Here is a 288,358-nt window from a genome sequence, read left to right as displayed (position 1 = left end):
GTAAAATTGACAGTGGTGCAAACACTATGGAAAAAAGCATTGAGACTTCTCAAAAAATTAAAAATAGAAATACCATATGATCCAGCTACCCCACTACTTGGTATTTATCCAAAGAACATGAAATCAACAATTTAGAGAAATTAATGAGGGTCTGGCCCTGTGGCCAAGTGGTTAAGTTCACGCACTCTGTTGCAGGCAGCCCAGTGTTTCGTTGGTTCGAATCCTGGGTGCAGACATGGCACTGCTCATCAAGCCATGCTGAGGCAGAGTCCAACATGCCACAACTAGAAGGACCCACAACAAAGAATATACAACTATGTACCAGGGGGCTTTGGGGAGAAAAAGGAAAAAATAAAATCTTTAGAGAAATTAATGCATGCCTGTGTTCATTGCAGCATTATTCGCAATAGCCAAGACATGGAAGCAACCCAACTGACAATCAACAGATGAATGGATAAAGAAGATATGGTATATATATACAATGGAATACTCCTCAGCTATAAGAAAAATACAAAATAGTGCCATTTTTGAAAACACGCATGGGGCCTTGAGTGTATTATGCTAAGTGAAATAAGCCAGACAGAGAAAGACAAACACTTATGATTTCACTCATATGTGGAAGATTAACAAACACATCAGTAAGGAGAACAGATTAGTGGTTACCAGAGGGGAAGAGGGTGGAAGGAGGATGAAAGGGGTAAAGTAGCACATACATATGCTGATGGATAAAACCTACACTATTGTGGTAAACACAATGTAGTCTATATGTAAACTGATATATAATAATGTACATCTGAAATCTACACAATGTTAAAAGCCAGTAGGACTTCAATGAAATAATTTTTTTAAAAAAATGTAAAATTGACAGTGCTTGGCATCCAATGAAAGATTACCAGGCATCTTTTAATTACCAGAAGCAGGAAAATAAGAACCAAAATGAAGATCTAAATTATTCCATAGAAATAAAATATATCAAAACATTATAGTTAAATTTCTCAAAACCTATGATAAAGACAAAGTAAAAGCAACAGCAAAGGAGAAAAAAGATATGTTATGTATAGAAAAGCAAAGATGAAGAGGAAAACAAGTTTTCCTAGAAACAACGAAAACACGGGGAGAGCAATATTCCTTAAACACTGGAAGAAAAAAACTCAATCTACAAAACTACATTGAGTGAAAATATCTTTCAAAAACAATGGTGAAATAAAGACTTTTTCAGACACACTAAAGCTCCACACATAAAGGTAATGGAGCTGTTGCAAGGGCATCTTTGTCAAACTAGCACCCCAGGAGAGTAGTTGGTGAGGGCCCAGGGAGAATTCCCAGGATCACACAGGAGAAAGAAGGCACCCCTGCCCTGTCAGACAGTCCAGCCCTGTGATGGGCCAGAGTGCTTCACAGAGAGAAAATCAGCAGCTGAAAGAGGTGTAAGAGAAAGAAAGCACCATTTCCCCTGCCTGGCACTCTGGCACTGGATTGGCCAGAGTGTTGCAAAGAGAGAAAAGGGAGATTTGTAGATGAAAGAAAATACCCTTCCCCCCTGCCCAGAACGCCAGCTCAGCAAGCAGCAGAGCATGACACAGACAGAAAAGGTGTCAGTGACTGGAGCTTGGGAGCCATGCATTGTGCCAGGCCCACAATAAACAGGACCCGACCCCCACGGAGTGGCAGCAGGTGGAAGCTGCAACTAGATAATCTTGCTATGTGGAGGCAAAAGTTCTTGCCATCAAACAATATGAAAAAGTATGGTATATTAATCTCCAGGTCAGAAGTAAAATGACAACTACCCAGAAATCAACTCTGAAGGCACAGAAATTCATAACCTAAATTACAAAGAATTCAAAATAGTTATTGTAAAAAACCTTGAGTTACAAGAAAACACAGAAAGACAACGTAATGAATTCAGGAGCTTCTTCACAAAAGATGTTGAAACTGTAAAGAAGAACCAATCAGAGCTATTGGAGATGAAAAATACAATGAATGAGATAAAGAAAAATCTAGATTCCCTAAACAACAGAGCTGACGAAATGGAGGACCGAATTAGCAACTTTGAGGACATAAATTTGGAAATGCTTCAGTTGGAAGAAAAGAGAGAACTAAGACTAAAATGAAATGAAGAGTCTCTGAGAGAAATATCTTACTCAATTAAGAAATGCAACATAAGGACTATAGGTATTCCAGAGTGAGAAGAGAAGGAGAATGGAGCAGAAAGCTTGTTCAAAAGAATAATAGCTGAGAACTTCCCAGACCTGAAGAGAGAGCTGGAAATACAAGTGAATGAAGTCAATAGATCCCCTAACTATATCAATGTAAAAAGACCTCCTTCAAGGCATTTAGTAGTAAAGCTGGCAAAAGTCAATGACTAAGAGAAAATATTAAGGGAAACAAGGCAGAAGAAAATAACCTACAAAGGAACCCCAATCAGGCTGTCAGAGGATTTCTCAGCAAAACACTTGCAGCCTAGGAGAGAGTGGAAATATATATTCAAAATTCTGAAAGACAAAAACGTTCAGCCAAGAATACTCTATCCAGTATCCTTCAGATATGATGGGGAAATAAAAATTTTCTCAGATAAGCGAAAACTAAGGGAACTCATTGACACAAGAACCCACTATGAAAAATCCTCAAGAAGGCCCTCATACATGAAAAAAAAATAGTAAAGGGGCTCTGAAGCTCTGAGAAAGGAGGTGAATAAGTAAGCAACAATCAGATCAGATTAGTATCTATCAGATAAAGTTAGTAAAGACAACTATAACATTAAAGATAAAGGGAAGGAAAACACCAAAATAAAAATAATCTAATCATTTTAACCACAAACTCACAAAAAAGATGGAATAAGATATGACAATAATTACTTAAAAATGGAAGAGTAAAAGGATGGAATCGGCTTAGTCTAAGGAAATAAGAGGTTATCAGATAATGCACTATCTCATCTATGAGATTTTTTATACAAACCTAGTGGTAATCACTAAATAAAAATTAGAACACAAAGACAAATGATAAACAAGGAGAAAACTTGAAAAACTAACATAGAAAACTACCTAATCACATTGGTGGCATAAAATACACAGGATGAGTAACAAAGGAAATGCAGAAGAACCAAAAACGAGTGATAAGATAGCAGAATGAAGCCCTCATATATCAATAATCACTCTAAATGTAAACGGATTTAATTCTCCAATCAAAAGACATGGAGTGACAGAATGGATTAAAGAATAAGACCCAACAATATGCTGCCTCCAGGAAACACATCTCAGCTCCAAAGACAAACACAGGTTCAGAGTGAAAGGATGGAAGACAAAACTCCAAGTTAATGACAAACTAAAGAAAGCAAATGTTGCCATACTTCAACAGAGTAGACTTCAAGATAATACAGGTAAAGAGAGACAAAGAGGAACAGTGATAAAAGGGACACTCCACCAAGAAGATGTAACACTATAAACATATATGCACCCAACACAAGAGCACCAAAGTGCATAAAGCAACCATTAACAAACATAAAAGGAGATATTAACAACAACAGAATAATAGTAGGGGACCTCAACACCCCATTTACATCAATGGATAGATCATCCAGACAAAAATTCAACAAGAGAATAGTGGAATTAAATGAAAAACTAGAACAGATGGGCTTGAAAGATATGTATAGAATGTTCCATCAAAAACAGCAGAATACAGGGGATGGTCCTGTGGCCGAGTGGTTAAGTTCGCACGCTCCGCTGCAGGCGGCCCAGTGTTTCGTTGGTTTGAATCCTGGGCGCGGACATGGCACTGCTCATCAAACCATGCTGGGGCGGCATCCCACGTGCCACAACTAGAAGGACCCACAACGAAGAATATACAACTATGTACTGGGAGGCTTTGGGGAGAAAAAGGAAAAAAATAAAATCTTTAAAAGAAAAACAAAAACAAACAAACAAAAAAAACAGAATACACATTCTTCTCAAGTGCCCATGGAACATTCTCAAGGATAGATCATATGTTGGGAAACGAGGCAAGCCTCAATAAATTTAAGATTTAAATGATAGCTAGCATCTTTTCTGACCATAATTCTATGAAACTAGAAATAAATTACAAGAAAAAAGCTGGGAAAAGAACAAAAATGTGCAGACTAAACAACATGTTACTGAACAACCAATCAATCATTGAAGAAATCAAGGGAGAAATCAAAAAATATCTGGAGACAAATGAGAACAAAAACACACCATATCAACTCATATAAGATGCAGCAAAAGTAATCCTAAGAGGCAAAATTACAGCAATACAAGCCCACATTAGCAAACAATAAAAATCTCAAATACACAATCTTAAACTACACCTAACAGAATGAGAAAACAAAGCCCAACCTCAGCAGAAGGAGGGAAATAAGAAAAATTAGGGCAGAAATAAGTGAAATGGAAACTAAAAAGACTGTAGAAAGGATCAATGAAACAAAAAGCTGGTTGAGAAGATAAATAAAATTGACAAACCCTTAGTCAGACTCACTAAGAGAAAAAGAGAGAAGGCTCAAATAAATTAAATTAGAAATGAAAGAGGAGAAATTACAATGGATACCACAGAAATATAAAAGAATATAAAAGAATACTATGAAAAACAATATGCCAATAAACTGGACAATCTAGAAGAAATGAATAAATTCTTGGACACTTACAAGCTCCCAAAACCAAATCAGGAAGATATAGAGAATCTGAATAGACCAATCACAAGAGATTGAAACAGTAATCAAACACCTCCCAAAAAATAAAAGTCCAGGGCCAGGCAGCTTCTCTGGAGAATTTTCTCAAGCATTCAATGAAGATTTAATGCCTATCCTCAAACTATTCTAAAGAATTGAGGAAGATAGAACAATTCCTAACACATTCTATGTGGCCAAAATCACCCTGATCCCAAAGCCAGACAAGGACAGCATAAAGTAGGAAAATTACAGGCCAATATCGTTGATGAACATCGATGCAAAAATCCACAACAAAATATTAGTAAACCAAATAGAGTAATACATTAAAAAGATCAAACACCATGATCAAGTGGGATTCATACCAGGGACACAGGGATGGTTGAACATCTGCAAATAAATCATTGTGATACACCTCATTAACAAAATGAGGAACAAAAACCATATGATAATCTCAATGAATGAAGAGAAAGCATGTGACAAGATCTAACATCCATTGATGGTAAAAAAAAAAACTCTCAATAAAATTGGCGTAGAAGGAAAGTACAACATAATAAAGCCAATATATAACAAACCCACAGCCAACGTCATACACAATGAAGAAAACTGAAAGCTATCCCTCTGAGAACAGGAAGAAAACAAGAGTGCCCAATCTCACCACTCTTATTCAGCATAGTACTGGGGGTTTTGGCTAGAGCAATTAGGCAAGAAAAAGGAATAAAAGGATCCAAATAGGCAATGGAGAATTCAAACACCCACTATTTGCAGATGACATGATTCTATATATAGATAGCCCTAAAGAATCCATTAGAAAGCTACTATAAGTAATTAACAACTACAGCACAGTTGCAGGGTACAAAATCAACTTATAAAATTCAGTGGCATTTCTATACTCCAATAATGAAATTATAGCAAGCGAACTCAAGAATACAATTCCATTTACAATCAAAACAAAAAGAACAAAATATCCAGGAATAAATTTAACCAAGGAGGTGAAAAATCTATACAAGGAAAACTATGACATTACTGAAAGAAATTGGCAATGACATAAGCAGATGGGAGAGATTCCATGCACATTGACTGGAAGAATAAACACAGTTAAAATGTCCATACTACCTAAAGCAATCTACAGATTCAATGCAATCCCAATCAGAATCCCAGTGACATTCTTCAAGAAAATAGTACAAAGAATCCTAAAATTCCTATGGGGCAAGAAAAGAGCCCCAATAGCCAAAGCAATCCTGAGAAATAAGAGCAAAGCTGGAGATATCGCAATCTCTGACTTCAAAATATACTACAAAGCTATAGTAATCAAAAGAGCATGGTAATGTTACAAAAACAGCCACTGAGATCAATGGAATAAAATTGAAAGCCCAGAAATAAAACAAAACATCTAAAGACAGCTAATTTTTAAAAAGGAGTCATGAACATACAATGGAGAAAGGAAAGCCCCTTCAATAAAGGGTGCTGGGAAAACCAGGCAGCCACATGCAAAAAACTGAAAGTAGACCATTATCTTTGTATCTTTGTATCTATGTATATCTTGTGTCTTCATACACAAAAATAGACTCAAAATGGACCAAAGACTTGAAGGTAAGACTTGGAACCATAAAGCTGATAGAAGAAAATATAGGCAGTACACTCTTTGAAATCAGTCTTAAAAGGATCTTTTTGAATACCGTGTCTACTTGGACAAGGGAAACAAAAGAAAAAGTAAACAAGTGGGACTTCATCAGATTAAAGAGCTTCTGCAAGGCAAAAGAAACCAAGATCAAAATGAAAAGACAACCCACCAACTGGGAGAAAATATTTGCAAATCATATATCTGACAAGAGGTTGATCTCCACTATATATAAAGAACTCACACAACTCAACAAAAAAGCAAACAATCCCATCAAAAAGTGGGCAGCGGATATGAACATTTTTCCAAAGAAGATATACATATGGCTAATAAACACATGAAAAGATGCTCAACATCACTGATCATCAGGGAAATGCAAATCAAAACTACACTTAGATACCCCTTTACACCCTTTAGAATGGCTATAATCACCAAGATAAAAAATAACAAATGTTGCCAAGGTTTTGGAGAAAAGGGAACCTTCAAACTGGTGCATCCACTATGGAAAACAGAATGGAGATCTCTCAAAAAATTAGAAGTAGAAATACCATATGGTCCAGCTATCCTACTACTGGGTATTTTATCCAAAGAACTTGAAATCAACAATTCAGAGACTTATGCATCACTATGCACATTGCAGCATTATTCACAATAGCCAATATGTGGGAGCAATCCAAATGCCCACTGACTGAAGATTAGATAAAGAAGATGTGGTTTATACATACAATGGGATACTACGCCAGCATAAAAAAGACAAAATAGTACTATTTGTAACAACATGGATGGATCTTGAGGGTATTAGGTTAAGTGAATTAAGTCAGACAGAGAAAGACAAACACCATATGATTTCACTCATTTGTGGAAGATAAACTAATTTATGGAGAAAGAGATAGATTAGTGGTTACCAGGGGGATGGGGTTTGGGGAGTGGGCAGAAAGGGTCAAGAGGCACATCTATATGGTGACTGAGAAGTAATAATGTACAACTGAAATTTCACAATGTTGTAAACTATTATGACCTCAATAAAATTAAAAAAGGCAGATATTTTCAGATTGAATTAAAAAAATAAGACCTAATTATATGATGCCTACAAGAAAGAAAATTTAAGTATAAAGACAAAAATATTTTAAAAGTTAAGGAATGGAACACAATACATCACGCTAACCCTACTTTAAAAGAAAAGAACAAACACTGGGGTAGATATGTCAATATCAAAGAATGTGTATCTCACCGAAAAGAATATTATCAGAGATAAAGCAGGTAATTTCATAATTATAGTCATCAATTATATCAGGACATATCAGAACTTTAGGAATTTTCATACAATCTCAAGAATATTATTTTAACAACATTCACCTATATAATATAACCTAAGAAGTTTATCATAATTTATTTGACAATACTTCCCATGTAATTTCACATATCAAATAAACCTAATTAGTTTAGCATCTCCCTTTTTATAAGGAGAGAACAAATCTTTTGAGAAGTCCCAGGGGCCCTCTGGAAATTCTCAAAGTTACTTTCAGGTCAAAAAGACTTTAGACTGAGAAGATGATGGCATAGAAGACTCTTAACTCACCTCCTGTCATAAACACAACAAATCTACAACCACCTGTGGAACAACTACTTCTGAGAGAGAACTGGAAACTACATAAAAAGAACTTCTGCAACAAAAGACAACATACACCGGTGGAAGAGGCAGAAATACTCCTCTGCTGAAGAAAAAAAACACATTCTAGCTGCAGCACTTCACAGCTAGGAACAATCTTAAGGTACAAATCTTTTCCTGGAGGAGTCGGGGATCTGAGAGGGAGAGGAATGCCACAATAAGCAGCCTTTGAATTCAGCACAACTGTGATGATTGGCATAATATGTGGCTTTGCTGGCTATTAAAACCAATGGGGAATACCCTCAGAAAAACTGTCAAACATAAGAGAAAGAAAAGCCTACTCTTAAAGGGTCCAGCACAGATTTACCCATTCCAGAAACCAACAAAAAATCACCAGAAGGAAAGGTACATAGTCCTTTCATAAAAAAGACTCAGTTGCTAAGCTCTGGCCACATCTCAGAGAGGCAGGAGGGATCTGGGCCCACCTCCACAAGGACTGAGACACCTGTGACAGCCATTATTGTGACAGCCATTATTGTGACATAATACAGGTGTGCTGATACAGATGCTGGCAGAGGCCATTGGATTTCTTACTCTGGTCTCTTAGCACAGGGGTTTGTGCTGCCCTATAGAGCACTGATTTAACCCAGCTCAGCCAGGTTAGACAGCCTACCCTAGGTACTGGCCTTCAGGGAACTTCTGGGCCTACAAAGTTCAGGTGTGTGGAACCTCTGCAGTGGGGCAAGTGGGTCCGCCTCAACAGACTGTGTTTGTGGGGTAGGTTGGGGGGCACAGGTGGTGGGATGTGTCTGCTGCAGCAGATTTGTGCCATTGGCCATTTGAACAGCCACACAGGAGATCTTCCCCACATTCCAACACCCGAAAAGATTGTGTGCTGACACATCTGGGGCCAGCAACACCCAACTGTGTTCCTGAGAGAGCTGACAACAGGCTCACAGGCCAGAACCCTACAGCAATTGTGAGCCCCTGAGCCTAGCAACTAGCCATGCTGGACACACATAACAGAAAAATTGCAGTAGGTGTATGCTATTAGACCTTGCAGACAGCTGTGCTGGGGCTTGCCCCACTCAACAATATGGCTAAAGTGACCATAGAAGCTGCACATTGCTGAGCCTTATAATCAACCAACCTGGGTCCAGCCAAGCCTATTAGTGTGCCTGCAGCAAAAGTAACCTGCAGCACATGTAGCCCACACAGGGGATACTCCTGGAACATTTGGAACTGGTGACAAGACAGAAACACACTGCAGGGCCTCATAAAGTATCTGTTACATAAGGACACATCTCTAAGATTTGGACTCATAACTGATCTACCTAATACATAGACACAAGCACAGAGAAGTAAGAAAAATGAGGAGACAAAGCAATGCATTCCAATTAAGGGAACAGGACAAATTCTCAGAAAAATAACTAAATGAAACATAGATAAACAATCTACCTGATGAAGAGTGCAAACTAATGCTTATAAGGATGCTCACTGATATTGAGAGAAGAATAGATGAATACAGTGAGAACTTCAGTAAAGAATAGGAAAATATAAAAAACAACCAATGAGAACCGAAAAATACAACAATGGAAATGAAAAATTCATTATATGGAATCAATAGCAGAGTAGGTGACATAGAAGAATGGAACAGTGAGCTGGATGAAAGAATAGAGGACATCACCAAAGCTGAACAGAGAAAAGAAGAGAGAATTAAAAAGAATGAGCACACTCTAAGGGACATCTGTGACAAAATCAAGTGTAATAACATCCATATTATAGATGTCCCAGAAGAAGTGAGAGAAAAAGGGGCAGAGAACCTATTTGAAGAAATAATAGCTGAAAACTTTCCTAATCTAAGGAAAAAAACAGACATCAGACATCCAGATACAGGAAGCATAGAGAGCACCAATCGAGATGAACCCAAAGAGCCCCACAACAAGACACCTTATAATTAAAATGTCAAGAATTAAAGATAAATAGAAAATCCTAAAAGCTTCAAAAGAAAGGCAACAAGTTATATACACAGGAAAACCCATAAGGCTATCAGCTGACTTCTCAACAGAAAGCTTAAAGGCTTGAAGGGAGAAGCATGATATATTTAAACTGATGAATGGGATAAACCTACAGCCAAGAATACTCTACCCAGCAAGATTATCATTCAAAATGGAAGGAGAGATAAAGAGTTTTCCAGATAAGCAAATACTAAAGGAATTTATCAGGAAAAAAAAAAAAGCCTCGCAAGAAATGTTAAAGTGACTTATTTAAATAGAAACGAAAAGACTGCAAATAGAAAAAAGAAGATTATCAAAGAATAAAATCACTGGGAAAGAAAATATTCGGTGAATGTAGAAGATCAACTGCCTACAAAGCTAATATGACAGTCAAAAGACAAATGTACTGAAAATATCTATCTCCATGACAAAGGTTAAGGGATACACGCACGTGCAAGAGGATAAATATGGTATCAAAAACATAAAATGTGGCAGGCTGGCCCCGTGGCCGAGTGGTTAAGTTCGTGCGCTCCGCTGCAGGCGGCCCAGTGTTTCGTTAGTTCGAATCCTGGGCGCGGACATGGCACTGCTCATCAAACCATGCTGAGGCAGCGTCCCACATGCCACAACTAGAAGAACCCACAACGAAGAATACACAACTATGTACCGGGGGGCTTTGGGGAGAAAAAGGAAAAAATAAAAAATCTTTAAAAAAAAAAAAAACATAAAATGTGGAAAGAGGGGAGTAAAAGTTCAGGGCATTTAGTAAGAGGTCAAACTTAACAGATCATCAACTTAGTATAGATTGCTATATACGTAGATTATAATATACAAACCTCATGGTAATCACAAAGCAGAAACCTATAATAAATACAAAAATAATTAAGAGAAAGTAACCCAAACATAATAATAAAGAAAGCCACCAAAACACAAAGGAAGAGAGCAAGAGAAGAAAGGAACGAGAACTACCAAAACATCCAGAAAAAGGTAACAAAATGGCAGTAACTACATACTTATTAATACCTACTTGAAATTTCAATGGGCTAAATACTCCAATCAAAAGACATGAGGTGGCTGAATTCATAAAAAGACAAGACCTATATATATGCTGCATACAGGAGACACACTTCTGGCCTAAAGAAACTCACAAACTGAAAGTGAAGGGATGGAAAAAGGTACTCCCTGCAAGTGACAATGAAAAGAAAGCTGAGATAACAATATTTATATCAGACAAAACAGACTTTAAAACAAAAACTGTAATGAAACAAAGAACAGCACTACATAATGATAAAGGGAACAACACAACAAGTGTACATAACACTTGTAAATATCGGTGCACCCAACATAGGAGTATCTAAATATTATCAAAAGCAATTATTAGCAGATATAAAATGAGAAATAGTAACACAATAATAGTAGAGGACTTTAACAGTCCACTTACATCAATAAATAGATCATTCCATCTGAAGATTAATAAGGAAACCTTAGCCTTAAATGACAGATTATACCAGATGAACTTAGTAGATATATACAGAACAGTACATTAAAAAACCACAAATTACATTTTTTTATGAATGGACACGGAATGTTCTCCAGGATAGATCACATATAAGGATGCAAAACAAGTCCCAATAAAAGTAAGAATAGTGAAATAATACCAAGCATCTTTTCTGACCACAATGGTATGAAATTAGAAATCAACTACAAGAAGAAAACTGGACAAGCCACAAATAAGTGGAGATTAAACAAAATGCTACTGAACATCTATTAGGTCAACAGAGAAATCAAGGATAAACCAAATAATACCTGGAGACAAGTGAAAATGAAAATACAGCATGCCAGAACTTATAGCAATACAGACCTACCTCAAAAAAACAAGAAAAATCTCAAATAAACAAATTAACACTGCACCTAAAGGAATTTAAAAAGAACAAACAAAGCTCCAAATCAGTAGAAGTAAGGAAATAATAAACATCAGAGTATAAATAAATGAAATACAGACTAAAAAGACAATGGAAACGATCAATGAAACTAACAGTTTGGTATTTGAAAAAATAAAATTGACAAAAATTTAGCTAGAATTACCAAGACAACAAGGGAGAAGGCTCAAATAAATAAAATCAGAAATGAAGGAGGAGACATTACAACAGATATGTTTTATATAGAGATTATAAGAGAATACTATGAGAAGCTATACACCAATAAATTGGATAATCTAAAAGAAATGGATAAATTCTTAGGATCACACAATATTCCCAAACTGAATCAAGTTTCAAATAGAGAATTTGAATATACCAAACACCAGCAAGGAGATCAAAACAGTAATCAAAAATCTCCCAAAAAACAAAAGTCCAGAACCAGAATTTCCCAGTGAATTCTACCAAAAGTTCAAAGAAGACTTAATACCTATCCTTCCCAAATTCTTCCAAAAATTGATGAGGAGAGGAAACCTCCTAACTGATTCTATGAGGCCAACATTACCCTGATAACAAAACCAGACAAGGACAACACAAATAAAGAAAATTACAGGGCTGGCCTCGTGGCACAGCAGTTAAGTTTGCACATTCCGCTTTGGCAGCCCGGGGTTCACCGGTTCAGATCACCGGTGTGGACATGGTACCACTTGGCAAGCCATGCTGTGGCAGGCATTCCACATATAAAGTAGAGGAAGATGGGCCTGGATGTTAGCTCAGGGCCAGGTTTCCTCAGCAAAAAAAAAAAAAGAGTAGGATTGGCAGCAGATGTTAGCTGAGGGCTAATCTTCCTCAAAAAAAAAAAAGAAAATTAAATTACAGGCCAATATCAATAATGAACATTTATGCAAAACTCCTCAAGAAAATACTAGAAAATTGAATATAATACATTAAAAAGATCATGTACCATGATCAAGTGGGATTTATTCCAGGGATGTAAGGATGGTTCAACATCTGCATATAAATCAACTTAATACACAACATCAACAAAATGAAAAATAAAAATCACATGATCATCTTAATAGATGCAGAGAAAGCATTCGACAAGATATAGCATCCATTTTTGAAAAACACTCTGAAAGCTATCTTTCTAAGAACAGGAACCAGACAAGAATGCCCACTTTCACCACTTTTATTTAACATAGTGTTGGAAGTCCTAGCCAGAGCAATCAGGCAAGAAAAAGAAATAAAAAGGATCCAAATTGTAAAGGAAGAAGTAAAATTGTCACTATTTGCAGATGACGTGATTTTATATATAGAAAACCCTAAGGAATAGACAACAAAACTATTAGAAATAATAAACAAATACAGTAAAGTTGCAGGATACAAATAAACAAACATCAGTTGTGTTTCTACACACTAACGACAAAATATCAGAAAAAGAAATTAAGAATATAATCTCATTTACAATCGCCAGAAAAAGAATATAATATAATTTTCACCAAAGTGGTGAAAGACCTGTACACTGAAAACTATAAAACAATATTGAAAGAAATCAGAAAAGAAATAAAGAAATGGAAAGATAGTCTGTGCTCATGTATTGCAGGAATTAACATAGTTGAAATGTCCATAGTTCCTAAAGCAACTGTCAGATTCAATGCAATCCCCATCAAAGTCCCAATGACATTTTTCACAGAAATAGAACAAAGAATCTTAAAATTTATATGGAACAACAAAAGACCCCTAATAGCCAAAGGAATCCTGAGAAAAAAGAACAAAGCTGGAGGTGTCACACTCCCTGACTTCAAAATATACTACAAAGTTATAGTAATCAAAACAGCATGGTACTGGTACAAAAAACAGACACATAGACCAATGGAACATTCTCAAGAGCTCTGAAATTAACCCACACATCTATGGACAGCTAAATTTTGACAAGAGAGTGAAGAACATACAACGGAGAAAGGAAAGTCTCTTCAATAAATGGTGTTGGGAAAACTGGACAGCCACATGCAAAAGAATGAAAGTAGACCATTATCTTACACCATGTACAAAATTAACTTAAAATGGATTAAATACTTGAATGTAAGACTTGACACCATGAAACGTCTAGAAGAAAACATAGGCAGTATGTTTTTTGACATCGGTCTTGGCAGCATCCATTTGAATACCATGTCTTATCAGGCAAGGAAAACAATAGAAAAAATAAACAAATGGGACTACCTCAGACTAAAAAGCTTTTATGCTACCCAAAGAACACAAAAACACAAATATGTAATGATATTTGTATCCCTATATTCACTGTGGCATTATTCACAGTAGCCAAGATTTGAAAGCAATGTAAGTGCCATCAACACATGAATGGAGAAAGATGTGGTATATATACCTAATGCAATACTACTCAGCTATAAAAACAAGGTTAAATCTTGCTATTTGCAGCAACAGGGACGGACCTAGGGTATTATGCTATGTGAAATAAGTCAGACGGAGAAAGGCAAATACTGTATGATTTCACTCATAAGTGGAAAGTGAAAACAACAACAAGCATACACATAGACACAGAGATTAAATTGGTGGTTACCAGAGGGGAATGGGGGAGGAAGGTGAGAAAAAGGGGTGTCTGGGCATATTGACATGGTGATGGATGGTAATTAGTCTTTGCGTGGTGAACATGATGTAGTCTACACAGAAATTGAAACATAATGATGTACACCTGAAATTTATATAATGTTATAAGCCAATGTTACCGCAATAAAAGAAAAGAAATTTGCACACACACAAAAAGACCTTATTTAGAATATGAATTTTTCAGGGGAGGCAAAAAAATATTGAAAAATTTCAAACATTTGACCAAATAGGATCACAGAAAGTTACAAAACAATACTTTATCCATTAAACCAAAGTAACAAATAGATTTCAAAGGCAAATATAGAAGATTACAAAGCTGCAAAAACCTTAGCTCTTTTTAATAGAAAAGACTCAGTTTTAACATAAAGCACAGCAGGTAATTTTGATAAAACCCAAAAATGTAAGGAAAAACCTCTCATAACCTCTTATCAGGATCAGATCAATAGCATAAGCAAGCTTTGTCCTTTTATTAGAGGACAAAAATTGTTTAATTTTTAAATAAGTACATTATTGATATTAAAGCTTATTTTAAAATGCTTATAAAAATTTTACTTAATCTTATCCAGCTTGATCACATGGAAAATTTCTCTCCAAAGATTCCTGTTTCACAAACCTTTTACAACTTTCCTTTTCTTCAACAAAAATGTATCACCATACTTCATCTTTTCTAGCCAAACATACATCTTATTTTCTTTGCATATAATGCTCCCAAATATTTGTACACCTAATAGCAGTGCTTCAAAATACATAAATCAAAAACAAACAGTACTGGCAGAATTAGGCAAATCCACAATTATAGTCAGACTTACCAGGAAAAAAACAGAATACACAAATTATCAATACCAGAAAAAATATGACATCATTAAAGATATTACACGTATAAAAGAAAAATAAGGGTGTATTATGAATAACTTTATGACAATTATTTTAACAAACCAGAAAAAAATGGAAAAATTTATTAGAAACAGAAATAACCAAAGCTCACTAAAAAAAGAACTGATAATCTGAATAGCCCTACATCTATTAAGAAAATTAATTTTTAGTTAAAAACCTTATGAGGCTGGCCTAATTGCATAGTGGTTAGGTTTGTGCACTCCATTCTGGTGGCCCAGGTTTCACAGGTTCAGATCCTGGGCATGGGCGTAGCACCACTCGTCAAGCCATGCTGTGGTGGCATCCCACATAAAATAGAGGAAAATTGGCACAGATGTTAGCTCAGTGACAGTCTTCTTCAAGCAAAAAGAGGAGGATTGGTAACAGATGTTAACTCAGGGTCAATCTTCCTCACAAAAAAAAAAAAAACCTTCTAACAGAGAAAACTCAATGTTCACAGGTGAATTATACCAATGTCTACAAAATAAATAATATCAATTCAACACAAACTCTTCCAGAAAATTAAAGAGGAAGGAATATTTCTCAACTCATTTTATGAGGTCAGAAAATTGAATCCAATGATATATTAAGAAGATAATAATACATTGTGGCTAAGTTGAATTTATGTTAGAAATGCAGAATTAAACATTTTGAAAATCAAACAATATAATTCATCACATAAACAACTAAAAAAGAAAAGGTATAAGATAATTTCAATAGAGGAAGAAAAAGCATTTAACAAAATCCAAGATCCAGTTTGGACAATAACTCTTGGCAAACTAAGAGTTGTAGGATACCTCCTTAACCTGACAAGGGGTTTAATCTTCACCTAACATCATATTTAGTGGTGAAAGATTGAAAGCTTTTTTTCTAAGTTCAGGAAGAATAAAAATATATCCTCTCTCACTGCTTCTATTCAGCATTGTGCTAAAGGCTCTGGTCAGTGTAAATAGGTGATGGAAAGGGAAGGAAAGGAGAGTAAGAGAGAAGAGAAGAAGTAGGAGAGGGAAGAAAAGAAAAAGAAATAAAAGGCATCCAGATTGGAAAGGAAAAAGTAAAATTATCTTTATTTGCAAATGACATGATGGTCTATGTAGATAATCTGATAAAATTTACCAAAAATTATGCTAGATCTAATAAGTGAATTTAGTAAGGATGCAGGATATAAGATCAATATACAATGTCAATTGTCTTTCTATATACTATGTAAATTACATTTCTATATACTGTCAATGAAAAATTGGAAAATGAAATTTTTAAAAATTTACCTTTACAATAGCATCAAAATATTAAATACTTAGATTATGGGGCCAGCCTGGTGACACAGTGGTTAAGTTAACACGTTCCATTTCTCGGCGGCCCAGGGTTCACCGGTTCAGATCCCGGGTGTGGACATGACACTGCTTGGCAGAGGCCATGCTGTGGTAGGTGTCCCATGTATAGGGTGGAGGAAGATGGGCACGGATGTTGACTCAGGACCGGTCTTCCTCAGCAAAAAGAGGAGGATTTGCAGTAGTTAGCTCAGGGCTAATCTTCCTAAAAAAAAAATATATATATATATATATATATTAAATACTTAGATTAGATTTGAGAAAAGATGCGAAAGTCATGTACACTAAAATCTACAAAATTTTGCTGAGAGAAATTAAGAAAGTCTAAAAAAAGGAAAAAACATACCTTATTTATGTGCAGAATATTAACATGGTTAAGATCTTAATTCCCTGTAAATTGATATATATATTCCATGCAATCCAATCAAAATCTCGGCGTTCATTTTTTTACAGATTGAAATGCCTATGGAAATGCAAACGACCTAAAAAGTTTGAAATGAACGATGTTGGAGTGCTAAAACTACCTGATTTCAAGACATTACTAAAGATACAGTAATCAAATCAGTGTAATATTGAAAAAGATACACAAGTAGATCATTGGAACAGAAAACAAAGCCCAGAAATATACTCCCAAATAAACGGCAACCGATTTTTGACAAAGGTGCAAAAACAATGCAGTGGAGAAGGATAGTTCTTTCAACAAATTATGTTGAAATAACAAGATATCCATGTGTAAAAAAACACAGAAGCAAAAATTTTCAACACTTAATTCAAACTATCTTTTTTAAAAGCTCTCAAATTTAATCATAAACCTAAATGTAAGACTGAAAACTATAAAATTCCTAGAAGATAACATAAGAGAAAATCTTTATCACTTTATTTCGGCAAATATTTCTTAGACATGACAGCATAGGCACTATCCATAAATGATCACAATGATAAATTAGACTTCATGAAAGTCAAAAACTTCTAACCTTCAAAAGACACTGTTAGGATAATAAAACAACTAGTCACATACTAGGAAACAATCATTGCAAAGCATATACTTGATGAAGGGCTTCTATCCAGAACACAAACAGACCTCTCCAAAATCAACGATGAGAAAACAATCTAATAAAAATTTGGCATAATATTGGAAGAGACACTTCACAAGTGATAATATATAAATCACAAATAAGCACAAAAAAAGATGTTCAACATTATTAGGCAATAGGAAAAGTGTAAGTTAAAATTACAATGAGATATCACTACACATATATTGGAATGTCTAAAATTTAAAATACTAAACATACAAAATGTTGTCAAAGATGTGGAAGAACTGGAACACTCGCACATTGCTGATGAGAATGTAAAATAGTAAAATTACTTTTAATATAGTTTGGCAATTTCTTAAAAAGTTAAATATACTTCTACTATATAATCCAGCCATTCCATGCCTGGGTATTTACTCAAGAGAAAGGAAAGTATATGTTCATACAAAGATTTGTACATGAATGTTTAAACAGCTTTAATTGTTACAGCTACACATTGCAAACAGTCCAAATGCCCATCAATGGGTGAATGGATAAACAAATTGTGTTATACTCAGCAATAAAAAGGAATGAACTATTTTGATACACACAACAAAAGGATGGGTCTCAAAATAATTAAGCTTAAAGAAGCCATAAAAAATAATATACCATATAATTTATTTCATATAACACTCTAGAAAATTCAAAATAATTTATAATTAAGCAGAATAGTAGTTGACTAAGGATGGGGGAAGCAGGGAGGGGCAGAAGAAAAACATTACAAAGGGGTACAAGGAAATTCTGAGAGTGAAGGATATGTTCACTATCTTGATTGTGATGGCTTCATGGGTGTATACATATATTTAAAATTAACAAAATGAGCACTTAACATATGTGTTATTTATTGTATGTTAATTTTTTAAATTACAGGGTTTTTTTTTTAATCAATCAAACCTAACTTTGAGCTCTGACTCTTCCACTTCTTTGCTATGGTTTTGGGTAAGTTAATTGACCCTTTCTGGGTCAACTTCAAAGGAACATAGTATGCATTTAGTAAATGGCCAATAAGCCTCAAAAATATATCATCAGCCCAGACTCCATGCTATACTTTAAAATGACTCATAAACATCTTGATGGGATTTTTAAATGCAAAACATGGTAATCCAAAACTTTCTTCTGTTCACCTAAATATGTTCCTCAAACTTTTCTTCTAAGAGTGACATCACAATTTCTCCAAATAATGGTGCCAAATCTTAAGGAGTCATTCTAGATACAATCACCAGAATATCTTAATTAATAAACAAATCCTGGGCTGGTCCTGTGGCTGAACATTTAAGTCCATGTGCTCCACTGCAGCAACCTAAGTTTTTGCTGGTTTAGATCCTGGGCACAGACATGGCACTGCTCATCAGGCCATGTTGAGGCCGTGTCCCTCATGACACAACTAGAAGGATGTGCAACTAAGATATACAGCTATGTACTGGGGGGATTTGTGGAGATAAAGCAGGAAAAAAAAAAGATTGGCAACATTTGTTAGCTCAGGTGCCAAACTTTAAAAAAAATAAAAAATAAAAGTAACCAAGTCCTGAAAGTCATAACCAGAATCTGGCTAAGGAGTTGATCAACTAGACAAGTGACACAAATCATTGGAGGACATTGAGAAGACAAACTAGACACACAAGGTCAGCATCATGGCAGAGTTCTCCTGGTAATCTCTCCCTTCCACCATATAATGAAAAAGACATTCATACTCCTACAGAAGACATCCAAACACAACACAAAAGATGACTGAGAGACCCAAGCAGACATATGACAGAAGGTGGAGAGGCTGGAATCCCCATGGAAGGAGGTGGAATAGGGTAAGAGAAAACTTTGCTCCCTCCCCAAAAGACCACAATCCAGGACTGTGGGTGGCCTCTGAGAGAGGAGGAACAGGAGTGGGGACGTTCTTTCATGGGAACATCAAAGATCTCTGAGGGCCCTTTCAGCCTAAAGGGAAGCCCTCTACCAAGGTGAAAGTTATTGTGGGGGGTGGCCTCATTGAGCCAACACCACAGGAGAGTAGACAGTGAAAGTAGAGTGAAAAAACCCCAAGAGCACACAGAAGAATGCACCCCTCCCCCAGCCTTGCCCAGCACCAGCTCCAGTGTCTGAGATCTCAACAGAATGCAGAGGGCACAGAATATGTGGCTCTTGACCCCCAGCCAGTGGCAATAGGTGGCAACTGTGACAAAATAATACCAAGAAGTGGAACAACAGAGACACGCCCTCTAGCGGTATCAAAAACTATATTAAATCTCCAGACCACAGAGAAAATGACAAGTACTCACAAATCAGTCCTGAGGACAGAGAAATATGTAATCTAAATGACAGAGAATTCAAAATAGCTATCATCAAAAACTCAATGAGTTAAAGAGAATTTAGAGAAACAATTCAATGAGTTCAGGAGCTACTTCACAAAAGAAATTGAAACTATAAAGAAGAATCAATCAGAAATATTGGAGATGAAAGACACAACGGAGGAGATAAAACAAAATATGGATTCCCTGAATGCTCAAGCAGACATCATAGAGGAGCTAATTAGCATAATCAAGGATAGACATGTTGAAATGCTCCAGATAGAAAAGGAGAGAGAACTAAGACTAAAAAGAAATGAAGAAAGTCTCTGAGAAATATCTGACTTAATTAGGAAATGCAACATAAGAGTTATAGGTATTCAAGAGGAAGAAGAGAAGGAGAACGGAGCGGAAAGCTTCTTTGAAGAAATAATAGCAGAGAACTTCCCAAACCTAGGGAAGAAGATGGAAGTCCATGTGGAAGAAGCTACCAAAATTCCTAAAATTGTCAATGTAAAAAGACCTACTGTAAGGCATGTAGTAGTGAAACTGGTAAAAGTGAATGACAAAGAAAAAATACTAAGGTCAGCAAGGCAGAAGAAAATAACCTACAAAGGAACCCCTATCAGGTTTTCAGTGGATTTCTCTGCAGAAACCTTACAGGATAGGTGAGACTGGAATGACATATTCAAATCTTTGAAGGAAGGAAACATTCAGCCAAGAATATTGTATCCAGGAAAAATATCCTACAGATATGATTGGAGAAATAATAACTTTCAAAGATAAACAAAAGCTAAGGGAGTTCATAGCCACAAGACACCCACTACAAGAAATCCTCAAGAACGCCCTCATACCTGAAAAAAAAAGGGAAAAAGAGGTTACAAAGCATGGAGTAAGGAGATAAATAGGTAGACAAAAATCAGAAAACTGTAGCTACACATCAGAAGAGGTTGGCAAACACTCGAGTATAACATTAAAAAAGAGAAGGAAAGCACCAAAAACAAAGATAATCTTGTCATTTTAACCAAAAACTCACAACACAAAAGGGAATAAAATGTAAGAAAAACAACTTAGGAGGGGAAGAGAAATGGGACTGAATCAGTTTAGTCTAAGGAAATGAGGCAATTCAGAAAAGGGACTTTCTTATCTACGAGATTTTGAACACAAACCCCATGGTAGCCACTAAACAAAAAAGCAGAACAGAGACACTAATAATAAATATCACCCCTTTTATTCAACATAGTACTGGAGGTTTTGGCAGGAGCAATTAGGCAAAAGAAAGTAATAAAAGGAATCCAAATTGGAAGTGAAGAAATGAAACTCTTTCTGTTTGCAGATGACATGATCTTATATACAGAAAGCCCTAAAGAATCCATTGGAAAAGTGTTAGAAATATTTTGCAACTACAGTACAGTTGCAGGGTACAAAGTCAACTTACAAAAATCAGTTGCATTTCTATACTGTAATAATGAACTTACAGAAAGAGAACTCAAGAATACAATTCCATTTAAAACCACAACAAAAAGAATAAAGTATCTAGGAATAAATTTAACCAAGGAGGTGAAGGACTTATACAATGAAAATTATAAGACATTATTGAAAAAAATAGATGATGACATAAAGAGATGGAAAGAGATTCCATGCACATGGATTGGAAGAACAAACATAGTTAAAATGTCCATGCTACCCAAAGCAATCTACAGATTCAATGCAATCCCAATAAGAATCCCAATGACATTCTTCACGGAAATAGAACAAAGAATCCTAAAATTCATATGGGGCAACCAAAGACCCCGAATTACTAAAGCAATACTGAGAAAAAAGAACAAAACTGGAAGCATCACAATCCCTGACTTCAAAATGTACAACAAAGTCATAGTAATCAAAATAGATGGTACTGGTACAAAAACAGGAACACAGATCAATGGAACAGAACTGAAAGCCCAGCAATAAAACTGCACATCTACAGACAGCTAATCTTTGACAAAAGTGCCAAGAACATACAATGGAGAAAAGACAGTCTCTTCAATAAATGGTGCTGGGAAAACTGGACAGCCACATGCAAAAGAATGAAAGTAGAGCATTATCTCACATCATACACAAAAATAAAATCAAAGTATATCAAAGACTTGAAGATAAGTCCTGAAACCATAAAACTCCTGGAAGATAGTACAGGTAGTAGACTCTTTGACATAGAACTTAAAAGGATCTTTTCAAACACCATGTCTTCTCAGACAAGGGAAACAAAAGAAAAAATAAACAAGTGGGACTTCATTAGACTAAAGAGCTTCTGCAAAGCAAAAGAAACTAGGATCAAAATAAAAAGACAACCCACCAGTTGGGAGAAAATATTTGCAAATCATATATCTGATAAGGGATTAACCTCCGTAATATATAAGGAACTCATACAACTGAACAACAAAAAAGCAAACAGTCTGACCAAAAAATGGGCAGAGGATATGAACAGACATTTTTCCAAAGAAGATAAACAGATGGCCAATAAACACATGAAAATATGTTCAAGATCACTAATCATCAGGGAAATGCAAATCAAAACTACACTAAGATACCACCTTACACCTGTTAAAATGACTATAACACTAAGACTAAAAATAACAAATGTTGGAGAGGGTGTGGAGAAAAGGGAACCCTCATACACTGCTGGTGGGAATGCAAACTGGTGCAGTCACTATGAAAAACATTGTGGCGATTCCTCCAAACACTAAAAATAGAAATACCATATGACCCAGCTATCCCACTACTGGTTATCTACCCAAACAACTTGAAATCAACAATCCAAAGTAACATATGTGCCCTTATGTTCATTGCAGCACTATTCACAGTAGTCAAGATGTGGAAGCAAGCCAAGTGCCCATCAACTGATGTTTGGGTAAAGAAGATGTGGTGTATATATAAACAATGGAATATTACTCAGCCATAAAAAAGACAAAATCACACCATTCAGAACAACATGGATGGATCTTGAGGGTATTATGCTAAGTGAAATAAGCCAGACTGAGAAAGATAAGCATTATAAGATTTCACTCATACGTGGAATGTAAACAAACACAAGGACAAAGAAAACAGTTCAGTGGTTCCCAGGGAAAGGGGGCTGGGAAATGGGCACAGGGGATCAAGGGGAGCACTGATGTGGTGACAGACAAGAAATAATGTACAACTGAAATTTCACAATGATGTAAACTATTATGAACTCAATAAAAAAATGTGAAAAAAGTAACATATTACTATTAAAGACATCACTGCTTTCTGAAAACTGGATCTGTACATGAGCTATTTAAATAGCATGAACTAGTAATTCAGAGGACACAGGAATAAACATGTAAAAGTGATTATAATAGCATCTGGCTCATAATAGGCAGCTGACAAACAATAAAACAAGCTCCCTTCCACTCAGAAGCTCATAATTAGCTGGAAAGACAAAGAAAAACTAATTATCAATCAGGATGATAAGTGCTACAATAGATATATACACAATGTGTTATAAGAGCGCTGAAGACTGAGTTTATATCTGAATGACATATGGTAACTGCTAGGAGGAATTAACATTTTGGAAGGCCTATAATTTACCAGGCACTGTGTTTAGTGGTTATTTCATTCAATCTTCACAACAACTCTCTAAATTACTTTTGATTATCCTCCTTATACAGATTGAAGAAACTAAAACCTAAAGAAGTTAAGTAACTTTTTGAAGTTCACACAACTGGCAAGTGCACATCAGTGCTAGAGTTAGAGAAGTCTTCTTGACAGAGGAGCTGACATTTGAGCAGCATCTTGAAGGATGTTTCTCAGACTGAGAAGGAGAACTATATGAGCAAAGATAGAGCTAGAAAAGTTCTTTAAATGTTCAGGAAATGGAAAAGCCTGATGTTGCCATAGGGAAGAGAAAGAAAAAGACAGAGAGAGAGAGAATGAATGTGTTGGGGGGAGGGGAGAGCTGGAAGGTGATGAAGCTGAAAAGGTGAGTTGGAGCCAGATGGTGAAGAGCCTTGCAGGCTATCTGGCTATATTCAAGAACTTAAACTTTATCTTATGAGCAAATGAGAGTGAGCATCAGATTGTGCTTTGGAAATTCCTGGTGGCATTATGTAGGATGGACTGAAGTAGGAAGAGGTTGTAGATAATGAGTTCTATTATGGAAATATTACATAATCCTAGATGTGATATGACAAGGGCTTAGATTAGGAAAATATCAATGGGAATCGAGAGTTAAAGAAAGAATTAAAAAGATGAGTCAGAGGCAGAATCTACAGGTCTGTAGACATAAGCATCATAAATGTTTAAAATTTGAACCATACACTTACTTATATCAACAACATACCCACTTAGATATTATGTGTGAACATTCCCCAAAATTATTAGTAGGTTTAAGAAGAGAGTGGAAAAAATTAAAAGGTTGATAAGAGAAGAGAAAAGGGATTGAAGGATTTAAAGGTTTTTGTTAGCACTTCAATCTTCAGATATTAATACATTCCAAACTTCTGAGACTTTAGAGCTTTTTTAACCCTTCAACATTTTTCCAAGAAACTTTCTACCATTTTATTACAAAATAAATTGTTTGAAGTTGCCTAGCTTTACAAATGCAATTATGCGATTGAAATCTCTATATTATTTCACATTTGGAGAATAACAAAATTTTCCCTTGAATTCAATTTCAGACACTTTTAGGAGAAGAGTTTTTAGATTGATTCTAGTAAATAAGTCAAGACTACTAAATAGCTTGTATTTATTCTAATAGTCGTAGTATGCAGCAATTTTTCTGGCTTTGAGATACATGGCTCAATTTAAAAGTAAATTATATTGTTACCATAACAACATCCTCCTATCCTGTAATGTTATGATAGTTCTTACATAAATGGTCAGTATTCCAAGTCATTTTCTCTATACTATAAGTGCCTCAAATATGTAAAAATACCTTGAAATTAAAGACCATCTCAAGTGTCTTTTTTTTCCTCCTCAAAGCCCCAGTACATAGTTGTATATACTAGTTGTAGGTCCTTCTAGTTCTTCTATGTGGGAAGTCACCTCAGTATGGCTTGACCAGCAGTATGTAGGTCCACACCCAGGATCTAAACAGGTGAACCCCGGGCCGCTGAAGCAGAGCATGCGAACTTAACCACTCGTCCAGCCCCTCAAGTGTCTTTTATTAAAAGACTCTTAAAGACAAAATCAAATGTCTTTTGTTAAAAACAGATTGCAAGTTTAAAAAAGACATTACTAACAATAAAAAATAATATTGCTATAATTTTATTGGCTATAAAATTAAGATCAATGAGAATTTCCCCTAAAAGAAGTCTTCATAGCATATCTGCTAGATGATTTACATTAACAATACTGTTGGAGGTATGACTATAATGATTATAATAAGTTAATTCTTTAAGCATTCCTGAATATATACATTTTAATGAATGCTGTCTTATGGACAATACTTTGTTAGTTTATGGCTCTTAAACAATGTTAAAGAAACATTTGGGCTATGGAAAAGAAATCATGAATTAGAATACTAATCTCCATTTCAGGCATCTGAAGTCACATTAGATAATAATGGCAATAACAAAACAAATACATTATACCAACATTCTTTTAATATGTCAAATTTTAATAAATAGGAAAATCTGAGTAAAATGAAGATAATATCTGACAGATTCAACAGAGAATCATAGGATATTGCAAAAGAATATATAAAAGTAGCTAATTATTGGTATGCCCTACAGTGATAATTTAGAATTATTCATGTTAGTCAAAATGTGGAAGCAACCTAAGTATCCACCGATGGATGAATAGATAAATAAAATGTGCTCTCTCTCTATATATATATATACACACACACATACACACACACACGCGATGGAATGTTATTTAGCCTTAAAAAGGAAGGAACTTCTGGGGCCAGCCCAGTGGCGCAGCAGTTAAGTGCGCACATTCCACTTTGGTGGCCTGGGGTCCCCCGGTTTGGATCCCGGGTGCGGACATGGCACCGCTCATCAAGCCATGCTGTGGTAGGCGTCCTACATATAAAGTAGAGGAAGATGGGCACGGATGTTAGCTCAGGGCTCGTCTTCCTCAGCAAAAAGAGGAGGATTGGCAGATGTTAGCTCAGGGCTGATCTTCCTCAAAAAAATTAAAAAAGGAAGGAACTGCTGACACATACTACAATATGGATGAAACTTGAAGACATTATACTAAGTTAAATAAGCCAGTCACCAAAGAAACCCCAAATACTATAGGATTCCAGTTATATGAAATACATAGAGTAGTCAAATTCAGAGAGGTGGAAAGTAGAATGGTGATTACCAGGGGTGGGGGGAGAGGGAAATAGGAAGTTATAGCTTAATGAGTACAGAGTTTCAGTTTTTTCTAAGATGAAAGCATTCTGAAGATGGATGGTGGTGATGGTAGCACAACAATGTAAATGTACTTAATTCCATTGAACTGTACACTTAAAAATTATTAAGATGGTAAATTTTAATAATTTAATAATAAATTAAGATGGTTACATGTATTTTACCACAATTTAAAAAAGTGTTTCCTTCACATATGTTGGTAGTGTGGTCATTTTTCAAATTATTTTAATCAGATGTATTAAACTGATTAAACACCTGTTATATGCAGGTCGTGTGAGACGAAGTCAGAGATGGTGTCATATTTATAATTATATCACTAGTGCCTAGCACAGTGTCTGGTACATATGTGGCACTTAAATCTAAGGAAACAATGAACAAATGAGTGAATGATAAGATATGAAGAAGACATGTTCTTTGTCATCAAGGATATCACAATTAGTGGGGGAGAGAGATAAATAAGTCATTACAATGCAATGAGAAAAACCTTATAATAGATATTTGAGCAAAGTTCTATGGCAAAACAGAGGAAAGAGTCACTAAATCTGTTTAGAAGGCTCTAGGAAAGTGTCAGAGAGGAGGGAAAACAATTTGTGTATGTACTGAATGATAAATGGGAGTTTGCCAGACAGAAAAGTGAGAAGACAAGACTGTCCAAAGGAGAGATATAAAAATTAAAAAGCATCTGCCTTACCTGAGTTCCCCCCAAAACAGAGTCTGAAGTTTTTATTTGGTTAGTCTTTTTGGGAAATGATTCCAGGGAATGAGAATGAGGGACAGGGGAAGTGACATAGGAAAGAAGGAAGAGCTAATAAAAGGATTTATTGTCTATCACTATAAGTAACTGAATGCTTGAACCCAGGGTACATCTGAGGAGCCTTATAAAATGAGTCTTTTAGAACTTTTCACCCAGGAGACAAAAGGAGGAAGCATTTATCCATTGGATTCTGTCTCTTATTGGTTAAGGGTGGCCCCATAAGTATTAGCTCCCTTATACTTCTGGTTTACACATCTATGAGTACCAAGCAGGTTCCCACAGCCATCTCTCACTATGTCAAAGAAGCACTGGTATAGGAAATGAGAAGTATACCCATAGTCTGAGCCAAGGTGTGCACTATCAGGATACACCCACAGAAAGCTGGTTGAAGCCTGGGTGGAACTGACCACTGCAACAGAGCCTGAAGGAAGAGATTCAAGAGGATTTGAAGTGGTACACAAGAGGTAACTGAAATAACATATAAGTGTGGTAATACATGTTGAGTTTGAAGAATAATGAATAACTGCACTTAGGTGGGGTTAAGGGTCCCAGGTAATGTCAGAAAATGAAGTTAAAAAGGTAGGTTAGAACCAAATCATGGAAGTCTTTATATGACATGCTAAGGTGTTTAAAATGTACTCTGTGGTAAGGTCGTCAAAAGCCAGACTTCACAGGTTCAGAAACTTGACTTGATCTGTCAACACACAATTGGTAAGAGTCAGGGCATGTGATTCACACAAACTAACTCACGAGAGACTGCTGTGTTAATCAAGATGCTAAAGTTTTCATTTATAATGAGAAAATACCTCCCAGGGAGGCCAAGATAATTTAATCTCCTTTTGGAAAGACTTTATTAGAAACTACCTTACTTTCAAAAGTTTGCTTGGTGATACCAAGTCAGTAAGGGGTGAAGGATCCTATCAGCAAGCAAGTTCAAACAGAAAGGACAACATTCTGAATTATTCTGATTTAGACTTTTCAATCTGAAATTGGAGGAGAGCCGATGGTACTAAAGTAAGCCTTACTAAAAAGTTCTAAACCTGATCAGCCTCAGGCTATGTCTGCATATTTCCAGGCATCTGGTTGAAAGCTGAAAAATTCAATCAAACCTCCAGATGTTTGGCTAAATAACATCAAATTTCTAGATGTTTAGGAATATCCAGATTTTTAAGGGTTTTTTTTTCCAGTTTTTATTTCAATTCTGGCTGTTACATGGAATCTTGGTCTTTTATGAATACAGAAAGAATAAATATACTTGGAATGAAATTTTCATATAAACTGTAGGCATTCAGTTCCACTCTAAGAGGAAAAAGAAACCGTGCTAGAGAGCAAGTATGAATACTGGGAACATTATACAAGATGCAACCAATCACAAGCTGAGCTGTTAAACAAACAAGCAAACAAACCCCCAGCCATACCACAGCCAAGGCACATGAGCAGCCGGGCAAATACCTATTATAAAAACAACCCAAGTCGAGTTGGACTGCTCCACAACATTGAAAGTCATTTATATTAATGTGGAAATCAGTATCATGCGGGTGGTTAAGAGCATGGATTTTGGAATCAGAAACTCTTGGGTTTGAATTCTGGCTGTGCTATCTTTATTAGCTTCAATGTCTTCATCAGGAAATGGGAATAAAAATAGGTCTTAACCCATAGGGTGATGTGAAGGTTTAATGAGATAATGCATTTAAAGACTTTACTAGTGTTTGGTACATGGTAAGCACTTGGTATATGGCAGTTTTAAAAAGTGATATGTACATTTTTTTATATAAAATCTTAATACAACACAAAGGTGGTATGACTTTTTATGCATGGATTATTCTATATAGTGATTCACAATAAACTTACTGACCTACAAATGAGTCATAGATCAGTGGATAAATATATTTTTGATAAATCAGAGACATTATCACTTTTGTTCCAAAGAAAACATTTTGCAGCATCTTCAGTAAAATATAAATATGTCTACTAAGATTGTAAGATTTTACTGTGAACTAAATAAAATCTTACAAATAAGATATAATTTCCCACTTATACCTAAAAGAACATTTATCTGAAGGAAAATATTTGTGAAGATAGCATCTCACTGTGTTGGATGATGAAGGTTCAAAAGAGATAGTAAGGAATTTCATATCTCAGATTATGATAGCTTGGCTTTTCGATGTTGCCAATTGAATACTTACTATATAGGAGAGAGAATAAAGGGGAAATTGCAATTATAAAATAGTTTCCTGTTTATTCTAATCAAATAAATGGTAGGCTCAATTAAATAGGAAGTGTCTCATGTACTAGTTACATAAAAAGAGAGATAACCAGTAAATAATATCATATCAGAGTTATAATTTTCAAAATAATTCATTTTCCCAGAGATGTCATTTGGGTCCATAGAGATAAAAAATCCAAATTTCTGTACTTTATAATGAAATCTGCTGTTCATTTATTCATCGTAAAGCACTAGAATAACCTCAATCGTGTTTCTTAAAGTTTTAGTTTTGTGTGTTTTATTGTATTTAATTCCTCAAAATTAACATTTAATTTCACTCCAAAACTCTTGGTGACCAAAGCAAGGAAAAACAGGATGCTAGTTTAACATTTACTTTTAATTTTATTTAACTTTATTGAGTGTTTTCTCTGAATATAGCCCTCTGAAAGCATTTCACATGAATTATCTTATTCAAGCCCCATAATAACTGTGAAATAGGTATTCTTTTGTCATTGCCATTTTATTGATAAGAATACTAAGATGCTGAGATTCTTAGAGTTTCAGCAAGTAGCATGCCCAATGTCACATACATAGTTTGTAACAAAAGCGTCCACTATGATATATGTACACAAAGAAGAAAAAATAAAGTCAGGAATTTAAGAACGAAGTATCACAGGAATTTAAGAACGAGGTTTCTAATAATGTCATAAATTATTGGTTGTTTTAGGCTCTCTCATTTTGTTGTGATAAACAGCCTGTGTGGGTTTCCTTCTCAAGAAACTTTCTCTTTAATTTTGAAATTTATCTTTTTTCTGTTCCAATCACAAGTTGGTCCTAGTACATGTAGTGCGTAACTCTTAACTTTTAAATTTTTCAATAATTGCAGACTCATAGGAAGTTGCAAAATTAACACGATGACATCCAATGTTTCCTTCGACAAGTTTCCCCCAAGGTAACTATAGTATGATCAAAACCAGGAGATTGACATTGGTGCAATGCACAAATTTTATCTAGATTTCACCACTTTTACACATGCTCATTTATGTATGTGTGTGTGAGTGCAATTTCATGATGTGTAGATGTGTATGCCCATCACCACAATCAAGATACAGAACTATTTTATGACTACAGAGATACTTCATGCTAGCTCTTTATAGTCAAGTCGACCCCACTTTCTTCTTCCTCTCATCCCTAATCCTTGACAATCATTAATCTCTTCTTCATTTTTATAATTTCTCTAGTAATTTTCTATTCCATACTCTTCTCTCTTTTTGGGACTCCAATGATACAAATGTTGTATCTTTTGTGATTGTCCCACAGGTCCCTGAGGTTCTTTTCATTTCTTTTTAGTCTATTTTCTCTCTCTGTTGCTCAGATTGAGTAAATTCTATTGTTCTATCTTCAAATTGACTCATTCCATCCTCTGTCATATTCATTCTGCTATTGAAGCCATCCATTTTTTAAATTCAGTTATTGTATTTTTCAATTCTAAAATTTCCATTTGGTTCTTCTTTATATCTTCTGTTTCTTTGATGAGACTTTTGACTTTTTATTTGTTTCAAATGTGTTTGTAATTTCTCACTGAAGCATTTTTCAACAATTTTTAAAATCCTTATCAGATAATTCCATGTGTTGTCTTGGTGTTGGTGTCTCTTGATTGTCTTTTCTTATTCAAGTTGTAATTGTTCTGAATCCTCATTTTGAGATTATGTTGTGAGACTCTGGATCCCATTTATCTTCTTTTTTGCAAGTAGTCAGTCACTTTGAATGTAGTGTGCATGTCCAGCTGAGGGTGGAAGTTCAGCCCCTCCCGTTTAGCTATGCTGACACCTCTCTGGCAAAAGCAGAGCAGTGATTTGTACCATCTTGTTGCTGCTGGGTGGGGGCTGTATATTCAGCTCCACACTGGGTCCTGATATCATGGGAGGTTGGGGGGGCAGGGTGCCCAATAGCACTGCTTCATACCACCTCATTAGCTCATTGTCTGTTACTCCTCAAGTGCCAAGGTCCCTAGCCAGTCTGACTTCTTTCACCTTTCATAGTTATTTATTGCGTTATGTCCAGGGCTTTTTAATTGCAAGAGGGAGGTCTACTGAGAAGTGGAGCTATTCCATCTTGGCTGGAACTGGAAGTCTCAATACTTAACTTTAACAGTCTATGTGAACTATATGACAATACCAAAAATATAAATATTCAGTTAATTAATAGAATATCCTTACTGCCAACCATTCTGGATATAGTGGAATTTGCTATGTTCAATTAGTTATAGTAAAACATTTTCAAAGTGTTTGCCCTCCTCCTTTAAAATGAGAGAATTCAAGGAACTACTGTGGTAGGCAGCCCCTATGAAGGCCCTCAATGATCCTCATTTTCTGTTATTGATGTCCTTGTGTGTAATATCCTCCCCTTGAGTGTAGGCAGAACTTCATGACCTGCTTCTAACACACAGAATACAGAAAAAGTGACGGGATGTCGTTTCCAAAATTACATTACAAAGAAATTGTGGCTTTCATCTCATGTACTCTCTCTGCAATCTAGCTCACTTGCTCTGAGAGAAGCCGACTATCATGTGAGCCACGCTGCGTAGAGATTCACATGACAATAAACTCATATCTCTAGCCAATAGCCAGTGTGAACCTGAGGCCTTCCAAAATTTACATGAGTGATACTGAAAGCAAATCCTCCCCTAATTAAGGCTTAAGATGACAGCAGCCCCAGGAAACATTTTGAATGCAGTCTTGTGAAAATCCCTAAGCCAGAGGCATCCAGCTACACTGTGCCCAGAATCCATACTCAAAGAAAATGTGAGAGAAATATTTGTTTGTTAAGACTCTAAGTTTTAGAGTAATTTGTTACAAAGTAATAGATACCTAATACAGCTCCCAAAACCAATAATATCCCTACAGTAGTGATTTCCTGGGGTCCAGATTTCATTTCACTTTTTTCATTCATTTCCACATTTCACCGATTTGTTTTTATGAGCTGTAGTGTCATTTTAATTGTATTTATATGTTAAGCTTCTAACATTTATTTAGGCTAAATCTATACATCTTAGAAAGTCCGTACATAGTATCTTTTTCACTGATAACCGAGTCATAGATACTTTTTCTTTTTGGTCTCTATGCAATTTACAAAATATAGGGGAAAATCTCCCTAGCTCTAGAGAAGCTGGAGTAAAATGAAGAAAAAGAATGAGTGATTACACAAGATGACTGTTAAGATCGCTTCCATATTTGAAATTCTATGTGTCTATGAAAAGCAGAATTTTTTGTCATGTTTTCTTCTTCCGCCTCCTCTTCTCCTTCTCCTGCTCTCTGGGCATGAACAATAAGATAATGTATATGTACAACATAAATGAAAATGGAGCTATACTACTCTTTTTTGGAAGTGGAAGGCTAGAAACATCTATGCTCAGGTAGTCTCCCAAGTGTGCAGCCACTACCCTTAGGTGCCTAATGTGGCAACTGCCAGAGCAACCTAAAAAGGCACCAACTCCTGCTGAGAGATTATCTACTCTGGTTTGGCAAAAGCCCAGTTTGAGGAGAAAATCTTGTGGTGTTTGTAGAGAGAAAGAATTTCTCTGCCCCTGGCAGTTATGGTAGGTGCATTGCTGCATGCTTTGCATTTATGAGGGGATGATTAGGGTAAATATTTTCCTATAATAATGATACCTTGCATTTGTTTAGTGTTTTACGCTTTGTGGTTGGCCAAGCAAGAAAAGTGAAATTTTGGGGCCAGTCCAGTGGCACAGCAGTTAACTTTGCACGTTCCACTTTGGCGGCCCAGGGTTCGCCAGTACGGATCCTGGATGTGGACTATGCACTGCTTGTCAAGCTATGCTATGGCAGGCGTCCCACATATGAAGTAGAGGAACATGGGCACGGATGTTAGCTCAGGGCCAATCTTCCTCAAAAAAAAGAGAAAGTGAAATAAAGAGATTAGATCAACTGCCCATGGATACACAGCTATGGCTTAATCTGTAGAGCTGAACCAAGCTCAGAACTGGCCTCTAGATTCCTAGTCCAGTAACCTTTAATTACTATGAGGCTTATTCTGTTTTAAAAATAGCCTTATTTTCAAGGAAGGGATCATAAGTACATCAAACAAATTGCTAATATGAAAACACTGTTAAATACTTTTTAGCGGCCGGCCCAGTCGCACAGCAGTTAAGGTCGCACGTTCCACTTCCGCACCCCAGGGTTCACCAATTCGGATCCCGGGTGCGGACATGGCACCTAGTGGCAAGCCATGCTGTGGTAGGCGTCCCACATATAAAGTAGAGGAAGATGGGCACGAATGTTAGCTCAGGGCCAGTCTTCCTCAGCAAAAAGAGGAGGATTGGTGGCAGATGTTAGCTCAGGGCTAATCTTCCTCAAATAAATAAATAAATAAATATTTTTTAAACAATTGGATCTTTATGCTATAGTTTTTGTTTAAAAGAAAATCCACTTCCAATATATACAAGGTGGTAGTCAACTTAAATGGCCATAACTCAGGTATGAAACACCAATGGTCTTGCCAAGTTTAATAACATAATGCATAAAAGTCTGAAAGTGGGGCCAGCCCAGTGGCGCAGCGGTTAAGTGCGCACGTTCCGCTTCAGCGGCCAGAGGTTCGCCAGTTCGGATCCTGGGTGCCGAGATGGCACCGCTTGGCATGCCATGCTGTGGTAGCCGTCCCACATATAAAGTAGAGGAAGACGGGATATTAGCTCAGGGCCAGGCTTCCTCAGCGAAAAGAGGAGGATTGGCAGCAGTTAGCTCAGGGCTAATCTTCCTCAAAACAAAAAAAAAATCTGATAGAAAAAGTAGGTTTAATTTTAAAAACTATAACTTAGTGCTATAATTGACCTCAACTGATCCTAAATTCCCTTTTAATATTCTGAGACTATTAGAATTCTGATACCTTGGTTGCCCTCCCAAAGTGACATCACAACTTCACAAGTTTAAGTGTGTCCTTTGATTAAGTGATACTTTGAAATAATAATTTAAAGTTTGTAATTTTGTTATTGGCTATTTTTTAATGGCCAAATGCATTGTCTCTCACGTATATGTTTTTACCTCAAGAAATAAAATACAAAGTGTAAAATTTTTAAATATTATCATTACCTTAGCAACATTTCAGGACAAAAAGAGCCTCTGAAATATGAAATACTAACTTTCACTTTATTCCAAATTCATTTCCGATCTTTTCCCATTTGTCACATGGTTCATTTGTTTTAAAAAATAGACCTTATATGGTTTGCTATTAAGAAATTAATTATATTATATTTAAAATTCTCAGGACTAACAATTGATGCACACAAAAAATAAAGCATTCAATGTTGGTTGCATTTAAATATTTGCTGAGTAATTCTTTTAAAATGACAGCTAAATACAAAGTCTTAGCTGATAAAACCCATACACAAAATCTTCAGAGACAGCTCATCTTATCTTTCAAGTTGGTAGTCTCGATAAGTTGAGATACCAAGGAACTGGCATCATTGACCTTCAGGGGTAAAGTGAAAAGCAGAGGAATAGTAGGGGATTAGAGTTGCTGAGATAATTAGTTTCTTAAAAAGACTAGAGAACTAAAGAATGATAGAATATTTAAGAATAAAGAAATTAAATGCAAGAGTAATTTTTTTAAATTGAAAAACATTTGTGATCTTTTAAAAATATGTCAAAAATGTTATCTAGGATATTTCTTATGTATAAATTAAAGTTTTAATACTTCTGTGAAATAATAAATATTATAACAAGAAATACTTAACATATAAGTAAAATATTGCCTTTAAAATATTCACTATATATCTTTAAAATCTTTAAAATCTTTAAAATCAATCTTTAAAATATTCACTATATAGCTGTGAAATATGTTTAAAGAAAATTTAACTGCAGGTGTCCTATGCTTTTAAAAGATTCATTTTATAAAAACGCACGTACTGTCTAGCAGATCAACAGGATACTGAACATCTAACACCAATTAATGGCTGACTGCCATAACACAAATATGAGAAATGAGATTGGTACACAGTGTAACAGATGGTATTATTCCATACAGATGGTGCTTTGTGCTATATTAAATAAATTTGTAAAACTTAGAAAAATATATTTATACTTTATAGAGCCAGTATCTTATAAATTATGACATAGATAAAGTATAACACAGAATTTAGAGACAAAGGGGAGTGTCTTCTTGACTAAGAATATTTCTCAATAACTTCTGGACTAAAAAGTAATTTTTGGCTATGGAGCACCATCTAGAGGAAACATGAGAAAACAAGTCCTTAAGTAAGAATGGAGTGAAATAAAAATCAAATTAAAAACAATCAAATAGAAAAACCCTAAGGAACTAACACCTTTAGGATTATATATAACTTTGAAGTTCTACTATCATCCAAATACCAATTATTTTTTACTTAAACAGTGAAGTCTTAATAACGTCATATATGATATCTTATTTATGATTTCTATTTCTTTCAGAGGAACTTTCTACAACGCAGATATTTTTAGAAGGTCAGAGCTTAAAAAGACCTTAGAAATCATATGGACTACTCCCCTTCCTTTTACAAATGAGGAACTTAACTGTATCACAAGTAAACGTACATTACTTTTGCCTAGACAAAAGATCAACAACACCACTGAGACCTCTGTAATCTTACTGAAGTGTTTATCAGAGTGACTATATCTTTATCTTTCTAATACCATTGATTTATTTGAGTGTAATGAAGATCAATCTCTTTCCTCTTTTAGTTTAGAAACCTACGTGTTATCAGAAACTGATAGGTTTTTGGTAGGTTGTATCATTAAAAAGCATGAAAACTGAGATGGTGGGGCATAAAAGAGAGAAAATTGAGAATAAAAGTAAGAACAGGAATTTTCAATCCTCCACTCTCTGCTGGTAGTAAAATTTACTCTATAACTCATTCCTACTGGTGAAATTACTGAGATGAAAGAAAGGTCAGTCAGTATAATTAGTAGCAAATTCACTGATTATGCTGTCAGAGTTCTGAATTTGAAACCCCTTTACACCACAAACTGCATAAATTTAGACAAATTATTTAAGTGTACTGAACCTCAGATTCCTCATCTGTAAATGTAATACCAACTTCTCAGTGTTGTTATACGAATTAAAGTGAGTAATACATGCAGAAAACACTTACAATGCATAGCTGGTAAATATTACTTTTTAATTGAAAGACAAATAATGCCAAAGAATGAAGTAAATTTCACATTCATTTCTAAAAATATGAAGATTTCTTGATATAAAGATACCCTGTAGAAAAAGTGGCTGTGACTTGTGTGTGGGGAATCCTCAGATTTGCTAAAATGTAAACGTAGGGGTCTTCTTTTGAACGTTAGGGTAGAGGTCATGAGGGTTATCTTCAGCATACAACTGTGTACCATGAATCTCAGAATAGGATTGCAGAGTCTCTAAACCAGGGTGATTTTTCTCCCCAGGGGAGATGTGGCAATATCCGGAGACATGTTTGGCTGTCACAACTGGGGTGGGGGGATGCTACAGACATCTAGTGGAAAGATGCCAGAGATGCTGTTAAACATTCTACAATGGACAGGACAGTCTCTACCTAACTCCACCTGACTTTGTTGTGTGTACACAACAAAGAATTATCTTGCCCAAAATGTCAATAATGCTAAGGTTGAGAAACCCTGGATTAATATAATGAAGTTAGAGTTTCTCAGAAATTAATAGATGAATATATGTTTAATTGATAAATGTTTAAAGCATTTGCTGTGATAATCACGTGAAAAATAAAAGTATTAAAGTATTAAATAAAATAAAATTAAATAAAAATATTAAAGTCTGTAAAGTATTAAAAACTCAGAATATATTATGCTTTAGATAAATGTCCCATTTTCTAGAAAATGTGTCCATACCACCTAGGAATATTTTTAAGAACGTTGTTTGGCTTAAGCCCTTCTCTCATTCGTCTGGAATTTTTTTTCGTCTCTGTTACTCTGCACTGAAATATATTGATCACAAAACTTTAGATCACAACCCCTGACCTCAGGGAGCTTACAGTGTAGCTGAAAGGGTAAGACATGCATTCAGAAAACCTTATTATATTATGAGCTGCACGAGGGCATGAGTCCTGTCTATCTTGTTCACTCCTGGGGCTCTTGTGCTAAGCACAGCTCCTAGCAATAGAAAGTTCTCAATAAATATTTTAAATACCTAAATAAAACAATCAACGAACAAGGTACAACAGTATGTGGTCGAGAGAAATACTTAACTAAAAGTCTAGAATTGAGAGAAGGGAAAAAATAAGTATAATTACAGTATTGAAAACAGGTCAGGAAAATTTTTTTAAAGAGATAGATGTTAAATAAAATATAAAATTGGATTGCTAAAGAGAATGAGAGTGGGTGCTTCAGAGTGGAAACAATATAGTCAAGGCAAATGAATAGCATTGATCATGATTGTAGAAAATTGGCATAAAAGGATACGATTTCTGTAGAGGAACAGAAAAACAAAAGGTTAGAATTGAGAAGGTGAATTTGAAGGAAGAGAAAGATGTTGAAATGTGGTTTTTTTCCTTACTTGTACATAGTGAGTTCGAGGTTGGCAGAACATCACAGGAAAAATGTCTAGGAAGCACACAATTTTAATATCTGGCTCCTGCTTAACTTTAATCGCTCTTCCCTCAAACTCTACCATCTGGCTAATTGATCTGCAATTCTGTGGTTTCAACTAATTGAAGTTCCTCAAAAACACTATGCTTTCTATGACATCTAGGCTTTTGCACATATCGTTCCCTCTGCCTGAAACTGTCTCTCCAACCACTTCCTCCGCTTCAAGGCCCCTTCACTTAGTTAACTCTTACTCATCCTTCAGGTCTCTGATTACCTATCACATCCTCTAGGAAGTCCTCCCTGACCTCCTCCAATATTAGGATAGCTGTCCTTCTTTTATGCTGTTGTAGTACTCTCTACTTCAACTGCAGCACTGATCACACTGTAGAGTAATATTCCGTTTACTTGTTAGTGTTCAACACCAGTCAATAAACCTGTTGTGTGCAGGAAATGTGCCTTGTTCACTTTTGGGTTTTTTTCTCTTTTTTTTTTGTTTGTTTGAGAAACATTAGCCCTGAGCTAACATCTGCCACAAATCCTCCTCTTTTTGCTGAGGAAGACTGGCCCTAAGCTGACATCTGTGCCCATCTTCCTCTATTTTATGTGGAACACCTGCCACAGCATGGCCTGACAAGCGATGTGCATGTCCGCACCTGGGACCCGAACTGGCGAATCCCAGGCTGCCGAAGCAGAAAGTGTGAACTTAATCACTGTGCCACCGGGCAAGCCCTGCCTTGCTCATTTTTGTATTTCCAGTATTTACCACTGCCTGGCACATAGTAGGCACTCAGTAACTATTTGTAAGATAAAAGAACAAATGATATAGAATTAAAGTTAAGAGATATGCGAGGACTACAAACATGGATTGGAAGTAATTAGATAAGAGATGGTAGCTGAAGCCATGAGAATATGAGTTATTTCAAGAAGAGAAATAGGGGCTTGCCCAATCAAACAATGGACAGAAGATATGAATAGACATTTTTCCAAAGAAGATACACAGATGGCCAGCAGGCACATGAAAAAATGTTTGATATCCCTAATTATTATGGAAATGCAAATCAAAACTACAATGAGATATCACCTCACATCCATCAGAATGGCTATTATTAACAAGATAAGAAATAACAAGCATTGGAGAGGATGTGGAGAAAAGGGAACTCTAATACAGTGCTGGTGGGAATACAAACTGGTGCAGCCACTATGGAAAACAGTATGGAGATTTCTCAAAAAATTAAAAATAGAAATACTATATGATCCAAATATTCCCCTACCAAGTATTTACCCAAAGAACATGAAATCAACAATTCAGAGAGATTTATGCATCCCTATGTTCATCACAGCATTATTCACAGTAGCCAAGATGTGGAACCAACCCAAGTGCCCATCAACTGATGAATGGATAAAGATGTAGTATATATAAAAAGACAAAATCGTGCATTTGTGACAACATGGATGGGCCTTGAGGGTATTATGTTAAGCAAAATAAGTCAGAAAGAGAAAGACAAATACTGTATGATTTCACTCATATGTGGAAGATAAACAAACCCATAGATAAAGAGAACAGATTAGTGCTTAGCAGAGGAGGAGGGAGTGAGGGGAGGGCCAAAGGGATAAAGGGGCATGCATGTGTGGTGATAGGTGAAAACTAGACTATTGATGGTGAACCCGATGCAGTCTATACAGAAACTGAAACATAATAATGAAAATTTACACAATGCTATAAGCAATACGACCTCAATAAAGAAAAGAACACTGTGTTAAGAAGAAGAAGAGGTAAGGAGACTTTTAAAGAATATAAGAATATCAGAAATAAGGAATAGCTATTATACTACTCCTGGGGCTGAGATAGAGAGCCCAAGGAAGAGCATCCCCACCCGCCTCCTGCCCAGGGCTGAGGTCCTGACCTTACTGGAGTAGACACTATCATGACAGAGAAGTCACTCTGGTATCAGGCTGGGGGAACTTGCTAGAAATTTGCTCTTTAGAGCTTGCCAGAAAACTATCCTCTAGGCTACTAGAAAAGCTGATCATATGGAGGCTTCATCTAGAAAATGCCCAAGGAGCAGGTGTGAGAGCTGAGCGCCGGACAAGCCATCTGTGTTGCAGGAGCTAGGTACTTGCAAAGATGCTTGTGCTACAGGATCCAAGCACTGAAGAAGCTGTCCGTGCTGCAGAAACCAGGCACTGGGGAAGCCACATGCACTACGGGAGCCTGCAAACGAAATCTCCAGTGAGGAAGACTGGAGAGAAGCTGATGTCCTCGTGTGAGAACCGTATTTTGTTGGGCTGATAAACAGGGTTAGAATAAAGTGGAATTTGTCTGCGGGGATCACGGGCTCCACAAAGCACCCTAGAAGAAAGAAAAAGAGAAAATGTAGGAGAATTAAAAGCCAAATAGAGTATGGTAGGGATGTGTGGGATGAGTATTTGTATCTTAAAGGATGTAATAGAAATGAGAGACTTACATCTTCACTGAATGGATATTGAAAACTGAAATGCAGGAAGTAATGGGACAGAAGTAAAGATTATAGTCACAGAATTTTATAGCAAGAAGGAGTACAATCATTATATAGGTTTTTAAAAAAGGCTTAAATTATGTGATTTGCCTAAGGTCACATAGTTAATGAAGGAGTCAGAATTAGAATAAAATTTTTCTGGCTCTCACATCATTGATTATTCTTTCTACTGCATCATGCCGGAAAGAGTTATTCTGAGAGAAATAAAACTACTAGTGAATACATCAGAATTTCAAAGGACAAAATGTACTTTGATGTTAGCTTAGGTGGAAAGAAAGTTTAATCAGACTAAGAAATTCACATTAGACGTTTTTGGAGTGAGTTTTTGTTTGTGAAGCACTTTAGAGAAAGAGTAGGTATTTGGGGACTAGGTAATTTAATTTCCGCTATACTGTTTAAAAATGTGAAACAATAAACTGAATGAGCTATATGGACTTTGATGCATCTATAAGTTAATTACAGTAAAATTTTCATTTTAATCAGAAAGCTAGGGGAATGAGGAGTTACAGCTCATAGCACCTGATTAGTCAGAATTCCCCAATATTTACTGTGGAAAATTTGTCTTACATAAGTAAATAAGAATGCTGAAATCAACAATATTTATTTGAAGACTAAAAATTCTGTAGTAGTGTCTTGGATTATGACTGTGTTTAGTGGGATATCATTCTACAGACTCATACTACATACAGAGATTGGATTATATATGTGCTGACTCTCAGATATTCCCTAAATGTAAAACAAAATTCTTCTTTAACATTTTTTTGCTAAAAGTAGAATTTCATATAAATATTTTTTTTTATAATGAGGGTTCTCATTTGGATATGAATGTGACTTTAGTATGACTTGTTATGTTTGTATTTATAGACAATCAATTAATAGTTAAATAAGTGGACAATTTTTAAATTTAACTTAAGGGAGAAATCCTTAAACTGTGACTATTACATTTTTGAATGATGCTATATAATTTGTCCCCAAGTAAACAAAAAAACTAGTCAAAATTCAAAAAAGAAAATCTCTACTCCAGAGATGGAAAGCTGGCAGTCACAGTCCAGATCCAGCTTTCAGATGCTGTGGGGCTTTGCATTTGTTTTGTTTTATTTTGATGTGCCTATATAGGGTTTTAAAACAATTAGAATTAGATGGCAACATTTAAAACCTGAGAAATTTAGCATAAAATTATGGATTTATGGCTTCTTGGAAAGTCAGGTCTGGCCACACTGTGTCTACATTCCCACTTTACAACAGTCAGCTGGCACTGAGTTGTGGCAGCCTCATTAAATGGAGTATGAACTGTTTTGTTTGTCACGGTCTCCATCACTTCTTTTGGAGTTATAGCCTCCATCAATTATATAATCATTTGAGTTTACAACCCTTGCAACAGACCAATCTTACTTAAGAATACAGGTGCAAAAATCCTATTTCAACAGTATATTCAAATAATAATATACCATCTACAAATAAGGTTTAATCAAAGAATGGAAAGGTTGTTTGATATTAGTAAATCTATTAGTACAATACATCATATCTATATTATTCTTATAGTTTCATGTTCCAGAAAGATTTTTATTTGGCTCAAAAGAGTATATAAAATACAGCTGATAAGATAAATGAAGAGTGAGTAGGGAAAAAAAAGTAAAATATGGAATATAAAATGGCACCAACATGATCATCTTAATAGGTACTAAGAAGGTATTTAATAAAAAAACCAAAATCCATTCCCATATTTTTAAAAAAAAAACAAAACCTCTTAGAAAACGAAGAATAGGGGTTGGCACCAGGGTCAAGTGGTTAAGTTTGTGTGCTCCACTTCAGCGGCCCAGGGCTTCACCAGTTGGGATCCTGGGAGTGAACCTAGCACTGGTCATTGGACCATGCTGAGGGGGTGTCCCACATAGTACAACCAGAAGGACCTACAGCTAGAGTATACAACTATGTACTGGCAGGGCTTTGGGGAGAAGAAGAAGAAAAAGAAAAGTTTGGCAACAGATGTTAGCTCAGGTGCCAATCTTAAAAAATAAACAAAAGTTCTTAAAAAAAAAAGAAAATGAAGAATAAGTATACTTTTTTTAATCTGACAAAGAAAATCAATCTTAAATCAATAGTCAATATTGTACTGAATACTAGATGTACTCCCATTAAGACAATGAATTTTAACAAGTGATAACCATTATAATGGTTATAACCATTGTTATTAAACATAGTTTAGAAAGTTCTAACCAATGTGATAAGACAGGAAATAGGAAGAAGTATAAAGATTGAAAAGAAGATTAAATCACTATTAATAGATGAATTAACTCTCTACCTAAAAACTACTAATTGGAAAATTATTACAATACCAATAATAATGAATAACATTTTCCTAGTGCTTACCATGTGCCAGTTACTGTTCTAAGTACTTTACACCTCATCTCATTTAGTCCTCAGAACAATTCTATAAGATAGATACTATTATTATGCCAAATGCACAGATGAAGGCATTGAGGATCAGAGACTAAATAACTTGGTTCTAGATCACATAATAAGTATCTGAGCCTAGATTCAGACACAGCTTGATTCAAGATAGTTTGACTCTATAGCAAATGCTATTCATTTCTACACTATACTGCATCAGAATTAATAAAGAGGTTAGAATTTAAAATATATATATATATATTTTATATATATATATATATTTTATATATATATATATATTTTATATATATATATAGGAGCCAGCCCAGTGGTGTAGTGGTTAAGTCCACACACTCTGCTTCAGCAACCTGGGGTTCACAGGTTTGGATCCCGGGTGCAGACCTACACATCGCTTATCAAGCCATCCTGTGGCAGCATCCCACATACAAATGGAGGAAGACTGGCACAGATGTTAGCTCAGTGACAATCTTCCTCAAGCAAAAGGAGGAAGATTGGCAGCAGATGTTAGCTTGGGGCCAATCTTCCTCACCAAGAAAAAAAAAATATATATATATATAGGCACTGCACTACTAGGCAGTCCTCGGATCTGTCTCTAGCTTCAACAGACCAGAGGACTCCCCACTTCCAGCCTCCAACACTCTTGAAACACTCTCCAACCTTCTTCCCAGCCGTAGCCTCTGGAACAATCTTCTCAGCCATCTCCTGCTTTCCGGAGCAGCTAACACCATTTTTTTGTGGTTAGCTCCATGTCACTGACCAACAATGAGTTCCCAGATTTTCCAGAAGTATGCCACCAAGGTCAAAGCTGCTGTCATCTGACTGGCCAACCTGCACCTACTGGCTTCCTATACCTACCTCTCTCTGGACTTCTCTTTTGATGGTGAAGATGTGATGGGGGAGAGCGTGGACCAATTCTTCCACGAGTTAGTGGAGAAGCATGAGAGCCCGAAGTGTCTCTTAAAGCTACAAAGCCAGTGTGGTGGCCAAGCCCTCTTCCAGGATGTGAAAAAGCCATCCCAACATGAGTGACGTTGTACCCTGGATGTCCAGGAGGCTGCCGTGGCCTGGAGAAGAACCTGAAGCAGGCCCTGCTGGATCAGCATATCCTGGGTTCTTGAACCCCACAGACCCTCATCTCTGTGACTTCCTGGAAGACTACTTCCTAAAAGGAGGTGAAACTCATCAAGAAGATGCACCACCACCTGATCAACCTCCACAGTCTGGTCAGTCCCAAGCCTGTCTAATTGAGAACCTCTTGGAAAAACTCACCTTCAAGCAAGACAACTAGAAGCCTCCCAAGCCCAGTAGCCTGTGATACCCACCCCACTACAGCCACCACCTAATTCTCCTGAACTAGGTTCTGCTAGCGCCTCTTCCTCCAGCATAACACAGCTTATTAACCACCCAAGAACCCTCTCTCAGGTCATGGCCAAGTGGAAATTGTAAACCTTTTGCTACCAAAAATAAATAAACACGTACATGCATATAGTTAGATGTAGACATAGATATAGATATAGAAATAGACATAGCTATAGATATAGATTGGTGATAGAAAAACATAAATACAGATAGGCTGGATGAAAGATATATATTTTATTTTTTTAATTATTTTATGGAGGTCACATTGGTTTAGAACGTTGTATAAATTTTGGGTGCACATCATTATATTTCAGCTTCTGTAAGGCTGCATCATGTTCACCACCAAAAGTCTAGTTTCCATCTAGTCAACATACATATGAGCCCCTTTACCCTTTTTGCCCTCCCCCCCGTTCCCCTCTGATAACCACCAATCTATTCTCCTTATCTATGTGTTTGTTTATCTTTCACATATGAGTGAAATAATATGGTATTTGCCTTTCTCTGATTTATTTCTCTTAGCATAATACCCTCAAGATCCACCCATGTTGTTGCAAATGGCACAATTTCCTCTTTTTTCTGCCTGAGTAGTATTCCACACATATATATACTTTAAGGAGATTTTCTAGTTTCCAGCAATAGCCAATTAAACCAATATAAAGTGTGTGCGGTGGGGGGAAGAGGGGAAGAAGTCTTTCACAATGAAAGAAAATAAAATACTTAATCAAGAGAACCCTGATATTTAATAGCTTTGCAGCCTTGGATAAGCCATTAAACCTCTTGGAGTCTTCATTTCCTTGTCCCTAAAATGGGGATGATAAACCTCTACTTTGCAGGGTTCTTGTGAGTACTCCTGATAATACATATGTAGATCTAGCCCAATGCTTAACACATAATAAGTATAAAACAAAATGTACTATTTATCTGGATTCCAGAGAAATTAAGATTATAGAGCGAATAATTTAACAGAGACTATGTAGACTCTTTATAAAGGAAACTTTACTAAGATGTATGAATGTGTAATAGTGTGAGTCAAGAAAAATGACATACATAACACAACAATTGCAGTCAATATCCCAAAGTAAAATTTGTGAGTAAAGAGGGAAAGTGTGACAGAATTTTTTGAAGTTCCTCTGAAAAAATAAATAGGAGATATTAGCTTAAAAATGGAAAACAGAAAAAATGATGTGTGTGCAGGCTAGTTTAGTATAACTAATACAATTAGGTTATATTTTAATATAATCTAAAACAACTAAATCAACTTGATATTGGCAGAAGAATGAAAAGATTAATGGAATAGAACATATAGCAAAGAAATACACTTTATTATAACATTTTAATAGATGATAAAGGCAATAAGATACAATTGTGAAAGTAAAGATATTCAATAAATAATGCTAGAACGACTGGTTAGCTATTTTGTAAACAGTCCTCTCACATCAAACAAAATGAGTTCCAGTTGAAAAAAAAGTAGTTACATGAAAAAAATCAAATTATAAAAAAAAATAAAACTAGTGGAAAAGAAAGGTTGATTATGCAATCTCAAGATGAAGGATTAATTTCTAAGTTTAAGAACAATGGGAAATAAATCATGAAAGAAAAGAAATGGATAAATTTGACTTTTAAACTGTTCACCTTGGGGGCCGGCCGGTGGCGCAGCGTTTAAGTTCGCACGTTCCTCTTCGGAGGCCCAGGGTTCGCTGGTTCAGGATCCCGGGTGTGGACCTATGCACCGCTCGGCAAGCCATGCTGTGGTAGGCATCCCACATATAAAGTAGAGAAAGATGGGCACAGATGTTAGCTCAGGGCCAGTCTTCCTCAGCAAAAAGAGGAGGATTGGTAGCAGATGTTAGCTCAGGGGCTAATCTTCCTCAAAAGAATAAATAAATAAAAAATAAACTGTCCACCCTTAAAAACAACATAAATCAATTTTTAAAAAGAACAAAATTGGAAAAGACTTGCAGCAAATATGACAAAAAATGGTTATATTCTTAGTATATAGGTAGTTCACACAAATTGATAAGAAAAATAGCAAAGATCTAGTAGATAAAGGGGTGAAGGACATAGGTGATTCAGACAATTCACAGAAGATGAAATATAAATGGCTAATAAATAAGTAGCAAATGTTTAATTTCATTAAACCAAAGAATTTCAACTAAAAATAAACAGTAACGATTTCAATTAACAAATTAGCAATATACATATATATATATATATATATATACACACACACACATAAGGGTTTGGTGATACAGGCACTTTTATACACTGCTGGAAGAAATATTAAAATTAGTGGGAGTAGGGGTGGCCCAGTGGCATGGTGGTGAAGTTCATGCACTCCGCTTCCACGGCCCAGGGTTAGTGGGCTTGGATCCTGGATGCAGACCTACACATGGCTCATCAAGCCACCCATGCTGTGGCAGCATCCCACATGCAAAATAGAGGAAGATTGGCATAGATGTTAGCTCAGGGACAATCTTCCTCAAGCAAAAAAGGGGAAGATTGGCAACAGATGGTAGCTCAGGGCCAATCTTCCTCACACATGCAGAAAAAATTATTGGGAGTATAAATTAGTGCGTTTCTGAAAAGTAATTTAACATTATTTTTGGAGGGTCTTTAAAAATGTTCATACTTTTTCACCCAGAAATTCCAGTTTTATGAATCTATCCTAAGGACATAATCCTAATTGTGCACAAAGATGTTTAATGCTGCTTTAGTTACGATGATGAAGAGGGAGAGAGAAACCAAATATAGAGTATTAAGGGAATTGTTAAAGTAGTTATTATACACCCAAACAATGTAATTCTACACAGCTATTAAGATATTTAACAAATAGCTTTTAATACATGAGTAAACATTTATGTTACAATTTTAAGTGAAAAAAAGCAGAAATGAGCCATTTTTGGATATGAATATGGCAAAATGTCAGGTTGGAAAGAAATATGGCAAAATATTAAAAGCGGTGATTCTGAATGGTGGAATTTATCTGTTTTCCAAATAGTTTTTAAATATTTTTTCACATTAAAAGAGCAAACAGGCTTACTGTTAAAAAATATTTTGAACAGTTCAGAATATTAAAATAGAAGAGGAAAAGTTTCCTTTCTACTCCACATCCTGCTACTTCTCAGAAGTTCTTACTGTAAGGTTTCCTGTGTATCCTTCTAAACATTTTAAATACATATACAAAATATATATTATTTTATAATAACAAATAAAACAAAAATGTCATCATGCAAATATTTGTTCCTAAAATTGAGGGTAAAAAAGATCCATCCTTTATCATAAATTTATATTAAAAACTATGACACTTTTATTTATATTTTCAAGTAAACTTGTATCCACAATATTATCTTTATGAAAGACTTTGGTATACCCTTGTTTTATTCTACATGCTTAGGAGATTACTTTATTGAACAGATTAGCATTGGTCATCGTTGTACAGCAGTTTACAATCTATGTTTCTACTGTCTCAGAGTACAGTATTTAATTCCTTTCAGAGTCATACCAGTTACTACTGACAAAAGTGAAAATGTATGTGTTGAATTAATTTTGTATAGTCAGTGAAACTTTTTTTGTCTGCGTTCTGCCAATATTAATAATTATACGTGTGATTTTGAGCACTCAAGAATTTTGGCCTCATTTTCTTTATCTGTAAACCTATAAGGGGTCTGGATTAAATGATTTCCACTGTTACTTCTAGCTTTATATTTCCTTGATTTAATGAATCAAAAAATAGCACCAATTTATGTCTATTTTCCTTGAACACAGAGACTCAGTGCATTAAAACAATATAGTTTTTAAAAATAATCAAATTGTAGTCAACTTTGTGTTGTTTATCCTTTCTGTGTGTTTTCTCTTAACTTATTTCTTTCATTATTCAATTGGGGCCCAAAGCAACAATAATAGGAAAGGACCAAAGTGAGAGAGTAAATGTTACAGAGGAAATATGTGTCAATGTGAGCGTGTACATACTTAACTGGCTGACTGACTGACTATGACTGAATCACAAAATCCAATATAAATAATTTCTATGTTATATTCCAAGTTTGCTTTTCTGAATCTTGGATTCTCCACACTAGTTTAGACTTCTGAGAGATAGCTATCATTGACAATAGAGGGGATCATAAAGAGGAGAGTAGGTTTTGTCATTTTGTTGATTTTAAAGGCCATTTTAGTTGCACTGTGCCTGGCTTAATACACAGTAATTGACTCCTAAATTGGAATCTTACTTTTAAGATTGAATCACAAATTGCCCACTTGTTGCACTAAATTTACTATTACTTCCCAACTTTAAACTTATATTTCTATAATCGCCATTATTCAAGTCTGAAATATCAACAAACTATTTTCAAAATGGGTATAAATTTAATATTACCTTTTAGTATCATCTTTAGGACTAATTCTAAAACTTGCATTACATATTCACCCATTTATAAATTCATTCTCCAACTTGTTCAAGAGAATACAGATAATAGTACCAGTTTACTAACCTTCTCTTTTTTAGGAGTATAAACTGTGGTGTTTATATCTCCAAATTAGCCAGAAGGTTTTGAACCAAAGCACTTACTCAGCTAACTGAGTATTTAAATGCCCTCTTCCTTTACATGCCCACTAGTTTAGTTTGACTGTACGTTTTTACATTTTGGAAAATTATATAGAAACACACAGTACATTATATATTGAATATTTATCCTATATCAAAAGAAATGCCCTGAGAAACAATATGGTAAATATAAAATATTGAAAAAGTATATTCAAAAGTGTTTCCAGGGGTCAGCCTGGTGGCGCAGTGGTTAAGTTTGCACATTCTGCTTCGGTGGCCCAGGGTTCACTGGTTCGGATACCTGGTGAGGACATAGTACCGCTTGGCAAGTCATGCTGTGGCAGGTGTCCCACATATAAAGTAGAGGAAGATGGGCATGGGTGTTGGCTCAGGGCCAGTCTTCCTCAGCAAAAAGAGGAGGATTTGCAGCAGATGTTAGCTCAGGGCTAATCTTCTTTAAAAAAAAGTTAAAAGAAAACTGATTTAAAGATTAAGCTATTTAAAAGGCAATTCATTTTAGAAAAGGTTCCCCTGAAGTTACAGATCATGCTGTATTTATGAAGTATAACAATTACAATCAGTTGTAATGTGAAACATGTTTTGATTTTTTTTTAAGTTGTTGATAGAGTACAATTAACTGTGTGCTGCAGTGATAAGAGAAAGCTGGGGTAAAAACATGTCCCCAAATTACTTGCATGCTTTCCATTATGTATATGAACTTTAGAGACTGCTGTTGACAAACTGAAATGCAACCAGGAAAATAGGTCAAAAATTGGAAACATTATAAATATGATAAAATCAGTTTATGACTTTGGGAATAATTTTATCTTTCGGCTCTGTACAATAGTTTACATACTATTGAAGGTGAATAAACATACCTCCTCAATGCCTATGAAAATAAATTGAGTGGTAGTACATATCAGGTGCACTTTAGTCTATTCAGTAAGTCAGCTAACAAATATAATATAGGCCTTATTTAGATTATTTCTCTTTACGTCATTCCCTAACTAACAATCCATTATATTTCCTTATTGTTACTGTATTGAATTCTTATAATTTGCACTGCATCCCCTTTAATTTACTCTAACTTGTCAGAAATCCTTGGCGAGTATCTTCATAGATTTATTGAGAAACAAGCATCAAAGAGCAAACACAGATTACCATACAAACTGATAAAGTTTTGTGCTTTTAACGTAGAGATTTAGTATTCTCACTACAGTCTCTCCAGACTAGGTTATCTATAAAAGGTGTTAATAATTGTTTCACACAAGCAAATATTGAGGAGATAACTATAATAATTTGCCCCTTGAGGATGTTCTGGTACATGATTGGGATTATGAAATACTACCATGGCTACTTTACTCAAGACTTGCAATATGATTTTACAGGATTAAGGTACTTGATACTAAAATACAAAAAGCAATGCACTAGGTAACCACTTTTTAACTGCTATTCCCTTACTTAGAACACTTCCATCTAGTTCCCAGGAAAGCATAAAGAAGGGTTTATTAACTGCTCTGACTTCGTGAATGATACTGTCCAATGTTCTGCAGAGCTAAAAAGAATGTAGCACATATGCATAGTGACGGATTAAAAGTAGACTATTGGTGGTGAACATGATGCAGTCTATATAGAAACTGATATATAATAAGGCACACCTGAAATTTACACAATGTTATAAGCCAATGTAACCACAATAAAATATTTTTTTTTTAAAAAAAAGGAATGTAGGGGTTGGCCCAGGGGCATAGGGGTTAAGTTCGCATGCTCTGCTTCAGTGGCCCAGGGTTCACAGATTCAGATCCCGGTGCAGACCTAGCACTGCTCCTCAGGCCACAGTGTGGCAGCACCCTACATAAAATAGAGGAAGAGTGGCACAGATGTTAGCTCAGTGACAATCTTCCTCAAGCACATAGAGGAAGATTGGCAACAGATGATGGCTCAGAGGCCGATGTTCCTTCCAAAAAAAAAAAAAAGAATGTAGTCAACATTGTCCAATGCCCTAAGGAGACGCATATCAAAAAGAGGAGAGGAGGCACAGATAAATGTGACTGACTTTGAAACAACGGAGTACTTTTAAAGGATAAAATAGCAACTGAGAAATGTTCAGATGAAGGAGGCATCTTCGAGGTGCTTTCTTTGTCACTCTGTATTTGAATTGCACTTTTTCTTTCTTTTTGCTTTTTTAAACTTTTGTTTTCCTCTTTATAAATGAGAAGTTATCTAAAGGCTGCAGTGAATAGAGGGCTCTAGGCTATTTAGGTTTTTTGTGTGTCTGTTTCTCACCTCAGCAATCTTCACTCATCTGCTATCCTTAAGAAATAGCAACAGGTAATTATTAAACATTTCTAGGGCCTAATAATTTTTAGTAATAGCTGAGAAGCCACTAGAGACCTGGTACTTAGAGAAGTCTATAGATTTCAGTCCCAAAACCCATTCTGGGGCCAGCCCTGTGGCCCAGTGGTTAAGTTCCTGTGCTCCGCTTCAGCGGCCCATGGTTTTGCTGGTTCAGGTCCTGGGCACAGACATGGCACCACTCATCAAGCCATGCTGAAGTGGCATCCCCTATAACACAACCAGAAGGACCTGCAACTAGAATATACAAAGATGTAATGGGGAGCTTTGGGAAGAAGAAGAAGGAAAATAAAGAAGATTGACAACAGATGTTAGCTCAGTTGCCAATCTCTAGGAAAAAAAACCCACCAATCTCTTCCTCAAAGAACTGACATTCCAGGATGTAGTGTTCCTGTCAAAAAAATAATGTCCAAAAATAAATTTTAAAATGTTTATATGCTGTTACTCTTTGAAGCAGCAGTGGAAGGCACACAGGAGAGAATGAAGGAAAAGTGTGCAGGTCTATGTAAAAAAGAAAAAAACAGAATATATCCTTCCAACCCCGCTATGTTCTAGTGGATGGGTGACGATGAGTGGCACAGGTAGCATTACTTTAATTTACTTCTCAAAAATGTTCATGTCTAGAGAAGGTAAACATGATAGCATACTTCACTGAGTGTTCCTCTTTGGCATTAACTGGTTTTTATCATTGTAAAGATGAATTAGGTAAACATAGGTTCTTAGTATACCAGTCTTCTGATATAAAAAAGGAATTAAGTAAAAGGTAAACTTGACAGTCAAATGGGGAAAGAATGATCTCTGAGTGAAATTAACCCAAAATGTATCGCTGAAGGGTGATCGTTTGGATGACTGGGTTTTAAGACACTTGCTACGGCTTGCTTCTGCCAGAGAGGGCACGGAGAGGAAAGGTCCACTTCTTATTTATGTTTGCACTAGTTATCTGAGGGATTATGATGGAACTGAAGCATCTCTTACTCATTGAATAAATATAGGAACATAATCATGAAAGATGGGTCCCCTAACTTCAAAATATGAAGGCTTGGAATGGCCTAAGGAAAGAGAATGAGTTTGTGAGTAAACCATGAAGCATACAGATTTTCCAAAGACTCTTGCCATGATTGTAGACTCACTCCCTGTGTTCTTATGCCTCCAGGAATACCATGGAGGCCTTGGGTGGTAGCAGAGCCATTTCAGGAAGATAGCTTAGCTATGGATGATTTGTACACTGGCACTACTCTGTGCCCATATGGCATTTTAGTGTTCTAAATCTTTTAATTTGTTAGGTAGGGTAGTTGTAATGCTAATGTCCATGAAGCAGTTGATTGATTTTAAGAGATTCTGCTTCATTTAACTTTATAATTTGTAAGTAGAGCTGTAGGTAATAACATGCTAGAGGGCAACAAAATACAGTGAGTCTAGAGAAAGATGAGGTATACTAAAAAAAGCAGTTAAAACGTTATTTTTAAAAATAACTTCAACTTGGAACACTCCCTTATAAATTATTACAGCAATAAAAGACTGAAATAGAATCATAATTCAATAGGGCTAATTAACAAAGATGGTCCAAAACAAAATTGTTTTTCTTTGGGTATGTTGAGGAGGAGAGTTGTAAGGATTATATAGTCTTTGTATTATATAGTCTATGATTATGAATGATCTGGTTAAATATGTTTATACTATTAAAACAAACTAGAAAAGAATTACCGGAAAATGTGCTCTAGAGAACAGGGAATAACAGGGTAATATTAATACCTCCTTAAAGTTAATTTTGCTATTCCTTTAAAGAGGGCATTATTAGTTCCCAAGTTAGTCATTATTTAGTGTGTTAAAGCTAGTAAGAACATCCTTCTCTTTCAAAGGCTTTGTCATAGCCTATTTCCTTTAGTAGCCACTTGCTCCCCATATACTGCAGCAAATGTATTCCTTATTTGAATATCTAGCTATCCATTCATTTTTAATTTTTATTATTTACCTATTTTATTTATCTATCCATTTAATCTTTATTTTAATTATTTTATTCAATACCATACATTTCGCCGATTTAAAGTATACAATTGAACGGTTTTTAGTATATTCACAGAATTATGCAACCATAGCCATAATCAATTTTAGAACACTTCATCACTCCCTCAAAATCCTGCACCCATTAGCAGTCTCTCCCCATTTGCCCTCAAGTCCCCCAGTCTTGGGCAACCACTATTCTACTTCCTGTCTCAATAGATGGACATTTCATATCAATGGAATCACACTTGTGGTGTTTTGTGAATGGATTCCTCCACTTAGCATGATGATTTCAAGTCTCATCTATGTGGTGGCAGGTATCAGCACTTCTTCCCTTTTAATTGTGGAATAATATTTTATTGTGTGGATATGCCACATTTTGTTTATCCATTCGCCAGTTGATGGACATTTGAGTTGGTTCCACTTTGGGGCTATTATGATTAATGTTGATAAAAAAAATTCAAGTACAATTTTTTGAGTTGACATATATTTTCAATTCTTTGGGGTATATATCTAGGAGTGAAACTATTGGGTAACTCTATGTTTAGATTATTGAGCAATCATCAGTTTTCCAAAACAGCTGTACCATTTTATCTTCCCACCACAATTGTATGAAGGTTCCAATTTCTCCACATCCTCACCAACACTCAATAATATCTGTTGATTTAATTATAGCCATCCTAGTGGGATATATATATACAGGAAGAGAGTTATTATGAGGAAGTGGTTTACATAGTTATGTCATGGAGGGTGAGAAGTCCCATAATCTGCCATCTGCAAGCTGAAGACCCAGGAAAGCCAGCAGTGTAATTCATTCTGAGCGTGAAGGCCTAAAAACCAGGGGAGCCAACAGTGTAAATCCAAGTCCAGGGGAGGAGAAGATGAGATGATACGTCCAAGCAAATTCATCCTTCTTCTGCCTTTTTTTTCTATTTAGGCCCTCAAGGGATTAGATGATTCCTATCCATATTGAGGATGATGATAAATTTACTGAGTCAAATGTTAATCTCATCCAGACACACCCAGAAATAATGTTTAATCTGGGCACCCCTTTGTCCACTCAAGTTGACACATAAAATTAACTGTCAAAAGTCCACTCCTTATCAATTTGGCACCCATATGCATCTCCTTAAAACATATTTAATCACCAAATAAAGACAATAACAAGCTCATAATTCTTCCTAACATGATAAAATTTTCCTGCATATAACCAAAAACACATTGACCCCCCTGCCTTACAGAGAAGGTGAAGTCCTTGAGTGATATTTACTCTTCTTGATATCCCACGACTTAAATACTATGATGGAAAATTAACAATACTTAAATACCATGATATAAAATCAATACACCTTACATATACACACACACACATATACAAATGCATTCATAGCAAAGTAAGGAGGAAATAATCATGACAATTACAATCCTCATTTCTGTCACTGATTAGTGGTCATAGCTAGTATTTATAACTACCTTCTACTATTCATTCTATATTCCCTTTGTCTTGAGCAAGTACCTCAGCTGATCAGGGTTCTTTACGTGGTGGGATGATTCAAACCTTCATTTCTGAGAGGTCTGGGCCATTACTAATCCTTCCTGGATTGGATTGTTGTGGTTTTCCATTGATCTTAATCACAGAGCATGATATAACAGAGATGCCTTAAGGAATCTCCTATACTCCAGACATATTCCTCATTACCTCCATTGTGGGGTAGTAGCCCAATTTCCCCTTGGCAGTCAGGATCAAATACCCCAGCTAACCCTGTAATTCTCTTCTTTGCCTGTTGATTCAGAGGCATGAGAAGCACAAAGTGGCTAGGTGGCAGTCTTAACTTCCTTTTCAATGGAATCATTGTGTCTAATGGTGGAACCATTCTCCATCTGGAAATAAGATCTCTAGGCCAACAAAGCACAACATCATGATAATGGGAATCAAAAATCTTGCTAGTGGGTCACTAGGGGAAATAGTGAGTGTTGCCACTCCCATTTTTACAGCTTGATTCTTGGATCCATGAATTCTGGCTATAGGAGAAACAGCACTATATATTGAAAGCTAATTCAGAGCATACCTAGCCTTCTGGAGAATATTACCATGGCTCTACAAAGTATTGCCACCTAGCTGGCACTGTAATTGAGTCTTCAGAAGCCATTCCACTGTTCCACGAAGCCAGCTGCTTCAGGATGGCAGGGAACATGGTAAGACTAGTGAATTCCATGAGCATGAGCTCATTACAACACTTGTTTTGCTGTGAAGTGAGTTCCTTGATCAGCAGCAATGCCATGCAGTATACCATGATTGTGGAGCACATAGGGTGATGACACGGGTTGATATGGAAAGAGGCTGACTGGTATCCAGGGAAAGGGTCATCCTATCCACTTGATTATTAAAATCCTGCTTTGCTAAAGTGACCCTTTGGCGAGCATTCATATGAACATTCACAAATATCTTTGCCTTTTTTTCCCATTCAGAGAGGTCTATCCACATATCTCTTCCCCAAATGCCTTTGTTGTCAATTTTCCAATTACATTCCTTCCAAGTCCCAGAGCATCCAGACAAATGATTGGCTATGGCTAATCAATTGGTATATAACCACACATCTGGCCATTACTCTTTCCAAGCAAAGTGGACAACCAGGTACACTGTCTGAAATTCCATGCACTGGGAGAATTTCCCTTTACCACTGTCCTTCAAAGATGTCTCAGAGAGGGCCTTTAGTGCTGCATCTGTCCACTTTTGGGTGGTACCATTATATTGTGCAGAACCATCTGTAAAGCAGGCCCAAGTCTTCTCTTTTTCTGTCAACTGATCATATAGAACTCCCCATGAGGCCCTAAGGTGCAGGCTTGGAGAGAGAAGGTGTTATAAGAGGAGTGGAGATCATGAGCATTTGGGCCACTTCTTCACATCACTTACTTGTGCCTTTAAGTCCTACTTGGGCCAAATCATGTATATACCACTTCCATTTAATGATGATGTGTTGCTGTGCATACCCAACTTTATGGCTTGATGGGTTAGATAATACTCAGTTCATGATGGGAAGCTCAGGTCACGTGATAACTTGGTGGCCTATGGCAAAGCATTTAGTTTCTACTAAGGCCCAGCAGTAGGCCAAGAGCTATCTCTCAAAAGGAGAATAGCTATCTCCAGATCATGGTAGGGTCTTGCTCCAAAATCCTAAAGACCTGTGCCTTTAAGCATTCACTTATAGAGGCCTCTCAAAGGCTCTAAACAGGATCTCTAACTTCCATTGATACTTTAAGCACCATTGAATATGCAGGATCATATAGTCCAAGTAGCAAAGCAGTTTGCACTGTAGCCTAGACCTGTTGCAGAGCTTTCTCTTGTTCAGGGCCCCATTCAAAACTAGCAGCTTTTTGGTTTGCTTGGTAAATGGGCCAGAGAATACACTCAAATGAGGAAAGAATATGTTGCATCCACGATCCAAAGAAGCTCACTAGGTGTTGTGCGTCTTTCTTGGTTGTAGGAGGGGACAGATGCAACAACTTATCCTTCACCTTAGAAGGGGTATTTCAACATGTCTTATATCACAAGACCCCTAGAAATTTCACTGAGATAGAGATCACTTGAATTTTAGTCAGTTTTATTACCCACCTTCTGACACACAAATGTCTTACTGACTAGTCTAGTGTAGTTGCTTCTTCTTGCCCGCCAGGTCCAATCTAGTGATCATGTATACATCATGTCTAGGATAATATCATCAACTTAACGAAACAGAGTAATATCGTGTGGAAGGGAAAAGTGATCAAGATTCCTGAGAAATAATTATCACATAGGGCTGTAGAATTTATATATTCCTGAGATAGGACAGTGTAAGTGTATTTCTGGCCTTGTCAGCTGAACGTAAAACGCTTCTGGTGGATCTTATGGACAAGGATGGGGAAAAAGGCATGTGCCAGATCAATAGCTGCATACCAGGTACCAGGGGATGTTTTAATTTGTTCAAGAAATGAAACTACATCTGGTATAGCAGCTGCAGTTGGAGTTGCCACCTGATTAAGCTTATCATAATCCGTTGTCGTTCTCCAAGATCCATCTGTCTTCTGCACAAGCCAAATAGAAGAGTTGAATGGGAATGTGATGTTGCATCATAATAGCCCTCACTCCACAGATCGGTGGAACTAATGTGGGGATTCTACCAGCTGCTAAGTATGTCTATTCCAATTATGAATTTTGGAACTGGGAAAATAACCACAGGATGGGTTTGGAGACCCACTGGATCCACTATTAGATGGACCTGAGCTAAAATTCCATTGATCACCTGATCTCCATAAGACCCTATTCTGACTGAAGAGCCACAGTGACATTTTGGGTCTCCTGGAATCAACATCAGTTCACAGCCAGAGTCCAGTTGTCCCAAAAGAGTCTACTTATTTCCTTTTCCTCAATGCCCAGTTACCTTGGTAAAAGGCCATAGTTCCCTTTAGGGAAGGCTGAGAGAAATATTAACAGTATAAATTTTCAGTAGTATTCCAGTTCCTTCCTTGAGGGTATGTGGCCTTCCTTTCATTCAAGGGTTTCTGGGTCTGTAGACTGGCTAAAGTCTTGGAATTGATTGAGGGATTATGACTCTCTGTTTTTATGATTCAGGTTAGACTTTGGTACACTTTACCTAGAACTTTTCTGCTCTGACAGATCAGCTAAGAATTTAGTAGGTTTCCTTTCTCTTTTACTTCTAGGAACATCATGATCAATTAGTCAATGCCATAGGTCTGGGAAAGTCATGTGCTTTTGTGAGTGCTGCTTTAACTCTGCTGGTTGAGTGCCACTAGTTGGTCTCTGCCAGCTGAGGATCCAATCATTCCCATTGTATTTAGGTTTCCTAATTCAGTGACTGCAGTTCCCACTGTGAGGTCTGGCCTACAGAAAAGAGTGACCACAGAGCTCTTCAAGGATGCTGTGGCTTCCATCATAAATTTATGCCCCAGAGTATTGGTGAAAGGTATATTTTCTGGACCCTCCCAATTTGGGTGAGTTGGCCTTAAATGACAAATCCACTCCAGCATTCCAATCTCCCTAAGACTTTGTATCCCTTCCTATACGTTAAACCAAGACATATCCAGCATTTCCAATTTACTCATTCTGGTTACCTTTCAGTTCTACCAAACAAACCAAACAAACTGTGAGGGCCCTTACTAACTCCCCAAGCTGCAATATTAAATACAGAGTTTCTTCTTAGTGAGCCCATATCAGGGCTGATCCAACTTTGTCCACCATTATCTACACCTTTCATATCCATTCCCACACATGTTCCCAGGATTTGTTCATATAAAGTAGAAAATTTGAGTAGTTCTTTTGGAGTACATACACTTCCTAAGGGGTCACACATTGTATCTCACCTTTAGGGGCATACTGGGACTTGAGTCTAGTTATAGGTCTAGAAACAAAGAGTGGCGATGGGGGTGGGTCCTGAGGAGAATCACCATTGTCTTCAATGGAAAATGCCTTAGGGGATGCCTTTACAGTTTCCTTGGGCAATGCATGGTTAATCTCCTTAGAGGGAGGTGGAAAAGCTAATACTGCTGCAGGTGAAAAGGCTGATACTAATCAGGGTGGAATGCTGCTGCCACTGGAAGTGGGGAGGCTGCTTCTATGAGGGCTTAGGAGGCCACTTCTGCTAGGGGTTGGTTGGCCAATTCTGCTGGAATAGAGGAGGCCACTTTCCACTGGTGGTGGGGAGGTCTCTTCCACTGGAAAAGAAGATTAACCAGAATTTAGGGGCCCAATATCCCCAGCTTCATCAATGTCTTCCCACATGTACCCATCCCAACTCATAGGATCTCATTCTTTCATAACCCATGCCCTCACTTTAACAGTAGACACCCTGCAAGGCTAGGAGTTCAACTTGCATTGTAATTCAGCCAGTGACAGGATGAGGTTCTGCATTCGATTTTAAGCAATTTCAGCTCTGCAGCTATGAGAGATAGTAGTCTTCTACACAGCACACATAGAAGTTCTTAGGTCATGTATGTGGCTCTTGAGCTGTGAATTTGAATCCTTGAGCTCATCCTTTTCTTTCACTATTTTGTTCAGTGACATTAGGAGCAACCAATCAACATCATTATATTCATTAGTTTTCTCAAAATGGTGGAAAGTATCATATACAGAGGAATGTATATACAGCTCAAGTAAAAGTCATGACCTATGATTTAAATAAGGAGGTCTGGGTTTCAGGAGAAACTCACCAGGGGCACCTGAAGAATGCCATGAAGCCAGAGGGGCTCTGTGTGCCTGTGCTGTACCAAGCAGTGGTTCAAAGAAGATTTCAGGTGGTCTCCAGGGGGGTTTCTCTGAAATCCTCACAACTATGCCAAGAAATGTTGATGTAAAATAACCAATAATCATTCTATAGGGAAGAGAGATAAGGTGAATTTTACTTGAGCCAAACTGAGGATTATATTCCAGGAGGGTCTTTTCCAGAAAGGAAGAAAGTGTTCTGGAGAAGCATGGTTTTCAGTACAGTCTTATACATTTTTAGAGCAAAGAGCATACATTAAAAATGCCCAGGATACATATTCATCAAAGTTTTAAAAGAGGTATTCAGTTGCAAATTAACAGGTCAACATGACCCTGATGTCAGGAAAGGGACTAGGCATTACCAATAGGGCATAGGAAGGGAAGCATGCATTCTTATCTTAAGAGAGTGCATTCTTTACTTCAATGGTTAAAGCAGATGTACAATGTATCTTTGATAGGCCGTAAGCCAGGCTTCTTTAATTCAAGCCAAATCAATTTTGAACCTGACTAGTTGCCCCATATGCCTCAATTTGTGAAAATCTCCTGTCATTTTTCCCTCTTGATCAATAATCTTGTGATAGAAAGCATTGGTTATCCAAATATTGCCTCTTGGTGCCAGGGTTGTTGCTGCTTGCCCTGAGTCCATCATGCCCCTCAGTGCTAGGCTTTTATTTTATTGATTTGCCCATTTATCCAAATTTGGAGGAAATACTCAGATATAGGGACAAGCATAGTGTTATATATAACAAGGGAAACATTTCATAGGTTATGTAACTTGTCAATTATTTTTACATTATCACATAAACATTGTACATGTGATTTTACATGACTTCCTATAGTTACATTGTTTATAACAATTATAGAACAGATAATTCAACCCTCAAAATGATTTGTTTAAAAATGAGTTTTTAGGCATATTCTTTATCAGAAAAGGAAATTCATCCAGGGTTGTAAGATGGATCAACCATCTCAAGTCACTAAGCAATCATCACTCTAGCCTGCATGCTAGTCTTACAACACTGAGTAAAGACAAGAGTAATTTGTTTGAATATTATGACTAACACAAGAATTCCGAGGAGTAATAGAAATAGAAATTGCAATCCAGATCACAAAAGGGAGCCAATACTGGAAGGGAGCCAACTAAAAAAATCAAGACTGAGAATAGGGTTGCTTAGGGCATTCACCTGCTTTTTCACATGCTTTAGCAGAAATGACACATTGGAAGATACATCAGGCAAAAAAAAAAACCCAGAACTCAGTTTGAATGATTGCACACATACCACCTTGGGATGCAGTTAAAATATCTAAGGCAATTCTATTTTGAACTACAGCCTTTCTCATTAAAGATATTTTGTAACTGAGCAAGGGCTTGCTCTGCTCACCACAACCCTGCAGCCAATCAATTGCAAGATGAGTCAGTAGTCAAGGAAGGGGTTTATTTGATTAGCCAAAAAATTGGAAGAGAGCAGACTTTTGTCCTAAAGACCATCTTAAACAAGCACAAAGTTTAAGCAGTTATATAGGGCTAGTGGACTATAAAGGAGGGGGTCAGGAATGTTGACTATCTGACATCAGTGACTGGAGATGCCACACCAGATCTTTCAGTTGTCATTAATGCTGGATGCCATCATAGATGTTCTCCTCTGAGGAGGTCACCATATTCCTAAGAAACTCAAAAGAACAAAGATATCTATCATTACAGGGAGGTACAGGTATCAACCGGGATTATATAATCTACTGAGTGTGCATATGTCCGGGAGGGTAGCTATTTATCACTTGGGCTATGTGCAAGTTAAAACATATACAGCTGAGTGGGTTGGTTAGAGGTTGTTCTAAGTTACAATATGGTTTCCCTCACATCAACCTTGCTTTAGGCTTGTATCACTTCCCCACTGTCAGTTATCCATTCCATAATCTTAGGGAATATGGCCATAATTTCTATCTGGCTACTTCCTGCTGACAAGGGCCTTCATGGGAATAGAGGAATGGAACTGATGAAACTTGAATTGGAAACATTCAGGAGTTATGGGGCTGATAAATATGACATGTGGTTGTTTAGGGTTTTTTTTTTTTTGATATTGGGTATAGCAGCAAAATATGAGAAGAGCTAATACAATTAGGAGTATGATAGGGAAGGGAAACTTTGCAATGTTATTGCCACCTAAGGCAGAATTAAATAGGCAAGATAACTACCCAATAAACCCTGAACAGATATCTGCATATTTTTGGACTAATTGAATGATCCTTTTCCCTCCCTCAATTATGGTTACTTGTACCCAATGTTTGATTATTCCTGTCCATTGAAGAGCATCCTGGATTTCATCAGTAACTAGATCTTTCTTTTGCTCATGCCACTCATTTTCCATTAAGCTGACCTTTGTTGGGGATCTTAATTCTAATTCTCAATAGACATAATCTTCCTCACCAGTATTACCATAGGTTTTGATAATTTCAGGTAGGTATACTTTTCCTATTACTTCTATATTGCACCAGACATTTGAAGAGTTTCATTATAAATGTACTGTGGTCACAATAATAATCTGCTAATTGTACAGTGTAGCAGTTAGCTATTCTTTCCCAGCAAAATCATCCTCATCCTCTATACCAAATGTTATTTTGGATAGGGATCCTTACTATTGGCAAAGTTAAAGTAATCTCAGAGTTTTACTGTTTTTGTGGGCACAATCATAACTCACTGTGCTGCTTTCATCCTAAGACTGAAATTGGTTCCCATTGGGAAGAGGTTGTGTTAGTGTTATTGTAAAGAGCTGAGTGGTCCCCAAAGGGAAGTATTCAATAGTTGTCATGGATGGCACCTATCCCAACAGGTTGGATTATGTCATGCCTTTGGCTTGGGTCAAATCTAGGTACTAGAGCAGTCAGGGAGCATCGATATAAACTACAAGTTCCTTCAATTATTTCCTACATATTTGGAGTCCCATACATTTCCCATAAGAGGGTTTCTTGAGCTTTTACCTTTAAAATAGTTGGTCATTGTTTCATAGCTACTTCTGATTCCATTTGGAGGAGCATGTCTGTTAGGCCTTGCTGGGTTAAGCCACCAGCATTTTCCTATAACTGGGTTTTTGCATATTGTGTCATAATGTCCCAGGTTTGGTTTATCCATTTACTTAAGGCCTGGGTAGTTTTCCAAGCAACTTTCCATCATCTACTTTCTTCTTGGAACAAGAGTCCCCCCAGTTTTCCCTATTCTCTTAAATACCCCTTTTCTTGGTCTTGGTGATATTCCCTAAAGGCAGCCTCTGCCTGGACCAATATACTTAATTCTGCCCCTATTGATTCTAGAGTATCTTATTTTTTTCCATTGGGGCCATTGTTGGTTTAACCACCAGATATGTTGTTCCCATTGGGGCATGATCACATTGCTGCAATTTGGGTACAGTGTGTTAATCCAGAAATGTTGAGCTCACCATATGAGACTCAAATGTGTTGTTGTCACTCCTAAGTACAAGGTGGTCTGGGAGGCCCAGAGAGCTTCCTAAAGTCACCCCTCATGAAGGGCAGGGAGCTGGTTATCAGTAGTGGTCATCATTTCACTCTGACTGGATGTAAGTTTCATCACCTGTCAGAGGATTTGGCTTTAGGTGGCACCCAACCAAAGAAGCATGGTTCAGGGGAGTCGGGGCACTTTGAACTATGACAGGAGACACAGGGCTTAATCAGATACTCATTATCATAATCAGATGCCCTTTCTAAGTGTTCATCATCAATTCCAATGGCAACATAATACTGCTAGTATTGGTCAGTGGTACTAGTTCTGGTTATTTCCCTACCATTAGTGTTTCCCTGGAAATAGCTCTCAGGATGTTTTTCCTGGGCCGATTCTGGCTTTAAAAATATACTCCATAAAATCTGAGTTAATAAGCAAGTCTAAAACTGGGTCTTTAGTTTGAATTTCCCCCAAAGATTGGGTGTACCTATTGTACCATAAGATCGCCAGTTTGGAATTAACTTGAATGGGAGGTTTTCCTAGGCCACTATAAGTAGGGTCCAGGGAGAGATCTGTTTTGCAGGAAAAGGAATTAACATCTAAGAAGGGAGGTGGCTTCTTAAGGCAGATATTAGAACAAGGGGTCACAAAAATGAGATTTAGCATAGTCAGAAAAGGAAAGTTTAACATTCTGAAGAGGACCAGATCAGAATAGATGGATAAATTAGGAAGCTTTATGGAATATGTATCTTGAATCCTTTATGGGCTCACAGATCTATGTTGGAGTCTTAGTTTGCTCCACTGTCTCTTCTGGTAGAGCTTGTTTCACCTGGGTATGATATATCCATGGTTTTACTCCAGCAAGTTTCAAGGAAGAATGGGAGAAGAAAGTCAAAGGGGCCTGTCCACTTAGCAGACAGTTGGTTCTTAGGACCTTGTTCTTTCCAAATTTTAAGAAGAACTTGGTCAGCTGACTGGTAAGAGTGCAATGGAATATCAGACGGATAGGTTGACCTCTTGGAGGAAACTCATGATAGAGGTTAGTACAGAATTTAGAGACTTTACATGATCGATGATCATTATATCCCATAAGGCTTCTGGAGAACTTTTTCTAAGGGGGGAGGCCTGAAATGGTCTACCGTACAGAATTTCAAAGGGGCTTAATTGAAGCCTACTTCAGGAGGCTACTCTGATTCGTAGCAGGGCAAGGAGCAACACCTTATCCCAAGTTACTTGTGTTTCCTGGCAGATCTTAGCAACATCATTTTTTAAGGTTTGGTTCATGTTATCTGTTTTTCCCAATGATTGAGGTCTCTAGGCAGAGTGGAGCATCCACTTGATGGCTAGTGCCTTAGAGACTTGTTGTGTGACTTGTGAAACAAAAGCAGGTCCATTATCTCTCTACGAAGTGTTAGGCAGGCCGAATCTAGGAATAATTTATTTTAGCAGAACATAAGCTATTTCTGATGCCTTTTCAGTCTAGGTGGGAAAGGCTTCCACCCATCCAGAAAAAGTATCTACAAACACTAGCAAATACCTGAAATTTACAGCAACTTGTTTCATCCAAGTAAGTCTATTTGCCAATCTTCAGTAGGCCAGTCCCCTTTATATTGGGCTCCTATATAAGGGGGACTTGGGACTGTCTTGGGGTTGTTTTTTGCACAAATCGTTCAGTTTTTGGTCACCTGCTATATAGTCTTTTATAAATGAGGCCCTATGTTGTATCTCTGGACCCGTTATAGGGTAGCATCCTTCCATAATGGGTGCTCTCATATACATATTTTAAGATGGGGTACAAGAGGGCCTCAAGGATCAGAATTATTCCTTGGATATTACTTTTCCAGCATGCTGGGTGTCCACCATTGTACCCTTATTCTTTTGCTCAGTCCAAGTCCTTCTCTGAATCTCTTTCCTGATATCCAGATAGATCTATCTGTGGCAGTAGAGACCCTTCATGGTGGGGATCTTTGTCTCAGCAGCCCTTTTGGCTGTTTGGTCAGCCAGTCCCTTTTGATGGCCAGGGCAATGTATTATGGCCACCTGAGAGGGCTCATTAATAGCTTACAATATTTGTAATATTTCTAGATCATGTTTAATTTCTTTTTTGTTTGTTGTTAGGAGTCTTCTTCTGTTCCAGATTGCCCCGTGGGCATGTACTACTGAAAATGCATACCAGGAATCTGTATAGACATCTACATTTTCCCCTCGTGGCAAGAGTAAAGCTCTGGTGAGGGTGATGAGTTCAGCCTTCTGTGCTGAAGTCCCTGGGGGCAAGGCCTTGGCCTCCAGGATTTTCTGCAAAGTCACAACCATGTACCCAGTGCATCTCGTAACTTGGTCCATGAAGTTACTACCATCCTTGAGTTCCAGGTCAGGTTCCTCCAATGGCTGGCCCTTTAAATCTGGCCAGCTGGAATAAACTGTCTCAATGACCTGTAAGCAGTCATGTTCTAAGGCTTGTGAGGTTTCACTGGGGAGCAAGGTGGACAGGTTCAGAGCTGAGTTGACTTGTAGTATCACATTCAGGTTATCCAGTAGGATGGTTTGGTATTTGCCCATCCTTCCTGATGTGAGCCAATATCCCCCTCTTTGTTCCAGTAATGTGAGGACGTGGTGGGATACATATACTGTGGTGGGTCAGCCTAAAGTAAACTTTTCAACTTCTTAAAGAATGTCACATGTGGATCCTACTTCCTGGAGGCAAGGGGGCCAGCCCTTCACTGTCTGACCCAGCTGTTTTGAAAAATAGGCTACAGGCCTAGAGGTGGTTCCCAACTTTTGAGTTAACACTCCCAGAATTATCTCCTGTCTTTCATGTACATAGAGACTGAAGGGCTTGTCCAGGTTGGGCAATCCCAGGACTGGGGCTAAAATCAGTTTAGCCTTAACAGTGTCAAATGCCAAATGGCACTCTTTTGTCCAGTTTAAAGGTTCTGAGTCCCAACTCTTCAGAGCCTCATAGAGGGGTTTTGCGATGGGTCCATAATTAGGAATCCAAATCCTACAGAAGCCTGCCATTCCCAAAATCTCTCATAGTTGTTGGCAGGTTTTGGGATGACTTAAACATGCTACAGCCTTCTTCCAATCTGATAATAATTCTCTTTGGCCTTTGGATATCTAAATCTCAAGTATGTGACTTTCTATTTACAGATTTGGGCTTTCTTCTGTGAGACTTTATATCTACATTCTGCCAGGTAATTTAGAGTCTTTATCGTGTCGGTCAAACACTGTCCATAAATGGGGCTTGCTATCAGTGAGTCATCCATGTGTTGTAATAACAGTCTCTCTTGTAATTCCAGATGTTAGGTCTTTGGCCAAGGCCTACCCAAATAGAGTGGGAGAAGTTTTAAATCCCTGGGGGAGGACTGCCCAACAATATTGTTGAGTTGTCTGAGTATCTGGATCATGCCATTCAAAGCAAACAACTGTTGGGCTTCCTCTGCCAATGGTATGCAGAAAAATGCATCTTTTAAGTCCAGGGTGAGAACCAATCATATTCTCCTGGTATATTTGTTAATATGGTGTAAGGGCTGGGTACCACAGGGTGCAAGTACTGAACCACTTCATTTATGGCATGTAGATCCTGGACAAAATGATATTCATTGGAATTAGGCTCCCTTACTGGGAGAACAGGGGTGTTGTATGGAGACTGGAAGGGCTTAATCAATCCTACCTCCAGGAATTTCTTAAAAATAGGCCAGATGCCTCTTTGTGTCTCTTGTTTCAGGTTATGCTTCCTTCTCTTTTCCTTTAGGGGTATATGTGTTGACTGAGCATTCTTTGCTCTTCCTGGATTCCCATATACCCAGACATTGGGGCTTCTCATAGATTTTGAGTGGCAATAGTTCTGATTCTGGTTCCAGGATACCCAGTAAAGCTATCTGCAACCTCAGAGATTGTTCCAGAGGCGCTCGTATATCGAGTTGTCTTGGAGCAAAAGTCACTTGTGCATCCAATTTACAAAGGAGATTCAGTCCAACAGGGAAGTAGGGCATTCTGGTCTATACAGAAAACTGTGTTTTAAGGTCAACTCTCCTATGTGACATTCCAATAGTTTTAGGAAAGCAAGATTTTGGATTTTTACAGAGACTTCTGTGACAGGGGTTGAGTTTGAAGTTTTTTTGTGCTAATTTGGCATTTAAAACCAAATATGTAGTTCCAGTATCAACTAGAAAGTCAATTTGTTCCCCACTGTCAGTGTTACCCAGGGCTTCTGTGGGGAAATCGGGATAAGGTGTTTTGTGTCCAAGAGAGTCCCCAGGCACCTTCAATCCTCATCACAGTTTTCCTCTTTATAAACCGTCTGGGTGGCTTCCCTTTTCTTTTCTTTCACACTCTTTTTATCTTTCCTGGGGTATTCCTTTTTCCAATGTCCCTCCTCCTTGCAATAAGCACATTGCTTCTTTCCCAAGGGGTACTTACCTCCCGTCAGTTGGCGGGGTCTTCCTCTGGGATGATTTGGTTTCTGTCCACTGAGAGCAGATGCCAGAAAAGCAGCATTTCTTCTGGGATCTTCCTATTTGATCCATTATTCCCTGTTGTTATATACCTTAAGAGAAATGTCTACCAGCTGAGATGGATGCATACCTAATGCCCCATCCCGTTTCTGCAGTTTCCTTCTAGCGTATGGGGCACTTTGTCCTGTGAAAGTCATATTTACTATCCTGAGGTTCTCAGGAGCTTCTGGATCTGCATCTGTGTAACGCCTATAGGCTTGGTAGATTCTTTCTAGAAATTCAGAAGGATCCTCATCAGGTTTTTTTTGAATGGCCTGTATCTTATTCAACTTTTCTGTTTAGGAACCCCCAGTTTCAAGATGGCTAGAACACATCTCTTAAATTGTTCTAGTATGAGTATCCTTGAAGCATCATTGGGGACTCATGCTGGCTCAGCAATAGGAATGGTGGCATTTGCCTCAGGGGTACCAGTAGGATCTGCTAGATGGAACCTGTGTGTTTCCTCTCTCACTTTGTCAATTACTATTCTTTTTTCATCTTGTTAGGAGCATGTTCATCAGGATATGAACCTCCAACCAGGAGGGATGGTAAGTGGTAAAAATAGAAGAAACTAACTCAGTCATTCTCTGGGAGTCCGCCCTGTAGGATGGGTTATTGTTTTTCCAATTGAACAAGTCAGAAGTGGAACAGGGGTTCTGCATCCATACAAATCCCACTGGCTGGCCGTGGCCATTTACTCCTACAGGATATTGGTGCAGTGGAAATTGTCCTGTTCCGATAGGAGCTCCCTGACCAAATTCTGTCCCTTGTCTGCTCTGAGAAGGGGAAACCCCTCTCCTAGCCCTGGTGTCATGTCAGACCCCCCTCCCTGAGCAGCTGGTGGCCTCAGAGGAATGGATACCATTGAGGTGTCACTGAGGGATTTGGGGTTTGTAAAATCATTACATCCTCATCATCCTTTTGTCCATTCTGTAACACAGGGGGTCTCTGTACCATTAAATCATCTTTTCCTTCCTTTTTTTCATCTATTTTTTTAAGGAAGATTAGCCTGAGCTAACATTTGCTGCCAGTGCTCCTCTTTTTGCTGAGGAAGACTGGCCCTGAGCTAACATCTGTGCCCATCTTCCTCTACTTTATATGTTGGATGGCTGCCACAGCATGGCTTGATGAGTGGTGCATAGGTCCGCACCCAGGATCTGAACCGGCTAACCCCAGGCTGTTGAAGCAGAATGTGAAAACTTAGCTGCTGTGCCACCAGGCTGGCCCCCTTTTTTTCATCTTGATATAATAACATGAAAGGTTGTATATATGGGATCTCATCATCTTTACCTGTCTTCTTGCAAAACAGTTCTAGCTGCAATATGGCGTAATAGTTTAATGATCCATTAATTGGCCATTTTTCCCCAGAGCCTAGAGTATACTGAGGACAGGCAGTATTACAATAAAATATCATCATTTTCTTTGACATTGACTCATAACCAAAATCTGCCCATTGGGTCAGTATGAGACCCAGGGGACTTTTCTTGGGCACAGATGGTGCAGCATCCATACTCACACACCACACAGATATCACACACACCAGTTAACAGAGACTAGCCCACCAGATATTCTGTGTAGTCCTATAACTATTCCCTCTTAAAACAGCACCAAGGAACTGATGGACCCAAGACAACTTAGGCCCCCAGACAGAGGGAAGGGACTTCTCAGAAGTGCACTCTGAAGCAACTCACCTTACTCCAGATATGAGTTCATCAACTCACAGATGCTTGTCCATTTCTCTACCCACCAAGAAAGCATTGAAGGCAGTCGGCAATTGGGGAAACTCAAGGGACAGTCCTCGGGAGAAGATGAAACCCTGGCAGCTTCTGCGAGCATCCTGAGATTCTCCCTGGAGTTGACTAGCCACAGGCAGAGTCTAGTTCCATCTGGGTCACCAAAATTGTAACAAAGCAAGGGCTCATTCTGCTTGTCACAACCCTGCAGTCAGTCAATTTCAAGGGTGAGTCAGTGGTCGAAAGAAGGATTTATTCAATTAGCCAGCAAATTTGAAAGACGGTGGACTTGTGTCCCAAAGACCATCTTAAACAAGCACAGAGTTTAAGCAGTTAAATAGGGTTAGTGGGCTATGAAGGAGGGGCTCAGGAATGTTGACTGGGATCAATGACTGGAGATGCCACACCAAGTCTTTCAGTTTTCATTGATGATGGATGACAGCATAGATGTTCTTCTCTGAGGAGGTTGTCATATTCCTAAGAAACTCAAAAGAACAAAGTCATCATCTATCACTATAGGGAGGTGCATGCATCAACCAGGAATATAAAATCTGCATATTTCCTAGAGGGTACCTTTTTGTCACCTAGGCTATGTGCAAGTTAAAACACATACAGCTAGGTGAGTTGTTAGAGGTTATTCTAAGTTACAACATGGCTTCCCTCTTGTCAATCTTGCTTTAGGCCTGTATCAATTTCAGTATTTAATAAAGCTATTCCTGTTGCCTATCATTAAGGGCTTGTTGAGTAAATTTAGTCAGGGCTTCTGATACGATATCTTCTAGCCCCAAGGAAGGAACAAAGATAGCTTCTAGGTGGTCATACCCATGGAACACTGAATGAGCCCATCTGGACTTAAGGAGAGGCAGATTAGCAACAGATGTTAGCTCAGGGAAAATTCTTCCCTGCATCCAAGGGAAGCCCAGGGTGCAGCATCCTAGCTATCCAGGCTGTAGCCAAGGCCAGAGGTTTGTTCCACATAACCATTGAGTTCAATTAGGAACCACCCAGTAAATGCCTGATCTTCAAGATCAGTCTATTCCAAACCAATCCCTTACTTTAAGTATGACAGTATTCCGAAAACCTTAAATGGAACAATTATAAAATGGATATATGATTTAAGTATTATGTGGGTTTAAATGAGAAGATATAAGGTTGGGAATACAGGCCTGGTCTGGAGTCTTGGGATGGCTGTCTACAACAGATGCCATCTTCTTCTCAATCTGGTTTGAAGGTACTTGTTTTTGTCAGTTGAAGTCAGGTGTCAGAAACAGGAGTTGAAATCCACTCAGGCAGAGGAGGATTTTATAATGAGAAATGTGAATCCACGAGTCTATGCCCTTTAATTTTACAGCACATGGATTGGTTAAAAGTACCTGCTATGGTTCTCTCCAATAGGGCTGCAGAGAGCCTTTTTTGATGCCTCTTCCAATAAATAAAATCTCCAGGTTGTAGTCCATGATCTTTAAAGTCTTTGTCTCCCAGGAGCTCTCTGTGAAAGGAATCAACTACTAACCTTTCATTTCTTTTAAGCACCTCAATGAGACCCTGACAACAGTGTAATATATCTCCTTTAAGCAAAGTTAGTTCATACATTTCCTCAACGAATAGCATAGGCCATCCTGTTATTATTTCAAAAGGAGACAACTGTTTTGGGTTTTTTTTGAGGAAGACTAGCCCTGAGCTAACATCCATGCCCATCTTCCTCTACTTTATATGTGGCACGCCAACCACAGCATGGCTTGCCAAGCGGTGCCATGTCCTCACCCAGGATCCAAACCAGCGAACCCTGGGCTGCTGAAGCAGAACATGTGCACTTAACCACTTCGCCACCCGGCCAGTCCCGAGACAGCTGTTGTTTACCAGAAGGTGTAGATCTAAATTGAGAAGTACTAGCAGAAGAGCTTTTGGGCATGAGAGATTAAATACTTCTGAAAGCTTTTCCAATTATTTTGGTTGTACTGTTAGTCAAAATGTTGCATTATTGGCCAAATGGCACAAATAGATTTAATTATTTGCCAAGTGGAATGAGTTCCCTGGTCACTGAATAACTCAGTAGGAATTCTCCAAACAGGAATTATCCTTTCCAATAATTTGGTTACTACTAAAGCTATCACTCTTCTGCAAGGAAAGGCCTCAACCCAATGTGAGAACACACAGATCATTACTAACATATTTATATCCTTGAGATGGTGGAATCTGAAAAAAGTTCAATTGTTGTACCTCAAAAGGTCCCTTAGGAAGGTGAAAGTGACCTTGCAACCCATGAAGTGTTTTCCTGGGATTATATTTAGGACATATACTACAAGAAGCATATGCTTTATGAGCCATTCTGGGATAAAGTTTCCAAAAATATTGTTGTCCCCATAAAATCATCTTTTCAGGTGTCAAATGGGTTTATTGATGTATACGCTGGAGCAGTAGCAATTTTACCCCACTAGACACTATGGTTTATTATTGGGCCTGAACCACATCTGCATGGTAGTGTCAAAAATTCTCCTGGGGCCGGCTCCATGGCCAAGTGGTTAAGTTCATGAGCTCTACCTTGGCAGCCCAGGATTCCACCCATTTGGATCCTGGGAACAGATATGGCACCACTCATCAGGCCGTGCTGAGGTGGAGTCCCACATAGCAGAACCAGAAAGACATACAACTAGAATATACAACTATGTACTTGGGGGTTTTGGGGAGAAGAAGAAGACAAAAAAAGAAGAAGATTGGCAACAGATGTTAGCACATGTGCCAATCTTTAAAAAAAAATTCTCCTTTTCTATTGCTCTTTGTTTCTCTTCCTCCATGGTAATTTCTTGAGCCTGTAGAAGGAAATCTTTCACTGGGTTAGCAGGGTTAACAGAGAAGAGGACATTCTCAAGTCTGGACAAGATTTCTAGCCTGATAATGTCCCTGCCTATCTTTTAAGTAAGACCCATCTGTAAACCAAATTAGACAATAAAAATGCAGTGATGGTAGTTTTCCTCTTGTGGTGCTGGGAGCAAAGTGGCAGAGTTAAGATAATGAGTAAGATTTACCCACACAATATAACCTAAGGTGTATTATCATTTACTTGACAAGGCTTCCCATGCAATTTGACACACCAAATAAACCTAATTAGTTTAGTATCTCCCTCTTTATAGGAAGAGAGAACAAATTCTTTGAGAATTCCCAGGAAATTGTCCTTTTAAGAAAGAGAAAATCTAATTCTAATTTTGCACCAGCTTACTTTTGATATTAAAACTCATTTACTTAATTAAATATATTACAATCTCAGCCAGTTTGACCATGCTTAAAACTCTTATCAAGGTTCCTCTTTCACAAACCTTCTATAGCTTTCTTCTTACATTCAGATTTCGTCCTATGCTTTCCTCTTTTTTTCCCTAACAAAATGCATTTCCATTCTATCATTATAAATTCCACATAAATATATATATGTTTTACTGAAAATACATTTTATTTTCCTTTCATATTAAGATATTTCTATTATTTTAGTAGTTTAATTACATATATTAATTAGAATATTTAACCCTTAGAAATCTTAATTTCTAGTGAAAAATGAAGGAGTAAATAACTATAGACTGTCTTTTACATTAGCATTCTGTGACTTGGCAAATTTATAAATACTTTTCATAATTTCTAGAAATGTATGCTACTCTATAGTACAATCTGTCAAAAAAGCATAAGACACCTTTACTAATACATCCAAACATCTTTACTTTCTCTGCAATAAGAAGGCAAATGTGGTAAACTTAGACTTGTTTAGCAACTAATACTTCAGTATTTTATCTTACTTGAAAATAATCTAGATTTTCAATGAATTTTCCATCATTTAATTTAACCTAGCAAAACTCTAAATTTTTAAGTTACCACAGAGGTTTTAGAAGCTATTTTAAGTACACATGCCATAAAATATAATTATAACTAAAAAGTTTACCTTTAAACTATCTCATTTACATCTACCTAAATCATTTTCTCCTAAAATTATCTTTAGATTACTCATGAAAACTTCATGAGACATTAGATAAAATCAACTCTCATTTTAAGTTTTTTATTTCTGCTGACAAATTTTGTAACAGAGATAACATCAGCTTATTTGATTAATAACAGGTGGAATGAAAACTGCATGTCTGGAGATGATGTCACCAAGATGGCAGAGTGAGTAGTCTTCTTTGTCTTTCCCTCTTTGAATCTACAACTAATTGGACATTCATCAGTTAACAAAGGATATCCATATAGCATCTCAGGACACCTGAGAGACCTGTGCTGCTATGCATCAGAAGGTGGACAGACTTCCCCCTGGGAGGAGGTGGAGATAGTTGAAAACTCTCCAACACCCGACCCCCAGACAGCCTAGTACCTGCAAGCAGCTTTCTTCCAGCGGACTCCCCAAGAGTATCGCCATGCACCAAGGGCAGGAGTGTGCACACACTGGTGGAGCAACAGTGGAAACAGGTGACTACAGCCCTACCTAAGCCCCCTGCGATTACACCAAAACCCAGGGGGAAACTCCACAGTCCTGCACCGGCGGCAGGGAATGCCTCTACTCACCATTAGCAGAGAGGCCCTGCCCAGCATTCAGAACGCCCAGAGACTCCCAAAGAGGAGGATCCTCAGCAGGGCAGCAGCCCACCAGCCTCCGCCGGACTCACGGACTCCAGCTGTGTCCCAGAGGAGGCAAGGGGAACCCAGAGATCCTGTGGGAGTGGTCGGGGGCTGGGTGGAGCTCCAGCAGCCAGGCTCCATGTCCCAGGGGTAAAATCCAAGGTCCCACACCAGCGGCAGGGAAAGCCTCTACTCAGCGTTAGCGGAGAAGCTCCGCCCAGCATTCAGAAGGCTGGGAGGCTCTGGGAGAGGAGGATCCCGGGCAGGGCAGCAGCCCGCCAACTGCCTCTGACTCACAGACTCCAGCTGTGTCCCAGAGGGGGCAAGGGGCACCCAGATATCCCATGGGTATGGCCGGGGTCTAGGTGGAGCTCCAGCAGCCTGGCTCCATGGCCGAGGGGGAAACTCCTCGGTCCCACACCAGTGGCATGGAAAGCCTCTACTCGGCATTAGCGTAGAGGCCCTGCTCAGCATTCAGAACACTGGGAGGCTCTGGGAGAAGAGGATCCCAGGCAGGGCAACAGCCCACAACCATCTCTGGCTCACGGTCTCCAGGTGTGTCCCAGGGGGGGCAAGGGACACCCAGAGATCCCATGGGCATGGCTGGGGGCGAGGTGGAGCTCCAGCAGCCCGGCTCCATGGCCCAGGGGGAAACTCTATGGTCCTGCACCAGCGGCAGGGAAAGCCTCCACTCAGCATTAGTGGAGAGGCCCTGCCCAGCATTCAGAATCTGGGAGTCTCCAGGAGAGGAGGATCCCAGGCAAGGCAGCAGCCCGCCAGCCACCTCTGACTCACAGACTCTAGCTGTGTCCCAGAGGGGGCAAGAGACACCCAGTGATCCCATGGGAGTGGCCAGGGGCTGGGTGGAGCTCCAGCGTCCTGGCTCCACAGCCCAGGGGGAAAATCCACAGTCCCACAACAGCCACAGCAAAAGCCTCTGCACAGCACTAGTGGAGAGGCCCTGACCAGCAATCACAAGGCTGGAAGGCACTGGGGCAAAAGTAGCACAGCTAGGTGAGCTAACCACAGACTGCAGAAGTTACCCATAGCTCTGCTCTGACCTATAGTGGACAAGTGAGATCTTGTGGGCTCTGACAGTGACAGAGCTATGAATATAGGTGATCCTGCTCCTGGCAGCAGGGAAAACGCATAACATCGCTGCAGACCCTAAGGAGTGAGTGCATCTAGGTGGTTTGCAACAGTAAACACCAGCAGCCTGAGGCCCCTGTGTGATTGGCCCCACAGCTGACGAGGGACCCCACAGGACCACAATGACTACAAGGAGGGGCCCAGGTCCAGTCAGCAACAGCTGCCAGAGTTCCTGGTCAGTGCAGTCTAAACAGCTGCTCCACCCCACACACCAGTAGAAACAAGTGGAAGCAGTGACTAAACTCTATCTCTATGCGGAGGCACAAATCCATGCCATCAAGCAGTATGAAAAAATATATTAAATCTCCAGAACAGAAGGAAAATGACAAGTACCCAGAAAACAATCCCAAAGACAATGAAATCTATAACCTAAATGATGATGAATTCCAACAGCCATTATTAAAAAAGTCAACGAGTTAAAAGAGAATACAGATAGACAACTCAACAAGTTCAGGAGCTATGTCACAAAAGAGCTTGACACTATTAAGAAGAACCAATCAGAAATACTGGAGATGAAGAACACAATGGAGGAGATTAAGAAAAATCTGGACTCTCTGAACAGTAGGGTTGATAATCTGGAGGAGAAAATTAGCAATTTCGAGGATAGGAATATAGAAATGCTGCAGACAGAGGAGGAGAGAGAACTAAGACTAAAAAGAAATGAAGAAATTCTCTGAGAATTATCCAACTCAATTAGGAGATGCAACATAAGGATTATAGGTATACCAGAGGGAGAAGAGAAGGAGAAGGGGGCAGAAAGCCTGTTCAAAGAAATAATGGCTGAGAACTTTCCAAACCTGGGGAGAGAGATGGAACTCCATGTGACAGAAGCCAATAGATCTCCAAACTTTATCAATGTTAAGAAGACCAACCCCAAGGCATAGAGTAGTGAAGCTAGCAAAAGTCCATGACAAAGAGAAAATACTAAGGGCAGCCAGGCAGAAGAAAATAACCTACAAAGGAACCCTCATAAGGCTATCAGGAGATTTCTCAGCAGATACCTTACAGGCTAGAAGAGAGTGGAATAATATATTCAAAACTCTGAAGGACAAAAACCTGCAGGCAAGAATACTCTACGCAGTGAAAATATCCTTCAAATATGATGGAGAAATAAAAACTTTCCCAGATAAACAAAAGTTAAGGGAGTCCATTGCCACAAGACCTCCTCTTCAAGAAATGCTCAGGAATTCCCTCATACCTGAAAAATCAGAAAAAGGAATGGGGTTAGAAAACCCAGAGCAATGGAGATAAGTAGAAGGACAATAACAGAATGTAGCAGCTCTCCATCACAACAGGTTAGCAAAAGTTAAATAAAACATTAAAGAAAAAAGGAAGGGAAACACCAAGAATAAATATAATCCAGTCATTTTAACCACAAACTCACAACACAAGAAGGAAGAGAAAAAAAAATCTGACAATAACACCCTAGAAGGGGAAGAGAAAAGGGATGGAATGCTTTAATTTAAGGAAATAAGAGGCTATCAGAAAATGGACTATCTCATCTATGAGATGCTTTACACAAACCACCTGGTAACCACTAAACAAATAACAAGAATAAAGACACAAATTACAAATAAGAAGAAAACCAATACAGAAATTTACCTACCTGAATTAGTAGTCCAAAAATCATGGGACGAGAAACAAAGGAAATGCAAGAGAATCAGAAAACAAGTGATAAAATGACAGCAGTAGGCCCCCACATTTCAATAATCACTCTAGATGTAAATGGATTGAACTCTCCAATCAAAAGACACAGAGTGGCAGGATGGATCAAAGAACAAGACCCAAAAATATGCTGCCTCCAGGAAACACACCTCAGCCCCAAAGACAAACATAGACTCAGAGTGAATGGATGGAAGACAATATTCCAAGCTAATAATGAACAAAAGAAAGCAGGTGTTGCCATACTTATATCAGACAAAGTATACTTCAAAGCAAAACAGATAAAGAAAGACAAAGAGGGGCAGTTTATAATGATAAAAGGGACACTCCACCAAGATGACATAACACTTAAAAATATATACGCACCCAACATAGTAGCACCAAAATTTGTAAAGCAACACTTAACAAACTAAAAGGAGACATCAACATCAATACAATAATAGTAGGAAACCTCAACACCCTATTAACACCAATGGATAGATCATCCAGACAGAAAATCAACAAGGAAATTATAGAATTAAATGAAAAATTAGACCAGATGGACTTAATAGATATATATAGAACACTTCATCCCAAAACAGCAGGTTACACATTCTTCTCAAGTGCTCATGGAACATTCTTAAGGATAGACCATATCTTGGGAAACAAAGCAAGCATCAATAAATTCAAGAGGGTTGAAATAATATCGAGCATCTTTTCTGATCATAATGCTACGAAACTGGAAATCAATTACAAGAATAAAGCTGGGAAAGGGGCAAAAATGTGAAGACTAAACAACATGCTACTGAACAAACAATGGATTATTGAAGAAATTAAAGAAGACATCAAATATTATCTGGAGACAAATGAAAATGAAAACACACCATACCAACTCATTTGGGATGCAGCAAAAGCAGTCCTAAGAGGGAAATTCATTGCAATACAGGTTCACCTCAAAAAACAAGGAAAATCTCACATAAGCAACCTCAAAAGACACCTAACAGAATTAGAAAAAGAAGAACAACCAAAGCCAAAAGTCAGTAGAAGGAGGGAAATAATAAAAATTAGAGCAGAAATAAATGATACTGAAACAAAAAAGACAGTAGAAAGGATCAATGAAACAAAGAGTTGGTTCTTCGAAAAAATTAACAAAATCGACAAACCCTTAGCCAGACTCACTAAGAAAAAAAGAGAGAAGTCTCAAATAAATAAAATCAGAAATGAGAGAGGAGAAATCACAACGGATACCAAAGAAATACAAGGGATCATGAGGGAATACTATGAAAAACTATATGCCAACAAATTGAACAACCTAGAAGAAATGGATAAATTCCTAGACTCTTACAATCTCCCCAAAGTGAATCAGGAAGAAATAGAGAATCTGAATAGACCAATCACAAGTAAAGAAATAGAAACAGTAATCAAAACCTCCCCAAAAATAAGACTCCAGGACCAGACGGCTTCTCTGGAGAATTCTACCAAACATTCAAAGAAGATTTAATACCTATCCTTCTCAAACTATTCCAGAAAATTGAGGAAGATGGAGCACTCCATAACACATTCTATGAAGTCAGCATCACCCTGATCCCCAAACCTGACAAGGACAACACAAAGAAGGAAAACTACAGGCCAATATCACTGATGAACATAGATGCAAAAATCCTCAACAAAATTCTGGCAAACTGAATACAGCAATACATCAAAAAGATTATACACCATGATCAAGTGGGATTTATGCCAGGGACACAGGGATGGTTCAACATCTGCAAGTCAATCAATGTGATACACTATCAGTAGCAGTTTCACAGAAAGTCTTGCAGACTCTCCTTAACTATGGGAGGGCCTTATATTGGGCCCTCCTCCAAAGGTATAATACAGGGGTGTCAATAAAGCCATGACTTAATAACCTTTTCTTTCAGATACCATTTATAACAATTTTTATTAGCTTTTTGCAACAATACTTGTAATAAGGTTACTTTGGAATTTTGAACTTTTTGGTTTTAAATGCAGTTCTTAAATGACTTATCCAATTGAAATGTTCCCTCTAATGGCTAATGTACAAGTTTTGGAGGCTCAAAGGAGCCCCAAAGTGGCCACTGTAATTTAAAATTATCCTAGGTTATCTTGATCAAAAGATCCAACCATTTACCATTATCCCCATTTTGTTAAGCACACGCAAGTGTTTGCTCCATATGTATTGTACATGAAGCCAGCCAGAGTTCCAGGAGGAGGCTACCCACTTAGGAACTGGTCAGCTTTTACAAGCATGCTTTCCCATTTTCTTTTAGTTTCATTTTACTGCAAAGTCTGAACAATTTCTATTAAATAATTTGTTCAGACATTATAGACACAATTATTTCTAATTTAAAGACAAATTAAAGATCAGTATGCCTTGTTCACTTCAAAGTCCCTCCTAGGCTCCCCTGGCCTAGGAAATTCCCCCTAGGTTTCTCTTACCTAGCAAATGTACCAGTAGCCCTTTAAGACACGTAGTCTTAACACTTGAAACAGCTCAAGTAAAAGTCAGGACCTATGACTTAAATAAAGAGGTCTGGCTTTCAGGAGAAACTCACCAGGGGCACCTGAAGAGTACTTCAGGTGCGTTTTACCAAGCAGCAGTTCAAAGTAGATCCAAGGTGGTCTCCAGGGGGTTTCTCTGAAATCCTGCATCCTATGCCAAGAAATATTAATGCAAAATAACCAATAACCATTTTACAGATAAGAGAGATAAAGTGAATTTTACTTGAGCCAAACTGAAGATTATATTCCAGGAAGGACTTTTCCAGAAAGGAAGAAAGTGTTCTGGAGAAGCATGGTTTTCAGTACAGTCTTATACATTTTTAGAACAAAGAACACACATTAAACACACCCTGGATACATATTCATCAAAGTTTAAAATAGGTATTCTGTTGCAAATTAGCAGGTCAACACGATTCTCATGTCTGGAAAAGGACTAAGTGTTACCAATAGGGTGTAGGAGAGGATGTATGCATTCTTATGTTAAGAGAGTGTGTTCTTTACTTAATGGTTAAAGCTGATGTACAATGTATTTTTGATAAGGCATAAGTCAAGCAGCTTTAATTCAAGCAAAATCAGTTTTGAACCTGAATAGTTAACCCATAGGCCTCAATATGTGAAAATGTCTTGTCAAGAGTTACCTACCTCCTTGCTTACTAGCATTTTTAATCCAATCAGATTATAGAGTCAATTCCCCAAACCCCAGAGCCAATTCAGAATACTCATCCATAAAATTCTGTTCCTTTAGGAATTGGCTCACATGATTATGAAGGTTTAAGAAGTCCCATGATCCACCCCTCTTCAAGCTGGAGACTCAAGGAAGCCAGTGGTGTAGTTCACTGAAGTCTGAAGCCCTGAGAACCAGGGGAGACAATGGTGTAAATTCCAGCCCAAGGGCAGAAGAAGATAAGATGAGGTGTTCTAACTCAAGCAATAAAATAGGAAAAAAGGGGAGATCTCGTCAAGATGGCACTGTGAGCAGACATTGAACTCACCTCCTCCCACAAATGCAACCAGGTTACAACAATTTTGGGAAGAATCACCCTGGACTGAAAACTGAAAACTGGATAAAGAGAACCCCCACGACAAGGGACAGTCCTGACAAAAGCAGAAAAGGCAATAACTCTGGCAGGAGAGGAAAAAAAGCCACCTTTGGGAGCAGCGGAGCTTCTCAGCTGGCCAAGCAGGAGCCACCCTAAGCTATGCAGCGCTCCCTGGAGGAGTGAGGTCCGGAGCAGGGGCAATACTGCTATAACCATCCTTCCGACTCAGCCCAACTGAGAGGGGGGTCTTACTGTCTGGCTTTGCTGGCTATTAACTGCAGCGAGGACACCCCAGAAAAGCTATCGGCTGAAAGCTGAAAAGATCCATGTCTTAAAGGGCCCATGCGCAAACTCACTCATTGCAGCAACCTAAAATCACCAGAGAGAAGGCTGACTGTCCTTTGGTGAAACAAGACTCACCTGGTGGGCTCTGGGGGCATCTTGGTGACAGGAGGATCCTCTCCGGAGACTGAGACATTGGTGGGGGCCGTTGTTCTGAGCTGGTCCAGGTGTGCTGATATGGACACCAGTGAGGGCCATTGAGGTGCATCCCTTGGGCTGTTAGCCCAGGGGTCTGCCACACCCACTAGAGCACAGATTTAATCCAGTTCAGCCAGGGGAGGCAACCCGCCCTAGGGACTGGCCCCACCTAACAGCAAGCCCTCAGGCTACTTTTCAGCCTGCATTAACTGAGTGCCTTGATCCTCTACAGGCAGGCAAGGGTGTCTGCCTCTGTGGGGCAGGGCTTGTGTGAGGACCAGGTGAACTGTGGGGGGCATTGGGGCAGAAGTGGGGGCCTCTGTAGTGTGGCATTGGGGTACGCTCCAGGGGTTAAGTGTGCACGGACCAGGACTGTGTTGACAGTGTATGTGGTCCAGTGGGGGGTGAGGCTTATCAATGGCAGAAGACTTGTGCTTCACAAATAGCCATACAAAGGATCAGCCCCACCTTCCAAAGCCTGAAACAACTGAGTGCCTCCATGCCAAGGGCTAGCCCCACTCAGCTGCACTCCTAAGAGAACTGACAACAGCCTTGCTGGCCTCAGGCCTATCACAACTGTACACCCCTGAGCCTAGCAACCAGCTACACTGGGTACCAATGCAATTAAGAGGACAATTGCAATAAGAGTATGCTAATAGACTTTGTAGCCAATAGTGCTGAGGCCCCTCCAAACTGGATTTACAAATAGCTGGCCAGGGAAGGAAAGATCAGACTCCCTGGGTACCTGCAGTGGGAGCAACCCTGCCACAGCAGAAGAACACAAGTAGCCCACAAAGGGGTCACTCCTGGTTCTTATGGTCTGGTGACGAGAGGGAAGCACACTGCTGGGCCTCATAAGGCATCTCATACATAAGGCCACTTCTCCAAGATCAGGAGACATAGCCGACTCACCTAGTACAAAGAAAATAGCACAAAGAGGCATAATGAGGAGGCAAAGGAATACTTTCCAAGCAAGAGAACACTACAAAACACCAGAAAAAGAACTAAGTGAAACAGAAACTAGCGACCTCCTTGACAAATAATTCAAACAAAATATAATGAGGATGCTCACAGATATATGGAGAAGAATGGATGAACACAGTGAGCACATCAGCAAAGAACTGGGAGATATAAAAAAGAACCAATCAGAAATGAAGAATACAATACTCAAAATGAGAAATTCACTAGAGGGACTCAATAGCAGAGTAGAGGATGCAGAAGAATGGATCAGCGAGCTAGACGAAAGATTAGAGGAAATCACCCAAGCAGAACAGAAGAGAGAAAAAAGAATTAGACAGAATGAGAACAGTGTAAGGGAACTTTGGGACAATATCAAGTGTGCTAACATTCGGATTATAGGGGTCCCAGAAGGAGAAGAGAGAGACAAAGGGGCAGAAAATTTATTTGTCAAAATAATAGAGGAAAATTTTCCTGACCTGAGGAAGGAAACAGACATCCAAGTTCAGGAGGCACAGAGAGCTCCAAACAAGAGAAGCCCAAAGAGGACCACACCAAGACATATTATAATCAAAATGTCTAAAATTAAAGACAAAGAGAGAATCCTAAAAGCAGCAAGAGAAAGGCCACAAGTGACATATAAAGGGAAGCCCATCAGGCTGTCAGCGGACTGCTCAGTCGAGACCCTACAGGCGAGAAGAGAATGCCACAACATATTTGAAGTGCTAAAAGGAAAAAACCTACAACCAAGAATACTCTATCCATCAAGGCTGTCATTCAGAATAGAAGGAGAGATAAAGAGCTTCTCAGACAAGCAAAAATTAAAGGAGTTTATCACCAAGAAACCAGTTCTACAAGAAATGCTGAAGGGACTTATTTAAGTGGGAAAGCAATGACCACAAATAGAGATAAAAGGAAAAAAATTATCAAAAATAACCCAAAACAACAACAAGAAAAAACAGGCAATAAAATCACTTGTAAGGTAAAAGTATAGTAAAGGCAGCAGATCAACTACCTGTGAAGGTACTATGAAGGTTAAGAGACAAATGTACTAAAATTACCTATTTCAATTATAAGAGGGTAATGGATTGACACACACTAAACAAAAGACTATATATGATGTGAAAAACATATAATGTGGGAGGAAGGGAGTGGAAAAGTAGATCTTTTAGAAAGAGGTCAAGCTAAAGAGGCTATTTACTCAATGTAGACTGTTATATGCATAGTATATTAAATAGGATCCTCATGGTAACCACAAACCAGAAACCTATAACAAGCAGGAAAAAAAGTAAGACAAAAGAAATCAAACATATTACTAAAGAAAGCCATCAAACCACAAGTGAAGAGAGCAAGAGAAAAAGAAAGGAACTGAGAAGAACTACTAAAACACCTAAAAAAAAAGAAAAAGTGACAAAATGGCAATAAATACATATTTATCAACAGCTACTTTAAATGTCAATGGACTAAATGCTCCAATCAAATGCCATAGGGTGGCCAACTGGATAAAAAAACAAGATCCATGTATATGCTGCATACAAGAGACACACTTCAGACCTACAGACACTCACAAACTGAAAGTGAAAGGATGGAAAAAGAGATTCCATGCAAATGGCAAAGAAAAGAAAGCGGGGGTAGCAATACTTATATCAGACAAAATAGACTTTAAATCAAAAACTGTAATAAGAGACAAAGATGGGCACTACATAATGATAAAGGGAACAATACAACAAGAAAATATAACACTTGTAAATATCTATTCACCCAACATAGGAGCACCTATATATATAAAGCAATTATTAACAGACATAAGAGGAGAAATAGACAGTAACACAATAATAGTAGGGGACTTTAACACTCCGCTTACACCAATGGATAGATCATCCAAACAGAAGATCAATAAGGAAACACTCCCCTTAAAGGACACATTAGAGCAGATAGACTTATTAGATATATACAGAACATTCCATCCAAAAACCACAGAATACACATTCTTTTCAAATGCCAATGGAACATTCTCCAGGATTAATCACATATTAGGCCACAAAACAAGTCTCAATAAATTTAAGAAGATCGAAATAATACCATGCGTCTTTTCTGACCACAAAGGTATGAAACTGGAAATCAACTACAGAAAGGAAACCAGAAAAGCCACAAAAATGTGGAGATTGAACAAAATGCTACTGAACAATGATTGGGTCAATGAAGAAATCAAAGAAGAAATAAAAAAATTCCTGGAGACAAGTGAAAATGAAATCACAACATGCCAAAATCTGTGGGATACAGCAAAAGCGGTTCTACGAGGGAAGTTTATAGCAATTCAGGCCTACCTCAACAAAGAAGAAAAATCCCAAATAGACAATCTAAAAGTGCACCTAAAGGTACTGTAAAAAGAACAACAAACAAAGCCCAAAATCAGCAGAAGGAAGGAAATAATAAAAATCAGAACAGAAATAAACGAAATAGAGACTAAAAAAACAAAAATTGATGAAACCAAGAGCTGGTTCTTCGAAAAGATAAACAAAATTGACAAACCTTTAGCTAGACTCACCAAGAAAAAAGAGAGAAGACTCAAATAAATAAAATCAGAAACGAAAGAGGAGAGATTACAACGGACACCTCAGCAATACAAAAGATAATAAGATAATACTATGAAAAGCTATATGCCAACAAATTGGATAATCTAGAAGAAATGGATAAATTCTTAGAAATGTAAAACCTTCCAAAACTGGACCAAGAAGATATAGAAAATTTGAATAGACCGATCACCAGTAAGGAGATCAAAACAGCAATTAAAAATCTCCCAAAAAATAAAAGTCCAGGACCAGATGGCTTCCCTGGTGAATTCTACCAAACATTCAAAGAAGACTTAATACCTATCCTTCTCAAACTCTTCCAAAAAATTGAAGAGGAGGGGAGGCTTCCTAACTCCTTCTACAAAGCAAACATTATCCTGATATCAAAACCAGACAGGGACAACACAAAAAAAGAAAATTACAGGCCAATATCACTGATGAACATTGATGCAAAAATCCTCAACAAAATTTTAGCAAATCGAATACAACAATACATTAAAAAGATCATACATCATGATCAAGTGGGTTTCATTCCAGGGATGCAGGGATGGTTCAACATCCGCAAATCTATCAATGTGATACACCACATTAACAAAATGAAGAATAAAAATCACATGCTCATCTCAATAGATGCAGAGAAAGCATTTGACAAGATACAGCATCCATTTATGATAAAAACTCTAAATAAAATGAGGATAGAAGGAAAATACCTCAACATAATAAAGGCTACATATGACAAACCCACAGCAAATATCATTCTCAATGGAGAAAAACTGAAAGCTATCCCTCTAAGAACAGGAACCAGACAAGGATGCCCACTGTCACCACTCCTATTTAACATAGTATTGGAAGTCCTAGCCAGAGCAATCAGGCAAGAAAAAGAAATAAAAGGGATCCACATTGGAAAAGAAGTGAAACTGTCACTGTTTGCAGACAACATGATTGTATATCTAGAAAACCCTAAAGAGTCCACTAAAAAACTTTTAGAAATAATAAAGGAATACAGTCAAGTTGCGCGATACAAAATCAATGTACAAAAATCCGTTGCGTTTCTATACACTAACAAGGAAGTAGCAGAAAGAGAAATTAAGAATACAATCCCATTTACAATTGCAACAAAAAGAATAAAATACCTAGGAACAAACTTAACCAAAGAGGTGAAAGATCTGTACACAGAAAACTATGAAACATTGTTGAAAGAAATCGAAGAAGACACAAAGAAATGGAAAGATATTCCGTGCTCTTGGATTAGAAGAATTAACATTGTTAAAATGTCCATACTTCCTAAAGCAATCTATAGATTCAACGCAATCCCTATCAAAGTTCCAACAACATTTTTTACAAAAATAGAACAAAGAATACGAAAATTTGTATGGAACAACAAAAGACCCCGAATAGCCAAAGGATTCCTGAGAAAAAAGAACAAAGCTGGAGGTAAGACACTCCCTGATTTCAAATTATACTACAAAGCCATAGTAACCAAAACAGCATGGTACTGGCACAAAAACAGACACACAGATCAATGGAACAAAATTGAGAGCCCAGAAGTAAACCCACACGTTTATGGACAGCTAATATTCAACAAGGGAGCCAAGAGCACACGATGGAGAAAGGAGAGTCTCTTCAATAAATGGTGTTGGGAAAACTGGACAGCCACAAGCAAAAGAATGAAAGCAGACCATTCCCTTACACCCCGCACAAAAATCAACTCAAAATGGATTAAAGACTTGAATGTAAGACCCGAAACCATCAGACTTCTAGAAGAAAACATAGGCAGTACGCTCTATGACATTGGTCTGAGCAGCATATTCTCAAGTCCCATGTCTGACCGGGCAAGGGAAACAAAAGAAAAAATGAACAAATGGGAGTACATCAAACTAAAAAGTTTCTGCACAGCAAAGGAAACCATCAACAAAACGAAAAGACAACCTAACAATTGGGAGAAGATATTTACAAACCACATATCAGATAAGGGGTTAATATCCAAAATATACAAAGAACTCATACAGTCAACAACAACAAAAAAAAACACCAACAATCCAATTAGAAAATGGGCAAAAGATCTGAACAGAGATTTCTCCAAGGAAGATATACAGATGGCCAACAGGCATATGAAAAGATGCTCAACATCGTTAGCTATCAGGGAAATGCAAATCAAAACTACAATGAGGTATCACCTCACTCTGGTCAGAATGGCTATAATTAACAAGACAGGAAACAACAAATGTTGGAGAGGGTGTGGAGAGAAGGGAACCCTTGTTCACTGCTGGTTGCAGTGCAAACTGGTGCAGCCACTATGGAAAGCAGTTTGGAGTATCCTCAGAAAATTAAGGATAGATCTACCATATGATCCAGCTATTCCACTGCTGGGTATTTATGCAAAGAACTTGAAAACACAAAGGCATAAAGATACTTGTGCCCCTATGTTCCTTGCGGCATTATACACAATAGCCAAGACTTGGAAGCAACCTAGGTGCCCATCAAGGGACGAATGGATAAAGAAGATGTGGTATTTATACACGATGGACTACTACTCAGCCATAAGAAATGACGAAATTCGGCTATTTGTGACAACATGGATGGACCTTGAGGGTATTATGCTGAGTGAAATAAGTTAGAGGGAGAAAGTCAAATACCGTATGATCTCACTCATAAGTAGAAGATAAAAATGACAAAAAAACCCCACATAGCATTGGAGATTGGACTGGTGGTTACCATTGGGGAAGGGGGGAGGGGGGATGGTAAAAGGGGTGATTAGAGTCACATGTGAGGGGATGCACTATAATTAGTGTTCGGGTGGTGCACATGATGTAATGTATACAGAATTTGAAATATGATGTACATCCGAAAAAAATAAAAATTTAAAAACAAATTTAAAAAAAGGAAAAAATGATCAATCTTCTCCTTCCTCCTCCTTCTGTTCTTTTCTGACCCTCAATGGATTAAATGATGTCTACCCACACTGGAGAGGGCAATCTACTTTACTTAACCCACCATTTCAAATGTTAATGTCATGCAGAAACACCCTCATAGACATACATAGAAATAGTGTTTAATCTGGATACCCATGGACAGTCAAGTTGACACATAAAAGTAACCATTACAACATTCACAAGAGGTATTGTCTATGGTTTTCTTTTCTTGTGATGTGTTTGTCTGCTCTTGATATCAAAGTAATATCTCATAGAATGAGTTACAAAGTATTTTTTCCTCTTCTATTTTTTTTGGAAGAGTTTGTGAAGAACTGTCATTCATTCTTCTTTAAATGTTTGCTGGAGGGTCAGTCCAGTGGCATAGTGGTTAAGTTCATGTGCTTCGCTTTGGCAGCCGAGGGTTCATGGGTTTGAATCCCAGGCGTAGACCTACACACCACTCATCCAGCCATGCTGTTGTGGCATCCCACATACAAAATAGAGGAAGACTGGCACAGAAGATAGCTCAGGGCCAATCTTCCTCACCAAAAAAAGAAAAATAACATCTGCTAGAATTCACCAGTGAAACTAACTGCGCCTGGGCTTTAGTTTTTGGAAGTTTCTGGATTACTTTTTGTTTCTCTGAGCTTGGCAGTAATATCTCATCTTTCATTCCTGATTTTAGTAATTTGAATCTTCTCTACTTTTCTTCTTGGTCAGCAAATCTAGTTTTATTGATTGCTTCAAGTTAACAACATTTGCTTTCACTGATTTTCTCTATCATTTTCCCAGTACTTTATTAATTTTTTCTTTAATTTTCTTATTTCCTTCCTTCTATGTGTTTTGCATTTCATTTGCTCTTCTTTTTCTAGTGTATTATGGTGGAAGGTTAGTTTATTAATTTTGGACATTTATTCTTTTCTAATATAGGCATTTACATCTTTAAATTTCCCTCTAAGCACTACTTTAGATGCATCTCATAAGTTTTGTTATGTTTTGTCTTCATTGTCATTCATCTAAAAGAATTTTTAAATTTCCCTTTTGATTTCTTCCTCTTTGGTTATTTAGGAATGTGATGTTTAATTTCCACATATTTATAATTTTCCCAATTTTCTTTCTGTTATTGATTTCTAATTTCATTCCTTTCCATGTCACTTGAGATGAATGTATAGTCTGCTGTTGTTGGGTAGAGTGTCTGCAGATGTCTGTTAGGTCTAGTTGTCTTATAGTATTGTTCAAGTCTTCTATTTCCTTGTTGATATTTTTCCTGGTTGTTTCATCCATTACTGAAAATAAGGTATTGAAGTCCCCAACTATTATCATTGAATTGTCTATTTCTACCTTCATTTTTGTCAGTTTCTGCTTCATGTATTTTGGTACTCCGCTATTAAGTATATATATGTTTATAATTGTTATATCTCTTCCTGATGTATTGAACCTTCTATCATTAATGTTCCTCTTTATCTCTAGTAACATTTCCTGGTTTTAATTTTATTTCTTCTGATATTAGTACAGACACTCCAGCTTTCTTGTGGTCTGTTTGTATGATATATATTTTTCCATCATTTAATTTTAATCTATTTGTATCTTCATATCAAAAGTTTCACCTATAGACTGCATACAGTAGGATAATGTTTTCTTTTAATCCAGTATGACAATATGTCTTTTCATTGTGTTTTTTAATCCATTCATATTTAGTGTTACTATTAATATATTTGGATTTACATGTGTCATTTTACCTTTTTCCAACTTTATTGAGATATAATTGACATATAACATTGTGTAACTTTAAGGCGTACTATGTGATGATTTGATACAACTATACATTGTGAAGTGATTACCATACAATATTAGTTAACGCATCCTTCACCTTACATTATTAGCAATTTTTATTGCTGTTATGGTAAGAAAATCTAAGATTTAATCTCTTAGCAACTTTCAAATATACAATACAGTATTGTTAACTATAATTGCCATGTTGTACATTAGGGTTGGGAGTTTAGCTGAACTACACCACAATATTGCTGCCTCAGTATCCATTTTGTATAGGCAAGCAGCCTACAGGGCCCTTGAACTGACCTTAGCTTCTCCTAGGAGCACATGCCGTATATAACAGCCTGCAGAGTCACAAGTAAATATATGTTCCTGATATGACTCCCCTAAAGGCCCTTGTGATAAACAGTCTCCACTGCTTGCCAGAGCCTTCCCTTTGTGGACCCCTTAGATAAAACTTCTGTGCAGCTTACCAAACACCTCCTCCTTTGGGTTTAAATTGACCAATCTGGGGCCAGCCCGGTGGTGCAGCAGTTAAGTTCACATGTTCTGCTTCTTGGCAGCCCAGGGTTCGCTGGTTTGGATCCCGGGTGGGGACATGGCACCGCTTGGGACGCCATGCTGTGGTAGGTGTCCCACATATAAAGTAGAGGAAGATGGGTACGGATGTTAGCTCAGGGCCAGTCTTCCTCAGCAAGAAAGAGGAGGATTGGTGGCAGATGTTAGCTCAGGGCTAATCTTCCTCAAAAAAACCAAAACAAATAAATTGACCAATCTGGCTTTAGCCCAGGAGCCCCAAACTACTCCACACTTGGACCCTAACAAAGGCATGTGTCCCAGGTCCTGTCACTCCTTCTCTGCCTGCACCTTGCCTTGATCTCCCCACATGGCCCCTCCTCCAGGATTTGTGAGTAATAAACTTCTCGATTTCAATTCCCTTGTGGTCTTTTGTTGAACCGAGGCTCACCATTCCACATCCCGGGACTCTACCTAACAAATGATACTTTAATGAAGTCACAACAATTAGATCCCCAGAACTTATTTATGTAATAACTAGAAGTTTGTACTCTTTGACCATCTCCCCATTTCCCCCAACTCCCTTGACCCTGGCAACCATAATTCTACTCTGTTTTTATGAGTTTGTTTTCTTCAGATTCCACATATAAGTGAGATTATACAGTATTTGTCTTTTTCTGTCTGACTTATTCCACTTAGCAAAATGCCTTGCTTCATACATCTTGTTGTAAATGGCAGGATTTCCTTTTTTAATGGGTGAATAATATTCCATTGTGTGTGTGTGTCATATTTTCTTTATCCATTCATATGTCTATGGACAGTTAGGTTGTTTCCATGTCTTGGCAATTGAGAGTAATAGTGCTATGAACATGGGGGTGCAGATATCTGTGAAATCAGTGATTTCATTTCCTTCAGATATATACCCAGAAGTGGGATTGCTGGATCATATGGTAATTCTATCTTCAGTTTTTTGAGGAACCTTCAAACTGCTTTTCATAGTGGCTGTATCAATTCACATACCCACCAACCGCTATATCATTTTACTTTTTCTTTTCTATATATGTGTTGCCCTTTTGTTCCTCTCTCCTTCCTTTACTGCTTTCTTTTGCATTAAGTGAATCTTTTCTAACAGAACATTTAAATTTCTTTAACAATTCTTTCTCTATATTTTTTGAGTTATTCCCTTAGTGTTTATTCTGGAGCTTAATATGTTCATTGTAACTCATCAGAATCAGCTTACAATTTATACTAACTTAATTCTGCTGAGATATAGAAATGTTACTCTGACATTATTCCACTTTCCCCCTTTTTGTGGTGTTAATGTTAAACATACTACATCTATAAATGTTTCAATCCAAACTATCTATTATTATAATCATTGCTTGTATAATTTAATGTATTTTAAAGAACTAAAAGAAGAAAGAAGAGCTGGTATATATTTACAGCTTTTGTTATATTAACCTGATTGTTTGTCATTTCTTGTTCTCTGCATTTGTTCCTGTGGATTTGAGTTAGCATACGGTATTGCGTCCTTAGCCCAATATACAGCTTTGTTCCCATTCACCTCCTTTTTGCTGTTATTGGCAAATATATTACATTTCTATAGGTTATAGACAAAACAATACATTATATACACATTATTTTATACAATTTTTAGAAAAATAATGTAAGAAAAGAGGAAAAACATATATTTTCATTGTCTTTTATCATTGCATAGTTATCTTTTCCATTGCTCTTTGTTTTTTCTATGGATTTGAATTACTGTCTGGATTCAGTTGCTTTCAGCTTTCAGCCTGAATAACCTCCTTTAATATTTCCTGTAATGTGAGTCTGCTAGCAACAAAGTCTCTCACTTTTTGTTCATTTGGCAAAGTCTTTATTTCATCTTCATTTTAAAAGATGGTTCTTTTGGATACAGGATTCTTGATTGATTTTTTTCTTTTGCTGAGGAACATTCATCCTGAGCTAACATCCATTGTCAATCTGCCTCTTTTTGCTTGAGGAAGATTCACTCTGAGCTGGCATCTGTGCAAATCTCCCTCTATTTTGCATGTGGGCTGCCACCACAGCATGGCTGCTGATGAGTGTTGTAAGTCTATGCCTAGGAACCAAACCCGGGCCCCCAAAGCAGAACTCGCCAAACTTAACCACTAGGCTATGGGGCTGGCCCCTTGTTTGATTTTTCTTTTTAATATGAGCATACTGAAGATGTTATCTTACTGCCTTCTGGTCTCTATTATTTTAAATGAGAAATCAATTTTCAATCTTCTTTTGTAAGGTAGAAATCATTTTTATTTTGCTGCTTTCAAGATTTTTCTTTTGTCTTTCAGCATTTGTACTATAATATGACTATTTGTGGATCTCCGCATTTTTCCTACTTGCATTTCATTGAGTTCTCTTAATGTTTAATGTTTTTCAATAAATTTTGGAAGTTTTCAGCCATCATTCCTCCTAATATTTTTTTCTGCTCTCCTTTCTCACTAATACTCCCATTCCATATGTTGGTACTCTTAATATTGTCCAACATTTCTCTGAGGTTTTCTTCATTCTTTTTTTCTCTGTTCTTCAGAGTTCATAATTTTGTATCAATTATTCATCGGTTGTTAATTTTTTATTGAGGTATAATTCAAATAAAAAATACATTAGTTTAAGGTATACAACATAGTGATTTGATATTTGTACATATTGTAAAATGACCACAACAATGTCTAGTTAACATCCATCACCATACATGGTTACAAAAATTTTTTCTCGCCATGAGAACTTTTTTTTGAGGAAGATTAGCCCTGAGCTAACATCTGCTGCCAATCCTCCTCTTTCTGCTGGGGAAGACTGGCCCTGAGCTAACATCTGTGCCCATCTTCCTCTACTTTACATGTGGGACGCCTGCCACAGCATGGATTGACAAGTGGTGCGTAGGTCCACACCCAGGATCCAAACTGGTGAACCCCAGGCCGCTGAAGCAGAACATGCAAACTTAACCACTGTGCCACCAGCCTGGCTCCATGAGAACTTTTCAGATCTACTCTTTTAGTGACTTTCAAATATGCAATACAGTATTAGTGACTATAGACATCATGCTATACCTTACATCTCCATGACTTATTTATTTTACAATCGGAAGTTTGTACCTTTTGACCCACTTCATCCACTTTGCCCACCCCCAACTCCCACCTCTAGCAACCACCAATCTATTCTCTGTATCTATGAGCTTGGTTTTTTCCTTGCTTTTGTGTTTGTTTTTTAGATTCCATTTGTAAGTGAGATCATACAGTATTTTTCTTTTTCTGTCTGACTTATTTCACTTAGCATAATAGTCTCAAAGTTGATCCATGTTGTTGCAAATGGCAAGATTTCATTCTTTTTTTTATGGCTGAATAAGATTCCATTGTATATACAGACACACCACATTTTCTTTATGTAGTCATCTGTTGGTGGACACTGAGGTTTTTTCCTTGTCTTGGCTATTGTAAATAATGCTGCAATGAACATGGGAGTGCATATATCTTTTTGAATTAGTGTTTTTGTTTCCTTCAGATAAATACCCAGAAGTAGAATTGCTAGATTATATGGTACTTCTATTTATTATTATTTGTGCCAATCTTCCTCTGTTTTCTATGTGGGATGCTACTGCAGCATGACTTGATGAGCAGTGTGTAGGTCCACATCCAGGATCTGAACCCACGAACCCCGGGGCCACCAAAGCAGAGTGCACAAACTTAATCACTATGCCACTGGGCCGACCCAACTATTTTTAGTTTTTTGAGGAACCTCTATACTGTTTTCCATAGTGGCTTCACCAATCTACATTCCCACCAACAGTGCACAAGAGTTCACTTTTCTCCACATCCTCACCAACACATGTTATTTCTTGTCTTTTTGATAATAGCCATTCCAACAGGTATGAGATCATATCATTGTGGTATTTTTTTTTGCTGGGAAAGATTCGCCCTGAGCTAACATCTGTTGCCAATCTTCCTCTCTCTCTCTTTTCATTTCCATCCCTAGCCCCAGTACATAATTGCATATTCTAGTTGTAAGTCCTTCTATTTCTTCTATGTGAGCCACTACCACAGCATGGCCACTGACAGATAAGTGGTGTGGTTCTGTGCCCAGGAGCTGAATCCAGGCTGCCAAAGTGCAGCATACTAAACTGTAACCACCAGGCCATCCGGGCTGGCTATCTTATTGTGGTTTTGATTTACATTTCCCTGATAATTAGTAATGTTGAGCATCGTTTTCATGTACCTGTTAGTCATTCATATGTCTTCTTTGAAAAATATCTATTCAAATCCTCTGCCCATTTTAAAAGGAATTGTTTGGGTTTTTTTTTGCAGAGTTGTATGAGTTCTTTTTTTTGAGGAAGATTAGCCCTGAGCTAACTACTGCCAATCCTCCTTTTTGCTGAGGAAGACTGGCCCTGAGCTAACATCCGTGCCCATCTTCCTCTACTTTATATGTGGGACGCCTACCATAGCATGGCTTTTGCCAAGCGGTGCCATGTCCACACCCAGGATCTGAACCAGAGAACCCCAGGCCGCCAAGAAGCAGTATGTGCAAACTTAACCACTGCGCCACGGGACTGGCCCCTGTATGAGTTCTTTACATAGTTTGGATATTAACTTCTTATCAGATATACGATTTGCAAATATTTTCTCTCATTCAGTAGGTTGCCTTTTCATTTTGTTGGTTTCCTTTGCCGTGCAGAAGCTTTTTGGTCTGATACAGTCTCAGTTGTTTATTTTTACCTCAAGTTTGTTAATTCTTTATTCTGCCAGTTCAAGTCTACTCTTGTTTCCTCTAGTGAGTTATTAATTTCAGTTGTTTTTCTTTTGAACTCCGGAGTCTCCATTTGGTTCTTTTTAAAAATAATTTCTCTCTACATTCTCTATTTGATGTGACATTGATGTCATACCTTCCTTTACTTCTTTAATCATAGTTTCCTTTAGTTCTTTGAACATATTTATAATTGCTATTTTGAAGACTTTGTCTATTAAATCTAACATCTGGTCATTTTCACAGAATTTCTGTTGCCCCCTTTTTGCTGGTGTATGGTTCATACGTCCCTATTTCTGTGCATATCTCATAAATTTTTTTTGGAAACTGCACATTTTAGATAATATATTGTAGCAACCCTTGGTACTGGTCCCCTCCCCACCCAGGTCTTGTTATTGTTATGTGCTTGTTTTCTTCACTGTGTGAAGCCCCTTGATGTTGCCCCTCAGAGGTTGCAGTCTTGAGTATGCACACAGTCATCTTGGGAAGACAATTTTTGCAGGGCTCTTTTTGTCTTTATTCCTAACCACTCCCAGCTCTTAAGTTTCTCTTAAGAAACTTGCCTGTTGTTTTCTCTATCGTTTTCAACATGCCCTGGAGCATAAATTGCTTCACAGTCTGATCCAGTCAAATTTGAGCTCCTTTAAAGGAATATTTCCCTAGGTCAGTTTTTGAGATTTGCTCTGACCTTAGGAGGGCTCTTTTCAGTTGTGTTTTTCCTCTGTTTCCATCCAGCAAACTAACCAGCCTAAGGTTTAGCCCATAATTTCCATGAATCTAAGAATTTCCTTCCAATTGTGTTTTACCACAACTTTCACTGTATTTAAGAGTGCTCTTAGGCTTGAATTTCTCCAAACTCAGTTCCTCTGGGGAAAGATTCAGAGCTCTCTCTTCTAAGCCCTGCTTCCCAACTTGGGCAAAATCTCAGAGCTACAGCTCTGGTACTGGGGACCAGGACAATGGCAAACTTCTCTCTGACATCTCTGCTTTTGGATATGAGTGCTCAGTATAGGAGGGGGGCAGCAGGCCTAGGTTTCTTTGCCTTGCCTCTCTTAGCACATATCTCCTGTGCCTCGACCCAGTGCAAGAGTGATTGAGGCCCCAGTATTCTTAGTGACATCATGTCCAAGATCTAGCCTTGTCCCATAGTGGAGGCTTAGTGAAAGTAGAAGTCCCTACTTCTTGGCTGCACTGTATTACAACTTAGCCTCAATAGGTAGTTGGGAGTTAGTATGAGAAACACTTATGTCTTGTCCCACTCAAGAACATAGCCTTTCAACTGAGAACTAGGGGGAGAGGAAACCTTGTTTTCTTGGTTGTTCTGCTCTACCATGGCGTTTCCATCTTGGTAAGTTTGAGGGGAAGTGGGTCTTGGTTCAAATACCATAGACGTTCACTGTTCTTAAACTTTTAGTAGATTTTATTGAGTACATGATTTTTTCACTTGTTTTATGCCATTAGGACCATTTCCAGAGACTTTAAATGGGTGTTTACATTTTATAATTTTCACTATGGAGCTAGTTCACAAAGCTCTTCATGCTGTCATGATGGAAGTGGAACCTATCCATTCACATGTAATGTTACTATTGATGTAGTTGGATTTATGTCTGCCATTTTAATTTTGTTTTCTATTTGTCTCATGTGTTTTTTGTTCTACTTCTCCTTTCTTAGTTTCTTTTGCATTAACATTTTCTAGTGAAACTTTTTAATTCGTTTTTTCCCTACGTTTTTTCAGTGGTTCCTCTAGAGCTTACCATATATTTCTTAACTTAACGAATATAGTTCACTTTTATACTAACTTAGTCCTGTTGAGATATACAAATGTTACTCCTATATAGCTCTATTCCCTCTTCCTTCTTTTTTTTGCTATTTTTGTTATGCATATTACACCTATGCAATATGTTAAAATATTTAACATATCATAATGTATGTGATATGTTTAAAGTTTAATACATTATTTTAATCATTACATTATATAATTTTGGGTTTTTTAAAGAAACCAAGATAGGCAAAGAAAGCAACTATTTATTTATACAGTGTGTTATATTAATCTTCTTATTTACCACTTCTGTCCCTCCATCTCAGGATTTTCTACTTCTTTTGCCATTCTAGGAAGAACTGTTAAATTTTCAACCTTGATCTTCCATTAAAATGTGATTTTTTTAAGAGCCAGAATAAAATAAATGATTTATTAGATTGAATTGTGTCCCTTCGGAAAGATATGTCCATGTCATAACCTCCAGTACATGTGAATATGACCTTATTTGAAAATAGCCTCTTCACAGATGTAAGTTAAGGTTCTCAAGATGAGATCATCCTGGATTTAGGGTGGGCCTCAAATCCAATCATTGGTGTCCTTATAAGAAAAAGAAGACAGAGACTTAACACAGGGACACATAAGTAAGAAGGCCATGTGAAGATGGAGGCAGAGATTGGAGTTATGTTGCCACAAACCAAGGAATGCCAGGAGCCACCCGACACTGGAAGAGGCAAAAAAGATTCTTCAGTAGAGATTTTAGAGGGAGTACGGCCATGGAGAAATTTCGATTTCAGACTTCTGGCCTACAGAACGTTGAGAACAAGTTTCTGCTGTCTTAAGTCACCTAGTTTGTGATACCTTGTTAGGGCAGCCCTAGGAAATTAATACACGTATAAGATAAACATTCCAGATTTTTTTCTATGTAAATCCATATTTGTTTTAGTTTATAAAATTTTCCTTCCTCTCCCAATTAAGAATTTGGCTACAGGGTTAAGATTACTGATTTTAATTGTGATAAAGTAATTCAAAGCATTAGGCTTATCTTGTACAAATGAACACTTTTTATGTTAACATATACATTTTAATAACTTTCCTTTTATCAACCTCATCATTACAGTCAAGAAAACAGCAAGGGGGGCCAGCCCAGTGGCACAGCGGTTAAGTGCGCACGTTCTGCTTTGGCGGCCTGGGGTCTGCTGGTTCGGATCCCAGGTGCAGACATGGCACTGCTCATCAAGCCATGCTGTGAAAGAAAGAAAGAAAGAGAGAGAGAGAGAGAGAAAGAGAGAGAGAGAGAAAGAAAGAAAGAAAGAAAGAAAGAAAGAAAGAAAGAAAGAAAGAAAGAAAGAGAAAACAGCAGGGAAGTTGGGCCAGTTTATTGATTTGTGACTTATCATCTCCAAATTCTCCCTTACTGACTGCTCTATGAAAATGGATCCAGGCGATTTAAACATTTTTCCTTTGGTCAGCTAGAATGGAAGCTTTGTCAGTAGAGGGAACCGGAAGGACAGTGGAGGAAGAAAGGGTTTTGCTTTCCCTTCCAGTGTGCTTATTGGGCAGGCTGCCCCTGCAACTTGTGCAACATTCTCCAGTGCCTGGCTCCTATACTGCATGGTTTTGGTACACCCAACAGCTTCCCCTGGCACCCTCCCTCTGGCGATTTTGTAGTAAAGTGCTTCCAGTGAGACACCTCCCTGTGAACATATGTCCTAATCACCCTAGAGTGCTGATTCCAGAGGGTAGGCTTCTAACAAGTTCCAGAGGGCAGTGTTCCAGCAACTTCCAGAGGATGGAGTTTCAGCAAGTTCTGCAGGTAAGGTACCACAGCATCCTTCCTGCCACTGAACGAGCCTCGGCTGGCTCTGTCCTCCCCAGCAAGGTCTGAATCTTAGCCCTGGGTAGAGAGTAGGGATTGATGGTACTCTCTCTCAGCTCTAAGGGTAGTGGTTATTATATCTGCTATTATATTATATAACTAGCCCTATATTCTTTAGTATTCTCTTTACTCCTTACTAGGCAATCCCTCATTACACAAATCTCCTGTTATTGTTAATAATTCTGTATCTTAAACTTTCTCTATTTAAATTCTGTATGCTTTTTCTCTCCTGATTGCCCCCAAACTAATATGGAAGTTATCACTGGACTAACAATCTAACAATGCTCTATAAAGTTTGAAATATGACACAAATATATTCACATTCCTTTTACAGCAATTCCTGTGAAGTGGGTACAGCAATTGCTATTACAGTAGTCACCCTTTATCCATGGTTTCACTTTCCACAGTTTCAGTTACCTGTAGTCAACCATGGTCCAAAAATGTTAAATGGAAAATTCCAGAAATAAACAATTCATAAGCTTTAAACTGTGTGTTATTCTGAGTAGCATGAAGAAATCTCGAACTGTTCTGCTCCATCCTACCGGGATGTGAATCATCCCTTTGTCCAGTGTATGCACAGTGTATACTACTTGCCTGTTCACCACTTAGTAGTTGCCTTGGTCATCAGATTGACTGACGCAGTATCACAGCGCTTGTATTCAAACAACCTTTATTTTACTTAATAATGCCCCCACAGCACAAGAGTAGCGATGCTGGCAATTTGAATATGCCACAGAGAAGCCATAAAGTGCTTCCTTTAAGTGAAAAAGTGAAAGTTCTCAATTTAATAAGGGAAGAAAGAAGTCATATGCTGAGGTTTCTGAGATCTACAGTAACTTTTATTACAGTATATTGTTATACTTGTTCTATTTTATTATTAGTTGTTAATCTCTTACTGTGACTAATTTATAAATTAAACTGTATCATAGGTATGTGTGCATAGGAAAAAACGTAATATATATAGGGTTTGGTATTATCCACAGTTTCAGGCATCCACTGGGGATCTTGGAAAGTATCCCTCATGGGTAATGGGGAGACTACCACATTCACATTTTATAGATGAGGAATAAAGATCACAGAATTTAAGTGAGTTGTCCTAAGTCACATAGTCAATTTTATCATCTATAAAATGGGGATAACAATAGAACCTAACTTCTAGGGTCATGATAAAGATTAAGTGAGGTCAAGTATGTAAAGTACTTAGTACATGGTAATGGCTTGATAAATGTTCACTGTTACATACATTATACTTGACCTGTAAAAAATATTCAGACACCCTGCAGTTTTGCTAAACTACTTGCAATTAGGTATCTAGGGCTTATATATATTTTCAATATCTAATTTTTTTTTCAGTTAATGTGATTTGTTTTATCCCGTACTATAGCATAACGACCAAAGACAGTCCTATCATATCACAATTACCTTGTGCGGCTATTTCTTTCTTAGGGGAAAAAGTGGCCAGTGAGAGCTAACCAACCTAGGCCAAGTTTACGTCAGCATAATGCAGCTCTAGGTCCACTGTGGTCTATGGTTGAACTCTGAGCGAGGAAACCAAATTCCTAAGAATCCGGCCCTAAACTTAAAGGTAAACCTTTTAATTTGAAAGTAAATAGTACATTCAGTTTAATCAGCATTCTGGTCTCATCACGTTCAGCTTCTATTAGTGACTTCTTTGGTCAAAGCTTCAAGTGGGACCAAGATATTAAGGGAAAGTAGGGAAGTAGACTCAGTTTACTATACCTGTGTCAATTACTCTACAAATCCTTTGATCACTTAAGATTTCAGTGAGCAAATACCGCAAGTCGGTACTGTACTAAGAGCTTGGGGCTATACATTAAACACCAAAAGCTGCCCCAAACTTGCAGAAACTACCCTGCATACAAACATGGAATAACACATAAAAATCCACGGTAATGTAAAATACTTTGGCAGTATTTGAAAATACAACTTAATATTATCCTATAGGAACGGAATATGGAACTTTCAGAAGGTGAAAAAAAAGGCTTCATGTCTTTTTTTCGTCAAATTCCTCCCATATATTTACCAGAACTGAGGGACATTTTCAGAACTGGTCTTTCTCTGTAACAATATGAGCTCTGCATTCTGGACTGGGAAGTACAGCCTTTTCACCAGGTACAAAAATTATTTTAAAGAGAAATAAGGGACGACCAAGTTGGGGCTTCTTTCCCTCCCTCAGTCCCAAGATCCTGTAGCGCCTAGCCTCCCGTCCGCGGAGGAGAGACAAAAAAACAAAGCCTCTTGGCGGCCGGGAGGAAAACGAAGAAAGCAGCTAAGTCGAGCCCGCACCTCACACGTTCCTCACGATCACGCCAGAGAGAAGCGCTCCTCAACAGGAAAGGGCCGACTGCCCTCACAGGAAGAGCAGCCGGCTGGGGAGCTCGCGGAAGAGAACGCTACCACTGAGTTCTACGCGGCTGCCAGAGCGTCGGCCGTCAGCTCACACCTCCCCCTCCTTCCGGGAGCGGTAGCTAGGCAACCGTCGGCCATCTGGGAGAGCGGAGGCCGGGCAGCTGCGTTAGTGCCTCTGGCGGCGAACTACCAGCGCTGCAGGCCCCTCTCACAGTTTTTACCCTCCCCTCTCTCCACCCCTTTTGCCCCCGCCCACCCCCTCCGCCACTTTGGCTCCTCCCTCCTCTTCTCTCTCTCCCTCTCCTTCCTCCTCCGCCTCCTCAGCTCTTGGGCTAGAATATCTATGGGTCGAAACGTGATGCGATGAATCCGAGAGAGACTGAAACTGGGACGAGGAGTGCGGCGGAAGCGGCGGGACTCCTGGGCATGGGGGCTTCACCACAATAGAGGCAGCGCCCCCACCCGCCCCCGCCAGCCCCTCCGGAGCGAAGCCCCCAAACCCCCTCGGGAAAAGGATGGCGGCGGCACCTACCCAGATCGAAGCCGGTGGGTAGCTGTGTCCGGGGGGCTAAGGGGATAGGTGCTTAGGGAGACGGCTGTCAGTTTCTTTTGAAAAAGCTTCTATTTCTCTTCTTTGCCTCCCTCTCAACCTCTTTTTCCCCTCTTCCTCAGAGCTGTATTACCTGATTGCTAGATTCTTGCAGTCCGGACCCTGCAACAAATCTGCTCAGGTGAGAGGCAGGAGGAGATCTGGGAGTCGTGGGGGAATGGTCCCAATGGGGAAATCGAGGCAGCGGGGTGCGCGGTTCGGCTGAGGGTGAGGGAAAGGCCGGCCTTGACTAGTCTTAGCGTCAGCGGCTGGGTTAGAAGTGGGAAGGGAGGAATGGGTTGATGGCCCGAGCTGCTCCTCATATCCGTTTCCCTTTTGCTCAGGTGCTAGTGCAGGAGCTCGAAGAGCATCAGGTACGGAGCCCCTTCGGGAAGAGGTGGGGAGGGTTGGGGTGAGACTGGAGGAAGGGGAGGGCAAGTCGGGGGGGAGGGCAGCGGCCGGGAGGGAGGCTTGGATCTGGGCACTCATGGCCGTTGTCACAGGGGTGAACCGGCTTCTTCCCTCAAAAGGGGCGGATATCGCTGGGGTCTTAACTCGCCCCCTCTTTATGCCTGTGGGAGGCGGTTTTTCAGGATTTCCTCTCCCTCGGCCTCCTCCCCCCCACACTCGTCTCGCTCTGAGGCAACAGCTATCGGGCCAAGAGAAATAAAGACGCCAAAGGGTCGAGGATCGGGACCCAGGCTGGGTCGGGTTGATGGGGAGCGGAGGCTTGGCTTTTATCGTTTGCCCCCCCCACCCCCTTTCTTTTCTCCGGCCCCCAGCTGATTCCGCGCCGCTTAGACTGGGAGGGGAAAGAGCACCGAAGAAGCTTCGAGGATCTGGTGAGTAAAGTTTTCGTTTCAACTTAACCCAACTCTTTCTCCACTCGCTCCCCACCTTGTTCCCCCAACCCGCCCCCGACCCCTCAGCCAACAGGGCTATAGAGCTCGCCGCTGAGCCCAAGAACGACAGCCCCTTCCCCCCTGCCCGCGAATCGGAGAAAGGGTACCTTGCCCTCCCCTTGGCCTCGCTTGTTTCCACCCGAAAACTTTGAAGAATGTGAGTTGGTTATCAGAAATGCCGTATTGTGGATTATAAATACGTTACAAACATCGGGAAAGGCCCATTGTAGGGGGAAAACGGAGAGAAACCAGGGGGTTATCTTGGGGCACGTACCAAGGACTGACGCTGGCCAATGACAGCGTTGGTAACAACCCGGAGTTCCGGATTAGTGGAAGAAAACTGGTTTCTGGTTGGTCCTGGCTTGAAATACGGGAACTGAGGCCAGGCTTAGTCTTTTGGGGCGGGGGGAGGGGGGGCGTGCGGGGGAGGGGGCTTAGGAACGGAGTTGACCGACCCAGGATTGAGAAAAACCACACAATTAAAAATAATAGGGAACATCAAGCGAATTCCAAAATTTGCCGGATTTAGATATTTGACTACCGAATAAAAAGCATAGTCGTTGTATATCTTAGATTTTAGAAAATAGCTCATCAAATCATTATTAAATCGCGTTTGTGCAGATACATTTTCACTAAATAACAGCCATGGATTATGACCTTTTTGAGAATTGACGAAACACAATTTTGCAAGGAGACAACAATAGTCATGTTTTAAAATACAATGTACTTTAGTAAAGGAGGCATTGGATTGATTGTGTTCTTTCTCCTACGAGTATAATTCGTAGTGTAAATGCACCTTCTGTTCCTCATTGACACCCACAAAAAGGTGATCCTTTTTATTTTGGGGAGGATGTTCCCTTGTGTTAGCCGCTGGCACAGTGAATTGGAAGGAAATGAAAGGAGAACGGGGTGGTGTTACTAAAATCTAAATTCAGCTATCTTTCCTTGAAATAAGATCCAAATGGAGGAAAATCGGACAAAGTTTAAGAAAGTTGGAGGGGTACCATAGATTCTAAATGTAAATTAAATGATTTAAAATTTGTTTACAATAAGATAGTATGTAATTTGCTTTGGTGTGCATTTGGTATTTCTCTTTGTATTAAATTACAGAGGGCACTTTATTACTAAATTTTTTTATTATTTTTTGCAAATCACAGAAAATGGTATAATTGTAGTAAGGAGAAGCTCTACCAGCTGTACTATTAATGGTAAAAAATTCTTAGATGGATAAAAATTATTTTTGAAAAACCACATGTATTACTAGTTTATTTAATTTGTAGTCAGACTTTTTGTTGGACTTAAGTCCTGCCGAAAAAAAGGGCAAAAAACAACAGTGCCTACCAATGTGTGTTTTGACACTTTATGACTTATGTGGTTTTGAAAATACAATTTTATACTTAGGTGTGTTCAAAATGTTTTTGTTTACATTTGTCTCCAAGTGGACCATTTTAAGCAGGTAGCAAAAGGAGACTTAAAAGGAAAAAGCTTTCCTAAATTAACTTGACAGTGATAAAAAGTAAATGAACGTCAAAATAATTAAAAATACAGTCTCCTAACCATACACACACAGAAAAACAAAAAAAACAAAACTCCTTTTACAAGACTTCCTTTCCTTGTATTGTAAAGGCGTATTTATGTAATTGTAATCAATGTCCATTTTATGCTTTATGTGTTCTTAACACTTTTGCATATACTTATCTGTATTTGAATGGTCATTGTTATTTTAATGGTAAGAAAAAATTCAGTTGTATTTAAGTGGTTGGAACTCAACTTCCAGTTAAGCATTTGGGTTGCTTCCAGTTTTTCACTAATATTTTTGCATAGTTAAGTAGTCTTTCTTCTTTTCTCTTTTTTTTTTTTTGAGTTATTGTCCTGGGCTATATTCCTAAAGTGGAGTTATCAGGTCAAAGGGTCTCATCAGTTTTATAGCTCTTGTTATATATTGTAAGATTGCTCTCCAGAAGATTGTACTAATTTATAATGTCACTTGGTACTTAGTGAGTTTTTTAAAATATTTTTTAATCTTCTGGTGGCTTTAATAGGTGAAAATAGCCTCTAGTTGGTTTAATTAGCACTTTTTTCCATTATTAGCGAGGCTTAAACTTTAACCAATTATTTTTTTTTAATTGTTGTTAATCCATTTGTATATCCCCACATATACTGGATTTTCACCTTTATCTTTTATTTGTTTTATATTTCCTTATACATTTCAAAATTTTTAAATACGCAGAATTTCTTCTCTTTGAACATTATCTGTAGTTTGGATAAATAGTGTATCTTTTTTTGTTTTTAATTTAGCTTTTATATTGTACACCTAGATTGTTTTTTTCCCACACTGGGATCCGGTTTTTCTAGTGATACTACATTTTGACAATATAGCCTTATTTTAAGTCAAATGTCTGTTCTCTACCTATAGATTTCATTGTAAGGGAAGATGGGGCAGGGCTGAGTGAGAATTTGAACAGAAGAAAAAGAAATGTAGAGGCTGAGAACTAAGTGTGCAGTGGTAGATTGATTGCTAGATTCATCAGTTGTATTGTTGATTACAATTATTTCACATCTGACCTCTGATTTTGAGTGGCTTCTTTGTGGGCAAGATGGATCTTTTTCCTTGGGGTACGTGTTTCTTAAAATGCTATTAGAACAATGGATTTATACAGTGTGATGTTTGATTTGGCTAAATGTTTTGAATTGAAATTTAGGACAAAGTATTTGTAAGTAGTATAATCTGGTGTGTTAATTTCTATAGCAACACTTCACATTTAAGATGTACTGGCTTATGAAAAGGAAAGACTACAAATGCATAATGATGAGGTGAAAGACTACAAACAAGGATATCAACATACTGACTTGGGGTTGCATAGCCATGTATACTACATATTTGAAACAAAAGTCCTGCCTTTCAGTCCATATGTATACTTTCACTTGAATTGTCTGTACTGCTTAACTTCATTTATACAGAAGAATATTAAGATAATAAGTTCAATTTCTTCAACACTTCGTTATACTGTTACTATTACGTATTCTAGAAACCCCCTTTTTTCTTTTTTAAATCTGATTTAGTGTTTTTACTTATAATTTGGAACCCAAGGGAAGGTGCTTTTTTGTTAAAGCTACTGACAGGCAAGTATTGACATTTCTAGATCTGAAGTGCCTTTCAAAAAGTGAGTCCTTACATGAAATGTTTGTTAGTTTACGTTGAACCGTAAGATTTTTGAATATGGCATTCAAAATAAAACATTCTAAATTAATTTTCAGAATTTTAAGTAATGATATAGGGAGAAATTTCAAGTTATTGTGATTGTTTTTGAAGTTTGATCTGGGCATTTTTCTTTATTTCTGCTTGACTGTTAGTTACAACATAATAGAATTAGATTTACTTCTTAGAATTCATCTTAAGGTAGATAATTTAAATAATTACAGATGTCCTTTCATTTGTGGTGACCCTGTTGAATTGTTGGATATTTTATTGCTTCCTCCTTGGACCTTTACTGGGGACAACAAACATAGTAATGAGCGGTGTGTGTGTGTGTGTGTGTGTGTGTATGTATAAATAGACAGGTTTTGTTAATATACAAATTTTGTATATTGAAATGGTGACTTGGAAACTTTTTTTAAAGACACATTTTAAGAGTTTTGAATCATTTTAAAGACACTCCTATCATAAGAGTGAACCAAAGGCATAATTATCTTTAAGTGTGGTATATATTTTTATATTTATTCAGCATTTTTCATCCATAGAATTGAAAGCACCAATTAGTGCTTACATTTGGAATGATAGAAATTATATTACCTTCATTTTATATACAAAAGACAAAGCAATTTTATGCTATTGAAAAAAGCTTTTATCAAGATTGTTTGTTCACTACTATCTTTAAAAAGAATACATACATCTATGATGATATATGTCATTATAAGAACTTGCATCTGCATATAACATATTGGAGTTTAAAATTGTTTTCACATTATCTCATTTGACCCTTACCAACTACTTTAAAACACTGTATTTGAATTCCAGACATACCTGTATTTTTTTCTTACCTTACTCTGCTCATGTTCTCTAATTACTAGTAATAGTTTAAATTGTCTAATAGAACAGTAGAACGATCTTTGAGTGCTAGTAGCATAGTTATTGCATCTCTAAGTGTGGAAGCAATTTAAGCATGTGTGATTTATTAACTGCTATGTGGATACACAGCCATAGTTAGGAAGAACAGAATGCATCATGGGAAGCCAGAAAGCATGTGTTGCTCAACCCTGGTGTGGATATAATGCTGATAGGTATATGGCAGAGAGCAATCAGTGTCTGGAAACTAGTATTCCTCAGTACTGATTTGCTTGAGCCACGTGTGCACTCTTGCTATCTGTAATATGTTGGCTTTAGCTATTTGTCTGGATTGATCCTTGGCTTTTTTTTTCACCCTTAGGCTCTAGGAACATACTTTAAATGATTAAAATCCTTTTAGAGATTTATCATTAGTCCTAGGAGAACTAGTATCTGAGTACACATGAGATGGGATTAAGAAAGTGAAGAGAGCTGCTGTTAGGGACAAAGAATTTGGATTGGGTTAGTGTTCTTTGTAAAATTTTGTTCTGGAAGCACCTTTGTCAAATTTGAATATTACTTTAGTTTGTGTGTTTGTGTTCTTGTTTTACTGATGTTGATTACTGATTAATGAATAATTTTTTTTGGTAGGGAGCAAAATAGTAATTTAAAGCCAATTTAGTAGTTGTACCATATTTTAGAGATAGCCGTGTTTAACATTTCTCACATAGGATGATTTTGTGGGTAGTAGAAAAGACCATAAGATTCAATCTGTAAGATAGCTGTTTTTTGCTGAGTGACCCTGGGCAAGTTACTTAGCCTTTCAGAGATTTAATTTCCTCGTTTATATAATAAAAATCCTTACCTATTTTACAAGGTTGTTTTGTGAACCAAATGAGATAAATATGAAAGAATGCATTTTATTAATTGAAATGCTGTGCAAATGAATTGGTTACTACATTTTTTTTTTTGAGGAAGATTAGCCCTGAGCTAACTACTGCCCATCCTCCTCTTTTTGCTGAGGAAGACCTGCCCTGAGCTAACATCCACGCCCATCTTCCTCTACTTTATACACTTTATACGTGGGACACCTACCACAGCATGGCTTTTGCCAAGCAGTGCCAGGTCCACACCCGGGATCCAAACCAACAAACCCCGGGCTGCCAAGAAGTGAACCGTGCGCACTTGACCACTGTGCCACCGGGCTGGTCCCTGGTTACTACATTTTAAAAATAGGATAGAGAGGTTGAATGGCTAGCATGGAAATCTGGAGAACTATGACCCAAGAATTTACATTTTCTTAGCTAATTATTAGCACCTGGTTTTCCTAATATTTTATTAAGGTAAGGGACATATAAAATAGTACCATTAAAAAAAGAGTATTTAGAAAGTGTCAGAATTGAACCCAAAATGCGTGTTTGAAGTGCATCTGTGTTAACTCAAACAAGAAATGATAATTATGTCAAAATATATTTAGTGTTTGCATTTTTATGAATTACAGAAAAATAATTCCCTATGATACTGGTATAGTATTCACTTTTTTAAGTGGGAGGTATGTCTTTTTGATGTCTTATTGCAGGGATCCTCAACCCTTTTGATTGATATCTTCTTATCCTGAACTTATTTTCTATACATTATTGATAATTTCTTGTATTTGAATTTACCTTGTTGAAGATGTTTTCTCATGACCTTTGTTATCTACCATAGTGCTTTATGTTTAACTGGTCCTCAGTTATTATTTATTCAGTTTTCTTAACTTTTGTTAGAAGAATTCCATGACGTATTTTTTTAGGCTTATTTAATCTGCTAGCTGGTACTGAGTTGTTTTATTGGACCTTTCTCTACTGAGAAACTTGTAGGATGTGGGTGAGTCTCTTGTCCTTGTCTTAATATCATCTGTCCTCAAGGTTATAGTACTTGTAGTGCTTTCTTGAGGCAGTGTAACCCAGAGAATACTTGAGCCTTTGTGGGTTGCTCTGGCTGGCTCATTTATGAGGAAATCTTATAACTAATAAAAAGAAAAATGCTGTGAACAATGATTAACATTTTCAAAGGAAAGTGATAGGAAGTCTTAACACTTTATAGCCCACTCTGCTAACCAGTAGTATCACTACAATAGAAAAGCTTACCTGTTTTCTTTTCCTTTCTGCCCAGTTTTTCCCCCTCTCCTCCTTCAAATTTAGCAAACAGTAAAACAACATTTAAACTATAAAGATATAATATCAGATTATTGCAGACATTTATATTTTACTGAAAAATGTCAAGAAGAAAATAAACTATTAATTTTTTTGTTTTCTTCCAGTCTTTTTTTTTTTTTGTACGTGTAGTTTTTTCCTTCAATATCAGATGATAACTCTGGATAGAGTTTTTATACTTTTTCTTTTTTTAACAGCATTGTAGAGGAGCATCTTAAACATTGAGGAGATATTGTGTGCTAGTCACTGAGCAAAGTGCGTTTATTGGGTGGGGGGGGTGCCTTTCTCTTTGCCTGGAATGCCCTCCCTTCCCTATATCTGTCTTGTGAACTTTTACTTAGCTTTCAAGTGCGAGAATGGACATGAACCCCTACCCCCAGGCCAAATTTAGGTACTGTACTTCTTTGCTTCTTTAGCTCTCTGAACAAACCTCTGGGCATTTACAGCTTTGATTTATTTCTATTTAGTACTAGTTTATTTACCCCAGTGGGACTATGGGTTCCCTGAGGGCAGCAGTTCAATCTCCTTTCCATTGCATCCCTATACTTTAAATGTCTGAATGAATTAATGAATGCATGAGTGAATGATTTTGTTTTGGTTTTAACCAAATCATATGAGGTGGTTATCATTACTCCCTGTTTTACAGCTAAGGAAGCTCAGGCTCAAAGAGACGGGGTAACTTTTCAGGTCAAGAAAGTAGGAACTGAGGATCCTGGAAAAATTCAAATCTAGGTCCTTTCTACTGTATCACACTGCCAGAAAGAGTAACAGCTAGTAAATTTTAGAGCCTGAATAATCCAGGCTCTCAGACTTCAGAGTACCATGCTTGTCTCTATACTATACTTATATAGATGTATTTAAAACCTTGCTATATTTTTCAACATCTGTTTTGTTTTCTGTCCCTAAATATCAAAAATCATGCGACTAATTTTCTGTATGTACTTCTTCTATCTCCCCCACCAAAAAAAATATAAAAATTTTTTTAGATAAAATGTTGCCTTTTACTTCTTAAGCATATGATCCCAGTTTGATTCTTCTTTTTACCTGTGTAGGCATGATCTTAGAAAACAAAACACATAAACAATTCTCTGTTTTGTGTTTTAGAGTTACTTGTCTGATCGTATTATTTCTAAAAGCTAAAGTAAAAATGATATCATTGCCATTTGAAAATTAGTATTTCAAATATAGTTCTTGGTATAGGCCTGGCCCCCTGAGATTAGGTGCCTTTTGCATTTTATTCAGTGCCCAGCTGGACTCCTTTTAACTAATTATGATGAGTAGGATCATCTCAGTGAGCCCTCTGGTCTTCTCAGTTGTCATGATTCTGATGTGTGATAATTCAGTTTGATTTTCTCTTTAGGTCAGCCAATCTTCCTACCAAGAAGGTATATATTCTAGGTTTCATTTAATTTATTTCAGTTTATTCAAATTTATAGTTTTAATTTTTTGCAGTCTTTGTGTTGTCTTCATAATTTTTTAACTGCCCTACTAGGACAGTAATAGAGCAGTGGGCAAGGAGACCCAGATTCATTCCTTGTGACCATTGGACTTCACTTTTCTGGATCTGTTTTTCCTACTGTAAAATGTGGGGTTAGGTTGATTATGTATAAGGATCCTTCCAATTCAGGGATTCTGTAATTTAACTTTTTGGAGCTGTTTTCTAGAATAACATAGAAGTTTATCTTATACTCTTGAAGTTTGTTTTTAGAGAATACTTTTCTTCTGCAGATCTGAAAGCACTTGTCCTGTTACTTGTTGGCATTATATTTCAGAAAGAGAAATATGGCTAAATAACTGAAATTAGAATATTTGAACTTTAACTGAAAAGTGACTCATAATATTAAGTCACAAATTTCATAGAATATTTTAAATACATACTTTTAATAATACATTTTATTATATATTACATTGTATTCATACATAATTCTAATGTAGAATTTTAAAAACTTAAAAAATAATTACTGAGGATAGATGAGTGCTTATGCCTAAAAAGATCACCTTTAAAAAATTCCAGCTTTAATCAAAGTAAATGGATTGAAGTAAATGTTAACTACCACTTATAAGTTCTGAAGTTTGATTTAGAAGAAATTATTATTGCAAGAAGTACGCTGATATAGTCTGGAAGCCTGTTAATGTTGTTTAAAAAAGAGAAACTATCATGTTTAAACTCAAAAGTATTTTTATTATTGTGTTGATAGATTCTGTGTTTCTCTAGTACTGTTTTATAATCAAATTTTTTTTGATTTCAGAGGAATGGACTGTCTGAATGGGACCACTTAGAAATTGAGCAATTTTCTATTGTAGGGTGAAAATCAAACTTGTGAAATTTATTTAATAGTTTACAATACAAATCTTCAAGGGGAGAATTTGGGATTAGATAAGCCTTGTTTTAGTTGTTTAACGATTTTGTAGTTTTAAATTATTAGTGAAGAATTGATAAAAAAATTTTATATAATTAGCTGAAGATCAAACATCATTGTTTCTATGAAATGAAGTAGCCAGGGGGCTTAAGATGTCAGTTTAAGATATAATTCTGACAGATTTTCTGTAAGAGGATAATTCTAAAAATTCATATTAGAGAACTCCCATTTTCTGGATTATATATTGCTGGATATATTGCAATTTCTTGGATAGTTACTTAGATTTTTGTAACAGGTGAATAACTCTTGAGATGGTAATAGGATGAAGAAAAGAAAATTTTTAGAAAAGAAAATGCCAGTAAAGACATCAACTACCATCCTATGAAAAGACTCATATAGCATTTACTTGATTAAAAAGTAATGACTGATATCAGAAGCCCAGTTTATCCAAGACAGTGTTGGGGGGGAAAATGGCATAAGTTATTATAGATCTTAATATGAAATATTTAAGTATTTTCTTTGAGATATATATTTTTAGGGGTATTAACTATGTTTTCATGTGGGCATGTTTAGGAAATGCCCTAATACAGAGGGAATGAATTACAAATTAGGATTTTAGGATATCAGTGTCTGTAGATAACAAGAAATGGTTTTTAGATGGAAACATCAGCTGCTTTGGGTTTAATATTACCTGTATATTTTACTGAAAGATACTTCTATATAGTTATTTGCTTGAGAAAAAAACTAGAGATGTGAGAAATAACTGAGAGAATTTGCTTGATCCTTTGTTCCCATTCAGAAGTTAAACCTTGTAGATGCAGATAATACAGTAAGCAGGTTAAGTTGCCATTCTTCCTGAGCATTGTGACAGTTGCCCAGGCTGTACTTTTTTTTTTTTGAGGAAGCTCAGCCCTGAGCTAACATCTGCCAATCCTCCTCTTTTTGCTGAGGAAGACTGGCCCTGAGCTAACATCCGGGCCCATCTTCCTCTACTTCATATGTGGGATGCCTGCCACAGCATGGCTTGATGAGAGGTGCCATGTCTGCACCCGGGATCCGAACCGGTGAACCCCAGGCCGCCAAAGTGGAACATGCGCACTTAACTGCTGCACCACTGGGCTGGACCCTCCCAGGCTGTGCTTATTTTGGTAGATTAAAATTGGTTTTTGTAAGGACTTACAAAACATAATTGGCGGGAAATAATTTTTAAAAATCACAATAGAATCACTTATTCCTAGAATTCTGAATACATGTTGGATTGTAGTTCTTTGACCTGTTTGCTAAGAAAACAAGAAAAGGCACTCAAATGTGAGAATCTACAATTTTTCCTCTATGTATTCATGTGATATTGCTTATAAATAGACTTTATTTTGGTTTCTATTCCTCATTGATTTGATGATCAAATATTTATCGAGAACACACAATCTCTTCTCTCATGGTAATCATTAGGAATGATTTTACAAAATTATTCTTTTGTGTTGTATTGTTCTTGACCTGGTGGTGGTTCTCTGTATTGTATGTGATGATAGACATATGTATTTATATTTTTCTCCTCTCTCTCTCTATAAAATATTATTAAAATTGGCATTGTAGCCAGAAATAGATTGATTTCAGGACCTTATGTCAGGATGAGAATGTAGATTTTTTTTTATCTAAGCATTTTTAATATTCTAGTTTTCTCTGTTTACTGTTTTAATAATTAGGTATTTATGAAACACATCAGGGACTTGAACATTAGCTTAGATTAAAAAATGAAAAATTTTGTTGTTTTATTGTCTCATCACTATCTACCTATGTTAACCATCTTCAGGAATTTACTTGTGTGTTTTAAAAATGAGTTAATGTTGCAATGAACTTTGAGCACATAGTTGTTTAGGGCATGATATTTATAAAATCATTAATTTGATACTATTTTGGAAATTAGTTAACTTTCTTAGGAAAAACAGTTGTGCTTTATTAAGCAAATGTGTCCTGTTAATCCTAAAGGGACTTAGGTGAAAGTTTGGTGTAAGTAATACTTTTTGTTTGCGTTCTTAACATTGATATAGAATCTAGAGCCTCTGATTTTTTATCAGTTCATCATTATTGAATAAATTGAGTACTGGTAGAGTTGACCTGTCATCTTTGTACTTTAATTTTAGACATGCTGACTTTTGCTGTTTTGTAATACTTATTTCCTAAGATTAACAGCTAGGCAAATGATTTAATCAAGGCATGCAAAAGTAAGTTAGAGTGCTGTGTCATTTAAATCTTATGTCATCTAAATGTGCTTAATTTTTGTAGCTGTGTCTTAAGTTTAGTTTAAATATTAAATATTTAAAATGTTATTTTCTTGATTCCATATTTTATAATTGTACTTTGCTCCGTGATGGAACAGTTTGGTAATGGAATAGATTAAGGCCTTTAAACCAAATTTGTTTTCCTGTGTTTTATGTATGCTTTTTAGGTGGCAGCCAATGCACACATTCCTCCAGACTACCTCCTTAAAATTTGTGAGCGGATTGGTCCCTTACTAGATAAGGAGATCCCTCAGAGTGTTCCTGGGGTGCAGACATTGCTAGGTGTTGGTCGGCAGTCTCTGTTAAGGGATGCCAAAGGTAAGATTTTCACAGTTTTAATAAGAGGGAGTGGAGAGCAGCATATTTTTATGTTAAGTAAATGTTCCCATGCTTTTCTAAATACTAATGTTCTTCTAGTTTTTCTTATCTTGCCAATCTTGTGTTTTTGTTCTTAGTTTACAAGTAATCTTTTAGAGGCCTAAAAGGAGCCCTTTTCCGTAAAACAGTGATACTGTAGAGGTAAAGAATATAAAATCTCTTTGTAATCCTGTGGAATAGAGATCTCAAAAGATCACTACTCTATTAGTTATAGTATAAATGCTTAAGATATTCTTTCATTACATTTTAATGTTCTTAATTGTTATGAGTCTTGATATTATCCTAATCACATTGTATATTTCATAATGGGTAAATAAAAATGATGATATGTAAAAATTTTTATAATTGAAAATATTTAGACAAAAATATCAACCCGTCAGTGACTGTTCAATAACAGCTTCTCTCTTCCACTATTTCTCAGGCTTTTACAGATTTTCTCCAAAGTTTTACACGGAACCCCTATATATGTAATATATAAAGTAGTATTTTATGAACATAAAAATGTGAGATTAGGTGTTAATGATGCCTCTTAGTGAATAATACTTCAGGTCTAGCAACCAGTTTATTTCTATGTTTAATTTTATTATAATGTTTTTAAAAATCCTAATTCACAAAGATAAATAGTTGAATAAATCATACCGGTTTTTAAACATCTCATTTTATCATTTAAGGAAATTGTCCTATTCAGTTAATTTGGATGCTTTCAAGAGAATAGTAGAATATTTTTGTTTCAAAGTTGAATTATTAGGAATATTTCATATTTGCTTGAGTTTTTTGACATAAACCTAAAAGACAAAAAACACAACTATTTATAGTTGGTTATCATCTGATTTGCAATGTTGAAACCTGTTGTGGCACAATTGGCAGGCATTCCATAGCATGAGCATGTAACAAGTATAAATGTTTCTGAGTTTTACCCAGCATATTTGTGCTGTAGTCATATCCTTGCTTATACAGTTTTATACGAGTAGATGTGTATAAGCCTAAAGATCAAGAAGGAGCAATGTAAACTTAAAACCTTATTAATCCATGGCATAATTACATACGATTCAAATATATGTACAATGGAAGCTTTAGTTCTAGATCAGCACAGAAATAAATTATTCTGGTGATATATTAAGGTGTTGCTGTTTACCAGTCATAACATGGGTTATAACACGTTTAAACTTATGCATGTTACTTTTTTGTTTGTTTTTCTTTGTTTTTGTGTGTGTGTGTGTGAAGAAGATTGGCCCTGAGCTAACATCTGTGCCGATCTTCCTCCATTTGTATGTGGGATGCCACCACAGCATGGCTTGATGAGCGATGTTTAGGTCTGTGCCCAGGATCTGAACCCGTGAACCCTGAGCCACCCCAGTGGAGCGTGCAAATTTAACCACTATGACACCAGGCTGGCCTCTGCATGTTACTTTTTATTGTGGTGTTTTAATAGTTAAAAATGTATTCTGAAATTGAAAATAGACATTTACCTCTGAGGTATAGTTAAAAAAAGACAAACGAACACTGTTCTATTCCTTGACTGACTTTTGAATCTTTTTCTGTAGACTGTAAGAGTACACTATGGAATGGGTCTGCTTTTGCAGCTCTACATAGAGGCAGACCTCCAGAACTACCTGTAAATTATGTGAAACCTCCAAACGTGGGTGAGTAATGTCCATGTGAGTTATAAACATATTCTTGATTTGTTCCTTCCTGAACTCATTATAAAGCCAAAAATAGGTACAAGAATTAAATTCCAAGTATAAACAAACTGCTTACATTCTTGAGGAGTTTCATGGTGGGTCCAGATATTTTATAGCATTTTTACTTTAAGCAAATATAATCATGGTTTTATAAAAGATGACCTTGTTTTCTTTATTTCATTTCTTCCTTCCTTCCTTCCTCCTTTCCTCTGTCTCTCTCTCTTTCTTTCTTTCTTTTTTCTTAGCAGAAGCATTTCTTTTTTTACGTGCTACAGGTGTTTTTTAACCGTATGAATGTCTATTTACATATCTATGTGCTAAGCTCAAAAATTTTACAGGAAACTATGTAAAGATTGCTTTCAGAAGGAAACAAAAGTACATTCTGCTTATATCTGCTTGCCAAATTTATAATGATGTAATAAATTTTATATGTCTTTATTAAAATGAAAAATCACTTGTCCCACTTATAGTTTACTAAAATTCACATGTCCGATTCAGAGTTTTTCTGGGACATCTCTGATCAGACCTTTATGAAGAAATACTAGTAGTGGTTCCCAAGGAGATCTAGCTACAAAAGCATATATACTAAAGTTAACTCTTACAACGAAGGTACAAAACCAAGCATCTAGATGAGTAACTGCCACTCTACTTCCCTAGTTTCTCACTCTTCTAAAACATTGTTATTTCATATAGTGCCTATTGCCTAGAGTATCTGCCTTAAATTGAAAAATAATACTTTTTTTCAATTTTATGTAATAAGCTTATAGAACTTATTTACCCTGAGGTTAAATAAATTTAGGCTAGAAGTAATTTTAAAAGATATTTGGATAAAATCGTTGATAAAGATTCATAAGGGTTATTAAGGTAAATTGGGTACTTTAATGTATATTGCCAACAGTACTCTTCCATAGCTTGTATATTACTGGGGAAAAGTACACTACTGGATTAGGTCTAATTGAACTTGGTCTTTTTCACTTCTTTTTTTGTTTTTAGAGTTAGTTCATCTGCCCTTCAGAATTTTCCAGTGTTCACTTTTTCCTTAAAGCTTTATTCATAATTAATTTATTGAATTGGATTGAGATAGCTTTTATTAGTCATGCATTTATTTATGTTCAAAAGATAGAATATTTTTCGCCACACAACATTATTTGTAATGCTTTATATGTCCTTCAGTGGTCACAGGTGAAGCACTATTAGCCTTTGAAGTGTTAGTTTTTCAATCTTTCTTTATTCTTTCTTCCCTTTTCAAAAAGTCTTTTAACTATGCACAAAAATTCAAACTTCTGCTGATTTTGTGCAGTAAATGCTTTACATTCTCCCTTAAATCACTTTGTTGTTCTTACAGTAATTATTTAGGAATTTTAGACCCTGGCATTGATGCTTTCACGCCTTAAATCTGCCCTGTTATTTGAGGAGGAGCTGTTAGAATAGAGATAATTCAATCATGTCTTTTTGTGTAGTATATACCAGTTAAGATCCTTAAGTTTAGGATATTTAGAATTCAGAACCGGATGAAAGCTCAAAGTAGTTTACTAGGAAAGTAAGCAAGATGAAGAAGAAATCTTTTTAAATTTGTGATTTGACACGGTTTTCTCATTGTGGGCTACAGTTCTCCACAGCCGCTTTAAAAATCAATGTTTTTTACTTTTCCAGTGAAAATAAAACTTAAGGTAAATCTTGAAAGTTTCTTCAAAGAATTTTAGGATTAGAAAGAATTTTAGCAACACTATTTCTTGATAAAATGGTTTCTTTGTCAAGTAAATGTGGGAAACAATGAGTTTAAAAAATACGGGAAAAAATGAATGCTGTGTAGGACTACTCAGAGCCTTTCATATGCTAAAAGGCATTGTTAATCACCTGATGGGGAGCATTTCCTAACTAGTTTGACAGTGGAAATTCTTTTCCCAGGATACCTGTGACATTCTGAAAGTTTGCTGGGAACAGATTTGGGAAACTGGATTGTAAACCCCTGTTTAGAGCAGAAACCCAAAGCCCAGAGAAATATGTGACTGCCATGAGTTGCACTGCTTGCCCTCCAAACAGTCTATCTCTAAACCATTTCACGGTCAGATGTTACCATACTTAACTTGTTCTAACAGATCTACACTTATAGAGCTCCAAAGATAGAGGATTAGCCACATTACATTTATTTTTTATGTCAAAGATTCACATAAAACTCTCCCTTTTTAAGTGTGCAGTTCAATGAGTTTTGAGAAATGTATATATTTGTATAATCACCCACACAGTAAAAATATAGAACATTTCTGTCAGCCCCGAAATTTCCTTCATGCCTCGTTGCAGTCAGTCTCCTACCTGTCCCTCAACCATTAGAAAACACTAATCTCTGTCATTGTACTTTTGCCTTATTTAGCATGTCATCTAAATGACATCATACCCATATAGCCTTTTGTGTCTGATTTCTCTTGGACCTAATACTTTTTTGATTCATGCGTGTCATTTCATGTATCAGTAATTTGTTGCTTTTTGTTACCAAGTAGTGTACCATTGTATGGATATACCACAATCGGTCCATTCACCAATTGATGGACATTTGAGTTGTTCCAGATTTTGGCAGTTACAAATACAACTACTATAAACATTCTTGTACAGGTCTTTTCATGAACATCTGTTTTCATTTCTTTTGGGTAAATAGGTAGTGGGATTGTTGGATCATACAGTAAGTTCAGGTTTAATTTTTTAAGAAACTGCCAAATTATTCAAAAGTAGCTATTCTATTATGTATTCCCATCAGCAAGGTATAATTTTAGAATTAGCTTCTCAATTTCTGCAAAGAAATCAACTGGGATTTTGATTGGGATTACATTGAATCTGTAGTACATAGTATATAGTAGATCAATTTGGGGAAAATTAATGTCTTAAAAACATTGAGCTTTCCAATCCAGGAATATAGTATAATTCTCCGTTTATTTAGATCTTTAATTTCTCACAGCAGTGTTTTGTAGTTTACAGTGTACAGGTCTTACACATCTATTGTGAAATTTTTCTTTAAAATTTCATGGTTTTTGGTGCTATTTAAATTGTTTATTTTAAAATTTCAATTTCCAGTTGTTTGCTGATAGTAAGTGGAAGCAGTTTTTTTTTTCTTTTGTATATTGACCTTACTAAATTCACTAACTAGATCTAATAGCTTTTGTTTTTTGAGATTCTTTGGGATTCTCTACATAGATGATCATGTTTTCTGCAAATAGACAGATTTTCTTTTTCCTTTCTAATATTTTCCACATTATAGTTCTTTTTCTTGTGTTCTTGAACAGCTAGTGCCTCAAGTACAATGGTGAATTGAAGTGGTGAGACTGGACATCCTTGCCTTGTTCCTGATCTTAGGGAGAAAGCAGAGAATCTTTCATTATTAAGTATGATCATAGATGCCCTTTATCAGTTTGAGGATGTCCCTTCTGTTCCTACTTTGCATAGAATTTTTATCATAAATGGATATGTCCCATTGTCTTATTTTATCGACTATAGTTGGAATTATGCCAGTTATTTCTTGGGGCTCATTTTAACTGATATTTTATGTAGAATAGTGCTACCCAGTAGAACTTTCTGTGATAATGGAGATGTTCTGTCCTGTGATATCTGAAACAGTAGCCACTAGCCACATGTGACTATTGTATCTGAGGAACTAAATTTTTATTTTTATGGAATTTTAAGTAATTTGACATTCAGTAACCACATATGGTAATGGTTACTATATTGGACAGTGCAGATCTAGAACAATACAGAAAACAGTAAGTAGCTTTCTGGATAGGTGCATAATTTGGTAATAATGTATTGAGTAATGATTCATTTTACAAATTTAACCAGAAATTTTACCTGTTTTTGTACTTAGAAACTACTTTTAGCTTTTCCTATTTTGATTTTAGTCTCTCTCTTCAAAAATCACATTGTGCCATTTCTTTCCAATGAAAATTTTGTAATTATCTTTGGCCCAAAACAGTAAATTCTGACCTTATCTAGACTCTCGACTATATTGGCTTGTTTATTCAAATGTTCACCATCCTTTATGCACTTAACAATATTATTTAGTAATTTAATGAAATGGAGGTGAGGGAACATGTGGATGGAATTTGGGAGTTAATTCCCAGTTTCCGTTCTCCAAAGTAACTACTGTAATTCTTTAAATTACTAAGGGTGAATTTCCAAATTCCTATAGGGCAAAAGCAGAGATGCCTATAATATTTATATTATTATAGGTCTAAGCTCCAGTCATGCCATTTAATTAGCTGTATGATTGACTAATCTAATTGCTTTTGCATTGTGCCTAAATCAAATCAGAGGAAGAAAACTGAACTAAATTGGAAACAGTATTAATACCTGATGCCACTCAAAAAAATTCTGGGACGTATGTAATTATTATTTGTAGTATTATTTGAGATCTTGCACTATAATGACTATGTATTGTTATTTTTTCATCTCTTTAAAGATTAGTATTTGTTTTGGAAACTTTGTAGTAGTTACACTAAAACTTGAAAATAAAATTTCACACAAACACAACTCTGCTGCTGAGCTAGTTTGTCAGTACAGAAGTAATTTTAAAAGTCTGTTTCATGTCTGTTTGAAATGAATATTTGGAAGAACTAGTATTTCAGCTATTATCTGTTATGGTAAAGGTTTCAGCAATTTCTTACATTATCATATTCTAAACAATTTTTATAAAATTATCTGTAGAAATGGCAGCAAGATGCCTTGTTCATTTGAGTTAGAGACTGACATTATACCCAAGGAACAAATGTACATACTTACATTTCTAAACTGAGTCAAGGGCATGATGCGTTAAGATTCTATTCTTAAACTTTTTGTTCCCCCTTTTATCTTTTAGTACAATTGACATATAGCAGTGTCCTGTAATGTACATAGTAGGCCTGTAATTTATACTGTATATGCTCAGGAGGTTTGCATTAACTCTGTAGCCAAATTAATGTTTATATGTTGCCATAAGCTTCCATTTATCATTGATTGGCTTTTGACTTCTTGGCCATTGTATGGTTATATGTCACACTTAAATCCAGAATTCACTTGGAGGTGGGAAACCTGCCTCTTGTTAGTATGTAAATGTAAATTGAAAGAAAGTAGTTTAATTTAAACTTTTTATTTGGCTGAGTGATTGGGTTTCTGCCAGGAATATTTGTCATCCTCACTCTAATTTTGTGTGGTTCTTATCTCTTGCCCATGGATCACACTTTTGCCAGGCCTTGCTTTCTGTTGCCTGCTTTTCTTGACTTAACCACCTTCCTCCTTTTTGTACTCATATCATTGTGCATGAAACAAGTTGCTCCCAAAGTCATTACTTTTACATATCTGGAGAGGAGCAAGGGATTTTTGTCACACCTGCAAGTAATTAGAACTGGAATATAAACTTAGTATCTTTTGTGTGTGCTACATTGTGAGTGCTCACTAAATATTAAATGAATGGAAGTGCTATAATTGCTGCCACATGGAAATGGAAGCATCCCTTTTAAAGACATTTATATGGTTTTATACTGCTCATATGAGTTTCTAGCCCCTTTTATTAATTTCTGGAATTAATATTGTATTAATATTAGGTTTAATTTAATTTTTTTATTAAAAAAACAGATTTTATAATATGAGCCTTAGTATCATCATATAAAATATAACGAAAAAAGAATTTCTTGGTTTAATCCTATTATGAACATTCTTTTCCTTTCCTCATTATTCTTTGTCATTCCTTTAGCTTTTTCTTTCAACATAGACCAAAGTATTTTAAAATAATCTTTTAGTATTTGTTCTATACATTTTACTTAGTACCAGGTAGAAATAGAACTCTATATTTACAGTTCATAAAGGGAAGCTGTAAACAGTTTTGAATTTGTTTAGTTGAAGGAAAAGGCAGTCTAAAACATCTGTGTATAATAACCAAATCAGGTTAAATCGTTTAGAAGAAGATAGTAAAATAAAGATTTATGATATTTATTCTCAAATTATATTAAGTGAACTTGGCAGAAAGGCTGAATGGAATTAGAAATACTATGTCTTTACCATATCTCACTTAATGTTGTCCTAGCAATAAAACTTTCAATGACCATGAATATCAATAGTTTGTAGGACTTAACAGTGTTATTTAAACTGTACTGTGGATGGGTGTTATGGGGGTAGGAATGGCATCAGCCTTACAGACTGTAAAGCTGTTACTCTGTGTGGTCAAGATTTCAGAGACATATTTTGATCCATAGTAGCATCAAACCCATGAAAGAAATAATTCTCTTGTGCTTTTGCTGCAGTTTTCAGGTTTTATTAAAATTCATTTTTATTCTTTTCCTGGCATCTTTCAAGATTTTATATTAATTTGTTTAGTTGTTAGATCTTTTTTGGGAAACCCTGCAGGCTACACATAGAAAACATTTCTAGTCATTGTAAATCTAGAATTGACACTGAATTTCTTCAGTCACTTTGCAGGGTTCCTTTTTTTTGAGGAAGATTAGCCCTGAGCTAACATCTGCTGCCAATCCTCCTCTTTTTGTTGAGGAAGATTGGCCCTGAGCTAACATCCGTGCCCATCTTCCACTACTTTATATGTGAGACACTTAGCACAGCATGGCGTGCCAAGTGGTGCCGTGTTCGCACCCAGGTTCCGAACCGGCGAACCCCAGGCTACCGAAGCAGAATGTGTGAACTTAACCACTGTGCCACTGGGCCAACCCCTGCAGTGTTCTTGACAGAGTATTTTCTTAGTCTGTTGTTGTCCTCTCTACTTACAGGAGCTGATATGTTCAACTGCATTTTAACCAATCAGAAGGTTGCATGTATGCTATTATTCTATTTTTGATTAAAATTTTAAAAAAATGAAGCTACGGATGTTGACCAAGTGACTTTTTTGTAAAAGAGAAAAGACTAATCCAAGATTATTTTAGCCCTTTTTAAATACAACTTGTTCTCTGAGAAACTTTGTATTTGAAGATGATATTGATGGTGATGGGCATGCTATGAGAAGCTTGTTCTGTGAACAATAGTCCTTTCTGCTTTGTGTGTATAAAGCCTTAAAACTGTTACTTGGTTAGCAGTTTATTGGCTGAGCCTGGTACTGTTTTTGATTCAGTCTTAAGCTTTTGCTGAAAGCATCCCTCTCCCCGTTTCATTCTCCACCCCACCCTCACATTCCTGAGGTTTGTCTTTGAGGTAGGAGTGTAACTACTGTTTCTTAGAAGTTAAAAACTTGCTTCATTATTTTGTAGTTACTTTAGTGGATTTTCCAACATTACTTATTGATCCTATAGGCATCATACTAGAATGTGATTTTGGTAATTATGTCCTTTGTCCTTCATGTCCCTCACAAGGCTGACCTAGCAAAGTTGGGTTGAGATTATTCTTTAAAATACCTAGACCTGCTATTTTCCAAAGCATTATTGGTAACGAGGCACCTTTAAACTCTCTGGGTTGTTTATGGCTTCGATGGATATGAAGTTTGCTTGACCTGTGGTTAAAAGAATTAATTCAGTATATCTTTCAATGCTATTTATGGAAGAATTGGAAACGTTCTATTTTTTATATAATCTGTATTAAAGTTTAAAAATTAAAAGTTAGAAAATTACACAAGGATTTCATCAACACTATGTATAGCATATTATTAGATTATGACAGATAAAATTTCTCAAGAGTTATGTGACTCATTTGTATTAAAAATCGGTTAATATCATCAATTTGTATGCTTCTGGTTTTATCTGGATCTTGATGCCAAGTTGATCATACCCTCTTTCGCCCAGCACATACAGCACTTGCCTGGCTTTGGTTAAGTACTATATCACTTAGCATCACTGATCAGATATTTCCCGTGATATGAGCAGTAGAATTCAGTGAGGTATTCATCTTTCTTGGCAGTGAGAATCTCTTATGGTTAGTGATTTTCTGGTTTAGGCTTAGAAAATTTTTTTTCCAGGTGGGAGGGCTTTTGTCAGTACTAAACTGCTGAATCTGTAGGGCAATTCAAAATAATTTACCTTGGTAAAGACTTGTCAACCAGAGACCACCAGGAACAAGCCTGACAAAATCAGATTTATTGACTCATAGTGAGGGAGTTACACTCTCTAGGAACCATAGAAGGCCTCTGGATAAGAGGGAGGAGGGAAGTGTCTTTTTTAAGTTTTGGTTTACTACTGAAGAATTCTGAGGAGGGTCTGAAGGAAGCCAGGATTAATTCTGGGTTGGTGGCTCCTTCTGAGGCAGATTGAGAGAAGTGGGGATTAACTAGAGATAGGGTGCTGTCATGAAACAGGGCAGTTTAGAAATTGGGTATCTCCCTCTAGTAATAAATTAAAATAGCAAAATGAGTCTGGGGGCGTTATTGGTAAGAAAGCAGTAATCACTCAAAGAGGGGGTTGTTATGATATTTTACAACTGCTTCATGACCTTGGGAAAACAGTCTTTCCTGTTAACTTTGCAGCTGGCTTTATCTGTTTCTGTCCTTCCCCCTGATTAATTGCATGCTGCTTTTTTCTTTTTCAGTCCTGGCTGATATTCACTCTTTCAGGCCCAGATAGATTTTGATTCTTTTAACGTGTGGTTTTAAAAATCTTCCAGAAGCACTTTGTCAGCATACAACAGTTTGTTATTAGTTGTATTTAAGGGCTTTTCTGGATGTTCTTAGACTGTTGAGTTGAAAATCCTTTGTTTTAGCCTAGAAACATTTTCTGATACCAGTTCAAAGTTCCATGCCAGTGTTAAATGATTTTAATACAAACAGATTTTTTTCCACTGTAAATAGAGAATGATTGGAGTAGACTAGTTGTCTGACAACTCAGATGTGGCCATCTTAGAATACTCTTTGGATCTTGGGGAACTTTTTAGTACACCCCAATTTAGTAGACAGCAGAGTGTTGATTTTGTTCATTGTCTTTTGTGAGTAGAGGGAAGACTGAGGAATATAATGTAGAATTTTTGTTGTTAAAAGTCATTTCCTATTTCAGGCTCATAGCAGATTATATTTTCTATAATGTCATTGAATAGATAGCATTGAAAAGGGGGAAGACTATTGAACTAGAATCAGGAGACCTGGATTGATCCTAGGCTCTGCCATTTATTGGCTCTGTGATATTAGGCAAGTCACTTAGTTTCTTTGGGGTTAATTTCTTTGTTTACAAAGTGAAGAAAATGCTTGCCTTCATATGTCACAGGATTACTGTGAACTCAAATGAGATGTCTGTGGAATTACTTTATAAACCTTAACATTTTATGCCAATGTAATTTGTAATTATGAAATTGGGTCACAGATGCTGATAATGTTGATAATAATAATAATGACTTATAGATTAAAGATCCAGTATTTGAGTTTTCATGAAAAGATTTTCCAGCTCACATGCAGCTATAGTGGGGCACTACTTTAATATCTAAACCTAAGTCTTAGACCTGACCCTTGACTCCAAATACAGTGCTCTTCCCACAAAATTCTCAGCAAAGTAAATAATTTATATTTCCTAGTTGACATAATAGAACATCCTGTCAACCATTGTAACTGCTCTGAGATATTTATAATATTCATATTTGCTATCACTTTCCCAAATAGTTTCCAGCCTCTGATTTATGTTTAGAATCATAGTTTTCACATTGATGTATGTGTTTTAAATAAAACATGAGAGAATATGGTGGGTATTGGTAAACACCATCATTTTATTCAATATACTTTGAGGTCCAACTGTATCAAGTACACCTCTTTGAAAAATGAATACTGATTTTATTCAGAATAGAATTTCCTATTTGATAAAATAGTAGCCTAGATTTTAAAGTGGGAGATGAGACTGGAAAGGGAGGTTGAAGCTCAATTATTCTGAACAGTCTATGCTAGGAGTCTGTAAAATTTTTTATAAAGCACCAGATAGGAAAAATTTTCAACCTTCTGGGTCATTTGGTCTCTGTTGCAAATACTCAGTTCAGTGGTGGTGTGTAAGCAGCCATAGGTAATATGAAAATGAATGAGCATGGTTGTTTTCCAATAAAACTGTATTTACAAAAACAGGTGGTAGGCTGAATTTGGCCCCTGGGACTTAGTTTACCAACCCCTGCTCTGCACTATACTGATGAGTTTAGACTTTGTCCTATAGGTGCTGAAGAACCATTGGATACTTTTGAGTAGGAAAATTACATGATTGGATTTTTATTTTGAAAAGATAACTCAGGTGGCAGAGTGTAGGATAAATTGGAGAGGAGAGAGGCTGGAGGAGGCAGACAGGGAAATAAGAGGAAAGGCTATTACTGTAGATGTAGATGGGAGATGATTAGAAATGGAGATAACTGGATTGATTCAAGCAAAGTTTTGGAGGTGGGATTAATACTACAGTTTGATTGGATATGAGTCATAAAAGAAGAGTAAAAAATAATTTGTTAGTGACAAAGTTGAAGAGAGGGAGAATATAGGAAACTTGTGATGGAAGGATAATAAATTTGATTTGGGAAATCTTCATCTATGGTACATCTAGATAGAGGGGATGCATGTCCATTAGGTAGTTGAAAGTGTGGACCAGGACTTAATGTTAAAGATAAAGGTTAGAGATAAAGATTTGACGGTAATTAGTATGTGGGTAGGTAAGATTGCAGGGACTGCATGAAGACAGAGAAGAGAGCTCTTGATAGAATTTGAATGAACTATTAGAATTTCATCATGGGTGAGTCAGTGTAGAAAAAACAATATAAGAAACTAAAAAGGCAAGGTTTAGAGAGGCATGGGTAGAATCAGAAATGATATCTTATAAGTCATAAGAAGGGAATTGCAGATTTGATCAATATTCCTTATGAAACCTACTGGCTCTATGGAGGTTATATTCTCAGTGGTTTTGGAAAGTTGAATAATAAGAAAAATTCCTTAAGTTTCTAGAAATAATTTTTATTCAGTTCAGAAAATACTTGAACACCAAATATATGCAAAGCCTTTTCTAAGTGTTCAAGGAAGTCTTTGCTATAAAGGATTTTACTCTTTGATTAGGGAGGTTTAGACAGATGCTGGAATATGATGGTAGTACAGGGCATTGCCTCAGTCCTTTCATCCTGCTGTAACAAAATAGCATAGACTGGGTGGCTTATAAACAACAAACATTTATTTCTCACAGTTCAAGAGTGTGAGAAGTCCAAGATCAAGGCTCTGGCAGATTTAGTGTCTGGTGAGGACCTGCTTTCTGGTTCATAGATGGTGCTCTCTCACTGTAGCCTCACATGGAGGAAGGGTCAAGAGAGCTTTCTCTCACCTCTTTCATAAGAGCACTAATTTTGTTCATGAGGGCAGAGCCTTCATGACCTAATCACCTCCCAAAAGGCCCCACATCCTAATACCATCACATTGGACTTTAGGTTTTCAACATATGAATTAGGGGGAGAGATACAAACATTCAATCTATAGCAGGCATAGACTAAGTGATTTAAGGGAAATACAAAGGGTAATGGGAATTCAGGAAAGAGAGATGAAACTGATTAAGAGAAGCAAGGAAATATTTTAAGGAATAAATGACATTTGAGATGAACTTTGAAGGATTATTTATAACTTGAGGGATGGGACATTCCAGGAGAGAGAATATCTGCATAGGATGGGGGAAAAAAAGACTTGTCTGAGAAACACAAGTAAAAAGAAACAATGGAAATATAGCGCAACTAGAAAACAAAAGATAAAATGGAATATTAAGTCCTCATATATCAATAATCACTGTAAATGTAAATAGATTGAATTCATCAAAAGACAGAGTGGCTAGATGCATTAAAAGACAAGACCCAACAGTATGCTGCCTCTCGGCAATGCATCTGAGCTCTGAATACAAACATAAGATCTACGAGATGCAATGGAAGATGATACTCCAAGCAAATGGCAACCAAAAGAAAGCAAGTGTAGTGATAATTGTATCAGACAAGATAGACTTCATGCCAAAAAATAACAAAAGACAAAGATGGACCTTATATAGTGATAAAGGGGACAGTCTATCAAGAAGACGTAATATTTACTTATATGTATGTACCCAACATAGGAGCACCAAAGTATATAAAGCTACTGTTAATAGACCTAAAGGGAGAAGTTGACAGCAACATAATAATAGTAGGGGACTTTAGTATCCCACTTACACCAGTGGAGCAATCATCCAGGGAGAAAGTCAACAAGGAAACAGTGGCTTTAAATGAAACACTAGTCTAGATGAACTTAATAGATATATATAGAACTTTCCATCCAAAAGCATCAGAATACACATTTTTCTCAAGTGCACATGAAACATTCTCAAAGTTAGACCATATGTTGGGAAACAAAACAAGTCTTAATAAATTTAAGAAAATTAAATCAAAGCAAGCACCTTTTCTGACCACGGTGGTATGAAAGTAGAAATCAACTACAAGAAGAAAGTTGGAAAAGAAACAAATATGTGGAGATTAAACAACATGCTACTGAACAACTGTTGGATCAATGAAGTAATCAAAGGAGAAATCAACAAATATCTGGAGACAAATGAAAATGAAAACATAACATACCAAGATCAATGGGATGCAGCAAAAGCAGTACTAAGAGGGAAGTATATAGCAGTACAGACCTATCTTAGGCAAGAAGAAAAATCTCAAACAATCTAACACTCTACCTAAGAAACTAGAAAAAGCAAATGAAGCCCAAAGTCAGTAGAAGAAAAGAAATAGTAGGGGCAGGCTCGGTGGGATAGTGGTTAAGTTTGCATGCTCTACTTTGGTGGCCTGAGGTGTATGGGTTTGGATCTTGGGTGCGGACCTGAACACTGCTCGTCCAGCCATGTTGAGGCAGCATCCCACATACAAAGTAGAGGAAGATTGGCGCAGGTGTTAGCTCAGGGCCAATCTTCCTCACCAAAAAAAAAAAAAAATAATAATAATAAAATAAAAATCACAGTGGAAATAGATAAAATAGAGACTAAAAAGACAATAGAAAAGATTGATGAAATTAACAGCCTGTTCCTTGAAAAAATAAAAATGACAAACCTCTGGCTAGACTCACTAAGAAAAAAGAGAAGGCTCACGTAAATAAAATCAGAAATGAAAGAGGAGAAATTACAGCGGACACCACAGAAATACAAGGCCTCATAAGAGAATACTGTGAAAAGCTATATGCCAACAAATTGGATAACCTACAAGAAATAGCTTAGTTCTGGGGCCTGCCTGGTGGCACATGGGTTAAGTGAGCACCTTCCGCTTCTCGGCAGCCTGGGGTTCACTGGTTCAGATCCTGGGTGTGGACATGGCACCACTTGGCACGCCATGCTGTGGTAGGCATCCCACATATAAAGCAGAGGAAGATGGGCACGTATGTTAGCTCAGGGCCAGTCTTCCACAGCAAAAAGAGGAGGATTTGCAGCAGTTAGCTCAGGGCTAATCTTCCTCCAAAAAAAAAAAAGAAATAGCTAAGTTCTTAGACACATACAACCTCACAATCAAGAAGGAATAGACAATCTGAATAGCCAGTCACTAGTAAGGAGATTGAAACAGTAATCAAAAACCTCCTCCCCAAAAAACATTCCAGGGCCAGATGGCTTCTCTGGTGAATTCTACCAAACATTCAAAGAAAATTTCATACCTGTCATTCTCAAACTCTTCCAAAACACTGAAGAGTAGGGAACATTTCCTAACTCATTTTCTTTTTTTTTGAAGAAGAAGATTAGCTCTGAGCTAACTGCTGCCAAGCCTCCTCTTTCCGCTGAGGAAGACTGGCCCTGAGCTAACATCCATGCCCACCTTCCTCTGCTTTATATGTGGGATGACTACCACAGCATGGTATGCCAAGCGGTGCCCTGTCTGCACCTGGGATCCGAACTGGCGAACCCTGGGCTGCTGAAGTGGAACGTGTGCACTTAACCACTGTGCCACTTGGCCGACCCCCATCCTAACTCCTTTTCTAAGGCCAACATTACTCTGATATCAAAACCAGACAAGGGCAACACACACAAAGAAACAAAATGACAGGCTAATATTGCTGATGAACATAGATTCAAAAATTCTCAAGAAAATATTAGCAAATCAAACAAAATACATTAAAAAGATCATACACCATGATCAAGTGGGATTTATTCCAGGGGTGCAAGGATAGTTCAACATCTGCAAATCAATGTAATACACCATATGAACAAAATGAAGAGTAGAATTTACATTATCATCCCAATAGATGCAGAGACAGCATTTGACAGTATTCAGCATCCATTTATGAGAAAACCTCAGTAAAATGGGTATAGAAAGAATGTACCTCAACATAATGAAAGCCATATATGACAAACCCACAAACAACATCATACTCAATGGTAAAACACTGAAAGCTGTCCCTCTAAGAACAGGAACAAGACAAGGATGCCCACTCTTACTGCTCTTATTCAACACTGTATTGGAAGTCCTAGTCAGAGCAATTATACAAGAAAAAGAAGTAAAAGGTATCCAACTTGGAAAGGAAGAAGTAAAACTATCACTATTTGCAGGTGACATAATTCTCTAGATAGAAAACCCTAAAGAATCCACCAAAAAACTATTAGAAATAATCAATTAGAGTAAAGTTGCAGGGTACAAAATCAACAGAGCAAAATCAGTTGTGTTTCTGTACTATCAACAAACTAGCATAAAGAGAAATCAAGAATACAATCCCATTTACAATTGCAACAAAAAGACTAAAATACCAAGGAACAAATTTAACCAAGGAGGTGAAAGACCTGTACACTAAAAACTGTAAGACATTGTGGAAAGAAATCGAAGAAGATGCAATGAAATGGAAAGATACTCTGTGCTCATGGGTTGGAAGAATTAACATAGTTAAAATGTTCATATTACCTAAATCTGTCTACAGATTCACTGCAATCCCTATAAAAATCCCAATGAAATTTTTCAGAGAAATAAAGGCTCTTAAAATTTATATGGAACAACAGAAGACCCCTGAATAGCCAAAGCAATCCTGAGAGAAGAAGAACAAAGCTGGAGGTATCACGCTCCCTGATTTGACAATATACTACAAAGCTATAATAATTAAAACACCATGATACTGGCAGGTAAACAGACACACAGATCAATGAAACAGAATTGAAAGCCCAGAGATAAACCTACAGATTTATAGATAGCTAATTTTTGACAAAGGAACCAATAACATACAATAACAAAAGGAAAGTCTCTTCAATAAATGGTGTTGGGAACACTGGATAGCCACATGCAAAATAATGAAAGTAGAGCCGCTATCTTACACCATACACAAAAATTAACGTAAAATGGATTAAAGACTTGAGTAGAAGACTTGACAACATAAATCTCCTAGAAGAAAACAAAGGCAGCACGTACTTTGACATTAGTCTTAGAGGTATTTTTTTAAACATGTCTCCTCAGACAAGGGAAACAAAAGCAAAAATCAGCAAATGGTCCTACATGAAATGAAAAAGCTTCTTCATGGCTAAGGAGACCATCAACAAAAGGAAAACACAACCTACCAATTGGGAGAAGATAGTTGCAATTCTTATATCTGATAAGTGGTTAACATCCAAGATATATAAAGAACTCATACAACTCAACAAAAGCAGCCAAGCAACCCTAATAGAAAATGAGCAGAGGATCTGAACAGACATTTTTCCAAAGAAGATATACAGACGGCAGCAGGCACATGAAAAGATGTTCAGTATCACTAATTATTGGGGATATGCAAATTTAAACCACAATGAAATATCACCTCATTACCATCAGAATGGCTGTTATTAAAAAGACAAGAAATAACAAGTATTGGAGAGGATGTACAGAAAAGGGAATCTTCATAGCCTGCTTGTGGCAATGTAAACTGGTACAGCTGCAATGGAAAACAGTGTGGAGATTTCTCAAGAAATTGAAAATAGAACTAGCTTATGATCCAGCTATTTCACTTTTGGGTATTTATCCAGAGAACATGAAAACACTTAATTCAAAAAGATATATGCACCCCTATGTTCATTGCAGTATTGTTTACAATAACCAAGACTTGCAAACAACCTAAGTACCCACTGATGGATGAGTGGATAAAGAAGATGTGATATATATATATATATATATAATCAGCAATAATAAAAGATGAAGTCTTGCCATTTGCAACAGTATAGATGGACCTTGAGGCTGTTATGCTAAGTGAAATGTCAGATGGAGAAAGACAAATACTATATGATTTAATACTTATGTGGAAGATAAACAAAGAAATAGATATGGAGAACAGATTGGTACTAGAGGGGAAGGGAGGTGAGGATTGGGTAAAAGGGGTAAAGGCGTACATTTGTACAGTGATGATGGCAGCTAGACTTTTGGTGGTGAACATGATGTAGACTATACAGAAATCAAAATATGATGTACACCTGGAATTTATATAATGTTATAAATCAATGTTACCTCAAAAAAATAAAAAAAAGAAGCCTTGTTTGATTTCAAGGGGAAAATTTATGCCCCGGAGGAAAAGGAATTACAGTTGGATATTTTGGGAAAGATTGGACCAGATTAATTAAACAAATACTTGATTGTCTTTTACTTCCAGGGTACTGAGCTAGGTCAGTGCATGATGCATTAGACATTAATTTCTATCATAAAAGTGCTTACAGATCAGAGATATGTACAGATAACTAATACAAGGACCATGATAAGGTTCAGAAGGGAGGCTGGAGAGTTCACTTTTAGCTAAAGTGATTGAGAAAGATTTCATGAAAAAGGAGGTGATTTTAGGCTGTGCCTCTAAGGATAGGAAGGATATTAACAACCTGAAATGGCAGAGGTAAGTGTAAGGTTAAAGGAATAGCATAAGCAAAGGTGTTGGGGGTGGTTAAAAGATGACAACTCCCTAAAGGTTCAGATGATGGTTAGCATATTTTATCAATATTTTTTAATTAAGGTATGTACTTTATTTAGACATATTGTACATTTAATAGGCTACAATATAGTGTAAACATAACTTTTATGTGCACTGGGAAGCCAAAAAATTCATGTGACTATTACAACACTTGCTTTATTGCTGTGGTCTGGAACCAAACCCGCAATATCTCCAAGGTATTTATACAGTAAGCATTGACATGGGAAGGAGTAATCCCTCCCACTTTATTTTTTGTCAAGATTGTTTTCAATATTCTAGGGTCATTGCCTTTACATATAAATTTTAGAGTAATCTTGTCAATGTCTGCAAAAGCCGTTTGAAAGGAATTGCATTAAGCCTGTAAATCAGTTTGGGAGAATTGACATGTTCACTATGTTTGGCCTTTCAATCCGTGAATATAGTATCTCTCTCCATTTATTGAGGTCTTCTTTGACTTCTTTTATCAAGATTTTGTAATTATAGCATACAGAATTGTACATGTTTTGTCAAGTGTATATCCAAGTATTTAGTTGTGATTATAAATGGTGTTGTGTTTTTAATTTTGGTTTCTGCATGTTCATTGTTAGTGTATAGAAATGCAACTGATTTGTGTGTGTTGATCTTATTTCCTGCAACCTTGCTGAGCTCACCTATTATTTCTAGGAGTTTTCAATGTCTTTTTAAACATATTTCATCCTGCTTTTCTTATGCGACACTTTTGGAATTGGATGTTAATTATGTTCTGGGTTTGTTTGGGCTAGAATTTTAAGGTTTGGAGTGAAACATGTCATAGTCATCGGACTGTAGTTTTACCTATTGGGGAAAATGATAATTTTTAAAAATTTTTGTCTCTTAAAATTTTCAAGAAAGGTGTTTTAGAATACTGTTTAAGCGATCAGCCTCTGTAGCCAGATTCCCTGGATTTGAATCCTGCCTCTGTGGCTTACTAGCTTGTGATCTGGGAGAAATTACTTCTCTATGCCTCCATTTGCATATCTTTAAGAAGAGGATATTAATAGTACTCACTTCATATGGTTAAATAAGTTAAACATTTAAAGTGCTTAGCACAGTGCCTGGCACATAGAAAGCGTTAAATAAATGTTAAGTTTTATTATACAAGACGGGATTTTTTTTTTGGTCCAGTTTCGTCAGCAAAGTATGGGTAATATTTTTGTATGTGTTTTGTCATTTTCTTTAGCATAGAGATCACTATCCATTAGAGTCACTAATCTAAATACCAAGCTTTTTCCCCTTCCCTCTACCCCACTCATTTTGGAATGTGAGAGCATAGATCCCAGAGAGGAAAGGAGAGGGAAGAGGAAGAAGGAACCAAGCTTCACAGGAACTAAGCCTACTGTGCTAGATATTCCACAAAATTCACCTCACTTAATTAGCAAGATAGGTGGTGTTATGCCTATTTTATAGATTTTATAGATAAGAAAGAAGCTATGCCACTTGTTCTTTTCTCAATACTATGTTGCTTTTTTACTACATCATTCTGCCAAAATAGGGGGATTTGCTAAAGTCAGAGCCAACTCTGCCAGCACCTATTGAGCTACTTGCCTGGCTTATTGATTTTCCCACAGGATTACTATGTATTATGTCCTTTGCTTCCACGGCCCCCCCCCCCAGCCCAATCATATGTCCCCATGGTTCACCTTTTTGTATTGAATAGCAACTTGGTACCCAGAAAAACAGGTGCAAGTTTACTGCTTTAGACCCATCAATATCTTTTATTTGGTGAGAGGTAAACGTTGCTGATATATTTGAACGTAAAGCAGTAACTAGGAGGCAGCTGTGGATTAAGAAAAAGAACATTGGACCCAAATTCAGGCACCTTCCTTCTCTGTCAGTTATTACCTGTATGACTTTGGAAAATTTGCTTCACCAACCTGGATCCTAGTTTTTTTGTATGTAAAATGAGTGGTTGGACTAAAAATTAATCTTTAAAGTCCCTTCAAGCTCTAGCACAATTCTGTAATAGACACTAGTTCAATGAGAGAAAGGCAAAACACAGTTACCTATAGACTACTTCCTAGGACCTCAGAAATGGTGATTCGCCTTTCAGAATCTTCACTAGTGTTGACTTGCAGTTTTTTCTTTTTGTTTCTTTTTGACAAAATTGTATATTTTAAGGTGTACAACATGATGTTTTGATATATGGCTATGCTGTGAAGTGATTACCACAATAAAAAAAATTAACACGTCCCTCACCTACCATAGTTAACATTTTTGTTTGTGTGTGATGAGAGCACTTGAGATCTACTCTCTTAGCAAATTTCAAGTATACAGTACATTAACTGTAGTTACATTGCAATGTATTTGGTTTCCAGAATTTTTTCATTTTATAACCAAATATTTTTACCCTTTGTTTAGTATCTCCCCTTCTCCCCAATCCCCTAGCCTCTAGTAACCACCATCCTACTTATTGTTACTGTGAATTGAACTTTTTTTTAAAGATTATGCACATAAGTAAGATCATGTGGTGATAGTTTTTCTCTGTATGACTTACTTCACTTAGCATAGTGTCCACCAGGTTCATCCATGTTGTTGTAGATGGTAAGTCTGCATTTTCCTATTGTCAAAAGCAGGTGTTTTTCCTGTGTCCTACATTTCCTATGTCTAGAATTAAAGAGGACTAAATGTAAAGGTAAATCACAATGAAAATTTCATCAAGATAGAGAAAATGAGTAGAAATGTTAAATTTCTAATTGCACCTGTGGGCAAATGTTTCTTAATATGATTGAATTGAATGCTTATTTGAACCTATGCTTTCTACAAAAAAGGCCTTTTTAAATTGAAATACATGTATGACATATAACTGTAAATTTGAGGTGTACAGCATGTTAATTTGATACAATTATATATTGTAATGTGATTGCCATTGTAGCAATAATTAGCACCTCTATCACATTATATAATTATCATTTTTTTAACAGTTGAAATAATTAAGTTCTAGTCCCTTAGCAAATTTGATGAGTATAATACAAAATTGTCTGTATTCACTATACTGTACATTGGATCCCTAGAACTTATTTACTACTTGTTTCAAGTTTGTACCCTTAAACAAGATTGGTCCTGTCCCCCCACCTCCCAGCCCCTGGTAGCCACCGTTTTATTCTGTACAAGTTTGGCTGTTTTAGATTCTACATATAAATGATATCATACGTACTTGTCTTTTTCTGTCTGACTTATCTCACTTAGCATAATGTGCTCAAGTCCATTCATGTTGTCACAAAAGGAAGGATGCCGTTCTTTGTCATAGCTGAATGATATTCCATTGTGTGTGTATATATATGTATGTGTATATATATATATATATATATACACACCACATCTTCTTTATCCATTCATCCGTTCATGGACACTTAGGTATTTTCCACATCATGGCTATTGTGAATAATACTGCCATAAATATGGGAGTGCATATATCTCTTCAACATCCTGTTTTCCTATCCTTTGAGTATATGCCCAGAAGTGGAGTTGCTAGATCATATGGTAGTTCTATTTTTAATTTATTGAGGAACCTCTGTATTGTTTTCTGTAGTGGCTGAACCAACTTGCATTTCTACCAACAGTAAACAAGGGTTCCCTTTTCTCCACATCCTTACAAGCACTTATGTCTTGTCTTCTTGATGATAGCCATTCTAACAGATGTGAGGTGATACCTCATTGTGGTCTTTATTTGTGTTTCCATGATGATTATTGATGTTGAGCATGTTTTCATGTACTTGCTGGGCAATTGGATGTTTTCATTGGAAAAATGTCTATTTAGTTCCTCTGCCCATTTTTTTAATCAGATTATTTGTTTTTTTTGTTATTGAGTTTTATGAGTTCTTTATATATTTTGGATTTTAGCTCTTTGTCTGATACATTGTGTACAAAAGTTTTCTCCCATTTTGTAGGTTGCCTTTTCATTTTGTTGATTGTTTCTTTTACTTAAGCTTTTAAGTTTGATGTAGTCCCACTTGTTTATCTTTGCTTTGATTCTTTGTGCTTTTGGTGTCATATTTGAAAAATCATTGCCAAGACCAGTGTGAAGGAGCGTCTCCCCTCCCTTTTCTCCTAGGAGTTTTATGGTATCAGGTCTTATGTTTAAGCCTTTGATTCATTTTGAATTAATTTTTGTGAGTGATGTAAGATAAGATAGGGGTCCAGTTTCATTGTTCAGCATCTGTTTATCCGGTTTTCCCAGCACCACTTGTTGAAGAGACTATCTTTTCCCCATTGGGTGTTTCTGGTTTCTTTGTTGAATATTAGTTTACTGTATACGTAAGGTTTCATTCTGGGCTCTCTACTTTGTTCCATTGGTCTATATATCTATTTTTATGCCAGTTCCATACTGTTTTCATTAATATAGCGGTATAGTTTGAAATTGTAAATTGTGATACCTCTGGTTTTGTTCTTTCTTAGGATTGCTTTGGCTATTTGGGGTCTTTTGTGGTTCCATATACATTTTAGCGTTTTTTTCCCTATTTCTGTGAATTATGCCATTGGAATTTTGATAGGAATTCTATTGAATCTATAGATGGCTTTGGGTAGTATGGACGTTTTAACAATATTCATTCTTCTGATCCATAAACACGGAACGTCTTTCCATTTGTCTTACTTGATTTCTTTCAACAAAGTCTTGTAGTTTTCATTGTACAGATCTTTCTCTTCCTTGGTTAAATTTATTCCTAAGTATTTTATTGCCTTTGATACTATCATGAATGGGATAGTTTTGTTTTCAGATGTTGCATCGTTAGTATGTAGATGTGCAACTGATAGCTGTATATTAATTTTATATCTTATAACTTTACTGAATGTGTTGATTAGTTCCAACAGTTTTTTGCTTTAGTCTCTGGGATTTTCTATATACAAAATCGTATCATCTGCAAATAACAATTATATTTCTTCCTTTTCAATTTGGATGCCTTTTTTTTTTTGTCTTATCTAATTGCTAGGACTTTAGTATTATACTGAATAAGAGTGGTGAGAGTGGGCATCCTTGTCTTATTTTTTTTTAATTTTTAAAAATTATTTTATTGAGGTCATATTGCCTCATAACGTTGTGTAAATTTCAGGTGTACATTCAGGTATACATCCAGGTGTATTTATCAGTTTCTGTATAGACTGCATTATGTTCACCACCAATAGTCTAGTTTTTATCTGTCACCATACATGTGTCCTTTTACTCCTTTCACCCTCCCCTCACCCTCTTCCTTTCTGGTAACCACTAATCTGTTCTCCTTATCCATGTGTTTGTTTATCTTCCACATACGGGCGAAATGATATGATAATTCTCTTTCTCTGTTTGGCTTGTTTCACTTAGCGTAATACCCTCAAGATCCAACCATGTTGTTGCAAATGATACAATTTTGTTCTTTTTATGGCTGAGTAGTATTCCATTGTATATATGTACCACATTTTCTTTATCAATTCATCCATTGATAGGCACTTGGGTTGCTTCAACGTCTTGGTTACTGTGAATAATGCGGTGATGAACATAGAGATGCATAAATCTCTTTGAATTGTTGATTTCATATTCTTTGGATAAATAGCCAGTAGTGGGATGGCTGGGTCTTATGATATTTCTATTTTTAATTTTTTGAGAAATCTCCATACTCTTTTCCATAGGGGCTGCACCAGTTTGCATTCCTACCAGCAGTGTATGAGGGTTGACTTTTCTCCACATCCTCTGCAATATTTGCTATTTCTTGTTTTGTTAATTATTACTATTCTGACGGGAGTGAGGTGAAATCTCATTGTAGTTTTGATTTGCATTTCCCTAATAATTAGTGGTGTTGACGTCTTTTCATGTCCCTGTTGGCCATCTGTATGTCTTCTTTGGAAAAATGTCTGTGTATATCCTCTGCCCATTTTTTGATTAGGTTGTTTGTTTTTTTGTTGTGGAGTTGTATGTGTTCTTTATATATTTTGGAAATTAACCGGTTAACTTGTCAGATATATGATTTGCAAATATTTTCTCCCAATTGGTGGGTTGTCTTTTTGTTTTGCTCATGGTTTATCCTTGTCTTATTTTGGATCTTAGAGGAAAAGCTGTCAATTGTTCACCATTGAGTACAATGTTAGATGTGGGTTTGTTGTATATGACCTTTATTATGTTGAGGTGTGTTCTTTCTATACCTAACCTGTTGAAGGTTTTTATCGTGAAAGGATGTTGTATTGTGTCAAATGCTTTTTCAGCATCTATTGAGATGATGTGATTTTTTCTTTTATTCTATTAATGTGATATATTACATTTATTGATTTGTGTATGTTGAACCATCTTTGCATCCCAGGAATAAATTGTGCTTGCTCATGGTATATAATCCTTTTAATGTGTTCTTGAATTTGGTTTGCTAATATTTTGTTGAAAATTTTTGTGTCTATATTTATCAAGGATATTGGTTTGTAGTTTTCTTTCCTTGTAGTGACCTCCTCTCGCTTTGGTATCAGAGTGATGCTGGTCTTATAGAACGAATTTGGAAGTGTCCCCTCCTCTTCAATTTTTTGAAAGAGTTTGAGAAGGATTGCCCTTAATTCTTCTTTAAATTTTTGGTAGAATTTCCCTGTGAAGGCTATGAAGTCCTGGGATTTTCTGCATTGGGATGTTTTTGATTACCAGTTCAGTCTCTTTACTTAATATTGGTCTGTTCAGATTTTGTGTTGGTTTCTGATTCCGTCTTGGTAGGTTATGTGTTTCTAGAAATGTATCTATTTCTTCTAGGTTATCTAATTTATTGGCGTGTAATTGTTGCTGCTAGTCTCTTATGGTACCATGTATTTCTGTAGTATCAGTTTTAATTTCTCCTCTTTCATTTCTAATTTTATTTGACTCTTCTCATTTTTTTTTCTTAGCCTACATAAATTGTCAGTTTTTTTATCTTTTTGAAGAACCAACTCTTAGTTTTGATGATCCTTTCTATTGTTTTTCTGGTCTCTGTTTCATTTATTTCTGCTCTGATCTTTATTATCTCCTTCCTTCTAACTTGGGGCTTAATTTGTTCTTTGTTTTGTAGTTCCTTGATGGGTGAAGTTATGTTGTCTATTTGAGATCATCTAATTTCTTAATATATGCATTTATTGTCATAAACTTTCCTCTCAGAACTAGTTTTACAGCATCCATAGATTTTGGTATGTTGTGCTTCCATTTTAATTTGTTTTGAGATATACTTTTATTTCCTTTTGATTTCTTCTTTGACCCATTGGTTGTTCAGAAGTGTGTTATTTAGTTTCCACATACTTGTAGAGTTTTCAGCTTTCCATTTGTTATTACTTTGTACTTTCATATCATTGTGGTGAGAAAAGATGGTTGGTGTGGTTTCAGTTTTCTTAAATCTGCTAAGAATTTCCTTGTGTCCTATCACATAATCTATCCTGAAGAATGCTCTGTGGGCACTTGAGAAGAATGTATTTTCTGCTGCTGTTGGATGAAATGAGATGTGTGTGTGTGTGTGTGTGTGTGTGTGTGTGTGTGTGTGTGTGGTTTGTCTGTTTGGTCTAAAGTATGGTTCAATTCTAACATTTCTTCATTGATTTTCTATCTGGATGATCTATCCATTGTTGACAGTGGGGTATTGGAGTCCCCTAGCGTTGTATTGTCTGTTTCTCCCTTCAGATTTGTTAGTATTTGCTTAATATATTAGGTGCTCTCATCTTGGGTTCATATGTATTTATGATTGTTGCATCTTCTTAGTGTATTGACCCTTTTATTATTATATAATGACCTTCTTTGTCTCTTGTTACTGTTTTTTGCTTAAAGTCTATTTTGTCTGGTATAAGTATGGCTGTACCTGTTTCCTTTTGGTTTCTGCTTGCCTGGAATTTCTTCTTCCATCCCTTCACTTTGAGCTTATGTGTCTTTAGAGCTGAATTGAGTCTTCTGTAGGCATGTAGTTTAGTCTTGCTGTTTTATCCATCCAGCCACTCTGTGCCTTTTGATTGAATTCAATCCTTTTACATTTAGAGTGATTATTGATATGTAATGCCTAAGTACAGCCATCTTATTGTTTGCCTTGTGGTTGTTTTGTGTCTCCATCATTTCTTTTTCCCTCTGTTTCTGCCTGCCTTTGTTAATTGTTGGTTTTTCATGGTGGTGTATGTCCTCAGTCTCTCCTATTTTAGTTTCATGAATCTGTTTTAGATTTTGCTTGTGGTTATCATGAGGCTTACATCAAACATATCTTAAATAAAACAGTCCATTTTATGCTGATAGCAACTTATATTTGTTCACCTGTAAATTTTCCACCCCTTTTCTCCTCTACTTTTATATTTTTGATGTAACAATTTACCTCTTTTCAAGCTGTGTATTTCTTAACAAATTATAATAACTATAGTTATTTTTAGTAGTCTTTTTCTTTAACCTTTCTATTGTAGTTAAGTGATTAATGCATCATTCCAAATCACTCTAATATTTTTATGCCACTTATTAATGTCTTTTCATTTCAACTTGAATAATTCTTTTCAGTATTTCTTTGAAGGCAGAGTTCTAGTGGTGAACTCCCTTAGTTTTTATTTTTCCCGGGAAAACCTTTGTTTCTCCATACTTCAAGGAAACTTTGCCAGATAAAGTATTCTTGGCTGGCAATTTTTATTTTTCAACTTTGAATTTGTCATTCCACACTCTTCTGGCCTGTAGAGTTTCTACTGAGAAATCCACTGATAGCCTAATGGGGATTCCTTTGTAGGTTTCTTTCATTTTTTTCCCTTGCTGCTTTTAATATTTTTTATCATTTATTCTATTTTTTTATGTGTGAGGAAGATTGGCTCTGAGCTAACATCTGTTGCCAATCTTCCTCTATTTAGTATGTGGGACACTGCCACAGCATGGCTTGACGAGTGGTGCTAGGTCCACACTCAGGATCCAAACCTGTGAAACCTGGGCTGCTGAAGTGGATTGCACGAACTTAACCACTATGCTGCTGGGCCGGCCCCCCTTTATCACTGATTTTGAAATTTTTATTATAATGTGTCTTGTAGAAGGTCTTTTGGCATTGAGATAATAAGATGTTTTATCAGCTTCATGGACTTACATATCTAAGTCTTTTCACAGGCTTGGGATGTTCTCAGCTATTATTGCTTTAAATAAATTCTGTCCCCTTTCTCTTTCGTCTCCTGGTACACCAATTATTCTTATATTTGCCTTTCTGAGTAAATCTGATAACTGTTGTAAGGTTTCTTCACTTTTAAATTTTTAGTTCTCTCTTCTTTTCTAATTGAATTATTTCTATATTCCTATCTTCCAAGTCATTTATTCTTTCTTCTGTCTGATCTGCCCTGTTACCAATGCTCTTTATTGCATTCTTATTGTTATTCATTGAATTCTTTAGCTCTAGAATTTCTCGAGAATTTTATGCTTTCTTTGGATCCACAACTTTCACTTAGGTCCTGTCTGCCTACTTTTCGATGTACAGTTGGGTAGAAACCTCACAGGTGTCCTGGCATAATGTACAGAGACACTTTTGTTCAGCTATGAATGTCCAATTAGTTGTTAATCAAAGGGGAGAGAAAATAGGAACCATTCATCTGCCATGATGCTGACATCACTCCCCTAATGCACTTTAAATTGGGATTCTGCTATTGATACTTGTATCTTAGCAAGAAATCATGTGGAGTATGAGATTCTGTAAGAAATACTCATTTTAATTCTAAAATGGAACCACATTTTTAAATAGATTTCCTAATAAACTAGCACTCTTAATTTACTTTAGAGGTCTAATTCAAAATTTTCTTTATTTAGTATATAAAATATCAAACCTTAAATTTACTATTAAATAACAAATATTTTATACTTTATTACCAGTTTTCTACTTTCCTCAATTTTTAAATTATTTACTACTTTACAATTTCTGTCCTTTCTACGTGTTATATAATTGTTTCAGTATGTTTCAGCATATGCTTTCTGATCTTTTTTTGGTCTAATAATGTTCTATCTTTCATGTATAAAGATAATAGAAGGGAATGTGCTTTGAGGTGTTTTTCAGAGAAGTTATGTATTTGCAATGATCCTGTGTTTCTTCTTGGTTACTGACCTAGGTGTTTTGATGTGATTGACTGAATTTAGGAGAACAGACTGTAGTCTTTAACTATTGTAGTAATAACCTGATGTACTAATAAAATTTTCTTAGTACAATAACCCTGCAATAAATCCTTGATTTGAATTTATTGTTATTAAGCTAAGTGTCCTTTGTTATTGAGTCTTGTGGATCTTTTTGGTTCTTTTAAATCATCATTTCATATTTTGGAGTCTAGTGCTAAGCTTTTAAGTCAGGATGGTAAATAGTATATCTTGTGCCACACACAACAAATGTTCTAAAATAGATGCACTTTTTTCTAACATTAGGATTTTAAGAGGTTATTGGTAGTTTTTTTTTTCTTCTATAATATGATGGAATGGGTCAGTAATGGAGAGAATAATGAAGACAGGAGTAGCATAAGAAAAGAAGTACGTCCTTGTAATAAATTCAGGATGCCACAGAGTGAGAAAGACAAAGCTATTAATGAAGACTACATGAAAAGAGTCAGTCTGGTCTGAAATTTATTAATTTGGGTTACAGTGTCACATCTTGTAATTTGGAAACAAATAAAATTTGAATATGTGAAATGGTGTATTAATATCCAACATACACTAGAATATCATATACTTCAAATTATGACGTTTTTCTTTTCCTTTTTTTCAAAGTCCGTTCAGTATTCTTAATTTCTAAAGGCAATTCAATAGCATTTAAAATGTTAATAGATAAAAAGAATTTCAGGAGAACTTTTATATGAATTTTATTCAATTTTAATTAATTCTTTAGTATAGTCTTGATAAAATTTAAGGCTTCTTATAGGATAACTGTGACTTTATATTCTCTCCCTTTTACTGTTTATTAACACTTAAATTCATATTGAGAAAGCACAGGAAATTAAACTGAAATAAGTTAATTTTACTGTTTGTTAAGGACACTGGTTAAATTACCTAGTTTTTTTTTTTTTTTTAAAGATTTTACTTTTCCTTTTTTCTCCCAAAGCCCCCCGGTACATAGTTGCATATTTTTAGTTGTGGGTCCTTCTAGCTGTGGCATGTTGGATGCCACCTCAGTGTGGCTTAATGAGTGATGCTGTCTCCGCGCCCAGGATTCGAACCAGCGAAATCCTGGGCCGCCGAAGCAGAGCGTGCGAACTTAATCACTCGGCCACGGGGCTGGCCCCATAAATTACCTAGTTTTAAAAAAATGATATGATGAAGATATAACATAAGGAAAAGATCCGTAAAGGAGGAAGTTTCCAGTAGTTCACAAGAGAAAACATTAAGGTTGGGCAGGATATTTATAATTACTAAGTATAATGCAGCAAAGTGACCTAGAAAATTTAACAGAGAGAGAGAAAACAAACCTGAAATGGTATCAGTGCTTAAACTGTAATGAGTGTCTATAATTGGTTGTAAAAAAACAGATCTAATTCGAAGATGAGGAGTAGCGGTGCATGTTGAACATATTTAGAAATCCATATACCAAAATATAGCTATACTGTGAAAAACAGTGGGCGGAGATAAAAGAAGTGATAAATTTATATGAGATTATACTATAGACTGGACATTATGGATGATGCTTTCTTCATGGAGAGGTACAGAAGCAGAATACCTAGATCAAACTAATGCTTGATTTCCCACCATTCCCCACCACTGCAATTATAGCTATTATATTGAACCATTTAAAATTACTATTTTTTTATGTAGAAAATGGTTGACTATCACAATTTTATATGGTTTGACCCGTATAGGAATACCCTAAAAACATCTTTAAAGTTCAAATTAACATATGGAGAAAGAAGTTGTAGATTTTAGAAAAGAATAGATGGTATAAATTCATAGGTAAAATATAAGAGCTGGAGATAACCATATTTTGTTTTAGTTTTCTCTATCAAAGAGAATGATCTCTTAACTGTAAAGGGTAGAGCAAGCATGTTTAAAGGAAAGAAAACCCAAGATACATGAGTACCTAACTACTTAAAGAGGCTCAAGTGAATTAAATCCTGATATACTGAAATAGTTTTCACTGGCGGGTATTTTTTGTGAAATCAGAGTGGACAAGTATACAAAAGGAAACAAAGAATAAGATTCTAGAAATTTTAGATTGGTGAACTTAGCTTTAACCCCAGGCAAAATTTTAGACAGGTTTATTCAACAAGGTCTTTTGTGTACTCTTAGAGAAGAAAGAGATGATCATCAGGAACTTACATAGGTTTACAAAGAAAGAATGCCAAACTAACTTTATTTCCTCTTTAAGCTGATCAATAGTAGTATAAAGAAGCTGTTTTTGAAAACTGATGTAGACTTTGCAGTCTTAAATTGCATTCGTAGAAGTATAGTTGGAAATAATCCACTGTACTCTGCTGATCGGACCACTGGAAGTTTTGCTCAGCTCTTGTTATTTTAAGAGGCTCAGACATTGATGAACTAGAGACTTCTCAAAAAAAAGAGAAAAGGCAAACACAGTGGTGTTTATGGTGAAAGAGTGTTTTTCTATGGGGGAATGATAGGAAAGAGAGGTGTTTGTAAATTATGGCTATGATTTAGAGGGGACCCCACATTTTGAGAGAAGATTTAAGGCACAACTGTAAGATATCTGTAAATATTTCATGGATTACCAGGTGACAAAAGAGATTTGACTTTTTTTAGTGTAGCTTCCAAGGGCAGAACCTATATGACTGAAAGTTACGGAGAGATTGAGCTCAATTAAAGGTAGACTCTCCCTAAAATTAGAGCAGCTCAACCTGTGAATTGGCCGTTTTTGAGAAATAATAATCTTCTGTTTACTAGAAGTGTTTAGACAGAGGCTGAATGGCCATCTGCCACATATGTTATAGAAAGGATAACTTTGGGGGTAAGGAGGTTGGGCTAGAATTGGTGGTTCCCAAACTTGGCACAGTATCAGCATCACCTGCAGAGCTTATTAGAAAAACACACTTTGAGAGCTGTATATATTTCTGTAGGTCACTTTTCCCATTAAAGTATCTTACTCATTTCTGAAATCGGGTAAATGATGAAAGTTTTGTCCCGTGGAATCGAAATTCCACTTGGATGAGGATCTTGTATGACTTGTTTATAAACTGTATTTTTAGTGTCTATCACAGTGCTTAGCTCATAGTAGCTGGTCAACAAACATATGTATTAAAGAAAGGAAGCAGTTATTCCATTGATAGCTGTTGATTAATCTCTGTTACTTAATAAATTTGTAAATGCACATAATAAGTCCTATCTTGTTCTTAGTTGAATCTTTACGCATTTTGATCTATTGATGAATTAGTTCATACATCTTATCTTTTTTTAGAGAATAAGTTAGAAGCTTATCCTACAAAATTTCAAAGAAAAAATTTAGGAGATGTAATTAATTCTGAATAGAATATTTTGTATTCAAATACGTTTTTACACATATACATTTGTCTAATTTATCTACTAGTTGAATTTGTCAACATTGCTAAATAGGAAGAAATGTATCATGACATCAAGGATGTTTCTCTCAAAAGGGAAGTTCTTAACATATTTCAAGACAAAGTTGGCATGTTCACATCACTTCTAAAGAGAAAATGGTCTGTAGTTGATTGTTGGAAACTGACCCTGACTATCTCAGCTTCCCAAATGAACAGGTGTCATTAACTATGTACAGTATACTATTTTTCTAAGGTTGCCGAATCCTTAACAACAGTGGATGGAGAAACAGGCATTTTTTTCTGACTAAAATTATGTTGATTGGTTGTCCTGTTTTAACCTGTGTTTTTAGAGTTGTATTGCCATTTTACTTTTGTGGCTCTTTGGGGCTTAATTACCTAGTAAATAGAGGCTAAGATAACATTACTTACCCTTTGTAGTGCTTTTGAAATACTTAAGTAATTAATCAAGGTAATTAATTATATGTACTAAAACTTATCACATACTTTGAAGTACTGTAGATTTTAGAATGCAATAATGACTTTATAGTGAACATATTGGCATAGGGTTGTGGTAAGTTTTTTCTTATTTGTAGTTGTTTCTTCATTATACTTTGTTAGGATGAAAGTTAAATTGCTCATTTCTAAACTTGAAGTATGCTTATAGTAGAAGAAGAAACAATACACTTTTGCAAATAGTACATTTGTTAGAGACATTCAGATACATAATGATAATTGTGAGTGTCCCTTTATTTTATTGTTACTCTTGAGAAAAGGAATAATGACTTTGAGCATCCCCCTCCCCCAAACGAGCTATATACTATTCACGCTAGAAGAATGAGATCCACTTCTGAGTAAAATATTTGAGAGTTGGTCAAAAATGAACTCTTTTTAATTGTATCTTTATAGTTAGTTATCAGCCATTAACAATTGGGGAAAATGTTCCTGATAAAGTGCTCTATAGATAAAGATAAGTGATAAAGAGAGTGTTGATAGAACTCCTTAGTGTATAGAGCCTAAGACCTATTGACATCACCAAATGACTGAGAAAAATGTATAAATGTTATCATCTCAGGTGCTAGATGAATAAAAAAATATTACTGAGATGGGAGGGAAGGAATATTTGATGATGCTGCTGTCCATATGCAACATACCTTATATTAGAAGTTTTGAATAACTGTTAGTGATGACTAGGAAGAACCTAGTAGAAAACTTGTGTTTAACATAAAGATTGTATTGTTAAGAGGGTTTTAAAAATTTACCTATACTTTTATCACAAAGCAGTTGGTTTCTTTTCTCACTTCTTTTTAGTCTTTATCCATATATGAATGTGTATCTTTACCTAATTTAAATGATATTATACTTGCAAGTTAACATTTTATACTTTTTGCTTTATAGTTCCTAAATTTTTCCACATTGCTGTAGTTTTCATATTTTAATTATTAATTCCTGCAGAATAGTCTATTATATATCCCGTAATTTACCCATTTCCCTGTTTTTGGACTTAGGTTATTTATAATCTTTTGTTCTTACAAATCGTACTCCGTTAAACATTTTGTACATGTAACTCCTTTTTGCTAATCAGTTTTGTCCCTAGTATAGATTCTCAGGGGTTGGGCAATGGGTGTGCATATTTTCATGACTCTTAAACTGTATTGTCAAAATTATTTTTCAAATGGATCATGTCACTTTATGGCACATCTAGAAATGTAGATGTATACCAGTTTTAAATAGTAATTGTTGACATTAGGTTTTAGAGTTTTTAAAATTCGAATTTATTAGGTATAAAGTATTATCTTATTTTCATTTAAATTGCTTTTGATAGTTGGCAAGAAAGTTGAGTATTTTCTGTAACTTAGTTTATTATTTGTATTTCCTACATTGTGACTTATCTGTTAATTTCCTTTATCCACTCATCTATTTGATCTTGATGGTGTTCTTATAGATAGTTTTATATGTGTTTTAAAATATTAAGACTGTCATATTTGTTGCAAATAATTTCCATCTTTTCTTTTCAATTAGCTATAATTTTCTTTGTAAAGGAGTCTTAAAAGTAAAAGCTAATTTGTATACACTATAGAGAAAAAAGTTTTCAGTAATTTTTCCTGACTTAAAAGTTTGGGCCTTACAATGGAGAAAAGAAAGTCTCTTCAAGAAATGGTGCTGGGAAAACTGGACAGCCACGTGTAAAAGAATGAAAATTGACCATTCTTTTTCACCATTCGCAAAAATAAATTCAAAATGGATCAAAGACCTAAAGATTAGGCCTGAAACAATAAGTCTTCTAGAAGAGAATATAGGCAGTACACTCTTTGACATCAGTTTCAAAAGAATCTTTTCGGACACTATAACTCCTCAAATGAGGGAAACAATAGAAAGAATAAACAAATGGGACTTCATCAGACTAAAGAGTTTCTTCAAGGCAAGGGAAAACAGGATTGAAACAAAAAAACAGCCCACTAATTGGGAAAAAATATTTACAAGCTACTTATCCGACAAAGGGTTAATCTCCATAATATACAAAGAACTCACACAGCTTAACAGCAAAAAACAAACAACCCAATCAAAAAATGGGCAGAGGACATGAACAGACATTTCTCCAAAGAAGATATAAGTATGGCCAATAGACACGTGAAAAGATGTTCATCATCGCTAATCATCAGGGAAATGCAAATCAAAACTACACTGAGATATCACCTTACACCCATTAGATTGGCAAAAATACCCAAAACCAAAAGTGACAAATGTTGGACAGGTTGTGGAGAAAAAGGAACCCTCATACCCTGTTGGTGGGAATGCAAACTAGTGCAGCCACTATGGAAAACAGCATGGAAATTTCTCAAAAAGTTAAAAATAGAAATACCCTATGACCCAGCTATCCCACTACTGGGTATCTATCCTAAGAACCTGAAATCATCAATCCCAAGAATCCCATGCACCCTGTGTTCATTGCAGCATTATTTACAATAGCCAAGACATGGAACCAACCTAAATGCCCAGAAACTGACGACTGGATAAAGAAGATATGGTATATATACACAATGGAATACTACTCAGCCATAAAAAAGAACCAAATTGTTCCATTCGCATCAACATGGATGGACCTTGAGGGTATTATGTTAAGCGAAATAAGCCAGACAGAGAAAGACGAACTCTAGATGACCCCACTTATAGGTGGAAGTTAACATATAGACATGGAGAACTGATCGGTGGTTACCAGGGAAAAGGGGGGGTGGGGGGAGGGCACAAAGGATGAAGTGCTGTGCCCACAACATTACTAACAATAATGTACAACTGAAATCTCACCAGGGTGTAATCTATCATAATCTTAATTAAAAAAAAAAGTTTGGGCCTGAGGGGCCGGCCCGGTGGTGCAGCGGTTAAGTTTGCACATTCCTCTTCTCAGCGGTCCCGGGTTCACCGGTTCGGATCCCGGGTGCGAACATGGCACCACTTGGCACACCATGCTGTGGTAGGCATCCCACATATAAAGTGGAGGAGGATGGGCACGATGTTGGCTCAGGGCCAGTCTTCCTCAGCATAAGAGGAGGACTGGCAGTAGTTAGCTCAGGGCTAATCTTCCTCAAAAAAAAAAAGTTTGGGCCTGAGATACTAACTCTTAATTGGGTCAAGAATATTTTGCTTATATGCTTAAGTTGTGTTCTATCATTCATTGAGTAACTCAGATATTTGTTGGATGAATGACTGGATTTCTGGTAGCGATTTACTTTTCCTCTCTGTCTTTCACTGCTTCTTTCTCTTTCTATCTCTGTTCCTCCTCTTAAAGTTGCTTGTCTGATTTTTTTCTTCCTGTTGATGTTACTGTTTTTTTTTCTTTATACTTCAAGCAGTGGTTTTCAAACAGAAGCAGTTTTCTCCCCCAGGAGAGTTTGGCAATGTCTGGAGATACTGTTGCTTGTCACGACTTGGTGGTGCTGGAGTGATTCTAGAATCTAGTGGGTAGAAGCTGGGGATGCTGCTAAATACTCTACAATAGGCTAACAGTCTCCCACAATGAAGAACAATCAGGCCCAAAGTGCCAATATTTCCGAGGTTGAGAAACCTTGCCTTAAAGTAACATACCTTTTCCTCTATCTATTTGCAAAGTGTGGATAGAAAAAAGCAGAGCAGAAATAATAGTTGATCATCCCAAGGAACTCAGAGCAGTAAGAAATGTTTGGAGAAGGAAGATTCTGAAGTCTCAAAGTTATGGTGCCTGCTCTTTCCATCTTAGAGTTGTGGAAATTTCTAGAGGTTGAAATGGGGAGACGCTACCAAAGAGAAATCCTCTAACCTGGTACAGATGCTTATGGGTTTTCTACCATTATTTATTCAACATCTTATGATATTACATAAATACTCAGATCTCTAATGTGTTCTTATGATTTGCATTCAACGTTTCATTGGTTTTGCTATTCATCATTCGTTTTTTGTCATTTTGTCAGTTTAAAATGGCCAGTGGATCTACATTTGCCAGGAAAAAAAAAAAAAAAAGACTTCATTGCTCTTAAGATTGAGACATTGAAAGGTTTCGTACTTTTGATTGTGGCATGGCTCTAATTGTGCTAATCTAGCTACAGCTCAGTTCCTGCCTTAATTTTGCCTTGCTTCAACATAAAGCTATTATCATTTGTACTATATTATTTATGCACTAGGGTAAAATGTTCCCTTACCTCAAGGTGACTTTGAACTTAGAAGGACCCTATATTTTGATTAAAATATAATGTGTGGGATGTTAAATATTTTCAGTGTATAAGGGAAGGCTCAAGGAATTTCACAGAGCAAGTGAGTGCTTGTAAATTCTTACATGGGGATCAAGATCTCCATTTTAGGGAAGTGAGCAGAATCCAGATGATATTTGTAGGAGAATTGTAGACTTATTTATTCTGGCTACTTTTTAAGAAAATTAAGAACAGGGCAAAACAAACAAAAGAAAGGAGATGGGATCTAAGATGACCTCATAGGAGATGAAGCCTCAGAAGTTCATTGGTAACCAGAGGAGGAACCTCCAGTTTCAGAAACCAAAAAGGGGAGAACCTACAGACAAGCCTAGAAAGGATTGTATGTTACTGAAAACCTATGTGGTATAATAGCTTCCTTTCTCTTTTCACTGTGTAAATCTATTGTATTACTCTTGAATTTTTAGGGACAGCTGTACATGGGGTGGATGGGTGTAAGGAGGTAAGACAGGAGTACATAAACTTCCCTATATAATTTTTAAGATGTATTATACTTAACTAAATATAGTCTTTATTTTAAAATTTCTTCATGTTCTAGTAAGGTTTACCTATATATTTAAAGTGACAGTGTCTGACTATAGTCTACCAAGAAAGGCAAAACGGGAATGAACTTGAGAAACCATAGTAAGGCAAACAGAAAATCAGACTTGTGGGATTTAAAGAATAGTATTCTTAGTGCTTTGCAGTAGTGGATTTGAGTTCATAAAATCATGAAATGTCTAATAGAATTTAGACTTCTCACGGGATAGAATTGCTGTGGTGTGTGTACCCTGTTTTGTCTCATCTTAATATTCATTTTTTATTCATGAAGTAGATTTTGCTTTAGGTTTTAAGCAGTGAATCTCCTATTTTATGTTTTCCAGTGAGTATCACCTCTGCCAGGCAATTAACCGGATGTAGTCGCTTCAGCCATATTTTCCCTTCATCTGCTTACCAGCACATTAAGATGCATAAGAGAATTCTGGGGCACTTGTCATCTGTCTACTGTGTAGCATTTGATCGAAGTGGGAGAAGAATTTTTACAGTGAGTTTAAAATTTATGATACTGTAGCATATTAAAGATTTACAACAATTGAAGTTAGATTTCATGGCATTCAATTATGCTTTGTAAGCAGTTCATCCTTTTTAGGTACATGAATACAAGAAAAGATTAGTGGAAATTGAAAATCTTTTCTCATTCTATATAAGTAAAAGGGTGGACTATAATATCCTCTATGTTTTGGGAAATCTAATGAAAAAAATTAAATCTTCAGAAGGCCTTATACTCTAGTGATGGTTAATTTATGTGAAAAAAATTTACCTACTCAATTTCATTTCATTCCATTTTAGCAATCATTTATTAAAATGCATTTTCCATTTGTCACTTAGTGGAATTGGTGCCAGTTCGGCATAATTAATGATTACATCATCCTTATGGTTGAATAGTTGAACTACATAGTTAGTAATGAAGATTACAGTAATTGTGTATATCTTTCTTTGATTTTAGTACTATTTTTTAAAATTAGGTTTTTATTAACCAGATCATGTTGCGTGCTTTTTAGTACAAAATTGTAGCACACTACCATTTCCAAGAAAAAGCTTATTCTCATTGCTTCAGTACTAAGTTAACATAGAAGTGTAGGTTAAGGGCGTAATTTTCTTTTTAAATTTGTATACTACAACAAAGGAAGTGGTTTGTATTTTGAGAAGTTAAACTCCTTGGCGTTCATTATAGATTCTTCAGTTGACATTTTCATGACTCTAAATACATCATCTAAGTATTTGCATGTTGATGATCATGATGAGGATGATGATTGCCGTCTTTTTATAAACAGATAATTATTAAATAACTTATCTACCACATTAGAGTAGAATTGCTCTTTACTATTTTTAAATCTTTTTTGAAATTCTCATTAGGGAGTTTAACAATGTTTCCATCAGAGATTATTAACAAAGCCTCATATTTACTGAGAAATACATATAGACTTTAGGTTAAAATTTTAAGTACTTGTAGAAAAAATATTCAAGCAATTAAGAAAAAAGGCTGTAAGGCCTAAGGAAAGAAATAATGGCAGAGATACTTGATGCCAAATCACTTAAAAGTGACTTAAAAATATTTTGAGTTATCAGGATTGGTAGTAGTTTTGAGGAATTCTTCACAAATGCCATTATCAATTTGGACAATGCTTTGTCAGTGCTTTCATTTTGACATCGTTTATATTTCCTGCTAGATCCATATTATATGGAGAGAAGTAACTAAAAAGTAAATGCTTAGAAGTAACAATAAAATCCTCCCTTTGTCTTTTTTTGAGGAGGGGTTACGAATTTCTGCTGTATTGTAAATCTTCTGTCCTTTTGTGTTATTCTAGGGTTCAGATGACTGTTTAGTGAAAATTTGGGCAACAGATGATGGACGCCTCCTTGCTACACTTCGAGGGCATTCTGCTGAAATTTCTGACATGGCTGTTAACTATGAAAACACTCTCATTGCCGCAGGCAGCTGTGATAAGGTTGTAAGGGTGTGGTGTCTTCGAACTTGTGCACCAGTTGCAGTCCTTCAAGGACATTCAGCTTCTATTACTTCCATACAGGTAAAAAACAAATGAAAAGACACTTCTAACATAGGTAATAAGGATGAGAATTCTCTTGATTTTTGTTAACATTATGTGGATAATATAAAGAATAGCAACAGAAAGATGTTGATCTCTTAAGGGCTTAGTTCCTACCCTGCAGACAGGTATTTTTTAAAGTTCCTTTTTCATATAAATCTGTTCTCTTTAGAGATAAGTAAAAAGATCATTGAAAAGGTTTTTCAAATAGGGTGTGAGACATCTTATGCATCTCACTCATATTTGTGAAGAAGGGAGACTTGTAAATGCCTTAAGGAGCAAAACTGATACCTGTTAGTCAGGATATAAACAGGTTCTAAACTTGAATGTTGACATAGTTTGTGTTAATATTTAATGTAGGGTGTTTGTCAGTCAGATTTTTTTGTGTGTATGTGTGTAGTTTAGGGAAATTTTTATTCTTAGTTTCAGTAATTTCCTGTTTCAACTTGATGTTTGACATACAATACATTGACTTCTTTTAAATACTTACCCATATAGTGTTTTTACCAGATGTTGGTAGTGAAAGTCCTGGATACCCCCAAAAGAACTTAATAAAACTAAGCAGAACTTTTGTTCTGTTTCTTTGTGTTGAGAACAAAACAGAGGAACCCTTTTGAAACTGTCTTTTACATGTTGATCAAGGCGCCCACTTTAGTGGATGAGATAATCACTCCCATTTGCTTTTCCTTGTTCTTCAGTTGCTAATAAGTATGCCAGTCAATTTTTTGTGTTATTTAAATAACATATCTCCTGTTTATGAGGTGCTAGCAAAAGTTGGGTTCAGTGCCTATTGGATTTGAAAAATTTCATGTCAAATTTTTGATCAGTTGAAATCATTTTATGAATTTTGTTTGGAGTTACTTGTGTTCCCACTATCCTATCTGGCAGATTATTTCTGGAATTTGGAGATACTCTCATACAACATAAAAAAAAAATATGACCTTTTGTTTATACTCAGAAATGTTTATGATACTGTTTGGCTCCTTTGTAGTTTCATTTGCTAATTTCTACCTCATTTCATTTATATGTGGGAGTACCCTAGAGATCCATGGACCTCTTTTCTATCACATTATTTCCCTTGGTGATCTCATCAAGTCTCATGGCTTTGAATTTCATCCATAGGCTCATGACTCAAACTTATATTTCCATCCTATCTTTCAGCTCCGTACTTGTGTATTCTACTACCCACTTGGTATCATCACATGAATATCTACTAGGCATGTCAAACGCAACATATTCAAAATTGAACTTCTGTCTTCCCTCCTCAGATCTCTCAAAGCTTTCTCCATCTAAACAAATGGCAGTTTCATCCTTCCAATTGCTCAGAGTAGTCGTCTCTGACTTTTTTCTTCCTCTTCTATCTCATATCTAAATTGTTAGCAATCACGTTGACTTTAACCTCAGAATATATCCAGAATCTGACAAATTCTCATGACTTCCATCATTACTACCCTTTTTCAAACCACTCTCATCTGTGACCTAGATTACTGAAACAGACTTCTAACTGATCTTCCTGCTTCTTCTCTTCCCTCTCTCTTGCCCTAGTGTAGCCTCTGCATAGCAGCCTGGGTGATTTTGAAATGGAAGTTAAATCATGTCACTGGTGCTCAGAACCCTAAATAGTTTCCAAACTCAGAGTTAAAGCCAAAGTCTTTACAACGACCGCAAGGCCTTACATTCTCAGCCCCTTGTGTTCTTTGACCTCATCTCCTACTACTTGTTTCCTGTTTTCATTCTGCTTTAGCTGCTATCCACTCTACCTTTTTAGACCACTCTAGCTACATTCTTGCCCTTGCTCTTGCAGTTGCATGTCTTTGGAATGATCTCCCTTGGATATTCACATGGCTCGTTCCCTTACTTTCTAACCACTTTGTGCCAATGTCACTCTCTCAGGGAGCCCTTCTCTGAACACCTTATCACTCTAAAATTGTAAATTGTTCCCCTCACCAGCTCTCTGTATCTCTCTTTAGTTTCATTTTTGTCATAATGATTATCATTTAGTGTGCATTCTGTATTCTTTATTTATTTTTTGCTAATTAACTGTCTGTCTTAACAGCGTGGTGTATTATCCTTCCGGGTTCTTTGTTTTTCTTTTTGTAACAAAATTGAGTTAAAATGGCATGATGTTAACAATAATTGCCTCTGGGTGGTGAGATTATAAGTAGTTTTGATTGTTTTTTTCTATATTTCCTAAATTTTCTTCAATACCTATGTATTAATTTGTATTCAGAAATGTACATATATATAGTGTTTTTGTTTTTTATAATCTCTAACATGATTTCTCATTTAAAGACAATCCAATTAAGGTATATTAATAGGCCAGATCCCCCTTTGTGATTGATGAAGCAGTTTAAATATAATGGGGATAATAAAAGTTTCTTTAAACTTAATAAAATATGTATGTATTTTATATATAGTATACAGAATGCATACTGAATAGTGATCATTATGACAAAATGAAACTAAAGAGAGATACAGAGTGCTGGTGAGGGGAACAATTTACAATTTTAGAGTGATAAGGTGGACAGAGAAGGGCTCCCTGAGAAAGTGACATTTACACAAACTTAATAAAATGAAATAAATATGAAATTATACTATTTCATACTTAATTGTCTCATTCCTATAGATCAGAGATCAGCATATTTATGGGCAAGATAGTAAATATTTTAGGCTTTCCAGGCCATGTGGTCTCCGTCGCAGCTACTTAACTCTGCTGTTGCGGTGCAAAAGCAACCATAGACAGTGTACACTGACTGTGTCCCAATAAAACTTTATTTACAGAAATTTTGTTTCTAGGCAGCAGCCTAGATTTGGCATGTGGGCCATAATTTGCAGACTCCTGCTATAGTTTATGTATTAAGCTTTCTAATGCAAGCTTCTGTATCTCAGAAATGAAAATATAAGCATGCTACCTGAGCGCTGGTTTCTTTACTATGCATCCACTAATAATGGATAATATTAATTGATAATTTTTGTTTAACTTAAACACTGCAGTCTTTAGAAGCTCTGTGCTTCCAATCAAGAAAACTAAATAAGTGACTTCTAGTATCTATAATGATCACTTTCTTTTGATTTGAGTTCAAAATTTATCAAAACCCTATGCATCTTGATCCTTAATCTTCATCTCAGTGGAAGGTGTTTATTATCTCTTTTGGGAATTTTAAAACTCACAGGCATGCTAGAGACCCTAGCTTGCTTTTCAACTTTTTCCTGTGTCCCAGGCATCAGGAGCCCAGTGGCTCTTCTTTTCTGTGCGAGTCTCTTCTGAGAGTCCGAGCCTAAGAATCCTACGTGATAAAGGCCATCCACGGCCCATCTAGGATAGTAGTCGTCCCCTAAATTGGCAACTTAAGTATATTTATTAATCTGTTTTTTCTACAATGATGCAAACAGAGATGACCTATTTTACATTATTCATGAAAATTATTTAAATTTAAAAAAGACAAAATTGCCATCATACTTCATTGAAGTTTGAAGTAATATTAAAACTCAAATACTTGGTTTTTAACATCCTAATCATTGGTTTTAGATTTAGTTCTAATGCCCTATTCATATGAGCTATAAAAATTCCATCATTGTTGCTATATAAACATATGTTTAGCAGATTTGTAATGGTTTAACTAGTAATGACTTTGTGAATTTTATCTTCCTTCAAAGTAGTGAAATAATAATCTTAAAAGATGATGTTGAATAATTTTAAAATAATTGTCTTTTAGGACTAAAATATTTTATCTTAAATTCAATGACTGACTTTTTTTTTTGCAGTTTGATATTTTAAATTTTTCTAAGGTATTCATTAAGAAATTTATATAACTAATTTCTTGAAACTGAAATTCTTAAGTGAATTTATTTAAAGTATATTTGTTAAAGTGATTATAATTTTAGAACATGCTATGTTTAAAATAAGTTTCAACATGAAAGCTTTCTATTTGAATTAGAATTTTTTTTTGTTTTTAGTTTTGTCCATCAACTAAAGGCACAACCAGATACCTCACTTCCACTGGTGCTGATGGAACAATCTGTTTCTGGCAATGGCATGTAAAAACAATGAAGTTTAGGTAAGTTTAGAATTGGGTTAGAAATTCCATGAAAAATCAAGCATATTCACTTTTCTTTATTCCCTCGAGAGATTTTTAATAGTCTATGTATTTAAGTATATAAATGTATGTGTGCTGATGTATATATACATCCATACCTACTTTGATGTTAGACATTTTAAAATAAAGTTTTTCTGAAACCAGTGCTAAAGTCTAATTTATACACAAAATTTTGGTAAGGAGTATTTGTTTCAATTCTTACTCAGATAAGAGGACTTCGAACTTCTCTTAATGGTAGTAGCAAGTAACATAGTAATTTGTAAAGCTATAATAGTAATACTGATATCATAAATTATATTTGCAAGGTTAAATGCATTTTTAATCTGAATGATGGGAATAGTACTTATTGACCAGTTCAATTTTGTGGTTTCTGTAATATTGATGGTAATTCAGTCAACATCCAGCCATGTGCTAAAATTCTTGCATATTTAATGAACATGAGGAAAAATAAAAACATCTTTCTTTTCTCTTAGAGATCGCCCAGTGAAATTTACCGAGAGATCCAGACCTGGAGTTCAGATATCTTGTTCATCTTTCAGTTCTGGTATGTGTAAAAATTGAATGTTTTGAGTACTCAAAATATTAAGTGATCCAGTTGTGAAAGGTATATCTTTGCAGTTTTGTGGAGGAAAAAAATGCATATCTTTCAGTGTTAATGGAAGCATACCAAAAATGTGAACCATATGTTATGATAGATGGACCTTTGTGGACTCTAATTAACATGTAATAGCTGTTGAGTTTTTTTCCTTATTTACAATTAATATGTTTTTATATAATACAGCATTTATTTGGTAAAATGTATAGCGCCCCCCATCATTAAAATCCTGCCCTGACTTTTCAGAAAACATTTACTGTGGCTCCGTATAGAAGACAGTTTTACAATGTGTAAACAGTGCTTTTCTAGTGCTAAGAATCGTGCAGTAGTTAACCTTGTCTTTTTTTAATTATAGTAGAGTATAACATAATATTTACCTTTTTAATAACCATTTTTAATGTACAGTTCTGTGGCAGTAAGCATATTCACATTGTTCTGCATATATTACCACCATCTATCTCTAGAATATTTTCATCATCCCAGAAGTGGTTGAGTTTTTACACTTAACCACTATAGCTACTATAAAAAGAATTGTAGATATAGGTTATATATATATATGTATGTATATATTTTATAAATAATTTTGGAACATTGTATTTTTACATAAAATAGAAAGAAGTGAGATTCCTCAAGCCGTGACCTTAATGTGTATGATCCAAAGGCCTATATTTAGTGTATAGTTGGTGAGTTTTTATTAGGTGAATGGTATAGTTGTCCTTTAAATATTTCTCTTGTTTTTCTTGAATTTTACTTATTTATCTCTGAAATGTTAGTATGTCTTTAATGATTAGAAGGTAATGTTGTGTTTCTTGCCTTTTTGTTAATATAAGGTAGCATATAACTAAGGAAGCAATCAGAGGGTTGTCAAAGTTCCTTGGTACAAAGTTTGTTTGTTTTTTAATCCTCCAGGTGGTATGTTCATTACAACAGGTAGCACTGACCATGTGATTAGAATCTATTATTTGGGTTCTGAGATCCCTGAAAAAATTGCTGAATTAGAGTCACATACGGTAAGAGCAAAATGAGAAATTTAAATATATTGCTTTCTTTTTTAACACCCCTGGAAAATCAGTTTTATTTCTTCTTTGCTGATCTGTACCCTAATTTAATATAGATTGGTGCTAAAACCCATATGGTAAGATGTCTCTTTAGTAATGAAGATCAGTGTGAAATTTTAGATTTAGTATGTTTATATTAAAGACGAGTTCTATTTGACTATATGGAAAAAGAAAAATATATATATTACAGTAATAGTTTATGAAAATCCTCTTTCATCCTGCTGTATTTTATTAATTATATAAGCTGTTTGTTACTTTAAAATCTACACACTTATTAAAAGACATATTAAGTATGCCTTAGGAAAAAAGTTCTTTTTATTCAATTTAGCTTGTTGATCTTAGTATGAGTGTTTCCAGAATGCCATCAAAGACTCCTGAAATCTAATCTCACTTTGTTATCAATAACAGCCTTCCATACAGGTAACAGCTTTATGCTTGGAGTGACAGTCATTGGTGACTGGCACTTTTCCTCTCAAGTTATCTTCACTCCCTTTTGGCTTTTTTAGGAAGCTTGGAGCCACTATTGTTTATTCATATCCTTGTGCACTTTTCATCTCTTCCTCCTCTTTCTTTCCTTACCTTCTTTTCCAGATAATTATTTATTGTGGAAAATGGAAATATTTCTGTTTCAGCTCACTGTACATGTCACGTGATTCATTGTCAAAGCTATGTAGTTAGCATTTGAAAGCAGTCAGCTTTACAAGTCTTAATGTTACTGTTCTTACTACTGTTGACACCTCATTTGGAATACTGTTAGTGCGCATCAATAAAACACACACAGTTTCCCTGAAAGATGACCTTAATAAAAAGATATTTTGTGACTTGCAGAATCAATCATGTTCCTGAAATTTGTAGTCAAAAAGACCCCTGTTAGAAACCTTCTCCTTGTTCTTTTGGAAACAGCCTCCTGCTTTTTGTCCTCTCATATAAACATAACTGGACAGTCTCCTTGTGAAGAGTTACTTAACCAAACTGAGCTCTCACCTTGATGTTACTTGCTCCTAGATAGTAAAATCCTGGAATAGTATGTAAATTTTGAAAGGAAGAACTTAGAAATATAATAAAGATCTCAATCTGAGACTGTCCAGTGGGAGAAATCCATTTGTGCTAGAGCATGCAAAAAGGCATCTTTACAATTACCACCCAAGCAGGGTGTGTACATAAGTGCAGTCAAGTCTATTGAGAGCTGAGAGAGAAGGAGGCAATAAATGAATGAGAAAGAATTGAGGGGGGAAAATATGAAGAAAAATTGATTAGCAGAGGTTTTTTTTACAGGTGCCCAGCAAAGAAAAATGTCAGAAAACTTACATATTCTCGCTTGAAATCAACAGCAACTTGTTAGTAATTGAAAATAAGATGTCCTTTCAGAAAATCTAAAACTAATTATTGCAAGTGGCAGTGAGAATCCAGAATCTGTCAGATAAATACTACAGTGAAATTATGTAACAGTGTGAATCATGGATATAAAAACAGTTTAACGATTTTTAAAAATGAAAAATAGTTAAATACAAAGACATCTGGTATCTGAGCTTTTTATTAAAAATTTAAGTTCGAATGCAGTTCAATAATTGACTGATTTGTGAAAATGTGTACAACGTTTGAGGGTATGTTTTAGCTTTATTATCAAGGAATAAAGAGAACTAAAGCACACATTTTGGCTTACGCTTTAATCTTCTCATCACTACAATACACATATTTGTCAAAGTATGATTTAATCTTTATAAAGGAATATTCAAATAGCAGTATCTAAATTGTAGTACCCAAAGACTGTCAGATGAATCCATTGTAAAATAATTAAATAAACCATGTAAAAAATAGGAAATGATTGATTTGTTTTCTGAAATTTAAAAAATTAACTTTAAAAAAGTTAAGTGGGGACATTTAATTCAACTACTTTTAAATCAGTTATTTTAAGGTGGCATTTCAGATTAATGTGCTGCCTTGTTATGAGGGACATAATAAACAAATACCTATTCAGAACTATCTGTCTCTTGAGATTGTGGTTTAGAAACAGGTTTGCTTATGTCTGGTTTGTCTCAAATTACTGCTGATAAAGTATTCTTCCTCAATAAGTTGTTTCAGCCTTCATTAATTTTTTTAAGAAAATTCTAGGTCTTTTAAAAGAAAATTATAGCATTAAAAATCTGCTCCATGATGCTTTCACATGTGAATATGAGGAGAAGAGTACTTTATTAATTTCACAAATAAATTAATTCTAACCAAAAATCTGTTGTTTTATGTCTTAGGACAAAGTTGTTGCTGTTCAGTTCTGTAACAATGGAGACAGGTAACTATGTAGTACTTATCTGTGTAAACAGATATTTGACATATTTTACCTCTCTTCCCTCAGACGTAGCTACCTCTACTCTAGATACTTTATTTCTGTCTAGTCACTTAGATCTGAAAGCCCTTATCTATGTTTGATGACGTCCTTACCCCATCTCTTCTAAACTCCTATCCAAGTAGTAGCCATAGTCTATCAGTTCTTCCTTTCTGAATGATTTCTTTTTTGTTTATTTTGCTTTTTCCATTTCTGTTATCACTCACCTTAGTCAAGGATTCCATTATTTGACCCATTACCTTCAGTTTTCTTCTCCATTCTAAATATATCCTGTCCATCTCTGCCAGATCAACATTACTCTGTTTGGATATCTTTAGTGTTTTCTCTTTGTCTATAGAAAAATATCTTAGTCTGGCATTCAGAAATCTCTACAACTTGACTTAGACCTACATTTTCTTCTCATCTACTATTCCCCATATATATAAACCCTTAGATTTAGCCTAATTGATTTAGTCGTTGTTCCTGTTACATCCCATATATATTCTCTCATATATTCCTTTATTTATACTTTACCGTATACCATTCTTACCCAGAAATATCATCCCCCACCTCCTCTTCACTCCTCTTTCCTTCCTATATCCTTTCTATCCCTTCCGTTCTCCTTCAGTCTATTTTCCCTCTCCTTCCTGTATCTCTTCTTTTCTAAGTCCTATCTTCCTTTTGAAGTTTATGCCCTGCCTGACACCTTTCCTGACTACTACAAATTTTAGCTATCTTGTCTTCCAGTGAACATCTGTATCACTTATTGTTTGTTTTACTCGTGATACATATTTCCTATCTGTAAACTCAGAAATTACATATAGGTATTTATACACCCTCTTAAATATCTGATCTCAAAAAGGTAGTAATCTTCTACCATGGCCTGCAAATTGACCTAGAATAGATTTAAAAATTTAACCAATTAACATAAATTTATATCCACATATGTCTGTAAGGACTTTATGTGGTTGACCATGTTTTATTTTAAAATATTTTTCGGACAGTGGGTGATTACTATGATGAATTTGTTCATCTTTTTAAATGCAAGAGTAAATAATCATGGTCCATAAAGAATGACATTTATATTAAGAATCAAAAAACCTGCAAATAATTTTTAAGGTTGGTTTATTGCACTATACTGAGTTATACACTTAAAAGTTTGTACAACTGTATTTCTTTCATGCTAGAAGAATCTGAATTTTTTAATTCCTTGTTTTTTTCCTCAAAGGAGAAGCATTATTTTATCTTAATTAGTTATGTGGCCAATAAACACATCGAAAGATGCCCAATTTTACTAATAATCAAAGAAATGCAATTTAGAATAATACAAACAATATTTTTCTTTCATAATGACAAGATAAAGAAGAATGATAACATCCAATATTGTCAAGTTATAGGGAAAATGGGCACTCTACCACAACTTTTGTTGAGATTGTAAATTGTTAAAAAGAACAATATTTTTCAGGGAAGTAATTTGTCAGTATGTGTCAAATAAAGCTTTAAAAATGTGCCTCCCTTGACTCACCAAAGATATGTATAAGGTTGTACAAAGATGTGCATAGAGATATTCATCACTACATTGTTTATAATGATGAAGACTGGAAATGGTATGAATATTCATCAGTAGGGGGTTGATTAAATTTTGATACATCCATATAGTTGAACACTTATTAAAAGTAATGGGTAGTTTTATATTTGTAAGCATATAAATGTATCTACAAAATACACTTAAGTTAGGGAAAAATAGTATAAAACATTATATGTTGTATAATTCTATTTCCTATAGGTCGAAATATATAACTATGTATGTATGTCTTTGACAAAGTCTGCAAGAATAGAGACTGAAGTGTGAAGAGTGATAGAATTATGGGTGAATGAATGTATTTTTTTGTAACAGTTTTATTGAGATATAATCCACATAACATATAATTCACTGTTTTTTAGTATGTTCATAGAGTTGTATAACATTTACCACAGTCAATTTTAGAACATTTCATCACCCCCAAAAGAAATCCAATACCCTTTAGCTCTCAATCCTCAATCTTTTTATGCTTCCACCCTCAGCTTTGGGCAATAGTTAATCCATTTTTTGTCTTTATAGATCTACCTATTCTGGACATTTCATATAAAAGGAATCATATAATATGTGGTCTTTTGTGACTGACTTCTTTCACTTATCATAATGTTTACATGATTCATCCATGTCGCAGCATGTATCATTATTTCATTTCTTTTTATTGTGAATAATATTTGATTGTGTGGGTATACCACAATTTGTTTATCCATTTATTGGCTGATGGATATTTGGATTATTACCACTTTTTGACTTAGGAATAATGCCATGAATATTGGTGTACCAGTTTTTGTTTTTTCCTCTTGGGTATATATCTGAGAGTAGAATTGCTGAGTCATATGGTAACTCTGTATCATGTTGAGGGATTCCCAAACTGTTTTTTAAAGTGTGCCATTTTTAATTCCCCCCAGTAGTGTATGAGGATGAACATACTACTTTTATAATTAGAAAAAAAGTGATTTTCATTTTGGAGGAAAATAATAAGGATATTTTAACTGTTTCTTTGCAGTTTAAGATTTGTTAGTGGAAGTAGAGATGGAACAGCGAGAATTTGGCAATATCAGCAACAAGAATGGAAGAGTATAGTACTAGATATGGCTACCAAAATGACTGGGTAAGATTGGATGTTAGATATTTCAGTGGTTCTCATATGGTATAGTATCTTTTACTTTATTAATTGTACTTAATAATGAAAATAAAATATCCTTTTAGATTAGCAAATTGTTTGGAATTAATTGGTAGATGTGATGTTTGCATCTGTATTTAGTCTCTAAGTAAATTCCCTTTTACTGTTGATTGGCAGACTGGATGATAGGAACATTGCTGATTTGTTCAAAATTCTGGTTCACTTGTGACCCAAAGATCTCTGTGCTCTACTAATACCCATAGCGTCATTCTCTGCCTTGGTTTTCCATAGATCATGTTTTTATATCTATCTATACTACTTTCTACTTTGAGGGTTGTCCCTATTAAACGTCATCATATGTTTAACTATTTCTCTAATTTATTGAGAATGCCTTTGTAATGTTTCATATTAGAAGTTTTACTGCTCAAGACTGTGAGTCTACTTAATCAGCATTCTATTTCATCGTCTTCACTGTTGATTGGAAGATATATAATTTCCTCTTTGGGACACTACAGTTTCTTTAGGGTATGACCCTGAAATAATTACCTTCCCATTAATAACAATGTAGAACTGATTTTATAGTCAGTTCTATATCAGCTACTGATAATGTAATACTCAGTTAAGTCAGAAATTACTAAATTTCTTACTGCTCTCTTACAAGATCTATTAGTTTAAAAAATTTTAATATTTAAGGGAACAAAGTGTCCATTATGTGTTTTCTTCATATTTTCTGGTAGCCAACATGACCTTGTGTTTTATTTTTCAAAATATTTGTAGATTTTTTTCTAGTTTCCCTTTTTTTCTTGTTCTTGGGTAACTGCAAAATTTTTGCCATTTTGTCTGCTTTTCTCCCTAAAATAAATTTAAGGGTACCCAAGTAGTTAGTTTTTATTATTTTATTTTGTGAGTACTTAAAAGTATAGTTTAGAATTTTTTTATCTAAAAATTTACATGCTTCTGGAGAGATCTTTGTCATAATTTGCTACTTCAGATGTACCTTTGTTAAAAGGTTACAGTGTATGAATACTGCAAATTATTTTGTTTAGGAATAATTTGCCATCTGGAGAAGACAAGGTCACTAAACTTAAGGTGACTATGGTGGCCTGGGATCGCTATGACACCACAGTTGTTACTGCAGTGAACAATTTCCTTTTGAAAGTATGGAATTCTATCACAGGGCAACTTCTTCATACTTTATCTGTAAGTATTCTATTTTTATAAAAATTAAAATGGTCAAAAAGTTCAATATTCTAGAAGAAAGGAAATTTAAGTGCTAGTTTACTTTCTGTGACTTACTGTCCCTTGGAGAGGTAATTCTTGGAGGTACCTTTGTTGCCATATCTGCAAAACGGGGATGATACATGGTATAGTTGCTAAAAGTAGGTTATATACATTATTTTGTTTTTAGCATGAGTTGGGATTTTTTGTTATTGTTTTAGGAGTAGAGCTAACTTTATTTTGATGGGTCTCCTGTATTCTCTTGTCTTCAGGAGTTAGTTTAGAAGAAGTAGAGGTAAGAGGAAGAAGTAGAAGAAAAAGATGCCTCTTCCTCTTTCTTTTAAAAAATGTTATTTGTCATAGTAAAAGGCTCCAGTATTTGTGGTGTGAAAAGTTGATGTGATTGATAGCAGAAATCACATGAGTAGGGTTGATGTTTATCGTGGTGTGGTTTGATTTCAGGTTAAATTCCGCATAAGAGCCTTATTTCCTATCTGGTTGAATTGTCAGTTCATCAGTACTTTAAGGAGAAGGGCCAAGTGATTGTCCTATAGTTTACCTAGTAGTAAGTGATAGGGACTAGAAACAAATTCTCATGACTCAATTCTGTGTAGTATACCATGGTATCATCCTTATTTGACTCCTGTGTGAGATAATCCTATTCAAAGCCTCTGAGGTTTCTAAAGATTTGTTTAATTTTGGGAAGATTTCCAATTTATCTTGCATATACCCCCCACGTCCTCTTTCCTAAATAAAGCCCTAACACTGTGTTAGTGGAATTTTGTATTCTTCCTTTTGTCTGTTAAACCAATGCTTACTTCATTCTGGCTTTCCCTATGCCCTGATATAAGTTTCTATTAATATGTGTGGGAAAAAATATACTGTTTGCTTGGTTCTTTCTTAGGAAATGTTTGTGTCAGAACACTCCAATAGAAATATAATTTGAGCCACATATGTAATATTAATTTTTCTAGTAGCCACAATAAAAACATAAAACACAACAGGCAAAATTAATTTTAGTAATATATTTTGTTTAACCCAGTATATCCAAAATAGTAGCATTTCAACATGTAATTAATAGAAAAATTATTAATGAAATATTTTGCATTTTTTTCATACCAAATCTTTGAAAATCTGGTTTATATTTTGCACTTAAAGAATATCTCTTTACAGACCAGCCACATTTCAAATGCTTAGTAGTCACACGTGGCTAGCAGCTGCAGTATTAGACAGCACAAGTCTGTATCTCTAAAAATCACGATTTCAAAGGCCATGTAGCCATTGGTTTTATAAATCCAAGTAAAATTATGTTTTAATAAGTACCTTAATTTAGAGTTGTTTTTAGTGGCACTCTTCCCATGGGTCATCTGTTTCCAGTGAATTTTACTGAAGAAATTTTAGAACAGACTATTTTTGATCCTTATATCAATCAAATCTACTTAGTTTGGGTATAGGACTTATATATTCTGTGTTAATAATTTGTATATCAGCGTCTTAATGGGGTGTAAAGTTCTTCCTTCCATTCAGCAAATACTTATTTAGCATCTAGTTTGTGCCAGCCACTGAGTTAGGTGTTAGCAATAAATGATAAATTAAAGAGTGCCTGTCCTCCTGAAGAAGAGAGAGAGAGAAAACAAAAATTTGCTCAAATTCTAAGAAAGAAATGTGCAAAATACAATGCACATTTCTAATAAGGTGACCAAACCTAGTCTGGGAGGGTCAGAGGAAGCTTCCTGAGGAAGTGAAGTTTAGGTTAAGATTTGAAAGATAGGTAGAAATCACCCAGGTCTCAGCCTAAATGTCACCTCTTTGACAAGGCCTTCCCTGATCAAACAATCTAGAATAGCCTCCCAGTCTGCCTCATTACATCACCTTGCTTTATTTTCATCATAGTGTTTATCACGACCTGATGTTTCCTTCTTTTTTATTTTCTGTCTCAACATGGTAGAGGGTCAATTAATATTTGGTAAATTACGTATGTGAGAAGGTTGGGAGGTTCTTCCAGGAAGAGGGAAAAGCATATACAAAGGTCTTGAGGTAGAAGGGAGTTGAAAGAAAGCCAATTTACGTTGTTTCTTGGCCTTTATAAGTGGCTAAGATCAAGTGAAAGAAAACCAATTTCTGGCTAGAGCAGAGAGCAGAGTGTCACCAGATAGGACTCAAGAGATGGACAGGGGCCGAACTATTCAAGGTCTTGTAGGATCTATCTGAAGACCAATTGGAAACATTAAAGGGTTTAAAAGGAAAGGAGTGACATGTGAATTTTGCTTTTGAAAAATACCTTATAATTCTGATGACAGAGTAGAGAGAATAGATTCGAATGGAGATAAGAGTAACTCTGGCACACTGTAGGAGTCTATGGTAGAATGGGCTATGGTGATAATTTAGATTTGAGTAGCTGTGCTGGAAATAGAGTGTGCTTAATAAATAAAAATAGGGCGGATGATAAATAATAAGACATTAGTGAATTTGACTAGGTTTTGTTCCCCATGATCCAGTGACAATGTCCTATCTTAAGTCAGGTGACCAACAAAATAAAATCCTCTATTTAAAATCCTCTCTTTCCCAGTGTACCCTTAAGTAGTTGTATCATTTTCATTTGAGTTTAATAAAGTAATTTTATTGTTTACTGGTTAGGAATCTGAGAAAGTATTTACTATATCATTGATTATTCAGCAAGAGATTTTGTTATAAGAAAATTTTTTCGTAGTTGCTGAGAAAAGAGTTTTGATAAACTTTCAGTTGTTAACAGTATTTATTGTAATGGGATTTTACCTACTAATTTTAACATTTTGCATTTTGAGCCAGTCTACAGTTATTTTTTGATAAGCTGTATTTTTGTCCATAACGGTAGGATACTCTATTATTCCATTTTTTAATACAATTATTTGAAATAAAATGCACTTCTTAGGTTCACAATATATGATCAACTGTAGAAGCTCCTAATGTGTAAGCTGCTGATGTGTTCTTAAGTGAAATGCAACTTCAGAATGTCCTGTATGCTTTCTAAGACTTGGAGCCTGTTGTTAATCGTGTACTCTTTAGCCAGGAGTTAAGGAAAATCAACAATGATCTAAATCAGGTGTCAGCAAACCTTTTCTTTAAGAGGCCAGATAGTAAATATTTTAGCTTTGCAGGCCACGTATGGTCTCTGTTGCATATTCTTTGTTTTTTACAACCTTTTAAATGGTAAGAACCATTCTTAGCTCACAGGCTGTGTGTACAAAAACGTCTGGGAGCTGGATTTGGCTGGCAGGCTGCAGTTTGTAGAATCCTGATCTAAGGTGTCTATGTACTGGTATTCATAGATTTATTGAAAGTGAAATGTATGCATAAAGCATTGGTTTTCAAACTTAGAGTTTTTGGCAGCAAACCCATTTTTCAGATAGCATATTATATGAAATCTTCAAATAGAAAGTAGATAAAGGGCAGAGCCATTATACTTTGTTGTTTGAATGTGTCCTGGGGCCTCCAAAATACAATTTGAATACCAGTGATAGAAAGTGCTGGATGAAGAACAGTGAAGGTTTGTCGTCACTGTGACAGAATTGGGTGTTAATGAAAGATTGTGCTTGTCACATTTTCTTTGGCCTTTTAAATAGCAGAGTCCTAGAAATATGAATTCTATTTCAGGGGCCTGGTTAATGAACTGCAACTGTTTGGACTATCATTATTTTAAACACCTTTTCAGGTCTTCTGTCTATTGAATACTTTATGAAATCACCACTTAAACATGTAAGGAACTCTAACTGAACTATTTCTTTCAGTGTCCATGTTAAATTGCTGTTAAATTGGTGTGCATGAATTCATCTGAACCAGATTGATGGCATACTCTCAATATCTTTTGACCAAGTAAACCAGATACTCGGTGTTGCTTTTCATTATTAATATTGATTTTATCACAGGGACATGATGATGAGGTGTTTGTTTTGGAAGCACATCCATTTGATCAAAGGATCATACTTTCGGCGGGTCACGATGGGAACATTTTTATTTGGGACATTGACCGGGGGACCAAAATTCGGAATTATTTTAACATGGTAAGGAAAATCTGTGCTTAGTTTATATTAAAACAGACTTCTCTTCTATGAAAACTTGGTAATTAAAAGCATACTTAGTACCAAGGAACCCCTTGTCATCTTGTGTTTAAATTCATACAATACCTTAGAGATTGACTCAATACCTGAGGGTAAGGCCAGTAGAGAATTATGCCTTGTAACTTTATTATCGTGGTGTTAGCATTTTCCAAATTCTGGTCCCCAACTTTAAACTCTAGAAATTTAAATTTAATAAGCATTTGGAGCTCACACTAACGAAAATCACGAAAAGGTTAATGTTTAAACTATAATCCTAATTTATGAATCACAGCAATGAGTATATTGTATATGCCTCTGCTAAACCCCATATGGCTTAGTTAGTAATCAAGAAGTTGTTTTGCAAACATGGAATTGGAGATATGGGTACTAAGATATATTTCATACAAACCATGCAAAAATCTGGTGACCTCTCTGTTCTCCCAGTAGACCACCCTCCTGTGGTGATGAGACTACTCATCCTCCATATTTAGTGTCCCCTTCTGAAGAATAGTTCTGACTAAATGTTTCTAAATTGTTGGCCTTTGAGCTCCCTTTTATAGGTTTTATACATATTCAGATTATTGATAATACCCTCTGTCTTTTGTTAGTAAAATTGATTTGTGTGCTTTAATTCTGGGATGGTTATTTTAAAGCTTACTTTCATTACAATTTAAGATGTGAAAATAATATCTTGACTTTCTGAGATAGCACCTTTGTCAACTTGGTTGTGTTTAGGTATTTTTTTAATTCTTCTCTGTCACTTATTTAGTACTTCTTGAGATGTGACATTGCTGGTAATGTTTGATGCCATCCATTACATTCTGGGTTCTGGGTATAGAAGCCAGAGAGTACATTGGAATATTGATGCATCATAGAATCCAAGATATGAACAAGCAGAAGCTATTGCCTACTTTTTATTTGAAAATTACCTCTTAAAATGACTTAAAGTGACTCCTCTAAATTTCAGATTGAAGGCCAAGGCCATGGTGCAGTGTTTGATTGTAAATTTTCACCAGATGGAAACCATTTTGCCTGCACAGATTCTCATGGGCATTTGCTGCTTTTTGGTTTTGGATGCAGTAAATACTATGAAAAGGTTAGTATATTTAATTTTTGTTGTAGACTGCAATTTTGGATTGTATCATTCATAAATTTTATTTGAAGGCTTCCAGTTAATAAGGGTTGATGTGTGTCAATAGATATAAAATAACAAAATCACCTTTTGTGGTAAAATATTTCATCACTATCAGAACATAAGACTTGGCAGTGTGAATCACTATTAAGATGTAGAGGGATATATATATAAAAATTCATTAGGAAATCATTTTGCTTGGAAGATATTCTCTGTACTGCCTTTCAGGTGAATAGGAGAACACTTTTCCAGACAGCATCCTCTACTTACCATAAATTGGGAATAAACAGCTGGTGACCAAATGATTATTTTCTTGCTTGGCTACTTTACCTATTATTGATCTTGTTAAATACTTTGGAAGCTAACTTAATTGGTTCCTTATATGTTATTAGCTATGAACTTGGAATAGATTATAGAATCTTGGAGTTGGAAGAGAACTCATCATTGAGTTCAGCTCAGTACTTTCCTCACCTTTGAATGTCTTTGATGCGACTGATATTTACCTGCCTTTCCATTTATATTATACTCCATCTACCCTTAATTGAATAAAAATAAGCAAGAAAAAATAGTTATAAAGGTTTGTATGATTTTTGTGACTTAAATACAAATACCTAACTTTATCTGTTGCGTTACTTCTTCCTGTCCTAATTGGAGAAATAGGATATAGTGCCAGAAAGTAATACAGATGGTAGGATTTTGTGGAGAAAGATATGATTATGACCTAGGTGATTCATTTCTACCTAGAGGGAGCATATGACAATAGAGGGCTATAAGAGAATGCAAAAATTGTCTGATTTTAAAAATACATGTGCTCTAGGAATGAAAATATGTGCTTATCTATAAATTCCCTGTGTGCGTTAATTACTAAAAATCTATCATAAAGATTCCAGATCAGATGTTCTTCCACACGGATTATCGACCTCTCATTCGTGATGCTAACAACTATGTATTGGATGAACAAACCCAACAAGCTCCTCACCTCATGCCTCCCCCATTCTTGGTGGATGTTGATGGAAATCCTCATCCCACAAAATTCCAAAGACTAGTACCCGGACGGGAAAATTGTAAAGATGAACAACTTATACCACAGCTGGGATATGTGGCTAATGGTATGTTTTCTCCAAAATTAAATTTAAAACATTTTGCAAAATGTTGTACTTGCTACTGTTCTCTCTTATGATATATGCCCTGTGCTAAACTCTGTAGTAAGTGATAATACATTTTACCTACTAATTCTATTAATTTTCAGTTCATAATACTTTTTACCTTACCAGAGTACTTTTACATTGTTTTTCTCACCTAGATACAGATAAATGGATTAGGACAAGTAAACATATTCTCAAGCAGAGAATGTGTTGGCCTATTGCCTTAGAATCCTGAACAAATGTATGATCCTATTGTTTATAGTATTGACTGCTAGTAATGATTAAATGTACTAACTTTAACGTGTCAAGGTTTTATAATTGAAATTTCACTGCTCATAATATTGGTATTTTAATTTGAGAGTCCATAGTTAATGGAGCCAAGAAGAGGAAATTTCAAAAACCACAAACTGGAAAGTGGCTATTTACCCATCCTCATGGTTGAAATGCAAAGAATTATTGAGTGTTGGGGAGGGGGTGTGAGTGTTTAAATAACACTCAATCTTAGAGGATATTGTGGAAGTAGTGATGAGTGTGATGCATGATGGGAAGATAGTAGAATAAGACATTGAAATAAACTATTCTCTATCAAAACAACTCTCCTGGTTGACATATTTTTCTTAAGTATACTGCCTCTTCCACTCCTACCCCCCACATATACCAGAATATCTTTATATTTTAGTTTGTTTCTTGTAGGTTTTCTTCCAGGTGTGTCGTGGTGAGTTACTGATTTGTAAATGGAATTTTATTTCCTTACTAGGGAATTAAGACTTAAATTGATCATTATAGAGTAAAATGTTACACATCTTTTTATGTTGTTTCTCATAAAGGTTTGTAGAGCAATGAGATGTGTTACACATGTGCTGGTAGTTACTTTAGTGATGTCATACTTATTAAACAAGGGAGAAAAGCATGAATATTAAATAGGAGATGAAACTAAAAACTGTTGGTCTAGTGGTTAAGATTCGACCATCTCACAAACACGGCCCAGGTTCATTTCCTGGGCAGGGAACCACACCACCCATTTGTCAGTTGTCATACTGTGGCAGCTACCCGTTGCTGTGATGCTGACAGCTATGCCACAGGTATTTCAAAGGCCAGCAGGGTCACCCATAGTGGACAGATTTCAACAGAGCCTCCAGACTGCGACAGAGTAGGAAGAAGGACCTGGCAACCCACTTCTGAAAAAGTTGGTTATGAAAACCCTATGAATAGAAGCAGAGCATTGTCTGATGTGGTGCTGGAATATGAGAGGATGGCGCAAAAAAGACTGGACAGGGTTCTGCTCTGCTGTACGTAGGGTTGCGAGGAGTCAGAATTGACTCATGATGGTACTAACAACAAAAAAACCTAAAAACATCTGAATAAAAAAATCTGTAATTCATCACATTTCATTTCCTGTAAGACCTGATCACTTGGCTACTCTATCAGATACCATTTAATCTGACTAGAAGGCAAGATCAAAACGGGTCTAAGATGTATTTAAGAAAGAAAAAGATCATAGAAGTAAAGTTTTTATTCAGAAGTAATCATTGAATTTCAGTGTATAATAAGAAATAATTTCTCTACTCATCAGTACACTGAGATGTTATCAAAAGAGACAATATTTGAAAGGCCATAATTTTGATTTCTTTCAGAAAGGAAATTCTCCTGAAAGAAAGATGCAGAACATTTTAGTTATCTATGGTTGAACTTGTTTAAACCTTACTCAGATCTCTCCTCTCGATTTTTAGCTTGGAGTATTCTATGGAGAAAAGTCATTTTTAAATTAACAATTTAATAATTATTCTTTAAGATAAGAAGGCCCTCATAACAATGTCTAGTTTGGGGACATTGGTTAAGTCACACACAAGCTGACATACTGAAAAATTTAAAAATTCTTTAAAAAACATTTTGTTTGATATATGCTTTACTTTCATTTTAATCTTTTTATTATTTATATAGAAATTTATAGATTAAGCTTGTTTTTACTGTATTTAGGGGTATACTAAAATGTAAGTAATTTTGTGGCTTTTTATCTTTGGTCTCATTAAGGTGATGGTGAGGTGGTAGAACAGGTAATTGGGCAACAAACCAATGACCAAGATGAGAGCATTCTTGATGGAATAATCAGGGAGCTACAGAGAGAACAAGATCTGAGACTGATTAATGAAGGAGATGTTCCACATTTTCCAATTAATAGATCATATTCTGCTAATGGTGGTAAGTGCGTATATATTTGTAAAAGATATGATGAATGTATTTTATTTTACTTGTACCAAGTAATTATATGTGAGGAACATTTTAGGTTTTTAAATAAAAACAACATTAAAAACATTTTTATTAATTACAATTGTGATATCAGATATACCAAAGTGCCATAATCTCATTATCATTTGTGCCTAAAATGACTTAGCATCTCCTAAGAAGTACATACAGGTGGTATATTTTAATACACCGTTTCCTTTTACCTCAATAATGTATTTGCAGTCTTTACTTTTGTTCTAATAAGCGATGTGCTGCAGTAAGTCCAGCTGTTTTGTATGGGAACCAACCTATAAAGTTTTCAAAATTAAAACCACTGTGTTTAAAAATTACTACCCAAAATGTTTACCCTCCTTTGTTAAAAAGAAAGCCACATATCACCTTTCTCTCTTGAGTTTACAAAAACACACTGAAAGACAAGCAGCCCTCTTCTTAGGGAATACAGATGCAACTTCTAAATTGACTTAGAACAGTTTCATCTTAATTACCAGTATTGTTCTAATCTTTTGTATCTCTTTCTTCACTTAATGTGGAATGTGCCTATGCATCTGAGTTTTATGTCAGTCTTAGCTTGTGTCTGTTTTACTTTTATCAAGAATTATTCTCCTTTAAAATGCAGTCCTCTTATGGGATTTTGGCAAATGTGTTTCTTTTTACATTTATCTAATTGAGGTCATTTATTTGGATATCATGAAATTTTGGAGTCCACAGAAATGAATAAGATGATTTAAATTTGAGGTGATTCACAGGGTATTTTACTCATTTCCTGATTTCTTTAGTATCCCAGAAAATTAAAATAAAAATGTTCTTTGTTCAGGACATTTGGAGGACCAAACTCATAAGCTTTTCTTAACCTGGAACAAGATAAGAAGTGAGCTGATAATGCTATGTATCCGGGCTCTCTGTTCCTAAGAAATAAAACTTTTGTAGAACCCTGATTTAGAGATCCATTAATGAAATCAGCATTCAGCTTTACCTTCAATACTAGGTTTCTATGGATAAATTTGAAATGCCATTAGTCAGAGGGACCCCATTGACTTCTGTTTGCAATGTTCATTTGTTTTGGGGTTTTTCTCTTGCTTATTTTAACAGTTGAATGTTTCAGTTTGCATTTTTGTTTTATTTGCAAATGTAACAAACCTTTTAATGGGCTAAATAAAAGTAAAATTTAGATTAAAAAGCTGCTTTCTGAACTACTACTAATAAACATTTGTGAGTCTACCAAATCATGTTAAATACACTTTTTGTATTTACTGAGCGTTTAGTAAATGACAGATGTGAAAGTGCTTTAAAAAAATTAAAAGAGCCATAGAAACTTTAAACATTTATTGAATGCCTGCTTTATTCATAACACTATAAAAACCACAAAAGGGATACAGAAAATGTAGAACAAAGGGATAGCAATATTGTCCAGCAGTACTATCTTTGAATCTCCTGTTTTAGAGCTGTGATCTGGAAAATTTTGGTGACTTTGCTCAGAAAGTAGTACCCTTCTTTGTTTTTATTTTAGCTCTGAGAAGTCCAAATATGGATATATCTTCTTCCCCAAATATTGGGCTTCGACGTAGTGGTCAAATTGAAGGTGTCCGACAAATGCATAACAATGCTCCTCGGAGCCAGATGGCCACTGAACGAGATCTCATGGCATGGAGCAGAAGAGTGGTGGTCAATGAATTAAATAATGGGGTTAGTAGGTGAGTCAGTAAGGTAACACTGATGAAAAAATTGAGAGCTTTATTTTTTAGTAAGTAAATTAAAATGTATTATGTTAACCTAGTAACTATGGTATTTTTTATCCAGCTGAGTTGTGCATTAGTTTTTCTGTATTGTTCCAGTTAGTTCATTCTGTGACAACTATTTAACAGTTATCTTCATTTTGCTTAGCTTTATGCTAAATGGTTTGGGGAATACTGAAAAATGAAAGACATGATCTCTGTCTTCCAAGAGTTTATAGTCTAGGTTAGCAAATAAGAATACAAATTCTATTAAATAAGAACATGAAGCTGTATGTGATTAGATATGTCTGTGATATATGGACTCCAAATTCAACAGTGATTTTGAGGAAAAGGCCATCAACTCTATATTGGAGCAGTGTGGGAGTGCAATATAGATATGTAGTAGACTCCAGTGCTTAGGGTATGTTTAGGAGTGTCATTTAAGTGGACTTCCTTGTATGAAAGGATATCATTAGGATGAATTTCAAATTTAGACTCCCTATCCTAATTTGTAAACCCTAACATTTATTGTAATATCAACTCCAGATAATCCACAGCAACTGGAAATATATTTAGAAAAGAGAAAGGACACTGACAGAGAACATATAAAATCCCTTTTAATTATGTTATCTCCCTAAACAAGCCTTTTATGAGCTCAGCCAACAAGTAGCAAAATTAGTTTGGGTTCACCTTTTTTTCTTCAGCAGTAATAAGTAAAAAGGCAACATAGCTAATTTATAAACTGAATGCTACCCTATGGTAGTAGAGCAATTTGAAATAATTCTTTGCTCAAAAAGTTAAAAGTAGAATTGAAAGCAGGGACTCAGAGAGTTGCATGTCAGTGTTCTATGCAGCATTATTCACTATAGCCGAACAGTGGAACCAACCCAAGTGTCTGTCAACAGATGAAAGACTAAACAAATGTGATATATACATACAGTGGAATATTATTCAGCCATAGAAAGGGATGAAGTTCTGATACCTGCTACAACGTGGATAAACATTAAAACATTGTGCTAAGTTAAATAAACCAGACACGAAAAGATAAATAGCATATGATTCCACTTGTCTGAAATATCTAGAATAGGCAAATTCATAGAGCCATAAAGTAGATTAGAGGTTAATGGCCTGGTGGAAGGAGAAATAGAAAGTTACTGCTTAATGGTTACAAAGTTTATATTTGGAGTGATGAAAAAGTTTTGGAAATAGTGGTGATAGTTACACAACTTTGTAAATGTCAATAACACCACTGAATTGTGCACCTAAAAATGGTTAAAATGGCAAATTTTACTTTTAAAAATATTTTTACTGTCTGACTTTTAAACTATTGGTTTACTTTTTGATGATTTTTTGCTACTTTGACCTTTGATTTGTTGTTAGGGTTCAGGAAGAATGTCGAACTGCAAAAGGTGACATAGAAATCAGTCTTTATACAGTTGAAAAGAAGAAAAAGCCATCTTATACTACCCAAAGGGTAAGTTTAGTTTTACAGTACTTTGGAATACACTATTTGCAAATACCAGGTTTTTGAAAGGTGGCAATTAGATATTAAGGGACTATTTGGATAGGTGCCTGTGTATAGGGAACCTATTTTTTGAACTCAAAATTGAGATGTACAGTTATTATTAATAAGGATAAAATTATACAAAGTCAGAACTGTCCCCCAAAATCTAGGACGTGTGGTCATTGTAGGTATAGGATATTTGTGTTAAAATACCATTTTCATTTGGTTAAATTAGCACCTTGAAATTATGGCTTCATCACTAATCACAATGTAAAACAAATGCTCAGATACCCTAGGCCAGGGGTTGGCAAACTACTGCCGTGGGCTAATTATGCTCTACTGCCTATTCCTATTTTAATAAAGTTTTATTGGAATGCAGCCACACTTACTCATTTATATATTGTCTGTGGCTGCTTTCACACTATACAGAGTTGAATAGTTGCAACAGTGATCATATGACATGCAAAGCCAAAAATACTTACACTCTGGCTCTTTACAGAAAAAGTTTGCTGACTACTGGCCTACCTAATCATACAGGAGCAAAATTTTGATCTATACTTTGGGAAGATTCACATTCTCAGTAGAAACTGCTAAGCAGGAAGTAAGATTCATGTACTCCATTAAGAACATGTTATGCCCCTTACTCGTACTCTGAGGTTGAATGAATTAGTGGCATAAGAAAGTGTGGTTTTATTCCAAGATCTAACTGTAACTCCTGAAAAGTATGGTATGATTTCAGTTTTATTAAAGAAATCTAGGCGATGGACGCTGAATTTTAAATGTTTTTTCAGTATTTATGAACAGCCTTTTAGGGAATTATCATATGAATATCTCCAAGTATTCTTAGATCATTTTGATGCCCACTTTCTTAATTTCTATTGAGGTGTCATTGGCTTATTTGATGTTCTCTGATAAGATTGTTTTCTTAGAGATTTTGAATAACTCAGATCCATGATTTATATTCTTTTTTCCTGCAAAGCTGATTTGTCAAACATCAGACTCATCAAACTACTGCCCATGGGCTAAATGTGCTCTACTGTCTATTCCTGTTTTAATAAGGTTTTATTGGAACACAGCCACACTTATTTATATATTGTCTGTGGCTGCTTTTACACTATACACTGTTGAGTAGTTGCAACAGAGATCATATGACCTGCTTTATTTTTGCTAGAGGAAGATTAACCCTGAGCTATCCCAGTCTTCCTCCACTTAATGTGTAGGTTGCCGCCACAGGTCCACACCGGGGATCTGAACCTGTGAACCCGGGCCGCTGAAGCAGAGGATGTCAAACTTGACCACTACGCTACGGGGCCGGCCACTAGACTTGTTTACTCCTGATAACATATTAGGGTTGTAGCTTTGACATATGGTATATTAGTAATAATATTTTATACTTGTAAAGGTTATAATAAAATAGTTTTCACTTTACATTTCAGTTATTAAAAATGAAATTTTTATTTTGATCTCTTTACTAAATGTAGTTTTTTATAGAAGTACATATTATATTAAGAATTATATATACACAAATATGATGCAATTATCTTGCTTCATCCTTTAATAAATTGTGAATAATATAGTATATGTAAATTTTGAGTGGGCAAACTCTTGCAGCCCAAACTTTCAGCACTGTCTTACAATTTGATCACAGTTCTCAAAATAAGAAATTAATCAATATTAATGGAAAATGTGTTAAATATGTATAAATATAGTTATCTTGGGTTTTCTTTTTGGGGATTAATTCCTATCCCTCACCTCCACTCTTACCCCACCCTTGCCCAATTGACTTTATATATGTTCATTTGTGTATGTTCACTGAGCCTTTCATTTTTTTAAATCTATTTTCCTTCTGTTTTACAGAATGATTATCAGCCTAGCTGTGGGCGGTCTTTACGAAGGACACAACGCAAACGTCAGCATACTTACCAAACACGGTCCAACATAGAGCATAATTCACAAACATCATGTCAAAATTCGGGTGTACAGGAAGACTCAGACAGCTCCTCAGAGGTTAGATATCTGCTGATGTTTGTTTACTCAGTGTATTTTTTGTTTCCCAGTTAGTATCATTGGTTTAGATTTACTTCTTTAATAGGAAATTATTTTAGTGATTTTCTTATAAGAGGATTATTCATTAATGAGGCATTTAAATAGGCAAATCTGAACATTGTATTGAATTCCTTTGGATATCTTCTCTGATATGTACCTAAGATATTATCTTAGTTGAGGGTATCTCTGATCAAGATCAGAAAATCTTGATCCGAAAAGTTTGGCTTTGGGACAGTGAGAAAAGAGAGTGAAAGGAAATCTGCCTAGAAATGGAAAGAATTGAAATATAAGCAATGATAACTAGTTATACAGTCTCAGAACTGGTTGACTGTGTAATCAACAGAATATACAGTTTTCTGTTGCTGTTAACTTCACCAGTAATGAAGATTACTGAATGATGGTTTTTCTTAGTCCCACCTTTTTTATGGTAATGGAATAAAGAGTATAGCAGTTCTTTTCATGTTCCTCTCTTCTCTAGTGCTTTCCTTCTTTTCTCTTAACAACTGTAGTCATTAAGTGAATAATGAGGTTTTAATTTTGCCTTGGCAGTATATGGCCCCCCCTTCTTCTCCCACCATTCACAGTTCTTTAACTTTTATCAGTGATGTCCCTCCTTCCCTCCCCCACCCATGAAAATCTTGATCTGAAAAGAATGATCAGGTATTTAGGAATCGATGTTACATTTTTAACATAATCATGTATTGTGGTTGTGTTGAAAAACAGGATTTTAATCTTAATGAGTATTTATAGTTAAAATGCTTTTTTTGGTCAGGATTTACGTCAAAATAATTCCTGGGGTATGAGGCAGTTAGTGAGGATACAGATAAAAAAAAAGATAGGCAGTGAGGTATTGTCTAAACTGGAGATTATGTACACAAGGGTTATCTGTTCCATCTACTTTGGTATGTTTGAAATTTTAGATAGTAAAATAATTACTAAACTTTTTTTTTTTTTAAAGAATTTATTTTTTTCCTTTTTCTCCTCAAAGCCCCCGGGTACACAGTTGTATATTCTTTGTTGTGGGTCCTTCTAGTTGTGGCATGTGGGACGCTGCCTCAGCGTGGTTTGATGAGCAGTGCCATGTCCGCGCCCAGGATTCGAACCAACGAAACACTGGGCCGCCTGCAGCGGAGCACGCAAACTTAACCACTTGGCCACGGGGCCAGCCCCAATTACTAAACTTTTTATAGATAATAATTATATTACCTTGGTGGAGGCATATAGATATTTTTAAAACAATGGTTTTAACATTTAAGAAGGTTATATTTGGAGTCTTAGGACTTATTCAGTTGTAGGGAGTCTATTTCAGTCTTTGAAACAATAAAAGATGCCTCATATCAATAAGATAGCAGATGCTAGAAATTTTTTAAATACCTAGGAGGCTTAGTTGTGAGTTAAAGATGTATGTAGAGAAATGATTATGTACATTTTTAACTAAAAGTTTTTGTAGGCAGAAGGGGAAATACAAAAAAATGTTATAAAACAGGTAGTGTGTGCTAATTAATAATATGCTAGTTAATAATAACCATATATCTCAATTGCTGGCTCCTTGTTGCAGGAAGATGAAACAGTTGGCACAAGTGATGCTTCTGTAGAGGATCCTGTTATTGAATGGCAAAGTGAAAGTTCCTCCAGGTAGTTTTCATGGTTTTGGTTTGGTCAAAATTATTTGACAGTTTTGATGTTAAATTACGTTGTTGTAGGAATTTGCTAAAACCAGAGTTAAAATAATATTTTATAGTAGAAAGAGTACTGGGTTGGAAGCCTGTTGTTTTATCCTGGCTCTGCCAATATCTTTTTGGGCATGTCACCGTGGGCTTTAGTTCCCTTATCTGTAAAATAAGACCCTTTGTAAATCCAAGATTCTATATCTTGGCAGGCTATATGTATTTATTTCAGTTTTAAAACAACTACATTTAACCATTTCCAGGGATAAGGAGCATCTTTATTTAAAGAAGCTTTTGTGATTTGGACAGGAATTTTGAATTTTAAATCCTGTAATGGGAAACTAAACATTATACTATATCCAAGAAGCATTTCATTAAAATCACTTAGGTAACGATCAAAATTCTATATTGATATTTTTTCTCTTCAGTTAGAACAAAATCAAACCATGTCATTTATAATACTGTTTGATTACAAAATGATCATCATTCAATTATGAGACAAAACTATTCCTTTTCTAAACTTACGTATTCATAATTTTTATTTATTTACAGTGATTCATCAAGTGAATATTCTGATTGGACAGCAGATGCTGGAATAAATTTGCAACCCCCAAAAAGACAAACCAGACAGGCAACACGGAAAATATGCAGCAGCTCTGAGGAAGAAAATTTAAAGTCACTAGAAGAAAGGCAAAAGAAACCGAAACAGACTAGAAAGAAGGTTTTTAAGTTTACAAGTTGTTTTTTGTTTTTGCCTTTAATACTTGAATATTTAACGTTAACACCTGACTTTTCTCTAAAAATAGCATTCCATCTGAGAAGCTAAGTAAAATTATTTAAAATGACAAGAATTTTTGAAATTATTCTGTTATTAAAAGTAACGGCTAGAATTTCTTCATTATTATTTTAATTGTTATTAAATTAAAACATATTTGCAATTGTTTGTTAAAATGTAGTAGCGTTTTAAATAATAAGCCTCTATAGTATAAAAGTGCTATTCTTGTCATGTCATCTTTCATAAATTTTTATACATATTTGACTTGTAAAATGGAAAGATATGATAAATCACGTAGATTTCTTTATTTTTATTTCATCCCAATGATGGTTTCTTTTCCCCACTATAATTTCATTTGGATGATGTAAAGACTTAATCCACATAGTTCTTTGAATATTAATTTAAGAATTTATTATGCACACATTCTGTAGCCTGTTGCTTTAGTAGGCAGAATTATCTTCTTGATTGTCACTATTTTATTGGCAAAAGGTGATTGTGTTACTTGTATTTGAATTCATGTGGTATTCTAGGGACATGAGTAAAATTTGTGGTTTTTAGATAGTGTATAGTGTCATATTATGTGTCAGCCATAGTTGAACAAACATGTTGAAGACCTCACTTGATATTTTATTCATACAAAAATTGTGCACAATTAGATGGTAAAGGAAAATGTTTAAAATTTGTATATTTTAGCTTTAATTATAACCTGATATTTTTAACATTCTGTACCTGGTATTTTTCATACTACTGTTCATATATTTATGGTTTATATATTTGTGAACTATATTTTAGAAAGGAGGACTGGTTTCTATGGCAGGTGAGCCCAGTGAAGAATGGTTTGCCCCACAGTGGATCTTGGATACCATACCAAGACGTTCCCCATTTGTCCCACAGATGGGAGATGAGGTAATTGTTACCTGTTACAACCTTTTTCTTTTGGAATCTCAAGAGCCCTCACTTTAATCAGTCTTAGGGCATTTATATTTTCAATTATAGTTATATGTGCACTATTTTAGCTGTTCTGCTTAGTAATATTTTTTTTTGTGGACAGTGACTGAATTTTATTAATCTTAGTATCCTTTGTAGGCCTAACACAGAGTCTTCAATATAGTAGATGCTCAGTGAACACTGAGATAAATTGATTGGCTTGTGAAGTCGTGAAAATAATTGTCTTGATTTTCATTTTAATTGTTAACTTAGTAGAATATATTGGTATTATGAGGCCTGATTCAAGTCCTAATATTGTTTTGCAAAAAAAAGCAGCCCATGCTCAACCTGATAGAAAATATAATAGAGGATAATTACCCCTTTCAATGATTAGAGAAATGTCATACCACAAACAAGGCCTCCTGCTGAGCCTATGATTGAATAACATAACGATATATATGGTTGGTGAGTCAAAAACTGATTTAAATTCTGTCTGATGAAAAGTTTTTAATTTTCGTTTTCTTATGAAAATTCTGGTAGCATTATAATATTTGAGCTCTAGTTAGCCAGTATAGTCTTTGATATACTGAATAATCATTCATTTTTGAGTGATTAAATGCTTACACACAATTTTCAATTTAAGACTAATAGTAGGAATATAAGGTTGTCATCGTAATAAAAGAAGGAGTAAAACCTTGCAAATGGATCTAAAAGTCTTGAGACCAGTAAAAATTTCACCAGACATTTCTGTAATTGCCTGTTATAGATACCTCGTACCAGAGATAGCTATCAAGTAGCCTTATGAATAAGCTATTACTTGCTGATTATCTTGATATTATTAAAATGTTTCCTTTCATATTGTGTCATCTTGTAAGATTGGACTTTTGAGCAATGCTTGTTTGTGTAGTTATTTTAGTAGAGCATGCTCTGATGAATGCTGTATTTAAAAAACTTAGGGTTTTTTGGGGGGCATATCCAAAAATTATGACTTCTTATGTTTATTGCCTGTTTTTATGGAGGCTTGAGAGAGAGTAATTTTGATTTAATCTTGGAAAACTTTACAGAACAAAAGGAGGATCTGTGTACTCTGTGATCTGATGAGACTCCTCTCTGTTCCATATTTACCTTGCTGGAATCACTTTCCCTCTATTTTGTTAAACTTAGCACATGCTTATGTGCTTCAAGACTAATGTGTGTTAGATAATGAGAGTTTAGGTAATGGAAACAATGTAAAGAACTCATAAAGGCGGAAATATGCTTTTTATATAATCAATCTCTTAATGACTGCATTACTTTTTACTTTTTCTGTGTTAAGCCCTCATTATTTTGGCAGGAATACCCCTACCCACAGATCATTGCCTCTCATAATGCTCATTCGTTAAGGTCTAACTTAAATGCCAACTTCTCCTGGATGTTTATCCCTACTTTTTGTTTGCCTGCCACTCCTTCTAATGAGCTTTGCCACCTAAATTATTTCTTTATTTTTCTATTTTTTGATACATATTGCAGTCTGCCTTGCACTGTACTCATATATCTACATGTCTGTCCATATCCTTGAGGGAAAAAGATTTTATTTTGGTGTGTTTCCACAGCACCCAGTGCTGTGTACATACATGTTTGATCAATATTTGTTCAGTATAGGAATAAATATATAAGAAAGCATATCAGAATAACATGCTTATTATTGACTTTTTTACCCTTACCCCTACAATTATGTTTATATACTAATCTTTAAGTCTTTTTAAATTTCTACTTGTATTTTTAGCTATTGGGAATTCTGACAGAGAATATTGATTGGTAGAATATGTCGGTGTATTTTAAAAATCTCATAGTATGATATTTTGTATGTTACTTTCTTATATTTATTTATTTCTACCACCACTTTAGAATTATTGTGACAAGGAAAATTTTTTTAATGAATCAGAATATGGTAGTGAATCCCGTCTTAAGGAGGTGAAGGGTCTTACCAAGTTCTTGGATTCATTTTCTTTCCATACCATTGCTAGTTCTGATGTTAATTCTTGCAAAAGAAAAATTTTAACTTGTCTGGAAATTACTCTATTTAGTAGCCTGTGGTGAGAACTGTATATAAATATATATAAAATGTGTTGGGGCCTGCCTGGTGGCGTAGTGGTTATGTTTGTGTACTCCACTTTGGTGGCCCAGGGTTCACCGATTCAGATCCCGGGCATGGACCTACGCACCACTTATTAAGCCATACTGTGGCAGATGTCCTACATATAAAGCAGAGGAAGAGGGCATGGATGTTAGCTCAGGGCCAGTCTTCCTCAACAAAAAAGCATACACTGACTATTAAAATTTTGATATTTAGAATATCAATTACAATTTGAAATATAGTACTTTAAGATATAACTGGTTTTGTGTACATTTATCATTAGTTTCTGTTTCTTCAGAAATTTATTAAGCTGCTAGAGAGAAAAGGATTGTGTGTGCAGTGTTTATATTATGCACTATTTAGTTCAGGGCTACATAGCCATGAGTACTAAATGAATGTTATTTGATAGTGACAAGTACATTTATTATACAAATTTTTAAAAAATTATGTTTGTTGTAAACACAAGAGGATGTTTGTAGGAATATATATTGGGATGTATAGAGTTGTTAAATAGGATGCTGCTGTTTAATACCTCATATTTTTTGTTTTAGCTTATCTATTTTAGGCAAGGACATGAAGCTTATGTGCGGGCTGTAAGGAAATCAAAAATATATAGTGTTAATTTACAAAAACAGCCATGGAATAAAATGGATCTCAGGGTAAGTTTGCCAAATTCATAAGCTATTCAATTGAAGTAGCTTTGGAATTAAGTTACTTGCCTGTAGACTTTTTCTCAGTTTCATATTGATTGTGTATCCAAGATAAGGTGATAAACCATATTCTTGAACAGCTGGGTGTTATGGATCACATTTTAAGTTTCCTGAAATTTGTATGGCACGTATTGTCTTGATTATTTGACCTAATTTATTTTAAGCTTCAGGTCCTCTAGTGTACACCATTCTATAATTGGAACAAAGCCATAGTTCCCTGGTGTGGATCTTTTCCTAAGCAGCTTTGTACATCCCAGAGGCTCTATAAACTAACTGCGGGTGCGGACTATGAGTGCTCTCGAGGTTCCAGCAGCTTTAGGATATAGTAAATATCTTAAATCCCAAGAATCTCAAAATTTTGTAGTGCTTTATGAATTCTCTTTTGATGTTCTACCTATGTAGCTACATGGTATTGAGTAAAATGGGTATGTATTCTTTAGAGGTCTTTCTGACTATAAATACATATTCATTTGTTCATTCATACATATATCCATAGACAAACAGACGTAGGGATACACACAACATCATTTCTACTTAGGTTTACATGTGTTTTGTTCTTTTGTTTTTCCCACTTGGAAAATGAGACAAAAGGGCAATTTTACGATGATTTTCCAGGTAAATGAGAGGTTGTTGTGTGATGATGCTTAGCAGGAAGGGTACAAGAAAGAATGTGTATATTTATTGAAACAAAGATTGAGAAATTTGTAAAAAATTGTATTAAGGTTGTAAGGTGCTAAAGTGTCTTATCATGTGGACTTCACATAACCATCTCCTGCGAGATAGGGATGCTACTTTATTCTGAATCAGGTGAAAGTTGAGTGGGTTTTTTTTTCCCTAGAATCAGGGGAATGAAGAAAATGTGTGATTTCTTATTTAAATTCTAACTCTGTATTTCTAGGAAGTTTTAGGAGGCAGCACATGTGTGCTGCAAGAGCCTGGGCTTTTGAATAAGACCTTGATTTCAATCCCAGCTCTGCTGTATACTAATGTGTAACTTTAAGCAAGTCACTGTACGCACGAGGCTCAGTTTTGTCATCTGTTAAGTATGACTTATAATCAATGTATAAGAGTGGTATTGTAAAATAATATTGTGAACAGTAAAAAATGTGAGTCTGTTCCCTGAACATACATGTATGTGTCCACCTGCATATGTACAGACTGTATTTCTGCTGGAGGAGTGATTCTTAACTAGGCAGAGCATCATCATCCCCTGGGAGGTTTTTCAAAATATATATAACTGGGTTGCATCCTAAACCTTTACTGAATTCAATTCTACAGGAGTAGAATTTAGGAACATAAATTTTAAAAAGGTTCCTAAGGGGATTCTGCTGCTTATCCTTGGTTTAGAGCCCTGTGCTAAGCTACAACATGCTATTAAGGGTCAAGAGCCATGTCTTATTACCTTTAACACTTAGTGGAGTGCCTAGTATTTCCTGGGTATTCAGGTGATTTTTAAATTGTGCAAATCATAATGAAATAATATGCAAATGTTAGGTAATTATTTCTATTGAAAGTAATAATTTATTGGTATTCCCATGAATAGGAACAAGAGTTTGTTAAGATTGTAGGAATCAAATATGAGGTTGGACCACCTACACTGTGCTGCTTGAAGCTTGCATTTCTGGACCCCATTTCAGGCAAAATGACTGGAGAATCTTTTTCCATTAAGTGAGTAGCTATCTCTGGTTTGTGTGTGTATGTGTGTGTTTTAATCCCTCTCCTGTGTTCTGCAGAGTACAAGCCTTGATAGAGAAAAAACTATAGCACTACAGGCTTTAGAGTTTTGAAGACTGAGGTTTAATTTTTAATTCCTCGTTTGTTTCTCCACTTAATAGCTATATGTATATTTATAGCTATTAATGTGTACGTGTCTGTATATGTATTATATATATAATATAATACACGCACATATAGCTAATGTGTATGTAATATAATGTATATATATTTTATGTGTGTGTATTTATATCTATAAGCACGTCTCGGAATTTATGCCTTCATCTTTAAAATAAAAATGATAGTATCTTTTTCAGGATTGTTGTGAGGAATAAAAGAAAAACCTTTATAAGTGCCTAACAGTATGATTGAAACATGGTAGTTGCTTTTATTTCTGTTAATAATAATAGGAATAATTAGTCAATAACACATTTCTTGAGGTTGAGTTTGAAATCTAAGGAGATGAAAGAACATCATTTCATACTTTTCTTAAAACAATCTTTAATATAAAATACCTTATATTAAGCTTTAATAACCTTCATTGGCGTCTTTATGTTACTGAAGTGATATACAACAGTAGGCGGGGCACTCCCAAACAGATCAAAGCAGATGAGGTTTAATTTATCTAAAGGTATTTGTAGAGAGACCTTGAGGTTTGCAGCATTTTGCTTAATGGGTCCACATTAGACACATATCCCTGGATATTTCGTAGGTAACCTATACTATTATATCTAAATATTGATTCATATGTGCCTTATTTTCTGTACAGGTATCATGACATGCCAGATGTCATTGACTTCCTTGTGCTACATCAGTTTTATAATGAAGCCAAAGAAAGGAACTGGCAGATTGGTAAGTATAGAATTCTCACTTAATAACTATTAAGTTCAAAGTAGAGTAAGTAACTTTTTATCTCTGGTTCATGAGAAAGAGACTAGTTTAACATGTAGCTGGAAAAAGATGTTAGCTAAATTAGAAAAATTAAATTTTCTTTTTCAGTTACATTTAGGTGATTTTATACACATTGTGTGTGACATATAACCTCTAAACCTTCTGGGAATACCTACTCTATTAGTATACAAATCTGAATTAAAAAGAAAATCATCAAATATCAATTGCCCTGAGTGGAGTACTTAACACTTAGGCTCTTAAACAGGCCATTACCGATTTGTGGTTTCCTTTCTGTCTCTCTTTTTCTCTCTCTGTCTCTGTTTCTCTCTTTCCCTGCCTCTACCTTTCCTCCCTTTCCTTTCCCCTCTCTGCCTCCCTCCTTTCCCCCCTCACTAGCTATTTGATCTTGGGCAAGTTTTTAACCTCTCTGTACCTCACTTCTACTATCGTTAAAATGGGAATCACATCAGGACATACCTATAAGGCTACTGTGGACAATAAGTGAGTTAATATATAGAAAGCACTTAAATGGTACCTGACGCAGAGTAAACACTATGTAAATGTTTGCTATCAGTGCTTTTAAATTTTCCTTTCTTATGTGGAAGAAACATTTTTGTCTGCAATGGTTTGTATTTGTAATCCTTAGCCATTGAGAGACAGAAAACTAGTGTGAAGACATTTTTAAAGGCAAAAAGCTGAAAGCAAAAAGAAGGAAAGTAAGAAATAACCGTAGTAATATATGCACGGTGCAAGGGGTATGCCTAATGATGATCCCAAGTAATTGATAAAAGTTAAATTATATGTGGTAGCATTTATTTAAGAAGACTTGGACATATATGGTTTATTTCAGAAAGATTACTAGCACTTGGCAATCAAAATCCTTGAAGAGGGTAAAATGTAAAATTCACTTATCTGGAAAACTTAGATTGAAACCTCTAATAATGCTAAATATAATGCTATTTCTGTATTCAACAAAAAGTAGCAATTTAGAGTGAGGAACAGAGCTTTTATTCTCAAGAGCACCCTTTAAGAATTTCTAAAAATATTATAGGTGATAGATTCCGCAGTATAATAGATGACGCCTGGTGGTTTGGGACTGTGGAGAGTCAGCAGCCTTTTCAACCAGAGTATCCTGATAGTTCTTTCCAGTGTTACAGTGTTCAGTAAGTACATTTATGGTCTTTTATGCCTGATATATTATTGTAGTACTATCCGGATTTTCTATAAACCCCACCAGGAATAATACTTTTTTATCTGATTTATCTAGTCTTATGAGACCTATGCCTATAAAGAAGCAATAGTGCCTGTGAGGAAGGAGTTGATAATAAACCATTTGATCCAATATACGTGCTAAGACAAAGCAGGAACTGAAGAATTATTTCTACCTCCCTTAATGACTGTTTTTTCTCTTAAGTATTTCTATTTTAGACACGAATTGCAACTATTTTTTTATGAAGACTACTGAAATTAATTCAGTGTTTAAAGTAATTGTTACAGCTGGAATATAGCAATGTATGTTAGTACCTAGTCTTTAATGGTCTGAATTCGAAGCAGAGGTGACTGCATTATGTTTGAACGTACTATTTGTCTGCAACTTTTACTTTAAGTTCTTCATGAAATCCCAGAGTTGTAACATTCCTAATGAATGCAGCTTTCTTCTCAAAAATGATAAAAAAAAATGAAGATTGACTTTTAGTCTCCATATTACTGATCAAAAGGGAATAATAAAACTTTGGAAATGCTATAATACTTAAGCTCTAGGATAAAGTAGACGATCTTACAGAAAGAAGTGATCTATTAAATCTACTTTTTTAACCTGAAAGGAATTTTCCAAAGAATTTTTGTTCTGTACCCTGGCTTAATATCGAATATATCCTTGATTGGAATTAAAAACAAAAAAGCCAAGTAAAACTAAGAGTAAGCTTATTGCTCTTTAAGTTACATATTAGTGGACCGTGTTTTGTCTATTAGAGGTTTATTATTATCTTTAGGTAAGCAGAGTTGTACTTTAAGGAAAACTGTACTGCCCCTTTCCACATTGCACCCCTAAGAAGTCATGCAAATTATGCTAGTAAATAAAAGTAAATGTCATGTGAATTTGATTTGTATCTTATTTTTTAATAGCTGGGACAATAACGAGAGAGAAAAGATGAGCCCCTGGGATATGGAGCCAATTCCAGAAGGAAGTAAATATGCTTTTAAAACTGAATTATTATTCTTCTAAAAGAAAAATGGCAATAGCATGATACTGGAAACTAATCATTTCTGATTTTTCATCTTATACATAGCTGCCTTTCCAGATGAAGTCGGTGCTGGTGTTCCTGTGTCCCAGGAGGAACTGACTGCTTTACTATACAAACCCCAGGAAGGAGAGTGGGGGGCTCATTCCAGAGATGAGGAATGTGAACGGGTTATTCAGGGCATCAACCACCTTCTTTCCCTGGGTATGGTGAACGTGAAAGAATGTTAGAAGGATGGGAGGGAACAAGGAAAACCAGCAGAATTTTAAGTTCTACGAAAGGAAATGCATTTATTTTCAATGTATGCTTTTAACTTAAGAGATACAATGATTCTAGTTTTAATATTAACATCTTTATATGCTTGGCCCGAGTAATGACTGATAAACTTTTTCGATTCTCTGGGGGCTTGTAATAGAGAAGGCAGGCATATAGGTATCTTTTACTTTCTTGCGTCATTTTGGCTCTCTAGCTGTTCTCTGAGCCTGACTTTGGATGGGTTCTTTGGTAAAGACAGTGGGTGAGTAATGTATTTTACTCACATTACTAGTTATATTTTCTAAAGCATATCACTTGAGATATTTCGCATTTACCCAGAAAAGACATAAATTTGAAGTTAAACATGATATTCCTATAATTTTTTCTCGTTTTACCTGATTTGAACCAGTGTATCATGCATGATTCATAGATATTATGTCCAAATAAAAAGAATAACATAATAACAATATTGGTCTAATATTTGCATAATTGAATCATTATCATTTTACAGTGTAATATGTTGCCCTCCCTTCTTGTTTATTTGTGAGTTTTTGTTAACATAAAATTTTAATGTCCTTTATAACTACCTGTTTTGATTTTGGTAATATTGTAGATTTTGCCAGCCCTTTTGCTGTTCCAGTGGATCTCAGTGCCTATCCTTTGTATTGTACTGTTGTTGCTTATCCAACTGACCTCAACACTATCAGGCGGAGACTCGAAAATCGCTTTTACAGGTCTGTTTAGTTTTATCGTTTACTAGAAAGTTTATACCTTTCCATCTTTTGCTTTCTTTTTGCATTATGATACACTAATATCTGTTATTTCTTTCTTTTTTTTTTTTTGAGGAGGATTAGCCCTGAGCTAACATCTGCTGCCAATCCTCCTCTTTTTGCTGAGGAAGACTGGCCCTGAGCTAACATCCGTGCCCATCTTCCTCTACTTTATACGTGGGACGCCTGCCACAGCATGGCTTGCCAACTGGTGCCATGTCCGCACCCGGGATCTGAACCCGCGAACCCCGGGCCGCCAAAGCGGAACATGCGCACTTAACGGCTGCGCCACCAGGCCGGCCCCAGATCTGTTATTTCATAGTGTAAAATAATCATTCAAAAGACCCACTCCAGAATTTCTTATAAAAATTTGAAACACTAGTTTCCCTTTATTCAGTAGATTCTCAATCTTCAGGGTAAGAAGGGATGTGGAATAAAGAACATGGAGGAAATTATGAGCAGCACAAATCATGCGTGAAACAAAAACTACAGTTAACTTTAGTTTATTAAAATCAGATTAAATGGTTTGTAGATTCATCATGATTAAGGTGCTGCAGAGACTTGGAGTATATTTAAATCCCCTGTTGGGGAATTAGGCAGCAGTTAATTAGATTTAATTACCAGCCCTGAAATGTATATAGAAAAGGAGCCAAGTTATTTTTTCCTTGGTTTTGGTTGAAGTGGGGTGGTTAAGGGACAGTGGTGGAAGGCACCTTTTGGTACCTCTCTCACCCCAGAATCCACTGTGTCCTAACCAAAGTTATTCCATGAACTGGTTATAAATATAACCAGGTAGGTGTATTTTATAACATTACCTATAATTTCATTTGGTAATATATATCATAAAAGTAACTAGATAAAAATTTGTCCTTTTCTACAGACTGGTTTCTTTTTTTCTTGCTCTTCTCATCTCTTCTGAAAACTAAACATTCTTTTGACTTTATCAAAGCATTGTTTATTTGTATTTGGTCAGATTACTGTTTACTTCATAGTGTGCTGGGTCAGTTCTTTTCCAAATTTTAATGTGCAGTCCAATGGTTCTAAATTCTTGCCTGTGCTTCAAATACTGTAACTATATACCTTCATTAGTGCACATCAGTCACACCCGTGTATTGAGTCAATACAAATATTGGAAGACCTTTGACATATCACGATTAAGTGCCTCATTTTTCTATATTGTATATTCCTAGAATAGACTTTAAATGTATCAACCAAGAGTAACAGAGGGTATTTTTTCTTTCATAGGAGAATATCAGCATTAATGTGGGAGGTACGCTACATTGAGCACAATGCCAGGACTTTCAATGAGCCAGACAGTCCTATAGTTAAAGCAGCCAAAATTGTAACTGATGTCTTACTTCGATTTATTGGGTAAGAAGCAGTTTTATCTTTGATAGGGGCTGACTTCTGATTTTTTAAATTTTTTGAAATGTATTTTTGACCTACCTTATTTCTTAGGGATCAGAGCTGTACTGATATCCTGGATACTTACAATAAAGTTAAAGCAGAAGAACTAAACAGTACTGATGCAGAGGAGGTAAGAATCGCAGCATGATTCGTAGGCATGAATTCCTCTTCTGTTATTTGAAGGACAGTAAATATTACATGTAAGCATTATAACTGGCTATGAGCAGTGAAGCTGATTTCTAAAAACTGGCTGAACACCTGCATCTTTTTGTATTAAATTCTTTAACCTGTATTTAGATAGCATATACCAAAAATGTAGTGCTGCTACAGTGTTAGTCCGAGACAGGTGGCCAGTCATCCTATTTGACTTAGTGGGTTTCAGTGATGAGAAATCAACACTTCATTTTCCAGCCCTTAAAAACGGGACAAAGCACTAAATATTTTTAAAAAATGGTTGATTGATGGAAATTTTCGTAGAGATTCTTTTTCTTTACAATATATGTAAAATATTAAAGTAGTTTAAAATTTCGTTCAGGTTTGAAAGTCTACATTTTTAGTAGTTTTTATGCAATTACTGTTTGGTTTCCTTTATGGAAATTTGCAAACATAAACCAGTTTTTCTAAATGAAGTGAAATTCATATTGTCAACAGACTTTTCATATATCTGATTTCCCCACCTAGCCCTAAATCTAATTTACATAAAGCCCCCCCCCATTTTTTTGAGGAAGATTAGCCCTGAACTAACATCCGTGCCCATCTTACTCTACTTTATATGTGGGATGCCTGCCACAGCATGGCTTGAGAAGTGGTGCATGAGTCCGCACCCAGGATCCGAACCAGTGAACCCAGGGCCACTGAAGTGGAGCGTGTAATTTAACTGCTATGCCACCGGGCCGGCCTCATCTATTTTTAATTTTTTGAGGAAACTCCATACTGTTTTCTTAGTGGCTTCACAAATTTACATTCGCACCAGCAGTGTACGAGGATTCTCTTTTCTCCGCATACTCATCAAAACTTATTTGTTGTCATTTTGATAATAGCCATTCTGACAGATGTGAGGTGATACCACATTGTGGTTTTGATTTGCATTTTTGTGATGGTTAGTGATGTTGAGCATCTTTTCATGTACCTGTTGGCCATCTGTATGTCTTCTTTGGAAAAAATGTCTGTTTTAAGTCCCCTGCCCTTTCTTTGATTGGATTGTTAGTATTTTTGTTGTTGAGATGTATGAGTTCTTTATATATTTTGGAGATTAGCCCCTTATCAGATACGTCATTTGCGAATATTTTCTTACATTCCATAGATTGCCTTTTCATTTTGTTGATGGTTTCCTTTGCTCTGCAGAAGCTTTTTAGTTTAATGTAGTTCCACCTGTTGATTTTTGCTTTTGTTGCCTTCGCTTTTATTGTCCTTAGATTTTGTCAAATCCAAAAAATTCATTGCCAAGACTGAGGTTAAGGAGTGTACTGTCTGTTTTCTTCTAGTAGTTTTATAGTTTCATGTCTTAACATCTAAGTCCTGAATCCATTTTGAGTTGAGTTTTACCTATGGTGTTAAGATAGGAGTCCAGTTTCATTCTTTTGCATGTGGCTGTCCAGTTTTCCCAGAACTGTTTATTTAAGAGACTATCCTTTCCCCATTGTCTATTCTTGGATCCTGTGTTGTAAATTAATTTACCACATATGTATTTGTTTATTTCTGTGTCTTCTCAACTGTTCCATTGATCTGCATGTCTGTTTTTATGCCAATACCATACTATTTTGATTTGACAGCTTTGTAATATGGTTTGAAATCAGGGAATATGATGCCTCCAGCTTTATTCTTATTTCTCAAGATTGTTTTGGTATTAAGAGTCTTTTTTTGTGGTTCTGTACAAACTTTAGGGTTATTTTTTCTTTTTTTGTGAAAAATGCCTTTAGAATTTTGATAGAGATTTCATTGAATCTGTAGATTGGGAAGTATGGACATTTTAATAATACTAATTCTTACAATCCATAGGCATGGGATATCTTTCCATTTATTTGTGTCATCTTCAGTTTTTAGTGTACAGCTTTCACCTCCTTGGTTAAATTTATTCCTAGACATTTTATTCTTGATGCAGTTACAGGTGGGATTGTTGTTTTAATTTCACTTTCTGATAGTTAATAAACAACTTATTTTTTTATATGGATTTTGTATCCTGCAGTTTTACTGAATTTGTTTATTATTTCTAACAATTTTTTGATGGAGTCTTCTGGGTTTTCAATATGTAATATCATGTCATCTGCTAATAGAAACAGTTTTACTCTTCCTTTCTAATTTGGATACCTTTTGCTTTTTTTTCCTAATTGCTCTAGCTAGGACTTCCAATACTATGTTAAATACAAGTGGCTAGAGTGGGCATCCTGTCTTATTCCTGATATTAGAGGAAAAGCTTTTAGCTTTCATCATTGACTGTGATATTAGCTAGGGCTTGTCAAATATGGCCTTTATTATGTTAAGGTACGTTCCCTCTATATCTAGTTTGTTGAGACATTTTATCATAAATGGATGTTGCTCTTTTTAGATTAGCACTCCCTGAGTTAGAAAATTAAAGTAAAATGTAATTCGACAACTTTATTTTATTAGAAAGGGGTACCAATAGCTCATGAGCTACTTTTGCTTTCTCCTTGGCATTACCTATGTACTGTACCATCACCAAGTTAATAGTGGTGCGTGGACCTTGCCTCTTTGTATTGAAAAACTATCCGTCAGAGGGGTACTTTACTGAATCTTAGATTTTAATGCACATTCATATATTCCCTATAAAAAAGAGATGTATTTCTTGAAATAGCAAAAGATTAATCATGGATAATTCATGATTATATTATATTAAACTAGCATGTGATATAGAATAAGTTGTTTTTTTTTTCAATACTAACATTTAGGTAGTCAGCCCTGGTGGTCTAGTGGTTAAGATTCAGCACTCATAGCTGTGGCCCAAGTTTGTTTCCCAGTCAGAAAACCACACCACTCATCTGTTGGTTGTTGTACCGTGATGGCTGCCTGTTGCTGTGATGCCAAAATCTATGCCACCAGTGTTTCAAATACCAGCAGGGTCACCCACGGTCGACAGGTTTCAGCAGAGCTCCCAGACTAAGACAGACTAGGAAGGAGCAGTGTTGGATCTGGTTAGTACCGGGATGAGAGACAGAGTAGGAAGAAGGACCTGGCCAACCACTTTCAAAAAAATTGACCATGAAAATCCTTTGAATAACAGTGGAGTATTGTCTGATAGAGTGCTGGAAGTTGAGAGCATGGCGCAAAAAAGATCGGACAGTTCCGCTTTGCTGTATACAGGGTCAGTAGGAGTCGATGGCACTAGCAACAAAAATTATTAAGGTACAACTTTAGATACCAGTCACTATACATCCATACTTTGGAGATCTTTTGGGTTCAGTTCCAGACCACAGTGACAAAGCAAATAGCACAATAAAGCAAATCACACAAATTTTTTTGTTCCCAGTTCATGTAAAAGTTATGTTTATACTATACTGTAGACTGTTAAATGTGCAATAGCGTTATGTTTAAAAATATATACATACTTTATTTAAAAAATACTTTATTGCTAAAAAAATGCTAACCATCATCTAAGCCTTCACTGAGTCATGATCTTTTTGCTGGTGGAGGGTCTTGCTTTGATGTTAATGGCTGCTAACTGATGAAGGTGGTAGTTGCTCAAGGTTGGGGTGGTTGGGGCACTTTCTTCAAATAAGACAATGAAGTTTGCTGCATCGATTGACTCTTCCTTTCATGAACAGTTTCTCTGTAGCATGTGATGCTGTTTGATAGCATTTTACCCATCGTAGAACTTCTTTCAAAATTGGAGTCAATCCTCTCAAACACTGCTACTACTTTATCAACCAAGTTTATGTCATATTCTAAATCCTTTGTTGTCATTTCAGCATTCTTCACAGCATCTTCACTAGGAGTAAATTCCATCTCAAGAAACCACTTTCTTTGCTCATCCATAAGAAGCAACTCCTCATCTGTTAAACATTTATCATGAGATTGCAGCAATTCAGTCACCTCATCAGGATCCACTTCTAGTTCTCTTGCTATTTCCACCACATCTGCAGTTACTTCCTCCACCGAAGTCTTGAACCCCTCAAAGTCTTCCAGGAGGGTTGGAATCAGTTTCTTCCAAACTCCTGTTAAAATTTGACCTCTTCTGATGAATCACAAATGTTCTTAATGGCATCTAGAATGGTGAATCCTTTCCAGAAGGTTTTCAATTTATTTGCCCAAAACCATCAGAGGAATCACTATCTATTGCAGCTATAGCCTTACGAAATGGATTTCTTAAATAATAAGACTTGAAAGTCAAAATTACTCCTTGGTCCATGGGCTAGAGAGTGGATGTTGTGTTAGCAGGGATGAAAAAAACATTGATCTTGTTGTACATCTCCATCAGAGCTCTTGGGTGACCAGGTGCATTGTCAATGAGCAGTAATATTTTGAAAGCAATCTTTTTTTCTGAGCAGTAGGTCTCAATAGTGGACTTAAAATAGTCATTAAGCCATGATGTAAACAGATGTGCTTTCATCTGGCTTTGAGGTTCCATTTATAGAGCATAGGCAGAGTACATTTAGCATAATTTTTAAAGGCCCTCAGATTTTCAGAACAGTAAATGAGCATTGGCTTCAACTTAAAGTCACCAGCTGCATTAGCCCCTAACAAGAGAGTCAGCCTGTCCTTTAAAGCTTTTAAGCCAGGCATTGACTTCTCTCTAGCTACAAAAGTCCTAGATGGCATCTTCTGCCAATAGGAGGCTGTCTCGTCTACATGGAAAATCTGCTGTTCAGTGTAGCCACCTTCATTAATTATCTTAGCTAGACCTTCTGGATAATTTGCTACAGCTTCTACATCAGCACTTGCTACTTCACCTTGCGTTTTTATGTTGTGGAGGTGGCTTCTTTTCTTAAACTTCGTGAACCAATCTCTGCTAACCTCAAACTTTTCTTCTGCAGCTTTCTTGCCTCTCTCAGCCTTCATAGAATTGAAGAGAGTTAGGGTCTTGCTCTGGATTAGACTTCAGCTTCAGAGAATGTTGTGCCTGGTTTGATCTTCTCTCTAGACAACTAAAACTTTCTTCATATCAGCAATAAGGCTGTTTTTGCTTTCTTATCATTCATGTGTTCACTGGAGTAGCACTTGTAATTTCCTTTAAGAACTTTTCCTTTGCATTCAAAACTTGGCTAATTGACACAAGAGGCTTAGCTTTCAGCTTGTCTCAGCTTTCAACATGCCTTCCGCACTAAACTTAATCTTTCTAGCTTTTGATTTGAAGTGAGAGACGTGTGACTCTTCCTTTCATTTGAACACTTAGAAAACATTGTAGGATTATTATTTGGCCTAATTTCAATATTGTTGTATCTGAGGGAATAGGGAGACCCAAGGAGACTCGGGAAAGAAATGGGGGAATAGCCAGTCAGTGGAGCAGTCAGAACACACACACTATTTATCAAGTTCACTGTCTTATATGGGCACAGTTTGTGGCACCCAAAAACAATTACAATAGTAACATCATAGATCACCATAGCAAATAAATACTGTGAGAATAACCAAAATGTGACACAGAGACAGGAAGTGAGCACATGCTGTTGGAAAAATGGTGCTGATAGATTTGCTCAACACACAGTTGCCACAAACCTTCAATTTGTAAAAAAAACCACAGTATCTGTGACGCTCAATAAAGCAAAGGTCAATAAAAGGAAGGTATCTCTGTACTTCTTCCTTCATTTCCTATTCTGATTTAAAGAGGAACCTTGTTTACTTTTCCTCTCCCAGTATATTTTCCATCTTGTACACAGCATGTAGGCAACATTTGAAGTGAGAAGTGAGTCTCTTTCCGACCTTTGTTCTGCTGCCTGGTCCAATGATGGAGCAATTGTGGTTGTATTTGCCATTTCTTTGTAAATATTCATCTAATTTGTAAGACTTTGAATGTAACTTAACATCTTCTCCTGTTCCTCCCTTTTAATTTTAGGATACAGAAATGGTTGATTTAGATTCGGATGGTCCTGGTACTTCATCTGGAAGAAGGGTGAGTGAACAAATGAACTGCTGATAAGAAAAGTTTTCAGGCGTCCTGTGTTGTGGGATCCCTAACACCAACTGTACCTGTCTGGAGAGTTGCTAGAAAGACTCTGGAAACTAAGTATATCCAGTTGTTACTCATTGCTAGGATTTATTACAGTGATGCAGTAGGTAGGGTTTTTTACAGTCGTACACAGCTGGATCACAGGGAAAAAGACAGAGGCAGTCTGGAGGAATCCATTTGCAGACTTCTTTATGATCTCTTTCCTTTGATGGGCCACACAGAGCACACCCTTCCCTCTGCAATGAAAATGTAGCAACATGTGTGTGATTAGAGACTCAGTCTCCCAGGAATTTATTGGGATCTGGTTATGAAGACGCCATCTGACTAGCACATGCCAAGATTCTAGACTGCCAGAAAACAGGAAAGCATAGGAAATGTACAGGAAAGCAGGTGTTCAGCACTAATCACATTGTACAAACAGTGTAGGCACGGTAAACCACCTTTATTATTAAAGAAACGGTTCAAGTGCCAAATTACTAGATGCCAGCCAAGGGCCAGCCTTGCAAGCAATCCCTGCTAAAAGATAGCAACCTTAGGTCTGTTATGTTAATTCTCTTCTGCATAGTTCCCGTCTATGATAATTAGACAAATATTTGTTCTATATAATGAAAACTTTTCTTTAAAATACTGAAAGATATCATATAATAAAGACATCAAATGCGAAAGGTCAGAATTTATTATGACCACAAAGGATTTACTAAAAGAACAAAATATATCATTCAAGTGTTATTTAAAGAAAAATATGGTACCATTGTCAAATATACTTAACTACCAGAAAATATTAAGGCATTAAAATTATGAACCTGGTAGAGGGAAAAAACTTGTTCATCTGTGTTTTATTTGAGGTTCACATATTCTTAAAATGAAATTTCAGAACACTTGAATTCTTGCTCTTTCCATGAATATAATATCTAGCTTCTATTTGTTCATATTTTGGCCAGGGAGAATGATGTCTAATCTAAACTAAGAAACTTTTAAATAGGAGGTGCTCTATCCTCTGTAGATATATTAACATTAGTAAAACAGGAGAAAATCAATGAATAATTAAGGAAAGAGCTTTTAGGTATAATTCTATTAAAATCTACAGGTCAAATGCCGAGGCAGAAGACAGTCTTTAAAGTGTAATCCTGATGCTTGGAGAAAACAGTGCAAAGAACTGTTGAGCCTCATTTATGAACGTGAAGACTCAGAGCCATTTCGACAGCCAGTTGATCATCTTTCTTATCCAGTAAGCATACAGTTGTTCAATTAATTGCCCAAGTGTAATTTCCCAAATATGTCCATGCTAAGATCTAGTTAAGAGCCACTTTCCCCCTTTTTTACTTCCTTCCTTCCTTCCTTCCCTCCCTCCCTCTCTTCCTCCTTCCTCCCTCCCTCCTTCCCTTCATCCCTTCCTTCCTCCCTCTCTCCTTCCTTCCTCTTCTTTGTGTATCTTTGAATGGTGAAAGTGGGTAGTATGATTAGTCATGACTTTTTAAAATGCCTGTCATGCACTTTGTGTGTAAATCATGCAGTTTTAAACCAAATTTGAATCTAAATACCTTTGTGATTCCTTCTTGCTTTTATTTCAGATATTTGTTTAATACATTTTAATAACTTCTAATACACTTCTACACCGTATAGACCCTTGGTGACATATGTCAGCCCTGTTTAATTTATATTCAATATGTTATTCAATGTGGTCACTTAGAGTAACCAATATACCATATTAATTTTCATCAAAGATAAAAGCATGAGAACTTAGATTATAGGATTCTTTTTCTAGGAGTATATCTATTTATATGTTGAATAACCTTTTAGTATAGATAACAAATCTATTTCAGCTTTTTCATAGGAAAGGCACAGCAATATTTCAGAAATACCTCAGACCCTCCTCTGAAATTAGTAAACATCAATATTTTCTGCATACACAGATTTCAGTTGAGAAAAAAATATTCAAATAAGGAACAAAATTATGTTCAACAAAGCTTGCTTTGTTTGTTTGTACAGAGTTTGAATAGAATAAATTAGTCTTCTGTTTTTCATATCAAGAAGAATAGTGAGCATAGAATTCCTTCATCTTAAAGTACAATCAGTAAAAACATAATTCCTATTTATGGATCTTTGAGCCTTAAATCATAATAACACTTCAAGTCTTGATATTTTGTTGTGGTGGTCTGGAAACACAATAGATCTTCTTTACCCTAACAGGGCCATCAAGAACAAGAGGGAGAATCCTCAGAGTCAGTTGTTCCGGAAAGACAACAAGATGGATCTCTTTCTGAGGTAGGCCTAGTGGTCTCTGAAATGACATATACTGTTTTTTTTTTGAGTTGTTTTACTTTTTAAAATCTCCATATTGTAAGTGAACTTTTCATAATTTGTAAAGCTGTTTTCCAATTCTGCTCACTCTCTTTTTTACCTTTGTTTGATTTTTTGGTTTATTTTTTGCTTTTTAAATCAAGACATGTTCTCAAGAGTGTTCTTTGTAGCATCTGCATAGATGTTTGTTTCTATAGATCTAAAACTACTGTAGCAGAATAGAAAACATCAATTACACCTTATAATTATGTCTGTATTGTGGCTGATTATTCCCATTGGGACTTCCTTCAGCAGCTGACTGGGTCTTTTGAGTTTTGGTCATCATATTACACAAAGTTCTCACATTTTTCCTCTGTGAAAATCTTTGTTTCATAAGCCATGCCGTGTTGGAATACACTTTTGATTTTTATGATTTAAGCAAAAGAATTAAAAAGATAAATTAAGAATAATTGTGGTTTCTCATACTTTGAAAAATATTTTCTCTCCTTTTATAATAGCTTTCCTTTGCCCCTTTTTCTGGCTCTTTAGTTTCTCCTTCAAGAGAAATGTGGTGATTTTACTTCTTAATGATTCTAAATAGGATGTGGGATCTAATACTGACTGTGATTTCACTCATGTTTATTTATTGGTGGTTGTGGTATATATAGGTATAACTTTCAGGTGTAACTCCATATGATGAACCTAGTAATATCTTAAGTAGACTTGATTTAGGTTAAAATAGAGAAAAATCTTCCCCCTTCCCTAATCAAAATCAAGCTAATTCTGAATCTATGAGACTGAAGATCTTAGATGAAGCAAAAGTGTCACATTCATTAAAAAACAAAACGATAGGAGAGAGACACAGACATAGCCAGTTTGACTTTGACCTTCTTACTAATGATGCCTTAGGTAGAATGTCTTCATAACTGGAGATAGCTTGGAAATATGTAGCTAATTTGTGACATGCAGCTATTTAATTATATATGAATAATCCCATCTTGTACTTCCATTGAACAATTAGCTGGGAAATTGGGGATTGCATCAACCTTTAAGCAAGAAATGGAATTCCGTATTATGCACTCTGTAAGGCTGAAGCCAGTGGCTTTGTATTTTCTATTCTGTCCCTTGAGAGAGTCATATGGTTATTGATCGCAGGGTGAGGGCTAAGGCCCTCCCACAGACCCCTGCTGTTTTCATTTCCAAAAAAGCTCTATTAAATGGATGGTTTGAGGTTGGGGAGAGGTAGTTGACAGATTGAAAAGCAATGTGTTTATTTCTTGGGTAACTGGTAATGCAAATCTTGGTCCCATTGTATTATGTAGTATTGTTACCCAGACTGTGTATTTAATAACATTCTTTTTTGTAGGATTATCAAGATGTTATAGACACTCCTATGGACTTTAGCACTGTGAAAGAAACTTTGGAAGCAGGAAACTATGGTAGTCCTCTGGAATTTTATAAGGACGTCCGCCAAATATTCAGCAACTCCAAAGCTTATACCTCTAATAAAAAGTCAAGGGTATGAAAAACCAATATTAGGTGGATTAATTACCTAAGCATTTCCTTATATATATCAAGCAGTTTTCTTTCACCAGTTTTAAAATTGCTAAACAAGTATGTACTATAATTCTGACATAGTTATTGAAGTTTGATTGTCAGTATCTTCTCTAAAACAGTTTATTAGGCATGCATAAAGATACACTTAGCATATTCATTCTGAAAGTAAGCACCTCTTCCCTTCTCTACCTGCCTCTTCTTTACTCTATAGTAATACTTATATCTGCCAGAGAGAGGTTAAGGAAAGAAAACGTGGTAATTTAAGTACCCTTTAATATGGCCAATAAATAATTTGGTAAATAAAAGTGGTTGACAGTATTAATTTGTATGAAATATTTGGATTAGCTCTAAATACTTATATTCCCTTACTATACAAGTAGTGAACCATATTGGGAAGTTACAACTGTTTATTTGTACTCCCATTTAGTACTTTATGTTTTCTCAGAACTGAAATATCTTGTGAACAAAAATAATAGTAACAATTTTTGTGTTTTGTAATCACTCGTATCTGATTAACTTTTGAATCAGTTACACAATAGGTATATACTTGCCCACTTCCCCTTTATATAAAATGAATTTTCACTAATTTCTGCAGACATACTTTTTTCACACTCATTTCCTACCGTTACATATATACTTACGTATGTTCATATATTTTTTAAAACAGTAGGTTTTATATTTTGAAGCCTTTTTTTAACTTATATATAATGAACATTTTCCCATGTCATTATTACTTTTTGAAAACAAGAATTTTACTGTCTCCATTGTATTCCGTTGTGTGGAGGTTTTATGTTATTTAACCAGTATCCTGGTGCTATAGATTTAGGTTGTTTCTAGTTTTTCACTTTACATGGATAATGCTATGGTAACATCTTTAACGTTCTTGAACATAATTATTTTTTCTGGGCAATTCTCTGCTATTTTCCTTAGCATAAATTCCCAGAAGTGAAATTATTAGACAAAATATGTGTATATTTTTAGGTTTTGGGTACATATTGCAAATTGTCCTTTAGAATGTTGTTCCAGTTAGAATACCCACTGGCAATGTCTGAGAATCTTTTTTTCCTACCCTTCCCAGCATTAGGTATTATCTTTTAAAAATCTCTGTTAACTTTTAGGTGAAAATGGTATGTTGTTTTAATTCTTCAGGTAGAATTTTTCAAGTATATGAAATAGTGTGTATGTTTTGTCTGAAAGGATGATGCTGATATTGTTCCAGGCATGTTTATGTGTTTTGATTTTTATATAATCAACTAGTTGGTAAAATAAGACTAATTTCTGCCTTTTCAGATTTATAGCATGACACTGCGATTATCTGCCTTATTTGAAAGTCATATTAAAAATATCATATCTGAATACAAGTCAGCAATCCAGAGTCAGAAGAGGAGAAGGCCACGGTACAGAAAACGTCTAAGAAGCAGCAGCAGTTCGTTATCTAGTAGCAGAGCTCCTAGGTATGTTACATTGATGTGACATTTTATGTTTTCAAAGCATTTTGTATGATTTACCTCATTTCTTAAAGTTTATTGAATAGTTTAAGGGGATCCCAAGACCCAAGGGATGTTTTCTAGAACTCTTGCACCTGTATAAAGATACAGTTGGTAACCTATAGCTTTGTTTATGTGGATTTTACTATACCAAAAATTTTTTTAATTTTAATGATTGAAATTTAATGTTGTCTTATTACCAATTCGAAGCATTTCTTTTTTTTTCTTTTCTTCACATATTATCCCCCATTTCTTCTTTCTCACAGAATTTCCCTTCTCTATCAATGGCAATTCCATTTTTTTTTGGCTTGTGCGAAAAAGCTTAGAATTGTTTCTGACATCTCTTTATTTTTATTCACCAAATCTAATTCACCAACAAATTCTGCCTAGCTCTACTCTTCAATATATATCTAGAATTTAATAAATTTCACCACTTCCCTGCTACTGTCTTCTCTCAAGTAGCTATCATTTCTCACCTACACTATTTTATTTTATTGCAGTAACATTGGTTTATAACATTATGTAAATTTCATGCATACATCATTATATTTCAGTTCTATGTAGACCATGTGTGTTCACCAATGAAAGACTAACTGACATCTGTCACCATACACAGGTGCCCTATTCTATTACCCCTTTTACCCACCTCCCTCCCCCCTTGCCCTCTGGTAACCACCAATCTAATGTCTATATCTATGTATTTGTTTGTTGTTTTTGTTGTTGTTTTTATCTTCCACTGATGAGTGAAGTCATGGTAATTTGACTTTCTCTATCTGACTTGCTTCACTTAGCATAATACCCTCAAGGTCCATTCTTGTTGTTGCAAATGGCAAGATTTCATCTTTTTTATGGCAGAGTAGTATTCTACTTTCTTTATGCATTCATCCTTCTTCATCCATTCATCCATTGTTGGGCACTTAGCTTGTTTCCAAGTCTTGGCTATTGTGAATAATGCTACAATGCACATAGGGATGCATGTATCTTTACACATTCATGTTCTTGTGTTCTTTGGATAAATACTCAAAAGTAGAATATCTGGATCATATGGCAGTTCTATTCTTAATTTTTTGAGGACTCTCCGTACTGTTTTCTGTAGTGGCTGCACCAGTTTTCATTCCCACCAGGAGAGTATGAGGGTTCTCTTTTCTCCATATCCTCTTCAATACTTGTTATTTCTTGTCTTTTTAATAATAGCCATTCTGATGGGCATGAGGTGATCTCTCATTGTAGTTTTGATTTGTATTTCCCTAATAATTAGTGATGTTGAACATCTTTTCATGTGCCTGTTGGTCATCTGGATATCTTCTTTGGAAAAATGTCTGTTGAGATCATTTGCCCAGTTTTTAATAGGTTGTTTTTTTTTTTTGTATGAGTTCTGTATATATTTTGGAAATTAACCCCTTGTCAGATATATGATTTGCAAATATCTTCTCCCAATTGTTAGGTTGTCTTATCGTTTTGTTGATGGTTTCCTTTGCTGTGCAGAAGACTTTTAGTTTGACGTAGTCCCATTTGTTTGTCTTTTCTTTTGTTTCCCTTGCCTGGTGAGACATGATATTTGAAAAGATGTTGCTAAGACCAATGTCGAAGAGTGAACTGCCTGTTTTCTTCTAGAAATTGTGTGGTTTCAGGTCTTACATTCAAGTCTTTAATCCATTTTGAGTTAATTTTTGTGTATGGTGCAAGATAATGGTCTACTTTCATTCTTTTGCACGTGGCTGCCGAGTTTCCCAACACCATTTCTTGAAGAGTTTCCTTTCTCCATTGTATGTTATTGGCTCCCTTGTCGAAAATTAGCTGCCCATAGATGTGTGGGTTTATTTCTGAGTTCCGGATTCTGTTCCATTGATCTGTGTGTCTGTTTTTGTGCCAGTACCATACTGTTTTGATTAGTATCAGGGACTGTGATACCTCCAGCTTTGTTCTTTTTCCTCAAGATTCCTTTGGCTCTTCAGGGTCTTTTTGTTGTTCCACATAAATTTTGGGATTCTTTGTTCTATTTCTTTGAAAAATGTCATTGGGACTTTGATAGGGATTACATTGAATCTGTAGATTGCATTAGGAAGTACACACATTTTGACTTTAATTCTTAGAATCCATGAGCGTGGGATATCCAGTTCTTTGTGTCTTCTTTGATTTCTTTCAATAATGTCTTATAGTTTTCAGTGTACAGATTTTTCACTTCTTTGGTTAAATTTATTCCTAGGTATTCTGAAGCATTTTATTCTTTTTGTTATGATTGTGAATGAGATTCTTGTATTCTTGATTTCTCTTTCTGCTATTTTGTTGTTCATATATAGAAATGCGACTGATTTTTATATCTTGATTTTTATCCTGCAACTTTATTCATTTATTATTTCTAATAGATTTTTGATGGATTCTTTAGGGTTTTCTCTATATAAAATCATATCATCTGTAAATAGAGATGGTTTTACTTCTTCCTTTCTAGTTTGCATCCCTTTTATTTTTTTTCCTTGCCTAATTGCTCTGGCTAGGACTTCCAACACTGTGTTAAATAAGAGTGGCGAAAGTGGGCTTCCTTGTCTTATTTCTCTTCTTGAAGGGATAATTTTAAGTTTTTAACCACTGAGTATGATGTTGGCTGTGGTTTATCATATATGGCCTTTATTATGTTGAGGTACTTTCCCTCTGTATGCATTTTATTCAGAGTTTTTTATCATAAATGATTGTTGTGTCTTGTCAAATGTTTTCTCTGCATCTATTGAGATGATCATGTGATTTTTATTATTCGTTTTGTTGATTTGGTGTATCACATTGATAGATTTCTGGATGTCAAACCATCCCTGCATCCCTGGAATAAATCCCACTTGATCATTGAGGGTGGTCTTTTTAATGTTTTGTTGTACTCAATTTGTTAGTATTTTCTTGAGGATTTTTGCATCTATGTTCATTAGTGATATTGGCCTATAATTTTCTTTTTTTGTCATTTTATGTCATTTAATCATTACTTTTTTCATATTACCAATTTGCAGCATTTCTTCTTTTGTCAATTTAAACATTTTATATCATGCTATCTATCATAATATCTTACTAATAGAAAAAATGTTCATTGTTATATATTTTTATTTGTAGTCCAAAAGGGAAACAGAAACAAATGAAGTTGCAGCCTAAAAATGACCAGAATACCTCAGTGTCTTATGCCAGGACTAGCTCTCCTTTCTCGTCTCCTGGTAAATATGTGTTTTGTTTTTGTTGTTGTGTATTTCATTTTCATGCGGATATTAGGATATAGAAGAGGCAGTATGGTTTATAGCACAAAGAACAAGGATTTGGATTTAGAAATGTTGTTTTGTAGTCCTAATTCTTCTCTCTAGCTTTGTGGCTCTGGGTAAGACAGTAGGCTATAGTATTCAGTTTCTTCATTTTTAAATTGAAGATCTTCAGAATAGATGAAATTTAAAGTCTCTTTGGGTTTAAAATTCTGTGACTTTATGATTTTTAACATCTGTAATATCTCAGAGTACGCATCTACAATAGATTTGCCAACATAAGACTTGAGGATTCGTTATATGGGGAGATGGTGTCTTTGGACAAGTTTTTCTGACTTTCTGTGCTTGAAAGTTTAATGATGTGTTAAAACATTTGTTCTCAAAATATTTATATTTCCTTCTTCAAACAACTTGTCATTTTGATATTAGAGTAAAATAACTGAATGAGAGAGAGTTTTAAAAACAGCCTGTTTATCTTTCCTGAATATATAATAATTGTGTTAACATTACAGTCTTTTAAATTGTAAGTTTCAGATGCTGCTGAAGGGCTTTCACTATATTTACTCGATGATGAACTGGACGGGCCATTTTCTTCATCTAGCTTCAGTGGCTATGGCCGAAGTGGAAATTGCCATGACCCAGGGAAAGCCAAATCATTTCGGAGTAGGGTCTTGCCAATTAAACAAGGTAGGAAAAATTAAACAAGGTAGGAAATAAATATGGACAGGGCATTTATTGTTTGTTCCCTCATGATGGTAGACGAATTACTTAAAAGCTGATGTGTTTTGGTAGTAAAAATTAGCATGTCTTTCTTTATAGCTAATGAGGATTTTAATATTGTCAAATTTGAATCATACGGAGTTTCATATCCACAACTAGAAACAGGCTGTTAACAGATTTCCAATAACTATTTCCAAACATATTTTAGTCTTTAGTCTTTTAAAATAAATTGTAAAATTAATAGGGAGGAAAAACTAAATGAGATCTTTCCTCAAGCACATAAAAACAAGACTGTTAGACACATTAAGAATTTTTTATATATTAAACCATATTAATAAGAAAGGAAAAAAATTCTTAAATCATCTTTAAATAAGACTCATATTTTTAAGGGCTACCTCAATTTATGGAAAGGATTTGGGTTGAAAAATGAGCTTTCTTTTAGTCAACAGCCACTTCTGCCACCTTCCTTTGGTTTTCCAGTTATATAGCTCAGGTTTTCTCTTCCCTCAAGTCCTGTTCTCTCAATAATTCCATGGTTTTCAGACTGTACTCTGCCTATTTCTGGATAATCCATAGAGATACTTAGGAATTCTCAGAAGAGCCTTCTTCATTCAACCAGAACACCTTAGTTTTTCATTTCATGTAATGAACTTCCATCTAACTTTTATTTAAAGAAAAATTTTCACTGCTTAAAAAGAAATCACTGACCTCATAATTCATCATCATGTGCATCCGTTTTGGACTACATAAGAGGGAATCGGTTGTGAATACTTGAAGGTTATTGTTGATATGCATACTTTTTTCTTATACTTAGACCTATGTTATGGACCCTGAACATTTTCAAAGAAAGTTCTAATATGTTCATCTATTGGAAGTTTGTAAAGAATAGTTAATATACTTTTACGAATATCTTTACTGGAATATGTAGTTTAATTTTATATAAATTTTTAATGAAAGATTAGGTAGCTTCCATTGTCATTGAAGTATCAAATAACTTAAAAATAGACTTTCTAAAGATATTTTGTATTTGTTATTTGAGAAATATTAAAACATGTCTGATTACTTTAAAATAGTGCCTTTATTTTTCCAAATTTGTATCTTTAATCTCTCCTTTGTCCTGCTGTACATTGCATGCTCATGCCACTTCCTTTTCTCTTTGTCCTTCCCTTCACTGTCAAGCTTTTAAAAAGAGTAGCTTATACTTCCTGCTTCTATTTTCTTTCCATCAAGACATTCATTTATTCCTTGTAGTCTGACTTCTGCCCCCACCACTGTCACAAAAGCTCTTCTCCCTGGAATCACCAGTAATCTTCAGTGACCGGCCAGTGTCCTTTTCTGAGTCCGTGTCTCCTTGGTCACTCTATCTCTTTGGGTGCTATTGACTACCCGCTGTAGGAACTCTGCTGCCTGGCTTCTCTGCTCTACTGATTCTTCTATATCTCTTATCTGTTTCTCCTATATTTTCTGTTTCTTTTCTTTGGCCCTACTTGCCTCCTATTTGCAGAGTTGCCCACTGTTCTTTTTTTTGTCCTTTTTTTTTTGTCTTCTACAAATAAAGGATCTAACAGCTACATCAGTCATCTTTATGCTGATAACTCTCCAAATTCATATATCTAGCCCTTACATCTCATTTTCTACCAGTCTCATTTCCAAGTGTTTCCTAAAAAGAAATTTCCTTTGGGTGTTTATCATCTATCTTTTTGTCTCAGCTTGCTTCTTTTTCTGCACTCACTATTTTAGTTAATGGCACCACCATCTTCCTAGTCATCCCACTTAAAATCTTGCAGTGTTCTTTGACTCTCCTTTTACCCCTTATATCCAGTCAGTTGCTAAGTTTTGTGCATTCTACAACTCTTTAATATCACTTAAATCTCTTGTCTACAGTTTCTATTGCTATCTCCTTAGTCTCTAACCTCGATATATTAGTCAGCTTGGGCTGTCACAACAAGATACCACACACTGAGTGGCTTAAACAGCAGATACTTATTGTTTAAGCAGCTTTGTTGAGATATCATTGACATAAAAATTGTATATATTAAAGTGTACAACTTGATGTTTCGATATGCATATATTGTGATGTGGTCACCACAAACTAATTAACATATCCATCACTTCTACATAGTTACAGCGTGTACATGTGTGTGTTAAGAAGATTTGAGATCTAACCTCTTAGCAAATTTCAAGTATACAATACAGTATTTTTAACTGTAGTCACCATGTTGTACATTAGACATCCAGAATTTATTCATCCTGAATAACTGAATCTTTGTACCCTTTGACGAACACCTCCCCATTTCCGCTCCCCCCAGCCCCTGGCAACCACCATCCTATTCTCTGCTTCTATGAGTATGACTGTTTTAGATTACATGTATAAGTGACATCATGCAATATTTCTCTTTCTGTATCTTGCTTACTTTGCCTGTCGTAATGTCCTCCAGCTCCATCCATGTTGTTGCAAATGACAAAATTTCCTTCTTTTTTAAGGCTGAGTAATATTCCATTGTATATATGAGTATGCATATATACACACACACACGCATATATACACACGTACATACACCACATTTTCTCAGTCCATTCATTATTTGTGGAATGACATATATGTTGTTTCCGTATCTTGGCTATTGTGAATCATGCTGCAATGAACATGGGAATACAGGTATCTCTTCAAGGTCCTGATTTCAATTCCTTTGGATATTTACCCAGAGCTAGGATTGCTGGATCAAATGGTAGTTCTATTTTTAATTTTTTGAGGATCCTCCATACTGATTTCCATAATGGTTGTACTAATTTGCCTTCTCACCAACAATGTACAAGGGTTCCCTTTTTTCCACATCCTCTCCAACGCTTCTTTTATCTTGATAATAGCCATCCTAACAGATGTGAAGTAATATCAGATTATGGTCTGGATTTGCATTTGTATGATGATTAGAGATGTTGAGCACTTTTTCATGTATTTACACAGACATTATTTTCTCACATTTATTTTCTGGATGCTCAAAGTCCAATATGAAGGTGCCAGCAGGGTTAGTGTCTGGTGAGGGCTCTCTTCCTGACCTGCTGATGGCTGCTTCCTCACCATGTCCTCATGTGGCTTTTTCTCTCTGCATCCACAGACAGGGAGAGAGAGAGCAAGCACTGGTTTCTCTGCCTTTTCTTGTAGGGACACCAGTCCTAGTGCATTAGGGCCCACCTTTATAACTTCATTTAACTTTAGTTAATTCCTCGAAAGCCCTATCTCCAAGTATAGTCACATTGGGGGTTAGGGCTTCAACATAGGTATTTTCTTTTGGAGGGGCACAGTTCAGTCCATAACACCTAGACTATTAGACTAATCTTGTAAGTTTTGTTACTATGCAAGCCTAGTCTTTGCTTCTTCCAGTCTGTCCAGTCCACTCTCCTGTTTTCCTCCTACCTCACTGGCTATTCTTTCTCAATTCACTTTGCCAGTTCTTCTTTATCTTTAAATGTTGGACTATCCCAAGTCTCACTCTTCAGCCACCTTCTCTCTCTTTAGTTGCTCTCTCAATGAGCTCTCTCAGTTCTCTTGACCCTAGTGTTGTCTCTTTACTGAACATTTCCAAAATTATATCTCCAGCTCTATCCAAGTCTCCCGTGAGCTCTAGACTGATATATCCATCTGCTTTTTTTCTTTTTCTTTCTTTAGTGTCTTTACTTGGATCTCTAGTAGTATATTTAAAACTGGAACCTTGATTTTCCCACAAGCCTACCCAAACCTGTTCATCCTTCATTGTTCTCCAACTTAGCAATGTATCTCTACCATTCACCCAGTTTCTCAGGCCATAAAACCTAGGAGTTGGGGCCAACCTGGTGGTGTAGTGGTTAAGTTTGCATGCTCTGCTGCAGCAGGCCCAGGGTTTGCAGACACAGACCTAGACACTGCTCGTCAAGCCATGCTGTGGCAGCATCCCCTGGGCAAAAAGAGGAAGATTGGCAACAGGTGTTAGCTCAGGGCCAATCTTCTTCACACACACACCAAAAAAACACCCTAGGAGTTGACCCTCATTCTTTGCTTAACACTTGACATCCAATCCATCAGCACTTTCCGTCAGTTTGAAGTTTAAAGATAAAAGTTGGTTGGGGCCTGCCTGGTGGCATAGTGGTTAAGTTTGCATGTTCTACTTTGGCAGTCTGAGGTTCACCAGTTTGGATCCCGGGTGTGGACCTACACACTACTTGTCAAGCCATGCTGAGGCAGCGTCCCACATATAAAGTAGAGGAAGATGGGCACGGATGTTAGCTTAGGGCCAGTCTTCCTTAGCAAAAAGAGGAGGATTGGCAGCAGATGTTAGCTCAGGGCTAATCTTGCTCAAAAAATTAAAAATAAAAGTTGGTTCTGGTAGCTCCTCTCTAAGGAAGTATTCCAAATCTAATCACTTCTCATCACCTCTGTTGGTACATCCCTCATCATGTTTTACCTAGACTATTGCAGTGGACTCCCAACTGATCTCTGCTTCCTGTCTTGTTCTTTATGTAATTTGTTCTCTACACAGCAGCCACAGCACTCTTTTCAAAATCTAAGTCAGATCTTGTCATTGTCCAGTTTTAAAACTCTTCACTGGCAGTCATCTCCCTACTACGTCCTGTTTTTCTCTTTCACTCTGGTTACACTAGGTTTCTCTTTCTTCCGCTGCAATGTTCTTTTCTCCAGATCTCAACTCATTCAGTTCTTTTCTCAAATACTCCCTCTGCAGAAAAGTCTTCCCTATCTAAAATAGTCCCCCCAAACATACACGTGTACTCTTTTTTTAACCCTCTTTTCTTTTTCTTTATAGTAGGTATTGTTACTCGAAATTATTTATTTGTTCACTTCATTGTCTGTCAAGCTTTCCCCACTAAAACATAAATTCAAAGAGCAAGGGCTTTGTCTCATCATTGCTGTATTCCAAGCTCCAAGCAATGCCTGGCTCATAGCAGGTAACTGGTAAATAATTTGGTGAATGAATGAATAAGATTATTCTGAAACATGTTCCCAGATAATTCTTTCTAGAGTTCAAGCCCTTAAAATTTCTGCCCATCTACCTTACCACAGATATCCCTCCACACTCTCCTCCCCACCTCCCTTTGAAAAAGCAATCAGACAAAAATCAAACTTTAGTTATCTTCCATTCCCATCAGATTTAAGTTCATATTCTAGCACTATCCATGATTTTCCCCCATCTATCTTTGGGTTGTAAATATTTTTTGATAGACTGTTTATTTTACTTTTGAACCTAAATAACCATCTTATCAAAGTCAAAGCTTAACTTGAAAAAATAATTATCTTGATCTAGATCATTCCCTTGATGGACCCCTTACAAATGGTGATGGCAGAGAGCCCCGGACAGGAATCAAGAGAAAACTACTTAGCGCGTCAGAAGAAGATGAAAGCGTGGGAAGAGAAGAGAAAGAGAAAAAAGAAGCAAAAGAGAAATCACATTTATCCTCCTCAGAGAGTGGAGAGTTAGGATCCAGTTTAAGTTCTGAAAGTACCTGTGGTTCTGATTCTGACTCTGAATCAACTTCCAGAACAGATCAAGATTACGTAGATGGAGACCATGATTATAGCAAATTCATACAAACTAGACCTAAAAGAAAACTCAGAAAGCAATATGCCAATGGAAAAAGAAACTGGAAGACGAGAGGCACAGGAGGAAGGGGCAGATGGGGCAGATGGGGTAGATGGAGTAGAGGAGGCAGAGGAAGAGGAGGCAGGGGACGAGGGGGTCGAGGAAGAGGTGGAGGTGGCACTAGAGGGAGAGGGAGAGGGAGAGGAGGAAGAGGTGCTTCTAGAGGAGCCACCAGAGCCAAACGTGCACGTGTTGCAGATGATGAATTTGATACCATGTTTTCAGGACGTTTCAGTAGACTGCCTCGAATTAAAACAAGAAACCAAGGCAGGAGGACTGTTTTATATAATGATGATTCTGATAATGACAATTTTGTGTCCACTGAAGATCCTCTGAATCTTGGTACATCCAGATCAGGCAGAGTGCGTAAAATGACAGAAAAAGCCAGGGTTAGCCATCTCATGGGATGGAATTATTGACAGTTAATAAATTTAGGATAATTTAAAAAATTCAATGGCCTTCTACTGCAGGGAATTTACCAGGAAATCTACAAAGCAAGTTGTGTGGGGACTTCTGCTTCCTTTCACATTGGTGCTTTTTCCATTATGCCAGTATACATTTGTTTCAAGACTTTTGATCTCCACACTTCATTTGTTCAAACAAGCCTTACTCATTAGGCCTTAAATTAAAAAAAATTCTGCGCCCACACACACACACACACACACACGCGCACACACAAACAACACATACACACTACAGATTTACTACATTAAAGGAGCATTCAGCTTCTTAAGAGTAGCATGACATTTTTATCTCAATGGAATATCCCTCTTTTGCTTTTGTATCACAGAAGTATAGCACCTTCTTACAGAGTTTTATATAGTTTGTTTTTGCCATTTTGATTCCTGTACCCAGTAATAATAACTTTTGCACAATACACCAATCCTAAAGGCAGCTATTAAATGTTTACAGTTTCTATATTGTAAGAACGATCTGGATTATTTTACTCTTCCCAGGCCAAACTTTCATGAATTGTACTGAACTGAAGTATATATTTATACTACAGTTTTTTGGGGGGTGGGGGGAATATTGATATGCTTTTCATTGATTTGCTTAATTCATGTTAAAGGTGAGAAAAGGGTTGGTGCCTTGTAAATATGTAGCAAATCTTTGTGGTGTGTCCTGATGTGTGCATTAACTTTATTAAAAAAGAATACTTGAGGTATCAATCTAGACAAGGTGCCAAATGCAAAAGTTTCTTGCATCCATTTTCTTTTTCCTATTATATTTTATTGCATTAATGAAACTTGTGTAGCTTAAAGAATAACTTAAACATTTGAGAAATCCTCATCCACAAAGAATAACTTCTTTGAATAGTAGCTCAGCTACCTCTATTAACTACAACTACTGGAAATCTTAAGGAAAATAGATGCTATTATTCATTACTGACTAAGAAGAAACAGAACAAGCTTGGTAGGAATGAATACTCATAAGTTATAAGCGGAGAGGTTGTTAATAATTGTTTTGGCTCTCAAATTAATAGTTGTAATTAACTAACTTTCATAAGTATAGTATGTTCTACTCTAGGCTTTTCTTAGAACATATTCATGTGAGTAGACTTGGTCTACTGCTTATATATCTCTGCTAGCACTTACTATTTAACAGCTGTGAGTGACTGGTTTTCATTTGAATTTTAAAATGTAACAAAGCACCTAGTTTGAGTTGGAATGTGTTGGCTAGCTAGTATTTTGAATCAACTTTAACAGGTTCTGCTCATACCATTCCAAAGGGTTTTTTTCTGTTAAAATCTTTCAGAAAAGAACCTCATTGCACTGCACACTGATATTTTGAGTCATTATTTTATAGATGAAAAAAAATTTTTAAACCTTTCTGGTCTTGTTTACAGCAGTAGAGTGCACGTGGTTCCATAAGTGAGCTTGAGTTCCAAGATCAATTTTACTCCTCAAATTTGAGAGATTGCAAATTTGCTAATTTGTTAGATACTTAAATTTTTGAAGTGAGAGGGATAATATTGATCTCTGTTTTTGTAACAGCAGATTTGTTGCATTTAGATCAGGCTTGTGGGATAAAAGAAACTTCTTAATGTATGCTTAGTAATCCCAGGATATTTCTTAACCTAATATGTTTGTCTCATGCTTTCAATCATTTCATGCATCTGAAAATCCTTAAGTGCAGAGGAAGGAGTACACACATAACTTTGCTTTTTGGTTGGGTTGGGTGAAGGTTATTCTTGGACTGACATCTTTAAACAATTTTCACTTGCAGTAGAAATGATGTTCAGGCTTTAAGAAAGTATTGTTGTGAATTGTTAAGGCACTAACTTCTGTTACTGGACAGTAGATCAAGCTGATTTTTTTTAATAGCCTTTTGTTCGCTATACCAAAACTACTTCTGGTTGTAACTCAGCTGCCACTTTTAACCATAGTATAGATTCAAAAACATTCATATTTGAAACTCTACATTTGATTTTTGCTGAAATGTACAATTTTAGTTATTCATCTCTTGGGCATTTAGACTAAAATTTTGCCTGTGTTTTCCTGGAATCAGTAACACTTTGGCCTCCCCTAATCAAAGTAACATAGTTATTTAAATTCATGGATATACCCAAATGTGTGTCATGTGTATCATTTTAGTGTGAAATTTTTGTTGACATTCTTCTATGAAGAGCTGACCTCTTGACATGTAGAAGAATTGCCATTTGTGTGATTTTAGCTATCTCAAGCTTTATTTATAATTTATTTTTAAAAACAAAAATGCCACATTTATTCCCCAAATGTCAAGATTTTCTAGGTTTAGATAATTAGAATAATAAGGCTGAAGACATTTTTAAGCATATTTTATATGTAGTGAAATACTGTGAAAATACTAGTGAACAGCATTTTGCTGTAACATTGATTTCAGTTATTAGAATTTAAAGAATTAGTCACCAGGGTATGTTAGATGAGCATAGTTATCATTTATTACAAAACAAACAGATCAGTTTCTGTTTGCATGCAAATTATTTTAATGAGTGTAAAAATAAAAGTTTGGAAGATAGTGTTTTTACTTTTATATCTGGACTTTCCCCCCCCCAGTTTATACTTTGCTTTTTTTGTAACACCTCCTCCTGTGAATGTATTGTAATTTGTATCACGTTGAGTATCTTACCACTTTAATTTTTTAGAGGCCCTTTAAACCTGAATAAGATCTGGGTTCAGCCATAGCAAAGCAAATAGGAAATGATCTAAGAATTTTGAAGAAAAGTCTAAATCTTAGATGAATTGCTAAGAAAAACCACTGTTACATATGGTCCATCAAAGCATACACATGTATGAGCTTAATTCTGTGCTAGATATTAATAGTCAGTGAACTGTAATATTTCTCATGAATGCTAATAATGTTTTAATTCCCAGCTTTAAGATCTTAGCATGTGTATCTGTTTATGAAAACAGAATTGTGTGTTTCTTCTATGGCTTGCTGTGTGTATCTCTTCCAGCAATAGGATGCTCTCCAAAACATTCACTAGCCTATTAGCCTAATGACTACATTTGTTTGTGTGTGTGTGCACGCGTGCACATGCACGCATGTATGTAGATTTTTTTCCAACTTGACACACTTTATCTCAGACATTAAAAAGAGTATTTTGTATAGAAGACAGCCGTATTCACTGTCTACCGATTCTTTGCCTCTGTTGTAAAGCGCTTAGCCTGTATATATACTGCTTGATCCTCCATTTCATTATGCCTTCTAGGTAAACAATCTAGATTTTGTTGTGTACACGTGTCCCTCTATTCTTTTAATTTAATTTGCCCTTGTTTCATTTGTTTCTTTTTCTGTTTCCCTTCCCAGAGATCAGGCTTGTGCTAGAATTCTTCGATACAGCACTTTGTTTCACTCAGCGGCTAGGAAACTGAGTAAAATTCATAAATCTCATTCTACATAACTGTGTGCTCAGATATCTAACTCAGCCTTCCAATACTTTGAAGTACATTTGAGTGATTTATCTTTTTGTTGTTTTTGTCGTAATCCTATAGATTGTCATCAGACAATAATAGAATCATTGAAAGAGAAAGATGTGAATGCCACTTCTAACTTTTTGATAAAAACTTTTTTGAGCATTTTTCAAAATTTGTATGTTTGTGGTAGTGATAAATTAAACACCTTATTAATCGCTTATATATCTCGGGAATTACTTTATGCACATTTACCAACTGGTACCTATCTTTAAAGTCGTAATTTTCACATCCACAAAAAGGAAACTTACATCCTGTATAATTTGCAGTTTACTTTGATGTCCAGCCTTTTAAACGCTTATCACCATTTTGAGTTTCGAAATGAATAGTTCAGTTCTGGGGGAAGAAATGGAACTTTGACATTTAAAGTTCATTGTTTTAAATAGTAACCCCATCCCCAACATTTTTGTGGTACATGAGGCTTTATGAAAGTTTTGTTGAAAATAGAATATTCCAAGATCACTTTTAAAGCTTGTTTTAAAAATTAGTGTGAAAATATTTTCATGCTTTTTTGCTTTTCACCTGTTAGTAAAGTTTCTTTACCAAGTTTTAATTATCAAGTTTACCAAGTTTTGATTAAATTCTAATACAAAGCTAAATTTTTTTCATGGTGCTGTATTTTGTGGAATATGGATTGCCCTCAAGTTTCTTAACATTTATTATTTCTTATATAGCCTTATCCTTGATTATTTCCTTTTCCATCATTTCTCTTCTGCTTATCTTTATCCTCACTTCTCTTTCTGCAATGAAGATTGCACCTAATTTAGCATGCTTCAACAAGACTGGAAATTTATGATTTATTGATGGGAGAAGTATAGTAGAAAGGCCCTGCAGTTTAGAGTTAAGGTTTGTTTGTTTATTTATATGTATGCCCATTTGTTATTCTTATACGTATCTTAATTAAATCAAGAATGTGAGACTTTGACATATAAAAGCATGATAAGTATTTTCTAAAAGATAAAACTATTGATGCATATTAAAATCGCCATTGTAATTGACTTTTAAAATCACATACAAAAATATTTAGAAACCCAGTTGGGAAATGTGTTTTTACATAAGCCACCAGATACACATTAGGCAGTACTACAAATGTTAATTCTTTAAACAATACTGTGGTGATGGCAATCAGTAATTTATTTCTTTGTCCTGTAACTTATCATCCTTGTCTTTTGTAATCTCTTTCAAAATATTAACAAACTGTACCTTATGTTTGTTCTTAGTATCCATAAATTTTAAGATGGAAAATCATTCAGTTAATAGTTGATGTGATGTTGTATATGGACAAAATGTCCATTAAACTAAAATTCAGTAAAGAAAGGTAAACTAAACTGGCTTCGTTTATAAAAGATGTTTTGTTTGGCAGTTATCAGTCATTATAAGCAATTATCTTCAAAGATAAAAAAACTGGACTAATTTGTTGCCATTCTTTATGGGATGTTTACAATAAAATTCCAAGTTGTTTGGAATCAATTGCACTCTTGATGCTTTATGCCTTAACTCAGGTACTGGAGATAAATTAACAAGAAAGAAATACTGAGTTACCTTTCCATTATCCAGCTTCAGAGATTGTAACCATGTAACTCTTGTGTCTTTTCTTTCTGTTTCTTTGTCATATAATATTTTATTATTATTACCTTTTAATCTGAGAAACTAGGGTGCTTCTTCCTATCAAAGAAAATTAAGACTTTTTTTTCGCTTTAGTCATTGCAGATATTCTTTGGGTCACTTTTTGGTAATAAATATGTTAACATTTTAAATGTGGGCTGCTTGGTGCATTAAATAACAGCCTGCAGAGCTTTAGTCAACATTTTGTTGTGTAGAGCTTTTTGAAATTAATAGATTTCTAATTTGTTTATGGATTATAAGTTTTAGAGTTGAGCTATGAATCTCTGACGTTTTTATTTATAGTAAAATTGCCCACAGAGGCTTAACTATATTATGAACGGTTCTTTAATTCAGTGTAAGTGAAGGAGGGAGAGAAGTAAGGTGAGAGTTAACTTTTGAGCCAGGAGCTGAAAGCCCTACCAGGAACATTCATCCTACTTCTGCAGCTATGTAGTTACCGTCAACCCTTTATCCAATGGTGAGAATTCCACTTGCTTCAAGGTAAGTAAGCTGGCCAAAGACTGGGACTGAGTACATATATATACTGTTTCATACATACACTGTTTTGTGTATTTAAAATCAAGAAATAAGGTATTTAGAAAAAAAATCACCTTTGTCTTCTGGCATTATATCCTATGGCTGTGAAAGTAACCCAGATTTTCACAATATTTGGAGATTGAGGTGGAGATACATTATTTGGTATTTGTGTTGAATTGCTTGATTGGTTAAAGATAGCCCTCTTTAAAGATGTAAAAGTGTATGTTAAAAATTCTTTATTAGCAGGCTTTGATGTTTTCTGACTTTACCTGCTAGGTTTTTAAAATAAAAAAGTAAAGAATGTGTCTAACAAAATATTACAGCAGTATTAAGAAGAAAACCCATTTCTTTCTTCTTAAAGATTGGCCCTGAGCTAATATCTATTGCCAATCTTTTTGTTTTTCTTCTCCCCAAAGCCCCACAGTACATAGTTGTATATTCTAGTTGTAGGTCCTTCAAGTTGTTAGGAAAATCCATCTTTTTCCCTAGATGAGATGGTCAAGAGCAGAGTACTCTTTACCTTCTTTCTCAATTATATGCCACTGACAATTTAAGTCTGTTGTACAGAAATGCACAAAATAAATTGAAACCAATATATTGAACCTGTGAGTTGGTTTTCTTGGGATATTTAAGCCCATACACTTACAGTTGCTGTCTTAGGTCTTCAATGTAAGTACTTGAAAGGATTTTTTTATGCTACGTATTACTGGCAAACCAAATATAACACTAAATAAAATCAACTTTATGGTGTCAATATTTTCCCAAAGTTTTGAGAAAACATTTTTTCTTTTTCTTTCCTTTATTTGTAACTTTAGTATGTTTTTCTTTGCCACCTATGGCAATTACCTTAATAAAGTTACCTCTCATCTGGAGATTACGAACATCTAATAGATAATTTTAAATAAGTTACTGATTATTAACAAATTAAAGTTTAATTTGATGTTAGAGAACTTTTGAAAACAGCTTTCAGCAGCTAGTATCCTTTCATTAATTTGTAAATTTTGAATTGTCGGCTTGCCTGCTCAGCATCTTTATGGTTCTTTTCAGAGAATAAGTTTTGTGATAAATACATGAAGAAATTGAAACATTTCAATTGCTTGATTTAGGTTACTAATATTACTTGGTGGAATTTGCTCATTTTTAGGAATGTTGTTGTGGTTGATTTTTCTCGTTACAATCCTAAATAGAATTTGTATAGCAACATGTTAATTTATATTAGGAATTTTGTGTAGTCTGTCAAATAATTTAAGGCAGTAAAACTGACTTAAGGTGTTTTTGTTTTGACGTTTAAAAAAAGTGTAGAATATCATGTTAAAATGCAATTTGCAGCCCAAATTGTATAATAGGGGGATATTTTTAGGGGGATATTTTGTTACCCTTGGGTATTGTTCATCTAAAGTATTAATAATGAAGATCTGGTGGTTCTGAATTGTTTCCGTTTAAATTTTAATTTATAAATTAGAGCAAACCTTGTATATGAAAACATAAGTGTTAATTTTGTCTAGTCTGATCCCATGGAACAGAAAATACCATACCCTTGACATTCTCATAGTCACATTGCCAAGTAGTCTTTTCAGTTTTGTAGGTTCCTATTCGTTTTTATTGTAATTGTGGTTAGTAGTTTTCATGATAAAGAAAAATAGTTATTAAATCAAAATAATAGTTCAAGTTTATGGTAGATACACTTTTGCTTTCCAGTGGCCTCAAAAATATAAGATTGGTGAATACGATAAGTTTTTAACACTGTAAAAATATTAATCTTTTATTGCTTTGCTTATAATTATTCAAGCAGAAATTATCAGAGAACAATCTGAGATGATGTTATGTTCTAGAAATTGGGATTTCCTTCATAGAAGGAGAAATTTACCAGCAGTAATTGTAGCCTATATTCTTTATATCAGTGATAAGAGATGGCTAAAGAAAAACTAGTCTGTTGCTTCCCAGACTTGTTTATTTGTTTATTCAGTCATTCAACATTTACTGAGTACCTTCCATGTACCAAACACTGTAATTTTATAAAGAGCTTTATGATTTACAAAGGCCATCTCTCAAACATATTCTCACTCGCCAGAATGACACCATAAATAAATTCCATTTCTCAGATCAGAAAAATGAGTTTCAGTGAAATCAGTCAATTTACCAAAAATCACATGGCTAATAAATATTAAAGCCTTTATTCAGAATATCTGCTTCCAGATTTCTAGTCTTAGCTTTTATATCTTGTTAAGGGGATGCTGTTTGGTTCCATTTTCCTCCTTCCCATTCTCCATGAAATGGAGACTCCAAAGTCATGCATGTGTACCTTGAACATCACATCTTCTTTTGTTTTTGGCTAAGATCATTTAATAAAGAGGACACTGAGATGTGGATCTTTATGACTTTTAGTAGTTTGGGGAGTTAGTAGGAGCTAAAATTTTTGAAGATAGCAGGTTTGGAAGCAGAAAAATGAATGGAGCTCTTAAAGTGCATATCTTGTGTCAATCTGCACACGGGTAAATGTCCAAGAAAAATGTAGAGAATTTACTCCTATCTTATCTACTGTGAGGATTAATTCTGCTAATAATGTACACAAGCGTGCTTTACAGCACATGATACAAAATTTATCAGTTATTGCTATCTTCTGCTCTTGCCGGTTGCAAAACCTAGAACTTTATTTTCCCTTCTGAGTTTAAATGGATTTCAGGTACAGTTCTCAGAGAATGCAGCATGGTTTCTGACTTAATCCATGGGTTTAATTTAGTTTAGGGTTTTTGTTTTTTGTGGTTTTTGTTACATTCTTTTAACTACCTCTGAGTTTTCAGTTTTACTTGTCACTCTTCCTTTACGTTCGTTTTTTTTTTTTTTTTAAGATTGGCACCTGAGCTGACATCTGTTGCCAATCTTTCTTTTCCCGTCTTCTTTTTCTCCCCAAAGCCCCCCCCCCCCCCCCAGTACATAGTTGTATATTCTAGTTATGGGTCCTTCTGGTTGTGCTATGTGGGACGTCACCTCAGCATGTCTTGATGAGCGGTGCCATGTCTGCGCCCAAGATCCAAACCGGTGAAGCCCTGGGCCGCCAAAGCAGAGTGCACGAACTTAACCATTCGGCCACGGGGCTGGCCCCTACATTCTCATTTTAAAAATTGGCCCCAAATCCAAAATATCCAGGGAAAATAAGACCATTTCAGAAAGAAAGTGTTTCCCATCTCAGCTTTCATATACCAATCCTTCCTTGGTATCATTTTAATGATGTGGATCTTTTTCTAATTAAGACTTTGGGGCAGAGTTGGTAGTTGATGGGGTTCGGTAGACCTATAAATATAGTAAAACTGAATTTGAACTCTTACTAATTTGAATTTTATAACAATTCTGTTACAACATATGTGGTTATTAGGGAAAAATTTTCAAATAATTTAATTCAGTACTCATGTGTTTGTTACATGGTAGATTTCCCCTCTATTCTTAAGGAAGGGCATTTTGCAATGCGTTTTGAAAAGCCATTAGGATTGCCTAAGTTGCATTTGGGTCATGGCGTTTACATTGATTTCATTCACATTTTACAATGCCACCTTTTCTCTTCTAACCACCTTTCACTCATTCTGATCGTCATCCAAGGAACAGAAATGTTGGTTTCTTACAGATAGACTATTGGATTTTTCTGTCAACAAAGATTGTTGTAAAACTCAAACAGAAAAGGAGAACAAAATAGAGTATATTCATTTTCTCTGGGCTTGCTGCCTAATTTCTAGTAAGTCAGTTCTGTTTTATTTTGGGCTTCAAAATATGAGAGTTTATTTGTCTAGCTAGATAGAACATGTAAGGTTTGGCTAACTAATTGTACATAGACTAATCTCTGCTGTATTAGGAGAATATAACTTGGAAACCTGGATTGGAGTCTTATGCTGTAGTTGGACACCATTCTGTGGCCTGATCTGTATGCTTGAAAGTGTGTATTTAGATGGAAGTAGCCTGACCTGGAGTCAGGTGCTGTGGTTATGGTGGAGGGTAAGGGGAGAAAGGAAAGCTAATGGTAAACTTGAAGATCTTTCTAAGATCCGTCATAACTAGAGGAGAGAGAGGAATGGAGTTTGGAGGGTTAATGAGGAATGAAATCCCCTTGTGTTCAGGGTTTTGCGTGTCAATGTCTTCAAGCAGAGTAGCCTCAGAAACAGGTTAGGGGAAGCCTCACGTGAGTTTTGTTTTTGGGGGAAGAGGAGGGTTGCAAAGGGATTGATGGGATTTTACTGTTAAAATTTCTGTATTAGTAATAATAGTTATATTTCTTGAGAGCTTAACTCTATTAGGAAGGTATTATTAACCCCATTTTGCAGATGGGGAAACTGAGGTGTAGAAAAGCAAAGAAACTTGCCCAAGATCACAGTGTTAATAAATAGCAGTATTTATTCTCAGTTTCTAAAGCCAGTGGGCTTAACTATTATTACACATGCCACTTCCCATTGAGCTAGTTTTAGCCCTAACTGTGTCAGAGACTTCCAGAGTGGCTTTAGCCAAGTTCTGTTTTTTCCTTGATTTCAGTTGTCTTTAGCTGTATAAAGCTGAAGTTGATCAAAAATTTCTTGCTTATTCTTTCTTTATGCATCTTCCTAATCTCCAAGACATACTTCAATTGGAGACTTGATTTTCTTGGAATCTTGATAAGCCGTATATCCTACTGATTAAATTTATTCATTTGGAGACAAACATCCCAACTGAACGACTTTAGGAGATTTTAGTTTTCATAAAGGAAGGCTGACAAAATGCAACTTAGGAAGTATAAAAAGCTAATTAGAAAGATTGACTTCTATCATGACAACGTGAGAGCTCCACTGACTCACTTCTCAGTGGAACTGGTGAAAGCTATTGAAATAAAACACAATTGAAAGCTTTGGAAATGGTCCTAATGGCAAACAGCAAATGGAAAAAAAACCATCTCTTCAGGAAAATCTATTAAAAGTCTGTAAGAAAGGTGAGAATCTATGGTATTTGAACCACGACCACCAAGAAGGGGTCTCCCTACTCCATCCCAAGTAAGTAAGGCAGACACTGCAGCCAAGAACACAGGCTCCCTCTCCCCTTAGCTCCCAGGCCAAGAGCTTTCTTCCAGATAGGAGCAGGACATTAGCATTTCCCATCCTTCCTTCAGCTATGCGTTACTGAGGTTAAGGCCCAGTGAGTGAGATTGACAGGTGGGGTCTCCCTTCTGCCTAGCTCTGTTCCGTGGAACGGAGGCTCTACTTTGGTGCTGTGGGCTGAGAAGACAGGCCCTTAGCACCCTTGCCCCAGCTTATGACATGGTGGTTCTATGTCAGGAGAAGAATTAAGGCTGCTGCTCCTGCCCCCACTGAATGCTCAACTCCTAGAGTGGGGGTGTGACTTAGAGAGAAGCTTGTCATTGTCCCCACCACCAGCTCCAGAGCCCTGGTTCAGAGATTTTGCCTGGGGGGAGAACAGACCATAAAACAGGTTCTAATCTCTTCCCAAAGGAGCTCAATTTATTTGCAACAGGCATAAGCCTGCTCTTAAGAACAGTGGAGAATGTGGTAAAAGGCAAATGAGAGGAGATTCAAGAAACAGGCCAAACTGTAGGCAGGCTAGTTTGCAGGAGAGAACCAGGGAATAAGACATTTGAGAGGAGCCCTCTTAAGGTTGGAACAGATATCAAACACAGACCTCAAAAACTTGAGTTTGTAGACCAATTTATGCCACAGAGCATTGTTGAAAACAATTGAGCAATCAGCCTGTAATTAGTGGAGTTTAATAACTGGGTGCAATCAGAAAGAGGAAGAGATTTCTTCCCAAATTGTTGTCACTCCAGGGTGACTGTGGGCATACCAGAACTGAATCCTGAGGAGCAACATTAGACTCTTAACTGTGGGAGGAGAAATGGACCTCACTAAAACAATCCAGCTAGTCACTAAGCAAATAAACAGATAACAATAACAAGCCCTGAGTGGGGGAGGTCAGTACCCATAGGTGCAGCAGTATATTATTTAAAATGTCCAGTTTCCAACAAAATAGTCATGAGACATAGAAGACAAAAAGGAAAATGGCAAAAGTAAATCCAACCATATACGTTAAATGTGAATGGATTAAACAATACAGTCAAAAGGTAGATATGCTAGACTGGATTAAAATAAAAGCTATACACTATTTACAGGAGACATTTTAGATTTAAAGATACAAATAGGTGGAAAGTAAATGGCAAAAGGTGGAGAGGGTATAATAAATATAAGCAAAAGTAGACTGTAAGCCAAAAACTTTAATTAGAGATAAAGTGGTTCATTTTCTAATAATAAAAGGATCAGTCACTCAGGAAGATAAACAATTATAAACATATATGCACCTAACAACAACCCCAAATGCGTGCAGCAAAAAGTGACAGAATTGAAAGAATATATAGACAGTTAAACAATAATGTTTGGAGACTCAATACCTCACTTTCAACAATGAATAGAATAACTGGGAAGGAAATCAAAGATATAAAAATCTTGAATAACGCTATAATCCAACTAAACCTAAAAGACATCTGTAGACCACTCTATCCAATAACAGCAGAATACACATTTTTTCTTAAGTGCACATGAGATATTCTCCAGAATATACTATATGCCAAGCCATAAAGCAAGTTTTGGTAGATTTAAAAGGATTGAAATCCTGCAGAGTATGTTCTCCCAGTACAGTGAAATGAAATTGGAAACGAACAGGAGGAAGTTGGAAAATTTACATGATGTGAAAGTTAAACAACACTCTCTTAAATAACCAATAGATCAAAGAAGGAATCATAGGGAAATTAGAAAATACATTAAGATGAATAAAAATGAAACACAACATACCAAAACCTATGAGATCAACAAAAGCAGTGCTCAAAGGAAAACTTATAGTTGTAAATACCTATATAGAAAAGGAAGAAAGCTCTCTAATAACCTAACCTTCCACCTTTGGAAATTAGAAAAAGAAGAGCAAACTAAACCCAAAGCAAGCAGGAGGAAGGAAATAATAAAGATTAGAGTGGAAATAAGTGAAATAGGGAATAGAAAAGCAATAGAGAAAATTAATGAAACCAAAAATTGGCTCTACAAAAAGACCAACAAAATTGACAAACATTTAGCTACACTAAGAAAAAAATGAATATAGACTCAAGTTACTAAAATCAGTGTAAGAGAAGACATCACTACCTACCTTACATAAATCAAAAGTATTATTAGGGAATACTATGAACAATTGTGTATTAATATGCTAGGGCTGCCATAACAAAATACCACAGACTGGATGACTTAAACAACAGAAATTAATTTTTTCACGGTTCTAGAGAATGGAACTCCAAGATCAAGGTGCTGGCAGAGTTGACTTCTGCTGAGGCCTCTTTCTTTGGCTTGCAGACAGCAGCCTTCTCACTGTTTCCTCACAGGGCCTCTTTGTGAGCAAGCATCCCTAGTGTCTCTTCCTTTTCTTAGGTGGACACCAATCTTATTGGATTAGGGCCCCATCCTTATGACTTCATTTAATGTGAATTGCCTCCTTGACCCTATCTGCAAATATAGTCATATTAGGGACAGTTTAAGCCTCAACATATGGGGGTGGGGGGCATAATTCAGTTCATAATAAACTGCATGCCAACAAATTAGATAACATACACAAAATGGACAAATTCCTAGAAAGACACAAACTGCTAAAACTGATTAAGAATGAATAGATCTGGATAGACCTATAACAAGTGTTATGGACTGCATGTTTGTATCTCTCAAAAATTCATGTGTTCAGGGTCCAGTCTGGTGGCGTAGTGGTTATGTTTGCACCCTCTGCTTTGGTAGCCCAGGGTTCACAGGTTTGAAACCCAGGCATGAACCTACACACTGCTCATCAAGCCAGGCTGTGGCGGCATCCCACATACAAAATAGAGGAAGATTGGCACAGATGTTAGCTCAGGGCCAATCTTCCCCCCAAGATATGTGTGTGTGTGTGTGTCTGTCTGTGTGTGTGTTGAAACCACAACCCCCAATGGGATGGTATTAGGAGGTGGGGCCTTTGGGAGGTAATAGATTTAGATGAGGTTGAGAGTGGAACCCTCATGATGAGATTTAATGTTCTTATAAGAAAAGAGACTAGAGCATGCTCTCTCTGCCACATGCCACATGAGGATACAATGAGAAGACAGCTGTCTGCAAGCCAGGAAGAGAGACCTCACCAGATACTGAATCTGCTGGTACATTGATCATGAACTTCCCAGCCTCCAGAACTGTGAGGAATAAATGCTTGCTGTTTAAGCTACCCACTGTGTGGTATTTTTGTTATAACAGCCTGAACTGACCAAGAAAACAAGAAATTGAATTCATAATTTAAAACACAAAGAAGACTCCAGTCCTAGATGACTTTACTGATGAATTCTACCAAATATTTAAAGAAAACTTAACACTAATATTTCAAAAACTATTGCAGAAAATAGAAGAGAAAGGAACACTTTCCAACTCATTCTATGAGGCCAGTATTACACGGATACCAAAATCTGACAAAGACATCACAAGAAAACTACAAACCAATATTCCTTATGAGTGTAGGTATAAAAATTGTAAAAAATGTGAGCAAACGAAATCCAGTAACATATAAAAAGGTATGTTCACCATGATCAAGTGGGATTTACCCTAGGAAAGCAGTTTGATTTAAAATCTGAAAATCAATCAATGTAATACACCATACTAATAGAATATAATAAAAACTACATGATCTTGCCATTAGAATTAGAAAAATCATTTGACAAAATTCCACACCCATTCTTGATAAAAGCAGGCAGCAATCTAGGAACAGAAGGGTACTTCCTCAACCTGATAAAGGGCACCTATGAAAACTCCACAGTTAATATCGTACTGAAAGACTGAATACTTTACCCTTGAGATCAGGAACACACAGGATTTCTATTCTCTCCACTTCTATCAACCTTGTCCTGTGGGAGCTAACATGGGCATTTCGTAGAGAAAAAGAAATAAAAGGCATCCAGTGTAGAAAGGAAGAAGTAAAATCGTCTCTATTTGCAGATTGTTAGCCTGTATATTGAAAATCTTAAAGAATACATGCAAAAAGTATTAAAACAAATGAATAAGTACAGCAAATTTGCATGATATGTGACCAATAAGCAAAAATCAGTTATATTTCTATACATTATCAGTGAAGAATTCAAAAATAAAATTGAGAAAGCTATTCCATTTACAATAGCATAAAAAAATAAAACACTTAGGAATAAGTTTAACAAAAGAAGTACAGGACCTGTACACTGAAAACTACAAAATATTGTTGAATGAAATTAAAGACCTAAATAAATGGAAAGATATCATGTGTTCATGGTTTGGAAGGCATATTATTAAAATGGTGATACTCCAAAATTGATCTACAGATTCAGCACAATCTCTAGCAAAATCCCAATTGGCTTTTTTTGCAGAAACTACAGAAATTCATATGGAAATGCGACAGAGCCAGAATAGCCAAAATAATCCTGAAAAGAATAAAGTTGGAGGACTCACACTCCCCAGTTTCAAGCCTTACTAAAAGCTAATGTAAGTAATACTGTGGTACTCACATAAAGATAGACATGTAACCAATGAATAGAATAGAATTGAGAGTCCAGAAATAAACCAGACGTCTATGATCAAATGATTTTTGACAGTGGTGCCAAGACAATTCAATGGGGGAAAAATAGAATTTCAACAAAATTCAAGAGAATAATTTCAACAAATAGTGCTGGGACAACTGGATATCCACATGCAAAAGAATGAAGTTAGACCACTACATCATACCACATACAAAAATTGACTCCAAATGGATCAAAGACCTAAACGTAAAAGCTAAAATTATAAAACTCTTTGAAGAAAACCTAGGTGTAAATATTTGTTACCTTAGGTATGACACCTGAAGTACAAGCAACCAAAGGAAAAAAAGTAGATAAATTGGACTTTGTCAAAATTAACCACTTTTGTTCTTCAAAGGACATTAGCAAGAAGTGAAAAGATAACCCACAAAATGGGAGAAAATAGTTGCAAATCATGTATCTGAAGAGTCTAGTATATATACTTTATATACAGTATATATAAAGAACGCTTACAGCTCAACAACAATAAGATAAGCAATCCAATTAAAAAATGGGCAAAGGATTTGAATATTTCCCCCAAAAACGTAAACAGATGGCCAATAAGCACATGAAAAGTTGGTCAACATCATTAGTCATTAGGGAAATGCAAATCAAAACTACAATGAGATACTACTTTCCATCTGCTAGGATGGCAATAATAATTTTAAAAAGATAGACAATAACAAATAATCATGAGGATGTGGAGTAATTAGAACACTCATATATTGCTGATGAGAATGTAAAATTGTGCAAGTACTTTGGAAAACAGTTTGGCAATTCCTCAAAAAGTTAAGCATGGGGTTAGCATTTTCTGGCAATTCCTCTTCAAGGTATATAGTCAAGAGAACTGAAAATATAGGTCCACACATAGAGTTTTACACAAAAGTTTACAGGAATATTATTCATAATAGCCAAAAAGTAAAAACAACACAAATGTCCAGCAACTGCTTAATAAATAAGCAAAATGTTATATGCTCGTACAATGAAATATCATTGAGCCATAAAAAGGAATGAAGTACTGATAACATGCTACAACATGGATAAACTTAAAAATATAATGCTAAGTTAAAGAAGCCAGTCACAAAAGGCCACATGTTGTATGATTCCATTCATATGTAATGTCCAGAACAGGCAAATCTTTAGTGACAGATAGTAAATTAGTGGTTACTTAGGGTTTGAATGGAGAGAAAGTGGGGGTGTGCTAGTGGGTATGGTGTCTTTAAAGAGCTGTTAAGAAAATGTATAGTGCCTTGAATAAGGATAAACCAATAAAATCAGATTTTCTTTCAAAAGTGAAAAGATTTTTTGTTTAATAGATTTAAATCACAATTCTAGCATCTTAATATTTTTTCTCCCACTCACAATTGAAAAATTCAAAACAAAACAAAAGTGACAACTTAGAGGAATACCCTTTCCTATTGATAATTTACCACCATCACCTCAATCCCACATCTTCCACCAGATCTGAGTCAACCACCAATAATAGTATGAAAGAAATATGAGTGGTGTCCAGAGTTAGGTGTGTGGAAAATACTAATGGGTTTCTAGCTACTGCATATAATTTGCTGAAGGATACCTTTGCATGTTCAAATCCAGGCCAAAATGACTTGAGGAGTGGGATGTTGGCCTGAGGGTATCTATCATTTAATCACAAGATGGAGGCCTACTTCCATGACTCAGAGGCTACCCTGAGCTGTGACAAGAGTTGTTTCCATCTCTATCTTCCTGGGGGATACAGCAGAGGGTCATCGCCTGGCAGCAACACCAGGGCCTTCTTAGGTGGGTCACCCCTGTATCTCACCCTTTTGGAAATATTAGAGGGGGGTTCCTCGTTCATCTTGTAATATAGTGATGTGAGATTGCTAATGAGCCTCATCAAACAGATGAAGTGGCATTTCTCTGGTTATTAGGAGCTCTGACCCTTTTCTATGGTCACATTTTGAACTACAAACACTCATTGTTCCATCCTTCCTCCTGAAGCAGTACAGAAAGCAGCCTTGGATGGAAGGGTTGGGGAAGTGGCCCAAAACTGGCAAGACCCCAGTGACTGTCCAGATTCCCTTTCTCTGACTCCAAACCTCATTTTTTCCAAAGAATAATGATTAGCTTGAACATGGTGAAACCTTTAGGTTTTTATTGCAATTCATGCATGGGTTACTACCTCCCCTGGCACAAAGTATCTCAAGCTGGACCCCTAAAACCATAAGGCATGCGATTTTAAAATTCTTAAAAATCATATTCCCTGTTTTGTTCTATTGCAACATACTTTCCTTGAAAGCATCACAAAAATGCAGTAATATCACTCAACCACTGTCCTTTCTTTTCATCGGTAGTGTCTGAGGCTGTTATTCAAATCATAAATTTGTAGTATAAAAGGTACAGAGGATATGATCACTTACTGGACTTACCATAGAATTTACTTCCAATGGCTGTCCTCCATCGCAGGAGTGAAAGAATTGTCGCTTAATTCTCCCATAAAATTCTGAATCAAGATTTAGAGTCTTCTCTGGTAGATTGTTCATGATGGTTTAATTGTATTGGTATAAATTTAGCTAAGGATAAAATCTAAGCTCCTTACCAAGACTTAAAGACCCTACATGATCTGTTATATGTATATATTTCCTCTTTTTCTCATGGCCTTTGCACTCTCTATTCCCTCTACCTGGATCATATTTTGCATGGCTGCCTCCTACATGTCATTCAGGTGTCAGCTCAAATTTTATCTCTTCAGAAAAGTTGTCCTTAGCCATCTTATCTAAAGAATAGACGTTTCCATCTAGTTCTCATCACTATTTGAAATTATTTTTGCTCTTTTTTTTATGTTTTGTCAGTCTTGTAGCACTAGACTGGAAGCTCCAAGAAATGGATAAAGGGGGACTACTTACTGTATAAGCAGGGATAAAACCTCATAAGGTGTTCTTGATTATAGACGACAACGTTCTATGAAGAAGCATTTAAATTTAGAAGGAAAATATTTTTTGGTAATGGTAAATAAATTATTTGGAAAATGTATTGTCTGAATTTATAATCCAAAGCTTCTGAAAAGACTTCAATGTGGAAAGCAATTTGGTGGTTCCTCAAAAAGTTAAATATAGAAATATCAGATGATGCAGCCAGCAATTCCATTCTGAGGTATATACCCAAAAGAATTGAAAGCAGGGGCTCACAGATATTTTTATACCAATATTTATGGTAGCATTAATGAAAATAGTAAAAATATGGGAACAACCCAGTGTCCATTGATGAATGAATGGTAAACAAAATGTGGTATATATGTACCATGTAATATTCATCCTTAAAAAGGAAGGAAATTCTGACACATGATGCAAAACAGATGAACCTTGAAGACATTATGCTAAGTGAAACAAGACAGTCACAAAAGGATAAATATTGTATGATTCCACTTATATGAGGTACCTAGAGCAGTCAAATTCATAGACTGAGAGAATAAATGTTAGTTTCTACTGGCTTGATAGAGGGGAGAATGGGGAGTTGTTAATGGATATGGAGTTTCTGTTTGGGATGATGAAAAAATCCTGGAAATAGATAGTTGTGGATACAATGTGGATACACATTTTAAATGTACTTAATGACACTTAATTGTACACTCAAAAATGGTTAAAATGGTAAATTTTATGTTATGTATATTTTACCACAATTTTTTTAACTCCCTGGTTTTTTTGTCTGATCTTTCATTTGCTTTAACTATCTGGATTTAATCCCTTTTTTTACAAGCAATTCCATAGTCTGAGAAGCCAACTTGGGCCTTGGAATCAGGCAGACTTTGCTCTGCTACTTACTAGCTGTGTGATCTTTGACTCATGACTGAACCTCTCTGAGCTTCAGTTTTCTCATCTGTAAAATGGATGTTCAATTTTTACTTTTAAGGAATAGAATCCTTGCTCTGGGTAAAATCTCATACAGAAAAATATCTTATATGGAACCCAAATTGATCAAACATATAAAAGCAGTGAAACAGTGCTATATATAATGGAGACGTCAATGCAAATAACCAATAGTCATTCTATAGATCAGAAAAATAAGGTGAGTTTTACCTGAGCCCGAGTGAGGATTATAACCCAGGAAGGTTTAGAAAGCATTCCAGAAAAGTATGGTTTTCAGTACAGTCTTATATCTTTTTAGAACAAAGAACATACATTAAACACACCCAGGATACATTTTCATCACAGTTTCAAAAAGGTATTTAGTTGCAAATTAGCAGGTCTACATGGCCCTGATGTCGAGAAAGGGACTAATCCGGGCGTTTGCCATTAGGGCGTTACCAATAGGGCATAGGAGGGGAAGTGTGCATTCTTATCTTAAGGGAGTGCATTCTTTACTTGTATGGTTAAGCAGATGTACAATGTATGTTTGATAGGTCATAAGTCAGGCTTTGTAGTTCAAGCCGAATCAGTTTTGAACCCAAATAGTTACCCCATATACCTCCATATGTGAAAAATCTCTTGTCAGAGGTAAGTGCATTTTGTGGGAGTGGGGAGAGGAAGTCCCATTACCCCTAACTCTACCTCCACCTCCAAGTCACTTACCTGGAACACTTATTCACTCACCTGGGAGAGAATAACATGGTTTAAAGCCTACTTGGATAGCTGTGCTCTAATAGCCTTTTCACTTCTGACATTCTATGATTCTTTGCCTTAGAGAATTTGTAGTCTCTGGATCACTGAAATGCTGCCTATTAGGAGCAATCTGGGATAAGTGTGTGAAAGCACCTTTCATCACAAATGAAAGCTAGAGTTGTTATGATTTTGTCCTACTTGAACTTGACCAAATGTGTTGAAGTGGAAAGAGCATTGGACAGGGAAGTCAGAATATCCAGATCTCTTCCTGCAGTGGCATTTAGGTATACAGAGGGATATGAGCTAATGCTAAAAGCAAATGCGAACAATACAGACAGAACACTAGATGGCAGCAGCAGAAAGGTTGAAAAGCAGAAAAAAGGGCTGGATACCCCTGCTCTCCCTTTCCCTTCCCCATGGCATAAAATCTCACCTTGCTTTCATAACAAAACCATATTCACTATTAGAAAATTCATTAGGTTAATTTTTAGATCTAAAGAACTTCATATTTAAGCAACTTCAATCTAATAAGCCCTCTTCACTTTATGAGCAGAAGAAACAAATTAAAGTAGAAGCTAAAAGATAGGACCAGAACCCCTTAAGTAAACAGTTGCCAAGACTCTGCTACTTTCCAGTACTGATACAAGCCGGATAAGGTCTATAGCACCATACCCTTAGTATTCTTGGCACTCCAGGATGATGTTAATTGAATTCTCTGTAGCTAATGGTAGAGAAGCAATGGGCCAAGATTAATATAAACCATGCCAATATATGCGTGTATTTAGGTTGGAAGTAGAATTGATAGTTGGCCAGATGGCTTTGAACCTCTTGTACATTCCTTTATTTCCCTTTTCCAGTACGTTCGCGACAGTATGTTATAAATAAAGCTAAGGCTGCAGGTTAGCTTTGTTTTGCTTTCTTCCAGCAAACATTCATTTGTTGAACATCTAGTATGTTTAGGCACTGTGATAAATAAGACATAGACCATCCTCAAGGAGCTCACATTTTAACGAGGAAGAAAGAAGATATGTACAGTACAATAAGATATATACTACTGAAGGTAAATTCAGGGTGTTATGGGAGCACCTTACCCAAGCAATGGGAGACAGCAAGTAAAGGGACTATAGAGAGAGAGGAAGAGTAAGTACAAAGGCGCTTCTGTTAAGAGAGCCTGTTTGAGAAATTGCAAGTAATTTGATATTCCTTGAGAACTGTGGTAGCCAGGGAAAGGGAACATAGTATGACAGAGGGATGAGGCAATAGGCAGAGGCCAAGTGTTGAAGGACCTTGGAAAATTTTGAACTTTATCCTGTAATCAATGGCTAATCATTGCTTAAGCAAAATAATAACATGATAAAATTTTAGAAAGATTACTCACTATAGTATGGAAGCTGGATTGGCTGGTTGGGAGGGGAGGATTCAAGAGGACAGGTAGAGAAACCAGTTAAGAGGCTGTCACCATACTCCAAGCAAGAGATAAAAGTGACTTGTCTGTACTAGAGCAGCGTCGTTGAAGCTAGAGAAAGGTAGATGGATCCAGAGATGTAGAAACAGTCAGACTTGGTTATATATTGAATGTGGAAGCTTGAGAGAAGGAGACATTGTGAATGATGGACTGGTTTCTGACTACTCAGCTTGGAGAGTGAATACAGGAGAAAGAAGAAGTTGGGAATATGAAAGCAGGATGATAAATTTAGTTTTTAACATGCTGGATATAGGGTAACTATGAAACATTCAAGTAGTTGAATATATACGTTTTGTCTGGGATAGAGACACAGTGTTGAGATATATATATATATATATATATCAAGATTTAAGTGGTAGCTAGAATCTCAAGAATGGATCAGATTGATCATAGAAAGTGTGTAGGTTTAAAAGTAAAAGGTTAAAGTTAAAACCCCAAGAAGCATCAACATTTAAGGGATGAGTGATATAGGAATAACTCACAAAGAAAATTAAGAGAAAGATAAGAGTGGATAGAAGATGAAGTGCTGACAAAGACAGAAACATCTCTTAGATTTGGCTTTATGAAACTCTTAGGTGATCTTGATGATGGCAATTTCAGATAAACGGTGAGAGCAGAAAGCCAGATTTCAGTGAGTTGAAGAAAGAATGAGAAGAGAACTTTCAGTAGTGTAGTGGACTAGATATATAGAGGGGCCCTCTCAAAATGCATGAGTTAGATCCTGAATAAAACAGATATTTAATGTTTTACTGGACTTAGAAAATAAAAGAAAATTTTGAGGCACCCTCCCTGCTGGCTAAAATGAGAGTAAACTGAAACTAGAGTGGATGGCAACAAGAAAGCGGAAAGATGGCTTAGATATGAAGGCAAATGTCATTATCAGCACTGAAATTCATCAGGAGACTAACTTTGGATCAGCATCAAGCAGGGGAGCTGAATTTGAGGCTGTGGGCATTAAGCCATGACCCCCTACTTAAAAAGGAGGCAAAGTGGTCCCAGGTTAGTAGTATACTCTGGTATGCCCAGAAACAAAAGCAAATCTTCTCTGGAGGAAAGTATCTTCAATTTAAACTCTTTGGAGTCCCACAGATGAAGACCAATAAAATATGAGCTCACAACAGAAGGCCACAAATACACAAGGGCAAAACTATCATGGGTGAGTGTCAACAGATAAAAGCAAACAACAGATTTAGACTCCCAAATACGTCCTTCAGTTATTGGAACAATCAGATACAGATTATGAAATACCTGTGTATGACCTGTTTTATGAAATACAATATGAAATCCAACATGAGTAAGCAACATAATTATATATATATATAGGAAAATTAGAAAAAGAACAAAGCAGAACTTATAACATTAAAAAAAATTAATTGTTTAAAAAACCAGTGTGTGTGCTAAACAGAAGATTACACAGAGTTAAAGTATTAAACTAGAAAATCAATCTAATGAAATTACACATAATGCAACAGAGGAAAATGCAAAACGTGAAGGAGGAGTTTATAGATATTGATGAGAGAATGATACACATCCCAGAAGAGAATAAAGAGAATGGAAGAGAGGTAACATTTGAAAAGTTAATGACTGAATTTTCCAAACCTCGTGAAAGACATGTATCTACAGATATTGGAAGCAAAATGTGTACAAAACAGGATAAATGAAAAATGCAGTTTCAGTTCAAGAGGATGAAGTAAGAGGATCCTCAACTCACCTCTTCCCATGTACACACTGAATGTACAGCTACATATAAAACAACTTCCTCTGAAAAAAAACCTTAAAACCTGACTGAGTGACTCCTACTCACATTGGGTGAATGAGAAAAGGCCTACATCAAAGTGGGTAGAAAGGCTGGGACACAATCTCACCAGAAACCTCACCCCTGGTGTGGTGATCCATGATTGGGAGGGAACTCAAAACCTGGAACTTCTCCCCAGGAAGTGATGAGTTTGAACCCCTTATCAGGCACTCTCAACTTTTAAGAACTGCACCCGACGCGGCTGGCTGGGTGGCGCAGCGGTTAAGTGCACACGTTCTGCTTTGGCAGCCCGGGGTTTGTCGGTTTGGATCCTGGGTGTGGACATGGCACCGCATGGCACATGCTGTGGTAGGCATCCCACATATAAAGTAAAGGAAGATGGGCATGAATGTTAGCTCAGGGCCAGTCTTCCTCAGCAAAATGAGGAGGATTGGCAGCAGTTAGCTCAGGGCTAATCCTCCTCAAAAAAAAAAAAAACTGCACCCGAGAGACAAGTCTCCAAAACATATAGCTTTGAAAACCAACAGGGCTTGTGTCCATGAGACCCACAAGACTAGCGATCTGAGAAATGGCTTTTAAAGGGCATATGCACTCAGGCTCACCCAACTCAGGGCCCAACACAGATGTGGCCAATCAAGGGGGCCCAGACTTTGTGTGGGAGAGGCTCATTTACTTGTCTTTGAGCATCAGCCTTAGGGGCAGACATCTGATTTGACACCCTTTTGGGGGCCTGCTGGAGTGCTCTCAGGGACGGAGACTGGCAGGCACTATCTTTGCAGTCCCCCTCTGTCTTGCTCCAAATGGCATACACTATCTTTAAAAAAAAAAAAAAAAAAAAACAACTCTAGGCTTTTTTTTTCTTTCTTTTTTTCTTTCCTAGCGTTTGCCATCTCTATGCTCTCCCTCTGCCTCACTCCAGCTGGCAGACATCATCTTTTTTTTTTTTTTTAACTCTAGGCTTTTTTATCCCTTTTTTTTCGTTTTTCTTTCCTGGTGAGTGCAATCTTGACAATCCCCCTCTGCCTTGATCCAGCTGGTGAGTGCCATCATTGCACTTTCCCTCTGCTGTGCTCCAGAGTGCCAGTAACTCCCAGAGGGGAGCTTTTATACAGTCTGGTGCCTCAGTTTTATGTCTGGTGCCCCAGTTTTGGTAGGTGCCACCAGGGGACACCTCTACATCACTGGCTCTAGTGACCAGTGAGGCTTTCACTTGTGGGGCCCACAAAGCTGTAAACAACAAGGAAAGAGTTTTTAGATGGCTACCATCTCTGGTGCACAGCAAGAAGCAATGGACCCAGAAGCTCAGTCTTTCTGTGACAAAAGGCTATTAACTTATCATTATAGCTGCCGTCTGAGGGGCAGGCTGCTAATTAAACACACATCTAAGGGCTGGCTGTAATCCTTTCCAGAGACCTCAGAGGGTAAGTGCTATCTTTGTATTTCTCCTCTGCTGCACTCCAGAATGCCAGTATCTCCTACAGGGAAGCTGTTTTTGCACTGTCGCTCTGCCATGGTCCAAAGTGCCAGTATCTCCCACAGGGAAGCTTTACATGGGTCAAGTGCCCCAATTTTGGTTCTGGTGCTCTCGTCTTTGCAGCTGGTGCCCAGGGGATGCCCTTTGATTGCCTGGCACTGGTGGCCAAGGGAGCTTGCATTTATGGATCCTATGAGACTGTAACAAGGGGATAGTTTTTGGCAGGATACCATCCCCAGGGAACTGCACAGACAGTAGACTGAAACACACCCCCAGTCTTTTTGTGAAAGTGGCCTATTTGCTCTTCCTGGAACTTTGTCCTGAGGGGCAAGCTTCAGGCTGGGCATACATCTAGGGATACATGGACATACTCACAGGGAACATAGGCTAGTGCATCCCATCTTTGTGTTTTCCCTCTGCCTTGCTAAAGCTCACTGGTATCTCCCAGACAGGAGCTTAAACACTCATCTGGAGCCTCAATTTTTGTGACTGTCACCTAGGAGACACCTCTAGATCTCCTGGCACTATTGACCACTAAGGCTAACACTTGTGGTCACATAGGACTGTATATATGTGCATGTTTTAAAAGCTGCTGCCTGAGAGTCTGGCTTCCAATCAGCCTGAATCTAGGTGCTGACTGAAATTTTCCCCTTTGGGACCCTGACTGGTCTGGCACACCTTCAAGTACTGGGAGCTATTAAAAATAAAATAGGCTTCTTGGACAATCACAAAGGTTTCAGACACAACAAAGAGCTAGGACAGGGTCAAATGATAAGGTTCATTTCCTATAGGAGGCCACTCTTTCAAGACTCAGAGAGGTGGCTGTTTTATCTAATGCATAGAAACCAACACACAGAGCCAAGAAAAATGAAGAAATATAGGAATATGTTCCAAAGGAAAGAAAAAAGATAAAACCTAGAGAACAACCTTAATGAAGCAGAGGTAAATAATTGACCTGATAAAGTGTTCAAAGTAATGGTCATAAAGATGCTCACCAAACTCAGAAGAAGAATGGATGAACACTGTAAGAACTTCTACAAAGACAGAAAACATAAGAAAGTACCAAATAGAACTCATAAAGCTGAAGAATACAATAGCTGAGCTGAAAAAATACACTAGAGCAGACCCAATGGACTTATCAGATATATACAGAACATTCCATTCAAAAGCAATAAAATACACATTCTTATGAAGTGTGCATGGAAGATTCTTCATAATAGATCATATCTTAGGCCACAAAACAAGTCAATAAATTTAAGAAAATTGAAATCATATCAAGCATCTTTTCCAACAATGGTATGAAACTAGAAATCAATTACAAGAAGAAAACTGAAAAATTCATAAATACGTGGACTACTGAACAACCAATGGGTCAAAGAAAGAATCAAAAAAATATCTGAGACAAATGAAAATGGAAGTAGAGGACCGGCCCCGTGGCTGAGTGACTAAGTTTGCACACTCTGCTTTGGTGGCCCAGGGTTTCGCCAGCTCAAGTCCTGGGCGCGGACATGGCACCGCTCACCAAGCCACACTGAGGTGGCATCCCACATGGTACAACTAGAGGGACCCACAACTAAAAATACACAACTATGTACCAGGGGGCTTTGGGGAGAAAAAGGAAAAATACAATCTTAAAAAAAAAAAAGAAAGAAAATGGAAGTAGAACGTACCAAAACTTATGGGATGCAGCAAAAGCAAGTCTACGAGGGAAATTCATGGCAATAAATGCCTACATCAAGAAGTTTAAAAAATCTCAAATGAACAACCTAACTTTACACCTCAAGGAACTAGAAAAAGAAGGACAAACAATGCCCAAAGTGAGTAGAAGGAAGTAAATAACAAAGATCAGAATGGAAATAAATGAAATAGACACTAAAAAAACACAATAGAAGAGATCAATAAAACTAGGAGCTGCTTCTTTGAAAAGATAAACAAAACTGACAAACTCTTAGCTAGACTCACAAAGAAAAAAGAGAGCAGACTCAAATAAATAAAATCAGAAATGAAAGAGAGCATGTTACAACTGATACCACAGAAATATAAAGAATTGTAAGAGACTACTATGAACAATTATATGACAACAAATTTGACAACCTAGAAGAAATTGATAAATTGCTAGAAACACACAACCTACCAACAGTGAATCATGAAAAAATAGAAAATCTGAATAGACAAATTACTAATAAGGAGATTGAATCAGTAATCAATAACCTCCCAACAAAAAAAGTCTGGCACCAGATGACTTCACTGGTAAATTCCACCAAACATTCAAAGATGAATGAATACCAATCCTTCTCAAACTCTTCCAAAACATAGAAGAGGAGGAAACACTTCCAAACTCTTTTTATGAGGACAGCACTACCCTGATTCCAAAACCCAACAAAGATACTACAACAAAGAAAATTACAGGCCAATATCCCTGATGAACATAGATGCAAAAATCTTCAACAAAATAATACCAAACTGAATTCAATGATACATTCAAAGGATCATAAACCATAATCGAGTGGAATTTATTCCAGGGATGCAAGGATGATTAACCATCTGCAAGTCAATCAATGTGACACCACACTAACAAAATGAAGGATAAAATTTATAAGATCATCTCAATAGATGCAGTAAAAACATTTGACAAAATTCAACATTTATGATTTATGATAAAATTTCAACAAAGTGTGTATAAAGGGAACATACCTCAACATAATAAAGGCCATATATGACAAACTCACAGCTAACATCATGCTCAACAGTGAAAAGCTAAAACCTTTTCTCTAAGATCAGGAAGAAGACAAGGATGTCCTCTCTTGCCATGTTAATCAACATTGTATTGGAAGTCCTCACCAGAGCAATTCAGCAAGAAAAAGAAATAAAAGACATCCAAATTGGAAAGGAAGAAGTAAAACTGTAACTATTTTCAGGTGACATGATATTATATATAGAAAACCCAAAATACTCCACCGAAAAACTGTTAGAACTAATAAATGAATTCAGTAAAGTTGCAGGATAGAAAATCAATATACAAAAATTAGTTGATTTCTCTACACTAATTTCTCTACAGTTGATTTCTCTACAACTTTCAGAAAGAGAAATTAAGAAAACAATCCCATTTACAATTGCATCAACAAGAGTAAAGTATCTAGAAAGTAATTTAACCAAGGAGGTGAAAGAGCTGTACACGGAAAACTGTAAAACATTGATGAAAGAAATTGAAGAAGACACAAATAAATGGGAAGATATTCCGTGCTCATGGGTTGGAAGAATTAATATTGTTAAAATGCCCATACTACCCAAAATAATCTATAAATTTAATGCAATACCTATAAAAATTCCAATGGCATTTTTCACAAAAACAGAACAGAGAATCCTAAAATTTGTATGGAACCACAAAAGATTTTGAATTGCCAAAGATAACTTGAGAAAGAACAAAGATGGAGGCACCATGCTCCCTGATTTCAAACTATATTTTTAAAAAGTTATAATAATACAACTGCATGGTATTATAAAAACAGACACATAGATCAATGGAACAGAATATAGAGCCAAGAAATATACCCAAACATATATGGTCAATTAATTTATGACAAAGCAGCCAAGAATATACAAAGGGGGGAAAGGACAATCTCTTCAATAAATGCTGTTGGGAAAACTGGACAGCCACATGCAAAAGAATGAAACTGGACTACTGTCTTACACTATACATAAAATTAACTCAAAACGGATTAAAGACTTGAAATCATAAAACTTCTGGAAGAAAACGTATGCGGTAAAGACCTTGACATCAGTATTGGTGATGATTTTTTGGATCTGACACCACAAGCAAAGGCAACAAAAGTAAAAATAAACAAGTGAAACTGCATCAAACTAAAAAGCTGCTGAAAAGCAAAAGAAACCATCAACAAAATGAAAAGGCAACCTACTGAATGGGAGACAATATGTGCAACTCATACATCTGATAGGGAGTTAATACCCAAAATACATAAAGAACTCATACAATTAAATAACAAAAATAAAATCCTGTTAAAAAATGGGAAGAGGGTATGATTAGATATTTTTCCAAAGAAGACATACAGATGACCAACAGTTACATGAAAAGATGCTCAGCATCACTAATTATCATGGAAATGCAAATTGAAACCACAATAAGATATTACCTCACACCTGTTAGTATGGCTACATCAAAAAGACAAGAAATAAGTGTTAGTGAGGATATGGAGAAAAGGGAAACCTTGTGCACTGTTGGTGGGAATGTAAGTTGGTGCAACCGCTATGAAAAACAGTATGGAGATTCCTCAAAAACCTAGAAATAGAAGTACCATATGATCCAGCAATCTACATCTGGGTATTTATTGGAGGAAAACAAAAACACTATTTTGAAAAGATATATGCACCCCAATGTGTATTGCAGCATTCTTAATAGCCAAGATATGGAAACAGCCTAGGTGTCCACTGACAGATGAATGGATAAAGAAAATGTGAGATATATGTGTGTATATATATGTATATATACACATATACACACATATATATACACACACACACACACAATGAAGTAGTATTCAGCCATAAGAAAGAATAAAATCTTCCCATTTGTGACAATATGGATGGACCTTGAGGGCATTATGCTAAATGAAATAAGTCAAGATAGAAAAGTACCATATGATTTCACTTATATGTTGAATCTAAAAAAATGAGCTCATAGATACAGAGAACAGATTGTTGGATGCCAGAGGTGGGGGATCAGGAGTAGGCAAAATAGATGAAGGGGTTCGAAAGGTACAAATTTCCAGTTATAAAATAAATTAGTCATGGGGATATAATGTACAACATGGTGACTATAATTAATATTACTGTATTGCATATTTGAAAGTTGCTAAGAGAGTAGATCTTAAAAGTTCTCATCACAGGGAAAAAAATTTGTAACTATGAAGGCGATGTATGTTAACTAGACATTGTGGTTATCATCTAACAATATATACAAATATTGAATGATTATGTTGTACACCTGAAACTAGTATAATGTTATATGTCAATTAAAAAATACATATCCAGACAGTTTGTGACATTCTTAAAACAAGAGGAAATTTTTAAAAGAAGTCAGAGAGGGAAGATAGATCATGTACAATGGAAAGCAGTTAAACCAATAGCCAGCATCTTAAAGCAACAAGGGAAGACAGAAGGTAAATTATATATTCGAAGTGCTGAGAGGGAATAAGTTTCAACATAGAATTGTGTAAACAACAAAATTATGTTTTAAGGACAAGTGTGAAATAAAGACCTATGAATAATTTACCTTAATAGACCTTTACTAAAGGAACTTCTAAAGAGTATATCCCAGGTAGAGAAAAGGTAATCCCAGAAGTTTGGACAGTACTGCAAAAAGAAATAAGAATCAAAGAATCTGGCAAACAGATAGATAAATCTAAATAAGCAGTCTGTAAAATTAAGAATGATGTCTAATTTATGGGATTTTAAAATCACAGAAAATCAATAATTTAGACAGTGTGCAATTGGAGTAAAAGTGTTTAAGGTTTTTTGAGAAGCAGGTTAAGATATTACTTTTAGATATTTTAAGTTAGGAATACATAGTAAAATTTCAAGAGTATATGATAAAAATAGAACTTATAAATTTTAAAACAGGTGAAAAAAAATTGTTAGACTCCAGTAAGTTGGAAAGCTGTTTGCTTTCCATGTCAATGTAGCTATTTGGACAACAAGATTTTCTAGCTTATAAACAGTAAAGTTCTGTTGGCTCATTTATGATTCTTTAATAGACATAAAAGATAACTAACTGCAATTCTAAGAGGTGATGACTGCTTTGGAACATCTGGATGACCATCAATGCACTGATGCTAGTTTTCTACAAACTCTCAGAGCTGGGTGAATAAGAATAGAATGCTTTGGACCACCGTTTCCTGCACAGAGTTAAGCTTCATGTGAAACAAGATTGCAGAATTCTGTAGATACGTTCATATAATGCTCTAAGGCCCCAAAAAGAAGAGGGATATGCTTACACTCTTCTGAGATTCAGCTCTGCTTCCTCTGCAGTTCTATTTAGAGCAATGATTCTGAAACCTGACTGCACTTTGAATCACCTGGAGAGTGTTAAAAAACTACAGGGGGCTGGGCCCTTCTCTAGACTAATTAAATCAGAATTTAGTGGTAGAGCAGGAAGGGATTGCTATCCCCAGTCCCAGGCTTTGAAGATATTGTGAAATTGCTCATATCTTCTTCTACCTCCTTCTTAAGGACTCAAGGCTCCATTATCTACCCAGGCTGGTCTTGTTTCCATAGCTTTTTCTGTCTGAACCTGTCACTCTCCCATCAAAGCCTATCCATCTGTTGTCCCATTCCCTCAATTCCAACAAATAACTGACTAGTCTTAAGTACTGAGTCACAACAGTGGTAGTGGCTGAGAATAGCTTAGCGTGTTCCCCAGAGAGAGAAGAGGGAGTTGTAGTTTAACAGAGAATTTATACTCAAAGGAATAAATCTGAAAGGGAATAATTCCAGGTATTTTGTCAGGGGACGAAAGGGGGAGACATTTGGGTACAAAATTTATGGGAGCCCTTCATATTCAGGGGGTAGTTACCTTTTTTGCCTGTATATAATTTGAGCTGTGAATATGACCTTGTTTACTGGGGAGTAGCGATATGCATTTATTCCACAGAATGGAATAGGTTAGAGAGGGAAGATAAAAAGAAAGTGAGAGATAATAGTTGCTGATGGTCCCCTCAACAGCAAAAATGTTCCAGCCAATGTTCCTGCTCTTGGCTGCTGAATCCATATACATTTTTAGGGAAAGGGAGGCATTTTAATTCAATTCTTGCTCTCTGAGAACAAGTAAATGAACAATGAAAAGAAATATGTGTTCTTGGATGGAGGGAAAACATTTTAAAAATTTGTTTGCATGGAAGCCTATCTCATTAACTAGACACCAAAGATGACAAATATACATCTGCCCATAATTAACTAAAATGTACTAAGAAAGTTCCAGTTGATACAGCAAATATAAGTTGTGTATTAGGCAAAGTTAGGTCATGGTAAATAAAACATTCAGTTGTCTTCCCTGCCTAAGCTATATTTATCCTGATGGCTTAAATCTCTATCTGGTGTTGGTTGTTTTGGATTGCTTGCCTGAGACAAAACTCAATGATTTGTAAACTTACAGATTTCTTTCAAAATTGTCTCATAGATTCTTCTTCTAATTACCATTTAGTTGTATTAGATCTTCTTTTTACTTGAAATGAAAGAAAAAATTTGTGAAGTACCACTAACTTTAAATTATCCCTAGTAACAAAGAACAAAGCAAATATGGCTACTTGCAAGCCATAGTTAATCCAGAACTTCTCCCCAGTTGAATCTGTTCCAAAACAGCTAAGAATAATCAAGTGCCTTGCCTGGTGTTTGACCTACTTTCTCTCACCTTTCTAGCGTTGTTGGAGGCTTAACAGGAGGCTGCCCAAAGTTAGGTGACAAAAGGAAGAAGAAGGAATGGAAGATTAGAGTCCTTCTGAGGCTAACTTCAGGGTGAAAGCCTTGCCTGAAACATTGATGCTAATGTGTGGACCTAAAAGAAGGCGAAAGGGTAAATCTGTCCCAAATAACAGAAGTGATCTTCGTCATGCACTGTTTGAGAAATGTGCCACACCTCTAATTCATTGAAAGAGCTTTTGAGCAGATTGATTTACCCAACTGTGACCAGTACCAGCTTGGAGGTAAAGCAGGGGCTGATGGTGAATACGACATGGCACACTCTTCATTTTGTGCTTACTGACATGAAATGAACTCCAAAACTGGCTTTGTGTCATTAACACTTTTGGATGCCTCCTGTCATGGGTTCAAGAACAAATTCAACCCAGGGCTTTGGTTACACTAGTTCATTTGTCTTACTTATGAAAGGTCTGACTGATACCCATCCAATTCCCACCCTAAATGGAAGATTAATGGCTTGATGTGGATAAAATGAAAACAATTGTCCTTTGGGATTAGCAAGTCAGAGTCAGTCTTACTTGCACTTTATTTTTATTTAATTATATTGCAAGTATAGCGGGAGGTGGAGTTTGGGGGAATTTTCTTCAATCATAGAAAGGAATGAATGTGCATGATATGATAAAAACACAAATTTTAAAGAGAACAATATTTTGTGAGCTATCGATCTGAAGAATTATTTGGAGTGTCTGTGTCTATAATTTTTTTTCTTATCTTGTGGCAGGATATTTTTCTTTTGTTTCAGAGGCTTTGGACACAAATTACTCACAGTTTGAACATCTGTGTGTATGATTAAAATGGTGAAAAAATATATAAAACAAAAAATTGTCAAAAATTATTCCAGAAGAAAATAAAATTATATTTTAGTGAAAGAATGGAAATAAGAAGACATCACAAACTGAGAAAGAAAGAGAAGCTAAAGAATAAAAAAAAGAAAGAGATGAGCAGAGTGTGTTATTCCATTCCAGTGGGAGTATAGAACAGAAAATAATAGCTAACATTTAATGATCTTTTTCAGTGTGCTGGGTACAGTTTTAAGAAATTTAAATACACTAACATGTAATCCTCAAAGAGGTTGGTACGATTATGATTCCCATTTTATAGGTGAGGAGTAAGGAAAATGAGGCACAGGGCTGTTAAGTAACTTTGCCAAAGTCATGCAAGCAGCAGGTTAAAACCTTAGATTTTTAAAAAAGCTTAGATGCTAATCTGGGCGATCTGACTCCAGAACCCATGTTCTTAACTACTGTAATATGATATGAGAAACCAGACTCCTATTCATCATAGCCTTTTAAAATACCTACTTCTTCAGCCATGCTAGTGAAACTTGGGAAAGAAAAATGATGGAATTCTTTGGGTAAATACATTTAAAAAACTCTAACTCAACTACTATTTGGTCCAAATAATTGGCAAGTGATATTATTCATACCCTCTCATGGAGCCAGAAATCTGGAATGCATAATAGGAAAGTACAATGGTTCTTCGTTAGTTAATGTTACATGTCCAGATGTAGACCTCTTGATTTTTCTCATTACCATGGTCACATCTTGGACTTTGTCATGACCTGGATAATTAAATGTAACATAGAGAAAAAGTTGAATTAAGATGGCAGAAGAAAAGAATAAGTAGAAGCCAAGGACTTCCACTTCTGTCTATGATGTTGTAATTTGTATCAGATTAACCCTCCCACTAAGAACAATTATAAAGACAGGATAAAATTTTTTAAAAAAACCTTGCTTGTTTGAAAGCTTCACAGAGCAATCAAGGCATTTGGGATTTGAGAGGCCAAAATCCCAGAGAGAGGGAAACATACTGAAGTGAGGTAAACCATATCTGATCCTTTTTATTTTGGGACATTTGCTTATACCTGGTGTGGGCTATGGAAGCTGAACAAAAATTAGCATAAAGTTTTCTGTAATCTCATGAGGCTAGGGAGACAAAAATCAAAGTTAAAAACTTAAGGAGAAGAGTGAATTGCAGGGAAGTTAGCTGTATGACCAGTGAGATGGGAATGGGAATTGGCGAGAGTCAAGAAATCAAGCAAAAAAAGCATATGCTAAGAAATTAAGCAGAACTTTCAACACTATCACAAAACAGGAAAAACAAAAATTAAAATTCAGGGCTTGCCAAAGGGGAGGGGGCCACAGAAAACCCCTGGGATTGCAGCTGAGATCCTTGAAGGGTTTCACCATATGAGTAAGGGCAAACCAGAAATAGACTATCCTTCAAAATACTAGGTAACAAGCCTAGAACCATCTCAGTCTCTCATTGAACTAAGGTGTTCTGTCCCTACCCTAACTGCAAGCCATAAAAAATTAAATTCTACCTAGAATAAGATAACATCCAGATCCCAAACAAGTTTTTATGTACAATGTCCAACATGTAATCTAAAATCATTCATATTTCAAGACCAAATAAGAGAAAACCAAGAGATAAAAACACACAATAGAAACGTATAAACAAATTATCTAGATATTGGAGTTACCAGATAGATGCTTTAAGGTAACTTTGATCATGCCTACCCCACAATCCTTATCCAATTCCTATGTATATACCCAAGAGACATAAATGTATATATCTAACAAAAGACATGCACAGTAATGTTCATAGCAGTTTTATTCATCATAGCCTAAACTAGAAATGAACCTTATGTCCATCAGCAGTTAAGAGCAGATTTAATTAGTGGAGTATGAGGCCTGAGATACTATTGTTGAAATTCTACAATGTAATTATGCATATAATATCTGATTCAGGTGTTTTTTAACCTACAAGTGAAGCAATAGAAAGGAGAAAGAGGGAGAGATTTTCTAAAGCCAGGAACTGGGAAAGATATGGAAAAGAGAGAGAAAGAAAAGGGAGAGAAAATAAGTTATTAAGTACCTACTCTATGACAAGCACTATGCTCAGTGGCTAAAAGGGATTCATGTGGACAAGTGGGAAAGGGGTTGCCAAAGCTGGAATTAATACAACAGTGAGCTTAAAGGTAGAGGTAAAAGAAGAAATAAAATGTGTGTATGATCAGGTTGGAGAAAAAGAATATGCCTAGAAAGAAAGCATTCTTCACTTTCCATAAGTGTACTAAATTATCAGAGTAGTACCGCTACTTTACAAAAACAGATTCTGAATGGATGGGAGAGGAAAAAGCACTGTGTAAGAAAAAATTATAAGCAGGATGTTCACAACATAAAAACTGTCTGGGTTATCAGAGCACATCTAGCAAGAAATTAGTCTCTTTAAGACAGCATTCTGAAAGATGTGATGGGGTGGGGTGTGGTTGAACAGGGACTGGTTACCTACTTTTATCCATTCTGAGTACTATAATTTTCACCCTTGTATAATTTGGTAGGACCCACCTGTCCCAGGTGCCTATATATGATAATGCCTGAAGGAACTTTTTTAATTTGAGATTTTATGAAGGCAATACAAGAATTCAAAGAATTCCTTAAAACTTTTAAGTGAGGATTAGATACAATTTATTCCAACTAGACTAAATAGGTATAATTATAATCACTATAAAGATGCTGAGCAGAGTTTTGAGATGGGCTTCGAGTGCCTCGTCACTAAGGATCTGGTGAGAATCTAAGCCTGTATAATTAGAGAATAAGGCCTGTCTGGTCCAGTCCGGAATCTTTTTCATCCTGATTCTCCTGAACCTTTTACATGTCCCTGAATTTCATGTTTCTCAAAGATTTGTGTTAGAATTACTCAGATAATTCGCAAATTATTCTCAGACTTTACTTAGATAATTCCTCAAAGTTCTCTTTAAGCACATTTTTTATCACTAGGTTTCCACAAGAGATTTGTTCCTTTCAATATCTTCTGCAAAATCCTTGTTTTCTCCTTTCCTTGTTAACTAGGGAAACAGCTCAGGTCTTTATTCATTGGTTCTGCAACTCTCCATCTAACCTAACTTCCTACCTAAGTTCCTCTCAAACAGTGAGTGTTCTTTTGTCTCTGCTATTAAAATGCTGTGGGAATGGAGTGGTCTGGAGTCAAGTGAGATTGTTATAAATTTTATTTATTCTTCTCCTTTGGTTGTGAAGTATCATTATCTGATTGGAATCCACACTAGATATGGATTCCTTCCTCTCCCTATATTGAGCAGTACCATGACCCTTCCTGCAAAGCACCATTAAATATGCTCTGGCTGTAGTAGTAAATCCAATTCTTTATACTGATACATACCTTTATGGTGTATCAAGCCAATTCTTCAAAGTGTAATAATGTCCAGAGCTTAATATACTGTTCTTTTCTTTAACCATTCAGCTTCTGTCAACAAATACACTTTCTGAAAAAAAAAAAAAAGGATTTACCTGCTGTCTAAGGTCTTTGATTCTAAGCCTAGATCAGAGTATGTGGGTGACTACTCAAGGAGCTGGTAAGGGTAGAGAAACTTTAATCAGAGCTGGGTTAAAATTCCTGGACCTGAGATTCTAGGCTCTGGTGTCCTTCTGAAGTCTGTGTGAAACTATCTTCCCTAGGAAATGTCACTATGGTAGAAGGTAATGTCACCACTGGGAAAAAGACAAGTCAGGTACATGACAGAATATATATTGTTCTAACCACTGTACAAAATAGAAATTTTAATAAACTTAGAGTTTGATATGCCTTGAAGACTACATATAGCTTTTGTTTATATCGTGGTATTTTTTAGGAAAGCACTCTGCTTCTTTCCTCTGTTTTTGTCATTACCAAAACCCACAAAATCTTTCAAGACACGCAACTATATGAGCAAATGTTTTCCATCCATTCAGGATCTGTTTTTATGATGTTTCAAATTTGAGATGAAAATGAAAATGTTCTTTACAAAAAAGAAGAAAGGAATTTCAAGCCAGAGTGATGATTACATCTGTTTAATTTCTTCTATATCCACATTCTCCTGTCATATGCTCTGGGAATTCTTCCGGCTGGGGGAAAATGTTTAAGTTTTTATATATTTTATTTCAACAAATTAATTACACAACAGATATTTGGACAATGTAACGGATTTAATTATCACAATATTTGACTGGAGAACAGCATGAACATATGCACAGAGCTGAGAGGTGTGATTGACAACTTGCCACCAAGTGAAAATGTCTTTACTTTTCTTTGGGGCTAATCACCTTCTTCAAGGTTGTATGAGGTATTGGCTGAGAGAACATTGTTTGTTGAGTTTAACTGAGGGAAATATAATAAAGTTTGTGTACTTGCTTGGAAGATATAGAGTTACTAGTGGATTCAAAAATGAGGAGGCAAGAGTGAGTAAATGATTGTCATTTGATTTTTTAATTAAATCTACATTCACTCCAGATTATGAGGTAATTCTAGAAGTTGCTGGGAAAATAAACATTAATAACACATTTTGGAAAACTGAAATAGCTCTGTCTCTTTCTCTGGCATTGCTGGGTGTATAAGTAGTTTGTCTTTGAACATGTCTCTGTATCTTTGTTTTTTTTTTTTTGATGCTTTGTGAAATTGAGCCCCCCTTTCCACCTCACCCTAAAAAGGAGAAAGATAGCATGTTATGTGGCATTATTGAACTTTATCGGAGCCCTGTGCTCCCAGAAAGCAGTGACAGTTGAGAAGTCCCCCTACCCTTTTATGTTCTAAACAGTTAACCATAAAGGGCCACCCTGCCCTGGTGTATTCTGAGATCTAACTGCCTCCAACCTTCAGATATGCCTCTCTGTCCACCCTCTTCATGACTCATTTGTCTACCTGCCTGTGTAAAATGTCAGACTTACTTCCTTTTCTTTGACATGTTCCTCATTCATGAATGTTCTCTCTGTTGAAATAGCCTGAATAAAATCAAGTCCTTAGTTGTCCAGTGCATTGCGTCTTAGACAGGTTAGTGCCACGACTCTGATGGGATTCCACCTTGGTTTGGATCCCTCTTTATTCCACCCAGGTAACCAGCCATCTCAGAGCCCCATTTTTTTCGTGAGGAAGATTGGCCCTGAACTAACTTCTGTTGCAAATCTTCCTTTTTGTTTGAGGAAGATTGTCCCTGAGCTAACATCTGTGCCAATCTTCTTCTGTTTTGTATGTGGGATGCTGCCAAAGCATGGCTTGACGAGCTGTGTATAGGTCTGCACACAGGATCTGAACCTGGGAACCCCAGGCTGCCAAAGCGGAGCTTGCAAACTTACCCACTACACCACCAGCCTGGCCCCTCAGAGCTCTTTTATATACTATTCCTGACTAGTGATCTGGATGTCCAATGGTGAGTCTGATTCTTGGTCCTGTGTTTCAGACTCTTGTCCCATGGTAGCTCAATAAGGATTTGATTGTTTCTAAATACTCACTTTATTTTTGGTGCCAGCTTCTTTTTGTTTTCTTTGTCTGACCATTCAGTGATCTCTGTAAATTGATTAATTATTTATAGAGATCTTGTCTCTTGAGTGAAAGATGGCAGGGAATCTGCTTTGTTAGTCTTTTCTTTTTATGTTTCTCAATTATTTTCAGCTCAGAACAAGTAAAGGTTCTTATCCACTGAGAAGAGAATGGCTCTTTGATAAAGGATGGTGAGTTTTGTAATTTTGTGTTTATTCTTGACTCAGGGATGAAGTAGAATTGAAGCAATATGATTTCTACCCCTTATGTGTTTGTTTATGTGTCTGTAATTCAGAAAGGTTCTCACCTCTCATTGTGCAAGTTTGTAATATTCTCCTACCTCCATATGGTATTACCAAATTAGGTTGTAAAAAATCTTACAGATCTACTCTGATTGGTTTAGAGATAAATAAGTACTTATATAAAAGGGATATTCCTAAAATTCCCAGAAAATAAGGGCATTAACTTCCAATATTTTCAGTGTGTTAAAAAATAAAAAATAAACTTACAGAAACAAATTCAGAAATGTTTTAAGAACTCGAGTACACATAATTTAGGTAAATCTTAGGCAAATGATATTAGTTTAACATTTTTGGTTTAATAAAAACCCCATGTCTTCTCTGATAATCAGTGATAAGTATAACATGTGATGTTCTTCCTAGACTTATGCAGGTTTACTGATTGAATAAACTATCATTAGTTCTACTAAATGTTTAAGATTATGAAAAACGTAAATTTATGTTTAACCAAATTAAATTATTATTCTGACAAACTTTATTTCAACAATAATTATGTTTTGTAGTGTGTTACCTAAAAGATAATTTCCAAGATCTTTATGTAACTTAAAAATTTACAACTAGAAGGACCCACAACTAAAATACACAACTATATACTGGGGGCCTTTGGGGAGAAGAAGGAAAAAAGGTACTAATATTAACTTGATTGATTAATAGTCATTGGATAGTTATATCATTTGCAAGTAAGAAGAGTGCAGAAACATTGATTACTAAGCAAAATTTAAGTTTATATACTTTGGTTTTTATTTTTATGTTCTACAGAGAAGCTATATCTTTAAGTCTGTTAATGAAAATGTTCATTTTTGCCACTGTGAGAAGTTGTATAAAGGATATGTGTGGCTATATAAAGCTAAGTTATGTGTATTTGTGAGCTGTGCTAGTCTGCTGAAAAATGCTGGTGTGTGACAGGTCACAATTGTCTGCCTTCTAGTTTTTTTCTGCAAAATAGACATTACTTTAGTTAAAAATTATAATCAGTATACACAGATAAGACTCTACTGGGAGCAACAGTGGCAGAGAGGTACAATTTTGTATGTAAGGTATGCAGGATGTGTTTTTTTTCTCACCAAAAATCCAGATCACAGTTGTATATTCCTAATTGTGAGTCCTTCTAGTTCTTCTGTATGAGGCGCCACCACAGAATGGCAACTGACAGATGGCTGGTGTGGTTCTGTGACTGGGAAACAAACCTGGGCTGCTGAAGCAGTGAGAGTGCAGAACTTTAACCACGAGACCATCAGGGCTGGCTCGCAGGATGTGTTTTTGTTGAGGGAAAAATAGACCAGTTTGTCTTAAAGTAAAATAGTTTCTCCAAAATGAAAAAGAGCAAAGTGTAACACAAAACCTGAGTGGAAATAGAAAGTTGTAGAAGGTTCATGGAAAGGAAATATTATTTACCATGAACAAAGCTGGCTAAGATTTGATCAATCTCTTCATAAGATTTTCAAAAAGAGCTGTGTTTCCTTTAATATCAAATATTACGTAGATGCAGAACTAGAATTTACTTTTCCTCTCTGTTAAATTGACAAAATTTATTATTTCGCTCTTAACAAAAGTTGTAGAGGGTTATTCTTTATTCTGCATGATATGCCTAGATAGCAAAGATTCTACGGCTTTTGTTGACTTTATTACGCCCTTGATAATTTAAGAGAACCAAAGTTGCTCACTTAGGAAAGAAGTAAGATTCTTTACAATCATGTTAATTCCCATGTTTCCTTTTAAAATCTTTTATTGTCACTGTGGTTAAATAGGTATCCAAATATTGTTTCTCAGCAGCCCATAATCCTATCTTAATTAAGTGTTCAAATCTGACAACTTCTGATCTTTTACTATCCCCAAATTGAATTCTAGGATCTCTTGCACCTAAAACTGTCTTTGAGATTTCCTAGAGAGCCCCTGGAAAATCACAAAGGATTTGTTTTTTTACCTTGTTAAAAGAGAGGTGCTAATAATAATTAGGCTTATTTGCTATGTAATGATTGATGAGTTGCACAGCAAGAGTTTTCAAATTAGTAGAGATGCTTAGACTTTTCTAGGTTAAATTGGTATAGGTAAATGTTATTGGTATAAATATTTTAGAAATTGTGTGCTGTATAGGAAGTTCCTAGAGATTTGTTAATGCCTTCACTGTCAATGATATGTTTCTATTTATCAGAGTCCTGGTTTGTGCTGCTTTGCCAGTAATTAGACAATAATAGTATAGTGTTATCAGTCATAACTTCAGATTTTTAAAAAATGTTAGCTTTATCACAGCTTTAATTCTTCAATTTGAATCTAGCAACTTCTATATCAGTAGTTTCCAACTGAAGAGTCACATCATATGATTACCTGTGGAATTTTACTAATATACGAATGTTTAAGGCCTACTCCAGACTTATAGAATCTATTTACTTCATATTTTCAATATATTCTTGGTATATTCTAACTATATTCTTGGAATATTTGTGGTAAATATTGCCTCAGGATTATGATGTTATATCTGAAGATTGTTTTTCAGAAGACTATGTTCATCCATTTAAAAAGTAACAGCTTTATTGTGATATAATTATTATTTTAGCCTTTTTAATATCTTTGAGATATAATTCACATAACATACAATTCAGCCATTTAAAGCATATAATTCAATGGTTTTTAGTATATTCACAGAGTTGTGCAACAATCACCACAATCAATTTTAGAACATTTTCATTATTTCCCAAAGAAACCCAGTACCTATTAGCAGTCACTCCCCATTTACCCGCAACCCACACTGCCAAACCCCTATGAGCCCTAAATAAATTGCTGTTTCTAAACATTTGCCTACTCTGAACATTTTAGGTAAATGGAATCATACAAAAGTGTGATATTTTGTCTCTGGCTTCTTTCATTAGCATAACCTTTTCAAGGTGCATCCACACTGTTGGTATGTAGCAGTACTTCATTTCTTTTTATTGCCTATTAATATCTCATTGTATGTATATGACTACATTTATTCATTTATCCATTCATCAGTTCTCTTTCATCATTAAGTATGATTCAACCTGTAAGTTTTTCATAGAGACTCTTAATCACGTTGAGGAAATTCCCTTTTTTTTCTGTTTCTTGCTTTTATCATGATAGGGTATTGAATTTTGTCAAATGCTTTTTCTGCATCTATTGAAATGATAATGTAGTTTTTGTCCATTAGTCTATTGATATGATGTATTACATTGATTGACATACAGATGTAAAACCAATCTTGCTTCCTGGGATAAATTCTACTTGATTAGGGTGTACAATCCTTTTCATATAGGGCAGGATTTGGTTTGCTAGTATTTTGTTTGGGATATTTGCGTCTATATTTATAAGAGATATTGGTTTGTAGTTTTCTTTTTTTGTGACATCCTTTGATTTTGGTGTCAGGGTAGTACTGGCCTCACAGGATGACTTGAAAAGTGTTTCCTCCTTTCTATTTTTTGAAAGAATTTGTGAAAAATTAGTATTGGCTATCCTTTAAATGTTTTCCAGAAATTACCAGTGAAGCATCTGGGCCAGCTCTTTACTTTGTGGTATTTATATTTCTAATTCACTCTCTTTTCTTGTTATAGATTTGCTCATACATTCTATGTGTCTTTGTAGAAATTTATCCACTTTATGTAAGTTATGTAATTTGTCGACATACTCTTGTTCAAAGTATTCCCTTATAATCCTTTTTATTTCTGTAAATTTGGTACTAATGTCCCCTTTTTTATTCCTAATTTTAATAATTAGCATCTACTCTCATTTTATTCTTGGTAAATCTAGCAAAAAGTTTCTCAATTGTGTTGACTTGCCTAAGAACCACCTTTTCATTTTGTCAATTTTCTCTTTTATTAATTTCCCCTCTAATGCTTATTATTTCCACTCCACTTCTTGCTTTGGATTTAGTTTGTTCTTCCTTTACCAGTGTTTTAACATGGAAGGCTAGGTTATTGCCTTGAGATTTTTCTTATTTTTTTATTGAGGGAAAGTTACATAACATAAAACAATTTAAAATATTTTAAAGTTTACAATTCAGAAGCTTCCAGAAGTACACAACCATCTCTACTAATCCTAGAACATTTTTTATTACTCCCAAAATAAAGCCTGTGAGTTAATTAGTCACTCTCCACTTATTTTCCTCTCCCCTCTGCACTTGGCAACCACTACTTTGCTTTCTGTCTCTATGGATTTAGCTATTCTGGACACTTCATATAAATGGAATCATTTGACTTTTTGTGTCTGGCTTCTTTTACTTACCATAATGTTTTCAAAGTTCATCCATTTTATAGCATATACAGTACTTCAATTCTTTTTATTGCTAAATGATTTTACATTGCATGTGTATATCTATATTTTGCTTATTCATTCATCAGTTGATGAATATTTGCATTGTTTCCACTTTTTGGCTATTAGAAATAATGCTGCTATGAACAATCATGTCCAAGTTTTTGTTTGAACACCTGTTTTTAATTCTTCTTGGTATATACCTAAGAGTAGAATTGCTGTGTCATTTAGTAATATGTCTAAATTTTTGAGGAACTATCAAAATGTTTTTCACAGTGGCTGTACCATTTTACATTTCAAACAGCAATATATGAGAACTCCAATTTCTCCACATCCTTGTCAACCCTACTTTTCTTTTTTTTGATATTTATTCAGGTTTATTGAGATATAATTGACATATAACATTTTGTAAGCTTAAAGTGTACTATACGATGATTTGATATATGTATATATTGCAAGATGATTACCACAATAAAATTAGTTAACACATCATTACCTCACATAGTGATCTTTTATGTGTGTGGTGAGAAGTTTTAAGATCTACTCTTTTAGAAATTTTAAGTATACAATAAGTATTGATAACTTACTGTAGTCATCATATTGTACATTAGCTCCCCAGAACTAATTCATCTTATAACTGTAAATTTGTTCCCTTTGACCATCTTCATTCATTTCTCTCATCCCCCTGAGCCTAGAAACGATCAGCTACTCTTTGTTGCTGTTAATTCTGTTTTTATTCTTTAGATTCCACATATAAGTGAGATCACATAGTATTTCTTTTTCTGTCTTATTTCACTTAAGATAATGCCTACCAGGTTCATCCAGTTTTTCATAAATGGCAGAATTTTCTTCTTTTTTATAGCTAAATAATATTCCATTATATATATATATATATATATATATATATATATATATATATATATCACATTTTCTTTATCCATTCATCTGTTTATGGACAGATATCCATTGGACAACAGATGTCCAATCTGTTGATGGATGCTCAGGTTGTTTCCATATCTGGGCTATTGTGTATAATGCTAAAATAAACATGGCAGTACAGATACCCTTTTGATATCCTGATTTTATTTTTTGGGGCTTTATACCCAGAAGTGAAATTGCTAGATCATACAGTAGTTTTATTTTTAATTTATTGAGGGACCTCCATACTGTTTTCCATAGTGGCTGCACCAATTTACATTCCCACCAACAGAGTACAAGGGTTCCCTTTTCACCACATCCTTGCCAACACTTATTATCTCTTGTCTTCTTGATGATAGCCCTTCTAACAGGTGAGAGGTGGTATCTCATTGTAACTTTAATTTGTGTTTCCCTGATGATTAGTGATGTTGAGCATCTTTCTATGTACCTGTTGGCTATTTGCATATCTTCTTTGGAAAAACGTCTATTGAGGTCCTTTAACAATTTTTTAATTTGATTATTTGCTTTTATTTTGTTTTTCTGCTGTTGAGCTATATGAGTCCCTTATATATCTTTTAATATTAAAACCTTATCAGATATGCAGTTTGGAAAAATTTTTTTCACGTTCTGTAGGTTGCATTTTCATTTTGTTGGTTGTTTCTTTTGCTGTGCAGAAGCTTTGAAGTTTGATGTAGTCCCACTTGTTGACTTTTGCTTTTGTTGTTTGTGCTTTTGGTGTCATATCACAAAAATCATTGCCATGACTGATGTTGAGGAGCTTCTTCTCTACATTTTATTTCAGAAGTTTTATGGTATCAAGTCTTATGTTTAAGTCTTTGATTCATTTTGAGTTAATTTTTGTGAGTGGTATTCTTGGCTGGCAATTTTTATCTTTCAGTGCTTTGAATATGTCATTCCACTCTCTTCTGGCCTGTAGGGTTTCTGCTGAGAAATCTGCTGATAGACTAATGGGGATTCCCTTGTAGAGTACACTTTTTTATTTCCTGGAGCCTTTTGTCCTCTTTCTTTATCTTTGATTTTTGATAATTTCATTATAATCTGTCTTTGATAAGGGCTTTTGGCATTGAGATAATAGGGTGATCTATTAGTTTCTTGAACTTTGATGGCCAATCCTTTCCCCAGGCTTGGGAAGTTTTCAGCTATTATTTGTTTAAATTAATTTTTGCCCCCTTCTTCCCCTCTTTCCCTTCAAGAATCCCAATTATTCTTATATTTGGCTTTTTTTTTTATCAAGTTCCATAAATCATGCTGACTTTCTTCACTCTTTTACTTTTGTTCCCTTGTAACTGTGTTATTTCAAAATTTCTATCCTCTAACTAACTCATTCTTTCTTCCATATCCTCTGCCCTAGTACAGATACTCTCTATTGTATTTTTCTTATTGATTGAATTCTTCAACTCCGGCATTTCTGTTTGTTTGTTTCTTTTTTTGTGGTTTCTATTTCTTTTGTAAACAATTCACTTTGCTCATGTATCTTTTTCCTAATCTCATTGCAATGATTTTCGTATGTTGATTTTGTATCCTGCAACTTCACTGAATTAGTTGATTAGTTCTAACCATTTTTTGTTGGAGTCTTTAGTGTTTTTTATATGCATGATCATGTCATCTGAAAACAGAGCTAATTTTACTTCTTCCTTTATGAATTGGATGCCTTTTATTTCATTTTCTTATTTGAATGCTTAAGCTAGGATTTCCAGTACTATGTTAAATAGGAGTGGGAATCCTTATCTCATTCTTGATCCTAGAAGGAAAAGCTTTTTACCATTCACTGTTGAGTATTATGTTAGCTGTTGGCTTGTCGTATATGGCCTTTATGATGTTGAAGTACATTCCTTCTATAACCAATTTATTGAGAGGTTTTATCATGAAAGGATAATTTATTTTGTCAAATGCTTTTTTCTGCATCTATTAAGATGGTAATATGATTTTTTTATCTTTCAGTCTATTAATAAGATCTATCACATTTATTGATTTACATATGTCACACCATCCTTACATTCCAGGTATGAATCCCACTTGATCATGATGTATGATCTTTTCAGTGGGCTGATGAATTCAGTTTGCTAGCATTTTTTTGAGAATTTTTGCATCTATAGTCATCAGAGATATTGGCCTGTAGTTTTCTTCTCTTGTAGTATTCTTCTCTAGCTTTGGTAATGGGGTAATGATGGCCTTGCAGAATGAGTTTGGGAGTGTTTCCTCTTCTTCAATTTTTTGGAAACATTTGAGAAGGATTGGCATTAATTATTCTTTAAATGTTTGGTGGCATTTACCAATGAAACCATCTTGTCCTGGGATTTTCTTTCTTGGGGAGTTTTTGATTACTGACTCCATCTCCATACTCATTATTGGACTGTTTAGATTTTCTATATCTTCGTGATTCAATTGGTAGGCTGCATGTTTCTAGGAATTTATCAATTTCTTCTATGTTGTCCAATGTTTCAGTATATAATTATTTGTAGTATTCTATAAGTTTCTTTGTATTTCTGTGGTATCTACTGTAGTTTCTCCTCTTTAATTTATAATTTTATTCAAGTGTCCTTTTTTTTCTTGGCTAGCCTAGCTAAAAGTTTCTCAATTTTATTTTTTCAAAGAACCTACTCTTAGTTTTGTTAATCTTTTCTATTGTTCTCTTATTTTCTATTTCATTTATTTCTGTTCTAATCATATTATTTCTTTGCTTCTGCTAACTTTGAGTTTGGTTTGTTCTTTTTATAGCGATTGGGTAGGGATATAGGCTAGGCTTTGCTGCTGGATGGGGCTGTAAGCTGGGCTCTGAGGCTGCTTAGGGTCACTCTTCAGGGTCCCTGGTTATGCAGGGCCAGAGGCCATGCTCAACTGTTGAGCAGCCAGGGTTGCCGGCTTGGCTCCCTGCCAAGGTGTGCCATAGGGTGTGCTTCACAGCTGCTAGGTGTCTGTGGCTATGCTTTCTGGAGGCATGGGACTGGAGGCTATGTGGAGCAGCTGAGCAGGACTGGGAATTTTCTCCTGTACTTGGGCAGAAAAGTAGAATGGACTCCATAGCTGGTATAGCCCATTGACTGGGGGTCCAAATCAGGCAGAACTTCCAACTAATATCCCTGTCCAGATGGGGCCACTGGCTTGGCTCCACAGATGAGTAGAGCTGCTGGCTGGGATCTCTGCTCAGGTGCTGCTGCAAGTAGGAATGCAGCCTACCAATATCTGAGAGCAGGTTTCTATAAGCCCCACCCCCTTCTTGGTCTTTCTTAAATCCCCAGTGGTCAAGCCCCATATATTCTCCCAGTGATCCCTGTAAAGTGAGTCCAGAATGAGCATTCACGAAAGTGTCCTACAATGCTGAGTAAGTTGAAAGTTCACCTTGGATTCTCTTTTTCCCACTGAAGAAAACTTAGTCCCGGGGTCCTCTTGGGGCAACGTTGTCGCAGACTGGGGGAGAGGTGATGCAGTCAACATGAAACTGCTCCTCTTACCCTTATAATGTGGTCCTTCTCAGTCTCTGTTGCCTAGGGGCGTGCTTCAACCTCTCCTTCAGGTTCTGGGATTTTCACAATGGTGTCTTGTCTATGGATAGTTGCTAGTTGGTCTTCTTGTGGGGAGCTGAAGTTGAGAATGACCTATGTCACAATCTTGATGACATCAATCCCTTCTATTTCTTAAAATTATAGTCATTCCAGTGAGTGTGAAGTGGTGTCTCATTGTAATTTGATTTGCCTTTGCCTAATGACTGATGTTGAACATTTTTTCATTTGCTTATTGGCCATTAGTACACCTTTGAATAAATGTCTATTCAAGTCTTTTACCCATTTCTGTAATTGGAGTGTTTGTCATTTTGTTGTTTAATGATAAGATTTCTTTATTTATTTTGGATATTAGACTATTACATCAGATATGTGACTTTCAAATATTTTCTCCCATTCTGTGGGTTGTATTTTTGCCTTCTTGATAGTGTCCTTTGATACACAAGGTTTTTAATTTTTATGTCCAATTTATTTATTTTTTGTTTCTTGTTTCTTGTGGTTTTAAGGTTATACCTAAGAATCCACTATCAAATCCAGGGTCTCATAAATTTACATATATATTTTCTTCTAAGATTTTTATAGTTTTATCTCTTATATTTAGGTACTTTGTATATTTAGATTAATTTTTGTGAGAGGTAAGGGTCCCAATTTTATTATTTTCATGGTTTAAATGCTTCTTTATTTTTATTGCCAAATAATATTCTAATAGTATGGATGTACCATAGTTTATCTATTCACGTATTCAAGGACATGTTGCTTGCTTCCAAGTTTTGGCAATTATGAATAAAGCTCCTATGAACATTCTTGTAAAGATTTTAGTGTGGACATAGTTTTCAATTCATTTGGGTAAATACCAAGGAATGTAATTACTGGATAATACGGCAAGACTATATGTAACTTTGTAAGAAACTACCAGACTGACTTCCAAAGTGGTTGTACCATTTTGCACTCTAATCAGCAATGAGTGGGAGTTCCTGCTGTTCCACTTCCTTACCAGAATTTGGAATTCTCAGTGTTTTAGATTTCCACCATTCTAATAGCTGTGTATTTGTATTTCATTGTATTAATTAGCAATTCTCTAATGGCGTATGTTGTCGAGCATATTTTCATATGCTTATTTGCCATGTGTAGATCTTCTTTGGTCAGGAATATGTTCAGATCTTGTCCCATTATTTAATTGGGCTGTTTGTTTTCATATTGTTTATTATCATTATTATAGTAAGAACACAACATATCTTCCTTCTTAACAAATTTTTAAGTGTAAAATACAATATTGTTAACTATAGGCGCAGTGTTGTACAGCAGATCTCTAAAACCCATTCATCTAACATAACTGAAACTATATACTTGTTGAGCAGCCACTACCCATTTCCTCCTTCTCCCAATCTCTGTCAACAACCATTCTACCCTCTGTTTCTATGAGTTTGACTATTTTAGAAACCTCATAAGTGGAATTGTGCAGTATTTGTCCTTTTGTGACTAGCCTTTTTCACTTAGCACAAGGTCCTCCGGTTTCATCCATGTTGACACATGTGGCAGAATTTCATTCTCTTTAAGGCTGAATACTATTCCATTATATGTATATACCACATTTTCTTTACCCATTAATCTATTGATGGGAATTTAGTTTGTTACCATATGTTGGCTATTGTGAATAATGCAGTAATGAATGTGAGAGTGCAGATACCTCTTCGAGATCCTGATTTAAATTGTTTTGGATATATACCTAAAAGAGGGAATGCTAGATCAAATAGTTTCATTTTTAATATTTTGAAGAACCTCCATACTGTTTACCATAGAGGCTGAACTATTTTACATTCTCAACAATGTATAAGAGCTCCAATTTCTCCTCATCCTAGCCAACACTTATCTTTTGTTTTAATTTTTGATAATAGTCACTCAAAGAGATGTGAGGCGATAACTCATTGTGGGTTTTTCTACTTTTTTCTTTTTTTCCTTTTTGAGGAAGATTAGCTCTGAGCTAACATCCACCATCAATCCTCCTCTTTTTGCTGAGGAATATTGGCCCTGAGCAAACATCTGTGCCCATCTTCCTCTATTTGTATGTGGGACGCCAGCCACAGCATGGCTTGATAAGTGGTGCATGGGTCTGGACCTGGGATCAGAACTGGCAAACCCCAGGCTGCCAAAGTGGAACATGTGAACTTAGCCACTATGCCACTGGACTGGCTCCATAGCTCATTGTGGTTTTCATTTGCATTTCCCTGATAATTAGTGATATTGAGCATCTTTTCGTACACTTATTGGCCATTTATATGTCTTTTTTGGAGAAGTGTCTATTCCTGTCTTTTGCCCATTTTTAAATTGGGTTATTTATTCTCTGGGTTTTTTTTTTTTGCTAGAGTTGTAGGACATTCTTATATAATTTGGATATTAATTCCTTATCAGATATATGGTTTGCAAATATTTTCTCTCATTCCATAGGTTGCCTGTTCACTATGTTGATTATTTCCTTTGCTGTGCAGAAGATTTTTGGTTTGTTGTAATCCCCCTAGTCTATTTTTGATTTTATTGCTTGTGCTTTTAGTATCATATCCAGGAAATCAACGCATAGACTAATGTAATGAAGCTTTGCCCACATGTCTTGTTCCAGGAGTTTTATAGTTTCAGATCTTATATTTGAATTTTAATTCATTTTAGTTGATTTTTGTGTATGTTGTAAGATAAGGGTTCACTTTCATTCCTTTGCATGTGGATATCCAGTTTTTCCAGCACTATTTGTTGAAGAGACTATCCTTTCTCCATTTATGGCACCTTTGGTGAAGATTAGTTATCTGCATATGAATGTATTTATTTCTGGGTACTCTATTTTGTTCCATTGGTCTAAATTTCTGTTTTCATGAAAATATCATACTGTTTTGATTAGTACAGCTTTGTAATATATTTGAAATTAGGAAATGTGGTGGCTTCAGTTTTGTTCTTCTTTCTCAAGATTGCTTTGGCTATTTGGGGTCTTTTGTGATTCTATATAAGCTTTGAATTTTTTTATATTTCTTAAAGAGAATGCATTGGGAGTTTGGTAAGGATGGAATTGCATCTGTTGATCACTTTTTGTAATATGAACATTTTAACAATATTACGTCTTCCAATTTATGAACACAAGATGCCTTTCCATTTCTTTGTATCTTCTTTAATTTCTTTCAGTAGCGTTTTGTAATTTTCGTTGTGTAGGTCTTTTGCTTCCTTGGTTAAGTTTATTCCTAAGTATTTTGTTCTGTTTGGTGCCATTATAACTGAGATTGTTTTGTTATTTTCCTTTTCAGATAGTTAATTATTAGTGTATAGAAGTGCAACTGATTTTTGTATGTTGCTTTTGTATCCCACAACTTTATTGAAATTGTTTATTCTGACAGTTTTTTGTGGAGTCTTTATGGTTTTCTACATATAAGATCATGGTCACCTATAAACATAATTTTCCTTTTCCTTTTTCTATTTGAATGCCTTTTATATTTTCTCTTACCTAATTGTTTTGGCTAGGACTTCCAGTACTATGTTGAACAGAAGTGGTGAAAATGGGCACCCTTGTCTTGTTCCTGATCTCAGAAGAAAAGCTTTCAGCTTTTTACTGTTGAGTATAATGTTATCTGGGGCATGTCATATATAGCTTTCTTATGCTGAGGTCCATAAATTCTATATCAAATTTGTTGAAAGTTATAATAATGAAATGGTGTAGAACTTTATCAAAAATCTTTTTGTGTCTATTGAAATGATTACTTGATTTTTATCCCTTATTCTATTACTGTGGTATATAACATTAATTGATTTTCACATGTTGAACCATCCTTGCATCCCAGGGATAAATCCCATTTGGTCATTTTTGTAATCTTTCTGATGTGCTATTGAATTCACTTTGCTGGTATCTTGTTGAAGATTTTCATATCAAAGTTCATCAGGGACATTGGTCTATAGATTTCTTCTCTTGTAGTGTTTTTGACTGGCTTTGATATCAGGCTAATACTAGCTTCATAAAATGAGTTTTTAAGTATTCTCTCTTCTTAAATATTTTACAGGTGTTTAAGAAGGATTGATGTTATTCTTTAATTTCATTTATTTTTATATTTTATTGAGGTCACATTGATTTATAACTGTGTAAATTTCAGGTGTACATTATTATATTTCAGCTTCTATGTAGACTGCATCATGTTCACCATCAATAGTCTAGTTTTTAATCCATCACCATACATATGTGCCCCTTCATCCATTTTGCCCTCCCCCACTCCCTTCACCTCTGGTAACCAACAATCTGTGCTCCATATTTATGTGTTTGTTTATCTTCCACATATGAGTGAAATCATATGGTATTTGTCTTTCTCTGTCTAACTTATTTCACTTAGCATAATACCCTCAAGGTCCATCCGTGTTGTCACAAGTGGCATGATTTTGTCTTTTTCTATGGATGAGTAGTATTCCATTGTATATATTTGCCACCTCTTGTTTATCCACTCATCCATTGATGGGCACTTGGGTTGCGTGCATGTCTTGGCTATTGTGAATAATGCTGCTATGAACATAAGGGTGCATGTATCTTTTTGAATTAGTGTTTTCACGTTCTTTGGATGGTTACTCAGAAGTAGGATAGCTGGATCATATGCTATTTCTATTTTTGACTTTTTGAGACATCTCCCTACTGTTTTCCCTAGTGGCTGTACCAGTTTGCATTCCCACCAGCAGTGTATGAAGCTTCCGTTTTCATTTCATCCATTCCAACACTTGTCATTTCCTGTCATTTTAGTATTGTCATGGGAGTGAGATGATATCTCATTGTACTTTTGATTTGCATTTCCCTGATAATTAGTGATGCTGAGCATCGTTTCATGTGCCTGTTGACCATCTGTATATCTTCCTTGGAAAAATGTTCAGATTTTCTGCCCACTTTTATTGGGTTGTTAAGTTTTTTGTTCTTGAGTGTATGAGTTCTTTATATGTTTTGGAAATTAACCCCTTGTCAGATATATGATTTGCAAATATTTTCTCCCAGTTGGTGGACTGTGTTTTTATTTTGTTGATGGTTTCCTTTGCTGTGCAGAAGCACTTTAGTCTGATGTAGTCCCATTTGTTTATTCTTTCTTTTGTTTCCCTTGCCTGAGGAGACATGGTGGTAAAAAAGATACTGCTAAAACAGATATCAAAGAGCATGCTTCTTATGCTTTCTTCTAGGATTTTTATGGTTTCAGGTCTTACATTCAAGTCTTTGATCCATTTTGAGTTAATTTTTGTGGATGGTGTAAAATAGTGGTCGACTTTCATTCTTTTGCATGTGGCTATCTAGTTATCCCAACACCATTAATTGAAGAGAGTTTCCTTTTTCCATTGTATGTTCTTGGCTCCTGTCTCGAAGATTAGCTGTCCATAGATGTGTGGTTTTATTTCTGGGCTCTCAATTCTGTTCCATTGATCTGTGTGTCTATTTTTTTGCTAGTACCATGCTATTTTGATTACTATAGCTTTGTGGTATATTTTGAATTCAGGGAGTGTGATACCTCCAGCTTTGTTCTTTTTTCTCAGGATTGCTTTGGATATTTGCATTCTTTTGTTGTACCATATAAATTTTAGCACTCTTTGTTCTATTTCCATGAAAAATGTAATTGGGATTTTGATAGGTATCACATCTCATCTGTAGATTGCTTTAGGTAATATGGGCATTTTGAGTATGTTTATTCTTCCAATCCATGAGCACAGAATATCTTTCCATTTCTTTGTGTCTTCTTCAATTTCTTTCAATAATGTCTTATAGTTTTCAGTGTATAAGTCTTTCACCTCCTTGGTTAAATTCATTCCTAGGTTTTTCATTGTGTTAGTTGTGATCAAAAATGGGATTACATTCTTGATTTCTCTTTCTGTAAGTTTGTTATTAGTGTATAGAAATGCAATTGATTTTTGCGTGTGGATTATGCACCCTGCAACTTGACTGTATTTGTGAATTATTTCTAATAGTTTTTGGCTGGATTTTTTAGGGTTTTCTATATATAGAATCATGTCACCTGCAAATAGTGACAGTTTTTCTTCTTCCTTTCCAATTTGGATGCCTTTTATTTCTTTTTCTTGCCTCATTGCTCTGGCTAAAATTTCCAATACTATGTTGAATAAAAGTGGCAAGAGTGGGCATTCTCCTGTTTCTGTTCTTAGAGGAATAGATTTCAGTTTTTCACCATTGAGTATGATGTTGCCTGTGGGTTTGTCATGTATGGCCTTTATTATGTTGAGGCACTTTCCTTCTATACCCATTTTATTGAGAGGTTTTATCATAAATGGATGTTGGATCTTGTCAAAAGTTTTCTTTGCATCTAATGAGATGATCATGACTTTTATTCTTCATTTTATTAATGTGGTGTATCACACTGATTGATTTGCAGATGTTGAACCATCTGTGCATCCCTGGAACAAATCACACTTCACCATGGTGTATGACCCTTTTCATGTATCCTTGTGTTCAATTTGCTAATATTGTGTTGAGGATTTTTGCATCTATGTTCATCAGCGATACTGGTCTGTGATTTTCCTTTTTTGTATTATCCTTGTCTGGTTTTGGTATCAGGGTAATGTTGGCCTCATAGACTGGGTTAGGAAGCATCCCATCCTCTTCGATATTTTGGAAAAGTTTGAGAAGGATAGATATTAAATCTTTGAGTGTTTGGTAGAATTTACCAGAAAAGCTATCTGACCCTGGACTTTTGGTTTTTGGAAGGTTTTTGATTACTGTTTCAATGTCTTTTCTTCTGATTGGTCTATTCAGATTCTCTATTTCTTCTTGATTCAATTTTGGGAGGGCGTATGATTCTAAGAATTTACACATTTCTTCTAGGTTATCTTATTTGTTGTCCTATAGCTTTTCATAGTATTCTCCTATAATCCTTTCTATTTCTGTGGTATCCATTGTAATTTCTCCTGTTTCAATTCTGACTTGATTTATTTGAGCTTTCTCTTTTTTTCTTAAAAGACACTGATTAAGTGTCTGTCAATTTTGTTTATCTTTTTAAAGAAGCAGCTCTTAGTTTCTTTGATCCATTCTATTGATTTTTTAGCCTCTATTTTGTTTATTTCTGTTCTGAGTTTTATTATTTTCTTCCTTCTACTGACTTTGGGCTTTGTTTGTTCTTTTATAAGTTCTTTTAGGTGTAGTGTTAAATTGGATATTTGAGATTTTCTTTTGTTTCTTGAGATAGGCCTGTATTACTACAAACTTCCCTCTTGAGATAGGCCTGTATTACTACAAACTTCCCTCTTAGTACCACTTTTGCTGCGTCCCATAAGTTTTGGAATGTTGTGTTTTCATTTTCACTTCTCTCCAGGTATTTTTGATTTCTCCTTTGATTTCTTTATTTATCCAATAGTTGTTCAGTAGCATGTTGTTTTTTCTCCAAATATTTGTGACTTTTCCAGCATTTTTTGGTAGTTGATTTCTAGTTCATACCATTATGGTTGGAAAAGATGCTTGATGTATTTTCAATCTTCTTAAATTTATTTTGACTTGCTTTGTTTTCCAACACATGGTCTATCTTTGAAAATGTTCCATATGCACTTGCAAGGAATGTGTCCTCTGGGGCTTTGGATGGAATGTTCTATATATATCTATTAAGTCCATCTTGTCTAGTGTTTCATTTGTGGCCAGTGTTTCCTTGTCAACTTTCTGTCTGGATGATCTAACCATTGATGTAAGTGGGGTGTCAAAGTCTCTTGCTATTATTGTGTTGCTGTCAATTTCTCCTGTTAGGTCTGTTAATAGTTGCTTTATACACTTCGGTCCTCCTGTGTTAGGTGCATTTAAGTGTTATGGCTTCTTGGTGTAGTGTCCCTTTTATCGTTATATAATGGCCATTTTTCTCTTATCTTTTTTGTTGAAGTCTGTTTTGTCTGATATAAGTATAACTACACCCACTTTCCTTTGTTTGCCATTTGCTTGGAGTATCATCTTCTATCCCTTCACTCTGAGCCTATGTTTGTCTTTAGAGCTGAGATATGTCTCCTGGAGGAAGCATATTGTTGTGTCTTGTTTTATAAGCCCTCCAGTCACTCTGTGTCTTTTGATTGGTGAATTCAATCCGTTGACATTTAGAGTGATTATTGATATATGAAGTCTTAATATTGCAATTCTGTCATTTGTTCTATGGTTGTTCTGTATTTCCATTGTTTATTTTTCCTTGTATGTGTTTCTGTCTGTCATTTCATTTTTTTCTGTGATGTTTTTCCTCAATTTTCTCTTTATTATTTGTGATTATGCTCTGATTTTTTGTTTTGTGCTTACCATGAGCTTTGTTTAAAAGATTTTATAAATGAGATAGTCCTTTTTCTTGCTGATCCCACCTTATCTCCATTAGCATATGCGGGTTCTATCTTTTTCCTCTTCCTATTCTATGTTTTTGGTGCCACAAATTATTCTTTTTTTGTGTTGTAATTTTGTGACCAAACAGAAGTGGTTATAGTTATTTTTGATACTTTCTTTCCTTTTATCTCTTTTGTTATAATTAAGTGTTTATTTATGTGTTCTTATATATAGTGTTGCAGTTTTCTGATTCTGTCTGTTCATTTATCACCTTGCTCAAAGATTTATAAACCTTTACCTTTTTATTACAGGTAGGAGGTCTTCTTTCAACATTTCTTATAAGGTAGCTCTAGTGGCAATGAACTCCTTCAGTTTTTGTTTGTCTGGGAAAGATTTTATTTCTCTAGAATATTCTTGACTGACGGGTTTTGTCTTTCAGTATTTTGACTATATCATTCCACTGTCTCCTAGCCTATAGGGGTTCTGCTGGGAAATCTGCTGAAAGGCTGATGGAGGTTCCTTTACAGGTTATTGTCATCTCCCTGGCTGCCCTTAGTATTTTTTTTTGTCATTGACTTTTACAGCTTTAATATACACCTTGGAGAAGGCCTTTTTGTGTTGAGACTATTAGGAGTTCTATTAGCTTCGTGTAATTGTACATCCAGTTCCTTCTCCACGTTTGGGAAGTTCTCAGCCATTATTTCTTTAAATAAGCTCTCTGCTACTTTCTCCTTCTCTTCTCCTTCTGGGACACCTGTTATGCTTAAACATTTCCCTAATCAAGTCAGATATTTCTCATAGAATTTGTTCATTTTTTAAAAATCTTAGTTCTCTCTCCTCCTCCACCTGGATCATTTCTAGATTTCTATCTTTGAACTCACAATCCTCTCTTCCAGTTGGTCTGCTTTATAATTTATTTTTCATGTCATTAATTGGGATCTTAATCTCCAGAATCTCTGATTTCTTTTTTGATGGTGTTTTAATCTCTTTGATGAAGTGCTCCTTCTGTTCATTAATTTTATTTCTGAGCTCATTGAACTGTATTTCTGAGTTTTCTTGTAACTTATTGAGTTTCTTCATGGTAGTTTTTTTTTTTTTTAGTTCTCTGTGATTTAGACTGTAATGTTCTGTGACTTCAAGTTCAGTTTCTGGAGAGTTGTCATTTTCTTTCTGTGCTACTGTGTTACTGTAATTTTTCATGGTACTTGATGAGTTTGTTCTCTGCCAGTGCGTTTGTGGTTTAACTACCTTTCTTATTTATATATGTCTTTGGTTACTTTGGTTCTGAGTTGCTTCTGGTTGTTTTTAAGAGCCTACACTTTCCACCCTCCACTGCCTCTGCTAGAGCCATCTCAGTGCCCTCCTTATGCTACTTTTGCCTCTGAGACAGTGGAATGATATAGTCAAAATACTGAAAGACAAAACCTGTCAGTCAAGTTGTTGGTTTCTTGCTGCTTATGAGGTCACTGCAGTCTCAGATGTCACCACTATGGTGACCAGGATGCAAGAACTTCTGCTTCCAGGGTTGCCTGGGTCTCATGTTCCTCACTGGCTCTCCACAGGGTCTGATGCTTTTGCCCCATAGACCACCTGCATGGCTGCTCCCGGGTTTTCTGTGGGTTCTGGTTGCACTGCTGCCAGGGGCACTGGATTCAAAAATGTTGCTGTCTCTGCTGGGGGCCCAGGGACTTGTAAGCAGCCCCCAGTGCTGGTAGAGCTGGTGCCAGAGGTGCCACAACTGGGGCCTGGATCACCAGCCCTCTTGTGGTTCATGATCCCTTTGTCACAGGTTGCACCTGCCACTAGAGTTTGCAACCACTTAGCACAGGTGTTAAACAGAGAGAGATTGTCATTATTGCTCACTTGTGCAGCCTTGGGTCTCTGACATCATTCAGCGTGTTTTCAAAACTTAGGTTACGGTGGTCTGCCCTAGCTCAGAAAATCTGAGTTTTGTTTACTGCCCCCACTATGTTTTGTCTTTTAATCAATTTTTTTAATTTTTTAATTGCAGTAACATTGGATTATAACATTATATAACTTTAAGATGTACATCATAATATATTTTGAATTCTGTGTAGATTATATTATGTTCACCACCCAAAAACTAATTATAGTCCATCCCCTCACATGTAAGCCTAATCAACCCTTTTGCCCTCCCCTCTTCCCCTATGGTAACCACCAATCCAATTTATGTTGCTATGTGTTTGTCATTGTTTCTTTCATCTACTTATGAGTGAGATCATATGGTATTTGACTTTCTCCTTCTGACTACTTTCACTCCACGTAATACCCTCAAGGTCCATCCATGTTGTCCCAAATGGCCAGATTTCATCATTTCTTATGGCTGAGTAGTATTCCATTCTGTATAAATACACCACATTTTCTTTATACCTTTGTCTCTTGATGGACACCTAGGCTGCTTCCAAGTCTTGGCTATTGTGTATAATGCTGTAATGAACATAGGGGGGCATGTATCTTTATGCTTTTGCATTTTCAAGTTCTTTGGATAAATACCCAACGGTGGGATACCTGGATCATATGGTAGATCTATTCTTAATTTTCTGAGGATGTTCCATACTGCTTTCCATATTGGCTGTGCCAGTTTTCACTCCCACCAGCAGTGTACGATGGTTCCCTTCTCTCCACATCCTCTCCAAAAAGTGTTGTTCCCTGTCTTTTTAATTATAGCCATAGTGACTGGAGTGGGGTGATATCTCATCATAGTTTTAATTTGCATTTCCCTGATACCTAATGATGTTGAGCATCTTTTCACATTCCTGTTGGCCCTCTGTATATCTTCTTTGGAGAAATCTCTGTTCACATCTTTTGCCCATTTTTTAATTGGGTTGTTGGTGTTTTTGTTGTTGAGCTATACGAGTTTTTTGTATATTTTGGATATTAACCCCTTATGTGATCTATGGTTTGCAAATATCTTCTCCCAATTGTTAGGTTGTCTTTTCATTTTGTTGATGGTTTCCTTTGCTGTGCAGAAGCTTTTTAGTTTGATGTAGTCCCATTTGTTCGTTTTTTCTTTTGTTTCCCTGGCTCAGTCAGACATGGTAGTTGAAAACATGCTGTTAAGACTGATGTCAAAGAGCGTACTGCCTATGTTTTCTGCTAGAAGTTTCATGGTTTTGGGTCTTACATCCAAGTCTTTAATCCATTTTGAGTTGATTTTTGTGCATTGTGTAAGGGAATGGTCTACTTTCATTCTTTTGCATGTGTCTGTCCAGTTTTCCCAACACCATTTATTGAAGAGACTCTCCTTTCTCCATTGTATGCACTTGGCTTCCTTGTCGAATATTAGCTGTCCATAAAAGTGCGGGTTTTTTTCTGGACTTTTGATTCTGTTCCATTGATCTGTGTGTCTGTTTTTGTGCCAGTATCATACTGTTTTGGTTACTATGGCTTTGCGGTATATTTTGAAATCAGGGAGTGTGATACCTCCAGCTTTGTTCTTTTTCCTCAGGAATCCTTTGGCTATTTGGGGTCTTTTGTTGTTCCATATAAATTTTAGGATCCTTTACTCTATGTGTGTGAAAAATGTTGTTGGAACTTTGATAGGGATTGCATTGAATCTATAGATTGCTTTAGGAAGTATGGACATTTTAATTATGTTAATACTTCCAATCCAAGAGCACGGAATATCTTTCCATTTCTTTGTGTCTTCTTCGATTTCTTTCAACAATGTTTTATCATTTTCAGTGTACAGGTCTTTCACCTCTTTCGTTAAGTTTATTCCTAGGTATTTTATTCTTTTTGTTGCAATTGTAAATGGGATTGTATCTTAATTTCTCTTTCTGCTACTTCCTTGTTAGTGTATAGAAACACAACCAATTTTTGTACATTGATTTTGTATCCTGCTACTTGACTGTATTCATTTATTATTTCTAAAAGTTTTTTGGTGCATTCTTTAGGGTTTTCTACATATAAAAATCATGTTATCTGCAAAGAGTGACAGTTTCACTTCTTCTTCTCTAATATGTATCCCTTTTATTTCTTTTTCTTGCCTGATTGCTCTGGCTAGGACTTCCAATACTATGTTAAATAAGAGTGGTAACAGTGGGCATCCTTGTCTGGTTCATGTTATTAAAGGGATAGCTTTCCTTTTTCTCCATTGAGAATGATATTTGCTGTGGGTTTGTCATCTATGACCTTTATTATGTTGAGGTATTTTCCTTCTATCCCCATTTTATTTAGAGTTTTTATCATAATGGATGCTGTATCTTCTCAAGTACTTTCTCTGCATCTATTGAGATGATCATTTGATTTTTATTCTTCATTTTGTTAATGTGGTGTATCACGTTGATAGATTTGTGGATGTTGAACCATCCCTGCATCCCCGGAATGAAACCCACTTGATCATGATGTATGATCTTTTTATTGTATCTTTGTATTTGATTTGCTAGTATTTTGTTGAGGAATTTGCAGCAATGTTCAGCAGTGATGTTGGCCTGTAATTTTCTTTTTTTGTGTTGTCCTTGTCTGGTTTTGGTATCAGGATAATGTTGGCTTCATAGAATGTATTAGGAAGCCTTCCCTCCTCTTCAATTTTTGGGAAGAGTTTGAGAAGGATAGTATAAAGTCTTCTTTGAATGTTTGGTAGAATTCACCAGGGAAGCCATCTGGTCCTGGACTTTTATTTTTGGGGAGGTTTTTGATTGCTGTTTCAATCTCCTTACTGGTGATCAGTCTATTTAAATTCTCTACTTCTTCTTGGTCCAGTTTCAGAAGGTTGCATGTTTCCAAGAATTTATCCATTTCTTCTAGATTATCCAATTTGTTGGCATATATCTTTTCATAGTATTCTCTTATTATCTTTTGTATTTCTGAAATGTCCATTGTAATCTCTCCTCTTTCATTTCTGATTTTATTTAGTTGAACCTGCTCTCTTTTTTCTTGGTGAGTCTAGCTGAGGGTTTGTCAATTTTGTTTATCATTTCAAAGAACCAGCTCTTGGTTTCATTAGTTTTTTCTGTTGTTTTTTAGTCTCTATGTCATTTATTTCTGCTCTGATTTTTATTATTTCATTCCTTCTGCTGATTTCGGGCTTTGTTTGTTCTTCTTTCTCCAAGACCTTTAGATGCACTTTTAGATTATTCATTTGGGATTTTTCCTGTTTGTTGAGGTAAGCCCAAATTTCTATAAACTTCCCTCTTAGAACCACTTTTGCTGTTTCCCGTAGATTTTAGCATGTCATATTTTCATCTTCATTTGTCTCCAGGAATTCTTAGATTTCTCCTTTGATTTCTTCATTGACCCAATCGTTGTTCAGCCGCATTTTGTTTAATCTCCACATTTTAGTGGCTTTTCTGGGATTTTTCCTGTAGTTGATTTCTACTTTCATACCTTTTTGGTCAGAAAATACATGGTATTGTTTCGATCTTGTTGAATTTATTGAGACTTGTTTTGTGTCCTAATATGTGATCAATCCTGGAGAATGTTCCATGTGCGTTTGAATACAACGTGTATTCTGTGGGTTTTGGATGGAACGTCCTATATATATATCTACTCAGTCCATCTATTCTAATGTGTCATTTAAGGTCAGTGTTTCCTTATTGATCTTCTGTTTGGATGATCTATCCATTGTTGTAAGTGGAGTGTTAAAGTCCCCTACTTTTATTCTGTTCTTGTCTGTTTCTCCTTTTACGTCTGTTAATAATTGCATTATATATTTAGGTGCTCCTATGTTGGGTGCATAGATATTTACAAGTGTTATGTTTTTTGTTGCATTGTTCCATTTATCATTATGTAGTGCCTGTCTTTAGTAGACAGTACAAACTCTCTCGTGTTACAGTTTTTGTTTTAAAGTCTATTTTGTCTGATATAAGAATCACTACCCCAGCTTTCTTTTCTTTGCCATTTGCATGGAATATCTTTTTCCATCCTTTCACTTTCAGTTTGTGAGTTCCTTTAGGTCTGAAGTGTCTCTCTTGTATGCAGTATATATATAGGTCTTGTGTTTTTATCCAACTGGCCACCCTATGGCATTTGATTGGAGCATTTAGTCCATTGACATTTAAAGTAGCTATTGATAAATATGTATTTATTGCCATTTTGTTGCTTTTTTTTCCGGGTGTTTTAGTAGCTCTTCTCTGTTCTTTTCTTTTTCTCTTGCTGTCTTCCCTTTTGGCTTGATGGCTTTCTTTAGTAATATGTTTGATTTCTTTTGTGTTACTTTTTTGCTTACTTATTATATTTTTCTGATGTGTGATTACCATGAGGATCCTATTTAATATTCTATGTATATAACAGTCTATATCAAGTTGATAGACTCTTTAGCTTGACATCTTTCTAAAAGCTCTACTTTTTCACTCCCCTCCTCCCACATTTTATGTTTTTCATATATATAGTCTCTTGTTTAGTGTTTGTCTATCTGTTACCCTCTTATCATTGAAATAGGTGATATTGATACATTTGTCTTTTTTTTAAAGATTTTATTTTTTTCCTTTTTCTCCACAAAGCTCCCCAGTACATAGTTGTATATTCTTCATTGTGGGTCCTTCTAGTTGTGGCATGTGGGACGCTGCTTCAGCATGGTTTGATGAGCAGTGCCATGTCTGCACCCAGGATTTGAACCAACGAAACACTGGGGCGCCTGCAGCGGAGCACGCGAACTTAACCACTCAGCCACTGGGCCAGCCCCTCATACATTTGTCCTTTAATCTTCATATTATCTTCATAGGTAGTTGAACTGCTACCTTTACTATATTTTTACCTTTACAAGTGATTTTATTGCCTGTTTTTTTTTTGATAATTTTTTAATCTCTATTTGTGGTTATCACTTTCCCACTTAAATAAGTCCCTTCAGCATTTCTTGTAGAACTGGTTTCTTGGTGATAAACTCCTTTAATTTTTGCTTGTCTGGGAAGCTCTTTATCTCTACTTCCATTCTGAATGACAACCTTGATGGATAGAGTTCTTGGCTGTAGATTTTTTCCTTTTAGCACTTTACGTATGTTGTGCTATTCTCTTTTCACCTATAGTGTCTCAGCTGAGAAGTCCACTGATAGCCTTATTGGCTTTCCTTTGTATGTCACTTGTGGCCTTTCTCTTGCTGCTTTTAGGATCCTCTCTTTATCTTTAACTTTGGACATTTTAATTATAATATGTCTTGGTATGGGCCTCTTTGGGCTTATCTCGTTTGGAGCTCTCTGTGCTTCCAGTACTTGGATATCTGTTTTCTTCCTTAGGTTAGGAAAATTTTCATCTATGATTTCTTCAAGTAAATCTTCTGCCCCTTTATCTCTCTCTTCTCCTTCTGGGACATCTATAATCCGAATTGAGCCCATTGTCCCAGAGTTCCCTTAGACTGTTCTCATTCTGTCTAATTCCTTTTTCTTTTTTCTATTCAGCTTGGGTGATTTCCTCTAGTCTTTCATCTAGCTCGCTGATCCATTCTTCTGCATCCTCTACTCTGCTATTGAGTCCCTCTAGTGAATTTTTCATTTCCTGTATTGTAGTCTTCATTTCTGATTGGTTCTTTTTTATATTTTCCAATTCTTTGCTGATGAGCTCACTGTGTTCATCCAGTCTTCTCCCAATATCTGTGAGTATCCTTATGAGATTTTCTTTGAACTATTTGTCAAATAGGCCACTTATTTCTGTTTCATTTAGTCCTTTTTCTGGGGTTTTGTCCTATTCTCCTGCTTAGAAAATATTCCTTTGTCTCCTCATTATACCTCTTTCTCTGTGCTTATTTATATGTATTAAGTGAGTCAGCTCTGTCCCCTGATCTTGGCGAACTGGCCTTATGTATGAGATGCCTTATGAGGCCCAGCAGTGTGCTTCCCTCCTGTCACGAGTCCAAATGATCCAGGAGTGACCCCTTTGTGGGCTACTTGTGTCCTTCTGCTGTGTCAGGGTTGATCTTACTGCAGGTACCCAGGGAGTGTAGTGTTTCCTTCCCTTGCCAGCTGTTTGTAAATCCAGTTTGGGGAGCCTCAACACCATTGGCTACAAAGTCTATCAGCATACTCTTGTTGCAGTTTTCCTATTAATTGGGTTGGTACCCAGTGTAGCTGGTTGCTAGGCCCAGGGGCTTAAAGTTGTGATAGACCTCAGGCCTACAAGGCTGTTGTCAGTTCTCTTAGGAGTGCAGCTGTGTGTGGCTGGCCCTAGGAATGGGAGCACTCAATTGTTTCAGGCTTTGGAAGCTGGGGCTGATCCTTTTTATGGCTATTTGTGAAGCACAGGTCTTTTGTCACTGATAAGCCTCACCCCCACAGGACCACATACACCACAGTCAACACAGTCCTGGTCCATGAACACTTCTCAACCCCCTGGAGCTTACCCCAATGCCACACTGCAGAGACCCCCACCTCTCCATCAATGCCCCCCATGGTTCACCTGGTCCTCACACAGGCCCTGCCCCACAGAGGTGGACACACTCGCCGGCCTCTAGAGGATCAAGGCACCCAGTCAATGCAGGCTGAAAAGTAGCCTGAGGGCTTGCTGTTTGGTGGGGCTGATCCCTAGGGTGGGCTGCCTGCCCTCGCTGAACTGGATTAAATCTTTGCTCTAGTGGGTGTGTCTAACAGGCCAAGGAAAGGGCCTCAATGGCGCCCACCCGGGTCTGTGTCAGCATTCCTGGACCAGGTCAGAACAATGGCCCCCACCAATATCTCAGTCTCCAGAGAGGTCCCTCTCACCAAGATGCCCCCAGAGCCCACCAGGTGAGTTTCGTTTCACCAATGGACTGTCATCCTTCTCTCTGGTGATTTTAGGTTGCTGCAATGAGTGAGTTTGTGTGTGGGCCCTTTAAGACCCGGGTCTTTTCTGCTTTCATCTGATAGTTTTTCTGGGGGTCTCCTCACTGCAGTTAATAGCCACTGAAACCAGACAGTAAGACCCTCGTCTCAGCTTGGCTGAGTCTGCAGTATGCTTAGAGCCATGTCGTCCCCTGCTCCAGACCTCACTCCTTCAGGGAGGGCTGTGTACCTTAGGGTGGCTGCAGTCTGGCCAGCTGAGAAGCTCTGCTGCTCCCAAAGGTGGGTTTTTTTTTCTCCAGTAGGAATTTCTGCCTCTTCCGCCTTAGTTAGGACTGTCCCTTGTTGTGGGGGTTCTTTTTATCCAGTTTTTCATTTTCTTTCAAGGGTAATGTTTCCAAAAATAGTTGTAATCTGGTTGTGTTCGTGGGAGGAGATGGTTTCAGAGACTTCTTATGCTTCCATCTGCTAGACTAAGTCTCTTAACAAATTTTTAAGTACACGATACCTTATGGTTAACTACAGGCAAGGTGTCGTACAGTATATCTCTGGCACTTACTCTTCTTGTATAACAGACACTTCGTACCCATTGAGCAATAATTCCCATATCCCTTTCTCCCATTCCCCACTTTGAAGACCACTTCCTTGGCAGATAATTCTCCGTAGAACTCTCTCATTGGTAAAGCCCCAAGTGGGACAGGACAGGAACAGTCTTGCCTTAATCCTTTGTCTCAATGTTCAAAGGCCAAGAAACTACAAAATACAGTTTTGTTTGTGCTTTATGAACTACATGGAATTTGCAAGCAATATCCCTTCCTTCCTCACCGCCCCCCCCCCCAAGGATGCCTAACACTTGTTAACTATAAAGTAGTACTCTGAATTTCTTGGTCCATTTAGGCTGCTATGACAAAATACCACTAACTGGGTAGCTCATAAATAACGGAAATGTATTTCTCACAATTCTGGAGACTGGGAAATCCAAGATCAAGGTGCCATCATTGTTGGGTGAGGTCCCTCTTCCTGGTTCATAGCTGGCACCTTCTTCCTGTGACCTCACATGGTAGAAGGGTAGGGATTTCTGTTGGGTCTCTTTTTTAAGGGTGCTAATCTCATTCATGACGGTTCCACTCTCATGACTGAATCACTTCCCAAAGACCTCACCTTCTAATACCATCAATTTTTAGGGGTTAGGATTTCAACATATAAATATGGGGCAGACACAAACACTCAAACCATAACACTGAGCATGCCAAATAAAGACACAATATCAGCATCATAGAACCGACAGTACTAGAAAGATCATTTTGTCCAAAACCCAAATTAACAGAGGAAAGGTGGATCCCAGAGAGGGAACATGACTTACCAGTGCTGTGCTGGGCTATGTTGGAGCTTGAGGCAAAAGGGAACATTAGTAATATTGATCCTGTCTTTATTTAAAATTTTGATATTTGTTCATCATGGAATTTTGCATAAATTTTGATTTTTAGAAATATTACATTAAGGTATTATCTATCTTGATTACTGAATTTTTTGGAGCCTCCTTAAATTTTGCACCTGAAAGTGAATGTCTCACTCACCTCACCCTAGTCCTGGCCCTTTGATTTACCCAAGATTGTCCACCTAAGTGGTGACAAAGATGGGAATAGAACCAAAGATTTCTGACATCTAAAGAGAGCCTAAAATGTCACTCCACTCTTTAACAATGTCTACAAGTGGCTTTTCACCTAACAGATCACATGCTGTCTATTTCTATCTCACTCTCTCCCTCTTTTGTTCTCTCTAACATGCCCCAAATTCCCAACCTTCTTGACTGATATTCAGTTAAGCACTTTGGTGTCACTCATTGGCTTCAGCATTACAGAATAAAGAGGTAAATAGTGTATATTTGGCATGCCCAAAAAAAACTCTTATTGAGATTATTGGCATTTGCAGTTTCTCACAGTTCCTACTCTTCCCATGGGCCTGAAGAATTTTCATTGTTGCTAAAGGAGATGCATATCAGCAGGAAAATAGTACAAAAGATTGGAGAGATAGAGATGCAGAGGCAAATTTAAGAAACCTCCCTCACAGTGAGTGTTTTACTTCCTCCATAAAGAAGGGAAATGTAGTTTTATGTCCTTTCTCAGATACTGCTTTTCAGTGTTTCCTGTGAAGGGCGGCTTCCCAGGAATACGCAGCCTTTGAATTATCCTTCCTGTGTGGGTCAAACTGAACAAAATAACGGAAGAGGAAAGAATGTCTCATTTATTGCATGCTGTGTGTTAGTTTCATAATAGAAACTCCTTGAAGTACATATTTTGATTTCCTCCATTGTACAGGTGAGGAAACTAAAGCTCTGAGAGATTGTCACTTGTTCAGACAGTATTCATAGACAAGGGAATTAAAGGTACATGTGCTAGATGCCAACAAGTATGTTATTTCCTCTAATACCTCTCTTTGTTCCCTACCAGATCATCTTCTACTCATTTAGCAGGGCAAAAAAGTTTTAATGAAGCTCAGCAGCTGACTTTTGCTTTATCTCTGGTTAACTCAGAAATCACCTATTTGGATGCTTAATTCATTGTTAATCTATAGAAAGTTGGGAATGAGCCTTCCATTCCACTCATCTTCCTGAAAAACTGTAACTGTGATAATATATCTCTAGAAATTTTGTGTACTGCTTTTCTCTTACTTTTCCCTGGGTGAGTGGGGCTGACTCTCACAAATGCACCAGACAAAGAGATTTAAATTGGAACAATCTAGACACCCAATTAACGGCAACAAAATAAGTCTTTCTTCCCCTCTGCCTCTTTTCCATTTCATTCGCTTCAATATAACTTGCATTTCACAAGTTTGTTCTCATAACCTGAATGTGCAAATAGAGTAAAAGAGCTTAAGTCAAAAATCAAATCTTCCATTTGCCATATTCATCTATTGAATCTGCCAGACTACACAGACATGTCTGGGAAGTATAAAGAATTTGTCTTGCTTGCCTTGTACTTGTATTTTCATCACAGAATAAAGAAGAGTATAGTGCAGATTTGCCATAAAATAAAATCACTGATTTAGGTTATTGGCATTTTCATTTTCTCACAATTCATACTCTTCCCCTGGGCTTGCTGTATTTTCAGTGTTGCCAACATGCTGATTTTATTCTCCTTATACCGTATTATTTGTAGGCCTTGCTCAGAAATACCTGGAAAATATCTCCTTTGTGGAGAAAATAAACCCAAATTCCTAAAGAGGATCTCATATTAAGTTCAATACTATCTCTGGAGATGTCCAGGATCCCCAGATCCATTCCACATACAGTGTAGATGATGAAACCCATAAAAATGCTTTCTTGACTGGGACTAATCCAGGTTAGTAATCTGTCCTCTAACAAAGCAATGCAGGTTAACTGGGATTAAAAAGACCATGTTTCCTTTTGGGGAAAATAAATGTAACTATTTATGGCATTAAATGATCACGAGTAATATTTACTTGATTCAGCAAACACTGAAGACCTTCTGTGGGCAAATAACTGTGTTAAGCATCATCAAGGGTTCAAAAATAAGTAAGACACCATCTCTGAGAGGAAGAAACTTTAGGTCTAGTGGTTGAGACAATCATACAAATTTTTCTAATATAAGGCACACTCACCACCAGTACTACACTAGAGTCACAAGCAAAGGCTCTATTGAGGAAAAGATTGTAAAGGAAGGAGACATTTATTCTGAATAGGGGAATTAAGACAGCGAACTTTGATCTTGGTCTTAAAGGATAAATTGAGGGTGGAGGAAGGAAAGGACAGATAGCAGGAATTACATGAGCAAAGGCATAGAGGAGTGAAAAAGTATGGTGTGTTTGGTATCCAGGAAGTAGTTCAGTGTGGCTGCAGGGTCAAAATTGAGAATGGTATGTTAGAACCAAATGGTGACTTAAAGTTTTGGACTTTATCTTGTAGGTAATGGGAGGCATCAAAGGTTATTAAATGTAGAGTGAGGTGATCAAGAGAGGAGTACTGTCAAAATATACTTGTCAAAAAGTTAAAACATGACTCATATAAAAATATGTAATATGTATAGTGATCTCATACAAAAAGTATATTTAAGTCATTAAAGAAGAAATCAACAGGGTGGCAAAGCTGGTTCAAAGGAGGGTGAAATAATTACACACACACACATATGTATGCATGTATATAATCAGTGGAAAACAGTGGCATAAAATGCAAAGTTGCATTAAAAACTGGTTAACAATGTTCTAATATAACTTTGAAAGGCAGTATTTTTTTGATTTTATTTCCAAGATCTAAATAATTTTTCTTAACAATAGTCAAATAATTATATCTAATATGTAATGAGTACTAGTCACCTGCCAGGCACTGTGCTAGGCACATTCCTATTTGTCTGTCTTAATCTCTGGAGCAACCTTGGTGTGGTACATATTATTATCACCATTGTACAGATGAGGTGATTGAGCCCAGAGAGGTTAAAGTAACTTGATAAAAGTCACAAACACAGTCTACAGGCTCAGAAAATTTCCTAAACTAGAGTGGACCCAGTCTACTGCCATCATGTGTCTGAAATCAGAAGGGTGTTCCCCACCCTCACCCCCATTCAGGGATGTGCTTTTTATGAATTTCTTTCATTTTACACTTTCCTGCTCTTTGTGCCCTTCTTTCCAGGTTCTAAGAAAAGTGAAAAGGAAGATTTTGACTGTATTGTAGTGCATGGCTGTACCTGGTGTAAAAGAATACTTTGTTCCAGCAATTTTACATTGTTGTTTGAAACCCAACTAATCTTTTTTTGTGAAAATGTTCAGAATTTGTCTTCAGGCAGAGCAACAGGAATAGATGTTTCCATATATAAGAAATAAAACTCGAAGTCTTAGAAGCCTCAAGAAGTGAGTTTTCCAAGTGGAACATTTTACCTATAACTGTGGCTTTAATCTATTGGGATTTGTGATGTATACACTTAATGGGGAGGGAAAACATTTTTCATTGCAGGTGGAACCTGGCAGCCAATCTACCGAGCCATGAGGTTTTTTCTGTTGCTCTGATTGACGTCATATGACCACTAGCAGCTGAGCCCTACAGCTGTGAGTGTACTTTCCTAGGAGCAAACAAATAATTGCATTTTACAGTATTGAAGGGAGATAACTGAGAAACCCAAGCAGGCAGTTCCTTGAGAGTTTTCACTTTCTTTTTAAATCCAAAAGTTTGTGAATCACTTTCACAGAGGACTTGAGAGAATAAATACCTAGAGATTCAGGGAACCCCCAAACAATGATTTTTTAGCAGGCTAAAAGAGAGATTAAGAAATAACAGTCTCTCAGAAAACTTTTCCTCTCTGTCTAGCAGAATAAAGCACTTCCCTTGAACAATATTGAGGGCTTGTTACATTAAACTATGTATTATAATATTATAACATTGGCTGTATAAGAAAAAATGTTTCTCCTAGAGAATATAGAGTGATGTGTGGATTCAGTTGCAAAAACTCAGTGGAGACCAACCAGGAGGAGAGTTATTTGAAAAGGGAGGAAGGACAAACTAAGCTAGTGACTCTACTTTGCAAGGGGTATAGAGAAAGAGAGAAATTAAGAGGAAGGAGTTAATGTGGCCAACAAATGTATTAATGCAGCAAAAATTTGACAAATCTAGTAAAAAAAATGTGGTCAGCAAAATAGTTAGTAGCTGCTCAGTGGCATTTGAGGGTGTTGAAGAGGGTATGGCTGCCCCAAATATTTCTCCCACTGCCTGCTACCATTTCTGAAATGTCACCTTAGGAATTGATTCATTTTGGTCTTGAAGGTTTCTCAGTATCCCAGAGTTCTCTGTTAAACTTTAAACACATGCCTACCTCTTCTAGGAAGTATTGCCAGATATAGCAAATAAAAATAGAGGATGCCCATTTAAATTTGTATTTCAGATAAACAATAAATGATTTTTTAGAATGTCTCCTTGTTATCTGAAGTTCGAATTTGGCTGGATGTCTTGTATTTTACCTGGTTACTCTACTAAGGAGAGGGGCTCCCACAACCAACTATCATCTCAGCAAAGATTAGCTGATAACTTAGAGCTAAGATGCCAGCTTTGAAGGAAAATTATCACGTTGGCTGTGAGAAAAGCATCTAGGATGAGGATTAAGAGCAGCATGCTACCCCTGACTGCAGCTGAATTAGACATTGGTCCCATTCCCTCCAGGGTACAATGGTTCTATTTGCAATGGAAGGCCTGCAAAAAGTTGTTGCCTCAGTTTCCAAATCTTTCAATTCTATTATGCTGTAAGCCATTTATTTGCACTGCAGATTAAAATAAGTGGATAGCAGTGTTTTAAGTACAAGGAGGAGGAGTGGGCAATTGAATAGAGATGAGAAGAATGTCTTAAATTGGCTGAAATGACTTTAACTCAGTCTTACCACATATTTTCTTCATTAGACTGCCTTAGATTTTACCCCTCAACTCCAAGGTTAAGAATGGACCTCACAGTCTTTCAGACTTATTGTGGAGCTACTGAGAAAGTAAGTGAAATTAGAAGAGGATTTAGCTTGCTTATCAACAGTGTGTACCAGTAGTTGCATTTTCCCACTTCATCCCTCTCTGTCATTACTCTTTGTGTCCAAATTACTAGGTTAACACTTCAGAATATCTTGCATATACTTAAAGAGGTAAATATGGCATTATTTCCTGTAGAAGTATAGAAGATTTGAGAATAAGATTTTAAATTTCATAACAAAGATGGATGTGTTATGAACTAAACCATAAAACTTGAAAAAATTTTAAAGGTAAAACCAAAGATTCAAAGAAATTTTGTGCTTGTAGATATTCTATTTTAGGTTACCTCCTCAGACTTTCAAGAGATCTGTGTAGATTCTCTTTTGCCTTTAAGGCTACTTGAATGGAAAAATTTGAAAAATCCTGCCTTCCTTACAGCTAAGTTTTACTGTTCTGAATCACCTGTTTCTATCTAAGAAATGTCCTTAAGGTGAAATAGTAACATCAGTTTAATTTATTGAAATTTCAAAAGACAAATGAGATTCCTATAAAATAAAAATGTTCAGATTTGTAAGAATAAGTACAATTAGAGCTCAGAGATATTGCTCTATCTTGGATTTAACATTATGCTTTCAAAAGCCCAGGTCTGTAACTCCAGAGTGCATGCATTTGTTCATTCAGCTCTTTTCCCCTCTATCCCCTCTCCTCTCCTCTCTTGCCTCCCTCTACCCTTCTTTTATTATTTGGGTTTAGCAAGAAAACTGCTCTTTGAGGTGTGGCTAATAGTTTGGTTTAAGTCAGTGAAGATATGAAATAACTTGAGGTCCTTACACATATGTAAGACAAATACTAGAAAAAAAACTGAACCAAATGCAGATGCTTCAGATAAAGATGTAAGCATTCCTTTGTTTGTAACAGCATTATTGATATATAATTCACATAGCATACAATTTAGCCATTTAAAGTACAATTCAATGCTTTTTAGTATATTCACTGAGTTGTGAAACCATTACCACAATCAATTTTAGAACATTTTCCCCCAGCCCAAAAATGAACCCCACACCTGTTAGCAATCACTCTCTCTGTCTCTGCAACTCCCCACCTAGGTAATGACTAACTGAATTTATGTCTCCATGGATTTGCCTGTTCTGGATATTTCATACAAATAGAACCATATAATATGTGGCCTTTTGTGTCTGTCTTCTTTCACTTAATGTTTCTAAGGTTCATCCATGTTGTAGCATGCATCAGTACTTCATTGCTTTTCATGGCTCAACAGTATACTATTATATGAGTATGCTACTTTTTGTTTATCCATTCTCCAGTTGAGGAACATTTGAGTTGCTTTCACTTTTTGCCTATCATGAATATTGCTACTATGAACATTCATGTACAAGTTTTTCCATAAACATATATTGTCATTTGTACTGAGTATATACTTAGGAATGGAATTGCTGGGTCATATGGTAATTCTACATTTAACTTTTTCAGAAGCTGCCAAAATGTTTTCCAAAGTGACCATACTATTTTACATTCCCATCAGAAATATATGATGATTCCAATTTCTCCAAATCCTTGCCAAGACTTACTTTCCATTTTTTAAATTATAGCTATCCTATAAGGCATGAAGTGGTATCTTATTGTGGTTTTGATTTGCATCTCCCTGGTGGCTAATAATGTTGAACACCTTTTCATGTGCTTATTGACTATCTGTATAGTTTTAGACAGATGTCTATTTGTATCCTTTGCCCATTTTAATTGGGTTATTTATATTTTTGTCATTTAGAAATATTTATTATTTAGAAGGCTTCCCTGACCACCTATCCTCTCATCTGGGTTAGATACCGTGATGGACATTGCCTATTTAGAGACCAGCCAACATCAATTTCCCCCTTTTCTGGTAACACACCACAATTTCCTTTTGAAGAAGTACCTCTTCTCCACGGTATACTATTTTCCATAAGACCACACTAACCTGCCTTTTCTGGCCAAAAGATGTGCACATGAAGCAATCAGATAATCTTCCCCCATAACTTTGAATCTTGAAGAGAGTGACACACTATTAAAAAATTAATGGTGCTAATCTTTTCCAGTTGTAGTTTCCTGGTGAGATTGTTGGTTAGTTCTCATTACCTAGACTCCTTCCTTGTCCTGGTTCTTCTCATTTCTAAGCCTAGTTATTTAAGCTTCTCTTATTTAATATCATTTCAATAAATTTCTTTTCTGTTTAAAGTGGACAGAATTAGTTTTGGTCACTTGCTGCCAAAAAATGCTAACTGGTAATAATTTCCTTCTGTGCTCCTGTGAAGCCCAGCGCTTTACTATAACCATAATATCTAACACAATTCTTGCATGACTTTCCCCTTTCTTTGCCTTTCTGGTTAGAGCGTGCATTCTTAAAGCATAGGGACAATATCTTTTTAGATTTTAGTTTTTAGTTTTTTATTATTTTTTATTTCAGAAACATTGGATTATAAGATTATATAACTTTCAGGTGTACATCATAACATATTTTGAATTCTGTGTAGATTACATCATATTCACCACCCAAAGACTAATTACAATCCATCACCACACACGTGCCTAATCATCCCTTTCACTCTCCTGCCTCCCCACTTCCCCTCTGGTAAACACTAATCCAATCTCTGTTGCTATGTGTTTGTTTGTCATTGTTTTTATCTTCTACTTATGAGTGAGATCATACGGTATTTAACTTTCTCCCTCTGACTTATTTCACTAAGCACAATACCTTCAAGGTCCATCCATGTTGTCACAAATGGCCGGATTTCATAATTTCTTATGGCTGAGTAGTATTCCATTGTGTGTATATACCACAACTTCTTTATCCATTCGTTCCTTTATGGGCATGTAGATTGCTTCCAAGTCTTGGCTATTGTGAATAAGGCTGTGATGAACATAGGGATGCATGTATGTTCATGCATTTGCATTTTCAAGTTCTTTGGATAAATACTCAGCAATGGAATAGATGTATCATGTGGTGGATCCACTCTTAATTTTCTGAGGATACTCCACACTGCTTTCCATAGTGGCTGCACTAGTTTGCACTCCCACCAGCAGTGTACGAGGGTTCCCTTCTCTCCACATCCTCTCCAACACTTGTTTCCTGTCTTGTTAATTATAGCCATTCTGACCAGAGTGAGATGATATCTCATTGTAGTTTTGATTTGCATTTCCCTGATAGCTAATGATGTTGAACATCTTTTCCTGTGCCCATTGGCCATCCATATATTTTCTTTGGAGAAATCTCTGTTCAGATCTTTTGCCCATTTATTAATTGGGCTGTTGGGTTTTTTTGTTGTTGAGCTGTGTGAGTTCTTTGTATAATTTGGATATTAACCTCTTATCTGATATATGGATTGCAAATATCTTCTTCCAATTATTAGGTTGTCTTTTGGTTTTGTTGATGGTTTCCTTTGCTGTGCAGAAGCTTTTTAGTTTGATGTAGTCCCATTTGTTTATTTTTTCCATTGGTTCCCTTGCATGGTCAGACAAGGTATTTGAGAAAATTCTGCAAAGACTGATGTCAAGGAGCATACTGCATATGTTCTCTTGTAGAGGTTTCATGGTTTTTGGTCTTACATTCAAGTCCTTAGTCCATTTTGAGTTGATTTTTGTGCATGGTGTAAAATAATGGTCTACTTTCATTCTTTTGCATGTGGCTGTCCAGTTTTCCCAACGCCATTTATTGAAGAGACTCTTCTCTCTCTATTGTATATTCTTGTCTCCCTTGTCAATAATTAGCTGTCCATAGATGTGTGGATTTATATCTGGGCTCGGGATCCTGTTCCATTGATCTGTGTGTCTGTTTTTGTGCCAGTACCATGCTATTTTGGTTACTATGGCTTTGCAGTATATTTTGAAATCAGGGAGTGTGATACCTCCAGCTTTGTTCTTTTTCCTCAGGATTCCTTTGGCTATTTGGGGTCTTTTCTTGTTCCATATAAATTTTAGCATTCTTTGTTCTATTTCTGTGAAAAATGTTGTTGGAACTTTCATAGAGATTGGGTTGAATCCATAGACTGCTTTAGGAAGTATGAACATTTTAACTATGTTGATTCTTCCAAGAGCACGGAATATCTTTCCATTTCTTTGTGCCTTCTTCAATTTTTTTCAACGATGTTTTATAGTGTTCAGTGTACAGACCTTTCACCTCTTCGGTTAAGTTTATTCCTAGGTATTTTATTCTTTTTGTTGCAATTGTAAATGGGATTGTATTCTTAATTTCCTCTTCTGCTGCATTGTTCTCATCGTATAGAAATGCAACTGATTTTTGTATGTTGATTTTGTATCCTGCAATTTGACTGTATTCATTTATTATTTCTAAAAGTTTTTTAGTGGATTCTTTAGGGTTTTCTAGATATAAAGTCATGTCGTCTACAGATAGTGACAGTTACACTTCTTTTCCAATTTGGTTCCCTTTTATTTCTTTTTCTTGCTTGATTGCTCTGTCTAGGACTTCCAATACTATCTTAAATGAGAGTTGTGGGTGGGCATCCTTGTCTCGTTGCTGTTCTTAGAGGGATAGCTTTCAGTTTTTCTCCGTTGAGAACAAGATTAGATGTGGGTTTGTCATATAAAGCCTTTATTATGTTGAGGTATTTTCCTTCTACACTGATTTTATTTAGAGTTTTTATCATAAATGAATGCTGTATATTGTCAAATGCTTTCTCTGCATCTATTGAGATGATCATGTAGTTTTTATTCATTTTGTTAATATGGTGTATAATGTTGATTGATTTGTGGATGTTGAACCATCCCTGCATCCTTCAAATGAAACCCACTTGATCATTATGTATGATCTTTTTAATGTACTGTCTTATTCGATTTGCTAGTAGTTTGTTGTGGATTTTTGCATCGATGTTCATCAGTGATGTTGGGTTTTGTGTTGTTCTTGTCTGGTTTTGGTAGCAGGATA

General features: G+C 36.1%; 1 protein-coding gene and 1 pseudogene across 2 annotated transcripts; both read left to right on the top strand.

The window, feature by feature from the left end:
- Positions 1–43,578: 43,578 nt before the first annotated feature.
- LOC106838372 (ferritin light chain 1 pseudogene) lies at positions 43,579–44,104 on the top strand (annotated as a pseudogene).
- A 56,160-nt stretch (positions 44,105–100,264) lies between these two features.
- BRWD3 (bromodomain and WD repeat domain containing 3) lies at positions 100,265–215,806 on the top strand. Of its 2 annotated transcripts, none has more exons than XM_044763378.2 (41): positions 100,265–100,488; positions 100,615–100,673; positions 100,876–100,905; positions 101,314–101,373; positions 112,480–112,630; positions 114,235–114,333; positions 150,150–150,310; positions 151,635–151,856; positions 155,832–155,932; positions 156,445–156,515; positions 157,476–157,576; positions 159,871–159,911; positions 162,527–162,631; positions 163,690–163,843; positions 167,767–167,901; positions 168,905–169,033; positions 169,953–170,178; positions 172,246–172,413; positions 173,966–174,149; positions 175,551–175,644; positions 177,532–177,681; positions 179,279–179,355; positions 179,940–180,108; positions 180,955–181,068; positions 183,757–183,864; positions 185,459–185,583; positions 186,398–186,480; positions 187,571–187,682; positions 188,644–188,705; positions 188,808–188,963; positions 189,628–189,748; positions 191,030–191,155; positions 191,243–191,321; positions 197,199–197,255; positions 198,400–198,540; positions 199,503–199,577; positions 200,959–201,111; positions 202,440–202,603; positions 205,730–205,827; positions 206,401–206,553; positions 211,881–215,806. In XM_044763378.2, the coding sequence occupies exons 1-41, from the start codon at positions 100,458–100,460 to the stop codon at positions 212,633–212,635; spliced, it is 5,400 nt and encodes a 1,799-aa protein (XP_044619313.1). In that variant the 5' UTR covers positions 100,265–100,457; the 3' UTR covers positions 212,636–215,806. The 2 variants fall into 2 exon arrangements, with proteins under 2 accessions (XP_044619313.1, XP_044619312.1); XM_044763377.2 differs by having other exon boundaries at positions 206,395–206,553.
- Positions 215,807–288,358: the final 72,552 nt, after the last annotated feature.

This window comes from Equus asinus, chromosome X, assembly GCF_041296235.1.
Source record: "Equus asinus isolate D_3611 breed Donkey chromosome X, EquAss-T2T_v2, whole genome shotgun sequence".
Classification (NCBI taxonomy): domain Eukaryota; kingdom Metazoa; phylum Chordata; class Mammalia; order Perissodactyla; family Equidae; genus Equus; species Equus asinus.
This window is presented reverse-complemented; position numbering and strand designations above follow the sequence as displayed.

What these genes read in the sequence shown, in the direction of transcription:
- BRWD3 (XM_044763377.2), top strand. Translation starts at nt 100,458, where the DNA reads ATGGCGGCGGCACCTACCCAGATCGAAGCCG. An exon ending in GGAATAAAATGGATCTCAGG is followed by an intron (nt 183,865 to 185,458) that starts GTAAGTTTGCCA and finishes TCCCATGAATAG; the next exon opens with GAACAAGAGTTTGTTAAGAT. An exon ending in ACAGTACTGATGCAGAGGAG is followed by an intron (nt 191,322 to 197,198) that starts GTAAGAATCGCA and finishes TTTTAATTTTAG; the next exon opens with GATACAGAAATGGTTGATTT.